We start from the raw sequence: 288,358 nt of genomic DNA, 5'->3' as shown, positions 1-288,358 counted from the left end.
CCTACCAATACTGTCATGGACAGATGCATCTGCGACAGGCAGATTGGGGAGGACAAGGTCAAGTATGTTTTTCCCTCACCACCCTCCGCAGACCCAGTCTAGCAGATATGTCCTTTAGGATTTAGCCAGCTCGGTCAGTAGGGGCACTACCGAGCCATTCTTAGTGATGGACATTGAAGTCCCCCACCCAGAGTAAATTCGGCATCCTTGCCACCCTCAGTGTTTCCTCCAAGTGGTGTTCAACATGGAGGAGTACTGACTCATCAGCTGAGGGAGGGTGGTAGGTGGTAATCAGCAGGAGATTTACTTGCCCATGTTTGACCTGATGCCATGAGACTTCATGGGGTCCAGAGTCGATATTGAGAATTCCCAGGGCAATTCCCTTCCGACTGTATACTACTGTGCCACCACCTCTGCTGGGTCTGTCCTTCTGGTGGGACATGACATACCCGGGGATAGTGATGGCAGTGTCTGGGACATTGGCTGTAAGGTATGATTCCATGACTAGTTGCTTGACATCTCTCCCAACTTTGGCACAAGCCCCCAGATGTTCGTAAGGAGGACTTTGTAGGGTCAACAGGGCTGGGTTTGCCGTTGTCATTTCCGGTGCCTAGGTTGATGCTGGGTGGTCCATCTGGTTTCATTCCTTTTAATTGACGTCCTAGCCATTAGATACAACTGAGTGGCTTGCTAGACCATTTCAGAGGGCATGTAAGAGTCAACCACATTGCTGTAGGTCTGGAGTCACATGTAGGCCAGACCAGGTAAGGACAGCAGATTTCCTTCCCTAAAGGACATCAGTGAACCAGATGGGTTCTTACAACAATTGAAAATGTTTTCATGGCCGTCATTAGACTCACATTTTTAATTCCAGATTTGTTAATTGAATTCAAATTTCACCTTCTGCTGTGGTGGGATTCGAACCCATGTCCCCAGAGCAATACGCTGGGTCTCTAGGTTACTAGTCCAGTGACAATACCACTACGCCACCACCTCCCCTATTAAATAGCATAGCGTTTTTAAAAAAAGGAAGTTACAATAAACCTGCACAAAACACTTGTTCCGCCTCAACTGGGGTACTGTGTCCAGTTCTGGGCACCACACTTTTGGAAGGATGTTAAGGCATTGGATAGGTTGCAGAAAGAATTCACGAGAATGGTTTCAGGGATAGGGAACTTCAGTTACGTGGACAGCTTGGAGAAGCTGGGGCTGTTCTCCTCAGAAAAGAGATTAAGAGGAGATTTGATAGAGATGTTCAAAATCATGAGGGGTCTGGACACAGTGGAAAGAAACTGTTCCAGTTGGTGAAAGAATTCAGAACCAGAGGACGCTGATTTAAGGTGATTAGCGAAAGAAGCAAAGGCGAGTGAGTGGGTGGAATCTGGCTGAGAATGTGGTGGAGGTAGATTCAATCAACGCCTTCAAAAGAGAACTGGATAATTATCTGAAGAGAAAATAATTGCAGGTGTAAGGGGAAAAGGCGGGTAGAGGGGGTGGGAATAGATGAGTTACTCTTGCAGAGAGCCGCACAGACACGACGGGCTGAATGGCCTCTTTCTGTGCTACAACCATTCCATGACTCTATGAAAACTAAAATCGATATTCTCAGCATCACCCACGGAAAATCCTTTCTTTATAAACAGATTTCCTATGTCTTTACATAGAGTAGAAAGGGGAAATGTTCCCACACAAAGAAAATTAAGATGAGTACGCGCGTCACACAACTTTTTAATTCTGAAGAATCATTATCTTCAAATATTGACTAACATGCTGCTGCAAAAGAACTCGGGGATGATGATCACAGAGAGGAGTAAAATGTTTCTGCCTTAAAGACTATTACATTAAAAATATGTAAAGGTGGTAAAGTATGCTTTACGCCGTTTCTACAGCGTTGACGCCAACGGCACCGCAATAAATCCGGGAAAAAAACGAAGTGAAAATGTTATCCTTTTGTGTGTATCATGCTAATATTTGCATACAGAGCTTCAACTTTTAGCTAAAATCAAAATCATTTTGTAACACTGATACCGAATAATATGCGGAAGGCAGAAAATAGTTATTTCCAACATTTAATTTATAGTTTTAACGATTTAGAAGGGCGAAAAACCCAGCCTCCCCATATCGTTTGTTACCTGTACATCTGTACACACGCACTTAAATTATATATAAAATAGTAGCCATAAGATCTCTGTGACCTTTTATATATCGAAAGTCCAAATGGTAAAATAAAAAGGACAACAGCCAACGTCAAGTTAACGCAAGTTAAAATGATTTCGCTACGCGTAGTGTACAGAGGAAACCTTTCGGCTGGGGTTATCAAAAGTTTGTCTTGAACTCGGTGTTACTTTTGGAATTTTAGAGAAGCTCCTGATGATTATTACACTGGAAATTCAAAATCAACATGCTTCAGTGATCACATTAAAATTTCTCAATGCACCAGGAATTAAGGGCGGCACAGATATGCTTCCTCTCGCTCTCTCTCTCTCTATTGCTCTCTCTTTCTCTATGTCTCTCTGTACCTCTTCGTCTATCTCTTCGACTCTCTTTTTGCACATTCGCTATGAGTGGGACACTTTCAATTTTGTTTTTAAACAAAGATAATTACAATCCACGAATTAATTCTATTGTGCACTATCTTTGCTCGAAGGGTTAAACTAATGCTGTTTTCCTTTACTATTTGCAAATGTGATTGTTCTATATCCCTAATAAACCATTGTTTAAACGTTGGTTACAACATACAGCATCGATTGCTTCATCTGCTTCATATTATTACATTAATGGTCCAAATGAGAATGTATTTGACTACATGTGTGGCATAAAGAAAAAAATAATATCCATTGTACAGAATGAATCAAATAAAAGTTACTTACTCAGAACAGTCAGTTTGGTCCCTCCACCGAAGTGAAGCACGTCGCTGCTCCACCAACCACAATAATAGTCGGCGTCGTCCTCCGGTTGAACACCGCTGATGGTCAAATATGCGGCGTTGGTTGACGATTGACTCCTTCCGGAGAATCGATCAGGAATCCCGGAGTCTTTGCTATCACCGTTTCGATCATGATAGAGTAGCAATCGGGGAGCAGTCCCGGGTTTCTGCTGGTACCATCCTATGTTAGAGTTTCCCAAGCTCGCACCAGACACGCTGCAGCTGATTCTAATCGTTCCTTGCGGCGCGACGGTTACCGATTGTGGTTGAGTTAATGTAATCTGCGCGTTTGAACCTATCAGAGTTGGAAAAATATTAGAGCTTCATATGACCAATATCGTCATCGTAGATCTCAATACAACAAAACGTTACTCACAATGAAACCAACGAAACGTTTGTTGAATACTTACAGACTGCGAAAATTATCAGCGTTGTGATGACACGCACCCACTTGGACATCATGATTGCAGTTTGATTCAGAAACGCCGGCAGATTGCAGCAGAAGATATTAACCTTTACTAGGCTCCCCTTGCCTTATCAGTGTGATGAACGAGGGCGTTTTACCACGTGGTGCTTAATTATGCAAATTAGGGTTGACGTTCCAAGCTCCAGTCGAGCAATGATGACCACGTCCAACCCTCCACGTCACAAGACTTCCAAACTGAACAAGGCGACATTGGATAACAGAACAGATCTATATTGGGATGTTGCACATCCCGCACAGGATTTATTAATAAGTACGGTAATGTATTGAAATGTATAATTGCGTAAGCAGCTTAAGGAAATCATTAAGGTATATATTTAGATATTTCCTTTATACATACCAGGTGTGAGTTTTAGGAAGCAACTTTAATCACTACTTGCGCCCCTCTAAAGGCAGTGTTGTTCTGTGCAACGTACAACGACAATCTTCCTATACATGAAGACCAGTCCATAGAAATTCAGCTACATTTCTAAAAAATATAGGTTAGGATATTATGTTTACAATGAAGTATTTTTTATGAAGAGCTTAAAGTTGTTAACGCATTGCGGTTTCTTTCAGCCTTCTCTAGCCAGTACATTTACCGGAGAATATCTTCAAATGAAAGCTTTAATCTAATTTATAACACACATCGATAACTGTATTCTTCAATACAGACATCAGATACTTTAGCATGAATAACTAAACATTTTGACACAGATGTTATTCTTGTTTTTAATAGTCTATAACACTGGTTTTTCTTGGGGTTTGTTGCACCTTGTCCGATTTGAAATTAACTGAAAATGAAATAATTCGCATTCGGATGGAGAAATGGCGTGATACATGACACATTAAATCTAACGCAGAGAAGTGTGAAATGATTTATTTGTGTAGGACGATTGAGGAGACTCAATATAAAGGAATTTTAAAGGGCGCGCAAGAACGAAGAACTGGGGTGTACTTACACATGTCTTTGAAGGTGGGGGGAAAAGTTGAGCAGGCTGTTAAAACGATATACGGCATCATTGGCTTTATAAATAGAGGAAGAGAGTACAAAAACAAGGAGGTTATGCTCAACCTTTATAAAACACAGGTTAGACCCCAGCTAGAATATTGTGGCCAATTCTGGGCACCATACATTAGACAGAACGCCACGGCCTTAGTAACGGTGCAGCTGAGATTTACTCGAATGATATCAGAGATGAAAGACTTCAGTTACATGGAGAGACTAGAGTAACTGGGGCTGTTGTTCTTGGAGCAGAGATCGTTATGGACAAAATTAACAGAGGTATTCAATATCAGGAAGGGTGTTTGTAGAGTAAATAAGGATAAACTGTCTCCAGTGATAAAAGGGCCGGTATGGCCCACAGATTAAAAGGAGTGGATAAAAGAATGGGACGCCAGATGAGGGGGGGAAAAAATCACGTGGCGGTTTGTTATAGCCTTGAATGCACTGCCTGAAAGGGTAGTGGAAACAGATTCAATAATAACTTTCAAGAGGGAGTTGGATAAATCCTTGAAATGGGAAAATGTGCTTGGCTATAGCCTCTTTTGTTGCATCATTTTCTGATTGTCCAAAATAATAAGCGTCTTTACGTCGCGGCCTCGTTCATCTTTTGGTGACAGAACATGTCACACAAGTATTTTTATCTTTATTGGTTGATTCACGCTGAAGGCGGAAAGCACCATTCTGCTCAACCCGCTGAAAGCAAAACAAATATTATGCGGTACACACGGCCGTTTCTTTTCATTACAACCTGCTCACATATTTACAGTTATTACTGAAATACATCAAAATATATCTGAATCTGCAGAGAATTGTACAGTTAATATACATATCTGAGATGTTAGTTTGTTGCAGCAGGGTTAAAATTAATTGTAATAATGTTCACTTCCTGTGAGTGTTTATTAGGTTTAGACCCCAAGGTATTTTGCTTGTGTGTCATTTCTTGTACCAGAAATAAAACCTCACACAAGCAACAGGTATCAGTACCTACAATTACATCCACCCACCGTTAATAAAACAATACCTCGCGTGGGTTGCCTCCAAGCCAGCTTTTATGTGAGGCAATGATAGGTTAAAACAACTTGCTATATCATCTGTCAGTTATGTTACCAACAACTGATACTACAGTTACCATTACAATTGAATTAGGCCACTCTAAATTTATCATGACTTGGAGAGCTAATCAATATGAGTAGTACGTTTCAGGGTTTCTTTTAGCCATTTTTCCACAAAATGGATTCGATTTTTAAAGCAAAGTGCACATGTTTTTAAAAATGAGAAAGGGTAATTAATATCCTAATATCTAGTCTTTAAGATTGCATTCCCAAAATATACACAATAAACATTTTTTAGCCTATATCTGCAATCAATATATTCCTCACGCCCCACAGTGTGGGAAATCTCTGACCCAAGGTGCCCAATAGCAGCTGCCTGATCCTTTCCTGCCGTCTGTTAAAATTGGATTTAGATAACACAGAAACAGATACTAATACTAATAGTCGGATAATTGAACCAAATTTGTAGTGGAAAGATTTCAATTGGCATAAAAGGTGAAATGTAGGAAGACATGTAGAAGTAATTTTGTTTCAGTCAAGCAGAATCATCCCTTCATGTCTTATCTTAACTCAAGTTGAGTGGATGATGCAACTCAACCTCTTCCTGAGGTTCCCAGAATTGCTGATGCCAGTCTTCAGCCAATTCGATTCACTCCACATGATGTCAAGAAATGGCTAAAGGGACTATACATAGCAAAGGCTCTGGGCCATGACAATATCCCATCTTCCACACTGAAGGTTTGTCCTCCACAACTAGCCACACCCCTAGCTAAGTTGTTCCAGTGCAGCTGCAACACTGACATCTACTTGACAATGTGGATAATTGCCCAGGTATGTCATCTACCCAAAAAGCAGGACAAATGCATTCCAGTCAATTATTGCCCCATCAGTCCGCTCTCAATCATCAGCAAACTGATTGAAGGTGTCGTTGACAGCCCTATCAAATGGGACTTACTCACCAATAACCTGCTCACTGATAATCATTTTGGATTCCATCAGGACCACTTGGCTCCAAACCTCATTACAGCCTTTATCCAAGCATGGACAAAAGAGCTGAATTCCAGAGGTGAGGTGAAAGGGTGGCATCAAGGAGCCTTAACAAAATTAAAGCCAAGGGGAAAACACTCCACTGGTTAGAGTCAAAGCTAGCATAAAGGAAGATGGTTGTGGTTTCGGAGGCCAATTACCTCAGCCCCAGCTGCAGGAACTCCTCAGGGGAATGGCCTAGGCTCAACCAGCTTCAGCTGCTTCCTCAGTGACCTTCGTTCCAATATTAGGGCAGAAGTACGGATGTTTACTGATGATTGCACAGTGTTCAGTACTACTCATAACTTCTCAGGTACATGCAGCAAGATCTGGGCAACATTCAGTCTTAGGATGATAAGTGGCAAATAACATTTGTGCCACATAATTGCCAGGCAATGACCATCTCCAACAAGAAATAATCTGACCACCTCCCCTTGGCGTTCATTGGAATTACAAACGGTGAACAACCTCAGCACACCCCATCCCCCCTTCCCCATCCTCCAGCAATATCCTTGGGGTTACCATTGATCAGAAATTTAACTGGACCAGCCATATAAATACAGTTACAAGAGCAGGTCAGAGGTGTGGAATTTGCAGTGAATAGTTTATCTGCTAACTCCCCCAGTTTGTCAACTATCTACAAGGCATAAATCAGGAGTGTGATGGAATACTTACCTGGGTGGGTGCAGCTCCAACAACACTTAAGAAGGTCGACACCATCCAGGACAAAGCAGCCTGTTTAATCGATACCCCATTCACTCCCTCCACCACCAGCGCACAGTGGCAGCAGTGTGTACCATCTAGAAGATGCACTGCAACAACTCACCAACATTCGACAGCACCTTCCGAACCCACGGCATCTACCATCTAGAAGGACAAGGGCAACAGATGCCTGGGAACACCTCCACCTCACGGTTACCGTCCAATTCATCTCCAATTCATAAAGCATCCTGACTTGGAAATATATCGCTGCTCTTTCATTGTCACTGGGTCAAAATCCTTGAACTCCATCCCTAACAGCACTGTGGGTGTACCTACACCACGTGGACTGCAACACTTCAAAAAGGCGACTCATTATCACCTTCTCAAGGGCAATTAGGGACGATCAATAAATGCTGGCCTTGCCAGTGATGCTCACATCCCACGAATATAAAAACAGAGTCAGATCCCAATTGTTACTCAGTATGCTCGGTTTTTGTGAAATAAAACAGTATCTGGGGTTTTTCGTTCTCTGGAAATGGGAATCTCTGGCAAGACTGTCATTTATTGTCCATCTATAGTTCCCTTGAAATGTTGATAATGCACCTTTTACTTGATCCACGACACTCAACGTAATGAAGGTGCTCCCAAGGTACTGTAAAGTGGAGTTCCAAAGACTTGACGTCCAAGTCAGGTTGGTGTGCGACTGCAGGAGAACCTAGAAGTGATGATGTTCCCATGCATTTGCTGTCATTACCCTTCTAGGTTTAGGAGAGGTGGCATAGACGCTTTGGCGACTTGCTGCAGTGTATCCTGTAGATAGTACACATTCAAGTCACGATGCACCCATGGTGGAAGAAATGGATGTTTAAGATAAAGTGCTGATCAAGTGGATTACTTTATTTTCGTAGATGATGCCAAGCTTCTTTAGTGTTCTTCTAGCCGCACCCAGGCAACTGGAAAGTATTCCATCACAGTCTGACTTGTGGCTTGTTACTGGTACAGAGGTATTGGGGTGGGCGGGTGTGGTTTGGGTGGTGTCAGGATATGAGTGACTTGCCACAAAAAAAGCCTCTGATTTTTATAACAATTGAGTTTCTTGTCAGTGGTGTTCCTAGGATGTTGATGGTGGGGAATTTGTTGATGGCAATACCATTGAATGTCAAAGGATGTGGTTAGACTATCTCTTATTAGATGCAGCCATACACAATTATCTGGGGAATTGTCAATGGAGCTGTGCAATCATCAGACAACAGCCCAATTTCTGCCCTTATAATGGAGGAAATATTATTGATGAAGCAGTTACACATAGTTGGGACCTAGGATGCAGCCCTTGGGAACACCTGCAGCGATCTCCTGGTGCTAACTGATTGGTCTCAAATGATCACTGCCATCTTTCGTTTTGCTACCTATGACACCAGGCACTGCAGAGGTTGTCCCTTGATGCCCATTGCCTTGTGTTTTACGATGGTGCCACATTTGGTTAAAGGCTGCCTTAATGTCAAAGGAAGTCAATGTCACCACATCTGGAATTCAGCTCTTTGGTTTATTATTGGGCTGCAGGTTGATCCAATCTGCACTTCTGGCTGATGGTGGTGATGAACGCTTCAACCTCGTCTTTTCTAATTGCTTTTTGGGCTTTGCCATCATTCACTACGGGCATATTCATGGATGCTCCCCCTTCGTTTTGTTGCTTAATTGCTCACCACCATTCACAACTGGATGTCACAAAACAGCAAAGCTATGACCTGATCCATTAAGTGTGGGATCACTCAGCTCCACATATACGATGTTCCTTCCACTGTTTAGCATTCACAGAGTCCGGTATTGTAGCTTTGACAGGTTGGCTCCTCATTTTCAGCTACACGTAGTGCTGCAATCAGCATGCTCTTCTACATTTCTCACTATGCCAGTGTTGGTCATCTGGCTTCATCTGATCTAACTTGCTTCTTGTTCTCTGTTCGTTGATACTGTTAATGGTGGTCTCTGATGAGGTGCTGTCTCCTTTAAGTCTGCTGTGATAATCCGTCTCCTCAAAATGGCTTCACCCCACCATCCTAGCGAACTACTGCCCCATCTTCGTCCCTTTTCTCTAGAAAGTCCTTGGAAATGTTGCTGCCTCCCAAATCCATGGCCATCTTTCCAGAAACTCCATGTTTGAATCCCTCCAATTAATTATCTGCCTCTGCCACAGTACCAAAACGGCGCTTATCAAAGTCACAAATGACATCCATCCTATGTGACTGTGACAAAGGTAAACTATCCCTTCTGGACCTTCTCAAATTGTCTGCAGCCTTTGACACAGTTGACTATACCATCCTCTTCCAATTGTCTCAACCATTGCCCAGCAGCTTAAGACAGCATTCATTTGGCTCCATTGTTATCTATCTAATGGTAGCCAGATTATCACTTGAAAAGGCTTCACTTTTCACTCCCATGGAATTACTTCTGGTGTGCTCCCAGGATGTATCTTTGACACGCTCCTATTAACATCTACATGCTGCTCCTCAGCAACATCATCCGAAAACAGTGTTATATTTCACTTGCACACTCATGCCACACACTTCTACCTTACCACCACTTCTCTCAACTCCTCCACTGATGCTAAGTTATAAAATTGTTTGTCCAACATTCAATACTGGATGAGCAGTAATCTCCTCCAATTAAATATTGGGAAGACTGATGCAATTGTCTTTGATTCCAACTACAAACTCCATTCCCTCATTACCAACTCCATCTCCCTGGCAACTATCTGAGGTTGAAGCAAACTGTTTGCAACTGGGATAAGCTTCAGTCCACATATCCATACCATCATTAAGACTGCCTATTTCCACCTCCATAACACTGGCTAACTGCTCTTGCCTCATCTCATCTGCTGCTGAAACCTTCATCCATGCCTTTGTTACCTATTAACTTGACTATTCCAATGCACTTCCACATTGTACCCCCCAATAAACTTGAGTCATCCAAACTCTGCTGTCTGTGCCCTTACTCGCACCAGGTTCTGTTCACTCATCACCCCTTTGCTCGTTGACCTACATTGGCTCCTGGGCCAGAAATGCAAAAATGTGAAAATTTTCATCCTTGTTTTTAAGTCCCTCAATTGCCTCCCCCTCTCTATCTCTGTAAGCTCCTCCAGCGCTTGAACCCTCAAAGATATCTGTACTCCTCTAATTCTGAACTCTTGAGCACCCCCGATTTTAATCATTCCACCATTGCCTTCAGCTGCCTAGGCCCTAAGAACTGGAATTGCTTCCCAAATCCTCTCTACCTCTTTACCTCTCTTTCCCCTTTTATAGCATTCTTTGAAACATAATTCTTTGGCCAAGATTTTGTCCATCGCTTTAATTTCACCTCGGGGTAAAAGAACCTAGTTATTACGTTAAAGGCACTATACAAATACACGTTGTTGATGTTGTTGATCAAGGTGAGGTTGGATAGCTATAATGAGCCATGAGATTAAAAATTGTACTTGAATACATGGCTGCTGCTGCTGATGGCTCACAGCACCTCATGCATGCCCAGCAGTTTATAATCTAACTCATTGGCCTGGTGGTAGTAACATACAAGCCTGTCCTGCTGGAAGGACTTGGATGATAATGGAGTCATCCGAGACACTGGCAACGAGTTATGTTTCTATGAGCATGGCTATGGAATGCTTTGACACCAGGGGCTGAATTTTATTAGTGCGCCGCACATTGCGGCGGCACGCTTTGAAGTTGGGGCCTTCAGACACGGAAGTGCCACCGCCGCCCCCGATGACATAAAGGGGGAGGCCACTCCATCCTCGGGAATGGCGTCCAGCACCACGGTGCAGGCACGGCACCAATTTTCAAGGGTTTCAAGCCCTTAAATACAAATTAAATTTTTAAAGTCACATTATCGAGCATCTTCACTGAAAAATAATTAAAAGCTGTGGCCCCTTTCCAGCCGCGCCCTCCCCAACCCCTTCTCGCCATCCTCACAGCCAATAAAAACACCTCCCTCCTCCCCACCAGTGTCTCACCTTGAATCCCAAAATGGGGATCAGAAGGCACGGGACTTCCGGCCACAAGCTGGAATATCGCCGTGGGACAGCAGCCCGGTCGAGGCAAGTTATTTACCATGTATTTGCATTCATTACAATATGCTAATTCGGCCCTGCCGCTCGGCGGCGGGAGGGTACGCGCATCGAGGCCTCGCCACCACCAGTCATTTGCGGCGGGGCCTTCTCGGCATTGCGGGTCTGGCAGGCTAGTCCGGCAAGTATTTTACGGGCCCCCCTGTCACGTCCCCCAACATTGAAGGGCTGATAAAATTCAGCCCTAGATGTTAGTGAGCATGATTTTGCATGGTTGGCTGGTATTGGTGTATCTTTGTTAAGTGCTTATTCAATGCCGAGGTCACAGCCGAGTGTCCACAAGTGGAATGGAAATGAATGGCTTACTTAACTGACAATGTAACTAAGCAGAATAACTCATGGGAACATAAAAACAGGTGCAGGCTGTTCAGCCCCTCCAGCATGTCCTGCCATTCAATGTGATCATAGTTAAACTCTACCCTAACTCCATCCACCTGCCTTGGCTCCATATCCTTTAATGCCCTTGATTAACAAAATCTAGTTGTCAGATTTAAAATTATGCCACCTTGTCCTAATCCAGCCACCCCCATCGCCGCCAATGGAAGAAAATTTCTATCGTTCCTCTCAATTCCTTTAAAAGCCTAAAAAATCTCATTCAAGTCACCCTTCTATATTTTGGTGTGGGAGGACCTTAGGAGGACGACCTTAAGAAGCAGTAAGTGAAGGTCACTGGAGGAAATGATGTCACGTCACACATGACCAGGACGTTGTGGGTCCAACCAGACATACTGAGATGTTTAGATGTGGCTCATGTAGTAGCTGTATGTATGAATATATATATGTTCTAGTTAAGTTATAATACAACCCACATTTTCTTTGCCTATTACTTGTAGTACTGTGAGTCATACAATAGTTCATGTGGGACTCCTTCAAATGTCAGTTGATTAGAATCCAGGACCAGCATGTTCCTGTGAAGAAGAAGGATAAGTTTGGCAAGTTTTGGGAACCTTGGATAACGCGGGATATTGTGAGCGTAGTGAAAAAGAAAAAGGAAGCATTCGTAAGGGCTGGAAGGCGAGGAACAGATGAATCCCTTGAGGAATATAAAGACAGTAGGAAGGAACTTAACAAGGAGTCAGGAGGGCTAAAAGGGGTCATAAAAAGTCATTGGCAAACAGGATTAAGGATAATCCCAAGGCTTTTTATACGTATATAAAGAGCAAGAGGGTAACTAGGGAAAGGGTTGGCCCACTCAAGGACAGAGAAGGGAATATATGTGTGGAGCCAGAGGAAATGGGTGAGGTACTAAATGAGTACTTTGCATCAGTATTCACCAAAGAGAAGGACTTAGTGGATGATGAGCCTAGGGAAGGGAGTGCAGATAGTCTCAGTCATCTCATTGTCGAAAAGGAGGAGGTGTTGGGTGTCTTGCAAAGCATTAAGTTAGATAAGTCCCCAGGGCCTGATGGGATCTACCCCAGAATACTAAGGGAGGCAAGGGAAGAAATTGCTGTGGCCTTGACAGAAATCTTTGCATCCTCATTGGCTACAGGTGAGGTCCCAGAGGACTGGAGAATAGCCAATGTTGTTCCTTTGTTTAAGAAGGGTAGCAAGGATAATCCAGGAAATTATAGGCCGGTGAGCCTTACGTCAGTGGTAGGGAAATTATTCGAGAGGATTCTTCGGGACAGGATTTACTCCCATTTGGAAACAAACGAACTTATTAGCGAGAGGCAGCGTGGTTTTGTGAAGGGGACGTCGTGTCTCACTAATTTGATTGAGTTTTTTGAGAAAGTGACAAAAATGATTGATGAAGGAAGGGCAGTGGATGTTATCTATATGGACTTCAGTAAAGCCTTTGACAAGGTCCCTCATGGCAGACTGGTACAAAAGGTGAAGTCACACGGGATCAGAGGGGAGCTGGCAAGATGGATACAGAACTGGCTCAGTCATAGAAGACAGAGGGTAGCAGTGGAAGGGTGCTTTTCTGTATGGAGGGATGTGACTAGTGGTGTTCTGCAGAGATCAGTGCTGGGACCTTTGCTGTTTGTAGTATATATAAATGATTTGGAGGAAAATGTAGCTGGTCTGATTAGTATGTTTGCGGACGACACCAAGGTTGGTGGAGTTGCGGATAGTGATGAGGATTGTCAGAGGATACAGCAGGATATAGATCGGTTGGAGACTTGGGCGGAGAAATGGCAGATGGAGTTTAATCCGGACAAATGTGAGGTAATGCACTTTGGAAGGTCTAATGCAGGTAGGAGGTATACAGTAAATGGCAGAACCCTTGGGAGTATTGACAGGCAGAGAGATCTTGGCGTACAGGTCCACAGGTCACTGAAAGTGGCAACGCAGGTGGATAAGGTAGTCAAGAAGGCATACGGCATGCTTGCCTTCATCGGTTGGTGCATAGAGTATAAAAATTGGCAAGTCATGTTGCAGCTGTAAAGAACCTTAGTTTCGGCCACACTTAGAATATTGCGTGCAATTCTGATCGCCACACTATCAGAAGGACGTGGAGGCTTTGGAGAGGGTACAGAAGAGATTTACCAGGATGTAGCCTGGTCTGGAGGGCATTAGCTATGAGGAGAGGTTGGATAATCTTGGATTGTTTTCACTGGAATGACGGAGGTGGAGGGGCGACATGATAGAGGTTTACAAAGTTATGAGCGGCATGGACAGAGTGGATAGTCAGAAGCTTTTTCCCAGGGTGGAAGAGTCAGTTACTAGGGGACATAGATTTAAGGTGAGAGGGGCAAAGTTTAGAGGGGATGTGCAAGGCAAGTTCTTTACACAGAGGGTGGTGAGTGCCTGGAACTTGCTGCCGGGGGAGGTGGTGGAAGCAGGTACGATAGCGACGTTTAAGAGGCATCATGACAAATACATGAATAGGATGGGAATAGAGGGATACGGTCCCCAGAAGTGCAGAAGGTTTTAGTTTAGGCAAGCATCAAGATTGGCACAGGCTTGGAGGGATGAATGGCCTGTTCCTGTGCTGTACTGTTCTTTGTTCTTTGTTCACATATCAAAGGGACAAGTAATGTGAAATGGTGGCAGTGGTGGGATATAATTTTTTCTGAAGACTACTAAATATTACATCATGGCGACATTTGATTTTTTTTCCGAAAAACATACTGAGAGCTAAGAACAGCAGGTTGCTTACCTGGAGCGGCTGAAGATCCTGGAGAGTAGCTGGCAGGAGAGCCCACAACAGCACAGTGAGCTAGAACCACAGACCCCAGGAGGTGTTGAAAATCTGTGAGTACCGCTTGCAATTTGCCAGGGTATCAGAGCTTTTAACTGGCCTGCCAGTGGGTTGAAAAATTTGAAAAGCAGTAGCTGAAGCCATAACAGTTTTAGATTTCCCAGATTATTATTTTTTTGCTTCATATGCGGGGCCTAAGCTAGAAAAAGAAGCAAGAGCTCAACAGTGCCAGGAGGTCCACAGCACAGTGAAAAAGGCAGGTTGTGGTAGCTGCTGGCTCTGCAAGCTGCAGCTGGCTGCAGAGAACGAACTGCTCTCTCTGCTTATGAAAAATATGTAGTCTCACTCTTAAAGGGACAGGCCTGCAGAAAACGAATCTGTCTACACAATAAAAAAGAAGTGTGCCTGTGAAAAAGAAAACTTGTAACAAGTCCTATATTTATAAAAAGTGGGATCATTAAGACAATGGCTTTTATAGATTGGAAGGCATCGGATACAGTGTCTTAATTTAAACTGTTTTGACAGCGAATGGAACTCGGTTTCCTGGATCAAGAAGTGTGCAAACCAGAGAAACAAGCTATCAAAATTAAGATTGCACTGGGCAACGAAGGTCTGTAATGGATCAATGCATCAGAATTGTCAGCTGAGGATCAGGGGGACCCTAGCAAGATATGGACATTCCTGGAGGAGCAACTGTCGGTAAAGGTCAATTTCCGAGTACGTGGCTTGAGCTTATGAACTACCGGCAAAGGCAAGATGAATCCATTGACCAGTTTTTTGCAAGGTGCTGAGACAAAGCCCAAGAATATGACTTCACAGAAATTGAATTGACAGAATGGGTTAATAAAGCTAGTAAGCACACCAACCCCAATAGAGTCCTTTCAAAAAGACCTGCTAGGGCACAAATATAGATGCAGTACTCAATGATGGAAGGAAATTTGAAGCCATCATGGCTAGACACCAACAGTTACAAGCATTGGGGGCAGCTATGACAATTGGTATGGTAACCAAGGCTCAGATTTTTTCTCTGATCTTATGCTTGCCGCTGCTGAGCCTTTTGGCAAATGTGACCTGACTCACCAAATTCGCAGTTGTCCAGCACACGAGGACCAGGGCAAAGCTTGTGGCATGCAAGGACATTGGGCAAGGCAGTGTAGAAGGCTGAGCCCAGATAATGCATACAGGAATGGTGGCAGATCACCAGCAGAGAGAACGTCTGCAAGACAGGATGGCAAATGCAACAAAAGGTTTGCTAACACACAACAAAAGCCCAAGCAGGTACATTGAGTCAGCAGAGAGACAGATTTTTCAGGAGGACATGAATGAAGAATAAATGAAGAATACACTCATGTGAACCACGAGCAAGCATTTCACATAGTTAATTTGGATCAACATGTCGATGTTATTACACAATCTGAGGCGTTTGTATTATGCAATCTAAGGCTTTTGTTGTGATTGGGATTATATTTCTGAAGAAGAGTGGCAAGCATAAGCTCAAAGTAAAAATCAACACTGGAGCAAGTGAAAATATTCTGCCGATCTGTATACTGATGGACATGGACTTAAAGAATGGAAATCTATGGCACATCCCACCACACCTAGGCTGACTGCCCACAAAGGTTCTTCAATCAAGTGTATTGGAACAATAACCGTGCAGTGTAGCTACAGGAGCTCTGGATGGCTACCACAAATGTTTTATATTGTAGACACAACTGGACCAGCTGTCACAGGACTTCCAATATGCCAAAGTTTATGAATTGTCACAGTACACTAGAGGCCTGTTCAGGTAGGGAAAAAAGAACCTGACCCGAACCCGACCGAACCACAGCAGATCCAAGCCCGACCCGGCTCAAGTCCCTCAGATTTTTCCCCGAGCCCGACCTGACCTAAACCAGCCCTGAGTCAACCCAACCCAAGCCCGCCCCAACCTTTACTTACCTTCCGATTGAGAAGCTCCATGAAGCTGCAGCGCATGCACGATGACGCCATAGTGACATCACTTGCTCACTGTGCAAACTCAGTTTCATCTCGGACTCCCAGCTCAGGTAAGTTTTTAAATTTTAATACTTACCATGTTAACACTTACCATATGTGTCCGGCCCGACCCGGCCCAACTCGACCTGGACTTGGCCCGACCTGACCCGAGCCTGAAAGCTGTACCCTGAAGATGGGCCCGACCCGACCCAACCCCAATCTGACACATGCCATTGAGTCTCCTCGGGTTAGAGTCGGGTAGCAGGCCTCTACAGTACACAAATTCAGTAATGCAGGAAAAATGATAGAAAATACCCAGGTCAAGGGTATTGGGTTGGCACCTGTAAAAGATAACATAAATTCTGGGCGTCATGACACAAAGAGGTGATATGACTGGGATTCTCTCCTCAGGCTTCAGTTCATTGCAGCAAGTACCCGGAAGCCAGAGGAATTTCTGGTATTGGTGATGTTGCCTGTCATCTTTTTTCTAATGCTTTCTAAGCAAGGGAAGATGAAGGGAGCATATGACAGGCAGGCAGCACCAAAATCGGTCCAATTGAGAGTAGGGCAGAAGGTAAGAGTCCTCAATCATGTGTCAGGAACTTGGTATCCTACAAAGATTGCAAAGATATGTGACCAGCCCAGATTGTACAAGGCCCAGACACTCAATGGTGCCATTTTCAGACAGAACCAAAGTCAACTTAGAAAGCTGTGTGACAATGCTACATATGACAACTCTATGGCATTGTAGACAGGTTCAAAGACAAAGTCTGAACATAAATGTACAGAGGCTACAAACACAGAGAAAGAACATGCCAGCCAGAGTTCCGAGTCCCCAGATTCTCAGCGGATTCATCAAGGCGAGCTCAGCTCTGGGAAAAGGTTTACGATGACAAGATCGACTTGAAAAAGCAAACCTCCTCTATGTATTAGAGATTGTGAAACTTACTTACTTGTAAATAATGTTTTGTTTTAATTATGTATATTTAGTCTGAATTGCAACATCGCTGTGTATTGTACATATGTTTTTATCTTTGGAACAAAGGGGATGTTGTGGAATGACCTTAAGAGGATCACTTTAAGAAGCTATAAGTGAAGGTCACCAGCTGAAGTTATTTTACATCACATATGACCAAGGAGCTGTGGATGTAGCCCGACAGAGTGAGATGTAATTAGATGTGGCTCGTGCAGTACCTGTATATATATATATATATAGATATAGATATATATAGTTCTAGTTAAGTTATGATAAAACCCACATTTTCTTTGGAAATTATCTGAAGTCCTGTGATTCTTGACCTGGTTTATGCAGTCTCTCCTCATAATCTAATCCTTGGAGCCCTGGTAGCATTCTGGTGAATATGCACTGCTTTCAAGGCCTATATATCCATTCTAATGGCCCAGTGCCCAGAACTGAACACCTTACTGCAGAATGTGGTCTAATTTGAACATTGTATGGCTCACAGTCTCATTAGCCTTTTTAGTTAAGTTTGTACCTGATTACTGAATCTTACTGATCTGTGTACACGGGCTCCAAAATGTTTTAAGCATTTTCCCATTTAAAACATATTTGAATCGATCCTTCTTTAGTCCAAAATGGATGATCTCACATTGCACATGCAGAGTAAAATGGACTCTATCACCTATTTTGTGTTTTTGACGAAGACCTATTACAGCCCCAGGAGGTCTATGCCCCTCAACCTAGAAGGTACTCAGAAGGACATGCTGGATCTCAGGTAGAGGTCGAGGCAGGTGAGGTGCCAGCAAGCCGGGGATCAACTTGATTTTAGCGATTTCACTGTGCGGGAAGCCTTTGATGTTAACACAGCCGGCCGCTGACGTCATCCGACAGCACCCACCTGCGCACATGCGCAAACAGGCTCATGCTCTCTGCGCATGCGTTGCGTTCCGCATTGCCGGGACGGTTAGCGCATGCGCAGATGACGTAATCGCATATCACAGGAGAGAGAGCAAGCGGCGAGAGAGAGCAGGGTGGGGGGGGGGGAGGGAGCAGGGAGAGAGTGGGGGGGCGGGGGGGGTGGGGAGCGGAGAAGGATCAGTGCGCTGTCCTCCCCCACCCTCCACTCGATCTCTCCGGCCATTGTGTGCTGCCATGTGTTTTGTTGCCTTTGTGTGATTATTTGAGCAGCGCCATCTTTAGTCCTGGTAGCTGCCTGTGAAGTTTTAGTTGAGCGGGCTGCATTTGCGCATGTGCCAGTGCAGCGCCACCTAGTGGTCGCGTTGTCAACAAACGGAGCCAATTTTTAATGTTTTATTTGCCCTTAAACTATTCTCGACTTTAGGGTGTTTCATCATAGTACTTAACTCTAACACATCAAAACTAGCATCTGGTCTAGTCTGATTCTACAACCAGTTCAACTGACCAATCAAGCTTTGCAATTGCTCTGTCTCTTCTTCAGATATGACATCATCTTTCTGTGATGACTGAGCATGATTAACCAGGATGGGAGTAACAATCTCTAAATAGGATTGTTGATTTAAAGTTATTCCAGATCAACTCTCTTAATATCCAAACCAATATATTTAAAAGCCCCAGAAGCCAGGCTCCCAATCTTAAATTCTAATCCAATACGATTGATAACACATTTCTCAAATTCCACAGTACCACTTCATAAGAAATCGTCAACGTGCACCAAGAAGATGCCTGAAAATTTCTCTTTATGATACCAATAAAACATTATAGGATCTGCTTTTAGTTGAACGCATCCTATTTTCAGCAAAATAGATCTCACCAAGAAATATCACATCCTGGAGGCATCATTCAGGCCATAAATGCATTTGTTTAGTTTCCATAGTTTCTCTGCTGCTTCTGTGGGACGTTTCAGAAACACTTCTGTTTGAAAAGTATCACACTGCAGCTGGAAAAAAAAATCAAGATTACTTTTCCACCTGTGGGAAAGTCAACTCTGACATCTGTATCACTCAGTCACTCTTCAAAACCCTTAGCAACTACCTTGCTTTAGCCTTGTATGTCCCATCTGCGAGGACTTTTTCAGTACAAATCCATTTATGTGACAAGGCTGGCTGCCCCTTACCTGGCACGTCAAGTAAACACCAAACTCTCTCTAACTAATTGAATTTATTTTGCCTCTCTAATTAGTTTATCCTTACATTTATTGGCAGCTGCTAAAGCTTCATGGTCATGAAGACTTGTGCTTCTAGTTCGATTGTGAGTCCGTTCTTCAGTCCTCATTTCATTGTCTAATCTATTCAAGCTATGGCCTCTACTTGCACTTTGATGTCTTTTGGGACTGCTACAGTAAGATTTCCCTCTTGCACTATTGAAGGCTTATTCTCCAGTACGTGATCGTTTTCTGATGCACAAGTCACCTCCAGACCCACAATTAGAACTTGTACTGTGCTTTCTTACTCTCCACTCTTCCACCCCATTCTGTCATTCGATGGATTTCACCCATTGGCCATCATCCTGAATATTCAACCAATACTTAAACTTGCTGCTAGATTTTTCTGTGTGTCACACAATTTTCACATCCTTGCATGCATGAGACCCATCTGGAATATATGTCACCTGAGTACCCACTCTGGGCAATTGGCCTTTGGATGCGATAGCTCTGTCCCACATGTCATGATCACTCACATTACCACTATCTAACCCTTGATCTACCATATTCTGTTCCTCAGGACATTCATCACAAAACACATGAGCGTTTGAAATGCAAGATGCCTCATTTCGTTCTATCAGAGGCTCAGATTCTGAGATTTTGTAATTAAACCTGATTAATCATCAGCAATTAACCTGAACAGTTTGACTGCCATGTTTGAGAATTTCGAAATCCAACAATCATGGAGTTCTCTATTTTTGTGTCACCAAGAAATGTCCCATTTGTTCCACCAAACCTGCAGGAAATGATTGTTCCCCAGGAAGTTTTTCCAGGCACCAGATACCTGATCCAACAGGGAGCCTCTGTCTGAGAAATGAACCCCAGCTAGAACCTGGATCCTGTCCATATCAAACACCTTGGTACAATCCAACAATTCAAATGCTACCATTGAAGCAGGGATCTCTAAACGTAATTTCCTCAATCTTTTATACAGTCTGTTAAAATCCATGTGATATTCCTCCATTGAATAACCATCTATTTTCTGAAAGCTATCGAAGTCTGGCCATGCCTCATAGGCATTTAGTAAATTATCTTTCTTGTAAATTTCATTCAAGAACTCTAATAAAAGATTCATCAGTAATCCATTTCAATATCCAAATCATGGCATCCAGCTCACAAAATATTTTATTTCTGATTTTACTTCTAGTAGGAATTGACAATGCCAAGGCCATACCTGCTTCCTCCTTGGTAGGGATGTAACTCGTATGCACATATCCACTTTATTCTGCCACTGGTCATATGACTCAGACTCCCAGAATATCAGAGAGATAATCATACCCTGACAATTTACACTTGCCTTCTGCCATTTCCCACAATAGCTGCAAGAATTGTAGTCTTCTGCCTGATTTTTTAAAAAATATTTCTGACCTTCATCTTTAGGCAGCCATCCTCTGCTACCATGTTACATTCCAGAAAGCCAGTGAGTGAAGGATGATACTGGAGGCTATCTTTACTCGGTCTCATATTTATTTACAGAATGAAACATTACAAGCATATACCTCTGAACTTACCACATCCCATGCAGGAAGAAATACACTTATAGGAACAAACAGAAGTGTTGAAGAGGAAAGGATCAACCAGCCTATCCTGCAAGTCTCATTCAGTCATGATGCCTTAGGTATCACAAATATTTCCCATCCATCTGGAGCCATCTAATCTCCTGGGAAACAACAAACAAAGAAAACAGGTTAAAAAGTCAGGACAATCATGGGAAAAAATGAATAATTCCCATTTGACCCCTTTAGGCGATCAAAACCAATTGAGGAGCCCACACAGGCTATGACTTATGCAATATAGCATACCCTTCTTGCAAGAAATAACGTATTCCCTGGCTAGAAACGGGATCAACTATCTCTTGAAGATATACAATGTCCTCAGCTTTCTTATTCCTGGGGGAAAGAACCACTTATGTACCTTACACGATCAGGAAGGAGATTGCTGGATTACTCTTTTGGGAGCAAGATGAAAATTGGGAATGATGCCGGCTCGGTGGGCAAATTAATTTGTTTGTGGCAGAGTTCAAAGTCAGACAGATTTGATTTGCTGAGGAAAGAGGATAACCAGGCGTGCAGTAAGGACAAATAATGCAGAATACTAAATAGTCCACTGGAGCTGCAGTAAAACATAACAAATAAATATTAGAAGGGGGATTGAAGGGCACAGGATGGTACCTAGTGGGAGTAATTCCCGAATGAGCAAACAATATGGGTAGAAATAATATAATGGCCTCAAAAGCCGCAGATAAGAGGTTCATTTCAAAGTGCCGTGATAACAAAAGAAACACATTCTCTGATAGACTTTTGGCTTTTGTCGAAGCAAGTGATTTCACCAATAAAAATGAGGATGCAAATGACAGGCAACTTGGAACATAAACCGAATGCAACTTTCATAACCAAATCAGACCATTTCTAGAATGTTTGCCAGGGTCTTCAGCCAAACCCATCCCCGATCATAGATACCGATGTCCACCTAAATTGATTCACTCGATGCGAGATTAGAAAGTGTTTAACTACAGCAGACATAGCTCAGATTATAGACTCTGATAATATAACAGTTGCAGTGCTGAAGACTTGTGTACCAGAGCATTGCAGCTACGCGAGGCACCTCCGCCCATTTGCATAATGACATTTTGAAAGATGGCCGAGGTATGTCCTAATCAGGTAAAAAACAGAATAAATCTTACGCAGACTATTTATTGACCTATCAACTGCCTTCCAAACACTAATAAATTGTTGGAACGATCCATTAATAGTTCCATCAAGAAACAACTATTCAACAATATCTGACTCACGATGCTCAGTTTAGGTTCTACCAGAACCATTCAGTTTTAGATTCTGTCACAACTTTGTTGTGCAAATGGCTGAATGCCCTTTTGCCTCCTCCCTTCTCATCATCCAAAGCCCCAAACATTTCTTTCAAGTGAAGCAGCAATTTACTTGTATGTCTTTCAATTTAATAAACTTAGTCACTGCTCACATTGTGGTCTCCACTACATCGAGGAGATCAAGCGCTGACTACGTGACTGCTGTGTGGAAAACCTCCATTCAGTCTGCAAACATGACCTCAAGCTCCTAGTCACCTGTCATTTTAATTCTGCACCTTGCTCCCACTCTGATCTTTCTATCCTTGGCCTGCTGCAGTGTTCCAATGAAGCTCAATGCAACCTCGAAGGACAGCACCTCAACTTTTGACTCGACACTGCTCAGCCTTCATGGTTGAACATTGAGTTCAATAATTTTTGATAATATCCTCTGATCATATTTTGTTTCATTTTTCTTTGCTGGTTTATTTTTTGTTCCCCTCTTGGTTCTCTTTTATTTCCTTCTCAGATCCTGCTATCACACCTCCTTCAGGCACATCTCTTGTTTCTTTACTTGACCCATTACCCTTTAAGCTTTTGTCTCCTGCCCTTCACCCTATCACAGACATTCCCTTTTGTTCTCTTTCCCACCCTCAGCCTTTCACTGCTCAAACCCTATTACATTTCTATCTTTTCCCAGTTCTGATGAAAGGTCACAGACCTGAAAAGTTATCTCTGTTTATCTCTCCACAGATGCTGCCATTTCTGCTGAGTATTTCCAGTACTTTCTGTTTTATTTCAGATTTCCAGCATCTGTGGTATTTTGCTTTTGTAAATAATCTAAGTCAAGGGCGTCAAAGGGGAAAAAAATTGTCATACCTGATGCGAAGGAAGGTGCTTGTAGTTGTTAGAGACCAATCATCACAGACCCAAAACATCACTGCAGGGCATCCACAAGGAAGCATTTTAAGCCCACTCTTTTTCAATTATTTCATCAATGACCTTTCCACCTTCGAAAGTCAGGAATGTGACTGTTCACTGATGGTTCCAAGGTGCTCAGCTCCATCAGAATTCCTACAACGAAGGACCCGAGGATCAGGACCTGGATAACATCCAGATTTGGACTGGCATATCAGTGAATATTTACACCATAAGTGACAGGTAATAACGATTTCAAACGAGAATGCACAACCATTTTCCCATGACTTTCAAGGACAATATCATCACCGAATGGATGAGAAAATCAAAGGGAAACAATGAGGTGATACAGCAGGGCAATTAGCATAGCTAATGGGATTGGAAGTAATTTCTGAAGTAAGAGAGTAGAATTCAGTGAGGATGATACAAATTGACTTCAAGAGGACATAGATAGCCTAGCAGAATGGGAAGACAAGTGGCAAATTGAATTTAATACAAACAAATGTGAGGGACCTGGGGATGCATGCGTATAGATTTTTGAAGGCTGCAGGATATATTGAGCGTGTGGTCAGCAAAACATGGGATCTTGGGCTTCTGAAATAGAAATATTGAGTACAAAGGCAGAGAAGCTATGCTGAACCTTTATAAAGCTCTGGTTCGGCCACAACTAGACTATTGCCTCCAGTTTTGGTCGTTGCACTTTAGGATGGATGTGAAGCTCTTTGACAGAGTGCAGAGAAGATTGACCAGAATGGTACCAGGGATGAGGGACTTTAGCAACAAGGTTAGGTTGTAGAAGCTCGGTTTGTTCTCATTGGAGCAAAGGAGATTGCGGAGACAGTTGATTGAGGTGTAAAGATTATGACCGTTTGAGATAAGGCAGGCAAAGAAAAACTGTTTCCATTAGCTGATGGTACAAGGACTAGGGGACACAGTTTTGGGCAAGAGATGCAGGGGAATGTAAGGAAGAACATTTTTACCCAGCTACTGGTAATGAGCTGCAACTCGCTGCCTTTGAGGGTGTTGGAAGCAGAGACAATGAATGATTTCAAAAGAAAATTGGATGGGCACTTGAAGGAAATAAACTTTAAGGGCTAGAGCAATGCAATGGGATTGACTGGATTGTTCTATGGAGAGCCGGCATACACTCGATGGGCAGAATGTTCTTCTTCTGTGCCGGAAATGACTTTACGACTCGTTGATCATTTGTTAATCTTATTTGACTTATCAAGCAGTGCCAGCAAGGAAATTCATCGTTCCTGCACTGCAAACAACAATCAGACACACATCTTTCGTACAACTTGCATTTTGCAACCCCTCTGGAAACTTCATTTTCTCATATAGTTTTGCTTGCTCAACTTGACCAAAGACAAGCAACACAGCTGCCATCCAAACACAAGACCTTCTAAAACACCGCAATCGTATAATCGTTCCAAGCAGGACATTTCAGCCTCTCATTCCCATGCCTTTCTTTGCCTCACAATATATTATTGCAACAAGTGCTAATTGGAACCCTGCTCCCTAGAAGATTACCACGATCTCCCTAACCTTGTGAGGGGAAACAAGGCACGGTGCAGGTACTCTTCACTTGGCCATCAGCATTCGTGTGATCATTGCAATCTGAAAGAGCCAGCCTCCAAAGGCATCAACTCTGGCAACATTGAATTGCTGATGAGGAAACTGCTTGGCTGTGGTGCCCCTTTTTCAGGAAAAATGTTAGCATGTCAAATGGGATTGGAAGTAATTCCCGAAGTAAGAATGCAGAATTCAATGGGCTTTTTGTGTGCAAGAAGTCTCATTCTTTGAGACTATTGTCCTGTTTGTGAGAAGCCACAGTGTACGCAGTGGGACTGAAAGTCATAATGCTAGAACAAAGAACAAAGAACAGTACAGCACAGAAACAAGACATTCGGCCCTCCAAGCCTGCGCCGATCTTGATGCCTGCCTAAACTTACACCTTCTGCACTTCGGGGCCCATATCCCTCTATTCCATTCCTATTCATGTATTTGTCAAGATGTCTCTTAAACGTCGCTATCGTATCTGCTTCCACCACCTCCCCTGGCAGCAAGTTCCAGGCACTCACCACCCTCTGTGTAAAAAACTTGCCTCGCACATCCCCTCTAAACTTTGCCCCTCGCACCTTAAACCTATGTCCCCTAGTAACTGACTCTTCCACCCTGGGAAAAAGCTTCTGACTATCCACTCTGTCCATGCCATTCATAACTTTGTAAACCTCTATCATGTCGCCCCGCCATCTCCGTCATTCCAGTGAAAACAATCCGAGTTTTTCCAATAATAAAAGCAAAATACTGCGGATGCTGGAAATCTGAAACAAAAACAAGAAATGCTGGAATCACTCAGCAGGTCTGGCAGCATCTGTGGAAAGAGAAGCAGAGTTAACGTTTCGGGTCCAACCTCTCCTCGTAGCTAATGCCCTCCAGACCAGGCAACATCCTGGCAAACCTCCTCTGTACCCTCTCCAAAGCCTCCACGTCCTTCTGGTAGTGTGGCGACCAGAATTGCACGCAGTATTCTAAGTATGGCCTAACTAAAGTTCTGTACAGCTGCAGCATGACTTGACAATTTTTATACTCTATGCACCGACCGATGAAGGCAAGCATGCCATATGCCTTCTTGACTACCTTATCCACCTGTGTTGCCACTTTCAGTGACCTGTGGACCTGTACGCCCAGATCTCTCTGCCTGTCAATACTCCTAAGGGTTCTGCCATTTACTGTATACCTCCCACCTGCATTAGACATTCCAAAATGCATTACCTCACATTTGTCCGGATTAAACTCCAACTGCCATTTCTCCGCCCAAGTCTCCAACCGATCTATATCCTGCTGTATGCAGAAAGCAATGAGGAATACAGCGAGGAGGTCGGGCAAAAGATAATTTTGTAAGAGTGCTGCCAGTGTAGCATTGGAAATGGTTGATAGGAGAAGTGTGATTTGAAGCATTATGCATAAGGACAGGCTTAGGATTCCTGAAGTTTCATGAGGAAACGAAGTGGGTGTGGAACTGTGCCTTGTGTTTGTTGCAAATGGCAGTAGGATTGAAGTACTTGAAGGAGGCACGTGAAAATTGCAGGCAAGCTGAGCAGACAGTGTGATGCTGTGAGGTTTTGTGTGGATGTAAAAGCTGATGTCAGTAGTGGGAATTGAATCTTAAGAGGGACCAAAATTCAGCAACCTCGCAAAGCAAGGATGACCACTCCTTGAGGCTGAGGCGTCACACCACTCAGCCATGCAGAAAGCTAGGCAGTAGTTTGACTCACAGTGTGCTCCAAGACATGTGCACTAACTGAACTTGTTCCTCCTGTGCAAACACAAAAGAGAAACTATCAATACCAGCTTGGATTAAAAAAATTGGCTTAAAGATGGAAAAGAGCCAGTCATGGTAACTGGTTCTTTTTCAGACTGGAGGATGGCAGACAGTGCTGTTCCGCAAGGGTCAGTGCTCGGACCACTGGTTTTTTTTTTTGTTTGCATATTTTCAGGCAAGCCTCCCCACTTGCCAATAATGAGGAAAATTAATTTCGCCACATGAACACTGATTTTAAACTGCTGATGGTGAAAAAAGACCTTGCTTTAAAAAACAATTGGAGACTTTGGCTGGACAGAGACATTAGCTTATCAACAGACAATTACTTCAAAGGACAAAGGAGCTATTCCCTGCTCCAATTTAATTCACAACGGCCTTTTGATTGCCAGACATTGAATCATTCCAGATTATCTACTAAAATGGCCAAATACACAAACAGACGTGGTCGTGCCAGTTTGGTCTCATGACTGACTGACTGTTGGAGTTTTTTGAATTTGAGCTTCCAACAAGGAATTTGAAATCATAAGGCTGTTAGCTCCTGGAATGAGAACACCTCTCTCCTATCTGCTCTCATCTAACTCTCACCAGCTTCGGAAACCATTGAAGACATATGAACACCAGGAGAGAAATGTGTCCTACAGTGAACAAGGTTTAAGAAGAAATAAAAACAAGAAATGCTGGAAATACTCAGCAGGTCTGGCAGCATCTGTGGAGAGAGAAGCAGAGTTAACATTTCAGGTCAGTAACCCTTCATCAGAACAGGCAGAGCCAGAAATGTAATAGGTTTTAAGCAAGTAAAGCAGGGGTGGGAAAAGAGATAACAAAAGAGAAGGTGTTGATAGGACAAGGTCACAGAGAATAACTGACCAGAAGGTCAGAGTGCAAAGGCAAACGGTATGTTAATGGTGAAAGACAAAGCGTTAGTACAGAGACGGTGTTAATTGACAGAAAACTGAACAGCTTGGCCCCAAGCACAAACATGAAAAAACAGTGGGTAGGCAGTGTAGAAACAAACTAAACAAAGTAAAATAAAATAAGACCATAAAAAAGAAAAATGAAAAATGACTAAAATAAAATTTAAAAGGGGGGCCCGTAATGCTCTGAAATTATTGAACTCAAAGTTCAGTCTGGCAGGCTGTAGCGTGCCCTATTGGTAAATGAGATGCTGTTCCTCGAGCTTGTGTTGATGTTCACTGGAATACTGCAGCAATCCCAGGACAGAGATGTAAACATGTGAGCAGGAGGGACTGTTGAAATGGCGAGCAACTGGAAGCTCAGGGTCATGCTTTCGGACTAAGCAGAGGTGTTTCGCAAAGTGTTCACCCAGTCTGCGAATGCAGTATACTAAATTGAAAGAAGTACAAGTAAATCGCTGCTTCACCTGAAAGGAGTGTTTGGGGCCTTGGATAGTGGGGAGAGAGAAAGTAAATGGGCAGGTATTATACCTTCTGCAATTGCAGGGGAAGGTTCCATGGGAAGGGGAAGAGGTGATGAGGTTAATGGAGGAGTAGACCAGGGTGTCACGGAGGGAATGATCCCTTCGGAATGCTGACAGGGGAGAGGAGGGGAAGATGCGCTTGGTAGTGGTAGCATAAAGGATCTCTAGACACTTTTCTTGCCTGGTCATAACAATATATAGAAATAACTTGGATATTGGAATTGAGCCTAAGATTTCAAAATTTGCCAATGATTCCAAACTTGAAGGAATGGCAAACGGTGGGGATGATACAAATTGACTTCAAGAGGACATAGATAGGCTAGCAGAATGGACAGACAAGTGGCAAATGGAATTTAATACAAACGTGGAATTTAATACAAACAAGTGTGAGGTGATGCATTTTGGCAGTAGGGATGGGATGAGGTCATATAAACTTAAATGTCACAGTTCGAAAGAGTGTGCAGGGACAAAGGGACCTTGGGTGCATGTGCATAGCTTTTTGTAGGTTGCAGGACGTATTGAGAGTGTGGTCAACAAAACATATGGAATCTTGTACAAAAACAAGAAATGCTGGATTCACTCAGCAGGTCTGGCAGCATCTGTGGAAAGAGAAGCAGAGTTAACGTTTCGGGTCAGTGACCCTTCTTCCGAAGAAGGGTCACTGACCCGAAACGTTAACTCTGCTTCTCTTTCCACAGATGCTGCCAGACCTGCTGAGTGAATCCAGCATTTCTTGTTTTGGTTTCAGATTTCCAGCATCCGCAGTATTTTGCTTTTATTATATGGAATCTTGTGCTTCGTAAATAGAAGTATTGAGTACAAAAGCAGCGAAGTTATACTGAACTTTTAGAAAGCTCTGGTTAGGCCATAATTAGACTATTTACTCCAATTTTGATCATCACACTTTAGGATGGATGTAAGGGTCCTTGAGAGTGTGCAGAGGAGATTTACCAGAATGGTTTCAGGAATGAGGGATTTTAGCTACAAATTTAGGTTGGAAAAGTTGGGGTTGTTCTCATTGGAGCAAAGGACTTTGTGAAGAGATTTGATTGAGGTGCAAAGATTATGACAGTTTGGGATAAGGCAGGCAAAAAAACTGTTCCCATTAGCTGATTGCACAAGGACTAAGGGACTCAGATTTAAGGTTTTTAGGCAAGGGATGCAGGGGAATGTGAGGAAGAACATTTTTACGCAGCTACTGATAATGAGATGGAACTCGCTGCCTTTGACGATGTTGGAAGCAGACACAATAAATGATTTCAAAAGAGAATTGGATGGGCACTTGAAGGAAATAAACTTTCAGAGCCAGAGCAGTGCAATGGGACTGACTGGATTGTTCAACGGAGAGCTGGCAGTCACTCGATGGGCAGAATGGCCTCCTTCTGTGCTGGAAATGACTTTCCGACTCGATGATCATTTATCAATCTTACTTGACCTTTCAGGCAGTGCCAGCAAGGAAATTCATCGTTCCTGCACTGCAAACAACAATCAGACGCATACCTTTCGTACAACAACTTGCATTTTGCAACCCCTCGGGAAACATTCTTTTCTCACACCGTTTTGCTTGCTCAACTTGACCAAATACAAGCAACACAGCTGCCATTCAAACACAAGACCTTCTAAAATACCACAATTGTATAATCGTTCCAAGTGGGACATTTCAGCCTCTCATTCACATGTCTTTCTTTGCCTCACAATATCTTATTGTGACAAGTGCTAATTGGAACCCTGCTCCCTAGAAAATCACCAGGATCTCCCTAACCTTGTGAGGGGAAATAAGGCACTGTGCAGGTACTGTGCCCTTGTCCATCAGCATTCGTGTGATCATTGCAATCTGGAAGAGCCAGCCTCCAAAGGCATCAACTCTGGCAACGTTGGATTGCTGATGAGGAAACTGCTTGGCTGTGGTGCCCCTTTTTCAGGAAAAATGTTAGCATAGCAAGTAGGATTGGAAGTAATTCCCGAAGAAAGAGTGCAGAATTCAATGGGCTTTTTGTGTGCAAGAAGTCTCATTCTTTGAGCTTGCTGTCCTGTTTGTGACAAGCAGCAGTGTGCGCATTGGGGTTGAAAGTCATAATGCTAGAAAGCAATGAGGAATGCTTTCCTCAGGTGGTTGGGCAAAAGATAATTTTGCAAGTGTGCTGCCATTGTTGCATGGGGAATGGTTGATAGGAGAAGTGTGATTTGAAGCATTATGTGCAAGGACAGGCTTAGGATTCGTGAAGTTTTATGGGTAAGAGACATTGTTGTGTAGCTGTGCCTTGTGTTTGTTGGCAAATGGCAGTAGCCAAATAGATTTGGGCCATGATCACCAAAGTGTGACAGGAAGGAACAGACCATAGATGTTTAACAGTGCACCAGAAGATAAGACCAGAGATTGTAGAAATGGTAAAAAGACAAAGTTAAAAGCTCTGTATCTGAAAACATACAACGTTCAATACAAAAGGGATGAATTGTTAGCACAGGCCGAAATAAATATACATGACCTGATAGCCATTACAGATACATCATTGCAAGGTGACCAATGGTATTTGGCATTTCAAAAAAACAGAAAGCTAGAAAAAGGTGGCGGGGTAGCTCTGTTAATTAAGAATGTCATACAGTAGTGAGAGATGATATTAGCTCGAAAGAGCAAGATGAAGAGTCAGTTTGGGTAGAGATAAGAGATAGGAAAGGTAAGAGGTCACTTGTAGGCTCCCTAACAGTTGCTACACTGTAGGACAGAGTATTCAGGAAGAAATAAATGGGGTGTGTAAAAGGGGTACCACGATTGTCATGGGTGACTTTAATCTACATGTAGATTGGGTGAATCAAATTGGCAAATGTAGCCTGGAAAATGAGTTAATAGAGTGTATTTGGGGCAATTGCTTAGAGCAGTACATTCCAGACCCGACCAGGGAGCAGGCTATTCTAGACCTAGTAAAGTGTAATGAAACAGGTTTAATCAATAACCTCATGGTAAAGGAGCCTCTCGGTTACAGTGATGATAACATGTTAGAAATTCACATTCAATTTGAAGGGGAGAAATGTGGGTCTAAGACTAGTGTTTTAAACCTAAATAAAACGAGCATATGAAGGCAGAGCTAGCTAAAGTAAACTTTGAAACTAGGTCAAAAGATAGGACATTAGAGATTCAGTGGCAGACGTTTAAGGAGATATTTAATAATTCTCAGCAACGATTTATCCTAGTGAGAAAGAAAGATTCTTTGAGAAGGATGCATCATCCATGGTTAAATAAGGAAGTTAAGGATAGTATCAAATTGAAAGAAACACTGTACAAATCTGCAAAAATTAGTGGTAGGTCAAAAGATTGTACAGATTTCCAAAACCAGCAAAGAATGACTAAAAAAAGAGGGGGAAAGTAGAGCATGAAAGAAAGATAGCTAGTAATATAAAAGCAATAGTAAGAGTTTCTACAAGTATTTAAATAGAAAAAGAGTAACTAAAGCTAGTGTTGGCTCTCTAGAGAGAGTCTGCGGAATTGATATTGGAAAACAAGGAAATGGCAGAGGTGTTGAACAGGTATTTTTGTCTGTTTTCACTGTTGAAAACTTAGAAAACCTCCCAAAGATACTTGAAAATCAAGAGGTGAAAGGGAGAGAGGAACTTGAAACAATCACAATCACCAGGGAAAAGGTGCTGGGAAAACTATTAAACCTAAGGGCTGACAAGTCCCCAGGACCAGATAGTCTGCAGCCCAGCGTCTTAAACGAAGTGGCTGCAGAGATGGTAAGGGCTTTGGTTATAACCTTCCAAAATTCCTTAGATTCTGTAAGGGTCACAGCAGATTGGAAAATAGCAAATGTAACACCTTAATTCAAGAAAGGAGGGAGAGAGAAAGCAGGAAACTATAGGCCAGTTAGCCTAACATCTGCCATAGAGAAATTGCAAGAATCCATTATCAAGGAGGTTATAGCAGGATACTTAGAAAATTATAATGGGATCAGACAAAGTCAACATGGTTTTGTGAAAGGGAAATCGAGTTTAACTAATTTATTAGAGTTCTTTGAGCAAGTAACAAGCAAGATGGATAAAAGGGAAACCTGTAGATGTGGTGTACTTAGATTTCCAAAAGGCATTTGAAAGGATGACGCATCATAGATTACTACACAGGATGGTGTAGGGAGTAACATATTAGCATGGATGAAGGACTGATTAGCTAACAGGAAGCAGAGAGTGGGGATATATGGGTCTTTTTTGGGTTGGCAAGCAGTAAATAGTGGAGTTCCACAGGGATCAGTGCTGGGGCCTCAACTATTTACAATCTATCAATGATTTGGATGAAGGGACCGAATATATGGTAGCTAAATTTGCCAATGGCACCAAGACAGTAAGGAAAGTAAGTTGTCAAGAGGAGGTAAAGAGTCTACAAAGGGATATAGATAGGTTGGGTGGGCAACAATTTGGCAGATGGTATATAATGTGGGAAAATGTGAACTTGCCCACTTTGGCAGGAAGAATAGAAAAGTTGTAAATTATTTAAATGGAGAGAGATTGCAGAAATCGGTGGTTCAAAGGGATCTGGGTATCCTGGCACATGAATCACAAAAAGTTAGTATGCAGGTACAGCAAATGATTAGGAAGGCAAATGGAATGTTGGTGTTTATTGCAAGAGGAATCACGTATAAATGTAAGGAAGTTTTACTTCAGCTGTACAGGACCCTGTTGAGACCACTTCCGGAGTACTGTGTACAGTTTTGGTCTCCTTATTTGGAAAAGGATATAATTGCATTCAAAGCAGTTCAGAGAATGTTCACTCAACTAATTCCAGGATGAAGGGCTTATCTTATGAAGAAAGGTTGAACAAGTTGGGCATAACCCCATTGGAGGGAGTTTAGAACGGGAGGTAATCTTATTGAAACATATAAAATCCTAAGAGGACTTGAACCAGGAGGATGTTCCCTCTTGTGGGGAGACTCGAATTAGGGTACACAGTTTAAGAAAAAGAGGTCTCCCTTTGAAGACGGAGATGAGGAGAATTTTTTCTCTCAGAGGGTTGTTAGTCTGTGGAACTCTCTTCCTCAGAAAGTAGTGGAGACTGGGTCATTAAATTTATCCAAGGCTGAATGAGATAGATTTTTGATAGACAAGGGAATCAAGGGTTATGGCGGTCAGACAGGAAAGTGGATTTGCAACCAGAACCAGATCGGCCACAATCTTATAGAATGGCGGAACAGGCACGATGGGTCGAATGGCTAACTCCTGCTCCTAAGTCCTATGTTCCCTATGTTTCTTTGAATCCCCCACCATGAACATCTTGTGGTTAATTAAGGGGTGTAGATGCTGACAGCCTTCTCGTGGTCCATCCTGTTACATAATCCTGGATCACAGTTAAATCTCAAAGTACCCTGTACTTGTTATTAAATTGATCTTCCAGTGAAAGTGCAAATCAAGCAAACTAAGTGGTCCTCTTCAAGACCAAAGGAAACTACATGTAGCCCAAACATCCAAAGATGCCATCTTAATATCGAGGGCATTTCATACTCAGAATGTTAATATCTCGAGAGGTTACTCAAAGCACACAGCATTGATGTTCTCATTCTCGAACGGAAATACACATCAATTACACTCACTAGTTCACGCAAGAGGATTTGCTGTTGGTTCTATCCTAATCATTTGGACAAGCAATTCCATATATCGCATCTGGCATGCTATGTCAAACAAGGCAACATACATTGCACCAAACTCAAACGTACCAATGTTGCCAGGTTTTGACTACACCAATACAGGTACGAGAGGTAACGGTCGCCAATGTCTACAAACCAGCACTCATACGTCTGAACAACTGCTCCCTCCTAGTCAACACACATCCAACTATCTCAGAGACTTTAACAGCCACCACTGCAGGGCTATGAAGACGTCGACTATAATGGAGAAGCAATTGTACAGTGTTCTTCACTCAAGAATTAATTCCTCCTTTTTGATACCAAACATCGAGGTATATATCATTTGTCAAGATGGCAGAGTGATTATAACCCAGATCTTTATTTCCTGTTCCCAGATATCAAAGGAAATCCAAACATTGCCTCCAGAACCATTCTTGACGACTTCCCCTAGTCAACAGTCCTTCAATCATTAATGTTAGCATCATAATTCCTGTCATTGCATTAACACCAGAACCACGATAGAATTTCTCAAAAGCAGACTGAGAAACCTTCCAAAGGTCATTGGCACCAAAATCAGGTAGATTCCATCTTTTATTCATTCAGGGGATCTGGGCATCTCTGGTAAGGCCACCATTTATTGTCTATTCATAACGACCCTTCAGAATCATAGTATGGTTACAGCACAGAAGGAGGCTATTCAGCCCGTCGTATCTGTGCCAGCCCTCTGCAAGACCAGCTCATCTACACTCACTCCCCCAACCTTTCCCCATAGGCCTGCAATTATTTTCTCTTCAGATAATTATGCAATTCCCTTTTGAAAGCTCCAATTGAATTGGCATAAACCACGGGCAGTGCTTTCCAGATCCTACCCACTCACTGCATAAAAAAGTTTTTCCACATGTCTCCTTTGGTTCTTTTGCCATTCACCTTAAATCAGCGTCCTCTGGTTCTCGACCCTTCCACAAATGGGAACAGTTTCTCCCTCTCCACGCTGTCCAGACACCGCCTGATTTTGACACCTCTATCAAATTTCCTCTGAACATTTCCTTCTCTAAGGAGAACAGCTGCAGTTTCTCCAATATATCCATATAACTGAAGGCCCACATCACTGGAACCATTCTTGTAAATCTTTTCTGCACCGTCTCCAATGCCTTCACATCCTTCCTAATGTGTGGTCTCCAAAATTGGACACAAGGATCCAGTTGAGGCCAAATCGATGTTTTATAAAGGTGCACCATAACTTCCTTGCTTTTTGCCTAGGATCTTGTATGCCTATTGATCATTTTTTCAACCTGCATTCCACCTTCAACAATTTGTGCACATATAGCCCCAGGTCCCTCTGCTCCTGCACCCCCTTGAGAATTGTATCCTTTATTTTATATTGTTTCTCCTTGTTCTTCCTACCAAATATAAACTTTTCTGCCTTAAATTTAATCTGCCAGGTGTCCACCAATTCCGCCAACCTGTCTATGTCCTCTTTTTGTCTATCACTACCTTCCTCAAAGTTCACAATACTTCCAAGTTTTGTGTCATCCACAAATTTTGATGTTGTACTCTGCACATGCTAGCCTAGGTTATTCAATTAGATCAAGAAAAGCAGTGATCCTAGGGCTGACCCCTGGGGAACCGCACTGTATTCTTTTCTCCAGTCCGAAAACAACCATTCACCACTACTCTGTTTCCTGTCACTCATCCAACTTTGTATTCATGCTTCCACTGTTCCTTTTATTCCATTGCCTTTAACATTGCTGACACGCCTGCTATGTGGCACTTTATAAAACTACTGTTGGAAGTTCATGTACAGAACATCAACCATACTGCCCTCAGCAATCTTCTCTGTTACCTCATCAAAAAACTCAATCAAGTTAGTTTAACATGATTTTCCCTGAAGAAATCTGTCCTGACTTTCCTTAATTAATCCATATCTATCCAAGTGATTGTTAATTGTGTCCCGGTTATCATTTCTAAAAGCTTTCCCACCACCGAGATTAAACTGACTGGCCTGTAGGTGCTGGGCTTATCCTTACACCTTTTTTTGACTAAAGGTGTAACAATTGTAATTCTCCAGTCCTCAGGCATCACCCCTGTATCTAAGGAGGATTGGAAGGTTAGGTCCAATACCTACACAATATCCACCATGACTTCCCTCAGTCTCCCAGATCAGACTCATCCGGTCCTTGTGGCTTATCAATTTTAAGTACAGCCAATCTTTCTAATACCAACGCTGTGTCAATTTTTAGAAGGTGCTGGGGAGCCGCCTACTTGAGCTGCTGTGTGGTGGAGGTACTCCCACAGTGCTGTTGGATATGGAGCTCCAGGAATTTGACCCAGCAATGATCAAGGAACTACGATGTATTTCCATGTCAGGACCGTGTGTGACTTAGAAGGGAACTTGCAGGTGATGGCCACATGCATCTGCTGCCCTTATTCGTCTAGAGGTCGTCGAGGTCGCAGGTTTGGGAGATGCTGCTGATGAGGGCTTAGCGGATGCTGCCAACCACTGAGACCTTCAACAAATTTATGGAACTGTTAGATCTGCCACAAAATGCAGTATATCTCGATGGTTTAAAAATACATATATTCCTTGTTTTACGGAAGAAAGTGAGGCTCTCTAATTGGAGAACTCGCTGAACCAAAGTCCCGTCACATCCACCATAATGCGGGAATCCTTGAACTCGATGAGACCTGAAAGATGGAAGAACCTTGTGGAGAAGGCTAACTTTACTCACTCCAGCAGGGAGGCATGGGCCCTGCTCCGTCAATGTCCTGGGACAAACCCCGCCGATAAACACAGGATGACCATGCGAGCTGATACCGTTGAATCCCACTTGATATAAACATCAAAGTCTCCAGTGGACAAAGCATTTCGAAGACGAGTGATGTGGTAGCTTTCGGCAAACTTGATGCCGGCACCAAATTGTCACTTATGTCTGATCTATTCACCATGTATGAGTCCTGTCAACAACCAAATCTAGAAAACCCGCTGGTTCACACAGTATTTACCTCGTATTAAAAGCAGTGGGACACAACGTGAAAAGATGGTTGACCTCCTTCTCTGAGGTACTGTCAACTGGTAAAAACAAAAAGGGTAGGGTTAACTTGATCTAGAAACTCGCTGGATCCATGTGGAAAGCAGATGCTCAAACCCAGCACTCGACCTGCTGTACTCTGCAGCGCAGTACTGCTCTCCGACATGGTTAGAAAGTCCGTTTGTCAATCCATTGATGGCCAGCTGACCTGTACGATACGAAGTATTACCTCTCTACTTTTATCGACACTAATGCTTTGGCTGCCTATCCTGGTAAAAATTGCACCAGCACAACTGCACCATAAATATGCAGTCTCAAAAGAATACAACTGCAACATCAGCAAAGACTTGCCAATCCAGGCTGACTTGCTGCATCAGCAGCAGCGGCGAGAGGTTATTGAGCGGGCTTGTGAGGAACCTAACCCGCAGAGCTGAACCACAGTGTTGTAAAGAAAATCAAGTGTGACATCAGTGGGAAGCAGGTAAGTGGTTGGTTGGTGAGTATTTTTATATTTTTCCTTTTTTACTTTTATTCTCAACTCGTAGTATTCATTAGTAGCAGGGTTTATTCGTAGTAGCAGGGTTGTACTTTCTAGATAAAGGAATGGCAGGGCTGCTCCAACCTCTGGAGTGCAAATCCTGCGTTATGTGGGGATTCCAGGACACTTCTTGGATGCTGGATAACCATATAGAACATAGAACATAGAACATTACAGCGCAGTACAGGCCCTTCGGCCCTCGATGTTGCGCCGACCTGTGAAACCATCTGACCTACACTATTCCATTTTCATCCATATGTCTATCCAATGACCACTTAAATGCCCTTAAAGTTGGCGAGTCTACTACTGTTGCAGGCAGGGCGTTCCACGCCCCTACTACTCTCTGAGTAAAGAAACTACCTCTAACATCTGTCCTATAGCTATCACCCCTCAACTTAAAGCTATGTCCCCTCGTGTTTGCCATCACCATCCGAGGAAAAAGACTCTCACTATCCACCCTATCTAACCCTCTGATTATCTTATATGTCTCTATTAAGTCACCTCTCCTCCTCCTTCTCTCCAACGAAAAAAACCTCAAGTCCCTCAGCCTATCCTCGTAAGACCTTCCCTCTATACCAGGCAACATCCTAGTAAATCTCCTCTGCACCCTTTCCAAAGCTTCCACATCCTTCCTATAATGCAGTGACCAGAATTGCATGCAATACTCCAGGTGCGGCCTCACCATAGTTTTGTACAGCTGCAGCATGACCTCGTGGCTCCGAAACTCGATCCCCCTACTAATAAAAGCTAACACACCATATGCCTTCTTAACAGCTCGATTAACCTGGGTAGCAACTTTCAGGGATTTATGTACCTGGACACCAAGATCTCTCTGTTCATCTACACTACCAAGAATCTTCCCATTAGCCCAGTACTCTGCATTCCTGTTACTCCTTCCAAAATGAATCACCTCACACTTTTCCGCATTAAACTCCATTTGCCATCTCTCAGCCCAGCTCTGCAGCCTATCTATGTCCCTCTGTACCCTACAACATCCTTCGGCACTATCCACAACTCCACCGACCTTCGTGTCATCCGCAAATTTACTAACCCACCCTTCTACACCCTCTTCCAGGTCATTTATAAAAATGATGTAGATGCAGAGCTAGGCTGAGAAGTGGCAGATGGAGTTCAACCTGTAAAAGTGTGAAGTGATTCATTTTGGAAGGTCGAATTTGAATGCAGAATACAGGCTTAAGAACAGGATTCTTGGTAGTGTGGAGGAACAGAGGGATCTTGGGGTCCATGTCCATAGATCGTTCAAAGTTGCCACCCAAGTTGATAGGGTTGTTAAGAAAGCGTATGGTGTGTTAGCTTTCATTAACAGGGGGATTGAGTTTAAGAGCCGCGAGGTTATGCTGCAGCTCTATAAAGCCCTGGTTAGACCACACTTGGAATATTGTGTTCAGTTCTGGTCGCCTCATTATAGGAAGGATGTGGAAGCTTTAGAGAGGGTGCAGAGGAGATTTACCAGGATGCTGCCTGGTCTGGAGGGCATGTCCTACGAAGAAAGATTGAGGGAGCCAGGGCTTTTCTCATTGGAGCGAAGAAGGATGAGAGGTGACTTGATAGAGGGGTACAAGATGATGAGAGGCATAGATAGAGTGGATAGCCAGAGACTTTTTCCCAGGGCGGAGAGGGCTATCACCAGGGGCATAATTTTAAGGTGATTGGAGGAAGGTTTCGGGGAGATGTCAGAGGTAGGTTTTTTACACGTAGAGTGGTGGGTGCGTGGAATGCACTGCCAGTGGTGGTAGTAGAAGCAGATACATTAGGGACATTTAAGTGACTCTTGTATAGGTACATGGATGACAGTAGAATGAAGGGTATGTAGGTAGTTTGATCTTAGAGTAGGTTAAAGGTTCGGCACAACATCGTGGGCCGAAGGGCCTGTACTATGCTGTACTGTTCTATGTTCTATGTTCTATCACTGCGGTGTATCTGTGGGGCTGAGAGTTATGTGGATAACACGTTTAGAAATGTGGTCACCATGCAGCTTAAGCATTTGCAGGGAGAGAGGGAATAGGTGACCACCAGTAAGTCAAAAAGGACTAGGCAGGTAGTACAGGAGCCTCCTGAATGCATCTCACTCTCCAACCAGCATTCAGTTCTGAATACTGATAAGAGTGAGGGTGCATCTGGGGAGTGCAACCAAAGTCAAATCCATGACACCATGGGTGGCTCAGCTGCACAGGTAGAGGGGTGGGGGGCGGGTACAAGGACGAACCATAATGATAGGTGATTCGATAGTTAGGAGAGGTGATAGGCATTTCTGCGGCTGCAAACATGATTCTAGGATGCTCATTGCCTCTCAGGTGCCAGGGTCAAAGATGTCACTGAACAGCTGCAGAGCATCCTGAGGGGGGGAGGATGTACAGCCAGCAGTCCTGTTCCACATCAGAATCAATGACATAGGTAGAAAGAGGGATGTGGCCCTGCAGTCAGAATTTAGGGAGCTAGGTAGAAAATTAGCAAGCAGGACCTCAAAAGTAGTAATCTGCAGATTACTCCCAGTGAGTACAGGAATAGGAGGATAGTGCAGATGAATGCAGGCTGAAAAGTTGGTGCAGGATCGAGAGCTTTGGATTCTTGGGTCATTGGGACTGGCTCAGGGGGAGATGGGAACTGTACAGTTGTACCTGTACTGTAGGCGAACACCATCCAACCCATGAACTTTATGTAACCTGGTCCATGGGGTAGTAGTGTGCATTCAAGGCCTTCTCAGGTCGGGAATAAGAACCCGACCCGAACCCGACCTGTACCACAGCAGCCCGAGCCTGACCCGACCTAAGCCCAACCCCGACTCGACCCGAGCCCGACCCAACCATCCCTTCGATGACATCACTCGTTCATTGCACAAACTCAGTTTCGTCCCGGGCTCCCAGCTCAGGTAAGTTTTTTAATTTCAATACATACCACCAGAGCACTCACTGTGTGTGTCTGACCCAACCCGACCTGGACTCGGCCTGGCCCGATCTGAGCCCGAAAGCTGCATCCGGAAGATGGGCCCGACCCAACCTGAACCCGACACATGTCATCGAGTCCCGTTGGATTCGGGCCGGGTAACAGGCCTTTAGTGTGCAGGCAGAAAGTGGTAAACAAGTCCACAGCAAAGACATAGGATATGTGATGAGACAGCAATGTAGTGTGACGAAACTGCTGAGGGGATGTGGATGTACTAACACCTGCAAGGTCTGATGAAGGCATGTCTAAATTGCTGCTAAATTTGTAACAGATGCGCCATGTGGGCTGGTTGCTTGGAGACAGGATGTGAAGTAATGCCTTGTTATCAGTCAACGGCTGGAGAACAAAGAACTAGCTATACAATGAGGCTGAAACGTGAGGGGTGAGGCTACCAAAAATAAGCAGACGTCAAAACCAGTGAAAGATTGACAGACTGTGGCTGATGTAACTCACCTGCGGCATTAGCAACAGCTGACCAGCCAATCACTGTACATCGGGTCGTCAGGTCCAGCCCATCCCGAGCTGATCACGCAGGTAGCATGCATGAAACAGGGTATAAGAAAGTGTGCTCCGAATTGCTGGCTAGCTAGCTCAGCACTAAGTAGTCTGATCAACTACTTGGAGAATCGGAAAGGGAGGACTGATCATCTGCTCTGTTCTGATTCTTGGATGAACCTAAGTAACCTTAAAACTAGTTTGGCAGGGGGTGGGGACCTGGGGCTAATTCACGGGACAAAATCAGAAATGAAAATGGAAAGCAGAAAATTAGTGGATGAATCTGGAAGACAGAGGAAACAAAGGTTAGATTTTTTAAAAAAGATTTTGGCAGTGCTCAAGGATATCTACTTCAATGCAAGGAGTATAGCAAATAAAACAGACCAGCTGAGGGCACAGATAGACACGTGACGGTATGACATCATAGCCATTGCAGAAACATGGCTTAAAGAGGGACAGGAATGGCCACTCAATGTTCCTGGTTACGGGGTTATCGAACGCAATAGAGAGGGGGATAAAAAGGAAGTGGTGGCAATTTTAGTCAAAGAAACAATTACAGCTGTGAGAAGGGATGATATGTTAGAAGGACCATCAAATTAGGCCATATGGATTGGGCTAAGGAACAAAAAAGGGGCAGACACACTGCTAGGAGTGTACTATAAACCTCCAAACAGTCAGAGGGAGGTAGATGAGTAAATATGTAGACAAATCTCCCAGGAGCGCAAAAACAATAGGGCAGTAATAGGGAATTTTAACTATGCCAATATTAACAGTATCGTTTTAAAGTGAAAGTAATTGAGGGAGCAGAATTCTTGAGGTGCATTCAGGAGAACATTTTTGGCCCATATGTAGGAAGACCAACAAGAGAGGGTGCAATTTTGGACTTAGTTTTAGAAAATAAAGCTGGGCAGGTGGAAGGAGTGGTCGTGGCAGAGCATTCAGGTGGTAGTGATCATAATTCAGCTAGTTTTAACATTATTATGGAAAAGGACAAAGATAGAACAGGAGTTAGAGACAAAAGTGGACTGGAAACAGCTACTTGATGGTGAATCAGTGCCAGAGCAGTGGGAACCATTCAAAGGGGAGATTCAGGGAGTTCAGAATGAATATTTTCCCACAAAGAAAAATGGTGGGATGGCTAAATCTGGAGTCCCCTGGATGTCAAGAAGCTTACAGGATAAGATTAGGCAGAAAAGGAAAGCTTATGTCTGCCACCAAGAACTCAATGCTACAGAAAGCTATAGGAAGTGGAGGGGTAAAATGAAAAAGGAAATTAGGAAAGCAAAGAAAGTCCATGAAAGAATATTGGCAAACAAAATCAAGGTGAACCCAAAGATGTTTATCAATATATTAAGAATAAGACGATAACTAAGGAACGAGTAAGGCCCTTAAAAGACCAAAAAGGTAACCCATGTGTGTAGGGGTGGAAGATATTGGTATGGTTCTTAATGAATACTTTGCGTCTGTCTTCACAAAAGAGAGGTACAATGCAAATATTGTAGTTAGGGATGAGGAGTGTGAAGTATTGGATGTAATAAACATATGGAGAGAGGAAGTATTAAGAAATTTGCATCATTGAAAGTGGATGGAGTGTATCCCAGGCTGTTAAAAGAAGCCAGGGAAGAAATAGCGGAAGGTCCGACCATCATTTTCCAGTCCTCGCTGGATACAGGTGTGGTGCCAGATGATTAGAGAACTGCTAAAGTTGTATCTTTATTTAAAAATGGAGCGAGGGATAGATAGACCGCACAATTATAGGCCAATCAATCTAACTTCAGTAGTGGGCGAATTATTGCAATCAATTCTGAGGGACAAGATAAACTGTCATTTAAAAGGGCATGGATTAATTAAGAACAATCAGCTTGGATTTGCTAAGGGAAGGTCGTGTCTGACTAACTTGATTGAATTTTTTGATGTAGTAGCAAGGAGGATTGATGAGGGTAGTACAATGATGTGGTCTACATGGATTTTAGCAAGTCTTTTGACAAGGTTCCACATGGCAGACTGGTTAACAAGAAGTCCATGCAATCCAGGGAAATGTAGTTAGCTGGATACAAAATTGGCTCAGTGGCAGAAAACAAAGGATAATTGTTGATGGGTGACTGGAAGGCTGTTTGCAGTGGGGTTCCGCAGGGCTCAGTACTAGGTCCCATGCTTTTTGTGGCATATATTAATGATTTGGACTAAAGGTAGGAGGAATGATCAAGAGGTTTGCAGACGACACAAAAATTGACCATGTGGTTGATAGTGACAAGGATAGCTGTAGACTGCAGGAAGATGTCAATGGACTGGTAAGGTGGGCAGAAAAGTGGCAAATGGAATTCAACTCAGAAAAGTGTGAGGTGATGCATTTGGGGAGGTCAAACAAGACAAAGGAATATACAATTAATGGGAAAATACTGAGAGGTATAGAGGAAGTGAGGGACCTTGGAGTGAATGTGCACAGATCCCTGAGGGTAGCAGGACAGGTCGATAAGCTGGTTGAGAAGGCATATGGAACCCTTTCCTTTATTAGTCGAGGTATAGAATATAAGAGCAGGGAGGTTATGCTGGAACTGTATAAATCATTAGTTAACCCATTGTGTGCAGTTTTAGACAACTCGTCAGAGAAAGGATGTAATTGCACTAGAGAAGGTATAAAGCAGATTTATGAGGATGTTGCCAGGACTGCAAAAATTCAGCAATGAGGAAAGATTGGATAGGCTGGGGTTGTTCTCCTTGGAACAAAGGAGGCTGAGGGAAGATTTGATTGAGATGTACAAAATTGTGAGGGGCCTGGATAGAGTGGATGGGAAGGGCCTATTTAGCTGAGCAGAGAGGTAGAAGGCATAGATTTAAAGTGATTGGTAAAGCTTAGAGTGGAGATGAGGATAGACTTTTTCACCCACAGGGTGGTAGGGATCTCAAATTCACTGCATGTAAGGATGGTAGAGGCAGAAACCCTCAACTCATTTAAAAGGTGTCTGGATGTGCACCGGAAGTGGCATAACCTGCAGGGCTACGGACCAAGTGCTGAAAAGTGGGTCTGGACTGGGTGGCTCGTTTTTCGGCCGGCACAGACACAATGGGCCAAGTTGCCTCTTTCTGTGCCATAAACTGTCTATGATTCTATGATTCGATCACCAACCCGTCTGAAATCTAGGAGGCCATTTTAGACTATCGCCGAACCCTTTCAGCAATCTTGATTTCAGCCTTGATTTCCGACGGCCCAATACTTGGAAGAACTACAACATACTCAATGAATTCTTTGTAGAGGACACAGTAATACAACCCGATGGATCAAACCTTCCTCGCACACAAGAACAACCATCAACCACCCCAGAAACCGTTATTTTAGAAGCTGTGACCTTCCGCATAGATGTAAGATTAAAATAACCCCATCATGCGAGTGCAGAGTTCCTAACCAGATCCAGGAATATATCATCGAACTTTTCCCTCAGACGAAATTCGCAGGCAGCCTACAAGATATTTATGCTGTTGCGCTCGAAGATTTGACCTGGTTATCTGATTTAGATGTTGATATTTGATTTGTTTTCTTACTGCTGCCATACCAAAGAATGGCATTTGACAAGGTTCCACGTGAAAAGCTATTGAGTAAGCTGAAAGCTTATGTATTGATAAGAAATTGACTGAAAACAATCAGAGGAATTATACCAGTGTGAAGGAAGTACTGTCCAGGGGATTTCTTTTGGGACCACTACTTCTTCTAATTTACATCAACGTCGTGAACTGAGAAAGGCAGTGCCAATTGGTCAAGTTGAGAGATGATCAGTAGTACCGGAGTAAACAGATTTTAAATTTTAGAATGAGCTGTACAAGTTGTAGAAGTCTAAATGGTAAGGAAAGATTGGAGTAACTGTTTTTTCAGCCTTGAAAGTAGGCATTTGACAGGCGATTTTATTGCAATGTATAAGAAAATTAACTATATGGAAATGATAAAGCTGGAAGTTACTGTTAGTTAAATTGAGAGTGGGACACATGTTCAACAACAACAAAACGCATTTACAATGCGACTTTTACGTTAAAAAAAAACGCTGAAGGCGATTCCCAGAGGAATAATAGTAAAACTAATGTTAAACACTGTCCAAGATGCGAGTTTACGGGGTATGACCAAAGGTTTAGGCAAAGGTGTAAGCTTTCAAGACGGTGTTACTGAAGACGAATGAGATGGAGGCACCACAGTGGTTAGGGAGGAAATTAGAAAGGCTGAGGCTTCGGCGGCGGAAGACATGGCTAGCAATGGTAGGAGGATGTTACAAGATAGAGAGAGGCAAAGCTATGAAGTGTTTTAAATTACCCTAGAGCAGGGGTCGGAAACGTGTCCGTCCACAGACATCAGTGTCCAAGGTAAAATTTTGAGGTAATTTCAGGGATGAGAAATTTCCCATTGGCGTCGTCTTCCAGGCCAGTCCATTTGCAAAAAAAAAATCACAGCCGTCAATTTTACTGCTTGGAGCAGAGACCGCGATTCCGAACCTCGTACAAGTTCGGGGTTTTCCGGCGGGTTCTGAATTCTTTTGAAGCCCGCCGAAAACCACGAACTTGTCTGCGTGGTCTTGTCTGAGCTGAGTGTTTCGGTCTGTCAGAGAGAGAGAAAGGGGCAAAGAGAGAGAGAAGGGGTGGGACTGAGAGAGAGGGGTAGAGAGGGGTGGGACAGAGAGAGAGGGGAACAGAAAGAGAGGCAGTGAGAGGGAGACAAGGAGAAAGAGGGAGAGAGAGAGGCAGAGAGAGGGGGACAAGGAGAGAGAGAGAGTGGGTGGGACAGAGAGAGACAGTGAGACGAAGAGACCTAGAGAGGGGGTACAGAGAGAGAGAGGCACTGAGAGAGGGGGAGAAGGAGAGAGAGAGAAAGAGACGAGGGGGATGGAAAGAGGGGGTCAAGGAGAGATACAGAGAGAGGGGGTGACAAGGAGAGAGAGAGGGACAGGGAGAGAGATGGGGACATGGAGCGAGAGAGAGAGAGAGACCCAGGGGAAGGGGGGCAGGGAGAGAGAGGGGGCAGAGAGAGCGAGAGGGAGGAGGCAGAGAGATAAAGAGAGGGCCAGAGGGGGGAGGGGGGGTGGTCAGCGAGAGACAGAGAGGTCAGAAAGGGAGAGAGAGGGGATCCACAGATAGGGAAAACAGAGAGGGGGACACAGGGAGAGATGAAGAGAGAGAGGGAGGAGAGACAGACAGACAGGCATAGAGAGATGAAGAGGAAGGAGAGGCTTGTGTTGTGTAAATTCATTTTAAAATGGCAAAGCACACTTAGGGAATGTCTTGATTTCTGCGCTCTGGCATGCATTACTTTTACCTGAGATACAAGCTGCTAGACTTTTACTTCTATATAAATGTCACAAGTCCACTGCCCTCCATTTGGAATTCCATTGTTCCAGAACTTGTATTGAGGGGAAAACATGCAAGAAAATCCAAGGAACTCCAGAGGTCAGCAGTGTAAGTTTTTCATAAATACAACAGTTCAATGTAATGGGAATTAGTGATATTTGGAAAAACAGGATGCTGCTGACCTATATACAATAGTTAGTGTATAATGTAATGGATAGCTTTTATAAACCTTAATCTATGATGAATTGTCTATGATTCCTTAACAAAATCTATTTTGCATTTGCAGTTTTAAAAAAGACAAGTAAAATTTATTATGTTTCAATGATCATGTTAGAAAAAGTCATTATTTTTTTTTGCTGCATTTTGGATTAAAGGATAAGGTTTACAGGTATATGAAAGATCAGCAACTGCAATGTGCATCATTTACAATCCAGTTTGAGGGCAGATAACCTGAGTGGCCAATGTCACTTGAAATATGTCTTAATATAATTACATTATGTTAAAAGTGCACCTTTGCGAACAGGTAATAGATTTGGCTTAGACATAAATTGGCTAGTCTGGAGTACAATCTTACAGATAGTGACTGAATATCTTGTAACTGAATAATACATGCAGTAACAACCGCTCAACTTTTTACACAAACGCTTTTTGTTAATAATCATCTTGTCAGAGCTGAATCAGAAGCGACAGTGATAGACTGAGATATAGGTATAAGTGAATTTAAGAGAATCACTTTATTTGAGGAATTACAGGGTGCTCTTTATTTGCAATTGTATTGATCTAATTTTGTCACTAACTTTGGTGAGCAAATGACATTTTGTCCATGAGAGATTCTGTTGTTTCTGTATTTTAGAGTCCAGAACTTGGTTTCACAGCCTGTCAAGATGAATAAACTAATCTTGGCTACCGACTGTTAATCTCTCTGTCTCTTCCTCTCCCATTCTTCTTTTCTGTTTTACATGACTCTTCTGAAGTATTATCTGCTTCACCCTATAAAATTCCAAAGTGACTCCTGACAAAGTAGCGGACTGCTGATATCATCAGAGTGCACCAATCTATGCACACGCGCAGCTACATTTTTCCAGGACTAAATAGCGCATGCATGGGATGACAACAACGTGCATCGCCAATGTCATCACATGTCCATGCCTGTTCCATCTTCATGCATGTGCGATAAAGCATCATCAGGTTTTCAGCCACCCCCCACCCCCCCCCCCCCCCCCTCCCCCTACTCAGCTGGAGGAAGTGGCTGAATGGAAGACTTTGAGGCTGGAGCTTGGTCCCTTCGGCAACTCACTCTAGACCTCGACATTTCTGCCCCTCAGCCGCTCGCTCCAGACCTCGCTGCTCCCCCTTGCTCCCCCCACTCCCCTGGACGATTGTTCCTCAGTTCACACCACCCTGCTCTCCAACCACTAGCTCTAGGCCATGCTGCTTCCCTCCACTCGGCCACTCGCTCCTACATCACCCCGTCAGCCCTGGTGGCCCACCTTGCTTTTTCGGGTGGTGCGTGGAGAATGATCAAACGTGAGAGTGAATGGCTGAGAGGAGGGAAGCGGTGCAGCCTATAACTAGTGGCTGGGGTCTATACACTTTATATACAGCTTAATTACCTCCAAGTCAATGGCTGAGTCAATAATTTTGTCAAATATCCGTGGTGCAACGTGTTGGACCTCCCTGGAGAAACTATTGTTGCAGTTGCGAGGCAAATCTATATCAGCGGACCTTTGAACTATGCTACCAACTATGCAGCATTTGCAGAACAATAGATATAGCTATTTAATGTATCAATTAATAGATACCAACATATGTGGGCTAATTGGGTGCAATTTTGACTCTGCGGTAGGGTAGCACTGGTGGTCGTGAAACGGCAGCCGGTTTTACACCCCACCCGATTTTTATTTACAAAGACTTCACACCCTGCCTGCTTCACTCTGTACAGTATTTGAATGTTGTAGTAAGATATTCAGTACTTGAACACGCACATATATAGAACAGCCATAAAAGACTTGCCTATAAACCCCATTGACTTCTGTTAATTCCACACCAGTAGGTGCAACCCGATTGTTATATTTCCAGCAATATTTTGCAATAGAAGTGTCCAGTTTTCAGTCCACACCCTCACCCTCGAGGAGTTGCCATCAAAACAGCTGACATGTTAACCTACTATACAAAATATAGTAAATTCATTATCGTTCCTAAAGAGCCACGTAATTTCAAGTGCAAACTAAAAACAAAATCTCTTGTTTATATTGCTTCTGTTTAGGCACATGCACGGTGTAGAATGTCATTAGACATTTACTGGAGAATGCAATCCACAATCACTCTAAATATGGTTTCGAATCCCCTCCCGCAACCGAAGTGGCAAATCAAATGTGTTTTAAGTACCTCCATCATAATTGACCTGGTTCTGCAAAACGGGTTACAGCGGTTCACCTTGTCCCAAATTACTCTTAACAGTAACCGAGACTGTCGGTAACAAAATAAGGGGATCTTAGTAAAGAACACAAAATTATAGGCTCTTAATTAATCGAAGCTTATTTAACTGGAACTTTATCTCATTTGGTATTCATTTACTACGAAACTGTTTATGCATTAGCAATGTGGCAACTCATTTTACTGAAGTCAGTTAAGAGCCAGTCTCTGACATTGGAAGCCATAATGTAGAATAATCTGTATCATCAATTTCTGAAAACTCCATGCACTTGATGGTTTAATACCCGTGTCTCTGGAAAAGTAACAACCTATTACTGATCATCAATGAGGGTGGTCCAATTGATTTTGGCCAATTCGTTAAGGATTTGCATAGATACAGAACACACGGGAACGCCTCATTCACACGGTTGATAAAAAGAGATCGGGCATCAGATAATTGATCGGTTTCGTCTGGATGCCACCGACATTCCTGCTCTCATTTCAGTCTTCACAATGCCTGAGTCGTTCGATGTTATCACCGTGCTGATACTTTTGATGGCAGGTAAAAAAAAAAATTGCCAACGTTTCCTTTCTGGATATGCTCGCTGTAACGTTTTATTGCTCAGTATTAGATAGTTACTAAAGTATCTGAAGATCACTCCTTTGTTCTTTTACAGGTTCAAACGCGCAGATTGCGTTAAAGCAACCAGCGTCTCTTACTACCGCCCCGGGGAGAAATGTCGAAATAAATTGTACATTGACTGGGGTTGCCTTGGGAAACGCAGTTGTATCCTGGTACCAACAAAAATCTGAGAATGTTCTTCGCTATATTCTGTACCATAATACTCAAAGTGTGAGCAGGGGCTCTGGAACTCCAAATCGATTCTCCGGAAGGATTAGCTCATCAACCAACGCTGCATTTTTAACCATCAGTCAAGTACAATCGGAGGATGAGGCGAACTACCACTGTGCGGTGTGGGTTGGCTCCATCACGGAGTATATATTTGGAACTGGAACCAAGCTGACTGTTCAAAGTAAGTAACTTTACTTCGTGCTATTCCGGGAGGGGTGCACATCTACACTTTCCACCTCAAATCAATGAAGTGCTAAACACTGAAAATCATGCGGCACAGATTTATGTTGTATACAGCGCATGTAAAATAGTACTTAATCATACACCTACAATGCAGTACTTGCAAAGAAAACTTGCTGGTTTAGTTGAGGCACTCAAAGTGTACTGATTTCAGTACCTCAGGCATTTACTAATCCAAATATTCATTTCAAACAGTCAATATTTACACCCTTCAGTACTGTATCTCTCTATGACACCCTCCATACGACATTCAAATACCGAATCCGTTTTACTGATTCATCCCCCTCTTTTCCTTTCTCCATTGAACTGCAATGATTCCATTGTTATGTTTGGAGTCTAAATGGAGGCAGCAGCAATCTTTGTATGGTTAATCCCTATTTTACCCCTACAGTGAGAGTTGTTCTTTTTAAGAGGGACCAGATAACTAAAGCCTGTAATGTCACATGCACTAAATAAAGCTTGCATTTATATAACGCCTTTCACAAACTCAAAACGTTCAATAGGGATTCATACCTAAATAATCACTTTTCAAGTGTAGTCACTGTTGTAGAGAAACGCGACAGCCAATTTGAGCACAGCCATGTCCCACAAACAGCAATGAGAATAAATGACCAGATTATTTCCTTTTGGTGCCATGTGAGAGGGGGCCGACGTTCAACTCCATCCAAAAGACGACAGCTCTGACAGTGCTGTGCTACCTCATGCACTTAAGTGTTAGTCTAAATCTAGATTATGTTTACATCTCTGGATTGGGGATTGGACCCACAACCTTCTAATTTGAAGGTGACAGTGCTGCCATTGTACCAAAGCAGACATCATGGAGTGGAGAGTGGCTTTGTGTGACAATTAAAACACGCGATAGTGAGTCTGAAGCCCGTTTTACATCTCTCATGATCTTTATTTTCGTTGAAGTCCGTTGTGGGAGATTATAACCCGCACAAAGTCAAAATCTACCCCGAGTCTTTCTGAGTTCCCTGATATAGTTACTCCCTCAAACATGAATTAGTGAGTTGGCACAGGAATGTGGAGGGCAAAGACAGAAAGGGGCGTAAGGTAAGACAATTCAGTATTAAGAGGATGGAAGTGTTGTTCTCTAGGACATCTGTGTTTGAATGTGGCATGGGGAATGCAAAATTACCCGGAATTTTGGGAAGGTGCGAATAAATGTCAGAGAGTAAAGGAGCTCCAAATGTGAGAAATATTTCGCCGATAATTCGTTTCTTGCTTTGCCATGAAATCCTTTTGTCAGTTTATTGAACCATTTTATTGAAGCAAATCAAATACTGTGTGAACAGAGCGTGAGTTTGTGCCAGGACATTTAATTTCCTTATAACAGCATTAGCATTGCAAGCGAAAGGTAGAAAACGTACCAACTATCCCGGGTAACAACTCCAGCAAAAGCTGAGCGTTTTTCCCGTTGTGTGTTCCTCTTCCTTTGATAGTTTGATGTGTGTGCCTTCATTGTTTTTACAGAGACTAAATCATGAAATGTAAATGTGCAACAAGACTGTAGTTGGATGTTTTGATATTTGATGCAATTTTTCCGTAGATATATATGTGACCGCCCTGATCCAAATAACAACAGCCAATTAGAATTAGTCTTCGAAATATTTAGCGGCATTAACTATTATTTACAAAAGTTGCCATTTTCACACACTAGCAGAAATTGCACCGAATTTGTAGCGTATTTCAGTGCTTTCCGCCGATGTTACGGCTGACGAACGGTGGAAACCCCACGAAAATCGCCAGCAACTGCTTTGTTCCAGAATTGCAGTAAAACCTGGTTTATTTATTTACTTAAAATAAAAACAAGAAATGCTGGAACCACTCAGCAGTTCTGGCAGCATCTGTGGAAAGAGAAGCAGAGTTAACGTTTCGGGTCAGTGACCCTTCATCGGAACTGACAAATATTAGAAAATATTATTATTTATTTACTTGTCTACCTTTAAACTATTTCCCTTTACAGACCGAGAGTCCTCCAGCCCTTCGGTATCCCTTCTCCCGCCGGCGTCCGATCAGATCTCTGCAGCAAAGGCGGCGACCCTGGTCTGTTTGGTGGATCATTTTTATCCTGATTCGGTGGAAGTTTCCTGGAGTGTTGACGGCAAGATCATGGAGAATGGTGTCCAGACGACTCAGACCGTGCGGGACACCGATCAGACGTACAGTGTGAGCAGTTATCTGACCCTGGCCGCTACCGAGTGGAACTCGCATGAAGTGTACACCTGTGGGGTTACACATGAGTCTCTCGGGTCTCAAGTCAAGCAAAGCATCAAGAGATCAGCTTGCGAGTGAAAGAGGAAACCCGCCTTATTCGGTGCAAAGTCTGGTATCGAACAAAAGGCAGGGGGACAATTAATACGAGTTCGTTTTTTTTTCTCTTTGTCTGTGATCTTATAACTGGTTTCTTCAATGTATCGGACATGGCTTCTGCATTACCGATTTAAAATATTGCTGAATACAGTCACATTTCATTCGCTGCTGTGGTGAATTTGTCAGCTTTTTTTAAACAAAAATGGACAGTAATTTTTCTGAAGCCACCGCCTGTGAGCATTTCACTTTAGTACGAAATTCTTTGATATAAATTGCAAAAAGCTAGCCATCAATTACAACTTTAAAATTCATATTTAATTCGACGCAGAGTGACTTTCTAGACAAACGTTTGAAATTAATTTACATACGAACATACGAATTAGGAGCAGGAGAAGGCCACTCGGCCCATCGAGCCTGCTCCCATTTCCACCTACCCCCGATAACTTTCCAACCGCTTGCTTACGAAGAATCTAACTACCTCTGCCTTAAAAATATTCAATGATTTTGCTTCCACCGCCTTTTGAGGACGAGAATTCCAAAGACTCACAACCCTTTGAGAGAAAAAAATTCTCATCTCTGCCTTAAATGGGTGATCCCTTATTTTTAAACAGTGACCCCTAGTTGTAGATTCTCCCACAAGGGGGAAACATCCTTTCCACATCCACCCTGTCAAGACCCCTCAGGATCTTATATGTTTCAATCAGGTCACCTCTTACTTTTCTAAATTCCAGCGGATACAAGCCTAGTCTGTTCAACCTTTCCTCATAAGACAGCCCGCCCATTCCAGGTATTAGTCTAGTAAACTTCCCCTGTACTGCCTCCAACGCATTTACATCCTTCCTTAAATAAGGAGACCAGTACTGTACACAGTACTCCAGATGTCATCTCACCAATGCCCTGTATAGCTGAAGCATAACCTCCCTACTTTTGTATTCAATTCCCCTCAAGATAAACGATAACATTCTATTCACTTTCCTAATTACTTGCTGTACCTCCATACTAACCTTTTGCGATTCATGCACTAGAACACCCAGATCCCTCTGCATCTCAGAGCTCTGCAATGTCTCATCATTTAGATAATATGCTTTTTTATTCTTCCTGCCAAAGTGGATTAACTAAGTCACTCTGGAAGTCAGAGCAAATATAGACCTGTTCAAGCACAAGCAAATAATGCAGGGCTGGATTCAACTATTTTAACACAAGGAGTCTTACAAGTAAGGCAGATGAATTGAGGGCTTTGATTAACACATGGGAATATCATATTATTGCTGTCACAGAGATATGGTTGAGGGAAGGGCAGGACTGGCAGCTCAATATTCCAGGGTATAGAATCTTCAGGCATGACAGGCGTGAGGGGGGGGTGGGGGGGGGGAGGTGTAAAGAGGAGGTGGCATTGCACTGTTAATCTCGGAGTCAATTACTGCAGTAAGGAGGGATGATATCTTAGAAGGTTCCTCAAATGAGGCTCTTTGGGGAGAACTTAAAAACAAAAAGGGGGGCAATCACTTTGCTGGGCATGTACTACAGGCCTTCAAACAGTCAGGGAGAGATAGAAGAGCAGATATGTCGGCAAATCTGGGAGGTGTAAAAGTAATAGGATAATAACAGTAGGGGATTTCAACTTCCCCAATATTAACTGGGATAAATAAAATCAAGAAATGCTGGAAATACTCAGCAGGTCTGGCAGCATCTGTGGAGAGAGAAGCAGAGTTAACATTTCAGGCCAGTGACCCTTCATCAGAACTGGCAAATGTTAGAAATGTAAAAGGTTTTAAGCAAGTAAAGTGAGGTGGGGCAAGAGATAACAAAGGAGAAGGCATTGACAGGACAAGGTCACAGAGAATAACTGACCAGAACGTCATGGAGCGAAGGCAAATGGTATGTTAATGGTGTGCTGAAAAACAAAGTGTTAGTACAAGAAGGTGTTAATTGACAGAAAAATGAACAGCCCTGGCCCCAATCACAAACATGAAAAGAACAGTGAGTAGGCAAAGTGGAAACAAACTAAACTAAAATAAACAAATAAAAAAGATAAAAGAAAAAATAACTAAAAATAAAAAGGGGGGCCTATCATGCTCTGAAATTATTGAACTCAATGTTCAGCCCAGCAGGCTGTAGTGTGCCTAATCGATAAATGAGGTGCTGTTCCTCAAGCTTGCGTTGATGTTCACTGGAACTATGCAGCAATCCCAGGACAGAGATTTGGGCATGAGAGCAGGGATGGGGGGTGTTGAAATGGCCAGCAACTGGCAGCTCGGGGTCCTGCTTTTGGACTGAGTGGAGGTGTTCTGCAAAGCAGTCACCCAATCTGCTTTTATTTATTAACTGGGATAGTCTTAGTGCAAAAGGCATAAAGAGGGTCGAATTCTTAAAGTACATACAGGAGAGCTTTTTGAGCCAGCACGTAGAAAGTCCTACAAGAGAAGGGGTGGTACTGGACCTAATCTTAGGGAATGAAGCCAGACAAGTGGAAGTGGGGGAGTATTTAGGGGATAGTAACAATAACTCTGCAAGATTTAAGTTAGTTATGGAAAAGGACAAAGACAGACCGGAAATAAAGGTACTGAATTGGGGAAGGCCAATTTCAATGTGATAAAACAGGATCTGGTCAAAGTGGACTGAAAGCGGCTACTTGTAGAAAAGTCTACATCAAACCAGTGGGGGTCATTCAAAAAGGAAATAGCGAGAGGTCAGGGCCAACATGTTCCCGTAAAGGTAAAGGGTAGGACTAATATGTCCAGGGAACCATGGATGTCAAGGGGTATAGAGGATTGGATAAGGAAAAATAGTGGAGGCTTATGGCAGATTCAGAGGGCTGAAAATAGCAGAGGCCCTCGAGGAGTATAGAAAGTGCAGGGTGGTACTTAAAAAAGTAATTAGGAGAGCTAAGAGGGGGCATGAAAAAACACTGGCGGGCAAGATAAAGTAAAATCCCAAGGCATTTCATAAGTATATTAAGAGCAAGAGGATAACCAGAGAAAGAGTAGGGCCCACTTTTGCTAGAGTAATCCATGCTTAAATCCCCCTATTTTGTTTTCTCCTCATAGAATCATAGAATGTTACAGCACAATTCAACCCATTGGGTTGTGGTACCTCTTTGAAAGGGCTATCCAGTTGTTCCCATTCCCCTGTTCTTTTCCCCTAGGTCTGCAAACCTTTCCTTTTCAAGTATTTATCTAGGCCCATTTTGAATGTTCTGATTGAATCTGCTTCCACCACCATTTCAGGCAATGCATTCCAGATCATCGCAATTCACTGTCCCTGGTTCTTTTGCCAATAATCTTCAATCCTTTAGTTTTCGAGCCTCCGGCAAGTGGGAACAGCTTCCTCCTATTTACTCTGTCAAAAGCATCCATAATTTTGATCACCTAACTTCCCACATCGCAGTCCTTAGTGACAATTTTTATTGGTGATCCCTTGTCACTGAAACGGGAAAATGTCTTCCTAATTACCATGTCAGGAGCTTCTGAGAGGAAACGGCTGGCTGAGAGACATGACTGGAGAGATAGTGGGGGGTGCTCCTTGATTCAATTAGCAAGATTGGTCTGGGTAATAGAGGTGATCAACATCCGTTGACTTCGTAAAAGCCAGAACTCCACCCCCCACCAAGTGTGTCTGGAAGGCTTTGAAATCCAACAACCTTCCAAGAAGCTGCTGTTTCAAAGAAAGAGATGGTCACACTGGGGTTTTTTGAATTGTGCTTCAGAAAGGAAACAGACTACAACTGGACTGGCAGAAGAAATGTCTCTCTCTCTCTGTCTTTCTCTCTAGCAAAGTCTCAGGGAACCCACAGATGGCAGACTAAACTTCAAGACTACAGACAAAGCCCCACTTCAGCCTTCTGGTACCAAAGAAGCAAGTCTAGATTTGTGTACCCGCCCCCAGTGAGAACTCCAGGATTTTCACTTCAATCAAGGACATTACTGCAAGGACACTAAGAGCAGTACCTGTATTCCGTTTATTAAAAATTCTACTTCAACCCCACCCGCCCCGCCCCCCACCCCCACACACTAATTATTTCTTCCACTCTGTATCTATTTGTGTGTATGTGCCTCTCATGTGAGCATGGTTGCATCACGTATTTTAATAATTTTAACTGGGTTAGAATGATAAGGCTAATAAACTTACATCTTTCTTGTTTAAACCTAAGAAAACCTGTCTGATTGGTTCATTTGCAATTGTAATGAGAGTGTAGTGAGAAAGGGCTCACTGAGGTGGTAAGCTAAAACCACTGTGTTTTAAAAGAGAAACCCTATTATGGCCAAACCAGATAAGGAGCAAGAGGGGAGCCTGAGACCCCTTCCTCACCTGGTCGTAACACAACTGTGAGGTGATGCATTTTGGTAGAAGGAAGAGGGAGAGACAATATATATTTAATATCACAGTCCTAAAGAGTGTGCAGGAACAGAGAGACCTGGGAGTGATTGTGCCTAGATTTTTGAAGGTGGCAGGATCTATTGAGGGAGTAGTTACTAAAGCATATGGGATCTTGGGCTTCATAAATAGAGGCATTGAACACAAAAACAGAGAAGTTATGCTGAACTTCTGTAAAGCTCTGGTTAGGCCCCAACTGGAGTATTGCATCCAGTTCTGGACACCACACTTCAGGAAGGATGTGAGGGTCCTTGAGGGGGTGCAGAGGAGATTTATCAGAATGGTTCCAGGGATGAAGGATTTTAGTTACAAGGTTAGGTTGGAAAAACTAGGTTTGTTCTCCTTAGAACAATGGAGATTGAGGGGAAATTTAATTTAAGTGTACAAGATTATGACAGGATTAGATAATTTAGACAAGGAAAAACTGTTCCAATTAACAAATGGCACAGGACTAAGGCACACAGGTTGAAAGTTTTGTGTGAAAGATGCAGGGGGAATATGAGGAAGCACTTTTTTACGCAGGGGATGGTAATGACATGGAACTCGATGCCCACAAGGGTAATGGAAGCAAAGATGATCAATGACTTCAAGAGAAAGTTGGATGAGCACCTGAGAGAAATAGACTGGCAGGGCTATGGGGATCGAGCTGGGGAGTGGGACTGACAGCATAGTTCCGTGGAGAGCCAACATGGACTTGATCAGCTGAATGGCCTCTTCTGTGCCGTAAATGACTCTATGACTCCATGACTCTATAATTTTGAGATCTTCCATTAGGTCACCTGGAAGTAGATTTTCCAATTTCCTGAAATTCCCAAAGTTAGTAATAGTCTGTAAGTCTCTAATTATCTAGGTTATTGAGGAGGCCATGTTTGGAATATTGTGTGCTAGTTTGGACACCCAGCATCAAAAGGTCTTTGATGCATTGCAGAGGGATCATTGGAAAGCATTGTCTTTTCTGAAGCCAGTAATCAAAGGACCAATGAGCCATGCTTTGTTTAATGCAGAGAAGAAAGCATACTGTAGCAAATAGTACTTAAATATAAATTAGCAAAATTTAAGAAGCACAGAAATTAGGAGAATTTGATGCCCACAGAGCAGTGGATGGGATAAATTTTCAGCGTGCCTCCTGGATATAAAACTAGCATTGATTTGAACTGAAATGAAAATTGAGAGTCTTCTATAATGTACGGCCAGTCCACAATGACAATTTTATGCTCGCCCTGTTTTAAGGAATAAACCTTGATAAAGAACGCAATGCTGCATTGGTTAAATGTAAAAATTGTTAATCTTTATGAAAAGATTTTGAAGAATACATGATTAGAAATGAAAATAAGGACTGTAAGGATAGTAAAGGTAGAAGTGGTTAAATGGTGTGTGGAAAATGATAGTTTCTGAGTTGTAGAGACCACAGAAATTTAAAGAAGAAATAAACATCTTTCATGTATCTAGCACCTTTCATAACCTCAGGATGTCTCAGTGCACTTAACAGCAATTAAGTATTTTTATGCCAAAAAGTTGCCCAAGAATAATGCAATGGAACAGGCCATCCTAGACTGGGTATTGTGTAATGAGAGAGGAATAATTGACAATATAGTTGTGCAAGATCCCTTGGGGATGAGCAACCATAATATGATAGAATTCTTCATTAAGATGGAGAGTGACGTAGTTGATTCTGAGACTAGGGTCCTGAATCTTAGGAAAGGAAACTACGAAGCTATGAGGCGCGAATTGGCTATGATGGATTGGGAAACGTCACTTAAAGGGATGACGGTGGAAAGGCAATGGCAAATATTCAAAGAGAGCATGGATGAACTGCAACAATTGTTTATTCCTGTCTGGCGCAAAAGTAAAATGGGAAAGGTAGCCAAACCATGGCTTGCAAGGGAAATTAGAGATAGCATGAGATCCAAGGAAGAGGCATGTAAATTTGTCAGAAAAAACAACAGACCTGAGGATTGGGAGTAGTTTAGAATTCAGCAAAGGAGGATCAAGGGACTGATTAAGGGGAAAATAGAGTACGAGAGCAAGCTTGCGGGGAACATAAAAACTGACTGTAAAAGTTTCTATAGGTATGTGAAGAGAAAAAGATCAGTGAAGACATATGTAGGTCCCTTACAGGCAGAAACAGGGGAATTTATTATGGGGAACAAAGAAATGGCTGATCAACTAAATGCATACTTTGGTTCTGTCTTCATGAAGGAGGACACAAATATCATACAAGAAATGTTGGGAAACACAGGGTTTAGTGAGAGAGAGGAACTGAAAGAAATCAGTATGAGTAGAGAAACGGTGTTGGGGAAATTGATGGGATTGAAGGCCGATAAATCCGCAGGGTCTGGTGGTCTGCATCCCAGTGTACTTAAGGAAGTGGCCCTAGAAATAGTGGATGCATTGGCGGTCATCTTCCAAGATTCTATAGACTCTGGAACAGTTCCTACAGATTGGAGGGTAGCTAATGTAACCCCACTATTTAAAAAGGGAGATAGAGAGAAAGCAGAGAATTATAGACCAGTCAGCCTGACGTCAGTAGTGGGGAAAATTCTAGAGTCCATTATCAAAGATTTTATAGCAGAGCACTTAGAGAACAGTGGTACAATCGGACAGAGTCAGCACAGATTTACAAAAGGGAAATCATGCTTGACAAATCAATAGAATTCTTCAAAGATGTAACTAGTAGAGTTGATGAGGGGAAGCCAGTGGATGTGGTTTAGTTGGACTTTCAGAAGGCTTTCAACAAAGTCCCACATAAGAGATTAGCATGTAAAATTAAAACACATGGGATTGGAGGTTGTGTATTGCGATGGATAGAAAATTGGTTGGCAGACAGGAAACAAAGAGTAGGGATAAATGGGTCTTTTTCCAAATGGCAGGCAGTGACTAGTGGGGTACCGCAAGGATCAGTGCTAGGACCGCAGCTATTCACAATATACATTAATGATTTAGATGAGGGAACTAAATGTAATATCTCCAAATTTGCAGATGACACAAAACTGGGTGGGAGGGTGAGTTGTGAGGAGGATGCAGAGAGGCTTCAGGGTGATTCGGACAAGTTGAGTGAGTGGGCTAATGCATGGCTGATGCAGTATAATGTGGATAAATGTGAGGTTATCCACTTTGGTAGCAAAAACAGGAAAGCAGATTATTATCTGAATGGCTATAAACTGAGAGAGGGAATCTGCAATGAGACCTGGGTGTTCTTGTACACCAGTCACTGAAGGTAAGCATGCAGGTCCAACAGGCGGTAAAAAAGGCAAATGGTATGTTGGCCTTCATAGCAAGAGGATTGAAGTACAGAAGCAGGGATGTCTTGCTGTAAATATACAGGGCCTTGGTGAGGCCACACCTGGAATATTGTGTGCAGTTTTGGTCTTCTTGCCTGAGGAAGGATGTTCATGCTATAGAGGGAGTGCATCGAAGGTTTACCAGACTGATTCCTGTGATGGCGGGACAACAGGACTTGACAGGGTAGATGCAGAAAGGATATTCCCGATGGTGGGGGAGTCCAGAACCAGGGGTCATAGTCTAAGGATATGGGGTAAACCATTCAGGACTGAGATAAAGAGAAATTTCTTCACCCAGGGAGCGGTGAGCCTGTGGAATTCGCTACCACAGAAAGCAGTTGAGGCCAAAACATTGTATGTTTTCAAGAAGGAGTTAGATATAGTTCTTGGGTTTAAAGGGATCAAAGGATATGGGGCAAAAGCGGGAACAGGTTACTGAGTTGGTTGATCAGCCATGATCATAATGAATGGCGTAGCAGGCTTGAAGGGCCAAATGGCCTACTCCTGCTCCTATTTTCTATGTTTCTATGTTTCTAAGAAGGAAATTGGTCTTTTGTTGTTTTACTTGATTTGCTGCAATAGGTTAGGGTGAAAGTTCTAAGAACCTTTGCTCAGATTAAGTGGGTTGAGTACCATCCACATTGTAGCAGTTAGTGCATGGTCTTCAGGGTCTGCAGAAGGAACAAGCTCAACAAGCTGAATATCCCTTTTTTTCCCCATTTTTTCTTCTCTCCTTGTTCTTGTAAACATCAAATAAAGGAGGATTGGGCTTCGTTGCCATTGTCCAAACTCGCTGCCACCAAATGATCTTTTGTCTAAAGAATGGAATGGAACTGGAGGATTATCGTTCAGAGGAAAAAGTAAGTCATAACTATTTTAGACTGAAAAGAGTTCAAGTTTATGGAGGGTGGAAGATGGATGTCTGGCCAGGAGAGCTTTGGAATAGTCAAGTCTAGATGTAACAGAGGGGTGGATGAGGGGTGAATATGAAATTGGCTGAGGGACAGGAAACAGAGTAGTGGTTAATGGAAGTTTGACAGACTGGAGGAATGTTTGTAGTGGAGTATCCCAGGGATCAGTGTTAGGACCCTTGCTCTTCCTGGTATCTATTAATGACTAGATCTTGGTGTACAGGGCACAATCTCAAAATTTTCAGATAATATGAAACTTGGAAGTATTGTGAACTGTGAGGAGGCACAGAAACGATGGGCCAAGTGGCCTCTTTCTGTGCTGTAAACTTTCTATGATTCTATTCTATGATTCTATGATAGTGTGAAACTTCAAAAGAACATAAGACAGCTAGTAAAATGGGTGTACAATATTCTAGACTTTATTAATAGGGGCTTGTAGTACAAAAACAAGGAAGTTATGTTAAACATGTGTAAAACGCTGGTTCGGCCTCAACTAGAGTATTGTGCCCAGTTTTATGTGCCACACTTTCGGAAGGCTGTGAAGTCATTAGAGATACAGAAAAGGTTCACGAAAATGGAAATTCAGTTATGTAGATAGATTGCAGAGGTTGGGACAGTTTTCTCTAGGGAAGAGAAGGTTGAGAGCAGATTTGACAAAGGTATTCAAAATCATTAGGTGTCTGGACAGAGTAGATAGGGAAAAATTGCTCCCATTGGTGGAAGAATCAAGAACAAGAGAGCACAGATTTAAGCTAATTGGCAAAAAAAGCAATGGCGACATAAGGAAAAACATTTTCACGTAGCAAGTGGTTAGGATCTGGAATGAACTGCCTGAGACTGTAGTGGAGACAGGTACAATTGACATATTCAAGAAGGAATTAGATTGTTATCTGCTATGGGAAGTAGGCGGAGGAGTGGCACTCGGAAAACTGCTCCTTCGGAGAGTGGGCGCAGACACGACAGGCCGAATGGCCTCCTTCTGTGCTGTATTGATTCTGTGATGAGGGTACAAGCAGCAGATCAGCTGAGGCAGAGGCGGAGATAGGTGATGTTATAGAAGTGGAAGTAGGTGGTCATGGTGATGATGTGGGCATGGGGTCCAAAGATCATCTCAGGGTCAAGTATGATGCCAAGGTTGTGATTGGTCTGTTTCAACCTCAGACAGTTGCCGGGGGAGGGATGGAGTCAGTAGCTAGGGATTAGAGTTTGTGGTGGAGGCTGAAGACAATGAGCTTTGTCTTCCCAATATTTAGCTGGAGGAAATTTCTGCTATCCAGTACAGGTTGTCGGATAAGCAGCACAATGAATCAAAGGTAGTAAAGGGGCCAGAACAGGTAGAGCTGGATATCGTCAGTATCCATGTGAAAACTGATGTAATGTTTTCTGCTGATATCACTGAGGGGAAGCATGTAGATGAGAAACATGAGGGAGCCAGGGATGGATCTTTGGGGAATGGTGAGGTAACGGTGCAGGAACAGCAAGAGAAGCCATGCAGGTGATTCTCTGGCTATGACTGGATAGATAGAAATGGAACGAGGTGAAGGGCAGTCCCAGACAGCTGGACAATGGATGAAAGGCATTGAAGGAGGAGGATGTGTTCAACCATGCCAAAGGCTGCAGACAGGTCAAGGAGGATGAGGAGAGATAGTTTACAATGATCACAGTCACATAGGATATCATTTGTAACTTTGATAATGGCCATTCCAGTGCTGTGGAAGGAGTGGAAACCAAACGAACAGGGTTCAAGCATAGGGTTACAGGAAAGATGGACATGCATTTGGGAGGCAACAACATGTTCAAGGAAACTGGAATAGAAAGAGAGGTTTGCAAAGACAGAAGGGTCACGGGGTCTTTTTTAAGGAAGGGGTGATGACAGCAGATTTGAAGGGGAGGGGGACAGTATCTGGGATGAGGAAATCATTGACAATATCAGGGAAAGTGGGGCTCAGAAAGGACATTTAGGTGGTCAGTAATTCTGTTGCAGTAGGTTTGAGAGAGCTGTAGATTCTTAATTCATCATAAGAGTTAGAATCATGGATTTTAAATGCCCACCACTGCTCCTGGCAATTGCGGTGGCTCGTTTAAATATCCGGGTCGGCCTGCCCCCCTGATTACATGGAGGGAGCGGGCTCTCCATCATTGGCAATGAGGTCAGCTGCCTCTGTACAGGCACTGGTGCCATTTTAAACTGCAGTCAGCCCTGCCAATTGATTTAAATTTTTAAAGACAACCCCCCACCAACCCCCCCCCCCCCCGCCCTACTGTTGCAATAAAAATTCTATTGCCCCTTTCACCCCCTCAATAACAATAACATTAAGTATTTGCCCTTCCCCCCCACCCAAACACATACCTTTGAAATATGACATTCCCCCCATCTCCCAGACTGTACAAGGTTCACAGTTCACCCCTTCCTGCCATCCCCTACACTGATGATTGTAATTTGACCCCATCTGCCACACCACCCCCTACCCCACCATCCCCCCCCCTCCCCCCCTCCCGCCCCCGGTACATAAAAATCTTACGTTCTCCCCTTTTCCCACCTGTGTCATGCCTGCTTTCCCCAGATGAGAACGTGAAGGCGCGGGAGTGCTGGCAGCTGCTCGGAAGATTGAGCGAGCCCGTAAGATTCATTTTATTCATGAACATATTTAAATGCAGGCCCCAACACCCAATGGCCCGGCCCCCCCCCCCCCACCCCCAGCGTCGGGCTTCTTGGTGGGCCACTGCTGAAACGATTTTCCACCCCCACCACTGCCACGGAGCTCGGCATCGAGGGCCCTGTAAAATCCAGCCCAGAGTCATTTACGGCCCAGAAGGAGGCTATTCAGCCCATCTAGTCCATGCCAGCTCTCCATAGAGCAATCTAGTCAATCCGATTCCCTTGCTCTATCTCCATAGCCCTGCACATTTTTTTTTTATTATTCATGCATGGGATGTGAGTGTCGCTGGCTAGGCCAGCATTTATTGCCCATCCCTAATTGCCCTTGAGAAGGTGGTGGTGAGCTGCCTTCTTCAACCACCGCAGTCCATGTGGGGTAGGTACACCCAGAGTGCTATTGACTATGTAGCGGTTAGATACAACTCAGTGGCTTGCTAGGCCATTTCAGAGGGCATGTAAGAGTCAACCACATTGCTGTGGGTCTGGAGTCACATGTAGGCCAGACCAGGTAAGGACAGCAGATTTCCTTCCCTAAAGGACATTAGTGAACCAGATGGGTTTTTACATCAATTCACAATGGTTTCATGACCATCATTAGATTAGCTTTTTAATTCCAGATTTATTAATTGAATTCAAATCCCTCCTTCTGCTGTGGTGGGATTTGAACCCTTGTCCCCAGAGAAATACCCTGGGTCTCTGGGTTACTAGCCCAGTGACAATACCACTACGCCACCACCTCCCCTTATGTCACTGCCTCTCCTCAAGTGCCCATCCAGTTTCCTTTTGAAATCATTGATTGTCTTGACCTCCACCACTCTCATAGGCAGCGGGTTCCAAGTCATTACCACTCGTTGCGTAAAAATGTTCTTCCTCACATCCCCCCTGCAACTCTTACCCAAAACCTTAAATCTGTGTCCCCTAGTCATTGTACCATCAGCTAATGGGAACAGTCTTTATTTATCTACCTTATCTAAACCTGTCATAATCTTGTTCACCTCTATCAAATCTCTCTGCAATCTCCTTTACTCCAAGGAGAACAACCCCAGCTTCTGTAACCTAACCTTGTAGCTAAAACCCTTTTAGTCAACCTCCTCTGCAATCTCTCAAGGACTCTCACATCTTTCCTAAAGTGCCGTGACCAGAACTGGATGCAATACTGTAATTGTGGCCTATCCAGAGTTTTATAAAGGTTCAGCTTAACGTCCCTGTTTTTGTACTCAATACCTCTATTTATGAAGTCTAAGATCCCAAATGCTTTGCTGACCACTCTCTCAATATGTCCTGCCACCTTGAAACATCTATGCACAGGCACCCCCAAGTCCTTCTGTCCCTGCATGCTCTTTAGGACTGTGCCATTAAGTCTACATGACCTTCCCTCATTCCTTCTGCCAAAATTCATCACCTCACACTTCTGTTCCATCTGCCACTTGGCTGCCCATTCTGTCCTGTTACATTTACCCTAGCCTAGCAACAGTAAGTCAGAAGATAAAGGTTCAGCCTTGGAAATGAGACCTGAAGTCTTGCTAGTAAACTAGTCAAAACAATAACAAAAGAAAGACATTTAGACTTACGTGATCTGCTGACAATGTTGACGGTCGTTGATGTGTATAGGTGATAGAAAAATGTAAACTTGTGCGAAGTTTATTCAGAGTTAAGCAAGAAGTTAATATATGAGAATGCAAGTTTCAGCTTGATAAGAATAATGTACATAATTGTCATTTTACCTTTGTCTGACAGACATAAGAAGGTATGCATGCCTACATTCAAGTTATCCTATCTGTTAACAACACTCTGCTTGTAAATTGATTTCCTCACTGATGGAAGAAGTGAAGATATGGAACCTCTCAGCACTGATTATTTTTGTTACCACTCAAGTGAACAACAAGAAGGTTACAGAGGTGGGTCTCATGGACAAGATGAGCCTAAAGAGGGCATGAGGGGTGACGTCAGAGAAATTAGAGCAAATGCGAGTTCAGGGCTGGGACAAGGGGTGTTTGACGGGAGGTTTGGCTTAAATAAAAACAGAAAATGCTGCAAATACTCAGCAGGTCTGACAGCATCTGTAGAGACAGAAACAGAGTTAATGTTTCAGGTTGATGACCTTTCATCTGAACTTCGTGGGCTAGGGCAAGGGACGGAAATCAATTTGAGATTCTCAGTCCTGATCCTTTCTTTTCATTCATTCATGTGGTATGGGTGCTGCTGGCAAGACCAGCATTTATTGCCCATCCATAATTGCCCTCAAGAAGGTGTCCACTTCAACCACTACGAAGTGATGTGAAGGTATGAAGGTATGAAGGTACTCCCACAGTGCTAAAAGGTAGGAAGTTCCAGGATTTTGATCCAGCAATGATGCCAGAATGGAAACATATTTCCAGGTCAAAATAGTGTGTGACTTGGAGGGGAACTGGAGGTGGTGGTGTTCCCTTGCACCTGATGCTCTTGTCCTTCTAAGTGGTAGAGGACGTGCATTTCAGAGGTGCTGTCGAAGAAGCCTTGGCAAGTAGCTGCAGTGCATCTTGTAGATTGTACACATTACAACCATGTTGCATCAGTAGCGGAGGGATTGTAAGTTTAAGGTGGTGGATGGGGTCCCTATAAAGCAGGCTGCCTTGGCTGGGTGGCAACGAGCTGCACTCATCTGGAAAGTGGAGAGTATCTATTACACTCCTGACTTGCATCTTGTTGAGGTGGAAAGCCCTTGGGAGTGAAGAGGTGAGTCACTCACTGCAGAATAAACAGTTTCTTATCTGCTCCTGTAGCCACAGTATTTATAGGGCTGCTGGAGTTAAGCTTTCAGTTAATGATGTCCCCCAGGAGGTAGATGGTGGAGATTTTGACAATGGTAATGCCACTGAATGTTAAGGGAAGATGGTTAGATGCTCTCTTTTTGGAGATCATCATTGCCTAACACATGTGTGGCGCAAATGTTACTTGGCACTTATCAGCCCAAGCTTGCATGTTGTCCAGGTCTTGCTGCATGTGGGCACAGACAGTTTTATTGACTGAAGAATTGCAAATGGAACTGAACACTGAGCAACCATCAAAAAGTCCCACCTCTGACCTTACATTGGAAGGAAGGTCATTGATGAAGTAGTTGAAGATGGTTGGGCCTAAGACACTGCCATGAAGAACACCAACTGCGATGTCCTGAGGCTGAGAGCATTAGCCTTCAACAACCACACCTATCTTCCTTTATGCTAGATATAACATCAGCCAGTGAAGAATTTCCCCCCGATCCTCACTGACTTCAATTTACTAGGACTCCTTGACACCACACTCTGTCAATTGGTGTGTTGATGTCAAGGCCATTCACTCTCACCTCACCTCTGGAATTCAGCTCTTTTGTCCATGTTTGTACTAAGGTTGTAATGAGGTCTGGAGTTGAGGAATCCTGGCAGAATCCAAACTGAACAGGTTGTTGTTGAGTAAGTGACATTGAAAACACTGTCTGTTACACCTTCCATCACTTTGTCGATGATTGAGAATAGGTTGATGGGGTGGTAACTGGCCAAATTGGATTTTTCCTGTTTTTTGTGGACAGGACATACTTGGGAAATTTTCCATTTTGTCGGGTAGATGTCAGTATTGTAGCCGTACTAGACCAGCTTGGTTAGAGGTGCAACTAGTTCTGGGGCACAAGTCTTCAGCACTACACCCGACATCTTGTTGGAACCCACAGCCTTTGCTCAGCTGTTTCTTGATATCATGTGGAGTGAATTGAATTGGCGTATGATTGGGATATATGGAGCTGGGGACCTCTGGAGGATGCCGACATGGATCATTCACTCAGCACTTCTAGCTGCAAATGACCACAAATGCCTCAGCCTTGTCGTTTGCTTTCAAGTGCTAGGCTATGCCATCAATGAAATGTTCATGGAACCTCTTCCTCCTGTTAATTGTTCAATTGTCCATCACCATTCATGACAAGATGTGGCAGGGCTGCAGAATTTTGATTTGATCAGTTGATTGTGATTATCTGGATCGGCGCAGGCTTGGAGGGCCGAAGGGCCTGTTCCTGTGCTGTAACTTTCTTTGTTCTTTGTTCTTTGCTTAGCTCTGTCTATTGCATGTTACTTCCATTGTTTTGCATGCATGTATTCTTGCGTTATCGCTTCACAGTTTATTTTTTTATTTTAGTTATTTAGACATACAGCACTGAAACAAGCCCTTCGGCCCACCGAGTCTGTGCCGACCAACAACCACCCATTTATACTAATCCTACATTAATCCCATATTCCCTACCACATCCCCATCATTCTCCTACCTACACTAGGGGCAATTTATAATGGCCAATTTACCTATCAACCTGCAAGTCTTTGGCTGTGGGAGGAAACCGGAGCACCTCATTTGCAGGTATGCCTGGTGCTTCTCCTGTCATGTTCTTCTACACTCCTCATTGAACCAGGGTTGGTTAGCTGGGTTGATCACGATGGTAGAGTGAGGCATGTGCCAGGCCATGAGGTCATAGCTTGTAGTGGAATACAATTCTGCTGCTGTTATGGTCCACAGCACCTCATGGATGCCCAGTTTTGAGCTGGAAGATCTATTCTGAATCTATCCCATTTAGCATGATGGAACTGCAACACAACATGATGGAGGGTGCCCTCAGTGTGAAAATGGGACTTTGTCTCCACAAGAACTGTGTGGTTGTCACTACCGTCAATACTGTTATGGACTGATGCATTTGAAACAGATGGATTGGTGAGGAACAGGAAGTCGTTTTTTTCCCCTCGTGATAGTTCTCTCACCATCTGCCCAGTCTGGCAGCTATGTCCTTCAGCTCGGTCAGTAGTTGTGCTACCGAGCAACTTTTGCTAATGGACTTTGAAGTGCCCCACCCAGAGTACATTCTGTATCCTCAGTGCTTCTTCGAATTGGTACCCAACATGGAGGAGTACTGATTCATCAGCTGAGGGTGGGCGGTCGGTGACAATCAGTACAATATTTCTTTGCCCATGTTGAATCTGATGCCATGAGATTTCCTGGGGCCTGGAGTCAATGATGAAGACTCCAAGGGCCACTCCCACCCAACTCTATACCTTTGTGCAGCCACCTCTGGTGGGTCTGGCCTGCTGGTAGGGTATGGATGGTGATGTCTGACACATTGGGTGATTGTGATGTTTCTATGAGTATGATTATGTCAGGCTGTTGCTTGACTAGTCTGTTGGACAGCTCTCCCAATTTTGACGAAAGGCCCCAGATGTTAGTGGGGAGGACTTTGTAGGGTTGACAGGACTGGGTATGCCTTGGTTGTGTAAAAATCTGATGCCTAGGTTGATCCTGACTGGTTTGTCTAGTTTTGTTCTTATTGCACTTTTTTGTCGCAGTTTGATTCAACTGCGTGGTTTGCTTGGCCACTTCAAAGGGCAGTAAAGTACCAATCACATTGCTGTGCATCTGAAGACATAGAGAAGACAGACCAGGTAAGGGTGTGAGTTTTCTTCCCTAAAGGAGATTTATGAATCAGTTGGATTTTTATGACAATTTGACTCCTCACGGTCACCATTACCGATACTATAGACTGATAGGGCTGAATTTTATCAGCGTACCAAGCTCCGCGACGGCGTGCTGTGAAGTCAGCAGCCTTCCCACACGGAAGTGCCGCCAAAGAGCCCCCGCACTATTACACGTGGGGGCTCATTTAAATGGAGGCATACCTTGGAGCAGCCGCCCCTGATGACATAGAGGGGGCGCCGCCACGTCCCCAGCAATGGTGTCCGGCACTACCGCGCAGGCGCCGCCATTTTTTAAAGTGCTTCAAGCCCTTCAGGTACTATCAAATTTTTAAAGGTGCCTGATGTCAGAAAAATACAAATAAAATGTCAGAAAAATGTTCCATCCCCCCACTGAGTTATCAATAAAATAACCCATCTCCCCGAAAAACCAATTTGCAAAATTATGAACTTTCAACCCCCGAACTTCAGTATCTTTGACCTTAACCCCCTTCCCACCATCCCCACACCCAATAGGAATAGTTTTGCCCGCTTCTCCCCCCACCCCGCCACTCCAACGGTGTTCCGAAGGAGCCCAAGTTGCAGCCGGTTGGCCGTAAAATCGGCGTGGGACGGCCGCCATGGGCAGGTAAGTTCATCTGCAATTTAACTATCCTCATTTTAATATTTTAATGACGACCGTACCAAGGCCTCACCACCGCTGGCACTAATATCCAGCGGAGCCTTCTCGTCATCGTGTGTCGTGGCGGGCCATTCCTCCAGCATTTTACGGGCCTCCCGCCATGACCCGCGGTGTCGCAGGGCTGGTAAAATTCAGCCCATAGACTCAAAGAATGGTTACAACACAGAGGATGCCATTCAGCCTGTTGTGTCCATGCCAGCTCTCTGCAACTTACTTAGTTCCATTCCCTGCCTTTTCCCCTTGGCCATGCAAATTTTTTCTATTCATCTAATTATCCAGTTCTCTGTTGAAGGCCTCACTTGAATCTGCCTCCAACACACTGGGGCAGTGCATTCCAGATCCTAACTACTCGCAGTGTAATAAACCTTTTCCTCATGTCGCTGTTACTATCTTTTTATTATAGAGTCAATTAATTACCTGAACTCAAATTCACAAATTGCTGTGCTGGGATTTGAACTCATGTCTCTGGATTATTCAGCCAGGTCTCTGGATCACTAGTCCAGTAATATCCTTCAATGTGCCTGTTACAAATTTTGGGTCCACAGTAGATAGTTTCCTGGTTCAGCATCACCAGTCTCTCACGTAAGCAAATCCTGTGTCCCTCATGATCAGAGGTTTATTTTACTGCTCAATTTCTGGTCCTACAACAGGATTATCAGGTGGTAACAACCAGCCTCGTTGTCATCTGAATTGGGTGATTTTATTTCACCTCTGTCTCCAAATGCACTTTGTCAGTTTTCTCAAATGATCTGATAGGATCATGGAGTCATTTACAGCACAAAAGGTGACCATTTGGCCCACTGAGTCCATGCCAGCTCTCCACGGAGTTATCGGGTCAGTTCACTTCCCCGCTCAATTCCCATAGCCCTGCAAGTCTATTTCTTTCAAGTAGCCATCTAACTTTCTCTGGTTCCCGATCTCTTTCCCCCTGAGTCTAACTGACTTCCAAAAGCCAACTGCTTTCTCTGTGTTCAACAGCCTGTCTGAAGCCAACAGCTTTACAAAAGCCAACTGCTTGTCTGTCGGCAATCACACAGATCAGAACACCAACAGGCACCCCTGCATCATCTATCTCCATAGCAATGTAATACACATGGGATGTCCCAGACAGCAATTTAAACTAATTATTTCCAACTCCAAACCTTCTCTTTTTTCTGCAAAATTATATGAATAATTTAAACCCCTGATAGAGGCAGCCGCGGACACACCACCTCCATCAAGATTTTCAGACAGGTTCCCATTGCTTAGGGTCTTTCCACTTCCAAATTATGACCTTATTAAATAATCATCCATATCTGTCAGGTTTAAATTAGTTTGATTAACCACAATGGCTTTTTCCTTTTGTCTATTTGCCTGGATTCCTGCAATTATATCCTCGGACTCAGCACTGGTTCAATTCAGTGTCAGGTCTCATTAACCCTTCAGGGTTATTCTGAAGTTTCAGTCGTTCTTGGGGAGAGCTTTAATTTGAAATTCTTTAGGTACTTTTACTGCCTCTATTAGGTCCACTAATTTATCCTCTGGCTCAAGTGAATTACAAATAGGTGAGGGGTCTTTCCCCCACAGGAACAGTTCTCATATCCTTGTCCACTGTTCCAGAAAATGGAAAAACCTTACCTCTCGCAAGATCATTTCCTAATATAAAATCAACCTGATTAAAGGGTAGTTCAGACATAACACCAACAAAAACAGATCCATTAACTAAATCAGTTTAATTTCACTCTATACAATGGGATGTGCACACAACCCCCATCCATATCCCGTATTAATACATTTTTATTCAGTGATCTTTTTGGAGAAAAGTAAAAATCGTTTCCTAACATTAAGCTCTGAGCTGAACTAGTATCTCTTAGGATCACAGTCTTTCTGGTCTTTCCTTGGACAAAAATGGAGTGACCTCTCCTTCAAATATAAAGTCCTCATAATCTTTCATGCCTCTATTTACACCCACAGTAAATACATCAGAAAGTACTGATTTTCAACAGCCTCACTCTTTATCTATGCTCATTAAAGCTACAGCTTTCTGACTTAACTTGCAACTCTCCACCTTTCCATGTCCGATCTTATGACAATGAAAACACGCTGGTCTTTTTGACTCACTCCCATCCTCCATCCAATCTTTCCTATCACTTTGGGAGGCATTTGTCTTTTTATTTCTGCCATCTCCTTCTTTGTATTCAGAAGCTTGTTCAATATAATTCTGCCTATCCCTCCAACTCCTGTGTGGGTTTGCAAATGAAAATATACTGCCCCCTAGCTGCTTCTGGCATAAATCACAACTATCAACTAAAACAGCAGCTTCTCTTATATTAGAAACTTTATGGCCCTCTAGGTGCGTCCTCGTACCTGCTGGAACACTATTTTTAAATTCCTCCATTAACAACACCATTTTCACATTTTAAAAATTCTGTTCATGTTTCATTGAATGATACTAATGGTCAAAGCTCATTTCTTTATCTTTAGCAGATTCTATAAAAGTTTGATTGTCTCTTCCTCAAATTTCAAAATTTTAATTGATAAGCTTCTGGAACCAGCTCACATACATTAAGTACCACATTTTTAACTGTCTCATAATCTGCCGACTGTTGCTCCAAAAGGCTCTTCCATTTAAGACACTTTGCAAAAGAATGGTCCATGTTTCTTATGTAGTAATTTTCTCAATTGAGACAAAATATTGCTCAACCCCTTCCTCACTAAATATAGGCAGTAGGCAAATATTTCTCATCAAATAAAAACCTGGCGTTGAACTCAAATCATCATCCTAACTACCAGTTATTCCCTGCCCATGTAAACAAAGCCTTTCTCTTTACAATTCAAATTTCTTACTTTCCTTTCTCTTTGAACCTCTAATTCAAGTTTTTGCATTTCTCTTACTTTTTCCTCTCCTTCAAGCTCAAGATTTTTCATTTCCATTTCTTTTGCTCTTTTGAGATCATATTTTTGCTGTTCCTTTTCCAATTCAAGTTGCTTTTTTTGCAGCTGAATCCTAGTTAATTCAATCTGCATTTTATCAGGGTCTACCATTTCCTCTTCAAATTCCAAATGGTGTGATAAAGTCTCCACTATTTCTGCTTTTTTAGTCCCTACTTCTAACTCTTATCTTCAGCTGTCCTGCTAATGCCATCAACTTAACCTTTATTGATTGCTGCAAAACATTCAGGAATAAACTGTCCTGCCCCAGAAAAGTCTTAGCAATTGACAAAGCCATTCAGTTTTTTCAATAAATATAGTAAAAGTCACCATGAAATCTTGTTCACTTAAACTTTAGCAAAACCCAGCGTACCCATCTCAATCTGTGGATCCGAAATCCTGCCAAGAGCCCTCAATTTGTTACAATCCCATTAAAAAAGAAAGTCAAATTCCCAGTTATCACTGAAAGAATTACTCCACAAGATTTCATGCTTGAAACAAAAAACTTCACTGTACAAGAGTCAATGTAAAACACATAACTTAATGCTACAATTTGGAAACATTCATATTTTAAACTTAAAATCTTAACAGAATGGGGAGACAAATACTTTAAATTCTGAATCTCAACAGAACACTCTTGTTTGACTGTTACTTCCACCCCAAGAGTTCCCCTACACATTACAGGATCTTGGTGGTTTGTTTACTTCTCTTGCGAACAAACCAAAGTGTACCACAGCTCTTAAGAGTTCACTTCAAATTCCTCAATTTGTCAGCTATCTTCCAAGGTATGAGATCATCTCCTGAATCTGGACTTCCCAACTTGAGCATGGGCCTGCCTCAAAACAGAAACACCTCTGGTTCCTGATTGTCTCTTTGCTCCTGAGTCCAACGAACTTCCAAAAGACAACTGCTTTCTGTGTCCAACAGCCTGTCTGAAGCCAACAGCTTTACAAAAGCCAACTGCTTGTCTGACAGCAATCACACAGATCAAAACACCAACAGGCACCCCTGCGTCATCTATCTTCATAGCAATATAGTACATGTGGGTTGTCTCAAAGAACAAAGAACAGTACAGCACAGGAACAGGCCATTCGGCCATCCAAGCCTGCACCGATTGTGATGCCTGTCTAAACTAAAACCTTCTGCACTTCCGGGGACCGTATCCCTCTATTCCCATCCTATTCACGTATTTGTCAAGATGCCTCTTAAACGTCGCTATCATACCTGCTTCCACCACCTCACCCGGCAGCAAGTTCCAGGCACTCACCACCCTCTGTGTAAAAAATTTGCCTCGCACATCCCCTCTAAACATTGCCCCTCGCACCTTAAACCTATGTCCCCTAGTAACTGACTCTTCCACCCTGGGAAAAAGCTTCTGACTATCCACTCTGTTCATGCCACTCATAACTTTGTAAACCTCTATCATGTTGCCCCTCCACCTCCGTCGTTCCAGTGAAAACAATCTGAGTTTATCCAACCTCTCCTCGTAGCTAATGCCCTCCAGACCAGGCAACACCCTGGTAAACCTCTTCTGTACCCTCTCCAAAGCATCCACGTCCTTCTGGCAGTGTGGCGACCAGAATTGCACGCAGTATTCTAAGTGTGGCCTAACTAAAGTTCTGTACAGCTGCAGCATGACTTGACAATTTTTATACTCTATGCCCCGACCGAAGAAGGCAAGCATGCCGAATGCCTTCTTGACTACCTTATCCACCTGCGTTGCCACTTTCAGTGACCTGTGGACCTGTACGCCCAGATCTCTCCGCCTGTCAATACTCCTAAGGGTTCTGCCCTTTACTGTATACTTCCCACCTGCATTTGACCTTCCAAATGCATTATCTCACATTTGTCCGAATTAAACTCCATCTGCCATTTCTCCGCCCAAGTCTCCAACCGATCTATATCCTGCTGTATCCTCTGACAATCCTCATCATTATCCGCAACTCCACCAACCTTTGTGTCATCCACAAACTTACTAATCTGACCAGCTACATTTTCCTCCAAATCATTTATATATACTACAAACAGCAAAGGTCCCAGCACTGATCCCTGCGGAACACCACTAGTCACATCCCTCCATTCAGAAAAGCACCCTTCCACTGCTACCCTCTGTCTTCTATGACAGAGCCAGTTCTGTATCCATCTTGCCAGCTCACCTCTGATCCCGTGTGACTTCATCTTTTGTACCAGTCTGCCATGAGGGACCTTGTCAAAGGCTTTACTGAAGTCCATATAGATAACATCTACTGCCCTTCCTTCATCAATCATCTTTGTCACTTCCTCAAAAAACTCAATCAAATTAGTGAGACATGACCTCCCCTTCACAAAACCATGCTGCCTCTCGCTAATAAGTTAGTTTGTTTCCAAATGGGAGTAAATCCTGTCCCAAAGAATCTTCTCTAATAATTTCCCTACCACTGACGTAAGGCTCACCAGCCTATAATTTCCTGGATTATCCTTGCTACCCTTCTTAAACAAAGGAACAACATTGGCTATTCTCCAGTCCTCTGGGACCTCACCTGTAGCCAATGAGGATGCAAAGATTTCTGTCAAGGCCACAGCAATTTCTTCCCTTGCCTCCCTCAGTATTCTGGGGTAGATCCCATCAGGCCCTGGGGACTTATCTACCTTAATGCATTGCAAGACACCCAACACCTCCTCCTTTTTGATAATGAGATGACTGAGACTATCTACACTCCCTTCCCTAGGCTCATCATCCACCAAGTCCTTCTCTTTGGTGAATACTGATGCAAAGTACTCATTTATTACCTCACCCATTTCCTCTGGCTCCACACATAGATTCCCTTCTCTGTCCTTGAGCGGGCCAACCCTTTCCCTAGTTATCCTCTTGCTCTTTATATACGTATAAAAAGCCTTGGGATTTTCCTTAATCCTGTTTGCCAATGACTTTTCATGACCCCTGACCATCCTGACTCCTTGCTTAAGTTCCTTCCTACTGTCTTTATATTCCTCAAGGGATTCGTCTGTTCCTAGCCTTCCAGCCATTACGAATGCTTCCTTTTTCTTTTTGACGAGGCTCACAATATACCGCGTTATCCAAGGTTCCCAAAACTTGCCAAATGTATCCTTCTTCCTCACAGGAACATGCGGGTCCTGGATTCTAATCAACTGACGTTTGAAAGACTCCCACATGTCAGATGTTGATTTACCCTCAAACAGCCGCCCCCAATCTAAATTCTTCAGTTCCTGCCTAATATTGTTATAATTAGCCTTCCCCCAATTTAGCATCTTCACCCGAGGACTACTCTTATCCTTATCCACAAGTACCTTAAAACTTATGGAATTATGATCACTGTTCCCGAAATGCTCCCCTACTGAAACTTTGACCACCTGGCCGGGCTCATTCCGGAATACCAGGTCCAGTACGGCCCCATCCCTAGTTGGACTATCTACATATTGTTTCAAGAAGCCCTCCTGGATGCTCCTAACAAATTCTGCCCCATCCAAGCCCCTAGCACTACGTGAGTCAGATAGAAATTTAAACTAATTATTTCAAATTTCAAATCTTCTCCTTGTTCTGGGACATCATAGGAATAATTTAAACCCCTGATTGAGGCAGCTGCAGACACCATTATCATGAAGAAGTTCATAGAAGTCCCCATTTGCCATTATGACCTTGCTAAATAAACATGGGCCACCCTTTGGTTTGTAACGGCCCTGTGTTGGTTTGTCAGCTTCTCAAACCAGGTGCTTTCATTTGTTTTGCATTAAAAAAATTCTATTCCCAAATTAAAAGTTACCTCTAGAAAATTAATGCAAACCATGAACCAGGCAATCTTAACACTCTGAATTTTCTATATTAAGCCTCGTTCTCACTTGCATTATCAACCTGACATGTGTCATACACACCCTTTTCTGCTTCATCTTACTTTCTATCTATTTCATCTTCCAGGAAGCTCTGGCTTTGTTTGCCTTTCTTTTCCCCCTCGTGGGAACATACCTCAACAATACCTAAACTATCTCCTCTTTAAAGGCAGCCCATTGTTCCATTACAGTTTTGCCTGCCAATCTTTGATTCTAATTTACCTGGGCCAGATCCATTCTCACCCCACTGAAATTTGCTCTCGCCCAATTAATTATTTTTACTCGATTGCTCCTTGTCCTTTTCCATAACTAACCTAAACCTTATGATACTATAATCACTGTCCACTAAATGTTCCCTAACTGACACTTGAACCACTTGACCCAGCTTATTCCCCAGAACAAGATCCAACAATGCCTCCTTCCTGGTTGGGCCAGAAACACACTGATCTAGAAAATTCTCCTGAACACACTTCATAAACTATTCACCCTCTCAACTTTATACTATTATCCTAGTCTATATTTGAATAATTAAAGTCCTCCATTATACCTACTCATAGTTTTTGCACCTCTGTGTAATTTCCTTGCAAATTTGTTCCTCTCCATGTTTCCCACTTGTTGGTGGCCTATAGAATACACTCAGTAGTGCAATAGCACCTCCATTTTTTAAGCTCTATCAAAATAGATTTGGCTCTTACCGCCCGTAGGACATCCTCTCTCTCTAACACTGTAATAATCTCTGTTATGAGTGATTCGAATTTTTGTTGAAGTTTGAAGATTTTTGTTTAGAACTGAAAAGGAGTGCAATGATTTTTTCTAACAAGAGACATCGAGGTCTGGAAGGTCCCTGTCTTCAAATAATTACCCAGCACAGGTTGTTTTTGACTTGGGAAGATGTTTACAAAGAAGTGACAGGTCAAGATTCATAGGGGTCAGGAGGCTTGATTCTTGTGACATTGGTTTAGGTTTCACTTTGGACAATAAGTTGGGATATGGACAATGGTTTGAAAAGACAGTCGGAGAAAACTTGCCAAGAGAGCAACACCCAGCTCAGTCTGTTCCAGCTCTTTGAAAAGCCTGCCAGTTTTCCATCTCTTGAGAAGCTGAGAAGCAAGTGTAAGAAACTGCTTGAAACCCCTGTTACTGCATTTTGCCTGGAAAACCAAACTGATCTTCAACGTCACCTGACAAGAACTGTTCTAGGAAGATCCCAGTGACAGCCATTTGGGACACCAAACCAAAAAGGACTTCAAGAATTAGCAAGCATTTTGGCCACTGTACTTTTTTGTTGTACTACAGCTCTAAAGAGTAATTCTCAATTTTTTCAGTTAACTGGTGTGTGTGTGAGAGAGAGAGGGGTTAGGGTAAAAAGGGAACTTTTATATTTTGATCTGTGTGTTTATACTTTTCTTCATTACTGGTTAAGACTTGTTTTATAATAAACTCATAATCGTGTTGTTTATTGAAGAAACCTGGTTGGTGTGTTTTATTCTGTGATAAAAAATAGCGTCTATGATTGACCATATCGGTAAGTGGGAAAAAATTTAAATATATGTTGTGACCTGTGGAGAAGTTGAACTAGAATAAACACTGCACTCCTCCCACCTCAGTCATAACATCTCTTTAATCAATAATGATATCCCTCCTCCTATCTTTCCTGGACACCTTGTATCCAGGAATAAAAGCAAAATACTGCGGATGCTGGAAATCTGAAATAAAAACAAGAAATTATTAAAAACAAATATTAGAAATGCCAGTTCCGAAGAAGGGTCACTGACCCGAAATGTTAACTCTGCTTCTCTTTCCACAGATGCTGCCAGACCTGCTGAGTGGTTCTAGCATTTCTTGTATCCAGAAATATTTAGTACACAGCCCTGCCCTCTTTTTAGCCACTTAGTTATTGAATCTCCTATAACTGCTACATTTCTCTTCTGTTCATCCCCACTTTGGACAGCCTCCTGTTCCAGCATGACTTGGGAAGCAAAGTGGCTTTGCTCCCCACAGTATTTCTCCCTATCCTCACACTTCTCAAGTATATTGCACCTGTTAGACAGGAGCAGAATCTCTTCCTCTATTTCCCCTCGTTTGTCCCAAACCTGCTGACTGACATTTACACTCTCCCCTTCCTCCACCATGTGCTTTCCTGAGGTATCACTGCATGCTGAGAAATCACTTCTTTACTTTAGTAGCCCCTGCCTTATTATCTATGTTCCAGATTTTTATTTAATACAATTCAGATCCCTTTGGAATCCCTTTAATGTTTGTATCCTTTAGTTAATGTTGATGTTATCCCAAGATAATTACTTTTATTTATATGTTTACTGCGTCCCTTTGTTTAAGTTACTTCGCACCCCCTTTCCACCACACCAAATTCCAATCACCCATTTGACAAGTCACTCTATTTAGCAGATTCTCCCAACTTCATGCACATAGCTTAATTAACAAAACGGAGTAGTAAGAGAACTGAGGGTGAAATATCAGGTATCAATGATATTCAAGATTTGAGAAGAAACAGTTGAAGATGGAATGGTAGTTCAAGAGGATGGAAATTTTCTTTAAAACTAAGGCATGATAATAGTGTCGGATGTGGGAACAATGCCAGGGAATGGAGACAGTTTGATGATATTGATGAACATGGGTTGAAGGTGGGTGTTAAGTTCAGCAGTTATCCCAAGACATTTTTCCTCAGCTTTGCAGCTCACTCAGTTTCCATAAGCAGACCAAATCTCTCAAGAGCTAAATGTTGTGTTATTCATCAGTGTATGTTGGTTCATGTGTCCAGGTTCAGCAGTCAACCCTGAATCACAGTACATCATTTTCTAGACAACATGTTTGAATGTCAATATGCTCTCCTGTAACCTCAGCTGAAAAATATCATAAATCAATACGATAGACAAATGTGTGCAGGCTAAAGTTATATGGTCAGATTTATTTGCATGTAAAACAATTTGGGATCAAATCAGATTTTTAAAACTAATTTCTATCACAAACTCCCATTATTTTTAGGTCAGTGACAAAAGATGGTTCTCTACTGAATCTGACCTTAAGAAAAACTGAATTATCCACATTCGCCATACTGAAAGTTGTGTGGGGAGATGAGTAAATGTCACATTAGTGGCACTATCAAGCATGTCAGCTGATGTACATGTAATATGCAACGTGCACAGTAACATCACTAACACAATGCACAGGCATTTCAGAACCCGATTTTTCAATGCCAATTTATTTCAAAGCAGTCCCAGAAATTGAAAACTTAAGCTATGCTCAGCAGTGAGAGTATCCTATATGGTTAGCAGTAAGTTAATGTAGCCAATGTCATAAACAAGTTGAATTTTTTAGTAAACAACAGTGCAAAACTGAATAGTCCAACAGATTGGTAAAATGGGGGAGATGGTGGCGTAGAGGTATTTTTACTGGATGAGTAATCCAGAGGCCCAGGTTAATGCCCTGGGGGCATGGATTCAAACCCCACCATGGCAGCTGGTAGAACTTAAATTCAATTAATTAATAAATTCAATGAATTAATAAAAATCTGGAATTGAAAGCTAGTCTCAGTAATGGCGCCATGAAACTATCGTTGATTGTCATAAAAACCCACCAGGTTCACTAATGTTCTGCAGGGAAGGAAATCTGCCATCCTTACTTGGTCTGGCCTACGTGTTACTACAGATCCACAGCAATGTGGTTACTCTTAACTGCCCTCTGAAATGGCCTAGCAAGCCACTCAGTTCAAGGGAAATTGGGGATGGGCAACAAATGCTGGCCTTGTCAGTGACACCCACATCCCTTGAAAGAACTAAAAAAAGAGGCAATAACAGAGCCTATCCAATGTTGCAAAAGTATGTTCCTAACATTGCTGTTCAGAAATTTGTCTGTCCCTTTGATTCTGCAAAACCATCCTTAAATTTTTAAATTAAAAAATCAACCCCATACTTACTTGATTCTCTTCCTGCCTGCACCCAGCTGTGCGAAGGTTTAAAGGTAGAGCAAAGTGGAAACTGAGCACTGAATTAAAATAACAAGAATAGTGCTGCTCCATAAAGAGCTAGTGTGTTTTAATTTTATCGATGTTGCAGATGAACCTCTTGTTTTAAACGGATTTCTTTCAAATTTACAGGGGCCTTTTTGAGGGATACGATTATCTTGCCCTAATTTTCTGAGTTTTGACGAATAGAACCTGAAAACAGCCTAAAAAATCTTTAAAGTGATTTTTAGAAATAACGTACAGAATTAAAAAGACAGTGAGATAGTAATGCAGCAAAATATAATAATCAGTTTAAAGAAAGTCAAAACTCGAAATTTTTCTCAACAAGTTCTTGAAAACACAAGCTCTGCTGGTAAAACAGATAGAAATTAATCCGTGCGGAGTTCCTACTGGTATGTACTAGCAGTGAGTTGAGAGAACTAAAGACCCTGTGAAAGTCTGCGAGTTGTAAGAAGTCCGTTCTTTGAAAATTGTTTTGTCCTCTCAATATTTAAAACTGCTGGAGAAATGGTGAAAGCTGCACCCTATGGGTGATGCAATAGTATTTTTGACCCCTGACAATGACTAAAAAGCACAATTCCAACTGTCGAAACACTAACATTTCAAAAACGTGCGTTTATAAAATCACCTATATAATGTAGAAAAACGCGCCAAGGTGTTTCATAGGAGTATTATCAGACAAAAATTGACACTGAGAAATATAAGATATTGGGACGGATGACCAGAGGTTTGGTCAAATACGTAGGTTTTAAAAAAATTTAAATGAGCATTCCCACTATCAATGAAACTATCTTAATAGATCTTTCAACAAGGTACCTGCGTCTTTCCTATCAACTTATCATTAGCTTCCATCTTGACCATCTCCATTCCTATGCCAGGTATTGTAAAGGCATTTTTAAAAAAAGATTGCTTCCATTGCAATGAAGTTGAGGTTGGAGGTGTGATCTTCATGGGGTCAAGGCAGGAGGTAGAGAGATTCATGGACAAGATGAATGGAAGCTGCATGGGGTGAGGGGAAATGTTTTTGGAAACCTTGAAGTTTGGGAGCTTGGTTAGCTAGAGGGTAGGGTGAAAGAATAGGGATGTTGGACGGTTGAGATAATTGAAAGGCAGCTTTCTTCTGCATCTAACCTGTACTATATCTGACTGGCGGTATTTGATGAGACTCTGAAGAGGAATCCCTTCCTCTTTATACACAGAAAAACGGAATCCCTTCCCTTTCCCACAGCTGATTCGAATACACACACAGTCTCATGATGAAAAATTAGCACCATGTATTGGGGTAGCAAATTTGGTGATGCTGTGCATCCAACTAGTCAGCAGCTTGTATCTTATAGTACTTTAAAAATTACTTTTGCTTTTGGTTGGACCAGATGAGGAACTGAAAGTCACATCCTCTGCCACATCAGGTAGTCAACCAAAAAGTTTCACAGTGATAGCTTGGCTACTGCTGCCCTCTGGTGGACGGAGTGCCAAGATCTTTCACTGCCATCATTCAGTTCCGCTTTCGGTCTTATGCAAGGGAGGTCGAAATAACAGCTGGCATAAAACTTAAAAATAAGCACTTCCTAAATGAGAAGTATTGATTTTTTTATTATTATTTAGGTCGTACGTATGCTCAGTTCTGTGAATCAGCTGTGGGACGGCACTGCAATGTTGGAAATGTGAAGCTGAGTTTAAAAATTGGCCAATCCGCAGAGAATTCAAGGGACCTAGGCAGGTAGAAATAGGAGTTGGCCATTCAGCCCTTCGAGCCTGTTCCACCAAACCTTTCTATAATCACAGTTTCAGACTGGCTGGTAATATTTCATTCCATGTTGTAAAGGAAAACCCTTTAATAATTCCCTAGTGTTTGTCAGGATCTTATAGCTTTTTCAATATAAATTTTACTCAGCCAATTTCACTCCAGAATGCAGCACATTACAGTGATCTACTTACCTCAATCTGCCCACACATGGCATACGAAGGTGTGGGGACTGGAATATCTGGTGTAAATATTGTAAGCTGACAGACTATGCTGTCCAAAGGAAGCAGAAGGCAATGGATTTCACGGATAATTCACCTGTGTATGATCTGAGATCATCCCAAACAAAACAACTGACTGTTATGAAAGAAATTCAAAATGGATGATGGCTATTTGAAGTCACATGCAGGTGTCAAATTGCCACATCATCAGTTTTGGATGCCAGCACAGAATCTAGGCTGGCACTCCTGTGCAGTGCTGAGGGAGTGCTGCACTGTTGGAGATGACGTCTTTTGGATGCGGCTTTAAACCGAGCCCCATTTGCCCTCTCAGGTGACCATAAAATATTCTTTGGGACCATTCGGAGAAGAGCACAGGAGTTCTCCCCCAGTATCCTGAACTATGTCACTAAAATAGGTTACCTGGTCATTATCTCATTGCTGTGTGTGGTAGGTTCCTGTGTGCAAATTTGTACTGCATTTCCTGCATTACAACAGTGCCTGCACTTCAAAAGTACTTCATTGGCTGTAAAACACTTCTAGACGTCCTGCGGTTGTGAAAGACACTATATAAATGCAAGTCTTTATTTTCCTCCGCAAACTATGCTCATGCATGTATTGTTTCATGCTGGAGTATGGCAACCCAGGTTCCAACAACTTGCCAGGACTTTAGCTCAGGTGCTTATTCCTCGCATCAATGAGCCATTTCACCATGTATACCATCACAGCTACACCCCCTTCTGTCTTGAAACATCAGTCACATACTGGAACATTGAAGTGGTCACTGAAGAACAATCAGAAGCAAGAACCCATATATCTTCCCTCCCCAGTCTAGAGATTCTGAGGCCAGCTGGAACACACTACACTGCTGTGCTGGTTCAGACCAGCATCCAAGTACCAGATTTGGGACCTGCTTGCTCTGCGTGGACCTGTATTTGTCATACCACATGATGTATTTATCCAGAGTCACCAAGGAAGTCCAAATCACATTACTTTCTATCAGAACAATTTAAGATATTTGTGTGTGTCTCTCCTGAATTTAATCCTCACGATCTCAGGAGGATTAGTCCCCAGCAGCACCAAGATATCAGGGAACATATCTTATTCAGACATTTCAGCCCTACAGAGAGGACTCTGAACAGTAATTCAGCACAGCTCTGAACCCCGCCCACACAAGGCTGCAAAGTAACCCCTGGAGCGTTTCTAACACTGTAAACACAATGCATCCTAAGGCACAAGTTCATTCTGGGTATGCTGGCCCAATTTACACCAGCCCTTCCAAGCCTGTTTCAATTCCTCAACGTGAAGCATAATCAGCAGATTCCAACTAGAAGTTTGGAAAGTATGAGTGTGGAGGCCAAGCAGCTTAAGACTGCATTTAGAAACATAGAAAATAGGAGCAGGAGTAGGCCATTCGGCCCTTGAAGCCTGCTACGCCATTCATTATGATCATGGCTGATCATCAAACTCAGTAACCTGTTCCCACTTTCGCCCCATATCCTTTGATCCCTTTCGCCCCAAGAGCTATATCTAACTCCTTCTTGAAAACATACAATGTTTTGGCCTCAACAGCTTTCTGTGGTAGCAAATTCCACAGGCTCACCACACTCTTGGTGAAGAAATTTCTCCTCATCTCAGTCCTGAAAGGTTTACCCTGTATCCTTAGACTATGACCCCCGGTTCTGGACTCCCCCACCATCAGGAATATCCTTCCTGCATCTATCCTGTCAAGTCCTATTAGAATTTTATAGATTTCTATGAGTGGTCTGCAGTTCAGGTTTGAAATCACTAGCTCAAGGGTTCCGCGGACTTCCTAGTGTTCGGGAAGGAGGTCAGATTGCTACACTGCATTACCAAGATCACAGTTCCTAATTTGATTCTATGTTCAGGATATTAGGAAGTCAAAGGTGAAACCTTGAGACACCAGTGGTTTCAAACTTAGACTGCAGACCACTTACTGCAATGTAAAGGCAGTCTTGAGCAACTTGGGCTCCATGCAAAGTGCAAATAACTTCACTGATTTAAACATTAGTATGTATACATATTCTTAATCACTGTGCAAGTCAACAAGTACAATCTGCACTGTTTGCCTAACCCAGGACTCAGTAACACACAACTGTGTTCGTTTCTATGTGGGAGGTGCTTTCTTAGTGCCTTTCACGGAATGCTGTATTCCTGCTAGTAAGGGCACATTTTACCAGCAAATCAGAGGCTTTACTCCCAACCAGGAAACATAGAGATGCAATATTCTATCTTTATTTTATAAAAAAGAACAAAAAAATTTGCCTGTATAAAGTTAAAAGGTACCAAAGGGCGGACTAGGTTTCTGTACATCTCCGCATGTCCATGGTCGCTCATTAGAATTTCTTTTTTCCCCATTCACACTTTTAACAATGACAGACAGTAAACAAATGGGTAACTTAGTACATCAGGCAAACAGAAAACTACACCATGAAAAGTCTGAACTCAGTAGTTCATCCTCTAACCAAGAAGACTTGCAGCCTGACAGCTTTCACATCTGTGTTGCCCTTCTCTTTCTGTGGAAAGGAACAGTCAGTAAACTGCTGAGTGTCATACAGCATTGGACTTGGTAGCTTATAGTGGGCAAGGGCTGTGAAGTCACTATCTGGCAAGTAAGGGGGCCGTTGTCCAATACAAGTTGGATAGAGTTATTAATCTTGGTCACTTCCAGCACACCTCTGGGTGCAGCATTGGCCCCCTGGTCACCAATGTCCTGTAGTACAGCCACAAATCTTCTCTCGCATACACTGCACAGCCACTGGTTGTGAAGTAATGCATTCAGACCAGCAGTGCCATTTCCGTGAGAAGTCATCACCTGGAGTGGACCAACTTGATGCAACAAAATGTGGACTCCTCTCCCAGGTTGAACCCCAAATCCTCAAAAGTCCATCTCTCCCAAGTGGGGTCACCGGCTGGCCTCAGCAAATCTCCCAGAGAACAATCACGGTCAGATCCTCATCAAAAAACTACTAGGGTAGTGCTACTTGTCTCGCAGGAGATCTAGCTGGTCCTGATATTCCGTGAAGAGTCTCTGGAATCGGAGGTTCTGTCCAATCACAGGGAGCATCTCTTTTAGCAGCTCTCTTTTCCGCAGCCCCTGCATATGAAATGGAGAGATCCTTCAGACAAAGGCTTAGTAACTACAGCAGCATTGAGTTTTGCACTGCAGGATAAAGGCCTGCTCAGGTCAGGAAAAAAAAACCTGACCGGAACCTGACACATGTCGATGGGTCCCTTGGGTTCGGGTCGGGTAGCAGGCCTTTACTGCAAGAGTGAAGGGAAGAAAAATTACAAAGCAATTACTAGGAGAGATTACACAAGCAAGGATTGTATTCCCTAGAATTTAGAAAATGAAGAGATGATTTAATCGAAGTTTTCAACTGACAGAGTAGAGAGAGAGAAATTATTTCCACTGATTGGGGAGTCTAGGACGAGAGGATATAGCCTAAAAATTAAGTTTGCAGACTGGAGCACCCAATCCCTCAAAGTAACAGTGCAAATTACAGCATACATTCCCTCACTCACAGTAAGGGCTGAATCTCCTGTGCTTGTTGCCAATGTCGCAGAGCTGCCGCAATCTTCCATGCAGCGGCTCATTTAATTAGCCAGGGCTGCCTGTGTGCAGACGCTGACGCTTTTTTTAAAGGGCTTTCAGCCCTACTGGGAAATTTTAAATATTTAAAGATAAAGTTAATAAAAATAAATAAAAAATTTCTTCTGCCCCTCTCTCACCTCCCCAATAGCAAGTAAATTAATTATTTGCCCACTGCCCCCAAAACACTTACCTTATCCATATGACCTTCCTCTCCCCACAAACTGCATAAACTTCAAACTCCAACCCACCCCACCTTCTCCACACCCATGATGTTACTTTTACCCCACCACCCCCCGGCCCCCTCCCCAGTACTGATCAACTTACCTCCTCCCCACCAGCGTGGCACCTTGTTTCCCAGGACGGGGATCCGAAGGCACGCAAGTGCCAGGCATCAACCCGAAGATCGCAGCAGGACATCAGGTGGTGGCATAAGTATCATTTATTCATTCATTTTAATTTATTTAAATATTCAAATTGGGATTCCATCACTGAGCGGCAGGGAGGCCGCCATGAGGCCTCGCTACCGTCGGTAATATCAGGCCAGGCTCTCCCGGCTTCGGAGTGTGTGGCAGCACTCTCCCAGAGGCATCTTCAGACCCGCACCCTCCCCACCCCACCCCCAACAGAACCCAACACCTGGGGGAGAACAAAATACAGCCCTAAGTGTGCAGGCTGCAGCACCCAATCCCTCACTTCTAATGATGCAGCAGAGCCAATCCTTCATCTGCTCCTCCTCTCTGCTGTATAAATGACAAGGCAACTTGCATGCAGCAAATATCGCTGAGTCGAATGTGGATAAATAGAACAAATTAATTAATGGTCCGTTTTTATGAATAAATGATCCCCATATTTCCTTGAAAGAGGATGAACTGTGATTTTGATTTGGTCAGTAACAAAGGTGCCAGTGGATGGCGTCTGGGCCAGTGCACAGCAGCACCTTGTCCAGAAAAGGCCCATGTTAATAAACCAATCTTTCAGGTGAAAAGGCTAAAACGGGAATCTTTCTTTTTCATCTTCCATCCGCACCCCCCCCACCACCCCCGCTCAAAACTTCCTCCTCAACTAAAGACAAAGACAGGTTTACAATGCACATATGTAAATGCACAAAATGTGACAAATAAGGTTGGTGAGTTACAAGCACAAACAGCTGTTTGGGAATATGATGTAGTGGCAATAAAGGCCTTCAAATAGTGAGAGAGAGGGGTAGAGAAATGTGCAGGAACTATAGAGTGGTGATATTGGGGGGCTTTAATTACCCAAATATCGATTGGGATAAGGGAGGAATTTCTGAAATGTGTTCAGGAGAACCTCCTTGACCAGTGTGTCCTTGGTCCAACTAGGAAGGATGCATTACTGGATGTGGTGCTAGGGAATGAGGTGGGTCAAATGTCTGTTGGGGGAACACTTCACTAAGAGTGATCATTGTATCATAATGGAGAAGAGCAAGGAACAATCTAAAGCAGAACTTCTATGGGATGAGAGGGGATCTAGCCAGGACAAATGGAACCAAAGATTGACAGGAAGAACTGTAAAGGAACAATGGGTGATCTTTAAAGGAGGTAATGTTTCAGGTACAGGCTAGGTAAATTCCAATGAGGACAAAAAAGAGCCAAAGCCAGGACTCCTTGGATGACATGGGAGCTATAGCATATGATGAAACAAAAAAAAAGCGTATGATCCTTGTCAGGTGAATTCTTCAAGCGAGAACCAGGCCAAATACAGTAAGTTGAGAAGGGAAGTCAAGAAGAAAATAAGACTGGTAAAGAGTGAATTTGCAAATAGAACATTTAACATAAAAAGGAACCCAAAAATCATCTACTGGCATGTAAACAAGTGGGGTGAGGCCTATTAGGGACAAAAAGGATGATATATGCTTAGAGATGCAAGGCAAGGCTAGAATACTTAATAAGTATGTTGTACTGGTGTTTAGTAAGGAAGATGATGCTGACAAAATATCAGTAGAAGTGGAGATGGTAGAAGTAATGGGTGGGTTGAAAATTGATAGGAAGGATGTACTGGAAAGGATGGCCTTGCTTTGACTGGATAAGATGCCTAGTCTGGATAGCTTGCCTCCCAGGTTGCGAAAGGAAGTGGGAGTGGAGATAGCGGAAGGGCTTGCCATGATCTTCCAATCTTCGCTAGATTTGGGGGAGGTGCCAGATGATTGGAGAGTGGCAAATGTAACACCCTTATACAAGAAAGGGTATAAGGTAATTCCTAGTAACTACAGGCCAGTCAGTTTAACATCAGCAGTGGGTAAGGTTTTAGAAACAATAATTGGGAAAAGATCAATAGGCACTTGGAGAGGTTTGAGCTAATTAAGGATAGCCAGCACAAACTTGTAAAAGGCCGATTGTGCTTGACTAATTGAATTTTTTGATGAAGTAACAGAGATGGTTGATGAAGGGAAAGCAATGAGTGTTGCCTGTATGGATTTTAAGAAGGCTGCGTTTGCTGACATCACAACCACTAGGTGGCACTGCACTGGCACACACACAAATGCAGCCTGTTTAACTAAAACGTCACAGTCAGCGACGTTCAAGCGGCTGCCAGGACTAAAGATGGCGCTGCTCAAATAATCACACAAAGGCAATGTAAACACATGGCCGGAGAGATTGGCTGGTTGGGGAATGGCCGGAGAGAGCGGGCGGGGGGAGGGGGTGGTGGGGAATGGCCGGAGAGCGCGCACAGGGGTGGGTGGGGGGGGTATGGCTGGAGAGAGCAGGCGGGGATGGTGGGGGGGGGGGGGGAATGGGCAGCGACAGCAGACGGGGGGTGGGGGGGGGGGGGGGGGGAATTGCCGGAGAGAGTGGGAGGGGGGCAGAAGGAGAGCGCACCCACCGCCACCAAGGTCTTCGGCCGCTCCCTCCCCCGTTCTCCCCCCACACCCCGCTCTCTCCCCGCTTCTCCGCTTGGTCTCTCTCCCGCGTTATGCGATGATGTCATCTGGGCATGTGTGTACCAGTCCTGGCAATTTACGTGATGACGTCATCCGTGCATGCGCCAACCGGTCCTGACAATGCGGAACGCAGCACACGCGCAGACAGCAGGAGCCCGTTTGCGCATGTGCACAGGTTGGCGCAGTCGGATGACATCACTGCCGGCTGTGTTGTCAAGAATCACTTTGTTTTAAGAAAGTGTTTCGCAAAGTACCACATAAAAGGCTGCTTAACAAAACTGAGGCTCATGGAATAGGAAGGTCAGTGCCAGCTTGGATGAAAAGTTGACTTAAGGACAGAAAACTGAGTCAAGGTAAATGGCTGTTTTTCAGGCAGTAGGATGGTAGGCAGTGGTGTTCTCCATGGGACAGCGCTAGGACCACTGTTTTTTCTGATATATATAAATGACTTGGATATTGGAATACTGAATAAAATTTCAAAATTTGGAGGTGAGGGAAACAGTAAGGATGTTACCAATCCACAGCAAAAGGACATAGATAGGCTAGCAGAATGGGCAGACGAGTGGCAGATGGAATTTCATACTGACAAGTGCGAGATGATGCATTTTGGCAGAAGGGATAGGGTGAGACAATATAGACTAAATAGCATTGTTCCAAAGAGTGTACAGGGACAGAGGGAACTGGGGCTTCATGTGCATAGATCTTTGAAGGTGGCAGGATATATTAAGAAAGCATATAGGATCTTGGGCTTCATTGATAGATGTATTAAGTACAAAAGCAGGGATGTTATACTGAACCTTTATAAAGCTCTGGGATAGGCCACAACTAGAGTACTGCGTCCAGTTCTGGTCACCACACTTTAGGAAGCTTGTGAGTGAACTTGAGAGTGTACAGAGGAGATTTACCAGAATGGTTCCAGGGATGAGGGATTTTACCTACAAGGTTAGGTTGGAGAAGCTGGGGTTGCTCTCCGTGGAGCAAAGGAAATTGAGGGGAGATTTGTTAGAGGTGTACAAGATTATGACAGGCTTGGATAGGGTAGACAAAGGAGAGCTATTCCCTTTAGCTGATGGTACAAGAACTATGGGATACAGATTTAAGATTTCGGGCAAGAAATGCAGCCAGATTCGAATGTTTTAATTCTGTTCATTCACAGTGAATGTTTCTGCCTGAAGTGTTAAATTTTCTTTCTCTAAGTTGCTTACTGCACGACATTTATAGAAGTTTATTTTTATCCAGAGTTTCCTTTTTTTAAAAAAAATAAATATAGTGCTTACCAAGACAGTTGATTCCCATTGGCTACTGGAAGAGTTGTGCACAGGGCCCAGTAGATCTTTGCACAGCTCCCTTAAGCGAGGCTCAAATCCTGCAATCGAAAGCAACAGTCAGTGGAACATCTGAGCATGCATCAAATCATTGAATCAAGGCAAGGTTCGCATGGAATTCTCCTACCTTCATTTACTAAATAGCGGGTATATATGAGAAGCCAGTGACGGTATTCCTGGCTAGATTTTAGCGTCATTGCTGCTGCAACCTGGTTCTCCAGATAAGCCAGTGTTGTCCCTCGCTGTAAGAAATGAGGCATCGAGGAGAGTCTGGCAGCCTGGCGTCCAGCACTAGAAAACGCAAAGATTAATTTTACAGCACATCAGCAGTGAAAGGACAGCCTGGACACAGCTGCCGGCATAGTAGAGACGTCCTTTACATAAAATTAAGTAGACTTTACAGCACAGAAACAGGTCATGTGGTCCAACTGGTGTCTGTCAATCTTTATGCTTCCTTCCACCCTATTTCACCCAACACCATCAAGCACAGCCTTATAATTCCTTTCTCCTTCTAGCTTCCACTTAAATGCATATATGCTACTTGCTTCAAGTGGTAGCTGACTACTACAGACCTCACACTCCCTCAGAATGGGGATAAATGCCTTAAATATCAGCATTATTGAACATACACAGGATGCTGGACCTGGGGAGCATAAAACCATAACTCTCAGTGGCAAAACACAGGGGGAATGAGTGGGGGCAGGGGACTGTTCTGTTCAGGGCAGAACACCCACCAGGCACTGCAACCATAATCAGCATGAAGTGACCAAAGACACTCTATGTATTATTTTGACTTAAAGTGAAAGAACATAAGAGCACAGCACCATAGAACCACCGTTCCTGGCAGCAAATTCCAGACACCCACCACCCTCTGGGTGAAAAAGATTTTCCTCATATCCCCTCTAATTCATCTACCAACCACCTTAAATCTGTGTCCCCTGATAACTGACCTCACTGCCAAGGGAAACAGGTCCTCCTGTCCACTCTATCTAGGCCCCTCATAATTTTGTACATCTCAATTAAGTCTCCCCTCAGCCTCCTCACTTCCAGGGAAAACAACCCTCCTCATAGCTGCAACTTTCAAGCCCTGGCAACTAAAGTCTGGCTACCCGACCCGAACATGTGTCGGGTTCCGGTAGGGTCGAGTCTGTATTCTGCGGCCAGTATTTGGGCTCGGGTCGGGTCGGGCTGGACTGTATTGTTTGTTGTATTGTTTTCATTTTAATCTACATTTAATCTAATATGTTTGTTATTCTCGGGTCGGGCATTTAAAAAAATTAAAGGACTCGGGCCCGGGTTGGGTTTTAATTTTATGCCCAAGCCAGGCTTCACCTGTAACATTCTTGTAAATCTCCTCTGTACTCTCTCCAGAGCAATTATGTCTTTTCTGTAATGAGGTGACCAGAACTGTAGATAATACTCCAGCTGTGGCCTAACCAGCATTTTATACAGTTCCAGCATCACATCCCTGCTTTTGTATTCTATACCACGGCCAATAAAGGAAAGCAATCCATATGTCTTCTTCACCACTCTATCTACCTGTCCTGCCACGGTCAGGGACCTGTGGACATGCACTCCATGGTCTCTCACTTCTTCTACCCCTCTCAATATCCTCCCGTTTATTGTGTATTCCCTCCCTTTATCTGCCCTCCACAAATGCATTATCTCACATATCTCTGGATTGAATTCCATCATAGCTATCCTCTTCACTATCACCTACACGGCCAATTTCTGTGTCATCAGCAAATTTCCCAATCATGCCTCCCACATTTAAGTCCAAATCATTAATATATAGCACAAACAGCAAGGGACCCAACACTGAGCCCTGTGGAACGCCATTGGAAACAGCTTTCCATTCACAAAAACATCCATCGACTACTACCCTTTGTTTCCTGTCCCTGAGCCAATTCTGGATCCAACCTGCCACATTCCCCTGTATCCCATGGGCTTTCATTTTACTGACCAGTCTGCCATGCGGGACCTTGTGAAATGCCTTACTAAAATCCATGCAGATCACATCCACTGCACTACCCTCATCAACCATGTCTGTTACTTTCTCAAAACACTCAATTAAGTTAGTAAGACATGACCTTCCCCTAACTAATCCATGCTGACTATCCCTGATTAATCCCTGCCTTTCTGTTTATCCTGTCCCTCAGAATAGATTCTGACAATTTACCCACCACCGAGGTCAGACTGGCTGGCCTATAATTAATTGGCCTATCTCTCACACCCTTTTTAAACAATGGTACAATGTTCACAGACCTCCAATCGTCTGGTACCTCTCCTGTATCTAGTGAGAATTTGATGATGATCCTCGGCGCATCTGTTATTTCCTCCCTGGCTGCCTTTAACAACCTGGGATGCAATCCATTCGGCACTGCCGACTTATCCACTTTCAAGGATATCAGACCCTCTAGTACTTCCTCTCTCATTATGCTTATCGTATCTAATAATTCACATTCTTCCTCGTTAACTACAATGTCTGCAACGACCCTCTGCTTTGAAAAGACAGAGACAAAAAACTCATTAAGAACCCTGCCCACATCTTCGGCATTCACGCATAAGTTCCCTTGTACATCTCTGATAGGTCCTACCCTTTCCTTATTTATCCTCTTGCTCTTAATGTACTGATGAAACATCTTCGGGTTTTCCTTGATTTTACCTGCCAATAATTTTTCATGTCCTCCCTTTGCTTTTCTAATTTCCTTTTTTACTTCAACCCTGCACTTTCTATACTCCTCTAGGCTTTCTAAAGTATTAAGATATTTGGGATCGTCATAAGCTTTCTTTTTCTGCTTGAACTTACCCTGTAACCTTTTAGCTAACCAGGAGGCTCTAGATTTGGCAACCTGTGCAATATTCTTTTGGGTCAAGGTCCCTTCAGGAAGCTGCCATTAACTTTACAGTTTTGGGAATTGCGTGCATGCAATGTAGATCAAACTGCAAACCAACTCAATCTCAATGGAGTGAACCATAGGGAATAAAAGTGATCAATGATTCTAATCAATAACTTCTGAAAGGTTAATTAATGAATTCGAACAGCTCTGTGTAACTTGTCCCTTTATTCAATTGATGGATAGATCAGCAGTATTGGCACTTACTTTATCCCACAGCCTTGCACTGTAGCCAGGGGACCCGAGCACAACATGGCCTCCTGAGACGTTAAACAACTGCGGTAATCTGCACACTGAACCAGCGAGTCCTGTTTATCCGAGATCAAATTCCTGAAAAATAAAGCAATTCACATGAGACAAAAGGCCTGAAGGCAGATGGCACAGGTCAAGTTTACTAGACCGCCTGTATCATCCCTCATCTGGTGTCAGATCATTGTAAGTTCAAAAAGGGTGTGGAAAGTAACCTGCAAGGATCAGAAGCTTCAGTCACACAAATACACCACTGTATGGAAGCCTGCTGTCCCATCTGTATACTGTGGCGGTGTTACATTTCCAGTAATGAATAACTGGGCATTAACGTTAACTTTGTCATCTCACTGGTTCTTATTCTGGGTTGTAGTATGGTGTCCTACGCTGAGTTGCATCTATACTTATTTGGTATGACCGAGCCTTCCATGGTACGTGTACTTCCAGCTAATTTAGCACAGAATACTGACTGCCTTGGAGTACAGTGTGGCTCTTAAGAACTAAATGTGGCATCAATATAGGAATATTCATTATAATTATTTGTGACCAAAGCACTACGCCCAATTCATCTGATCTTCTCTTTTACTCTCTCCAATTTTGGGAGTGACCTGCTCCAGGGCGATTAACAATTCTCTTGGGGACGGAGACAACACACACACTCGCCGAACTATTGTGAATACCCAATTACATGAAAAGTAATTTGCTTTCTTAGCCCACACTGATCAGATCTGTCAGCCTGAATCACTTCCAACTGGAATGATGTGCGAGTGCAAACTGACAAACATTTCATGGCAGCTATCAGACGACTTCACTGCCAGTATTGTTTTAACAGATTTTTCCCATCCTGTACTTTAACAAGTTGCAACAAACCTTGGAAAATCCCACTAGGGCTTCCTTTGATTGACATAGGTCACAGTAAGAAACCAAGCCTGTGTTGCCCCTTTAAATTTTATTAATTGTTTTCAGCTATCTGGATCTGGTATTTGATGACAAGCACACACTGTACGGAAAAAGACAGTTCAACTTATTGCATACTATAACCCAATCATATTCAGCAATAGACACCTTTCAAAGTGGCCGTGGCATAGATTTGTTCCTGTACACTACGAGATGTATGCAGCCGCACAGGATGCTGGTCTTTCCTCTGTGAGCATCTGGCATGGTGGAACTACGCAGAAAGGCCAGTTTGTTATCTATGCAAACAGCACCAGTGTGTTACCCACAAAATAGATTGTTTATACCAAGGGGATCTCCCAGGCACACAAAACATCTAAATCTGATCTTAAAAAATGCTCCAGTGCGCTATTTATGAACTGTCTGACTGCTGAGTTTGTTCGATTTGAAAGTACAGCTCGGTTACACTTCCCCAGTTAGTCAAATCAGTCCATTGGTTTCAGTCAGATATTTTCAGATCTGCTTAGGTTCATTCATCACGAGATTCACAGAATGCAGATTAAAATGATTAACTGCATTAAAAAAACTCCTTAGAAAGCCTAAAAAAAGAGGAAATAAAGCAAAACAAGAACAAGAAATGCTGGAAGTACTCAGCAGTTCTCTTTAAAATAAAAAAAGAGGATTTGTTCCGATTGCTCTGATACCACTCCTGGACTTGGGCTGTGCCGTTGAGACAGTTACACAATGGTCGTGTAAAGAGCTGCAGCACATAGTTTTGGCTCAAAAGGATTGGGCCGAAGGCAGCCTGTCACCAGGGATGGGGTCCATCTTCCTAATGAAATAGTCATGGGTATGACTCACTGGTCTGCCCATCATTTAAAGTCCCATGAGCACTCAGAGGAGCCCCGTTGCATCAATCTGCATCAAGTCTCTGAATCCAAATCAACGATCAAAAGGGAACTGGATATATACTTGGAAAGGAAAAATATTTGCAGGGCTATGGAGAAAGAGTGAGACTAATTGGATAGCTCTTTCAAAGAGGCATAACAGGCTGAATGGCCTCCTGCTGTGCTGGAAGATTCTCTGATTCAAAGAAGAAACTATAGCAGTCCCAACACCATACCCTAGGATGCCCCACTATTCCTCCCCCACAACTCTAACATAACTCCAACAAGCTATCATGCCAACCTTTCTGTTCACTCACCCACATCAAGTGTTGCTAGTCACTATCCAACATTGTAACATTACAGTCTTCACTATGCATACACTGTGCACCTTATATATACCAAAGATGAATGATGGGATTCACTTCCCCAAAAATAAACTGCCAGTGCAGTACATTTAATAGCAGCCTTTTAAACTGTCCTCCCCTAGTAATTAACTGCATGTTCACTGAAATTTCAGCACGCCAAGAAGCCATTCAGTATATCATGCTTGTATCAATGGTAGCAATATACATTTCCAGCTCTTTCCCTGTATCCTTTCATATTGTTTCCACTTCTGTTTATCTAATTGCCATCTTAATTGCCAGATTGATTTGGCTTCAATAGTCGCTTGTGGCAATGATTCCATCTTCTAATAACCATTTGTGAGAAATGCATGCTTCTAATTTCTCCCCTTCATGTCTTGGCACTAATTTTCAAATTATGCCTCATTGTTTCCACTGGATACTGAATTGGTAGCAATGAATCACTATTTATCCTCTCATACCATTTGATCCCTTTGTTAACCCTCTCCACTCTGGTAAATACAGTCCTAACTTTTCAAGTTCCTCAGATCCCTGCATTCTAGCAAATCCAAAACTGCATCTTCCCGATGGCTTCACTGCCATTTCTATAATAGGAATACCCAATATACGGCGAGACTTGGTAGTGGAGTTGGACTTGTACAATTTGCTCAGCCTGCTGACTGACACATGTGGCTGACTGACACATGTGGCTGGCTTCACTTGCAGTTTCGTTTTCAGTAAACTACTGAGCTCCATGGTAAATCTTCCATTTAAAACTGCGTAACATGTTAGCATTAGTTGCAGCATTCACTAATCCCTCACTAGATTCATTTGTTACTGTGCTAAAATAATTACTGACACATATACAGTGCAATTAATGTAATAGAACATCCCAAACTGCATAACAGAGGTGACAACTGGATATTGTGTAATGCTATGAGATAACTGAACGAATGGTTAAAGAAGAGGCTATCTAAAAAGGAGTGAGACACAGGAAAGTGGAAGAGGGGTGGTAGAGCTTTTCAGAGTGTGGAGAAGAGGAAGTTGAAGGGACCGGTATCAAACATGGACAGGAGGGTTGCATGCAAAGGACACTAGCATCGGAAGAGCAGAGGGCAAATGCTGACAGATCAGGATGAGGAACTTGGAAGACGGCAATGTGGAAGATCATGGAGGGACTTGCAAATAACAAACATTCTGAATCTGATGCATTGAGGGAATGGAGAAACCAATGGGCGATAAGGGGTTGGGACTCAGTGTGGGTTGCATGGTTTTGGACAACTTGCAGTTTCCGAGGAGGAAAGTCGGGAAATCAATGAGGCTAGTATTGAAGCCCAGTGGTAACAAAGGCCCAAATAAGGGTTTTAGAGGTGATGGGAGCAAGTTAATGACAAGGTCAGACGATGTGTTAAGCAAACGGGCCATTTGGATGGTAGACTGAATGTGGGTTTGAAACTCAGCTCTCAAAGTCACTGAGGTTGTGTACTGTCAGGCTCACCTTATGGAAGAAAGATGGATTGGGCTTTAGGGTGAAGAATATTTGATGTGAGTCAAACAGATTGGCTTTAGTTTCTCAGAATAACAGTTGAAAAAAGTTCTTTTCACCTGAGACAATGACAGATAACAGCCCAACAATTGCAATGCTGGTTGTGGTGTCAAAGATGGTGGCGACAAAGTAACAGGAAGCAAGTGAAAGTGACAACAACAACACAGGAACACTGCATGAAACCCTCTCTTACCTTTCCTTCACTGACCCAGAACAACCCCCACACCTCCCAGCCATGTACAATCTCCCTTGAACCAAAAGTAGTATTCGTTCCCCCAATTAAAACAAAACGCAAGGGATGCCCATCAGCAGAGTGTCAGGCGAGGTTCACCTTTTGACCAGTCAAACCATAATTCCTTACCATGTACAGAGGGAAGTGTTGAAGCAGTACGACTTGCCATTGGACAGAGTAACCACCGGGACACCGTGGTGTGTAAGCAGTGATTGTGTTATAGTGGTATCATTACCTGTGGACAAAACATAAGAGTATATTAAAGCTCAGCAACAGATTGCATCATATTATACAGCTTCCAAAGCCAGGAACTACACAACCAGGGTTCACACAGCACCTCGGACCATTACACTGGATTCATCCAAAAGTACACTGGGTCACATCCTCCAATACCCATGGTCAGGGATGATGGTGCATTCAATAATACAACAACCTTGGTCAGGGATTACAGTGCATTCTATAAATACAACATCTTTGGTCTGTGATTACAGTAAATTTTGTAATACAGCACTCCTAGCCTGGATTTACTGTACATTCTGTAATATGGCAGCTTTTTTTATTGATTCTAATGCATTCTATAATACTTCAACCTGTTTCAAGGATTACATAATCTATAAATAGAACATCCTGACAGTGATGGTATCAGTGATTCTAAATAATGTCTGGTATATTTAGCCAGCACTCCTTATAGTGTGCAAAGGTTCAAATTCACATACTGCCATACACCAGTTCCCCACCGCAGCATATAGCAAGAGATTACAATATAGCTTGACTTTTACAGCTAGTGCTGAACTTGGAAGTAATTTCTATACCAGTTAAAGAAAGGGGCCACTAAAACTAAATCAAACTAAATCAAAAAAAATGGTTTTGTTTTGTGGAGAAGATTGTGACAGTTAAAAATAAGTTGCAAGTGAAACAATTTGTAGTTGCCACAACAGTGTGGCATTGAAGTTGCTATTGGGCATGATCATAGAATGTTGTAGCATAGGAGATGATCCTTCGGCCCATCGTGCCTATGTTGGCTCTTTGAAAGAGCTATGCTGTTTTTCCATAACCCTGTAAATTTGTTTTCAAGTATCTACCCAAATCCCTTTTGAAAGTTAATATGGAAACTACTTCCACCATCCTTTCAAGCAGTGCATACCAGAACATAGCAACTCGCTATGTTAAAAAACTCATCTCTCCTCTGGTTCTTTTCGCAATTATCTTAAATCTGTCTTCTCTGGTTACTGAACCTCTTGCCAGTAGAAAGACTTTCTCCTTATTCTCCTCTAAGATAATGACCAGCAGCTACTTCTATGTCACAATGTTTTGGCAACTACAGGTTGTTTCACCTGTAACTCATTTTTTAACTGTCATAATCTTCTCCACAAAACAAAACCATCTATTTGGTTCGATTTAGTTTTAATGTTTTTACTGTGACCTCTTCTTTAGCTAGAAAGGGGATCACTTCCAAATTCAGCACTAGATGTTAAAGTAAAGCCACACTGCAGTCATACTAAATTTCCCCTCACCTTCTCTGCTCCAAAAAGAAAGATTTGCATTTATATAACACCTCTGATGAACTCAGAATGTCCCAAAGCACTTAACAGCCAATGAAGTACTTTTGAAGTGTATTTACTGTAATGTGGAAAAGGCACAGTCAATTTGCAGGGTCCCACAAACAGCATTACCATGATGAGTTGTTTTTTGTGATGTTGACTGAAGGATAAATATTGGTCAGAACACCGGGGTAAACTCCCTGCTCTTATTTGAAATAGTGTCATGGGATCCTTTATATCCACCTGAGAGGGCAGGCAGGGCCTCAGTTTAACGTCTCATTTGAAAGACAGCATCTCTAACAGTGCAGCTGTCCCTCAGTACGGCACTGGAGTAACAGCCTAGATTTTTGTGCTCAAGTCCTAGAGGGGGACTGGAACACACAACCTTCTGACTCAGAGGGGAGAGTGCTACAATCTGAGCCATGGCTGACAGAGAACACAAGGAGGATAATCCCAGTTTCTCTAGTCTCGCCACTTAATTTACACAATTTGCAATGGCATATTGAGTAATCTGTAAGTAGAGAAGGATTGGCCTTTTGACTGAAAATGCCAGATGGTGGGCACGTCATTTATTGCTTTCAAACAGAAAATAATGTCCCAAGACACAAATTGAACACGAAAACACAGACACTTGAATTTATGGAATGTTCCAGAGTCCAGCGTTTTGCTCTCAAGACTACTGCAAATACTAAAAGTTGTTAGGACAAGTGATCAAGAGTCTTTAGGTGTGTGCCTGTGGTATTGTGTCGGGAACTTAAGTGGGCTGGGCGAGAACGTTTGTGGAACTGATCCCCTCCCGTGAACATACAGGCTTTGTTTTTCTCAGTAAAGAGTTCGTAAATGTTCCAAAATGAGCATTTCTTTTCTTAAGATGTGTAGTTGCTGTTGTAATGTAGGAAACACGGCAGACAATTTGCACACATCAAGCTCCCTCAAGCAACAATAGGTAATGACCAGATAATCTATTTTAGTGCTGTTGGTTGAGGAATAAGTATTGGATAGGACTTCAGGGAAACCTCCCGTTTTGTTAGATTTGTCTTAGTGTTGCAGTGTTTCTCCTCTCCTTATGTAGGGGTTGGGTTGTTGGGATGGCTCAGTTATATCCCACTAGTAGAAATGCCAGGTAGCAAGCTTTGGGAACTCTAAGCCATATCGGGTGTGGTGGAGCAGAGGGCGCGGGCTGAAAACCTGGCAGAAACGTCAACAATTCACAGACCTGCTGATTAACTGTGACGTGGGGGTAAAAGCATTTGCTTTTCTCAATTTTAATTTGACTGCTCGGAAACAGATGCACAGGAAAAGCCAAAAAGGAACTGAGACTGCACTGACAGAAAAAGGCACAATCAATTTATTTTAAGTTGTCAAAGGCCCCGGCTGGGTTTCAGTACAAACCAGGTGCAACTGACAAATGGCCCATGAAGGTTTGATGGTCTCATGGTTGCATTTCATAATTGATTTCTTGTAAATTTCTAATGCACAGTTTAAGAATATAATAAAATCAGATTTATGATAAAAGCTATATTTAGGGTATCTGTAGTTAAGGGGCAAAGAAGTAAGGGAGAAATCACACTCTGTCCTATTCATCCCAATTATCTAGCACTTTAACTTCACATTCTTTTGTTAGTCTAAACAGATTACCCCATGGAAAGAGTTGAAAATGAATGCATTTTCTTTGTTTTGGACAGTTCAAAGCTGCACACTGCTAACAGCAATAGGATAAGTAGATAGTTTCCAGATAACAAGTGCTATTCTGTATACAAGAAATCCAGTACAGTGAAAGGGCAACTTACTTCTTTCTGCTCTGTACAATCATATTGACCCGTGTCAGCAATTCATTCCTGTCTAATACTGTATAGCTCACGTCTGTCTCAGCATCAGCTTCTGTACAGTTGCACCAGGCCAAAAAGAGCGTTTTGTTTCCTACTGATACTATCAGATGCTATTCTCCTGGTAACAACTCCTGTACACATGTAATATTACTGGCAGAAGTTCTTGCCATACTGTAGAAGATAAATTATTTAAATAGAACATACTGTTTTGCTGCTGAATAATCCTGTAGATAAACAGTGGCATAATTACACAGATGATAAATGGGTGTGAAGCTTGCTGGTGTGGGGTGTGGATTGAAGCGTCTGCACACGTCATATGGCTATACAGCATTGACTGCCGTTGATAATGGACAGGACAGAAATGGTTGCCTCAAGGATTGTCTCAGATCCATGAAGAAATTGGTAACAGTTCCCTACAAATAAATTCAAGAGTGAATCGAGAAAAAGCATCTTCACACAAAGTGTTGTTAGAATGTGGATTGCAGTACTCCAAAAGGCCAGATACTGAATCAACTGAGGTTTATAAGGGCAAAAGATACTTACTTGTGCCAATATGGAAATTTCTGTCTTTTTAGTTAGCATGAAGGCTGCCTTCTCACTAAGCTATAAAATAACCAAGAGAGACAGTCTTCAGGAAAAGTGGTTGATAAAAAGAAATCTTAGGGTGCTAACCTTTACACCACATTAACAAGGAAGCAAGTTTTATTCCATAAGGGACAATTGGACATAAGTGTGTCAGACCCCATATATTTCCCAACATAAAAACCACTCACTTCCACCTCTGCAATACTGTCCACATTTGACCTAACACAGCCGTTTTTGTCATTGAACACTAAATGTACACTTTCATTACCTTCAGACTTGACTACTTCAATGATAATGTCCATAAACTCCAACTTGTCCAAAACTCTGGCACATGCAAGCAGTTCCACATTACGTCCCACTTGCCCATCGCCCCAGCCCTGCGAACCTACCATTAGCTCTCTGAATTCCCCCAAGACATTAAGTTTAAAATCCTTGCCCTCGTCTTTAATTTTGCCCCATGGTATTTCCCGCCCTTCACCTCTGGAACTTGCTTCAACTCTATATTCCACATCACGTGTGTTTCTAACTCTGACCTTTTATGCACACCTTCCCCTTTTCTTTGCCCACTCCTTTTAGCTGCCTGGGTCCTTCCTCCAGAATTCCCTCCCTAAATCTCTCAGCATCTTAATTTCTTTCCTCCTTTGAAACCCATCGCTTCAACAAAGTTTTTGGTTAGTCCTCCTAATTGCTGCCTTCCTGATCCGATGTCCATTTCCTTTACCGTGAAGTACTGGAGGAAATTACTTATGTTAAAGGCACTGTATACATTCACATTATTATATCTATTGTTGATGACTAGGTTTACTTGTGGAACCGGTAGTAAGGGTATTAAAAGATGTGGAGAAATGGACAAGAAACTGGGATTAAAAAAAGATGAACAGCTGTGGCTAACAAAACAGCAGAGCTGGCTTGATGGGGTGAATGGTCTACCCCTGTTCATAAATAAAACTTGAATTTTACAACATTAGTTAGAAGGATTGCATGGATACGGAGCACCAACATGATCATCCAGAATGCTGAACTGGGGGCTGGAACCCTTTTGTTGAACTCTGCATTACATTGGACATACACTGCACCTGACCAGGAAATTTTTGATGTCCATATATTTGAATTCACTACAACACCTCAAGTGAGCAAGTCTACAGGCTGAAGCAGAATATTAAAATGAACCAAAAGGGTTGTGAAAATGTGGAATGCAGTGTGCCTGACATGATCAGACTACAAACCAAAAGCTCAATAAATCAAAAGATCACTCAAGAGAAACAGTAAATGGTTGGGGAAGAAAAATGGGAGGAGTCTCTACTAAAGTTTCATGACTTGTCTCATACCTGCCTTTACAGTTAGAGCCTAAATTGTGCGTGAATAAATAGAAATTAAAGCTGAGTACCTGATAATATAGTGATTAGAGACTCATCTTTGACCAACACAGTCTGCTTCTTTGCATCCCTGGAGGAACAATAAAACATGAAATACAATTGAAGAAGTCTCTCGTTTGAGCATGGAAATCATGGCCTGTGTAACATCAGCATGGTGCAGCTGCAGTGAGTGTCAGTAACTCCCATCACCAAGCTGCAGGCTGACACCAGTCATGTGACATTGTTTCTTCATAAGTACAACGAGCTTGGGAAGCTACGTTAGCTTAAACATGATCAGAAACGCACCTCCAGGCAGTTAACCTCCCACATATCTAGATACAACAAATTCAATAAATGCAGGCCTCAATCCCAAATAATCCTCAAGTGAGGTCCATTTAGTTTCATGTTGAAGATAAGTTTCCGTTATCGTGAAGCCCAGTTATCCCTAGTGGAAAAGTAACCACCCAAGGCATTACTAAGCTCTACCGCCCAGTAGGTCCCAGCCTCAATTCCTGATCTATGCTAAATTAACTGATCTTAACAAGAACAATTATCAAAAGGCTAATGCTAGCCTGAGAGTGGAGTAACTGATTTTCTTTTTACAATCCCTTGCCTGGTAGTTTACTCCACAAATTTATCACGTTTCACATATTAAAATTCTATGGCAACAGAATCAAATTTACTTTGATAACTTTACTCTTATGACCTCTAGTCCTGTCATCCTATATAATTTTGATGTCAATAGTCTAGATACATAATGTTTTCTATATTTCAACAACATTTTTCGCTTAACTACTTTCTGTCACTAGAGATTGAGATGCATTTTAAAGATTTCCTTATAATCTATCCCCATTACTTTTCAAATTATTTATATGCTCTTTATTGCATCATCTCCAATGCTTACCGGTCCTCTTATCAATTATCTTTCTGTACTGTGGAAGAACAGGAGGCCGACAGAGCCACACTCAAGAGACAATAACTATATCCATGAGAACGATACATGTGTCTGAGCCATTGAGGGTCAGCGGCTCCTTAACATTTCTGTATACAATATGCTTCCTTCTAGTCTTTATTCTACATGTGATCTATTTAGATGGCTAATCTATATACAATCTATTTAGATGGCTAACCTATATGCGATCTATTTAGATGGCTATTTGGCTGTTATTTTACCAGTAATAAGCACTTACCAGACAGAGAGTGTGGCAGTTGCCATTAGAGCCATCACAAAGTGACTTGCACAATGCAGTGTGGAGATGGGCGACTGTAGAAGGATAGCAGGTAGCAGCCGTCGCCCACTTGCCGAAAACACGGACACTGTCCGCTCCTCACAAGCGACACTGACAAGGTCACTGCAAAAAAGGACAGAATGGATTAGGATGAGCCCTGCTGAAACTTTGCATCAATTAGTGACAACAACTAGGTCAATAGTATCAGGGTGTTGGGTAGTGGGCAGCATGAAGAAACTGCGGCCTGGCACCGAGGGCTGAATTTTGTTCAGAGAGGAGTTCCTCCCTCCAAGTAAGGAGATCCACAATAAAATATGTTGTACAGCATTGCACAAGTTGATAGGATCATAATCAGAATAAAAGTGAAAGATTCCCTCTGGCCCAGTCCATATCTTGTGTAAGGGGACCAGTTGCTTTCTGTTTCTAACACATCAATACCTCGAATGACAAGGACACACCATTTTGCCTTTGCTGCAACCTGCAAGAGGTTGTGCTGCTTCCCTACAAAAAAGTAGGGACCAGTATGTCAGTCAATAGCCCCACAAGGATCTCACAGATTTTAATGATGTCTTCCATCTCCATCACCTTACCATTATTTCTTGGTTGTATATTTGGTGCGAGCAGAATAAAGTGCAGTAAGTCATGACAAAAATTATTTCGAGGGCATTCATTAAAATTTCCAACATAAAGCAACTGACTTTGGTAAAACACCCACACCGCCCCAGATTAGCATTTCTGTAGGGGACACAGCGCTGTTCGTGATGTTGTGGTATTATAACATATAGCTGAAGGGGACAGGGTGGCTGAACCAGAACACTATCCCAGAACACCTCCATCATTGGACTATGGCTTCAAGTCCACGTTAGACAGGAAATAAGTCTCTGCTTTCTGCTAACTACAAATTAGTTTTTCAAAATCTCCACCCACTTCCACAGGTAACTCAGATCTACTGCCCAGAATTCAGCAATAATTCCTACCCTCAGTCAGTCAGAGAGACAACAATGGTGTGGGGAATGGTGCAGTAAAGGGCACTCTCCTCTGCTTGGCATTAAGGTACAGTGGTGAGTCAGAGCAAAGAGAGCTCAACTCTGAAACTTATCTGGAGATCTGGGGACAGTGGAGGGGGTTGGGGGGGGGGTGGGGGCGTTGATATCACTAAGCAGGAAATGTACCCAATTTGTACAGGGCAAGTAAGATGCAAAGTAGCTAATCTCTTACTTTGTCCCAACAACATCCCTCTTACCCCCAGATCAGTTTCAGAATTGAGTTCTCTTTGCTGACACAGGGTTTCAAAAGTGTCACATTACACATTCCTCACTTTCATAAGCAGAGAAAAAAATTTAACTCTATAAAGTATAGCTTATAACAGCTTTTGTTTTTAATAAAGCCTAAATAAAATGTAAAAGGATAGTTCAAGCTACTGCAGAGGGACAGAATAGGAAATCATCCTGTCGAGGCAGAGGGCATGACCGTGGTTCTGAATGAGTACTTTGTATCTGTCTTCACCAAAGAGGAGGATGAAGTTCATATCACAATAGAGGCGGGGGGGGGGGGGGGGGCACAGAGAATGAGATATTGGAGAGGATAAAAATAGGAGGTGCTAAAACGGTTGGCCCAAAGTTAACAAGTCATCAACCCCAAGGTTGCTGAGGGGAGTGCGGGAGGAGATAGCAGATGCTCTGACAACAATCTTTTAATCCTCCTTGGATATGGGAGTGGTGCCAGAGGACTGGAGGATTGCAAATGATACAGCCCTGTTCAATAAAAATGGACAGTGATGAACCTGTTAACTGCAGACCAATCAGTCTATTAGCGGTGGGAAAACTATTAGAGACCACAGTTGAGGACAAAAATAATTCTAATTCGGAGAAGCATCACAATCAGCCAGCATGAATTTGGTAAAGGCAAATCATATCTGACTACCCTGACTGAGTTCTTTAATCAAGAGAGGGTTGATGAAGGTAGTTCAATCATTGCATATGGACAGGATATGGGACAGTGATAACTTGGTTATGTAATTGGTTATGGGATAGGAGGCAGAGAGTAGTGGTGAACAGATATTTTTCTGACTGGAGTCAGAATAGGGTCCCCCAGGGATTGGTATTGGAACCGCTCTATTTCTTGTTATATATAAAGGACCTGGACTTGGGTATAGGGAGTAAAATGTCAAAGTTTGAGGTTGATAAACTTAGTGGCTGATTGGCAGGCATCCTTCTATCTGCGAGAGATGATGGGAATGCAGCCTCGGAACTTTGGTGAGGTCACATGAGATCATCTGCTTCACTTCTTTTGATGGCTACACAAGTCGATTCTGGAAAGTCAATGTCTGCCACAAGTGCCACACATGAATATGTCCCTTGTGGGTGGTGTGGGATGATCTCTGCCGACGCCTTGTTTGCAGAACTGGCATCTGCTTTGCAGCTTCTGAAACCACATGTCGTCATGGTGGCAAATTCCTGCCCACAGCTGGTGTCGCCGTTTGCATCGATCATCAGTGAGAGCTTCCCAGAAACGTAGTAAATAGTACGATAGCAGCAGCTCCAGGAGGACATAGGCAGACTGGTGAAATGGGTATAAACTTGACAGATGCAATTTAATGTAGATAAGTGTGAAGTAATGCACTTTAGGAGAAACACATGCAAAGACATCATATTCTAAATGGTACTAGTTTGAGGGTGACGGGGGGACAAAAACAGAGGTCCAAGGAGTGCATGTTTACAAACCTTTGAAGGTGGCAAGGCAAATTGAGAAGACAGTTATGAAAGTGTATGGGATATTAAGTATGATAATTCAAGCTTTATTTAAAAACTTCAAGCCTTTTTGTTAAGGAAAAAATTCAGACAATTAAGTGACTTTGAATTCTGGGGCAGGGTTGTATTTCTGAATAATGGGGTTCACCTACACAGAACCATGTTGGTTATCAGTACAGCAAGTGTTTGTTATTACTAAAAAGCACTGAGACTGTTATTTTCACTGGTTCCAAGATTTTTCATGGAAAATTGTGACTCGGGCAGTAAACTACGTTCTGCTTGGCAAATGTAGAAAATGCCAGGGTTTTCTGCGTGATGTCACAAATCAACAAATTAGTTGTCCTTGTTATCAATATGAGTAAAAAGTGCCATCAGTGGCTCAGTTTCACACTGTGCACATATGCACTGGCAGTGAGATTCACACAAATATCCTATTTTATCTCCAGTGTGTTTGCTTCATTTGGATTTACAGAGCTTGGTTTATCATCATGTGCCTGTTTATATCTATCATTCAGGCCTCAGTTCTAAAAAGTAACTGGTATATTTCTTGGCTCATGGTGCAGAACATCAAGGCTGAGCAATGACCAGGAAGTAGTGAGTAGGAAACTCCAATTTTGGAGATAATCAACCAGTTATATATATGGACAGTCACGGGAATGGTCAATGTGAAACACACACATTTAGCCTATAGATTCCAATACAATGTTTGAGCGTGCAGCATTCCACTATAAAATATTTACCCCAAAAGTTTCTGGAACATTCAAGCTGGTGAATAATGTTTTCTTATAATTAATCTGGACCCCTGTGAACTCCATTCAGTAAACCAAGTTTTTTCTCTGAAATTCAACTTTGTGCAGCAGTATACCAGAGGCATGTAAAGTGATCTCACACACACAGACTAATACATTTAGATTACATCAGTTTATCCATTTATCATAGAATCTTACAGCAGAGAACAAGTCCATTCAGCCCATCGTGCCTGCGTCAGTGTGTCTGGTAAAGGAGTCGGTTTAGGGATTGTTCCAAAGAAACCACATCTTCCCTCCTTAAGCTATTTCCACTGCGTAAGTACCATTAACCTTTAAGTACCCAGGACAGTAATAATTCCTACTAGGGCTCTTGACTTCAGCTACAGTCCAAAAGCTGCGAAGTTCAACTCCTCCACTCTCCAGCTCCTGATCTGACTCTCGACTCTATTCAAATGATGTGTCTCAAATTGAAACCTGTGCTTAATATAGTAAGGGGTAAGTTATAAAGAAATCCAGCTGTGTGAGATAAAATATCTATTCGAATTAAATGGCTTTTAGTGACAGGATCAGTGGTTAAAGTTTAATCTCTTTCCCAGAGCCCTGTGTCACAAAACTCAAGGCACGAGGACAGAAATCCGACACAACTCAATGGGGAAGAGTTGCCGCAACTTGGAGACACTGGGAACTTACCTTGCGGGAAATCCTCGTTGCAAGGCTGCAGGTTATCAATCTGCAAGGCACTATGCTAGACCTTGTCTGCACCACTTTCTGACTCCCAATGCTAATGTTCATCAAATTAGAGAATCCACCACTCTTTCCCCCGTCAATATCCCGAAGGGGATCACACACGTCCCTTAAATACATTACTAAGTCCCAATACCGGCCACACTGACACAGCAATGTTTTAATACCTTAATAAAATTAAATTAAGAACAAGCTATCAGTCCCAATAATGTGTTAGTCACCTACAATCTTAAAATTGTAAAGAGTGTATTATTGCACCAACATTACATAATACTGACAGCTTACATGAAAGAAACTCACAGACTGACGGAAGAGAGAAAAAAGCGATCCCTTCATACACTGTTAGATCATTGAACCAAATGAATAAGGATTAATAGCTTTACGTGCACAAAGTTTCTGCAGGCATGCACAGGGAGCCTACTACACAAGTCTTAACAGCATACGTACAGATTGGATCTATAACAAAACTAAGTACTCAACTGTTCTTAAGCAGAACCACTAATACACAATGGCTTTTCCCCCTCAACCACCATCAGGAAGTTTAATGGTGAATGAACTAGATGAGTGACAGGATCAGAAATACATGGTCAGCCTCTCCCAGAACCAACACCCACAATTTCCATAAATCAACACTCACAATTACCATCTCGGGCTTTTTCAGAGTCTATACTCACCAGCTTCCTGCAGCAGTGAGGATTCGACTGGTTAGTAGTGTGTCCCACTCTTTCCCTTCTCTCATACACTTTAACCGGCTCAGTTTCCACCCTGTGACTGTCGGAACTTCATTTTCCACCTCTATGTACATAGCTGGTTCAGTGCTCACCTGAAATCGAGCAGGGACAATGAGACTGATTGCACACTCCACATAGTATCTTTCAGATCATTCACTTATACATCTTTAATCATGATTTCAACTTAACATCCCATTAGACTTTTTTAAATTATATATGGAGCGTGTTACATGGAGAGTATTATATTGGTCATGTAATATAAAGCAACTTTTATTACTTTAAGGCTTTATACTATTTCCTGGTCAATGGATAAGCCAACAACAAAGCAATGAAATAGATGTCACCCTGTCACCTCCAGGATAGAGGCTCTAACGCAGTCTAAGCTGGTGGGAAGAAAGCAGAGTCTCCCTGTTGACAGTAGGGTTTCCAAGTAAGGCGAGTTTGGGCAGTGTAATATCAGCTCCCAAGCCCAGACAGCATGCACAGCATTGTCAATAATTCAGCTGAGATTGTATAATCTCATTCAGAGACTTTGCTCTGATACCTTGCTCAGAGATGCTTTGAAGGTTGATTAAGAAACACTGTTCCCAGCCACTGCCATTTCTTACCTGTATGTTAAATGCTTTCTTTGGTGTCGGTGTTGGGAGTTTGAACACAATCAAGGGGGCTGAGACACGCGACACCTCCTTTTCTACTGAGGGAGCAGCCTGAAAGGGAAGCATAGTGTAAATCATATAAATCAACCCCACATCCTAGTTCGTGCCAGGAACGTAAATTAATTTCTGTGCTCATTGACTTGGGGAATAGTGCATTTTCTACTTTGGGCACCATGCACTCTCAGATCGGGTCTGTCAGGTATACAGTAAACCTCCCTTATATTATTCCAAACATGCCTTAACAATAATTTATATTTTATATAGCACCTTTAACATAGCAAAACATCCCAAGGGACTTCACAGGAGCATTATAAAACAAAGTATGACACCAAGCCATATAAGGAGATATTGGGCAGAATTTAATTATCCCACCCCCTCCCTGGGAGAGGGCTGGAAGGTGGAGGTGGTCATATAATTGGGTGGGAAGGCAGTGGGTGAAGAGCCCGTCACCTGCCCCACACCTCCCAATGAAGTCAGGACCAGGGACAGTCAAGGATGACCTTCCCGCCCAGAGGCTAATTGAGACCCTTAAGTGGTCAATTAATGGCCAATAAAGGGCATCATTCCACCGCCACAGCAGTGGGCAGGTGATGTGGTGGGGTGTCGTACACCACATGGGGAGGCCACCAGGTATACCCTGGTGGCCTCTCTGTGGGCTCTTGGGGAGGGGAATGAACCTCCTGATCGGGTACTCTGTGGTCTACGGAGGTTCCCCTCGGCGGTAAGGGCTCCACCTGCTGAAAGAGCCCCACCTGCCCTCCTCAACAACCACCCCCCACCCCGCCTGCATCCTTGGGGCCTGCCTGACTGGCCCCAGCGGGCCCGCCCCACTCACCTGTCTTCTGGAGCCTCCTTCTTGGCTGCTGTTCTGGGCCAGCAACATTCCCAGTGGTGCTGCTGGGACTGACGAGCTGCTGGCCCTCTGATTGACTGGCAGCTCTTGAAGGTGGGATCTTCACCCTTAAAGGCATGGGAATCTCAACAGCTGGCAATTAACCACCTGATTGACATTTAATCCCATCAGGGCTTCCAAAATAGCCATGGTGGGGTTTATTTATTTATTTAGAGATACAGCACTGAAACAGGCCCTTCGGCCCACCGAGTCTGTGCCAACCAAGAACCACCCGGTTGTCACCAGCTTTACAGCTGGTGGACGGATCCACTGTGGTAGCCATTAAGTTCAGCCCATTAGGTCAGATGGCAAAAAGCTTGGTAAAAGAGGTAGGTTTTAAGGAACATCTTAAAGGAGGAAAGCTAGGTAGAGAGGTGGAGGGAAGGTATTCCAGAGCTTAAGGCCAAAGGAACTGAAGACGAACCCACATGTGGTAGAGTGATTAATGTAAACTGCAGAACACTACACCTGCAGTGTACATCAGCCTTCAGTGTGGTAAGATGGCATTGCCAATTCAGCGCTAAGATGTGCCAGATTGTGCTAACATCGTGCACCCATCAGGACTGGCACATTTCACATTGCACTCTTGCATCAGGAGCAGAAGAGGCACTTGCAGCCCATTAGTCGGAGCTGCAGTCAAACCCAAGGTGAAAGATTTGTATCCTAGCCCCTTTGTTATCAAGTCCCTGCTGCACACACAATGAGATACACATGGAATTCTATATCCATCACTACACTTGGGTTTTTACTGATAAACTCATTCAGGATTTACAGCAGCAGGGTGGCATTGTAGCAAGCAGTTTAATATTAGATGATTATTAGATTATTAGATGAGACAAGGTTTGTGGTTTATAATGTTCCTCTACTTCAGCTGCACTTCATTCAGTATCTGCTATTCTCAAGATTCATTTGGTAAATGCGCACAGTGCAAACCAGTTGCATTGGCCTTACAATACTCGATGTGAAAGTCTCATTGTGAGCTGTAGCATGTGTAAAGCACATAAGTTATAAAAACAAATGTTAAGCCTGGTACTTTATGATTTTGTTAATGTCAACTCCTGTACACATACACTGTGAATTGAGCAAGCTGAACACACAACACAACTGAGGAGCTAGCAGCAGACACCAGGACAAGCTGTGCTGAGGACTGAGGCACTTATTTGTCGAATAGCTTAAAGTGCTGTAAAGTCCCACAAAGTGAGATGTGGCACAGACCAGTGTCCCCTTTATATAACGTACATTTAGAAAAGTACAACAGGGATCCCATCATTAAAATCATAATCAATTAATCATGACTTCAACTTATCACAGGAAGTTCTGAAGTGGAGGACACAGGAAGGTCCACAAAGGCAAGAGAGAAGAAAATTAAACAGTGCAAGAAATGCCAAGAGTTAAAGTTCTGGAACTGCCAATTTTAACCTGGAGCTAGGGAGTGAATGTTTCGACAGTCATGAGATTTGAAGGGCATCAAAACAGTCAGTAGGAAAGCAATTCTGATCTCAGTGTATAATCAGGAGTAACTTATGCTGTCATTAGTATCAGCACTCTGCCTTGCTTGCAATTTTGTTTTCCACCAGTTATGTTATTTCTCCAGAAGACCAAAGTTTGCACCGAGACACAGGCCATTGGAGATGAGCTGGGAGGCGGGAGGGGTCATAAAATGACGGCGAAAGGCTCTGGGAGGGAAGCCTGACATAATCCTGCCACCAGGGGCTATTCCCAGCTGTGGTAACAGCAGCCTCGAGGCAGGCAGTCAATTAATTGGCCTTTTGACAGCTGTTTTTCTACGTCGCCGCCATTTTACCAGCACCAGAACGGCCCCCAACCACATGGTGTGTCTGCCAGCTGCATCAAGGCGGTCCCCCAGAAAAAAAGGCGTGGGGAGGGCCTTCCTTTCCTGAGGCTCCATGGTCCAAGCGAAGCCCAAGAAAGGCCCCCCCCGGCAGCAATGGCTGCCTCCACGGCCCTGATGCCACCGCTGAAGGGTTCACCCCCTCCGATCATCAGGGTCTGCCTGCCTGGCTGCAGGACATCAATGCATCTCTTATTGGCCATTCAAGGGCACCTCAAAATGGAGGTGCCCTCTCCTTCTCCTTGCAGCCTCAGCAGCGGCCACATCTGATTGGGCCGGCAGCTTGGACAGGCAGGCCGCGATCGTTAATTGGATGGCCATCCCGGCGGCAGCCTCTTAATTGATTGCTGCCAGTAAAACTGCTGCTGCAGTCCTGCCGTCCACCCCCGCGGGCTCAGGATCTGCTTTAGTCCCAACATCAGGATTCCCAGTCTTTTAATACTAACAGCTCTGTGCTCAAGTAGACATTCTTCATATTTAACTCTAACCAGATTGTGGGCAGGCTATTTGGCCTTGGGGTATCACAACCAAACTCAGTCCCTTCCCCCATGTGATCCACACATTCAGGAGAGATTATAATCTGGGTGACTTCCCACTCCCTAGTCAAGGAACAATTACGCCACATGTAGCATCTCCACTGACACCTTGACTGAGATCAGTTAGCTTAACAAGACCAGGGATTGAACCTTGGTGAAGCATTACACCACACATGCAGAGACAGACAAGAGACAGATAGCATTTACCCACAGAGGGAAGCTATACTGACAGTTTAATGCAAGAGATTACTTGACCCATACCTGAGTTGCTATGGTTATAGGCGTTTGCTTTGACTCTTTCCTTGGTCGACCTTTCTTTTTCTTTTCCACAACCTCTCCCTCAGTATCGTTCTTACGTTTGGACAATGCTGAGATTTTAGAAGCTGGAATCTTCTCCTCACTGTCACTGCTGCTCTCCTGAACCTCTCTAGGCTTCAAGTCTTTGGAAAGTCCCTGCTCTTTATTCCTGGAAAGAGAAAATGGCAGCAATCCTACCTTATTATTACACAAACGGTAAACAACCCCACATTCACATCCGCTCCACAGCAGGATTTATGATGATGCAAACTGCAGACCAATAGCAACTCCGCAGAGAAGCCATCACACCTCCCCCAACCCCCACCCTGCCCAATATCAGCGAGAACTCAGGCCAAAACTGTCAGCATTACACTGACCCGGTGCTGGACAGGTACAACAAGGGAAAAGATAAATGAGAACGAAGCTATCAGCCACCCAGAATAGTTCACTAACTAGAGGGCTGGCCTATTAACTGCATTGAAAGGTCACACAATACCCTTGTCAAAGATACGAATCCGGATTGGGTGGGGGTGGCTGGTAGGTGGTGAAGTTGGAGAGAATGGAATATTTTTTCCCTTTCTTGCGCTAAGGATCAGCATCAAGTACTCCCTCGTTTAGATGTAGGGTGAAGTATTCACAACTTTACCTCAAAAATGAAGAAAGTACTTTATTTATGTGGCAACTCAGCATATCCCAAAGCATGTTACATGCGATGAATTACAATCTTTAGGACCTCAACTGAGACTGCATTTAGTGCTAATCAGTGTTGACTTACAAGGATGATCAGTTTTGAGATTGACCCCAGCTGATTTCACTCAGGATAGTTAGAGATGAGAGAGTTTTATCCTGGGCCAAATTTCAACCCAGGTCCCACAAGTGAAAAGATAATGTGCTACTCAAAAGAAATACTCACAAATGTACTGGATACACTTCAATCACAATATAGGATGGTCAGGGGTTAGCTTTAAAACATTAGAGAAGGTCACTGATTTAAGGATTTCTTTTTTTTCCTTATTTTAACCCAGCCCGGAAATTTGTTGTGGAAATAGAAGCACATCACCAAATGCAGGATAAACTCGTGAATATTCACAAATGTCGCAGACATTAGTTAGAGAGTAATAAAAGCAAAATACTGCAGATGCTGGAAATCTGAAATAAAAACAAGAAATGCTGGAAGTACTCAGCATGGCTGGCAGCATCCATGGAGAGAGAAACAGAGTTAACATTTCAGGTCAGTTCTGATGAAGAGTCACTGACCCGAAACGTTAACTCTGCTTCTCTCTCCACGGATGCTGCCAGACCTGCTGAGTACTTCCAGCATTTCTTGTTTTTATTATTAGTTAGAGAGTGTTCTGTACATCAGTCCTGAGTAAATGTGCTGACCTAAGTGGATCCTTAGCTTTATATCATTCTCCCTAACCATGCAGCTCATCTCCAGCAAAATATCAAGCACCCATTTCCTACAACTCCATTAATACCACTAATATTCATGGCCCTTGCTCTAAAACAACCCACTCACTAACTTTTCCCCTCTCCTGAATAAGGGATTTCATCCTGTGGGAACCAAGGCCTTGACCCTGTCTGCCAAGCTAGCACCATCTAGAGGACTGCTTCAGCTTTTCCAAGCTAAAATTATTGCAAGGAGCTCCAATACAGTCCATTAAACAGCTAGAACTTCTTTTTGATTTGGTTTGTATTTTTTCCCTCTTCCTTCCTTCTTCTTGCCTCAATTCTGTTTGAGTTTTTCCTCAGATTCTGAGCACCATTAGAATGTATGCTAACCCATGGTGGTGGCCTTGGGACCCAAGAATATATATGCCCCTCTTTAAGAAAGTGAATGAGAGATGTTTGGGATCTCTATCCTACCCAGCTGCTGCTGCACTGACTGAGCACTTTCTGACCAAACAATGTGTTTAAACAGAGCAAAGAGGAATTTGAACAAAGAACAAAGAAAATTACAGCACAGGAACAGGCCCTTCGGCCCTCCAAGCCTGCGCCGATCCAGATCCTCTATCTAAACCTGTCGCCTATTTTCTAAGGGTCTGTATCTCTTTGCTTCCTATCCATTCATGTATCTGTCTAGATACATCTTAAAAGACGCTATCGTGCCCGCGTCTACCACCTCCGCTGGCAACGCGTTCTAGGCACCCACCACCCTCTGCGTAAAGAAGTTTCCACGCATATCCCTCCTAAACTTTTCCCCTCTCACTTTGAACTCGTGACCCCTAGTAATTGATTCCCCCACTCTGGGAAAAAGCTTCTTGCTATCCACCCCGTCTATACCTCTCATGATTTTGTACACCTCAATCAGGTCCCCCCTCAACCTCCGTCTTTCTAATGAAAATAATCCTAATCTACTCAACCTCTCTTCATAGCTAGCGCCCTCCATACCAGGCAACATCCTGGTGAACCTCCTCTGCACCCTCTCCAAAGCATCCACATCCTTTTGGTAATGTGGCGACCAGAACTGCACGCAGTATTCCAAATGTGGCCGAACCAAAGTCCTATACAACTGTAACATGACCTGCCAACTCTTGTACTCACTACCCCGTCCAATAAAGGAAAGCATGCCGTATGCCTTCTTGACCACTCTATTGACCTGCGTTGCCACCTTCAGGGAACAATGGACCTGAACACCCAAATCTCTCTGTACATCAATTTTCCCCAGGACTTTTCCATTTACTGTATAGTTCACTCTTGAATTGGATCTTCCAAAATGCATCACCTCGCATTTGCCCTGATTGAACTCCATCTGCCATTTCTCTGCCCAACTCTCCAATCTATCTATATTCTGCTGTATTCTCTGACAGTCCCCTTCACTATCTGCTACTCCACCAATCTTAGTGTCATCTGCAAACTTGCTAATCAGACCACCTATACTTTCCTCCAAATCATTTATGTATATCACAAACAACAGTGGTCCCAGCACGGATCCCTGTGGAACACCACTGGTCACACGTCTCCATTTTGAGAAACTCCCTTCCACTGCTACTCTCTGTCTCCTGTTGCCCAGCCAGTTCTTTATCCATCTAGCTAGTACACCCTGGACCCCATGCAACTTCACTTTCTCCATCAGCCTACCATCAGGAACCTTATCAAACGCCTTACTGAAGTCCATGTATATGACATCTACAGCCCTTCCCTCATCAATCAACTTTGTCACTTCCTCAAAGAATTCTATTAAGTTGGTAAGACTTTGGTTTCTGTTTAATAAGTAGAAATGGGTTAGAACAACCCATGGCATTTTAAAACCAAACCACTGGCCTCCCACCATGCCAACACAAATCTGGAAAAGATAATTGGGTGCAGCCTCCACTGTCAATTCTGCAGAGCTATAAAGAAATATAAGTCTAGATTTTATACATTTTGCAGTATGACTCAGTCACCTTGTATTACTACATATTCAGCCTCAAATGTCTACCATAAAAAAAGGGTCTCTGCAACTCCCTTATGTGGCATCATGAATGAAGAAAATCACCCACAAATGACCACTCGGGATGTTATGAAGGAAGATTCAACACAAAATGTCTTCCTGGGAGCCTCTAACTGGGATTCCTTGGAAACAATGCATATAGATACATCTTCACATATAATAAAGACATGTTAAGTCAATATAACACAACCCGATTAAACCAATTTCTCACCAATAGGTACCCGCCCCTCATTCCTCCCTTAGCCAATCAAACTGGACCCGTCCAATGCACATCTGTATAGCCCTGGCTATACCTGTCCAAGTCACCCTGCCTGGCAGCAGAAGAGATAGGAGCAGTTCCTGGGGTTGATTTGGATCTTTCAGTGAACCTTGAATCTAGAGCTTTCATTGGCTCAATCCGTGAAGGCGAGGTCAACAGTTGAGTGCTCGTGGGTACGGTGGCAGATGTACTTGTAATTGCAGACCTGAAAAACAAAGACAAGACTGTATTGTATAGGTGCCTCTCCCACCTTTGACCATCTACACCACTATCTACTGTGCAGAGGTGTCTGTCCCACCTACAGCGTAACATAAGCAAATGAGTATAACCAACCCCAACAGAATTAAGTGCTTGAAGTGACACTAATTACTTTGATGTTTACAGTGTGGCAATGTCTTTTTAATGGTGCAACGGAGCCATCCACAAGGGCTACACTTTACACAGTTTTGCATTTGATCACCATTTTAGGTTTATACATTGCTGCAATTTTCGTCCCTGTCCCAACAGGGTTAACTTGTGCTAAGAGACAGCCACACATATCCACAAATGAGCACACTTCACGTGTGAATCCAGATAATAAGTGATAGTAAGTTGTTCAACTGTGGAGAGCTAGGGCACTACACAAGCTCAATCCTGTCCTCATCAAGCATCCAAACACATGTATGTTCCAGCAGGGGACATTGCATATCGATCAGGAACTGGCACCAGAACTGACCTTCCTGCTCCTAGCCCAGAAATCTTAGGACAGTTGATTACACTGATGCAGATGAGCAAGAACAGTCGGCTCATCTTCACTCAGTAAAGACACTATAGACCACATAAAACTTTTACATGAATCTGGGTTTGCTTGTAATGGAGGTGCAATCTCTTTAATATCACTTGGAATGCTTTACTACTTTAAAAGGCATTATCTTAATGCAACTAGTTGTCATTGTATTAATGAGCCTTGTGCAAAAAACTTCCGACATTCCACCTAAATTTGCCTTTCCCTAGTTTGAACCCATGACCCTTTATTATTTAATTTGAAGTATTTTAGATTTACCATTTAATCTTACATATACCACTATAAAGTCACCTCTGAGAGACCTTCAGTGCAGCAATGCCCATGTTTCTTCAGTCTCTCTTCTGATACTAGAAAACATGATGGCGTCTCTTCCATTCCCCGACTGCAACAGTTAAGTCACAATGTGCACGATTCTGGGGCCGTCCAGTACAAATTGAGGCAGGGAACATGCAAGCGCCCATGGTAGCACTCTAGCCTCCGAGTCAGAAGGTCATGGGATTCAAGCCCCACTCGACAGACTTGAGCACATAATCCAGGATGCCACTCCACTGCAGTATTGAGGGAGTGCTACATCAGGAGTGTCATCGTTTGGATGAGAGGTTAAACCATCTTCCCTCTCGGGCAGATGAAAAAGAACCCATGGCATTATTTCAAAGAAAAGCAGGGGAGTTCTTCCCAGTGTCCTGGCCAATATATATCCCTCAATTATCAGCACTAAAAGCAGATGATGGTCATGTATTTCATTGCTGCTGGTGGGATCTTCCTGTGTGAAAATTGGTTTCCACATTTCCTAGCGACTGCATGCCAAAAGTACTTCATTGGTGGTAAAGTGCTTTGGGACATTCAGAGGTTTTGAAAAGCACTATAGAAATAAAAGTAATTTATTAATATTTTGAACAGATTTTAACCATCATCTGATCGCCCTTGTTCCTCAAACTCCCTGATGCAGAGATACTAAAAGGATTCAACGCCAAGATTATGATGATCCATTCAGAGTCGGCATTCGTGCTGTACTTTAGAGTTTTTGCACTTCCAGTGCAGAATCTGACCATGAATTCAGACTGGAAATAGCAAAAGGAAAAGGGTCCTACCCAGATGTTCATGCCCAGATGGGAACGACTCTGCCCAGGAACACAAACCCACAAAATATCCCAAAAGTATTCAGAAGAGAAGGAAAAATTAAGCTTCTCACATGCCTTTTTATTGGAGAATGACAAAGATTTAGAGTGCCAAATAGGGTTGCAAACCCACCTCAAAGTACAGAATCTTGGAAAGGTTTTCTCGGTACAGGGTTTACAACATGTGCAGAAAGAGATTCATACGATGCAATGTAATGCACACCTACAGAGAGGGAGACCCCATCCCACCCAGGCATAGGCTGAAGCCCACCATCTCTACAGTTGATAGAGTACAAAGGAGCTCCACATCCACTCCAGGCACAGCATACATCATTCTCTTTGCACTACTGTGACTGGGGCAACAACAGATGAGACACTTGATTGGTGCCCAGTAACTTGAGATCTGAGAGCACCATAAGGATACAATGTACTTGTGAGCGGGCACAAGGTGACTGAGCCCCACGACACACACAGGAATAATAAATAGGTCTGATAGCAGTCCAAAGGAAAAACTCAAGCACATTTAGCATGAATAGTGACAATGATTCCTGCTGTGCATTTTCAGTCTCTTTTCTCCCAGCCACCCCCTTCTCAAGGCACAGATGCCTTGCTGGTGTTGTTTTCTTTGATATCTCACTCAAGTGCTTCATATGTGAATGTTCACAGCGAGTATTGGCAAGCTGGGAGCTCACGGGAGGCAACAGAATCCAGTCTGATCCTGCATTCACCTGCCCTGCACAAACATACCCATCCAGCAGGGGTTAGTCATGAGCAATCAGGACATGATTTTCTTCTCCTTAACACAGGGTGCTGCAGGCCAGGTATAAAATCCCATTGTTTTAACTTTAGCAAAGATTAAGGATTCAACCTGGCCTCCCTGATCCTTATGGCTCAGTTACTCACCATTGCGATCAGTTCAGGGAGCTCAATGATGAATTTCAAAAATCAGGCAGCTGTGGCAAACACAGACCTTCACTTTTGCCAACTTGTAGAAATATTCTTCATGGAACCATTAAGCAGGTAGTACCAATTTGTGTGTCAAAGCAGGGCTTCCAGTGAAATGATTTTTCTTTCATGGTCGGCGAGTATCGCTGGCCTTGCCAGCATTTATGGCCCATCAATAATTACCCTTGAGAAGGTGGTGGTGAGTCACCTTGAACCACTGCAATCAGTGTGAAGGCACATCCACAGTGCTGTTAAGGTGGAGTTCCAGGATTTTGAACCCAGCGACAATGAAGGAACGCAATATAGTCACAAGCCAGGACTGGTGTGTGACTTGGAGGGGAACTTGCAGGTGGTGGCGTTCCCATGCATCAGCTGACCTTGTTCTTCTAGGTTGTAGAGGTCACAGGTTTGGAGGGTGCTGTTGAAGGAGCCTTGTTGAGTTGCTGCAGTGCATCGTGTAGGCGGTACATACTGCTGCTACCATGCACCAATGGTGGAAGGAGCAAATGTTTAAGGTGGTGGATGGGATGCTGATCAAGCGGGCTGCATTGTCCTGTATAGTGTCGAGCTTCCTGAGCCATTGTTGGAACTGGCCTCATCCAGGCAAGTGGAGAGTATTCCATCACATCCCTGACTTGTGCCATGTAGACGGTGGACAGGCTTTGGGGAGTCAGGAGGTGAGTTACTCGCCACAGAATTCCTAGCATCTGACCTGCTCTTGCAGCCACAGTATCTATACGGCTGGTCTAGTTAAGTTTCTGGTCAATCGGAACCCCAGGATGATAACGGTGGGAGATCCAGCGATGGCAATGCTGTTGAATGTCAAGGGGAGATGGTTAGATTCTGTCTTGTTGGAGATGGTCATTACCTGGAACTTGTGCGGCAAATGTTACTTGCCACTTATCAGCCCAAGCCTGAATGTTGTCCAGATCTTGCTGCATGCAGGCATCTGAGGAGTTACAATTGGGACTGAACACTCTAATCATCAAGTCATCTGACCATCCCCACTTCTGACCTTATATTGGAGGGGAGGTCTTTGATGAAGCAGCTGAAGATGGTTGGGTCTAGAACACTACCCTGAGGAACTCCTGCAGTGATGCTCTGCGGCTGAGATGATTGGTCTCCAACAACCACAAACATCCTCCTTTGTGCGAGGTATGACTGCAACCAGTGGGGTTTCCCCGATTCCCACTGACTTCAATTTTGCTCGGGCTCCTTGATGCCATATTCGGTCAAAAGCTGCCTTTATGTCAAGGGCAGTCATTCTTGAATTCAGTTCTTTTGTCCATGTTTGGACCAAGGCTCTAATGAGGGCTGAATGGCCCTCACAGAAGCCAAACTGAGCAATGGTGAACAGGTTATTGCTGAGCAAGTGTCGCTTCATAGCGTTGTCGACAACCCCTTCCGTCTCTTTGATAATGATTGAGAGTGGACTGTAAGGGCAGTAATTAGCCAGATTGGATTGGTCCTGCTTTTTGTGGACAGGACACACCTGAGAAATTTTTCACATTGTAGGGTAGATGCCCTTGTTGTAGCTGTTCTGGAACATTTTGGCTGGGGAAACAGCGAGTTCTGCAGCACAATTCTTCAGTACCGCAGCCGGGTTGTTGACAGGGTCCATAGACTTTCCTGTATCCAGTGCCTCAAGCCATTTCTTGATAGCATGTCGAGTGAATCAAATTGTCTGAGGTCTGACATCTATGATGGTGCGGACCTCAGGAGGAGGCCGAGATGAATCATCCACTCAGCACTTTTGGTTGAAGATGGTTGCTTATGCTTCAGCCTTGTCTTTTGCACTGATATGCTGGGCACTGTCATAATTGAAGATAGGGATGTTGTTGGAGCATCCTCCTGTGGTTAGCTGTTTAATTTCCCAACGCCATTCATGACTGTGTGTGGTAGGACTGCAGAGCTTTGATCTGATCCATTGGTCGTGGGATCGCTTAGCTCTGTCTATCATGTTCCTTCCACTTTTAGCATGCACGTAGTCCTGTGTTGTAGCTTCACCGGGTTGGTTTCTGATTTGTAGGTATGCCTGGTGCTGCTCTTGACATGCTGTCCTGCATTCCTCAATGAACCAGGGTTGGTCTCCTGGCTTGATCGTAATGCTAGAGTGAGGGAGATGCCAGGCCATGAGGCTACAGATTGTGGTTGAATACAATTCTGCTGCTGCTGATGGCCCATAGCACCTCATGGATGCCCATTTTTGAGCTGCTGGATCTGTTCTGAGTCTATCCCATTTAGCACGGTGGTAGTGCCACACAACATGATGGAGGGTGTCCTCAATGTGAAGACAGACTTTTGTCTCCACAAGGACTATGTGGTAGTCACTCCCACCAATACCATCATGGACAGCTGCATCTGCAACAGGCAGATTGGTGGCGACAAGGCCAAGTCAGTTTTTCCCTCTTGTTGGCTCTCCTACCACCTGCCACAGGCCCAGTCTGGCAGTTATGTCCTTCAGGACTTGGCCAGCCGGGTCAGTAGTGCTACCGAGCCACTCTTGGTGCTGGACACTGAAGTCCCCCATCCAGAGTACATTCTATACCCTTGCCAACCTCAGTGCTTCTTCGAAGTGGTGTTCAGGAGCACTGATGCGTCAGCTCAGGAAGGCAGTAGGTGGTAATCAGCAGCAGGTATACTAGCCCGTGTTTGACCTGATGCCATGGGAATCCATGGAGTCTGGTGTCATGCTGATGATTCCCAGGGCCACTACCTCCCAACTGTATCCCACTGGTGGGCCAGAAGGTTGTCTAAGGTTACAACAGGATATAGATAAACTGGGAAAGTGGGCAAGGAATTGGCAAATGGAATTTAACGCAGACAAGTGCAAAGTGATGCATTTTGGGAAGTTGAACCCGGGCAGGACATAGACAGTGAACGGCAGGGCCCTGGGGAGCGTCTTTGAGCAGAGAGACCTTGGGGTACAAGTACATAGTTCCCTGAAAGTGGCAACACAGGTAGACAGGGTGGTGAAGAAGGTGTATGGCAAGCTTGCCTTCATCTGCCGAGGCACTGAGTACAAGAGTTGGGACGTCATGTTACAGTTGTACATAACATTGGTTAGGCCGCATTTGGAGTACTGTGTGCAGTTCTGGTCGCCGCACTACAGGAAAGATGTGATTAAGCTGGAGAGGGTGCAGAAAAGATTCACAAGGATGTTGCCTGGTTTGGAGGGCTTGAGTTATAAAGAGAAATTGGATAGGCTGGGTCTGTTTTCCCTGGAGCGAAGGAGGCTGAGAGGGGACATGATAGAGGTCTATAAAATTATGAGAGGCATAGATAGGGTAGATAGCCAGAGTCTGTTTCCCATGGTAGGGGTGACTGAAACTAGAGGGCATAGATTTAAGGTGAGAGGGAGGAGGTTTAAAGGAGATCCAAGGGGTAAATTTTTCACACAAAGAATAGTGGGTATCTGGAATGAGCTGCCAGAGGAGGTGGTGGAGGCAGGAACAGTAGCAACATTTAAGAGGCATCTGGACAGGTACTTGAATGAGCAAGGCATAGAGGGATATGGAATTAATGTAGGCAGGTGGGATTAGTATAGATAGGCATTATGGTCGGCATGGACGTGGTGGGCCGAAGGGCCTGTTTCTATGCTGTACGACGCTATGACATACCCAGGAATTGTGTTAGAGTCTGGGACGTTGGCTGTAAAGGATGATTTGGTATCACAATGTCAGGCTGTTCTTTGACTAGTCATTGGAACAGCTCTCCCAATTTTGGCAAAAGGCCCTAGATGTTAGTGAGGAGGATTTTGCAGTGTGGACTGGACAGAATGTGCCTTTGTCATTTCCGGTGCCTATGTCGATGCTGCGTGGTCCATTCAGGTTTTTTTTCCACCTTGCTGTAACTGTTTGAAAGAACTGAATTACTTGCGAGGCCATTTTCCAGAGTGTAGTTAAGAATCAACCACTAAAATAAAAGCAAAATACTGCGGATGCTGGAAGTCTGAAATAAAAGCAGAAATTGCTGGAAATACTTAGCAGGTCAGGCAACATCTGTGGAGAGAAGCAGAGTTAACGTCTCAGGTCTGTGACCTTTCATCAGAACAGTTCTACAGATGCTGCCTGACCTGCTGAGTATTTCCAACACTTTCTGTTTTTAACCTCAGTTTAAACATCTCATCTGCAAGACAGCACCTTTGACAATGCAGCACTCCCTCAGGACAACAATGGAACGTCAGCCTAAATTTTTCTGCTCAAGTCACTGGAGTGGGACTTGAACCCACAACCTTCTAACTCAGAGGCAAGAGTGTTACCAAATGAGCCATGGCTGACATGTACTAAGCAAAGCGCTTATCCGACTGTTTCATTTAAATAACAAAGTGAACAAATAATATGGATGCAATAAAATATTTTGCGCAGAACTAAAAATAAATTGAATAATATGGTAAACTAATCACAAGCTGAACTTTATTAATAGACTAGACTGCCACCTAGCGCAACTTGGATAAATTCAGTTAAAACAATTCAAAAGTGTATTTTATTCAGCAGAGCTGAGTGCTGCGGTTTTCGGTTAGTAGTGTCATAATCGTTCAAGTTGGATTTTGGATGACAGTTCCACATCAAACAAGCGCAGCACATTGTCACTTGCTGAGAAAATTACAGCTTGAAAATGGTGACAAACAGGCACACAATGAACATAGTCATTGCTTAACACACAAAATAACTTCACCGACAGTACACAGATGTTTCAGAGACCCTGAGAATTCTCGATGATCGAAAGTAAAATATCAGATGATAAAAAGATAAAAGATAAAAGATCAGTATTGGTGTGCACAGTGAAGCCAACAGTAAGAAGCCAGCCTTCTTAATTTGTTCATTCACAGTATCCTTTTCTGATCGATCCCTCTTTTTATTCCAGCAACGTTTCAATGGAAAATACCAAGAGCACAAGTCTATAAAAGACTTTTATAGGTGAGCCACAGAAATACAACTGCACTGCAGCTTATTAAAAGCACTGCATCGAAGCAGGGGAACATCTCATACTTTAAGTAACAAAATAAAGTACCAAGATAAAGTTTCACCAGAAGTCTGGGTCAGAATATGGTTAGTTCCGAAACAAAGCAATACAATTGATTTCTATTATTTTGTATGGAGCTTGTGGGCTGAAGATTAGTACGGCAGCAACAAAGTGAACCAAACTTGGTTATCTCCTCTATTTCAGGACTTCAAAACACAGCTGCTTTTACTTCTGTTTGTTAATTTTTGTACTTATGTTATCACTGGCCATTTCAGGAGCCCAGCAACAACCCCAAGCACTCCCATGTCATAGCCAAAGAGTAAAGAAAGATCCTTCTACACTGCTCCAATCCCAGAAAAGCACCCTGCACTGCACCAATGTGACACAACCAGTTACCTTGACATCTAAAAGAAACCACCAATATTAGTAATCAGAGGTTATTTTTGCACTGAGATCCACTTATGATAGGACCTGAAATCTAACGTCAGCAGAGAGTTTTCCATTTCATCCATCCAAACTGGATTCAAACCTCGGTCCCAAACCATGGCTCCAGATATATTTTCTCCTCCCCTTCAAAGGGGATTAATTATTTTTCTGATGAAAGATTATCGACCTGAAACGTTAACTGTTTCTTTCTCTCACAGCTGCTGAGTATTTCCAGCATTTTCTATTTCAGCATCCGCAATATTTTGCTTTAGAATTAATTATCTTGTTTTTGTTCAGTTGCACTTTGTTGCTGCAGTACTAATTTCTTGCCAATTGATGGCACTGTTGCTCTATTATAACCACCACAGTCCACCTGCACCTGCTTTCCTTTCGAGTGGAGGAGGGGAAACAGTCATTTTATGTTTCTCTTTAGTTTTCCACAGTACAGTCCAACTCTAGACAATTAACCTTTTTTGATTTTGTTAAGCGTGGACTCGATAGGCCAAATGGCGGCCTCCTGTGCCATAATGACACTAATTAAATATCCAGGTTGAGATTAACTGGACCTCCCCACTCTCTAAGGTACAGCTCACTAATTCTATTGGATTTTATTGCACCTGATCAGGCTGGGTAATTAAACAGAGCATTCTACCCAGTGACTAATATGAGCTGGGTTTGTATGCTCATGTATCTGTGCACCACTGTTCTAATCCAGTTGTACTCAGGATTGTGCACCTTACCCGTCTTTGTTGGGGGTGTCCTCAGCTGGCTTTGCAGTGGCTGGTGCAGGGTCCTGAGTTAGTTTAGCGGAGACGGACTTGGCAGCATTAGAGTCTGAGGAGGGCTGCGGCTGGCTGATGTGTGAAGGCAGCACTGACCCTGGAAGTGCCCCTGTGATGGGTACACTATTAAAAAAAGCGGTCGAAAAATCCCTAATAAAAAAAAACAAAAGGCAGTTCATAAAAGAAGCTTTTTCATGGCATCAATGTTTACTTACATGATGTCTTTTGAGCAAATAAATACCGCATTAAAATGATTCAAATGAAAACAATTTTATGGAGTTCAATAATCTCAACCATTACTTCTATTGTAGCTCAGAGTCTGGTACTGAACCTGCTCTATTACAAATGCTGGAACCTCCAATTGCTTTACCTGGAATTCAACCATTCTAGGGATATGGTTTACCCTTCAATACAACACTGCTCTACAAAGCTAGACGCAAAGCGCACAATCATGAAGCTACAAGGTCACTTGGTGGTCTCACATAGCCCTCAATCAGAAGTAGTGTATGGGAGGGGATTCATCACAACAAGGCCCTCCATTTAAATGTTCACTGGGTAGAAATGAGAATGGCACATTTTACTGCAGCACTAACACTGAACAGGTGAGAAACTACGGTCTTCATTCTTTTGAGTTACCAATCTCAGGGAGTAAAGGAGAGTGGCTTTGCACTGTCCGCTCTCGCAACTGGTAGCTGAGCAGATCTGTGTGTTCTCAGCTGGATGGTTGGGACCTGCAATTAGCAACTCCTCCCATCAGTTTCCCCTCTCATTGAACACTGACACTTTAGAACACGCTGCTGATTAAAATTAGAGCAAAGAAAGAGAGATCCAAAAGTAGAGGGAAAGCATCCCCCAAAACTAATTACAACTTGACTCATTTTCCTGGCGGCTGATGAATTACTTTTTGCTTAGTTTTGTCACATCAAATTGCTTGCCCCTTGCGAGTAGCATATCAGGTAAGAGATCGAAAGGAAGGGTAAAAAAACTTCAGATGGAAATTACCATTCACAAAAAGATGGTCTCAGTGAGAATGACACATCCAGAAAGCAGTAGCAAGCAGATGGACGAGTATCAACTTATCACAAGTGTTTGGCATGACACACGGTATCAATCATGCTCAGGTTTCAATGCTGTGGACATCCACATCCATAATATAAAACTCAAAAGTTGTTTTCCTCGCTAACATTTTTTTTTTAAAGTATTCCTGTCACTTTAAAAGCAAGTTCCAATTCAGATTCATTTTAAAGGGCTTGAAAGTTGAAAGTTCCCAGGGGGGGGGTGGGTGGGGGCGCAATCCCAATCTCCGACCATAACTGTGTCGGAAGATCAGCATAACCATCAGTGAAATGATTTAAAGAGATGAAAACTGCTGTTTCTTTGGGGTTTCCATGGTGTTTCAGGACCGAGGGTTTTTAAACAGTGAGTGTTGATTACCCTGATGGCAGAGCTGGTTAGGAGGAATTACAAGGAACGTTGCATCTGGAAAGTGGGATTATCAGCAGAGATACCATCAGCAATAACAGGTGCAGTTACTGAGCCTGACCATGCAAGGTAGCTGGGTTATCAGTAGAGATGCAGTCATTAGCAAAGGGTTCCAATTGGGAGGAGTTATTGAGTGCTGTGAGGGAGCTCGATTAACACCAGTCCAGATGGTCAATAATCCCATAGGTGCTTCTGTAACAATTTCTCACCCATTTTCTCTTCAATGATGCCATCAACACCCGGAAATATTTCTTAAAAAGCTGCAACAGACTGAGACGATTAGGAGATGTTGAAGTTGACTAAAATCCTTTTTTACCCGTATGTGGGCAAAATCCCCTTTTAACTCATATGCAGAATGTAACCCCATGCCTTACTGTTACAACAACATAGAAATATACAGAATAGGCCATTTGGCCCAACCAATCCATGCAGTCATTTATGCTCCACTCAAGCCTCCTCCCATCCTTCCTCAGCTAGTTCCATCAGCATAACTTGAATCCAGGATGGTATATTGCCTCCTTGGTGCCAGGGTCCAGAATATCACTTAGAAGATACAGAACATTCTAAGGGGCGAGGGTGAACAGCCAAAGCTTGTGGTCCATATTTGTAACAACGAAGGTAGAAAGAGGGATGAGGTCCTGCAGGCAGCTTTTTGTGAGCTAGGAAAGAGACTAAGAAGTAGGACCTCAAAGGTAGTAATCTCCAGGTTACTTCTGGTGCCACAAGCTCGTGGGTATAGAAATAGAAGGATAGTGCAGATGAATGCGGGGCTGAAGAGATGGTCCATGAGGAAGGGCTTTAGATTCTTGGGGCAATGGACTGGTTCTGAGAGAGGTGGTACCTGTACACACCAGATGGTCACACCTCAGCAGCGCCAGGACCAATACCCTTCCAGGGCAGTTTGTTAGTGCTGTGGGAGAGGGTTTACACTAAGTTGACAACTGGCTGGGAACCACAAAGTAGCATCAGAAAGGAAAAACAAGGTGCACAAAGGATGAGGGGAGACAGCTAGAACTAGAGTAAGAAATAGTAAGGTATTAAGTGAGGTCAGACTAAGAGGAAATACAGCAAGTTCTAATTCAGGTTTACAGTGCATGTATATAAACATACATAGCATGGTAAATGAGGTTGGTAAGCTGCAAATGCAAACAGTCATATGGGGATAGGATGGCGTGGCAAAAATGGGCAGGACTGAATGCTAAACATTCCAGGATACAAGGTGTTCATGAAATATTAGAAGGAGATGGGGTGGCAGTGCTGATTAAGGAGAATATTACAGTGCTGGAGAGAAAAGATTTCCTAGAGTGGTCAAGGTCAGAATTTATTTCATTAGAGTTAAGAAACAATAGAGGTGCCATTACACTACAGGGTGTAATCTATAGGCCAGCAACTAGTGGGAAAGATATAGAGGAGCAATTATGCAGGGAAATTACAAAGAGGTGCAGAGACTAAAGAGTAGTGACAATGGATGACATTACTTATCCTAATATTGACTGGGATAATAGTGTAAAGGGCAGAGGGGTGAAGAGATTTTGAAGTGTGTTTAGAAGAATTTTTTTGATCAGTACGTTTCCAGCCCAATGAGAAAGGAATCATTGCTGGGTCTGGTTCTGGAAATGAAGCAGGATCAAGTTTCAGGAGGGGATACATTTAGGGAACACTGATCATAGTATCATAAGTTTCATTAGCTATGAAAAGGACAAGAAACAAACTAGAGCAAAAATACTTAATTGGAGGAGGGTCAATTTCAGTGGGTTGAAGAAGGACTCATCCCAGGTAAATCTGTGTCAAAGAATGGCAGGCAAAACTGTAATGAAATACTGGGTTGCCTTTAAAAAGGAGATAGTTTGGGCAGTCAAGGTACATTCCCACAAGAGGGAAAGTGGGGGAAGGTAGGGCAACCAAAGCAAGAGCTCCCTGGCTGATGAGAGAGATAGAGATTGAAATGAAGCAGGAAAAGTAGACATATGACAGAGGTTAGGTAATACAAGCTGAATATGCAAAGTTGAGAGGGGAAGTGAAAAAGGAAATCAGAAGCAAAGAGTATGAGAAGAAAGTGGCAGTTAACATAAAAGAGAATTCAAAAGTCTTCTGTAAGCATATATATATATAGTAAGAGGTAGTAAGAGGATTGGTGGGGCCAATTCAGGACAAAAAAGAGGATTTACACATGGAGGCAGAGGGCATGGCTGAAGTACTAAATGAGTACTTTGCTTCTGTCTTTAACAAGGAAGAAGATGTTGCCAAAGTCATAGTCAAAGAAGAAGTAGTTGAGATACTGGATGAGCTACAAATTGATGAAGAGGAGGTACTAGAAAGGCTGCCTGTAAAGCATGGCTACCCGACCATACCCAATGACGTGTCAGGGTCGGGTCGGGTCACTCTTCCGGGTCCAGCATTCGGGCTCGGGTCGGGTGGGACTGGATATGGACGGTGCTGCCTTAGTCTGGGTAGTAATCTTCAAATGAACACTCAGGACATCAAGGTGGGAAACGTGCAGTCCAGACTCTGCAGTAATGCCTGGCTACCCAACCAAACCCGACTACATTTGTCAGGTTCGGGTCGGGTCAGGCATTTAAAAATATTAAAGGTCTCGGGCCCGGGTCGGGTTCGGGTTGGCTGTTGGCGGGTCAGGCCCAGGTCGGGTTTCAATTTTATACCCGAGCCAAGCTTTAGCTGCCTGTACTTGAAGTTGATACGTCACCAGGAGTGAATGGATGCATCCAAGGATGCTGAGGGAAGCAAGGGTCGAAATTGCAGAGACACTGGCCATAATCTTCCAATTCCCCCTCAGATACAGGGGCAGTACCAGAGGACTGGAGGATTGTAAATGTTATACTCTTGTTCAAAACAGGGTGCAAGTTAAACCCAGCAACTAGAAGTTTAACCTCGGTGGTGGGAAAGTTTTTAGAGATGATAATCCGGGACAAATTATCACTTGAACAAGCATAGATTAATTAAGGAAAGCCAGCACAGCCTTGTTAAAGGCAAATTGTGTTTAACTAACTCGATTGAGATTTTTGATGAGTTAACAGAGAGGATTGATGAGGGCAATACAGTTGATTTCGTGTATATAGACTTCCAAAAGGCATTTGACAAAGTGCCACATGATAGGCTTGCCAGTAAAGTTAAAGCCCATGGAATAAAAGGGAAAGTGGCAAGAAACAGCAAGTAGTTGTTTTTCAAGCTGCAGGAAGGTATACAGTAGGGTTCCACAGGGGTCATACTAGCACCACTGCTTTTCCAGATATTTACTAATGACATGGTCTTGATTGTACAGGACTCATTTTCAGAGTTTGCAGATGACACAAAACTTGGAAGTATTGTGAACTGTGAGGAGCATAGCGATAGACTTCAAGGACATAGGCTAGTAGAATGAGCCAACACATGGTAGATGAAATCTGAAAGAGTACAATTCTAAAGAGGGTGCAGGAACAGAGACACATATGTGTATAAATCGTTGAAGGTGGCAGGGCAGGTTGAGCAAGTGGTTAAAATAGCATATAGGATCTTGAGCTTTATAAATGGAGGCATAGAGTACAAAAGCAAGGAAATTATGCTGAACCTTTTTAAAATACTGGTTTGGTCTCAACTGGAGTAGTGTGTCCAATTCTAGGCACCATATTTTAGTCAGGATGCATAGGCTATAGAGATGGTGCAGAAAAGATATACAAGAATGGTTCCAGGGATGAGGGACTTCAGCTAAATGCATTGACTGAAGAAGCTGCGGTTGTTTCCTTAAAGAGAAGGCTGAGAGGACATTTGATAGAGGTGTTCAAAATCATGAGGGGTCTATACAGAGCAGATCGAGAGAAATTATTGCCATTAGTGGAAGGGTCGAGAACCAGAGGACACAGATTTAGGATGATTGGCAAAAGAACCAAAGGCAACATGAGGAAAAGCTTTCTTTTACACAGCGAGTGGTTATGATATGGATTGCACTGCCTGAGAGTGTGGTGGAGGCCGATTTAATCATAGCTTTCAAAAGAGTACCTGCAGGGAAAAATCTGTATGACTATGGAGAAAGGGCGGGGAGGTGGGACTAAGTAAACTGCTCTTCCAGAGAGCCGGCATGGACTCAATGGGCCAAATAGCATCCTTCTGTGCTATAATCATTCTACCATTCTATAACCTCTATTTCTTTCTCCCTCATATGATGATCTAACTTCCTCTCAAATGCATTTATACTATTCGCCTCAACAGTCCCTGTGACAGCGAGTTCCACATTTTCATCACTCTCTGGATAAAGAAGTTTCTTCTGAGTTTCTTATTTAATTTCTTGGTGACTTAGCTTATATTGAAGGCCCCTAGTTTTGTACTTTCCCATAAATGGAGACACACACTCTGTCTACTGTATCAAAACCTTCCAGAAGTTTAAATACTTCTATTAGGTCATTGCTCAGTCGTCTCTTTTGAAGAGAAAAAAGAAACCTAATCTTTTCATCTTCCTGATGCATATAACCTCACATTGCTAGTATGATCCTTGTAAATCTCTTTTTGCACCCTCTAGAGTCTCCATGTCCTTTTTATAATATGTCAACCAGAATTGTACAGTGCTCAAGTGTGCTCTAACCAAGGTTCGATCAAGTTCAGCATAACGTCTCCACTTTCGAATTCTATCCTTCTAAACACAAACCCCAGTACTTGGTTTGTTTTTGTTATAGCCTTATTGACTTGCATCATAACTATCAGTGAATCATGTACTTGTCCTCCCAGATTTCTTAGCTGCTCTACGTTTTTATTTTCTAAGTAATACATGACTTGCTTATTTTCTTACAAAAATGTAATACTTCATACTTAACTATATTGAAATTCATTTGCCAAGTAAATGTCCATTCTGCAATTTTATTAATGTTTTCTTGCGATTTGTTGCAGTCCTCCTCAGTATTGATTACTCCCCCCAATTTGGTCTTATCCACAAACTTAGAAATTGTGTTTTTGATTCCCAAATCTAAAATCATTAATATAAATTGCAAACAACAATGTCCCAGCACTGATCCTTGCAGGATCCCACTTCCCACGTTCTGCCACTCTAAATAGCTAACAATTAGCCCTAATCTCTGCTTACTGTCTTTCAGCCAGCTAGTTCTCCATTCGCTAATTGTCTCCTAATTCCACATGCTCTGGCCTTATTCATTAGTCTATTATGTAGTACCTTAAATAAGACCTTTTGAAATACAGATATATACAGCTAATACATCATTTTTTTAATCTATTCTATTACCTCTTCAAAGAATTCAATGAAGTTGGTCATACAAGACTTTTCCTTTTTAAATGCATGTTGACTATTTTTTTGGGATTTCTACATATTTTCCTTTTTTTTTCTTTCGCAGGCTTCCAATATTTTTCCTACCACTGATGTTAAGCTGACTGATCCATAGCTCTCTCGACATGTTCTATCACCCATCTTAAATAGGGGTATAATGCTAGTTCTCTACCAGTTCTCTGGCATTAACACCTTTATCTATCACATTATTAAGCATGTGTTTATTTGATATTTCTCTTATTTTAAATGCAGTATGTCATTTCATAATATCATTTTCCGATGTCATGTCAAATTGATCCATCTTCCTGGTAAATAAGGAAGCAAAATAATTATCTAATAATCCTGACATTAGAGTATTGCTGCCTATGAGTACATCCTGACCATCCCTTAATGGCCCTATTTTTTATTTTATTTTTATTTAGAGATACAGCACTGAAACAGGCCCTTCGGCCCACCGAGTCTGTGCTGACCAGGAACCACCCATTTATACTAACCCTACAGTAATCCCATATTCCCTATCACCTACCTATACTAGCGGCAATTTACAATGGCCAATTTACCTATCACCTGCAGGTCTTTGGCAGTGGGAGGAAACCAGAGCACCCGGCGAAAACCCACACGGTCACAGGGAGAACTTGCAAACTCCACACAGGCAGTACCCAGAATTGAACCCGGGTCCCTGGAGCTGTGAGGCTGCGGTGCTAACCACTGCGCCGCCCAAGATTTTCCCATCCCAATATTTTTTTTTGATTTACTATTTTATTTTATATTTTGTTAATTTAGTTTCATAGTTCCTCTTTGACTTCCTAATTTTTTTGACTTTTCTCAGTGCAAATCTATTGGCACTAACCTCACCAGAAGCGCTTCCCGATAAACACAGTAACAGGTGCAGACCATTCAGCCCCTGTTTGATTTACTTTATCTCAGTCCAATCTTCATTGTAGAGAAAGGTGGTGAAGGTCTCAAGACAGGTTTCGGGAGGCAGGGTCCCCATTACTTTCAAGTCGTCTTGTCAAGACAGCTTGTGATTGTAAAGAATCAGTGGGAATGGCCTTCCCCAGCTCAAGCCCTCCCTTACAGTTGTTCTGCAGTTCGTGTACAGGTGGCACACAGACCCCAGGTGGTGAATAAAATTCCACGCATAGGTTTAATTTCACAGACGCTGGTTTGTCGAGTTGGCAAGGTCATGTGTTTTTTGTTATTTTTATATTCAAGGAGGTGGAAGTTAAGAATTCAGTATCTGAGCACAATCTGCTGTACTGAACCTATGCTACTGCTCAAACTTTATGTTTAAAAAACTCGATTCATATAGTTCTATTTATATATTTATATATACCTATTTATGTTGAACTAATAAAAGTAAGATTGAGGTCTCAGTCCCTTCTCTGCCGATCAATACCATATATCTGCTGAATATGTCCATGTCAACATAAACTCTGGCACACTTAATTCAGCAAATTTTAAGTCCACAACAGTATTATTTGGATAAGCTACAAGCGGTAATCTGAAAGAATGAGTATGAAACAAATTAAGGAAAATACATGTTAACAAATGGCACAGAAATTTATAATACTTTAATATCTGGTACACACCATCCTGACTTGGAACTATAGTGCTGTTCCTTCACTGTTACTGGGTCAAAATCCTGGAACTCCCTTCCTAACAACACTGTGGGTGTACATGGACCTCACATGGACTGCAGCTGTTCAAGAAGGCGGTTCACCACCACCTTCTCAAGGGCAATTAGGGATGGGCAATAAATGCTGTCCTAGCCAGCGATGCCCACATCACATGAATGAATTAAAAAAGAAATAATTTTTAATTCACAAAATGTCCAAATATATTAGAATGATGTCCAACATGTTGACCTAAATTAATAAGACTTTATAATTCTGATAGTGATCATTTTTCCACTATTCGAAGACTAAGGAGATGCAAGAAAATGTGCCATTTCAAAGAGTTATTATGGTAACAAGAGTTTCTGTTTGACCCCTGGGAAAAGCTACATTACCAGATATTATACATAAATATCACATTCTGGTTCATAGTGTGTGAGAGATTGCTTACAGCAATGGTCCTCAGTACTGAGTGTGAAAAAAATAGCTGAGCAAAACACAAAACATAACAGCAGTCATATCTGAAATAATTTTAACTATTCACTTTTATAGATACCCTTCATTGAACATTGCTGCCTCTTCTGTCATTTGATTTCAATTAATCAATTTTAATGTGCTATTTTCCTTTCCTTTTGTTTCTATCTGAGGCATTATCCACCTCCTGTTCCTATAGCTACAGGTAACAAGGAGTATGAAGCAAAAATGGGCGAATGGAGTTGAGATGCAGATCAGCCATGGATGGCACAACAGGCTCGAGGTGCTGAATGCCCTCCTCCTGTTCCACATGCAGCTGCTTTCAACTATTAAATGCCATGCAACAGAAAACAATTACACGAGTTAGTGCTGGATCCTCGTCTAAAATGACAGTTTGATCTGTCTAGATGCCCTTCCTCCAGCCCCAGTTACTCACTGATTTACTGCTGCAGCAGCAAAAATCAGTCAGACTGCTAGACTTCTAGTTTGGACATTTGTGGAATTCATTACTTTTATTCTTTGAAAGTTACATGTGCTAACAGAAAAAAGTTAAGTTTACTTATTGTAACACCATCTGTAGCACTGTATTGTCTTTGTCAGTAAGTCAGGTCCATTCTATCATCTAAAATACCACAAAAGCAAGTCTCACTCATGCTCACTTTGCACTCCTACTGCACCACTCGCAGGGGCTGTAAGATGAGTGAAAGTACTCTTCAACTTTCAGCTTCATTGAAAAATAACATAAACCCACAGACATCAGCCAAGTTACTCAATAAATTAACTTGGAGTTTCAGCAACACCTCACAAGACGAAGCCAAGGCCCCTATCCTCACCCCAGCACGTTGGCCCCTCTCAAGCCCCAGCAACATCCCTTACACAGATTACTCCTATAGTTTCAATTCCTCCCATTTTGCAGGCCTTGTCCCATAGCCCCAACAGCTCAGTACCAGGGACCTATGCAACTGTTCTCTCACAGGCATGTGTCCTTCACTGGGTATAAAGCTGCTTGTTTGGGGATGGGAAGTATATTGGCAACATATATTAGAGCAAAACAGGATCAAAAGCCAAGGTCTATCTCCCAATCTAAGTCCCAAAACAGGAGAGATGCCTGGCTAGACCACCCAAATGCCCTGGTGTGGAGGTGGGGAATGATGCAGGCGTGGTCATTGTGCGTTGCCTGTCTACCAACCAAAGAGGACATTGACAGAGCATGGACCTTGACAAGGATGAAACGTATGCATGTGCCCTTTACTGGGAGTAAAACAGGACAACCAAAATTAAAACCAGCTTCTTCAGTGTGCAAACAGATAAATGTTCATTATAAAAGCATGTTCAGAATGTCGCAAACAGCAAAACGACCAAACAATCAAATGCAAGTCCTTCAGAAATACTGCAGTAAATGAAACAGTACCTCTGACAAAAATCTTCTGAGATCAATAATTCTTAACGTTGGAGTCAAGAACCAGGGGCATAATCTCAAGGTGTCAGCCATTTAGGACTGAAAGGAGGAGAAATTTCTTTACTCAGAGGGTTGTGAATCTTTTGAATTCTCTATCCCAGAGGGCTGTGGATGCTCAGTCGTTGACTATGTTCAAGGCTGAGATCCCGATAGATTTTTGGACTCTTTAAGGGATATTGGGATCAGGCGGGAAAGTGGAGTTGAGGCTGAAGGTCAGCCATGATCACACTGAATGGCGAAGCAGGCTCAAGGGGCTACATGGCCTACACCTGCTCCTATTTCTTATGTTCTTATGAGAATACTCACCAATAAAGTTCAGAACATTGCAGGCTCAATGTAAATCTAATCAGGTCACTGCCAGCGGCTAACACCTCATGTTTCCCCTCTTTGTTTAACCAGAAGCAGCTTCTCCAGCAATCAAAGGAACCTACTCAGTCATAACTGGCCTTTCAGTGCAGCCCTGCAACCTCTAGTGGCCATGAACCTAACTACAGCTGCCATCTTACACTCCCGAGAAATGTGCAATTACTGGAGAATCAGATCATTTAAGCAAAGTCATAGGTGGAACGTTTTCTGCCACCAGCGTTCAGTGACACTGTGCGACAGTTCAGAATAATCCAGACAGAACAAGAGCCAAAGACTCTGACCACCCCTTCTCCCCCCATCACCCCAAGATTACTTAGTACTTTTTAGTACTTTTATGTTCAGTGCAACAAAGCTGGTGCTAGGCAAGGCTCCCTCCTTATCACGGCAATCTCAACACAATGGCCTGTTGACCTTTGCAGCCCAAACAACCTGCTGAGTTTAAGCCTTCCTGCTTGCGAGAGATGGTTTATAAAACTAAACTACTCATAATGCACACTGAAGTGACAGCAAAGTCATTAGCTGGGGAAATTACAAATTTGTAATTAAGTGACGGGGGCTGAAATGACATCAGCTCTTAGAATGCAGTTCTGTGAAAATCGACTAAACGAAACAGACTTAAGTTACTGTCTTTTACTCGTTCCCAGTTTTGTATTTAGTATGAAACACATGTGTCTTCGAGAAATATTTTCTTGATGCTGGCTCACCAAGCCAGCAGTTTGCAAAGTTGACACAGCATGACATAGGACTAAGGGCACATAATAGGATTTGGAGCTCACATTAGTTTCTTCATGGGTTCTTAACTGTGCAGCACATATTTCAAAACTTTTCAAAGGGGATTGAAATGACCTCTTACCCTGTGTCTAACTGAGCAATGCAAAAGGGAGTGATTCTTCTCCGTCCATCAGCTGTCCTAGTTTCAATCTGCTTCTTTAATAAATTCTATAAAGGGAGGAAGAGAGAGAAAGAAAATTCAGATGCTATTATCCAGCACACCATTTGCTTCCCACTGAAGCTCCCAGTAACGTGGCGAAGGCTCTTAATTGGTTTTCTTAAGCCTCTCAGTTCATTCAAACTGCTCTTTTAATCTCACAGACCAAAGAAAACACAGCACTTTAGAGAAGCCTTCATTCAAAAGCAAACAAATCCTTCAAAACTAAACAGTAAATGTGGCAGGAGTAAAATACCTTTCAGAACACTGCACTGGCTGGTACAATTGTCATGCGTAAAATTCTGGTGATGGGCAATCTTGCCATCTTTCAGGAGATGTCTGAAACACAACACCCTTGAAAACAAGCTGTATCATATTACACCAGCCAGCTCTATAGCAGTGACCTGGACAACACAAACCCTACATTGCAACAATCCATCCATTAAGAAGATTCCTATTAAACTTCACAACCTGTTGATGATTGTACTTCATGTAATACACTAATCCATTGTGCTGTACAACTGTACGAGATACCCTAACCATTTACAACACAGTTTAAAACAAAGGCCTGTCTCAGAACCATGACTAATTTTGTTAATTCCTGGTGGTCAGTAATGAGCACAGTTATATTCCATGTTGGATACAACCACACACAGGACAAAGCAAGATCCTTTTGGGGACAGTTAACACCCCACTACTCTAGAGATCAAGCAAAATGAACTCTCCCACATCCCTTCTGGAGAATAATATTGGTTTAGTAATTTATATTTATGGGATAAGTAACCAACAGGTTTTTCTTTGTTTTTTGCATCTTGGAGAACAATGTGAATTAGTGAAAGGATCTGCAAGCTGATTAGCAGGTCATGACGGGAACAAACTTCCATGGTCGTAACTATCTTTATATGAGCTGATAAAATGGCAGGAGGGTTTTTATGGGCTCCCACAGCCCATACAATTTGATGGGTGGCGGCAGGGGAGCGGGTTGTAGGCAGTGGTGCTGAGGGGCGCCCACTGGATACGAGGATCCCACCAGACGTCAATTCAGAATAATTGCCATTAATGCCACTTTATAGTCAGCCAGCTGCAAGTCACTCCAAAGACTAATGTAACCACCAGAAGATTGGCACCCCAAGGAGAAATGGGCAAACGATTTGGAACCTAACCAACTGGAGCAACTAACCTGTAGGACAAACTAAGACTTGTCTGCCTGAAATAAAGTAGTTGAGGTAACAGCTTTACGATGTCTAACTCAACTTTGTGTTTGAGACTCAGGTACTGTTTCAACAATAAAGAGAAAACAATTACAGAATCAGCAGCCTAACAGAGGAAGGGGACTTGAACTCAAATATATATAGCGCCTTATTGCATCTCAGGATGTTCCAAAACACCTCACAACCAATGAATTACCATTAAAGTCCAACGACTGTTGGCAAAACCCACCCAAGTCAATCAATTAAATTATGGGGCAGGAGAGACAAAGAAGAAACATGCCCTCAAGAGGGAACTGGACTAGTTCTTGGCTCGGACAGAGATTGCATCATACAGCAGGTGAGTGGATTAACAAATAATGTACGCATGGTCAGTAATCTCCTCGTCTGGATTCAATTGTTTGAGGGAGTCCGAAAGGAATTTTCCAGAATGTTTTTTGCATCTCCTTGGAGATTCCATGGCTGCTGGGGGCAAGATGGGGGTGGGGGAGGGGGGGAGGGGGGTGGTGACTGTGGGGATGGTCTAGTCTTGATGCTCCCGTCATCATGACTGTGGGGTAGGCATGATGGACTAGCTGGTCTTTTCCTACCCATCATATTTGTATGTTCAGAAGAGAACAGGCACTATTTGTCTTTAAAATATTGTACATGCAAACCAAGTCTCTTCAAGGTCATGTTGGTTACAAACCATTGTGAAAGAAGATTGGAACTAAATTAATCCTCAGTAATCAAATACCTGAGCTCTGCATGTCCACAGTACTCGAGAGCGGTGCTGATTGCCAAGTTGACCCCTTGATGGGACCTGGAGAGGTAGACTGTTTTCTAAAAGGCTGGGATTCTTCCAACTCAATCCTAGATGACCCTTCAAGCCACTGCCTTAACAAGTAGTATGGCCCTAGCTGGACAAGCATACAGAAGTTTACCAGTGCTCTGAGCTGGCATGGTGCACATTTTTAGCTGATTAAACTCCAGCAATAGCCCCACGCTATTTGTAGGCCCCTAAGCCTCGACTCTTCAAAATCTGTGCCAAGACTTCTCGGCTAAAGTGGTACGTGTCTCTATAAGGAGAGAAATTATGCTCTCTATAGGAAAACAGGAATATTCTACAAGTGTATTTCTCAGCAGCTTGGTGATGGGATTCTGCAAAGCTAAACCAAAAAAAAATTGGACATTCAACCCCCTCAGCTTTAGCATTTCAGTTCTGTTTCACTGTGAGGATGAGTGTAGCCTATTTCAATAAGCATGCGTTCTTTCAAACATTAGTGAGGTGAATTTGGTGGGAACTTGCTTTAGGGAGGGTAGTACTGGTCTTCAAAAGAATGAAGACCAAACTTTCGTTAAGGTTACAAATCACACTGTTTTTCCCATTAGGGAGAAAGAAAAGCATATTTCAGAAGCCAGGCTTTGACACAGAACTTTCAAACTTTAAGTTAGTTAAATTGCTTTGTTAAACAGACAGCTGCCTGTCAATCAGCTGAAAGTAGTTCGTTCAATAGGTGTTAATTACTGTAGCAGTGACTCAGAGGCTCTATAAAAGCAGTCAGGTTTTCAAACCACACTGAGTAGAGATGTAGCCAGAGTGTGAAGATAGGAATTTGATTCACTTGAGAATTCAGTGCAGAGGGGGAAAAGAGGAATTGATGTGTTACATTCCAGCAAACAAGGTAAGTGATTGGTTGGTGAGCATTTTCTCTTATTGAAACTAAGGAATTTTAATTGGGGTTAGTATAACATTAATTGAAAAAATAATAAGGATCTGCTGAGACTCAGGTGGTTTATTAGTAGGGTTTTATTAGCTGTAGTAAGGATTTCCAGCAGTTGTAAAACTTAGTGGGGTTATTAATTATAAAATAATTAAGAAAGATTAATTAACACAAACATGGCAGGGCAAGTGATGTGTTGCAGCTGCAGTATGTGGGAGCTGGTGGACACCAGTGTGATTCACAGCAAACATGTCTGTAGTAAGTGACTGCAGCTCAAGGAGCTTTGGCTCAGTCAGTGAGCTGGAGGTTGAGCAACAGACACTGATGCATCAGGGAAGGGGAAACTTACCTTGACACTTTGTTCCAGAAGGCCCTTGGGAGAGGGTCTTCTGATCTGGTCAGGGATGGGAGGGTGTGTCTGTGAGTGAGGCAGGTAAGAGGATTGAAAAGGCAGAAGTGGAGGAGCCTCAGCCCATGCAATTGTCCAACAAGTTTGAGGTTTTTTCAACTTGTATGGATGAGAATATCAGCTGCAGGGTGGATGAGCAAACTGACCATGGCACTGTGGTACAGGAAGCCATTCAAGCAAAAGTAAAAAACATGTAGTGGTAGTAGGAGATAGTATAGTCAGGGAGGTAAACACAGTTCTCTGAAGCCAAGAGCAAGAGTCTTGGAGGCTGTGTTGCCTGCCTGGTGCCAGGGCTCGGGACATCTGCTCAGGATGGGAGAGGAACTTGCAGTGGGAGGGGGAGGATCCAATTGTTGTGGTCCACATGGGTATCAATGACATAGATATGCCTAGGAAAGAGGTTCTGCATAGGGAGTCTGAGGAGCTAGGGGCCACATTAAAAATCAGAACCTCAAAGGTAATAATCTCTGGGTTACTACCTGAGCCACAAGCAAATTGGTGTTGGGTAAATAAGATTAGAGAGTTCAATGTATAGCTCAAAGTTTGGTGTGAGAAATGGGTTTTGATGGGGCGCTGGCACCAGTACTGGGAAAAGTGGGAGCTGTACTGTTGGGTCGATCTTCACCTGAACCATGCTGGGACCAGTGCTCTGGCAAGTCGTATAACTAGGACAGTAGAGAGGACTTTAAACTCAATAGTGGGGGTGTGGGATCAAATGAGGGAAGATGTGACAATTTAAAGAGGAGGCAAGAGAGAAAGCTAGCAATAAGGGTAATCAAAGTGTGGTAGGAAGGGACCGAGCATACAAACTTTTGTGCCAGCACATAAGGCTAGAGGTTGTGAACTAAGAGTGGGGAAGGGTTCAGCTAAGGGAGATTTAGAAACCCAAAGAGAAAGGGTGAGGCATTGGAACAGTATAGCATTGTGGGTAAAGACAAGCACATTGGGGCAGGAAGGGACAGAGTTTAACAAAAATTGTACATCAACGAATAAGGTCATTGCAGTGAGTAGAAGTTTAAAAAAAAAAGAAATTAAAGGTTCTTTATCTGAATGTGCAAGCATCTGCAATAAGATAGATGAACTAGCAACACAAATAGAGATAAATGATTTAGATCTAATTGCCAATACAGAGACATGGTTACAAGGTGGTCAAGGCTGGGAAATAAATATTTGAGGGTTCCCAATATTTCAGAAAGACAGACAGAATGACAAAGGAGGAGGGGTAGCCCTGATAGTAGAGGATGATGTAAGGACATTAGTGAGAAAGGATCTGGGCTCAGAAGATCATGAAGTAGAATCAGAATGGGTGGAGATTAAGAATAGCAAGAATCAAAGTACTGGTGGGAGTAGTTTATAAGCCCCCTAACAGTGGTTATACTGTTAGACACAGCATTAAACAAGAAATTATTGGAGCTGGTCACAAAAGCAATGTAATAATTGTGGGGGACTTTAATCATCATAGAATGGGACAAACAAATTGGCAAGAGTGGTCTAGAAGATGAGTTTGTATATGTTTTCGGGACAGTTTCTTGGAGCAATATGTTGTGGAACTGACTAGGATAAAGCTATCTTGGATCTAGTACTGTAATGAAGCAGGGTCAATTCGTAATATCATCGTAAAAGATCCACTGGGAAATAGTGATCATAATACCATTGAATTCCACATTATGTTTGAAAGTGGCAGACTCCAATCACAATTCAGAATCTTAAACTTAAAGAAAGCCAATTATGTAGGTATGAGGGGAGAACTGCCTAAGGTAAATTGGGTAAATAAACTAAAAGGTATGGGGGTAAATGAATAGTGGGAAACCTTTAAAGAAACAATTCAAAATGTTCAACAAAAATACATTCCATTGAAAAACAAAAACCCAGCAAGAAAGTCACATCCGTGGCTCACTCAGGAAGTTAAGGATAGTATTAGATCAGAAGAGGTTTACAATGTCGCAAAAATGAGTAGCAAGTCTGAGGATTTGGAGTGTTTTAGAAACCACCATAGGTCACCAAAAAGTTGACAAACGAAAAAATAGAATGTGAGTAACTGGCCAGTAATATAAAAACAGATTGTAAGAATGTTTTTAGGTATATAAAAAGGCAGTAGCTAAAGTAAATGTCGGTCCCTTAGACAGCAGAAATTATCACTGGGAATGAGGAAATGGCAGAGGCATTGAACAAATATTTTGTCTGCCTTCACAGTAGAAGTAAGTTTCATACCAGAAATAGATGGTAACCTAGAGGCTGAAAAAGAGTGAGGAAATTAATCAGAGGAAAAGGTATTGGAGAAACTAAAGGATCTAAAATCCAACAAATCCCTGTAACCTGATGGCCTGCACCCTAGGTACAGAGATAGGTGCAGAAATCGTGGATGCACTGGACATGATTTTCCAAAATTCCTTAGATTTGGGAATGGTCCTATCAGGTTGGAAGTTGGCAAATGTTACACCACATTTCAAGAAAGGAGGGAGAGAAAACTGGCAACTACAGGCCAGTTAGCCTAACTTCAGTCATTGGGAAAATGCTGGAATCTATTAAGGAAGTCTTAACAATGCACTTCGAAAAGCACAGTACGATTAGAACAAGTCAACATGGTTTTACTAAAGGGAAATCCTATTTGACAGATTTGAGTTTTGAGGATGTAACTAGCAGGGTAGATAAAGGGGAAATCAGTAGATGCAGTATACCTGGATTTCCAAAAGGCATTCAATAAGGTGCCACACAAGGTTCATTGGCAAGATAAGGGCTCATGGAGTTGGGGGCAATATATTAGCAGAGGATTGGTTAACAGACAGAGTGGTAACAAACAGGGAATTTTCAAATTGGCAGGCAGTGAATAGTGGAGTGTCGCATGGATCAGTGTTGGGGCTCTAGCCACTTGCAATCTATATCAATGACTTGGATGAATAGACAGAGTAATATATCTAATTTTTCTGATAATACAAAGCTAGGTGAAAAAAGAAACTGGGAAGGACAGAGATATAGACAAGTTAAGCGAGTGGGCAACAAGATGGCAGAATATAATGTAGGAAAGTGTGAAGTCATTCACTTTGATCATAATAGAAAAGCATAATTTTTTTTTTAAGGTGGTGTGAATCTCGTAAGTGTTGATATTCAAAGAGACTTTGGTGTGTTTGTGCAAGCAGAAAGTTAGCATGTAGGTACAGCAAGCAATTAGGAAGGCAAATGGCATGATGGCCTTTACTGCAAGGGGATTGGAGTACAGGAATAAAGAATTCTTGCTACAATTGTACAGGGTTTTGTAACTCCATATCTGGAGTACTCTCTGCAATTTTGGGTCTCCACATTTAAGAAAGGATATACTTGCATTGGAGGTGGTACAGCAAAGGTTCACTAAATTGCTCCTTGGGATGAGGGGGATGTCCTATGATAGGCTGAGTAAACTGCATCTATATTCTTTGGAGTTTAGAAGAATGAAAGGTGATCTCATTGAAACATACAGGATTCTGAAGGGGCCGGATAAGGTAGACCTTGAGATTGTTTCCGCTGGTCGAGGAATCTAAAACACAGGGGCATAGCATCAGGATAAGGGGCTGATCTTTTAGGACTGAGATGAGGAGAAATTACTTCAACCAAAAGGTTGTGAATCTTTGGAATTCTCTACTCCAGAGGGTTGTGGATGCTTCATTGTTGAATACATTTAAGGCTGGGATAGACAGATTTTTGGTCTCCCAGGGAATCTGAGCTATGATGAGCAGGTGGGAAAGTGGAAATGAAGTCTAAGATCAGCCATGATCATACTGAATGGTGGAACAGGCTCGGTGGGCCATATGGTCTGCTCCTATTTCTATTTCTTGTGCAAGACTGCTGCTAATTTAAACACATGTTTACATAGAACAGGATATAAATCCCATGGTAGGAATCTCCATAAATCACTTCATAATATTGGAACTTAAATGCCTTCTCTAATAGGTTTCCCTTTGATAGATATGAAAAATATTGATTGGAGGTTACTGCTGAGTAGGTTTGGTAGCCTATTATGTGATATTGGTGGTACCTCAGGGAATAATGGAATGTGATATAAAAGGCGCACTATATTTAGTTACAGTGGCCTTTCGCCTCCACGAGCTGGGTCAAATCCAGCCTAGACTAATAGGATGAAAATGTCTTTGGCCTACTGGCTGTAAAATTTGCTTGGGTAGTTTCAACTCTAATCCCAGTGAACAGGGATTCACTGCACAAAGCTGATCCTAATTTGGCATAAATTGGGAATCTTGTCCAGAGAGGCCACAGGATGGCCAGTTTTCAAAATGGGAAAATGGTGCTCCTGTATGGTTGTGCATAGGGCTGAGGCACATTATTGGGCCATAGCAGAAGGAGCTTTACACAATATATGTTTGAGTGTTATTTCCACTGTTTTTTTTAATTTAAGTGATTAGTTGAATATGAAATCTCTAATATCTCCTATGCTATTTTCTCAGTTGATGTGAAACTGTCAAGTAAGCAACTACACTGATTAAGTAGTGTGAAGCTTTATGAAAATCATGACTTTTTTTCTTTGATTAATATGGTGTGCTGCCTAACTGTTCATCACCTATTCCAATTAAAGAGCTCCAATCATCTCTTGTGTCTGTAAGTTGTCAGTTTCACTTCACAGATTTGTTCCAACAAAATGCATTAAGGATGATGCACTTGGTTCTAGTCCACACTTTTCTCAACAATAAGAGGGAACTAATCCCAATGATCATTTGAGTTCATATGTGATGGCTTCCACCTAACAATTCAGGAAAGGAGAAGCAATAAGCATGCTTCATTTAAACAGCTGGCAGGAAAGAAACAAAGACCTTGGATTTCTATAGCACCATTTATGACCTCAGGACATCCCAAAGAGCCAATGAATTACTTTTGAAGTATACTGTGCACAGTAGCATAGTGGTTACTGAACTACCATGGTAGTTGAGGAATTCAAATCCAATTATAATAAAGAGCTAGCATCAGTAACGACGGCCATGAAACTATTAGATTTTCATAAAGTCCCATCTGGTTCGCCAATGTCCTTTAGGGAAGGAAATCTGCCATCGTTACCCGATCTGGCCTATGACTTCAGACCCATAGCAATGTGCTTGACTATTGTGACTCTGAAATGGCCTAACAATTCAGTTCTACCAAACCACTTACAAAAAATAAAATTAGACTGGCCTCCCAGTACTGGGTATGACAAAGGCTCTCCTAGCCCAGTCAACCCTGCAAGGCCCTCCTTGCTGGGACATGTGCCAAAATAAGGAGGAGAGCTGTCCCAAAGACTAGTTAAGCAACAATCTAACATACTTGTAGATTCATACCTCTGTCAACAGGATAGAACCACCAGAAATTGTGGCAGAGGTATAACTGTCCTCAACTTTAAGTCCAGATCCCATGAAGTCTCATGACATCAGGTCAAACATGGAAAAGGAAACCTCCTCCCACCTTCCCTCAGCTAATGAATCAGTATTCCTCCATGTTGATAAAAACTTGGAAGAAGCACTGTGGCTGGCAAGGGTTTAGAATGTTCTCTGGGTGTGGGACTCATCAAGAGGGGCTCAGTAACACCACTACTGACCAAGTCCTGAAGGACAAAGCTGCCAGACTGCGCCTGCAGCAGGTGGTGAGAACATCAATATAAGGGAAAAGCCTATTTGACCTCGGCCTCATTGATCTACCAACAACCTACAGATGCAGCTGTCCAAGACAGCATTGGTAGCAGTAATCACCACACAGTCCTTGTGGAGTCAGTCTTGTCGTCACACTTTGGACACCCTCCATTGTGTTTTGTGGCACTATCATCGTTGTGCTAAATGGGTACATTCAGATCAGTTCAAGCAGCTCAAAACTGGGCATCCTGAAGTGCTGTAGGTGATCAGCAGCTGCAGAATTGTATACCATCACATTTTGTAACTGAATGGCCTAGCATATCTCTCTACCATTATGATCAAAGCAGGGGTTCAATAGGGGAGCATTTCAGGACCAGCACCAGGCATAGCAAAAATTACACACCAACTGGTGAGGCTACAACACAGGACAACATGCACCTCACCAAAATGAGCCCACACCAACGGTACAGATCAAAGCTCTGCAGTGCTGCCACACCTAGTCGGGAATGGTGGTAGACAATTAAACAAGTGAATGGAGGCAGCTCCATGCACATCCCCATCCTCTATGATGGTGGAGCCCAGCACAAGTGCAAAAGACAAGGGTGAAGTACTTGCAACCATCTTCAGCCAGAAGTGCCAAGTGGATGATCTGTCTCAACCTCCCCACCATCACAGATGCCAGTCTTCTGCCAATTCAATTCACCCTATGATATCAAGAAACTGCTAAGCACACTGGTATAGCAAAGGCTGAGCCCCAACAACAACCTGACTGTAGTGCTAAAGACTTGTGCTCCAGAACTAGCTGCACCTCTTGCTAAAATTGTTTCAGTAAAGCTAGAATGCAGGCAAAATGTAAAATGGCTTAGGTATGTCCTGGCTGCAAAAAGATATCCAATCTGGCCAATTACCACCCCATAAGTCCACTTTTAATCATCAGCCAAGTGATGGAAGGTGCCATCGACACTGCTTACTCAACAAGACACTGCTCTCCAATGCTCAGTTTCGATCCTGCCAGGGCCACACGGCTCCAGATCTCATTACAGCCTTGGTCCAAACATAGACAAAGGAGCTAAGCTCCAGGGGTGAGGCAAGTGACTGACTGGCTGACATCAAGACAGTTTTTGACCAAGTGTGGCATCAAAGATCCCTAGCAAAATTCAAGTTAACGGAATTAAGGAGACCTCTCCACTAGCTAGAGTCACACCTAGCACAAAAAGATGGCTGTGGTTGTTGATCAATCATCTCTGCCCCAGGACATCAGTGCAGGAGGTCCTCAGGGCAGACTCCTAGGCCCAACCATCTTCAGCCGCTTCCTCAATTACCATCCCTCCATCATAAGGTCAGATGTGGAGATGTTTGCTGAAGATTGCAGTGTTCAGTTCCATATGCAACTCCTCAAACAAATAGTAAGTTATGGCAAATGGAACAGGACACCTTTGCGTTACAAGGTTTTAATTAATTTTTGTGCCACAAATTAAATAAAAGCACATTGCAAAAATTCAGACTTTAAATGTGCAATTAGAATGGGCTATTAACACTAAGTGTGCTAGAAGAGATTCCACAAAATCACAAGCATGAGTTCAGGAAAGAGGTTCATGTTACTTTTCCCAATATATACAAAGCAAATTTTGTACCAAGATGGACAGATGTTCCTAACTGAAGTTAACTTTTTTTTGGTAGAAATATTGTAGTAAAGGCGCAAAATTCCTTGCGCTCTCAGCCCAATATTTTGAATGTTCAGCTGAGTTGGTGGGAAAGATGATCACTGAAGAGAACATCAAGATTCTTGAAAAAAAAAACAAACCCCTAAGCACAAACATTACACAAATTCGCATGCACATAAATGAGCACCAGTTGAATCATGGAATACTTAAGTATTCCAGTGAACCCCATCAAGCAGTGATTAATAAAAAGATATACCTATATTGCAGGTCCTGGAGCACATGAAGTTTGACACACTCACTGGGGTAGTTTCTATAAACTAGCATTGCAACATTCAACACTTGACCTAACCGAATCAATTTGTGTTTTGTTTAACAAACTATTCTCAATCCATTACCTTTCTAATGTCCTCGAGACTCTCTCCATTCAGCATATTTGCCACTTTGGGTGCCATTAGTTCCCTGGAACCTAAAGCATTCTTCTGTTCCTGCAATTCTTTCTGTTGCTGTTGGTACTTTAGCATCTCTGGATTCTCAATGATGGTGGTGGACAGTTGCTGCTCTGTAGTAATCGCCAGGCTTTTGCCATAGGTCTTCTGATGAATCATGTTCTGCAAGACGGGGGAGAAATATGGGAGATTTGTGTCATGAGCTAATAATTAATACTTTGCACTGTGAAGCTAGATGAAGGGTCATACTTTGCCTTCAAGGGAAATGTTTAATGCTCATATAATCAGATTTGCCTCTGCTCCTAGTGATTATGCTCTCTTTACAACATGTCGCAGGGTAGTGCATTGTCTGCATACATGAAGCGATTTTCTACAATTTGTAGACACTTGCAGCAAGAATGTCCAAGTACAAACTAAACTTTGCAGTTTAATTAACCCTACCCTTTGGATTGAAATGATTCAAAACCAAACTATTCTTGAAAGCCACACAGTAAACCTGGCCCCCCCTCTATGCAGGCTGAACTCAAATATAGACTTACTGAGGTGCAAGAACAACATATTAAGACATGGCTCTAAACAAAAAAGTGAGTTTGTCACATCCCTTTAGGAGCTAAATGAATATGCATTTAACAAATTAGCCACTGCAATTTAGGGCAATACGAGGTCAGCAAATCTAGACATCGCTGAACTCAAGATGAAAATTTTCAATTAAAAATTTCCACATCGCCAGTGATGTCACCCAATATGCATATTACCAATTACAGTAAATAATTGTTATGCCCACTCAAAATAAACTACAGGAGTGCTGAGGGTACAGGAGATAGCTAGCTTGGATAGAAACACAATGTAGTGTAGAGTACAAACAGTATGCATTTTAATGCTAAAAATGAACTGCACAAATATCTCATCTGTATAAGCCTGTGGAACAGATTGACTGCCTGTGGAACAGATTGACTGCCTGTGGAACAGATTGACTGACTGTGTTCCCTTCATGCCTATTTCAATTTAATTTCTTTCTCTTTTTGGCACATGATTGAGCAAGACATTGAAGGCAGTGAAATTCTCCTGGACATTGTGAATCACTGAAATATGTAGGCTGGTGGAAAATGGTGTTCTTCTGGCCTCAGAGGATGGACTCATCCACCAACACGATGCCCTGCACCTGGAGCCCACCATTCAGTACCCAATACAAACTACTCCCTCTGGACCTCCAGTGAGCCACCATCATGTTACACTTGATCCAACAATACAATGTATCTTGGAAGTTGGCATACAGTTATTTTTGGAGAAATTTCAGAGCTATCTTTTCTTGGAAGTTTTACCTGTACATTTTTCCCTCCCCCAGGAAGAAAAATAAGTTGGAGATTTCAAATTGTACACAGCTTGCTGAAAGGGTGGGATTGATGGTTCATATTCTATTCTTCTTCCACATTTCACTTTCTTATTAGTACATCATCTCAAAAGCGAAACCCCTTAAGCCTGGGAGATTCAGGTCACACCCCAATGTATGGCTAATGCCACACCACCCACTTGAAGAACATTATTTCTCTGTGCTGTTACCAGACCAATCTACAAGCAGCCTGGGGAGGTGCATGCAATTGGGAATACTAGGTACACAGATGCAGTGTGTTCACTGCTTCTGTAATTCTTTTAATGTAGTCAAAGAACCAGTAAGCCAGTCACAATTCTACATTACCTTCTCCTCCTCAGTTAGTGGATCACCGAGCTCTTCCTGTGAGAAATCCAGAAACGCCACTGTCCCATCCATGGAACACACTAGCAATCCCAACCCTGTCAAAGTCCTGGTGTAGAGACCACAAAAACAAATGTTCATTTAACATCTTGACTCCCCCAAGAAGAAAAATAAGTTGGAGATTTCATTCAAGTGCAAGTTGTACACAGCTTGCTGAAAGGGTGGGATTGATACTTCATATTCTATTCTTCTTCCACATTTCACTTATCAGTACATCATCTCAACTGCGAAACCCCTTAAGCCTGGGAGATTCAGGTCACAGCCCAATGTATGGCTAATGCCACACCACCCACTTGATGAAGAACATTATTTCTCTGCGCTGTTACCAGACCACTTTTCACTCAATTTAGCAACTGTTGTGAGTGACCTCAATCAATGGGTAGAATTAAGAAATAGAAGAGGATTTAAGACTGTAGAGGGAGACGTGTATTGGCTTCTTGGTAGTAGCTGTCAAGTGGTAGTTTGTATAAATGCTGAGATTAGACAAGCATACAGCAAATTCAGTGTGATTTTAATGGAGGATTTTAACTTTCATATTGATTGGGATAAACAGACTAGCACCGGTCAGAAATGTAGTGAATTTCTTCAGTGTGTCCAGGCTAGTTTTGTGCAACAATATGTCCTAGAACCAACAAGGGGAAATGCCACAATAGATTTAGCAATGAGCCAGATTTAGTTAACAGCAAACAGTGCATGAATATTTATCAAATAGTGATCATAATATGGTCAAGTTCAATGTAGAGTTTGAAAGGGAGAAATGTGAAACAGCTACTAAGATTCTAGATCTAGGTAAGGCTGACTTCAATGAGATAAGACAGAGACTGTCCACAGTAAACTAGGCAAATCTGTTCATGGTTAAAACAACAGATGATCAGTGGGAGATGTTCAAAAAAAAAGTGATAGAATTGTTTATACACTTAAAAGGGCAAGAGTTTCTATTTGCCAAAAGATAGTCATGGGCAACTAAAGAGATAAGAGACAGCATAAAACAAAGAAAAAGCATACAAATAATAGCACAGATCCTGAAGATTGGGAAAGATACAAAGAGCAGCAAAGAACAACAAAGCAGCTACAAAAATGATGAAAAGAAATTTGCAAGGGATATCAATCATTACAAAAAATATTTACAATTACATTAGGAAAATGAGGGTGGTCAAACAATGTGGATCCCTTATTTGCAATGAAAATAAGGAAGTGTCAGACATGTTGAATAATTACTTTGCATCAGTATTTATGGTAGAGGAAAAGGTCAGCATGCCAGATATCCCAAGGAAATTGTTACTGAATCGGGGACAGAAACTGGGACCCTGACTCCGCAAAATTAATTTAAGCAGTAATGGAGAAGTGAACTAAAGAGCAACAAATCCCCAGGGCCAGATGGTTTCCATCCCAGGGTTTTAAAAGGAGCTGGTGAGAACAATGCATATGCCCGAACTATAATCTTCCAAAGTTCTCTCAATTCGGGAACCATTCCTTTCGATTGGAAAACTGTGCATGCCACTCCACGATTAAAGCAAGTTGAGGGAGGAAGCAAGGGAATTATAGGCCAGTTAGCCTAACATCTGTCGTCAGGAAATTGTAGGAGTCTACAAATTAAGTAAAGGGTGACTGAACACTTTGAAAATTATCAGCTGATCAGAGAGCCAGCAGGAATTTGTAAAGGGTAGGTCATACCAGACAAACATGATTGACTTTTTTGAAGAGGTGACTGAAGTAGTGGATAGGGGAATGTCTATGGATGTTATTTATATGGACTTCTTGAAGGCATTTGATAAAGTCCCTCATAAGAGGCTGTTAGCTAAAGTTGATGCTTATGAAATTGAATGCAAATTATTGACCTGGTTAGGAAATTGGCTAAATGGAAGGAGACAAAGAGTTGGGACAATGGGAACGTACTCTGGTAAGATGTCACCAGAGTTGGGGCCTCAACTAGTCACTGTATTCATTAATGACTTGGATGAGAGAATAGAAAGTCACACATCCAAATTTGCTAATGACACCAAGATAGCCAGTATTTTAAGCAGTGTAGATGGAAACGTAAAATTACAAAGATTTGGAGAAATTAAATGAATGGGAAAAACAATGGCAAATATATTCAATGTAGGCAAATGCGAGGTCATCCACTTTGAACTGAAAGAGGATAGAATATGGTACTTCCTAAATGATGATAAGCTAGAAACAGTGGAGGCCCAGGTACACAGATCATTAAAATGTCATGAGCAGGTACAAAGAAAATAATAAGGCTAAAGGAATGCTAGCCTATATAGCTAAAGGACTAGAATACAAGGGGGTAGAGCAGAGCCCTGGTTCGACCACGCCTAGAGTGCAAAAGGTCCCATTACTACTCCCTTTGGCTTTGTACCATGAAACTTTTGTCATTATCATAGACTTACCCTTTTGCTCTCCTTTCCCCACACCCTCTCCCCGTTTTCACTTGCTCAAAACCTATTAATTTTCTGACTTTTGCCAGTTCTGATGAAAGGTCACAGACCTGAAACATTAACTCTGTTTTTCTATCCACAGCTGCCTGACCTGCTAATATTTTCAGCATTTTCTGTTTTTGTTTACTAGAATGAAACCTGGACTCCAAGGATTAAGCTACGAGGAGAGAGTAAACAAACTAGGGTTATATTCTCTGGAATTTAGAAGGTTAAGGGGTAATTTGATCAAAGTTTTCAAGATATGAAGGCAAACAGATAGGATAGATTGGGAGGAACTATTTCCGCTAGTTGGGGAGGCTAGGACTAGGGGAACATAGTCAAAAATTCTAGAGCCAGACCTTTCAGGAGTGAAATTGGAAACACTTTTTCATGCAAAGGGTAGAAAAAGCTTGAAATATTTCCGCAAACGTCAATTGATAGATCAATTGTTAAATTCTTAAACTGAGATTGACTAGATTTTTGTTAGCCAAAGATATCAAGCGATTTGAGGCAAAGATGGGTATAAGGAGTTAGGGCGCAGGTCAGCCATGATCTCACTGAAGTGCAGTACAGGCTCGGGGAGCTAAGTGGCCTACTCCTGCTCCTATGTTCCAATGCAAAACATCCCAAGAATAATAGATACCTGTCCAAACAAGCCAGCTCCAAATTTAGGAAAAATTGACAGTTTCAAAGGAGGATGATTTTGTTAATTTTAGTTGTTGAGTGATGGGTACGATGACTATGCAATACAATTTTGAGATGCATGCAGAAGCAGTGCTGCAGCAAAAGGAGTTGGGGAGAGAATGCATTCCAACAGAGGAAACAGAAAGTGGTCAGTTGAACATGGTATATGTCCCTTCACAGAAAGAGTGAGTGAATTTCATTTCGTCACAAAAGAGCACAAATTCTACAGTGTGATAGGACTGGGTCTCTAAGCAGGTAGAGGGGGACACAACCATCTCAGAAAAGCACCATGATCAGCAAAAAAAAAAGGCAGACAAAAAAGCACGAGGAAGGGAATGTGTTGAAGCATTGTGAGTAACAAGAAAGTGGTCAGGAAGAATGTGTCTTTTATTTTTAATTCATTCTTGCAATGCCCAAATTTATTGCCCATCTCTACTTACCCTGAGACAGATGGTGGTGGGCTACCTTCTTGAACCACGAGCAGTATAATACAGTTGAGGGAGGTTAAAGACCAACCACATTGGTTTGGGACTAGTCACACATAGACCAAACCAACCAGTTAAGGAAGGCCAGTTTCCTTTCATAAAGGACATGAGAATAGTTACAACACAGCAGGAGGCCATTCAGCCCACCGTGCACATGCAGGATCTGTGCAAAAGCAATTTAGCTAGTCCCACCCCTGACCTTTCCCCATAGCCCCAATTTTTTTTTCCCTTCAGCTATTTATCAAACTCCCTTTTGAAAGCCACGATTCAATCTACCTCCACCATCCTTTCAGGCAGTGCACTCTGGATCATAACTGCTTGCTGATTAAAAAAGGTTTTCCTCTTGTCGCCTTTGGTTCTTTTGCGATTCACCTCTGGTTCTCGCCCCTTCTGCCTATGGGAACAGTTTCTCCCTATCGACGCTGTCCAGACCCCTCATGATTTTGAACATCTCTATCAAATCTCTTCTCAGGAGAATCTCAGCTTCACTAATCTACCCACATAACTGAAGCCCCTCATCCCTGGAACCATTCTCGTGAATCTTTTCTGCACCCTCTATAATGCCTTAGCATCCTTCCAGAACTGGACATAATACTCCAGTTGAGGCCAAACCAGTCTTTATAAAGGTCCACCATAATTTCCTTGCTTTTGTACTCTATGCCCCCATTTATAAAGCCCAGGATTCCGTATGCCTTATGAATTGCTTTCTCAGCCCATCTGCCACTTTGAATGATTTGCACACATGTACTCCTAGCCCTTTCCTATCCTGAGTGGTGTGAAACAGGGCTGTGTTCTCGCACCCACACTTTTTGGGATTTTCTTCTCCCTGCTGCTTTCACATGCGTTCAAATCCTCTGAAGAAGGAATTTTCCTCCACACAAGATCAGGGGGCAGGTTGTTCAACCTTGCCCGTCTAAGAGCGAAGTCCAAAGTACGGAAAGTCCTCATCAGAGAACTCCTCTTTGCTGACGATGCTGCTTTAACATCTCACGCTGAAGAGTGCCTGCAGAGTCTCATCGACAGGTTTGCGGCTGCCTGCAATGAATTTGGCCTAACCATCAGCCTCAAGAAAACGAACATCATGGGGCAGGACGTCAGAAATGCTCCATCCATCAATATTGGCGACCACGCTCTGGAAGTGGTTCAAGAGTTCACATACCTAGGCTCAACTATCACCAGTAACCTGTCTCTAGATGCAGAAATCAACAAGCGCATGGGTAAGGCTTCCACTGCTATGTCCAGACTGGCCAAGAGAGTGTGGGAAAATGGCGCACTGACACGGAACACAAAAGTCCGAGTGTATCAGGCCTGTGTCCTCAGTACCTTGCTCTACGGCAGCGAGACCTGGACAATGTATGCCAGCCAAGAGCGACGTCTCAATTCATTCCATCTTCGCTGCCTTCGGAGAATACTTGGCATCAGGTGGCAGGACTATATGTCCAACACAAGTCCTTGAAGTGGCCAACACCCCCAGCTTATACACACTACTGAGTCAGCGGCGCTTGAGATGGCTTGGCCATGAGAGCCGCATGGAAGATGGCAGGATCCCCAAAGACACATTGTACAGCGAGCTCGCCACTGGTATCAGACCCACCGGCCGTCCATGTCTCCGCTATAAAGACGTCTGCAAACGCGACATGAAATCGTGTGACATTGATCACAAGTCGTGGGAGTCAGTTGCCAGCATTCGCCAGAGCTGGCGGGCAGCCATAAAGACAGGGCTAAATTGTGGCGAGTCGAAGAGACTTAGTCGTTGGCAGGAAAAAAGACAGAGGCGCAAGGGGAGAGCCAACTGTGCAACAGCCCCGACAAACAAATTTCTCTGCAGCACCTGTGGAAGAGCCTGTCACTCCAGAATTGGCCTTTATCGCCACTCCAGGCGCTGCTTCACAAACCACTGACCACCTCCAGGCGCGTATCCATTGTCTCTCGAGATAAGGAGGCCCAAAAGAAAAAGAACACATGTACTCCTAGGTCACTCTGCTCCTGCACCGACTTTAGAACTATATCCTTTATTTTATATTGCCTTTCCTCATTGTTTCTAACAAATCTATCACTTTGCACTTTTCTGCATTAAATTTCATCTGCCATGTGTTCCCCCATTCTACCAGCTCGTCTATGTCTTCTTAAAGTCCATCGCTATCCTCCTCACAGCTCACAATACATCCAAATTTTGTGTTGTCTGCAAATTTTGAAATTTGTGCCCTGCACAACCAAATCATTAATACAGACCAAGAAAAGCAGTGGTCGTAATACAGACAGCTTGGGGCACCACTATAAGCCTCCCTCTAGTTTGAAAAACAACCATTCATCACGACTCCCCATTTTCTGTCACTTAGCCAATTTCATATCCATGCCACCACTGTTGGGGATTTTTATGACAATCCAACAGCCCCCTGAATATTTTTACAAACATCAGCTTTTTAATTTCCAGATATTTTTAAATGAATTCAAATGTTCAAACTGCCATGGTGGGACTTGAACTCGCTTTCACTGGTTTATTAGCCCAGGTCGCCGGATTATTGGTCCAGTAACATAACCACTACATACTGCTGTACCCTCAGCATACACAGAACGGAATGGAGTCTGTCATGGAGAGAAGGGGTCAGCATCAACTGGGGGAAGTACCTGGACCAGCAAGGGAAAAAGGAGCAAGGTGAGGGAAGTATACATCACAGCACAGACAGTAGCAAGATGTTGCTACTGGACAGCGACAGCCTCTTGGCTAGACAGTCCCCAACAAACAGGTATCCAAGCTGCTGTCACTGTGCCACTCTACATTAAGCAATTGCCTGGCTCTTGTCACTCTCAAACAGTACTCTTCCTTCCTCAGTAAATATATTTTAGAAAATGATGCCATTTTCCTTCCTACTCCAAAAGTTCCCTTTCAGCTAGGAAAGAGCAGCTGCACCTGAGGCACTCCATTTGGTCCCTGCTGTGGCTCAGTGCGTTGCACTCACCTGAATCAAAAGGTTGTGGGTTCAAGCCTCACTCAAGAGACTAGAGAATAAAAATCTATGTTGACACTCCAGTGCAGTACTCGGGGAGTGTTTCACTGCTGGAGGTGCCATCTTTCAGATGAGATATTAAACCAAGGCCCCACCTGCTCTCTCAGGTGGACATGAAAGATCCCATGACCCTATTTCGAAGAGGAGCAGGGGAGTTATCCCAGGTCTCCTGGCCAATATATCACACTCAATCAACATCGCTAACAGATTATTTAACACATTGCTGTTTGTGGGGAGCTTGTTGTGTGCAAATTGGCTACTGTGGTTTCCAACATTACAACAGTGACTACACTTCAAAGTACTTCATTGGCTGTATAGCACTTTGGGACATTCTGAGATCATGAAACTTGCAATGTAAATGCAAGTCTTTCTTTGCACTGCTTTAATTATCCTTGAGCGTGAAGTTGAAAGGAGCTCAGTGCAGTTGGTAGGTTAAAACTGCTTTCCATACAGGATCCCTTTTGCAATGAGTTTAGATTGGCAAATTCGCAATCTATCAACTTAAACCATCTACACCAAAGCTAGTCTCACATCATTGAGAAGACAAGGGCACAGAACCAGTTTCTAGTTTATGTCGCATTGATCCTGGAAAATGCTGGGCCATTGCTCTTCGCACATCCCATTCTTACACAAAGCAGCAATTAAGTCTACTTCAAAATCTTTCACGTAATTGTTGACCTCATTTCAACTGGATAAAATCTACAGTGTAATTACAACATTATCCATTTCACTGATATAGTAAATACTGTGTAGTGGAACAACATTACAAATTAATGTGACAGTCCTTACCAGGAGATGTCCATGATTGACTTGTCAAATAATTCATGAATTACCACTAGTGGGCGCTTCAGGCAGGTCAGCTGTAGAAACAGAAAGCAATGATTAAATCAAATACGACAAAGCCTCAAGTTTCTGGCTCACCGCCAGGAGATTCTCCTTTGAATTATGTGGACCATTTAAGATTATGGGGTAACACACCAAACCAAAACCAACTGAGCTCCTGGTCAATCACAAATGCTTGTGTCTTTATGTCATAAAAGCAACAATTCCCATTGATAGAAGCTTCATAGGATCATAACAGCACAGAAGGCAGCCATTCGGTCCAGCGACCCTATGCCAGCTCTCTGTAGAGCAATCTACTCAGTCCCATTCCCCCACTTTATCCCCATAGCCCTGCAAGTTTATTTCTCTCAAGTGCCCATCATAAAAGCAACATAATCAGCAATGGAAAAAACATTCAAGAGGATTTGAAGGGATGCTACAATTGAGCACCAAGCAATAAAGGTTAGACAGGAGAATCATAAACATGTGCTAAGTCATCGACTGCTATTCTTTGAGGTAGTAAATAATTAGATTACTGCTATCCAGTGGATGGAATTTACTTAGATTTATCAGAAGGCATTTAATAAAGTTCCATACACAAGGATTTTAATATCGTCAGGTTCATACAACTAATGAGAAATTGGTTTGCTGAATTAAAAATCTGACTTGGCGACGGAAAGTCGAAGGGAATAATAAAATGGAAAAGGTTGTCTCAGGGCAAGATGAATGGTGGAGATTGACTGGAAATGGTTGTTAAACCCTCTTTGCTTTCTTCATGATTGTTATGAATGAACAAAATGTATTGTAAAATAGCACAAAGGCAGAGCTCACGTTGAAAATTATTTCTGCAGCATGCAGTTTATTTGAATAAATAAACTAAAACCTGTCTGATTACACCCCCATGCAGTGCCTTGCAGCATGTTCTGAGTGAGAGAGAGAGAGATCATGATCACTCCTGACAGATGGACATCTATCTGGGATACTCTGCATCACTACAACAAGTGTGTGGGCAAACACTGACTAGTTGTGCAAGCTAAAAATACCAGGTATCTATTTATTTTTATTTAGAGATACAGCACTGAAACAGGCCCTTCGGCCCACCGAGTCAGTGCCAGCCATCAACCACCCATTTATACTAATCCTACATTCATCCCATATTCCTACCAAATCCCCTTAATTCCCCTACAACCTACCTACACTAGGGGCAATTTACAACAGCCAATTGACCTATCAACCTGCAAGTCTTTAGCTGTGGGAGGAAACCGGAGCACCCAGCGGAAACCCACGCGGTCACAGGGAGAACTTGCAAACTCTGCACAGGCAGTACCCAGAACTGAACCCGGGTTGCTGGAGCTGTGAGGCTGCGGTGCTAACCACTGCGCTGCCCTACTATCTCACTAAATCAGTGTCCAACACAGTGATGAGAAAGTAAGTCAATAAATTAATCTTCATTTAAAGCTTCTTCACAAAAATGCACATTTGTTGTTGCTTTGATTAATAGTATCAAATTTTTATGCCTTTATCTTTCTGACATTGTGTCACCAGCCCCCATATCAGACAAAAATTGTAATGAGGCCCCCTACGTGAAAAGGTTAGACAACCCTGACCTAGACGGATGAGGACACAGCTGCCAATAGTAGGGTGAAGGGAGTCGGGGAGGCCAGATTCAGAGAAACACAGAGTTCTTGGAACATTGTAGGTTTGGAGAAGGTAACAATGTTAGTGAATATTGAGGCCATGAAGAGATCTGAATATGGAGGCATTGGAGAACCAGTAGTCAATAAAAGTCTGCGAGCACATAGGTGAGAAGGACTTGTTACAGGTTAAGAAATCAGCAGCAAAGTTTTGGGTGGATTGAAGTTTATGGAGGATGGCGAATGAGAAGCTAGACAGGAGAGCATTGGAATAGTAGAGTCTGGAGGTGACAAAGGCATAATCATAGAACGTTTACGGCACAGAAACAGGCCAATTGGCCCATCGTGTCTAGTCCAGCTGAAAAAGAGCCACCCAGCCTAATCCCATTTTCCAGCATTTGGTCCTTAGCCCTGCAGGTTACGGCACTGCATGTGCACATCCAGGCACCTTTTAAATGAGTTGAGGTATTCTGCCTCTACCACCCTTTCAAGCAGTGAGTTCCAGACCTTCCCCCACCCCCCCCCCACACCCACCACCCGCTGGGTGAAAAAGTTTCCTCAAATACCCTTTAATCCTTCTACCAATTACTAAATCTATGCCCCTTGTCACTGACCTCTCTATCCAAGCCCCTCACAATTTTGTACATCTGACTCAAATCACCTCTCAGCCTCCATGTTCCAAGGAGAATAACCCCAGCCTATCCCATCTTTCCTCATTGCTGCAATTTTCCAGTATTGGTAACATCCTCATAAATCTTCTCTGTACCTTCTCTAGTGCATCCTTTCTGTAATGAAGTGACCAGAACTGCACACAGTACTCAAGTTGAGGCCTAACTAATGTTTTATATAGCTCTAGCATAACCTCCCTACTCTTAAATTCTATGCCTCGGCTAATAAAGGAAAGGATTCCATATGCCTTCTTAATGACCTTATCCACCTGCCCTGCTACCTTCAGGGATCTGTGGACATGCACTCCAAGGTCCCTCACTTCCTCAACACCTCTCAGTATCCTCCCATTTGTTGTGTATTCCTTTGCCTTGTTTGACCTCCCCAAATGCATCACCTCACGCTTCTCTGGGTTAAATTCCACTTGCCACTTTTCTGCCCACCTGACCAGTCCATTGATAAGAGATGAGGGTTTTTGGCAGCAGATGGGCTGGACAGATATGGCAATGTTACAGAGGTGAAAATAGGCGTCTTTGTAATAGAGAGACACGGGCTCGGAAACTCAGCTCAGGGTCAAATAGAAGGCTAAGGCTGCAAACAGTCTGATTGAACCTGAAAGGTTGAAATCGAAGGCTAGAGTCCAGAGTTTGCTGTGGGGGCCGCAGACTAAAGCATAATTGGAGGAAATCTGAACTAATGTAGGACTAAACATTGGACAAGCAGATTGAGAACACAGAGCTAATGGGAAACAGTGAGAAGTGGTGGAAAGTAGAAGCTGGACATCAGCAACAAGATAGACAAAGAAAAGCTTGTACAAGGACAACGGGACACAGATTTAAAGTTTTGGGCAAGAGATACAGTGGGGATACAAGGAAGAACTTTTTTAACGCAGCAAATGGTAATGACCTGGAGCGTGCTGCCTTTGAGGGTGGTGGAAGCCAAGATGATCAATGATTTTAAAAGGAAATTGGAAAGGCACTTGAGGGAAATAAACTTGCAGGGCTATGGGGTAGAGTGGGGGCAGGGGTTGGGCAGAATGGGACTGACTAGAGTGCTCAACAGAGAGCATGCATTGACTCAATGGGCCAAATGGCCTCCTTCTGCGCCATAATGACTGGCCCAAATGGACCATGGATTTTCCAGCATCCAACTGCACCATTTTCACAACTGGCCTATGAAGTCACTACCATAGTGAGGAAAAGTGCATACAATTTCACCTGGGACTTGGAACTTACCCAAACAGAGAGGGACCGGTCCTTACTCCCTACTGCGCAACAACAATAAGGACAACTTGGCTTATTGGAGCTTCCATTCCGTGGCTTCTTCTTGAAGATTTTGGGATTAAATTTCTATAGATGGGAATAGAAGAGGAAAACTGTCAGATCAACAAGAGGCAGCTGCACATCTGAAGTATAAGGAAACAGCTAATTCATCACATCATCTTCACAGATCAGGTGAAAAGACTTCTTATCAGCAGCATCCTCAGACACACAACTGGCTTTGAACGCAGTTTAACCGCCAGTACACTTCACTGCTGTGATAACGATGTGAAAGGATTACCAACAATGTTTATAATTCATGCAGTGGTACAATTACAAACAATCAGGGAACCTTGGACACTGAGCAGAGTCTGTACAGCTTAATAATCTTCCATCAGTTGTTTATGTACAAGAATATATTATGCTCGACAACAAATGAAACTACAACTGACCACAAATGTCGGTTTAAATTTTACTATGACTGCAATAACCAAATTGTAATGAATAAAAGTTGGATAGGCCATGCTTAATCCCAGATGACTGTCTTCCCATTTACAGTTACAGGCAGGCTGCAGTTAACAAGAATTATTCCTTTCACTCATTTCATTGTTTTTAGTAATTTATGGAACAGCCAAATCCCAACTTGCTGTTCAGTGAGTCATTGAAGAGCCAGTTCCCAATGACTCTGCCATCAGGATCACCTTGCACATCCGCTAGAATGGCTGTGACAGGAATCACTTCTAACAGAGTTAATGCTTCAAGGAAAGTACTCCTAACAACAATTAGGTAAATACTCCATCATTCCCATGAGGACAATGTTAATCTTTCACCTGAATACTAAACGAGCCAGAAGGAAGACAGTACGTAGAAAATTATTGCAGCAGCACTGAAAGAAACCTAAACTATTCAGCGTACAACACTGGAAAAACAATTGCACCATCTTTCAGCACACTGCTGCTGTCTGTTTATGCCCTTCTGCATTTTTCTTACCTGCATGTAAAGATGTGGTGGTAAATATGACAGACCTCCCCCCACCATCCTTCACCAACAGTGCTCAGTATGAAGTCATATTGCTAACACAATGTGTTAACCATGGCTTAGTGTTAGGACTCTTATTTGAGTCAAGCCTGTGGGTTCAAGTCCCACTTCAGAGTCTTCAGCGCATAACCTCATCTGGCACTCCAGTGCATTACGAAGGGACTGTTGCACTGTTGGAGGCACTAGGCTTTCTGATAAGACATTCAACCAAGGCCCCCTCTCAGGTGAGCATAAAGGGTCCCATTGCACGCTTTCAAGGAGGAGCAGGGACATTATCTGTTATGTCCTGGCCAATACTTCTCCCTCAATCAACATCAATAAAAACAGATTATCTGATCATCACATTGCTGTCTGTGGGAGCTTGCTGTGCGCAAAATGGCTGCTACCTTTCCTACATAACAACAGTGACTACACATCAAAGGTACTTAATTGGCTATAAGGTGCTTTGGAACATCCTGAGATTGTGAAAGGCGCTACATAAACGTAATTCTTCCTTTTGCTTTTATTCAAGACAAATTTCTCTCACCTCTCCGCCACAGTGCCCAAACACAAGTCACATTGCTCTTCAATTCATGTGGAGTTCAATAGTCAAGTTGATCCTCGCTTTACTTTTTCTGACTGCAGGGTGATTAGATGGTGGTTTAAATGAAGCAGTAACATAGTTACCTGATGTTTGCATGGCAATGGGGAAGGTCTAACAACAGAACCCTGGATATCAAATCAGGCATGCTGGTAAAATTGGGTGCAAATGTGCAATCATATCTTCTTTTAAAATACACACCCAAAGGAAAGAGATCCAATTAACAAGCAAAAATACTTTTCACAGAGATCTACCTTCCTTCACACAGGTGAAGGACTTTAATCATTTTGCTGCAGAAAACAGTTCACTGCACCTGCTGGAAGCGGGTTTTCCAGGGACTAACTGTAAACAAGGTGTCAATGGAATTGTTAAACAAGGTATAGATGGAATGATCAAACAGTCTTTTTGGGGACAGACTACTTGCCCAGTGACTAAGTTGGGGACAGTGACAAAGTTAATAAACTGGAAATCATGCCAACTTCTATCACTAAAATAAAAGCAAAATACTGCCAATGCAGGAAATCTAAAATAAAAACAGCAAGTGCTGGAAATACATAACAGGTCTGGCAGCATCTGTGGAAAGAGTAGCAGTTAACATTTCAAGTCTGTGACCTTGTATCATGCTGTAAAAAGAAACAACAGACAAAAGGGAAGCTCAAATTTACAATTCTGCAGTCTCTGCTGACACTGTCAGTCCTCTATTCACCAGTCCAACTTCTTCACTATTTATAAGCATCCCAAATAAAATTCAGGGATCTTACTATTGATCTCATTGTTATTGTATTCCTGATTTCCAGCTGAATATAAAGTCAGAGACCGATTTACTCTGGAATGAGATGGCAGCTGGGAAGACCAGTGAAGGCCTTTTGAAACAAAACATTCGAATACAAATCAGCTCTCAATCTTCTTTACAGGTCAAGGAGAGGTTATTAAATTACGTGATCCGCTCGGTTAATCATAGAATGATAATAACAAGGGAGACCATTCAGCCCATCATGCCCGTGCCAGCTCTTTGAAAGAACTGTCCAATTAGTCCCATCACCCATTACCTTGCTATTTTTTTCCTTTCAACTACTTATTCAATTCCCTTTTGAAAGTTACACCATTCTTGCAGGCAGTGCATTTCAAATCATAAATGTTTAAGTATTTTTTTCCTCATGTCATCTCTGGTTCTTTGGCCAATTACTTTAAATCTGTGTCCTCTAGTTACCAACCCTTTTGCCACTGGAAACAATTTCTCCTTATTTACTCTATCAAAGCCCTTCAAGATTTTGAACACCTCTTTCAAATCTCTTCTTAACTTCCTCTGCTTCAAAGAGGACAACCACAGTTTCTCTAATGTCTCCATGTAAATGAAGTCTTTTATCCCTGGTATCAATGTTCCTTCTAAGCTGTGCAGCCCAGAAGTTCCCATGCAGGCTGAGCACAAGTCAGACCCTTAAGTTACCACCCGTGCTGCCTCGTAAAAATATTTCAAGGGCCCACTTGCTTAAATGAATAGGCCATGGACAACAAAAAGAAATTAGAGGAAGCGTTGCCTGGTACCATTCTAATAAATCTCCTTGGCACCCTCTCTAAAGCTTTGACATCCCTCCTACAGTATTCTCTTCTCTTCTCTCTTTGGCCTCCTTGTCTCGAGAGACAATGGGTAAGTGCCTGGAGATAGTCAGTGGTTTGTGGAGCAGCGCCTGAAGTGGCTATAAAGGCCAATATTAGAGTGACAGACTAATAAATTCTAATAAATCTCCTTGGTACCCTCTCTAAAGCTTTGACATCCTTCCTACAGTATGGTGCCCAGAATTGGCCACAATTCTTTAGCTGGGGCCCAACCAGTGTCTTATAAACATCAGAACAGCCTGGCTTTTGTATTCACAAGCCAAGGATCCCTTGCGCCTTATTACCAGCCATCTCTTCTTGCCCTGCCACCTTCAAAGCCTTGTGCAAATAGAGTCATACAGCACAGAAACGGGCCCTTCGGCCCACTGTGTCTGTGCCGACCATCAAGCCTATCTATTCTAATCCCATTTTCCAGCACTTGGCCCGTAGCCATTTCAAGTGCTCATCTAAATACTTCCTAAATGCTGCGATGGTTCCGCCCTCTACCACCCTTCAGGCAGTGTATTCCAGATTCCAACTACACACTGGGTGAAAAAATTTTTCCTCAAATCCCCTCTAAACTTCCTGCCCTTTACCTTAAATCTCTGCCCCCAGACACCTCCGCTAAGGGAAAAAGTTTCTTCCTATCTACCCTATCTATGCCCCTCATAATTTTGCATACCTCAATCAAGTCCCCCCTCTGCTCCAAGGAAAACAACCCTAGCCTATCCAGTCTTTCTTCATAGCTAAAATGCTCCAACCCAGGCAACATTCTGGTGAATTTCCTCTGCACCCTCTCCAGTGCAATCACATCCTTTCTATAGTGTGGTGACCAGAACTGTACATAGTACACCAGCTGTGGCCTAACCAGCGTTTTGTACAGCTGCATCATAATCTCCCTGCTCTTATATTCTATGCCTCGGCTAATAAAGGCAAGTATCCCATATGCCTTCCTAACCACCTTATCTACCTGTGCCTTCCGTGATCTATGGACAAGTATACCAAGGCCCCTCTGTACTTCCTAGGGTCCTACCATCCACTGTATATTCCTTTGCCTTGTTAGTCCTCCCAAAATGCATCATCTCACAATTCTCAGGATTAAATTCCATTTGCCTCTGCTCTGCCCATCTTACCAGCTCATCAGGTGTCTCTGTTCCTGCACCCTCTTTAATTGTATTATTGTGCTAATATAGTGCCTAATTCTTCCTGCCAAAAAAATCACTTTACACCTCTCTGCATTGAATTTCACCTGCCACGTGTCTACCATTTCACCGGTCTGTATCCTCCTGAAGTCCGTTACTAGCCTCCTCACTGTTTCTTACATTGCCAAGTTTTGTATCATCTATAAACTTTGATATTATACCCTGTAAACCCAAGTTCAGGTTATTAATACACATCAAGAGGAGCAATGATCCCAACACTGACCACTGGGGACACAAGTGCATCCTTACCTTCAGTCTGAAAAACAACTATTCACCAATACTCTGTTTTCTGGCCCAGAGTCAATTTTGTGTCCACACAGCCCCTGCCCCTTTAATTCCATAGGTTCTAATTTTGCTAACAAGTCTAGCACATGCAACTTCAACTATGATAAGAGCCACATTGTCACTAAGACCATTTAGGCAGGGCATATGGTGGAAAGAACAGCAAGGCAAGGAAGTTGAAGTAAGGGCAAGGCGTCGCCACCTTTATGTCTAGTTTCCGCCAAAGTCATGATGACAATGCAATTATTCACAATAGGAAGGGCCTACTAATAACCTACCAATGTTAACTATCCAGGTTAGCACTTGAAGAGCAGCAGTAAGGGAACTTTACCCACACAACCATATCCAAACACTTAGTTTTGTAAACAGGGTTCCAAACCCCAGGCATCTTTGGGTGCACCAGATTTCTCAAGGTTTTTTCACTGCATTTATTGCTTGCTGATTATTGCAGTCATGGTGTCTGAACAATGCATATTTTCTGGAAGTATACTGATGTCCTTTTTATAATTTACACCTCCTTTCGGAAGTTAAGACAGGGATCTCCGGCAAGGTGTCAATATTTGCGAGGTCCACAAAGGAAAGTTTAAGAACCACTGCCCTAGCATGAGTCACCAATTCCAGGTGAGGGAGTATTGGGCCTAATAAATTAGAGGGAAATTTACAGGATCCAAATACCAAGTCATAATTCCTAAATCCCATTTTTGATTGAGATACAGCACAAAATAATCAGGTCAGGTATAGGCAGCTGGAATCGAGCGAGTCCCTCAAGGAATATATGAGATGTAGGAGTACACTTAAGAAGGAAATTAGGAGGGCAATAAGGGGCCATGAGATTTCCCTGGCAGATAAGACAAAGGAGAATCCTAAAAGATTCTAAGTATATTAGAGTAAAAGGATAGCTAGGAAGAGAGTAGGTCTCCTTAAGGATCAGTGTGGTAATCTATGTGTGGAGCCATGGGAAATGGGCGAGGTCTTAAATGAATATTTCTCGTCCGTATTTACCGTGGAGAAGGTCATGGAAGCTAGTGAGTTCAAGCGAGGAAACAGCAATATCCTGGAGCATATCAACATTATAAAGGAGGAGGTGTTGGAGGTTTTGAAGCGCATTAAAGTGGATAAATCCCCAGGTCCTGACCAGGTGTATCCTAGGATGCTATGGGAAGCAAGGGAGGAGATTACTGGGGCCCTGGCAGAGATTTTTGTATCATCGTTAGCCACGGATGAGGTATCGGAAGACTGGAGGATAACTAATGTTGTGCCTGTATTTAAGAAGGGCAGCAGGGATAAGCCGGGGAACTGCAGGCCGGTGAGCCTTACATCAGTGGTGGGAAAGTTATTGGAAGGGATTCTGAGAGACAGGGTTTATATGCATCTGGAAAGGCATTGTCTGATTAGGTATAGTCAGCATGGCTTTGTGCGTGGGAAATCATGTCTCACGAATTTGATTGAGTTTTTCGAGGAGGTTACCAAGAGGACTGACGAGGGCAGGGCGATGGACGTTGTCTACATGGACTTTAGCAAGACCTCTGACAAGGTCCTGAATGGTAGGCTGGTCCAGAAGGTTCGATCACATGGAATCCAGGGTGAGCTAGCAAATTGGATACAAAATTGGCTTGGTGATAGGAGGCAGAGGGTGGTAGTGGAGGGTTGTTTTTCAGATTGGAGGCCGGTGACCAGTGGTGTGCCGCAGGGATCAGTGCTGGGCCCTCTGTTGTTTGTCATATATATTAATGACTTGGTTGTGAATGTAAGGGGCATGATTAGTAAGTCTGAAGATGACACCAAAATTGGTGGTATAGTGGACAGTGAAGAAGGTTGTCTAAGGTTACAACAGGATATAGATAAACTGGGAAAGTGGGCAAGGGAGTGGCAAATGGAATTTAACGCAGACAAGTGCAAAGTGATGCATTTTGGGAAGTTAAACCAGGGCAGGACATATACAGTGAATGGCAGGGCCCTGGGGAGTGTTCTTGAGCAGAGAGACATTGGGGTGAAAGTACATAGTTCCCTGAAAGTGGCAACACATATAGACAGGATGGTGAAGAAGGCATATGGCAAGCTTGCCTTCATCAGCCGAGGCATTGAGTACAAGAGTTGGGACGTCATGTTACAGTTGTACATAATGTTGGTTAGGCCGCATTTGGAGTACTGTGTGCAGTTCTAGTCGCCGCACTACAGGAAAGATGTGATTAAGCTAGAGAGGGTGCAGAAAATATTCACAAGGATGTTGCCTGGTTTGGAGGGCTTGAGTTATAAAGAGAGATTGGATAGGCTGGGTCTGTTTTCCCTGGAGCAAAGCAGGCGGAGAGGGGAAATGATAGAGGTATATAAAATTATGAGAGGCATAGATAGGGTAGATAGCCAGAGTCTGTTTCCCATGGTCGGGGTGACTAAAACTAGAGGGCATAGATTTAAGGTGAGAAGGAGGAGGTTTAAAGGGGATCAAAGGGGTAAATTCTTCACACAAAGAATAGTGGGTATCTGGAATAAGCTGCCTGAGGTGGTGGAGGAGCCAGGAACAGTGGTGACATTAAAGAGGCATCTGGACAGGTACTTGAATGAGAAAGGCATTGAGAGATATGGAATTAATGCAGGTAGGTGGGATTAGTATAGATTGGCATTATGGTCGGCATGGACACGTTGGACCAAAGGGCCTGTTTCTATGCTGTACGACACTATGACTCTAAAACTGCATTCTTACACAATACATCTTTCCTGCTCTTTTATCCCAGCAAATGAAAAATATATTCACACTGATTCTGCATTGGGCCAGGATTTACAGTTGCTGGCAAACAGATGGCACCCGCTCCTTACCCATTTTAATTTGCCCTTGCCTGTTTGATTTCCATGAGCTTTTGCAGGGCAAGTGGGAGATCAAAATGACATTGTGCCCTCTACAGGGCATCTGGGATCTGTGTGAACTGGATGAGCAACTGCACATCTCCTTAACCAATCAGATTGTAGCCGAAGTTAGAAAACTGAGTTCACTGGCAAATCAGGTACAGAAAGTGAAATTAAATAAAAGAAAGAGTGGATGGAGAGAGAGGAGACAGAAAAGACAAAATGTAAAAAAAAATGCAGATTTTTAAAAATCTTTTAAAAGCTGAAGGAATGAGACTCTAGACTTGTAAAAGTTAATTTTCAGTGCCAAAGAATTAAGGCATATCATGCCATTAAAAAGGGTACTTAGACTGAAATGGACAAACCCCAACTCTGTAGTGACTTTAGTCCATATTTGCCATCCAAATACAGGAACTTCACACCTTTCAATGCATTTTATGGTGAGTCAAACAGCGAGATGCCATTTCTGGGAAGCTAACAGTAAGTGATGCACTTCAGAAACCAACTTACGGATTTTCTCGTTTAACCACACCCCTGACCTTGTCCAAAGGTGCTGCGCAAGTTGGGCATAAAACAACTGAGTTTCGCTTACCTCACCATTATTTTGACAGTAAATTCAGGTCCAATAGCTTTGTATTTCTAATCATTTTCTCCCTTTCCACAAATCAGAATACAAATTTATATCCAGCACATACTTATAAATTACATTCTTCCAAACAGTTTCCTGCAGGGTTCAAAAGGTCAGAACACGTACCACTACAGTCACTGCCTTCCGATGGCCAACGAAGTCCATGTTTGTTTTCCAGCCATCCCGCTCAATAATCTGTGCAGTGGGGCCCGAGTTGTTCATTGCGTGAGCAGATACAAGGTAATGGCCATCCGGGGACCAACTTAACCGCAGCACGTGCGTCGTGCCTGCACACTGTAAACAGATTAAACAAATCATTTGGACCATAACCTTTGGCGGTCATACATACTACACTAACGAGACAATTTACTACAATTACCATGGCAATAATGGAAGAATCACAAATCTTCTTGTAAACCTAACATCAATGAAATACCAGCACACCAGATTATCTTTCTGCAATGTTTTGAAGAAAGCATCAACTGCTTTGGTATTTGACCAACATATTTCCAAATATGAATTGGCTTTAGATGGGCAACTTCAAAGAAGCCTTTTCCAACAATTCAAAGATTGCACCTGAAGAACAATGGGGGGCAATTTTCTCAGCCCACCACCACCCACCGGATGTAATTGATCCGAGGTCCAAACAATGTTCAAGGTTGGGTGTCATTTCCATACCACTGCAAATTTTTTGCGTATTTTGAGCATCTCGCTGAACAGAGAGGGATAGAATCTGGGGCTCGAGTATGTAGCCTAGCTGCTGCAGGCAGGCGCAGTGGGAGGTGATCCTGGGGAAGAGCTGCAGAGGCATGATTCTGAAGGGCTATGAGGAACATTGAAGCCCTGCCTGACCTACAAAAATTGCTTTTAAAACTTGAAACTTACCTTTTCTCCAGTGGCCTGCCACGGTCCCTTTGAGGGCCACTGTTTCGGCCGCTCAATGCCGTAGTGACCAATGAGCAGCACATGTGTCAGTCTAACACTGAAATAAGAATACCACCTGTTTCAGCTGGGGGTGCTGGCCATCTATGTTCAGGTGTAATCTAAAATAGAGTCTCGGGACACCAATTGGTGAGCAAATTAAAAAACAGAATGTCATCTTCAGCACGAATGCAACAGTAGTGAAAAAGGGCAGAAGAGATGCTGGTAGCATGATGACTCTTCAAAAACCTGCATTCTAGCTTGTGCAGTGTTGATCTTATAGACAAGCTTCCCACAAGTGACAAAGAGCAACAAGGAACAGCCACGCCCCTGGACAACAATTCAGACATTTGCTGAAAGCACATACTTCATCAAAGGGTTTTGTGATGTTGGTCTCCAGCTGCCAATCCATGGTCCTCCATACTTTTAAGCTCCGGTCATCAGCTTGGGATGCAATGTACTTCCCAACAGGATCCCAGGTAAGACCCTTCACTAGGCCTGAGTGACCCCGTAATGTTGCAATGATCTCTGCAAAAAAAAAAGTTGAAAACATTCACTTTTTAGTCATCTTTGACACTTAAAACTTTTCCAATGAATGAGTATCTGTGCTGTATCCGTAACCTATGTGACCAACAGTAAATTTCACACATCGTGATTGCAAATGATTCACAAGAAAGATGTTCTGCATGGGTTTGAGACGAAGAACTGAACCTTCAATGCTGCTTCGTGAGGGATTCCTATTCACATTAGTTCCAGTCAAGCCCTTATAGAACCTGTTCATCAATTTAAGGCCAATTTCCAATCTCACCTGGGAACTTTAGAGCATTCCAGATAACAACAGTGTTATCTATACTGCAAGAGGAGAGCCAAGCATCGTGGGGTGACCAGGCCAGGTCCATCACATCTAGAACATAAACAAAATCCTCAGTCAGTGTACTGTACATCAGGACAACTATATGTAAGGAATAAGGTAAAGCCAAGAAAGGAAACCTCAATCACACAACTACCAGGCAATGACCACTTCCAACAAGAGAGAATCTAACCACCTCTTCCTGAAGTGCAACGGCATTACCATCCTGGTGATTACCACAGACCAGAAACTTAACTGGACCAGCCATATAAACATTGCGGCTACAAGTGTAAGTCAGAGGCTCGGAATTCTGTGGCAAGTAACTTACGTCCTGACTCCCCATAGCCTATCCATCATCTACAAGACACAAGTGAAGTGTGTGATGGAATACTCTCCAGTTGCCTGGATGAGTACAGTTCCAACAACACTCAAGAAACTCAACACCATCCAGGACAAAACAGCCAGCTTGATCGACACCCCATGCACCATTTTAAACATTTAATCCCTCCACTACCGGCACGTAGAGACAGCAGTGTGTACCATATACATGATGGACTGCAGCAACTCACCAAGGTTCCTTCGACAGCACCTTCCCAATCTCCACCACCTAGAAGGACAAGGGCAGCAGATGCATGGGAACACCACCACCTGCAAGTTCCCTGTCAACACACACACCATCCTTGACTTGGAACTATACCACCGTCCCTTCAATGTCACTGGGTCAAAATCCTGGAACTCTCTCCCAAATACCACTGTGGGTATACTTACCCCACATGGTGTGCAGCAGATCAAGAAGGCAGCTCACCACCACCTTCTCAAAGGCAACTAGGGATGAGTAATGAATGCTGGCCTTGCCAATGATGTTCACAACCCATGAACGGATAAAAAATAAAATACAATGTGCTGGACTATTTTAAAACAATTCATACATTACTGAATCTTTATTCTCATCAAACTGAGGGATACCAATGCTGGGGGACAAAGTCTTTTGCATTATGTGCCTCCAAAATAACCTTAGAGCACTCGAAAATCAAGTGACCAATATGCACAATGAAGCTCCCTAGATCTTTTCACGTTATAAGAGGAAGCCATGCTGCAGGCAGACAGGAATAGAGGCAGAGGAGACAGCAGAGATGGTCATCCTTTGGGAACGCAGGAGAGATGAAGGAGGACTCAGGTAGTGGCTGTACAGGAAATCCCTGGGGATTTCAAGTGTTCCAATAGGCCCATAATGCCGGATGCCTATGCCACAGACGAGGATAGCAACACAATCGTGGGAAAATCACAGGAGACACTGCAGCATCACAAAGCAAATGGTTACCTGCAGAGAATGGGAGATAAAAGAGAATGGAGCTCCAAATGTAAGAAGACATAGTTTTTTTTTGCAACTGGCAATGTCCCAAATGCCAGGTCAAAATGGAAGAGGTGGAGCTGATTTTGAAAACAGAGTGAGCAGCCTAAGGTCACGCTTATCATTAGAACCAATATTGAAGGGAAGAACAGGGTGGAGGTGCTGTAAATGTAGTTTGAGGAGTTAGTGATTGGTTTAAAAAGCAGGACTTCCAGGTCAATGTTCCCTCTAATTTATCTTTGTTGTGCATGGCCTGTTTACTGCGCTGCACTGCACAGAGTATTAAAGATTGCTGCATGCTTACTCACCCACACAGCTTCAAGACTTGACACACTCCTGGTAAGCCATCCATATTCTACCTCCTGTAAACCTGAAGTCATCCAAAACTCTGCTGCCTGTGTCCTAACATACAACAAATCCCATTCACCCATCACCCCTGTGCTCACTGATCTACATTGTCTCCCGCTTAAGCAACGCCTCGATTTTAAAATTCTCATTCTCAAAACTCTCCATGGCCTGGCCCCTTGCTATCTCTGTAATCTCCTCCAGCCCAACAACCTCCGATATCAACACTCCTCTAATTTTGGCCTCTTGAGCATTCCCTATTTAAACCGTTCCACCATTGGCAGCCATGCCCTCAGCTGCCTAGGCCCTACGCTCTGGAGTTAGCCCTCCATAAAACTCTTAACCTCTCTATCATGTGTAAGAAACTCCATAAAGTCTTTTTGACCCTAATATCTCCCTATGTGGCTCAGTGTCATATTTTGTCTTATAATACCTCTGTGAAGCCCCTTGGAATGTTTTGTGACATTGAAGGCACTATATAAATATAAGTTGTTACAGGGTATTAATCTCAGGACTGCTCCCAATGTCAGGCACTAGGTCAGGGCAATACTGGTCTTGACAGATGGTTATACAGGAAGGGTTTAGGGCACTGATACAGGCTCTGGTGCAGGGAAAACTCTACAGGATGAGCTTCACTGAAACAGTACCAACATCTTCACACGGGGTATTTATACTGTATGGTAGGGGAAAATATTAGAGTATATGCCTGACTGTTCCCCGTAATCATAGTGAAGGGGCAAAGCCGTCAAAATGGTACACTCAAGCGTATAGAGAGAAGTAATGGTATGCGCTAGCTGCACAGAGAGAGAAGTACTGAGGGAAGATAGGAAAGGGGTAAAGGAGAAGCAAAGATGATGATAAAAGGGTATTGAGGGTCACCAGCATGCCAGTGTGGTAACACTTCTATTTGAGTGGGCAAAACTCCCCGCATCATCTCCACCCATCCCCACCCCTCACCTGTGGGCCCTCTGCTCTTGCTCTGCCTCTGCTCTCCACTCCCTCCCGCTTCTGGTCCCCACTCCTGCGCCACGCAGCAGGTTGTTCAATGAATTTTATTGGCGATTATTTCTGGACACAAACCCGAATTTTCAACCAGTGAGCATTTTAAAAGGAGATTTCTAGCATTTTGGAAGTCGGAACAGATAGATCCTGGGATCTCGTGTTCAGCATGAACATCGGCAGAGAGCTGCTTCTGTGCTGTAATAAGAGCCAAATCCACAACTTGATCCAGCATCACTTCAGTGAGCTTTGTGTTTAGATCTGTGCTGATATAAAACAACTGGTTTGGTTTTTCATTTAGTTGTTGTTTCATAAATCTAAATCCAATAGACATTTGTTTTAATATGAGAATTTTAAATGGATCTGGCTGGGAATGGAATCCTTGGGTCATTACTGAGTTTGTGAAACACACTGAGAGCTCTCCAATCTCTACCAGACCAAGAGAGTAGCTCCAGGATAGCTGCACGTGCAGGATTGTGCGGGCAATTCAACAGAATCCGTGGCCTCGCCATTTCTTCTCCCTCAGCCACTCGCTCCCCTCTCACAGTCTCCCTCCCTCCCGGCTTCCCCCGTGTGGCAAAGAAAGGCAGCGATCGCGGGAGAGAGCGGGGAGCAGAAGTGGAAGGGAACGGGGAGCAGAGGCAGAACAGGGAGAGGAATCGGCGAGGCAGCGAGTGAGTGGTCCACAGGTAGGTGTGGAGTGGGGGGGAGGGGCGGGTGAAGCGGAGAGTGAGCAGCCGAGTGGGGAGGCTGGGAGTGATGAGCACCGAATGATGTTTTCACGCACATGCGCGAATTAGTCCTGGCAAGCCGGGTGCTGAAATAGGCTGCACATGCACAGCACCATACTGGCAGCAAGAGTCTGTTCTGTGCATGTGCGAAGCTGGGAGCGCTCTGATGATGCCGGCACTGGGCTGCATTGTCAAGAGTCACTTTGGTGACCAAATGTTGGAAATGCTTACTAAACATGTTAAATCGGTTTTTGCAGAGGAAAGTGAATGTGGGATTATAGAAGAATGAGTAGGAGTCACTAATAAAGATAAATATTCAAAAGGACATTGTATTAAAAAGTTAATAGGACTTAAAATGGAGAAGTCACAAGGCCCTTTGAGAGGTTAAAAACGATGTAAAAGCTCTCACAATTATGAAAACTTTGAGAGGGTAAATGATGAAAACATTGCCACCATTAGTCAGTGAATTGTTAACAAAGGGACATAGATTATGGATCACTACAACAAAAAGGGTGAAGTTACCAGAAATGTTTTCATACAGAGGTCCATTAGAATAGAGCTTTACCACAAGTGGCTAATCAGGCAGAGACCATAACAATGTTGAAAAGGAAATTAGACAAGTATTTGAAAAGAATATAAAAAGATACAGAAATAAAAGACAAGGAAATGGGATTAGATAGTTCCTCCAGAAGAGCAAGCACCAGCATAAGTACAATGGGCCAAAAGGGTCTTCTTTCAATCAATGTAATTCCTATGAATTGTTTTTGCCCAGCATTGTGCCTTACCTCTGAACGTTAAAAACAAAACAGAATTTCTCCATTTCTTACACCAGCCAAATCCAAGTTTGTGCTGTAATGTTTGCAGTTTATTTTTGCAAATCCTGAGCTCACTAGGAATCAGACAGCTCCAAGTATTTTAGCTCCCAGTCACCGTTCAGGTCATTTGCAAGTGGCATCTGCTCTTACAACCGCCTCTGGCTAACTGTTACGCCACTTGACAAGATTGTCACCTAAAAAAGTCCTTAATTTGTCAGAGTCTCTATTCTCACCAGTCAGGTCTAGCTGCAAATAAAGTATACTGCAGCCAATGCTGTTTTGTAGCAGCTAGCTTCTAAAAAGCTCTGCAAGAATAACCAATAGCCTGTCAATTTCCTTCTTTGAAGAAATACCTGCTTTTGCTTAATACCTTCCCTGACAGCATAGTGAAGTCAAGTACAGCCATGGACAAACTCTTACCTCATTCCATTGTCAAATTAATTTTATTCTTCACTCACCAATTTCCTCCCCTCGCTCCACTTACACACTGCCAGTGCACAGCTGGACAGGCACTGGCTGTTCGCCAGTAACTTGTCCAATTGGCCACTATTTGAGAACCTAAACAGAGAGTACCGATGGACCACTCAGTTGCAGGAAGCTGTCATCTTCAAAGACAAACTTGGCCTCAGCTAACATCCACATACATGCACCTCCAGCGAAGTTAATGGATTGAGATCAGGAATAGAAACGGTGGATAATTATCCCTTCCATATGCCAATGGGTCAAAGCCAAATGTATGGCCTGTACCACCTACTTATATCAGCTAACTCAGCACTGACTGAGGGTCAATGTTGAGACTTTTCCAGTTTACATAGTGTAGCTACTCACTAAATAAATTCACTGAAGATCGGGGAGCCCAGTCGCATTATGCAAAAGCTGTCTGGAAAAAATCCAACTGTCTTTCACTGCCCGAACTCATGAGAACAAATAGAACATGACCTTCAACTCGTACCTCCTGTATGACTTCTGAGGATAGAAACACATCTCCACTGTTCCACATTAGCTAGCTTGCTACTGGAGCCAAAGACATTGCTTGGTCCGATATACCTGTAAAAAGTGATCACATGGTTACCACATATCACGCCATAATTAGATTCTATACACTGAAATTGAAAGCTATCAAATAAGCTCGGATACCATATATCAAGCATGGATGTATTAGTTTATTATATATGCTACAGACTAACAGTTGCCCACTCTCATCTCTCAGTACAAGCACAACTTGACAGTTTCAAATGGTTTACATGTTGCTGATATTCATTCAGCTATTGGCTACTGACAACAGTACAATATGGATGTACTGGACACATCCATTATATAAAACATTATACCACAATTTGAATCCACCAGATCTCCCTGAATGCACAGCACTACAATGTAACATGGATCTAGTGGTTACCTGCGTAAACTAGCACTCATCTTCATTTCATTCTTGCACATAATTTTACATTTTGTTTTAAACTCAACTACTGAAAGCCATTGATTGGGGTGTATATATTCACAAAGCTTGCAGTGATAAAGCAGTCAGAGATACTTACGCAGCTCTCTTCCATAGCATGATCAATTTGTCATCTCCACCTGATGCCAGGTACAATCCATTATTAGACCAGCGCACACAATTCACACAGGCTGCAAGAAAACAATAGACAAATATTAGCAATGTTCTTTTTATCTGCAAGAATACAAGGGATCCAAAATAAAGTTTTAATTAAATAAAAAAACATGAGCGCTCAGCAGGTTTATCCAGCAAGTGGCTCAGCCACATAGACCAGAGGCTCCAAAGTTCGATCTCAAGTCTGTGCTGAGTTATATGTGGTGGAAGAGGCCTTCCAATTGAGCCACTGCACCCAAGTTCGGAAGAGAAAAATGGGCTAGGGTTTTCATTCACTATCCAAGGACACAGGCTGGAAGTGTGCAGGTGTAAGCAACGGGTGAGGACAGACGGCTTGGCTGGGATGTCCTTCCCCCACAGTCAAATAGCCTGCTGCCACAAAGTGTCAAAGATCACAGAAATAATAGTCAATTGGACAAAGCACCAGAGGCTGACCAGCACTGAGGGCCATAGTCCAACACTGACACAATTTTCCTTAAAGAAGGCAAGAGAAAATTGGTGCAGAAATGAGCAAATGTGAAATAAAATCTAAAAAAGGCTTTCACTTGCAATGAATGAGATTAAAGGTGTTAATTCAGCCAAATTTATAGATAAACCTGATATTATAAACAGAAGATGTCATAGTCTTGATTTCTCACCTATGAGCTGGAATGAGCTGGTGATTGGGGAGTCGGGGGCAGCCCTCCAATCGGGCACAGGGTGCCCAATCAGGAGGGCACACCCCCCACCCCGCCAGGCCGTCAGAAAGCCACCTACTTTTAACAGACGGCTTTTTTCGGGCCTGGGCCACCCGCCAGCCAAGGGTAAAATCCCCATGGGGGCGGGGAAGGCCCTTAAGTGGCCATTAATTAGCCACTTAAGGGCCTTGATTGGTCTGAGGCGGGTAGGCCGTTATCGCCGCTGCCACCCCGCATAAAATGGTGGCATGAGCAGTTCAGGAAAGGCCCCCCTGAGCGTCTCGCTCCATTTTCCGGCCCCCACCCCCATCACACTTTTTGGGGGGGGGCATAAAATTCCGCCCCTGATCTTGTCAGATGGAAATAACTGGTTGTGGAAAAAGAGCAATCTCAGAGAAAAGTGGGTTCCACAATTTTTGGGGGGGCGTGGTTCGAGGGACGGAGGGTTCACAGCACTTCTAATAACTTTGTTTTGTTAAAAAGATACCAATGTTGAAAGAACCTAAATGGAAATTGTGAGTGATGCGCCCTAATTAGTAATTCTGGCTGAATGGGATGATTATTCTTCACTCCTTAAGAAGACAGTGATTTGGAGGATTAACGGGGGGATAGGGACATTTAAACTCAATATCTCACAAAGAAAGCCTTTACACATAGCATGACAAACCAGAACTTTACAGGACCCTCCTAATGGAATGCAATTTCTGAGGACTGTAAACAGTAAATAATATGAACGATCACTGAAATACTGGGCAATAGCTTCCTGAGTGACACACAAAAGGTGCTTTTTGCATATATAATCACATGTACCCAGGTGGTTATCCATTTGGCAAAGCATTTTGGGGATAGTCTCATTCTTCTCGTCCTCCTCTCGAACAACTGGTGGCATGTTCCATATGACAACCTTCCCTGAATCCTCCCCTGTAGGTGGAAATTAAACATTGAGCCACTTTTATTTTATTTTCAAAACTATAGACTGAGAAAATGAAACTCTAGTAACAGTTGGTAGTTCAGTTCCATTCAGGAATGCCCAGGCACATGGGTGGTGGAAATCTCTGCACAGTACATCTCCAAGGTAAAACGTTCACAATGAATTGAACCACCATGATTTGACCTCTGAGCTACTGAACCAGCTTACAGAGTGACACAGCAGGAATTCATCTCTCCAGAGGGGGCAGAAGTGCCATAGTGAGAAACAACTTTGCATTGCTATGGCTGGCAATTCATAGCCCCAGAGGAAGCGGGCACTTGCATAGGCCACTGTATATGGTAAAGGCTATTATTTCCACAGCAGGGTGGCATACAGCTGCCACGTGGTCATGGGAAATCCATAGCTTACAATCCATGATATAAAGGACTCAGTAGAACAAACCATCCTGCTGTCCAGGTTAACAGACTCACTTGCCAAATCATTAGTGTAGTTTCTTGTGGTCACAAGGCAAATTATGAAAGGGACAGCAGCTGCATGACTTCTGAATCTTACCATCTCTAAACCAAATGGTAAGCAGCCGACAGCTTCGCTCTTACCTTGTCCACCTGTTGCAAACTTGGTTCCATCGGGATGAATGTCCACGGAAAATATTGGCTTACCTGGAAATAAACAATTAAGATTTATTGAACGGAAGCTTTACAGGCTCAGTATCTGAGGTACACAACTCAATCCTGTTCCACAATGATGCAAAAGGCAACATTCATTCTAAGCGATAATTATTTACTTTCGTTAGAGGCCCTGACGACTCCCATATAACCAGGTAAAATTTCCAAATTAACACCAAGAAAAGTTACCGATTCCCCTGCCATTTTTTAGTTTGGCAATTTTCACCATTTACACTATATTATTGTTTTAGTATGTTTTTTTGTCTTTTTTTTTACAAACTGATCACCCATTTTTAAAGTCTTCCAGATTATCTCCGAAACTAACTGATCTTGGTTCTAATAGTAACCTTCTATTTCAACATAATTTTCACCCACTCTTTTACAACTTTAAATTAATTCTATTTCCAATTCATGCTTCACCTTCCATTATTTTCCCCTTTCCGTTTTGATGGCTTAAAATCAGCCACCCTGAAGTTCGGTGCATTCAATACATTAACTTTCACTGAATAGTGTCCCAGCGTCAATACCAGCGACGTTATGGTCTATATTGCAGTCTCAAGGTCACTTGTAGCACTGAGTTATGAACAGTCTCTTACCAGCCCTGTTTAATATCCACAGTAAAGAGCCAGTTTTGCACAAGTTCTGAGCTGAAGATAATTTGCCAGATCCGAGTTGAACTCAGGGCAATTAAAATTCTCTTGAACGACCACCCTGCCTAATACATTATTGAACTATCAAAATGATTTCCGATCAATTCCGTCCTCTTGCACGATATTGTATGTTTATCCAAAAGACTTCAACACGACTTCCACAAAATGAAATTCTGTGAATGCAGGAAAACTGAAATAAAACAGAAAATGCTGGAAAATCACAGCAGGCTGATCAGGTTACTGACTCAAGTGGACAGCTTACATCTAAACAAATGAAGCATGCCTGCCAAAAACATTAAGTCATCTTTCCTTTTTCACCTTCATTTAATAGTGAGTGACAGAACTTTTTTTGTTTTCTTCAAAACCTGTCACTTCAAATAAATTCAAGACAGCCGTCCAAGACTTCACTGAACAGCGTATTCAAAACCTTACAATACTCCATCACTAAGATTTCAGTATCTTGGGTGTGTCAAATTTTCCATACAACATCCGTCTAAAAGGAGAAAACACCCTACAATACAATTCTACTCTTTCTTCTTCCAAACCTGGGTTGCAACTAAAGAGAACAGTTTGAATGGTTTAGCACTAGGGTGAAGTCCTGTCTGTAACAGGCCTGTTATTACTGTGGGCATTGAGTGTACTGAGGTAACAAGAAGCAAATCAAATATTAAAGTTTATTGGCATGTGTAATTTTTGATTTTTTTTTGCTATTAATACACTAAATAAATGATGTGGCTTGATCTTTCTCCTTCTCAATCTTAGTGTCAAACTATATCATATACTGCAAACAGTGACCATTCTGAGTAACGAGTCAGATTTAATTAACAATCTTGGCAGTAACGGAGCATTTTGTGAACAATCATGACAGAGTTTGACATTCAACTTGAGAAGGAGATAGATCACATAAATAAGGTTTGAACTTAAGTAAGGTTTACTTTGAAGAAATTAGATGTATGGTAAACATGTTAAACTGGGCTGGCTAAGCTGTTAACAGGTAAACCCACAGGGAAACTGAGAGGTATTCAAAGAGTGTTTAGTACAGCACAATACCCCTAAAGATGAAATGTTGCACTTGTACAGTCAAGTAACCATGGTCACCATGCGAGATAAGATGGAGTGCTAAATGGAGTGACTAACACAAATGTTAAGAGAAGTGATAATCCAGTGGGCTCAGAAAAATATGGAAAACCACAAAGAGCTGCAAAGAAAGTACGAGGAACTGTGAAAGGGAAACACAAAAAAAATCTGGCAAGTTATATAAAGGTTAACAGTAATAAAATTATAAACATATTAAGAGTAAAAGAGTGGGCTAAGGGAGATGTGAGCTGATAAAGAATATAGCTTGGCACTAATTTTCAGAAGGAGAAAGATCAAGCCACAACATTTATTTAGTGTCTTAAAACCAAAAAAAATACCAAAAATTACACTTATGCCAACATGCTTCAATGTTCGATTTGCTTCTTGCAAGATGCGCTTTCTGTTACCTTGGTACTCTCATTAATGCCTACAGTAGTAACAGGACCTTGCCCTAGTGCTAAACTATTCAAACTGTTCTCTCCAGTAGCAACCCAGGTTTGGAAGAAGAATAGAATTATACTGTACAGTGCTAGGTAATAGGTAACAAGGCAACAGCAGATTTATTTTACGAGTACTTTGCATCTGTTTTCACTGTAAAGCAAAAGGATAAAGTACAGTAATAGAAGGAAATCCAAAAATAAATTAAGGGGAGGAGCTGTATTCATTATTAGATTTTTTAAATGCTAATGGGAAAAAATAATGGGACAAAGAACAAATTAATCTCCAAGACGCGATGGTTTCCACCCCAGGAGTATTAAAAGAAGTAGGTGAAGAAATTGCAGAAGCATTAGTGATATAATCAAAGTTCTCTTGATTTGGGAATTGTGCTATTAGACTGGAAAATTGCTAATGTCACTCCATTATTTAAGAAGGTGGAAGAGAGAAAAACAAGGTCATTATAGAATTGTCCGTTTTACATCAGTTATGGGCAAGCTACTGGATTTTGTAATTAGAGATAGCGTGATTGATCACTTGGACAAATATGAGCTGATCAGAAAGAGTTATGAAGAGGTAAACACGTCTGACTAATTTAGTTAAATTTTTTGAGACAGTTACTAATAAAGGAGTGTCTATGGAGGGTGTCTATATGGATAGTTAGAAGGCACTTAATAAGGTTCCACACAAAAGATTATTGGAAAAAGTTAGAGCATGGAATAGCAGGTAACCTTTTGACCTGGATTGGAAATTGGTTGGGAGATAGGAGACGGGCTGGATTTTTTAATCCCGCCCGGGCGCGGAACATGGCGGCCGTCCCCAACGGGACCTGCACCACCGCGATTATGCGGGTGGGCGGCCACTTTACATATTGACAGCGGCCGCCCACCAACCACCCCCCCAAATCACATGGTAGGGGTGGCCTCAGCGACACTGTTCACGGCATCACCTGTTGAAGGAGCAGGTGCTGGCGCCGTTTATAAAGGCTGCCAGCCCTGCAAACAGTACACCATAATGCAAAGTACACCCCTCCCCACCCCCCTCCATGCCCATCAGAGTGCAGAGTTCACCCCCTTCCCCTCCATACCCAGAGTGCAGAGTTCACCCCTTCCCCTCCATATCCATCAGAGTGCAGAGTTCACCCTTTCCCCTCCATACCCATCAGAGTGCAGAGTTCACCCCTTCCCCTCCAAACCCATCAGAGTGCAGAGTTCACCCCTTCCCCTCCATACCCATCAGAGTGCAGAGTTCACCCCTTCCCCTTCATACCCATCACAGTGCAGAGTTCACCCCTTCCCCTCCATACCCATCACAGTGCAGAGTTCACCCCTTCCCCTCCATACCCATCAGAGTGCAGAGTTCACCCCTTCCCCTCCATACCCATCAGAGTGCAGAGTTCACCTCTTCCCCTCCATACCCATCAGAGTGCAGAGTTCACCCTTTCCCCTCCATACCCATCAGAGTGCAGAGTTCACCCCTTCCCCTCCATATCCATCAGAGTGCAGAGTTCACCCCTTCCCCTCCATATCCATCAGAGTGCAGAGTTCACCCTTTCCCCTCCATACCCATCAGAGTGCAGAGTTCACCCCTTCCCCTCCATATCCATCAGAGTGCAGAGTTCACCCCTTCCCCTCCATACCCATCAGAGTGCAGAGTTCACCCCTTCCCCTCCATATCCATCAGAGTGCAGAGTTCACCCCTTCCCCTCCATATCCATCAGAGTGCAGAGTTCACCCTTTCCCCTCCATACCCATCAGAGTGCAGAGTACACCCCTCACCACCCCCCCATTTAGAAAATACTTCTACTTAACTTCCTAGGATCCAAAGTGCATAACCTCACACTTGCCCACCACATTGAACGCCATCTGCCTTTGCAACATCCTGCTCCCATGTATACTATTTACTGTCCCTCCTGATTCAGTTTATTCTGCAAACATGGATAATAAACATTGCAATTCTCTATTCCTTCATTCAAGTCATTCATAAATATGGTGAAAAGTTGAGGTTCCAGTACAGTTCCCTGGGGAACACCATTTGTCACATCCTGCCAATCTGAGTGCATAGCCTTCATCCCCACTCCCTGGGCTGGATTTTGTTCCCAGCTCAATGTCAGGTTCTGTGGCAGGGGTGGGGGGGGGGGGGGGGGGGTGGGGGTGGGGGGGGCTTGAAAATTGGAGCAGCAGCAGCCGCTACAGAACCCGACGGCAGGATTGCCGGCCCGATCTTCCCAGTGGCGGGGAAGCGCCTTGGTGGCCCTTGCAATGCTCTGCGACGGGTCCTGAGTTAGCATATGTAAATTACATCTTTGCATGAATTAAAATGTAAGCCACAGTGATCTCACTTTCAGTTCCCGATCTTCAGCGTGACGTGCGGCACTCACACGCCTTCACTTTCCCGTCCAGGGAAAGCTGGTGCCGAGGTGGGGAAGGGGTGAACTCTGCACTTTGGGTATGGGGGTGTGGGAAAAGGGGTGAACTCTGCATTCTGATGGGTATGGGGAGGGGGGGGGGGGAGTGGTGAGCTTTGCGTTATGGTGTTGCCTACCCAGTGCCAGGGTTGGGAAATCTGCTCAAGGCTGGAGAGGAACCTGCTGTGGAGGGGGGGGGGGGGGGGGGGAGGATCTAGTTGTCCTGGTCCATGTGGGTACCAACGACATAGATAGGACTAGGAAAAAGGTTCTACATAGGGAGCATGAGCAGCGAGGGCTAAATTAAAAAGCAGAACATCAAAGGTAATAATTGCTGGATTATTACGTGAGCCATGAGCAAATTGGAGTAGGGTAAAGAAGATTACAGAGTTAAATGCATGATTCAAAGATTGGTGCGGGAGAAATGGATTTCTATTCATGGGACACTGCCACCAGTACTGGGAATGTGGCAGCTGTACCGTTGGGACAGGCTTCACTTGAACTCTGCTGGGACAAGTGTTCTGGCGAGTTGTTTAACTAGGTCAGTAGCTTTAAACTAAATAGGGGAGCAAGGGATCAAGTGAGGGAAGACGTGATAATTTAAAGAGACAGAAGGCAACAGAGCAAGGTAACGATAAGGGAATTAATGATCTAAGTGTGGCAGGACGGTCAGAGTGTAACAAACTTAAAAGTGTGCCAGCAGATAAGGCTAGAGGTTGCGAAAATAATAAAAGGACAGAATTAAAGGCACTCTATCTGAATGCACACAGCATTTGCAACAAGGAAGATGAACTGTCAGCACAAACAGAAATAAAAAGTAATGATCTAATTGCCATTACGGAAACATGGCAGCAAGGTCACCAAGGCTGGGAACTGAATGTTCGAGGGTATTCAACATTTAGGAAGGATAGGCAAAAAGGAGAGGTGGGTTAGCGCTGTTATTAAAGGCTGAGATCAGTACATTAGTGAAAGAGGATCTTAGATTGAAAGATCAAGATGAAGAATGGGTTTGGGTAAGCTAAGAAATGGCAAGGGGCAGCAAACATTGATCGGAGTTGTTTATAGGCCACCAAACAGTAGTGGTAATGTAGGACATGGTATAAATTAGGAAATTAGAGGTGCACGTAACAAGGGTAATACAGTAATTTTGGGGGACTTCAATCTACATAAAGACCAAGTAAACCTAATTAGCACTAATGCTGTGAAGGATGAATTCCTGGAATGTATATGAGATGGTTTTCTAGAACAGTATGTTTCGGAACCAACTGGAGGACGGGCTATTTTAGATCTAGAACTGTGCAATGAGAAAGGGCTAATTAACAATCTCGATGTAAAAGAGCCTTTAGGGAAGAATGACCATAATATGATGGAATTTTAATTGAAGTTTGAGAGTGATGTGGTTCAATCCGAAACTAGAGTCTTAAATCTAAACAAAGGGAACTACGAAGGTGTAACTGGCAAGCTGGCTGTGGTAAATTGGGAAACTACATTAAAAGGTATAACGGTAGATAGCAATGGCTAGCATTTAAAGAGTTAATACATGGTTTACAACAAATTCACATTCCATTGAGGCACAAAAACCCAACAGGAAAGGTGATCCAACCATGGCTAACAAGAGAAGTTAAAGATTGTATTAGATCAAATGAAGAGGTTTATAAAGTTGCCAAAAAAAAGCAGTAGGCCTGAGGATTGGGAGCATTTTTGAATTCAGCAAAGGATGACCAAGAAACTGATAAAGAAAGGGAAAACAGAATTTGAAAGTAAACTAGCGAGAAATATAAAAACAGACTATAAAAGCTTCTATAGGTATGTAAAAAGGAAAAGATTAGAAAAGACAAATGTGGGCCATTACAGGCAGAGACAGGGGAATTTATAATGGGGAATAAGGAAATGTTAGAGAAACTAAACAAATACTTTGTGTCTGTCTTCACAGAAGAAGATACAAAACACCTCCCAGAAACATGGAGAACCAAGGGACTAGCGAGAATGAGGAAATGAAAGAAATTAGTATTAGTAAAAAAAGTAAAAACTGCAGAAATTAATGGGACTGACAGTTGATAAATCTCTTGGACTTGATGATCTACATTCCAGAGTGTTGAAAGAAGTGGCTGTAAAGATAGTGGATGCATTGGTTGGATCATCTTCCAAAATTCTATAGATTCTGGAGTGGTTCCTGAAGATTTGAAGGTAGTAAATGTAACCCCACTATTTAAGAAAGGAGGGAAAGAGAAAACTGGGACGACAGATCTTTTAGCCTGACATCAGTAGAGAAAATGCTAGAATCTATTATAAAGGATGTGATAACTGGACGCTTAGAAAATAATCGTAGGATTGGGCAGAATCAACATGGATTTATGAAAAGGAAATCATGTTGACAAATCTGTTGGAGTTGTTTGAAGATGTAACTAGCAGAAGAAATAAGGGGAAACTGTTTCAGGTGGATCTGATGTATTTGCATTTTCAGAAGGCTTTCGATAAGGTCCAACACAGGAGGTTAGTAAGCAAAATTAGAGCACAAGGGATTGAGGATAATATACCAGAAGGATTGAGAATTGGTTAACAGCCAAAAAACAGAGAGTAGGAATAAACGGGTCACTCAGGTTGGCAGGCTGTGACTAGTGGGGTACCACAAGAATCAGTGCTTAGGCCCCAGCTATTAACAATCTATATCAATGATTTGGATGTGAGGACCAAATGTAATATTTCCAAGTTTGCTGATGACACAAAATTAGGTGTAGAGTTGCGAGGAGGATGAAAAGAGGCTTCAAGGGGATTTAGACAGGCTAAGTGAGTGGACAAGAACGTGGCAGATGGAATATAATGTGGAAAAATGTGGTTATCAAATTTAGTAGGAAAAACAGAAATACAAAAATGGTGAAATTGGGCAGTGTTCATGTCCAAAGGGACCCGGGTGTCACTGAACGCTAACATGCAGGTGCAGCAGGCAATTTGGAAGGCAAATGGCATGTTGGCCTTTATTGCAAGAGAATTTGAGTACAGGAGAAAAGACATCTTGCTTCAATTGTACAATTGAGACTGCACCTGGAGTATGGAAGGGGTTGAACAGATTCACCAGAATAATACCAGGCTGAGAGGGATAAAATATTAGGGGAGAATACATAAATTTAGCTTGTATGCCCATCAGTATAGAAGACTGAGGGGTAATCTGTTTGAACTATTTAAAATGTTAAAAGGAATTGATAGTTTCTCTGTATCTACTCTATTTCCTCAAGCAGGAGAAACAAGAATGATGGAACATGGTCTTAAAATTAGAGCTATGCCATTGAGGGAAATCAGGAAGCACTTTTTCACTCAAAGGGTAACAGAAATCTGGAATCCCCTGCTCTTCCAAAACTCAAAGCCAATCTCTCCTTTCAGAAACACATGTGCACCCAGCCTGCAATAAACTGCTCCAGCACACCCATTACACTTCATCTGCAATTTCCCCAGCATATTTAAATCGCAATGCAAATCCACAACTTTAGAATATTAGAATTATTGCCTTCGAGAGGAGGTGATGTTAGTGGGGACACTGCTCTATACACTGCCTTTCAGCCCAAATACTGTGGTGATTTTATTAAATCATACAGATTACCACAAATTGGTTTGAAATTCCAGCATAAATTAGAAAATGGGTAGCAGCTAAGCATCTCTGAGGAGAAAAGACAAGTTATAACATTTCAGGTGTGTAGCCTTTATCAGAGGAAGCTTTTCACTTTACTGATACGTACAGAACTGCTGCGTATTTCCAGCATTTTCTATTTTTAGTTTGAAATTTCCAGCATTTGCAGCTTAGAATGATACAGCAAGAAGGAGGCCATTCAGTCCATCTAGCTTGTGCCTGCTCTATGCAAAAGCTATCCAATTAGTCCCATTTCCCTGCTCTTTCCCCATAGCCCTGCAAATTTTTCCACTTCAAGTATCTATCAAATTTCCTTTTGAAAGATATTATTATATATGCTGCTGCCACCTTTTCAAGCAGTGTATTCTGCATCATAGCAACTCGATATGTAAAAAAATATTTTCTCATGTCGTTTCTGGTTCTTTCACCAATCATCTTAAATCTGTGTCCTCTAGTTACCAACCTTACTGCCACCGGAAACAGTTTCCCTTCATTTACTCTATCAAAGCCCTTCAAGATTTTGAACACCTCTATCAGATCTTGACTTAACCTTCTTTGCTCCAAGGAGAACATAATTTCTCTAGTCTCTCCAAATAACTGAAGACTTTCATCCTTGGTACCATTCCAGCAAATCTCCTCTGCACATCCTTCCAAAATGTTTTACCCAGAATTGGACATAATACTCCAGTTGGGACCAAACCAGGGATTTATAAAGGTTCAGCATAACTTGTTTGCTTTTGTACTCTATGCCTCTAGTTATAAAGCCAAGGATTCCATATGCTTTTTCTTTTAAAAAGACAACTTTCTCTTGTTCTGCCACCTTCAAAGCCTTGTAAATATACACCTCCAGGGCTCTCTGTTCCTGCAACCCCTTTAAAATTTTAACTGTTTACGTTGGCTCACCTCATTCTACAAAAATCAATCACTTCACACTTGAGTTAAATTTCATCTGCTGTGTGTGTCTGCTCATTTCACTAGTCTATGCTCCTAAAATCTGTTACTATCCTTCCCACTGATTACTGCCTTTCCATGTTATATGGGCGGCACAGTGGCGCAGTAGTTAGCACTGCAGCCTCACAGATGCAGGGACCCGGGTTCGATTCTGGGTACTGCCTGTGTGGAGTTTGCAAGTTCTCCCTGTGTCTGCGTGGGTTTTCTCCGGGTGCTCCGGTTTCCTCCCACAAGCCAAAAGACTTGCAGGTTGGTAGGTAAATTGGCCATTATAAATTGTCACTAGTATAGGTAGGTGGTAGGGAAATATAGGGACAGGTGGGGATGTTTGGTAGGAATATGGGATTAGTGTAGGATTAGTATAAATGGGTGGTTGATGGTCAGCACAGACTCGGTGGGCCGAAGGGCCTGTTTCAGTGCTGTATCTCTAATCATAATCTAATCATGTCATCTGCAAACTTTGAAATTCTGCCCTGTATACCCAAGTACAGGTCCCAACACCCACTCCTGCGGGACACCACTGCACACTTCCATCCAGTCTGAAAAACAACCATTCACTACTACTCTCTGCTCCTTAGTCAATTTTGTATCAACATAGCCATTGGCCCTTAAATCCCATGGGCTTCAATTTTGCAAACAAGGCTAACATATGATACATCATAAAATGACTTTTGAAAATCCATATATATACCATGCACCACATAACCTTCATCAACAACCTTCATTATTTGAGAATAAATTTCAATTCTCACTCAATGAATAGGGTGGTGAGAGCAATGGAAACATTCATACTGGTGCCGCAGGCAACCTTCTTCTGCGATTAAGGTTCAGTGAGCTGTTGGAGTAAAGCAGAAGTTGCTTCACTGTGTATCTAACTGATGATATACCTGAACTGGAAGCATTAAGCAACAACAATTGCTGCTAAATGCATGAAAGAAAAAAAAGAACTTGCATATATATCACGCTTTTCACAACATCAGGACATCCCAAAGCATTTTATAGCTAATGATGCACTTTTGAAGTACAGCCACTTATAATGTAGGAAGCATGACAAGCAGTTTGCACACAGAAAGGTCCTACAAACAGCAATGTAATAATGACCAAATCATCCATTTTAGTGATCTTAGTTGAGGAAGAAATATTGACCAGGACACTGGGGAGAACGCCCATCCTCTTCAAGTAGTGCCACGGGATCTTTTAAGTTCACCCAAGAGGTTTAGCGTCTCATCCAAAACAACTCCATTCAGCAGCAAGATCATCCCTCACAGTAAATTCTTACATTCACCGATAGTATGAGAAACAAATTAAAATAACTAGAGCTTTCTCAAGCACTACAGTCCAGTGGGATCTGCTGTGCAAATAAGACACTCTAGTTTGAGCATATTCCAGGCAATAGCTCAAGAATGAGGTCAGGAAGCCACCACTCAATCAATTGAAGATTCAGAGACACATCTTTAAAGGTAAATCATATCACAATGCCTGTGGAATTCTTTGAGCTAACATAGACATGCCCTCATACCACACTCTTCACTGCAAAAACAGTAGAACATGGTGTACAAGCTCTCCTCACTGAGAGAAACCGACAACAATTTGCAGGTATATAATGCATTTAACAAACACAAATATCCCACAGCTCTTCAAAGGGAATACGGCAACTAGCAAGTTGACAGATACAGAAATTTGATGACCTTGGGGTGCCCCAGTTATGTTGTATATCACTAATAAGTGATAAAAAAGGAATAGACTGAACCAAAACTCTCAAGACATGCATCTTAGGGTCCCTTTAAAATTCACTTTCTAAATGAAACGGTGTGATTATAATCTGGTAAATAGTCCAAATGGCTGCAGATGTTAGTATTAGGCTACCAGCAGACAAGAAGATCGGCCACAGACCAACACTTAAAGAAGATGGGTCGATTTAAGGGCTCGCACGATCGAACAACCAACTGACTTGACAAAAATCACTTGTATTTGTCAACAACTACCTTGGCACACAATACATTCCTTTTGTCAATACAAATATACACACAGCCCCCAAGTACAGAAGCCATACCTGAAACTCTAAGTAAAAACAAGGCTTCAGTTCTCAATTCTCAACATGTGAATTAAGGAATGGGCTGACAGCAAACTAACAAAAAAATGTTTAAACTAACAGCAAAGCCTAGAACGTTATTTCAAGGTTCATGGACAAATACATTATGATCAAATGTTAAATCCATGGTCTGGAAAAGCACCAAAGTATAAATCACAGTAAAGATTATGTCCCAGTTGATCCATATAGAAATATTACCAGAGAACGATGCTATGGAGAGAAAATAGCAAACGGTGTCAGGATGTGCAGGTAGGAAATATTCAACATTCTACTCTCCTTTTACCACACCCCATCTAAAAAGGTGCTGGCTGTTGCTGGGCTAAGTTCCCGAGCATGCCAGCTATCTTCCATTACCTCACTCAAGTGACCAATCTTTATGTGTGACTCGCAACAGTGAACATTCAATCAAGGTGGAGGGAGAAATCCCAGCCAAGCCTAATCCTAACCCAATATATATTTTGCAATAAGAATTGGGGCTCTTGAAATTCTTTGGAGATTACTCCCTCATAGCGCAATCGCCTGACCCAGCAGCAAGAAAATTACCAACACTGAGCCAAGTTGACACACTGCATTGCTAATATACACGAATTCTGTCACCTCAAATTGCTCCCATTACTGCAACTAATGGCATAGCATTCCATGTCTTAAAATCCTTTCACCAGACAAAAAGCAAGTTACTGACTGTTTTTCACAGTTCAAGTGGATATAGTATAACTTTTTGTCATTTACAATATGCAGAATTTATACACATGAACATACATTAACCCATTAACATTAATCCATTAACAGAACGCCAATTTGCCCTGTACTCAGAGCCTTGGAACTATCCAGTTAGCTCAAATACTGCGGGAAGCACTTTAAAACCAAATGGGATGTTGAAATCCCTTCAAGGCCTCATGCCACCCTATCCTTGTAACCTCCTCCTACCCCATTAGCCTTCTCCCCAAACCTAAGTTTCCAGCCTCTTGGACATTCCCCCGTCCTTCATCCCACCAATGCTGGCCATCCCTTCAGCTGCTTGGGTCCCATTCTCTAGAGCTTCCTTCCTGAACCACTACTGTCCTCTCACCTTTGAGACCCTCCATAAAACCAGCCTCTTTCACCAAACCTTCCCCTAATCTCTCCTATGGCTCAATATCCATTTTTATTCCCCCTCATGCCTCTGTGATGGGCCTTAGGACATTTTTCAATTTTAAAAGGTATTATGTAGTTGCAAGCTGTCATTGATACAACAGACTGGCATCACATTAATCCATGGCGCACTATGTTTAATCTTCCCATTGGAGTACAGCACAACAGCAAGTTCCAAGTACAGAAAACGGAACTAATGTAACCCATTTCTTCAACCCCTTTCTGAGGCTAAACCAGAAATTATACATCAACATAAAGCAACAGAAAGAGCAAAATAAACCACTAAATCCTGTATTCATGTGTAAATAAATTATAAAGAACCAATCCCATCAAGGGCTTCAACATAAATCACTGGACTTAAGCTTGCCTCAGGTCTGCAGATCAGCCATGATCTTATTGAAAGGCGGAGCAGGCTGGAGGGGCCGAATGGCCTACTCCTATTTCTTATGTTCTTATTAGTTACCTGACCCCTCTGATATATTTATTGCCCGCAATGCTCCAACAGCCATCAAGTGTAATCCTATATGGATTTTGTTTGCGGTTAGGTTATGATGCAAAATGCCACAGGTTTTGACAAAATGTCAGGCTCTTTCAGTTAATAGGTTACATGGAAACTCACCTCCCATATGCGGCATAGAATGGTTACAGCAAAGAAGGAGGCTATTTGGCTCATCGTGTCCAGGCCAGCTCTCTGCAAGAGCACCTCAGCTAGTCCCACTCCCTCATCTTTACCCGTAGCTCTGCAAATTTACTCTTCAGGTGCTTATCCAATTCCCTTTTAAAAGCCACAATTGAATCTGCCTGCACCACACTCTCAAGCAGTGCATTCCAGATCCTAACTGCAGTTCTGAAAAAGGGTCACTGACCTGAAACGTTAACTCTGCTTCTCTCTCCACAGGTGCTGCCAGACCTGCTGAGTATTTCCAGCATTTCTTGTTTTTATTTATGGTAAGATTGAGTCTTTTTCTTGTGCACAAAAAAGTAAGTGAAAGAGCACTCACTTACCTTTCTTGTGCTGAAACCAAATTAATAGGTCAATAAAATTAAGAGCTTTGAATTAAAAATAGACAAAGTAAATTTGCAAGCAGTATTCAGCTCTTTATTTAAAAAAGAATCAAAGCTACACAAACTGCTTCAAGTATCTCAAAAGATTTTAAATGCCTTTGCATCCATCATTACATAGCAGCAAAAATATCAAAGCAGCAATTGCAAGAACTTAAAAGTAGCAAACACTGGACCATTTTAGGAACATCCCAGATATATGGATAACTTGCATTCATATAACACCTTTAACTGAGTGAAACTTCCCAAGACACTTCACATGAGCATAGACAACTGACAGCGAGCCAAAGCAGGAGACATTAGATCAGATGGCCATATAGTTGGTCAAAGAGATAGTTTTTAAGGAGCATCATAAAAGGAGAAACAGGTGGAGGGGTTAGGGAGGAAAGCTACACACACCCCCCTCAGAAAAAAATGTCCTATTTGAAGGACATGTTTTATAACAATACTGCACCATTTGTGTAAAAGTCCTAAGTATTGAAGTCTGAGTATAAATGGAATACCTGTCCCTGATAGACCAAAGAAAGTGTCATTGCTAAATATTATAAACACGCAAGTGTTTCTTTGCAAAATCTGGACTCTTGCTAACTGCCCAGTGTGACTCCACAGATCAACTGAAATCATACAACATGCACAACAAAAATGTAAGTCATACCAGTAACAGAAACTTTGAGTTCATGGACAAGCTGCTGGATTTCTTTCAATCTCTCATCTCAACCCTTTCCTTATCTAGGTGTTAAAATCATTTGTTTCACTGAAATGCTGCGCTCCCACCTACTGTTCCATGAAAACCTCTTACTGGAAAATGCTGGAATCCATTATGAAGGAAGTGATAACAGAGCACTTAGAAAATCATATCAATAGGCAGAGTCCACATAGCTTTAATGAAAGGGAAATCATGTTTGATAAATCTATTGAGTGTTGTAAGAATGTAATCAGCAGGGTAAGTAAAGGGGAACCAGTGGATGTAATATATTTGGATATTCAAAAGGCATTCGATAAGGTGCCCCAGAAAAGGTTGTTGCACAAGATAAGCGGGTTGCAGGTAATTTATTAGCATGGGTAGAGGATTGATTAAAGGACAGGAGAAAGAGTAGGAAAAAAAGGGTCATTTTCAGTTTGGCAGGCTGTAACTAGTGGAGCGCCACAAGAATCAGTGCTGGAGCCTAAGCTATTTACAATCTACATTGATGGCTTAGATGAAGAGACTAAGTGTAATGTATCAAAATTTGCTGATGATATGAAACTATGTGGGAAAATAAGCTACAATGAAAAAGTAGGCAAAATGATACAGATAAGTTAAGTAAGTGAGTGAGCAAGGATTGCAGATGGAGTATGTGGGGAAATGTAAGATTATTCACTTCCATAGGTTGAATAGAAAAACAGAATATTTTTTAAATGGTGAGTAGCTATTAAATGTTGGTATAATAAAAGCAAAATACTGCAGATGCTGGAAATCTGAAATAAAAACAAGAAATGCTGGAAATACTCAGCAGGTCTGGCAGCACCTGTGGAGAGAAGCAGAGTTAACGTTTCAGGCCAGTGACCCTTCATCAGAACTCTGATGAAGGGTCATTGACCTGAAACATTAACTCTGCTTCCCTCCCCACAGATGCTGCCAGACCTGCTGAGTATTTCCAGCATTCCTTGTTTATATTATATTAAATGTTGGTGTTCAGAGGGATCTGGGTGTCCTTGTACAAGAAACACAAAAGGTTAACATGCAGGTACAGCAAGCAATTAAAATGGCAAATGGTCTGTTGCCTTTATTAGAAGGGGTTGGAGTAAAAGGTAAGGAGTTACATTGCAATTGTACAGATCTTTGATGAGGCCGCATCTGGAGTATCATGTACAGTTTTGGCCTCTGTACCAAAGGAAGGATATACTTGCCTTAAATGAGGTACAACAAATGTCTGCTAGATTGATTCCTGGGATGAAAGGGTTTTCCCATGAGGAGAGACAGAGTAGAATGGACCTACACTCTCTGAAGTTTAGAAGAATGAGGGGTGATCTCATTGAAACATACAAGATCCTGAGCGAAATTGACAGGGTAGATGCTGAGAGGCTATTTCCCCTGACTGGAGAGTGTAGAACAAGGGAACTTTGTCTCAGACTAAGGGGATGGCCATTTCAGACTGAGATGAGAAATTTCCTCATTCAGTAGTTGAGAGTCTCTTTGGAATTCTCACCCGAAGTGCCACGGTTTCTCAGTTGTTGTGTATGTTCAAGACTCAGAGCAACAGATTTTTGGATGGTAAGGGAATCAAAGGGTATGGGAATCAGGTGGGAAAGTAGAGTTGAGGTCGAGGATCAGCCATGATCTTATTGAATGGCGGAGCAAGCTTGAGGGGATGTACAGCTTATGCCTGCTCCTATTTCTTAGCTTATGCTTCTTGTAATCCCATAGCTCATTGTCCCAAGCACATAGTCACTGCGGGTCACTGGTCCAGTCGCCATGTCCCATTCCATACCCATTACTCAAGATCCACTAATATATATATTGTGCATTATCCACCCCTAATCCCAATCCCTCTGAAAGCAGAGAGGTCGCTAAACTCCATTACTGTCTATCTGGATACCCAGGCAGACCTCTGTAACCCATCACCACTCCTTTCAACTCCCTGTGGGGATTCTCTGTCCCATTACCCATTCTGGCTTTTGGACCCCTAGATCTCCAGCTCCCCTTCCATTCATCTCTATTCCAGCCCAGACTTCTATCTGTGCCATAATCCCATTCACCCTCTCTGACAGCTGCAGTCACCTCAACCCTCCTGCAACTCCCAGCCGTTCCCGGCTTCCTGCCTCCACCATCCCGTTGCCAGTCCGAGCTCCCCGTCATTGCACAGCCCACGCTCCTGCTCACCATTGTGATGGACCCAAGCAGGTTTGAGCAGCTTCATGCTGGGCCGCGATGCCTGGGGCTCAAGCTGCACCTCACTCGGTCCCGGCGTCCCTGTCCCAGGGTGGCCCCAGCCTCTCACTCCGCTCCCGCCGGAAGGGAGCAACACACTCAGCGATCCCCGGAAAGCCGCGTCGCGACCGCAACGCTCCGAGGAAAAGTCGAGGTCAGGATAAACGTTCCGGTGCAAAATATAACTGCAAAACATGATCTATTCAGTAGCTTCACTTAGTCCGTGAGTTTTGACTTTCAAATTCATCTTTAGTTATTAATTTGAACACATACTAATCTAATTGCTTCATTTATTTGGATCTTTTGTATTAGGTAGATAAATGAAAGGTTTGTGACCACTCTCATTGTAGCTTACAAATCTCTTACAGGGCTTGGCAAGGTTGATGCAGGAATTTTGTTTTCCCTGCTGGGAGGAACTAGACCAGGGGACACAGTCTCAGAATAAGAGGTTGGACATTTAGGATTGAGATGAGGAGGAATTTTTTCACTCAGAGGGTGGTGAATCTATGAAACTCTCTACCCCAGAGGGTTGTGGAGGCTCTGTCATTGAGTATCTTCAAAACAGAGATTGACAGATTTCTAGATATTAAAAATATCAAGGAATATGGGGATTATGTGGGAAAATGGCATTGAGGTATATATCAGCCATGATATAGTTGAATGGCAAAGCAGGCTTGAGGGGCCGAATTCCCTACTCCTGCTCCTATTTCCAATGTTCATGTTTTCAGTAACTCCCCACCTTTGCTATTAATCGTAAGTGAGAAACTTTGTCAAAAACCTGCTGAAATGATTGCATTCTATCGTGAAAGGTGCTATATAAATGCAACTTTATTTATTGATACAGCACTGAAACAGGCCCTTCGGCCCACGTCTGTGCTGACCAACAACCACCCATTTATACTAACCCTGCAGTAATCCCATATTCCCTACCACCTACCTATACTAAGGGCAATTTACAACAGCCAATTTACCTATCAACCTGCAAGTCTTTGGTTGTGGGTGGAATCCAGAGCACCTGGCGGAAACCCACACAGTCACAAGGAGAACTTGCAAACTCCGCACAGGCAGTACCCAGAATCGAACCCGAGTCCCTGGAGTTGTGAGGCTGCAGTGCTAACCACTGTGCCGCCCCGAAGAACTTTTTCCCTTTTGGGAAAACAATACTTTTTCCTATATCCATGCTGCATGCCTTTAACACGTTTTATTTTTCAAGTGTTTGTCCACTCAAATATCTCATTGTTTCACAATATAAATGAAGTTATTAAATCCCATTTTATTTCAAGACTTTGAATGTTTGGTGTATAGGAAACATGTCCTGGATGCTCCAGTCGGCTCTCGGCCTGATGTGAGTGTTGGGCCGGGGAGGGAAGAAGCCCCAGGTCAGTGAATTGACTGTCGGATATCTGCATGTGAGGGTTGTGAGTGAGTTTGGGGGTCAGGGTCAAAAGTGTCAATCCCACGTACAGACAAGGTGCCCCTCAGATAAAATTAGGTGTGCTAGTTGCAGATTTATTTTATTAAAAGAACAAAAAGCTTTGTGTTGTTAATAATCTTAATATAATTTAGAAACAAACTTGCAAAAATGTTTAATAAAAACAAAAAGTGCTGGAAAAACTTGCTGAGTTTTTCCAGCACTTTCTGTTTTTATTTCAGATTTTCAGCATCCGCAGTATTTTGCTTTTATTTTAGAAAAGCGTTTAATTTAGTGTTCCTGCGAAGGTCCTTGACCTGAAACGTTAACTCTCTCTCTCTCTCCAGAAGCTGCCAGACCTGCTGGGTTTTCCCAGCACTTTCTGGTTTTATTTCAAATCCTTGACTGTGTGGGCTAGGAACAATAGTCCTGCATTCTGCACTCAAGTCGGACTGCATTCCTGTGGGGATGGATTGCTGTTGCTGGTAGTGGTGCACCGTTGAAGGTCGTTCGGGTTGTGTGGAGACAGGGAGCGGCGGGGGAGGCTGTTCGTGATTGTGAAACGGGCAGCGAGACACCGAAATAGGGGTAGGACGAGGAGAAAGTGTCTGCGACCGCTTTTCCGCGGCCCGGCATTTGAAACATGTCCTGGATGCTCCGGCCGGCTCTCGGCCTGATGTGAGTATTGGGCGGGGAGGGGGAGAGGCCTTGGGTCAGTGAAGTGACCGTCGGATATCTGCATGTGAGGGTTGTGAGTGGGTTTGAGGTCAGGGGAGTTTCACTGGTCAAAAGTCTCAATCCCATGTACAGACAAGGCGCCCCTCAGTAAATGAAAGAACTTGCATTTACGTAACACCGTCCACAACCTCTGGACGTCCCAAAGCGCTTTACCGCAAATTTAATACTTTCTAAAGTGTAGTCACTTTTGTCATGTAGGACACGTGGCCGCCAATTTGCGCACAGCAAGATCCTACAACCAGCAATGTGATAACCAGATAACCTATTTTTAGTGATGTTGGTTGAGGATAAATAATGTCTAGCAGAAATCATGGATTAGTGCCATGGGTTATTTTGCATCTGCTTGAGAGAGTACACTGCATCTCTGCTGAATGCCTCACCTAAAAGGTGGCACCTCTGGTAGTGCAGCACTCCCTCAGTATTGCACTGGAATGTCGGTCTGTATTGTGGGCTTGTATCTCTGAAGTGGGGCTTCAACTGACAACTCGTGATGCTCTGACTTGGAGGCAAGAGGGCTACCACTGAGCCAGAGCTGAGGCTTGGTGGAGGTGACTGAATGCATTGCCGTAAAGGCAGCTTTTCAGCAGGGTCGCGAAGGGAGGAACGTAAGGAGGATGAGAGGGAGTTTTGAGGCAAAGCCTTGCCACTGATGGGAAGTTCAGTGGAAGGAAAGGGGAATGAGCTTGGAAGAGTTTTCAGAGATAGTTTGGGGTGGGTTAGTGGAAGCTTTGTAAAGAAAGACAAAGATCTTAAATTCAATTTATTGAGGAATGGTGATTCAGTGGAGGATGGGAGTGTTGATGAGTGAATGTTTAGGTATATGTGCTGGAGTTTATATACAGTGGAACACAAGAGGCTGGCTAGGACTGAGTCACAAGAGTTAAGCCTGAAGGTAACAAAAAAAAATGAAGGCAGGTTTCAGCATCAGTGAGGTTAAGGCAAAGGCTAAGCTGGACTATGTTGCAAAGGAGAGTAAGTAATTGTTGTTGGTGAGGGATAAGGGTTGACTCTCAGCTCCTGATCAATGAAGAGACTGCAAGGTTCCGCCAGAGAGAGCAGCATCAGGTCAGTGATACCAGACTTTTCAGTGGGGCTGAAGAACTTTTACCGCTGTTAACTTGGAGAACGTTCCATTTTATCCGAACAAGCATATTGAATGTGGAGTCGATGTTGCTGGCAGAGCATGGGCACAGCCCAGTGTCATCTGCATCCATGTGTTGACAGACAGAACTGTGTTGTTGACTTGTTGTTGGTGGCGCAGTGGTTAGCACCGCATCCTCACAGCTCCAGCGACCCGGGTTCAATTCTGGGTACTGCCTGTGTGGAGTTTGTAAGTTCTCCCTGTGTCTGCGTGGATTTCCTCCGGGTGCTCCGGTTTCCTCCCACATGCCAAAGACTTGCAGGTTGATAGGTAAATTGGCCATTATAAATTGCTCCGAGTATAGGGAGGTGGTAGGGAAATATAGGGACAGGTGGGAATGTGGTATGAATATGGAATTAGTGTAGGATTAGTATAAATGGGTGGTTGATGGTCGGCACAGACTCGGTGGGCCGAAGGGCCTGTTTCAGTGCTGTATCTCTGAACTAAACTAAACTAATGGTTTAAAGCAGACTTTATTTCAGGATTTCTCAGAGGCCAGTTTTTGACTTCCTCCACTTTTATTGTCTGAGTTAGATGCAGTTGCTCAGAGGAAGGATAACTTTATTAAAACAACAGCTGTCAGACTCCAGTACAAATGTATGGATCTCATAACTGAAATCTAGAATATTATCTTTCCTTCTCTTCCAGTCCTCGTGCAGTGTGGAATGCTTCAGTTCGAAGTAGTCACTGGCAGATGTCCCTGTTGGCGCTCAGAGAATCCTTACCAATGAGGTACAGTTTATGATAGGACAGGCTGGAATTCTTCCTGCCTGTGTTGGTATAGAACAGTACTCGACCCATTCTATTCTGGGGCTCAGCTCCTCTTTAATGTGACAGTCTCTAGATCCAGCTAGGCTGCACATTCAATTACAATATTTTATGCAAATACATTGACATCACCTATGATTTATATTTGAAGTTATTGTGAATATAAGTAACAAGAAGTATTGAACAAAAGGATAACCACTGCTATTATATAGATAAAAAGCAACAAAAAAGTTGCTGATGCTGGAAGTCTGAAACAAAAAGAGAAAATGCTGGAAACATTCAGCAAGCTAGTCAGCATCTGTAGAGAGAGAGAGAGATCATAAGAAATAGGAGCAGGAGTAGGTCATTCGGTCCCTTGATCCTGCTCAGCCACTCAATAAGATCATGGTTGATTTTCTACTTCAGCTACACCTTCCCGCACTATCCACATTTCCCTTGATTCCTTTAGTAGCCAAAGGTCTGGCGATCTCTGACTTGAATATACTGAACGACTGAGCATTCACGGCTCTCTGTGGTAGAGAATTCGAAGGTTCATAATCCTTTGAGTGAAGAAACTTAGTCCTAAATTGCTGACCCCTTATTCTGAGACTGTGACCCCGAGTTCTAAATTCCCCAGCCAGAGGGGAGTATCCTGCCCAGCATCTACCTTGCCACTCCCTAAAGAGTTTTATATGCTTCATTGAGATCACGTCTCATTCTTCTAAACTCTAGGGAATAGGCCTATTCTACTCAATCTTTCCTCACAGGACAATTGCCTGGTCCCAGGAATCAGTCTAGAGAACCATCATTGCACTCCCTCAAAGTCAAGTATATCCTTCCCGGTCTCACCAAGGCCATATACAATTGCCATAAGACTTCTTTACTTTTATACTGCAATCCCTTTGCAATAAAGCCGAACATACCATTTGCATTCCTAATTGCTTGCATATTAACTTTCTGTGATTCGTGTACATGGACACCCAGATCCCTCCGAATACCAACATTTCCCAGTGTCGCACCATTTAAAACGTATTCTACTCTTCTCTTATTCCTGCCACAGTGGTTAGCTTCATATTTCTCCACATTATATTCCATCTGCCATATTCTTGTCCACTCATTCCAACGGTCTAAATCCTTTCTCAGCCACTTCGCGTCCTCCTCACAGCCTATTTTTCCACCTAACTTAATATCGTCAGCTTACTTAGATCCATTACATTCAATCTTCTCGTCTAAGTTATTGTTATAGATTGTAACTAGTAAAGCCCATGCACTGACCCTTGCGGTACCTCACTAATTATAGCTTGTCAACCTGAAAATGTCTTGTTTATTCCTACTCTCTGTTTTCTGTCCTTAACAAATCCTCAATCCATGCTAATATAGTACCCCAAATCCTAAGAGCCCTAATTCTGCAGCACGTTATGGAATGCTTTTTGAAAATCCAAATATGCAACATCCAACAGTTCCTCCTTATCTACCCTACTAGCTACATCCTCAAAAAACAAATTCGTCAAACACAATTTCCCTTACATAAATCTATGTTGATTCTAGCCAATCATATTATGATTTTCTAAGTGCCCTGTTATTCACTTCCCTAATAATCAATGCTTGCATTTTCCCTACTACTGATGTCAGGTTAACCTACCTATAGTTCCCTATTTTCTCTCTCCTTCCTTTCTTGAATAGCGTGGTTACATTTGCTATCATCAAGCCCACAAGAACCATTCTAGATTCTTGGGAATTCTGCAACATCAAAACTAATGCATCCACTATCTCTGCAGCTACCTCTTTTAAAACCCTAGGGTATAGGCCATCAGCTCCAGAGGATTTGTTGGCTTTTCGTCCCTTTAATTTCTCCAGTACCATTTCTTCACTAATATTAATGTCCTCAAGTCTCTCATTTCACTAGACCCTTGGTTTCCCCATTATTTCTGAATGTTTTTTGTGTGAAGACAGATAGAAAGTATTTGTTTCATGTCCCTGCCATTTCTTTATTCCCATTATAATTTCCCCTTTCTCACTGACAGACCCATGCTGCTAATCTCTTTTTTGCATATCTATAAAAGATTTTACCATCTGTATTTATGTCTCTAGTTAGATTATGCTCACATCCTATTTTCTATCTCTCTCAATTTCTTGGTTATTCTTTGCTAAATTTTAAAATAATTTTGACATTTTGGACTCCAGCCCTTTGGAGGCGAATAAAGGAACAAGCATTTCAATTAAATCAGAACTAAGAGCGCAGTGGAGGGAAATTGTTAATAGAGACATGTTGTCTTTTCATTTTGCGTTCATCAGGACAATCCGCAAGAACACCAATGTAAGGGAAAACAGCAACTTTATACCGTATGAGAAGAGAGTGCTGATTGGTTGGCAAGTGAACTCTGATTGGTAGAGACATTGCCAAAGAGAATTCACCAGTTTATGGTGACTGACAGTTAACTTCCAAGCTTTGTTTGAAATTTAAAGCAGGCAGCTTGACTCTGATTGGTCAAGGCATTGCCCTGAGGAATGAACCAGCGAATGGCTGTCACTTATTTTATTTAGCTGAAACAGGCGCAATGTGTGTACCTGTTCTTTCTGTCTGCAAAGAACAGGGCCCTGTGTATTAATATATGTAGCTTCCAGTACGTGCAAATGCACCACACTGCAAGCCCTACTGACAATCTTAAATTGCTTGTCAGCATAATTCTTTGCACACTGAGGATTATTTAGCAAATGTTGTCCAATCGTGGAATCACATCTAATGTTGGACACTGTGTTTTAAGTTTGGCAAGCACGGGCTGGTTGGGAACGGCCCGTAACTTGCCTATTGTGAACAGCAGAAGGGACATGTTTGATATGATCCGCCAGTCTTTGGGACGTACGGCCTATATACCTAGCATTGAAATTCATATATCAAATTACTCATTTATGTGATAGGCGGGACGTCTTTCTGGCTTGAGGGCAGTGTCCTGTTAGTGGCGAACACCACACGTGTTGCTACTGCATGACAGCAGCATGAAACAGCTAGCTTCACCTGTTGCTCAGACTTTTGGGATACATTGCCCTTTGAGGGTAATTTGAGGTAGACTGGGCACTTTTCAGGGCCAGTGTGATGCCTTCAATCAGAGTCAAGCTGCCTAGTTTAAATTTCAAACAAAGCTTGGCACTTAACTGTCAGTCACCATAAACTGGTGCATTCTTCATGGCAACACCTCTACCAGAGTTCACTTGCCAACCAATCAGCACTCTCTTCTCATGCAGTATAAAGTTGTTGTTTTCCCTTACATTGGTATTCTTGCGGATTGACCTGGTGAGTGCAAGACGAAAAGCTTTGACAACATGTCTCTATTTTCAGCAATACTTAAGTTCTGTACTACCAAATGACTATAATCTATGCTTCATGATATCAAATCCAGGCCCTGTCATTTTGAGCATCAGAAATTTTCTCTGCCTGTTTATATAAAATCCCTCCTTTTACTTCGTGTATTAAGATGAAGTAAGAAAAGTAGAAAGAGTGATTGGGCTGTAAAACTGCCAAGATAAAGAAAACAGTACGAGCGACAATTTAGAAAGCAAAAATAAATATCACTGTAGCTCTTCTAAGTTCTCTCATGTTTCCTTTTCTTCTATTTTGGCAGTTTTACAATTCTTCACTTTTTTTTATTTTTCTTACTTTATCTTCCTAGTAGTTTTGCCATTGTCTAATTTTGGCTTGTCCTTTTCTCTGACTAAATACTCCCTAATGTTTTGGATCAATCTCTCAGCTGATCTTGGTTTGTCTTTCACAATCCTCCATCGTATCCTCCATTTTCAGTTGGTTCCCTTCAACCCAATACTTTTCAAAAGCTATGAAAACAGCTCCTCTTTCTCTTGTAAATTCTGTCCTAATACTTTCTTTAAAGCTTTTGAGAGTTGAGTTACTCAGGTTTATAACATAGTAACAAGAGCATCAATGGAACAAACATGATGAGAATGATCATGGTTGTTCTACTTTTGATCTGGTTGCCTCTGTTATGTACCACAGGAGCACTATGCTTGAATATTTCAGTGAATCAGGTGTCATTGTCTTTGACATCGCCAAAGTTTTGGTAGAGTCTGTACCATTCTCTTCTAAACAAGTTTCAACCATATGCAGTCTGCCTGGAACTATATCATAGCTGTGTATTTCCTTATCTGTGCTGCAGTTGAAGGCTCACCCTCTGACTCTTTCACCATTAACTCGGAGGTTCCCCAAGGTTATGTTCCTCTTTAAACAGTGACCTCCATTCATTATCCAACCCTACAGACCCTTTGACTGATGATTTCACTCGACATTCATTAACTTTCTTTGGAGCATTTACCTTCAATGCTCACACCTTCCATCCTCACCCAGTACAATGGCTGAGTCACTACAATTTGATATCCTCTTTCCCCTTCAATTGTGCAATAACATTTTTTTTTTCTCCAGTTTTACAGAAATCTAATTTCCTAATTTTTCTCCTAAATCCAACCTGCAGCTACGCTTCTAACCTTTTAATGGCTCCGCCGCTTGTCATTCCAGCATTATTGGCTTTGCTGTTTCGGCTCACTGAAGCTGCCTCTGAAGGGCTTGCTTCCATGTTTAGTCCCAAATAATTTATTCCTCAACAATTCTTACTCCTTCAGAAAGTCCAAGTCCATTCAAAGACCATTACTGTTCTTGTGCCCTAGCAGACTCTTCCAGCACCCCTCATGAGCATGGATATGATACAGGAAAAAGCATGTAATCTGAAAGTAAAAACAAGAAATGCTGGAATCACTCAGCAGGTCTGGCAGCATCTGTGGAAAGAGAAGCAAAGTTAACGTTTTCTCATTTGTAGCCTCCAATCTATATGTCTGCCCAACCTCTCACGTCATTTTCTATTCTTGCAGTATTAGTATGGCCAGCTCTCCTCTCAACATTTCTTCTAAGCTCCAAATATGCCATTGTGCACGTTTCCTCCTCCAAACACCTCACTGTATCTAAATCAAGACTCATTGAACGGAATCTTACTCAAACTTATTGTTTCCCTAGACCTCAAAACTGTGGAACTTCTTGCCTCCCTCAAGTCATTCCTTCCTTGAGCTTTTTGAAGCCTTGCTGAAAGGGCAGAACCCTTGTGTGAGGTATTCCTTCGTCATGGAATTAGTCTGCCAACACTCATTATCAAGACTTGTACATGTATAGTGCCCTGTAGAGAGAGGTACTGATAGCTGGCCAGTGGCTGTGCATTAACACCTCAAGTATTAAAATTCAGATCCTCCTGTTCAAATTCCTCCATAACCTTTCTCCTCCCTTTCTCTGTACCCTCCTGCAGTCCTACAACCCTCCAAGAATTCTGTGTTCCTGCAAATCTGGTGTCTTGTGCATCCCTCACTTCCTTTACCTGTCATTGGCAACCTTGTTAATTTTAGTTGTCAGTTTTTACTAAAATTATCAATAGCAGGAATTTTATTTCTACACTCCTGCTCCCCACCACCCCCCAGAGCATCAATTTCTAGATGTCTTATTCTAACCCTCCTGACCAGGATAACAGGGTCAGATGTACCTTCTGTTAAACTGAGCATGGTGGTCTCAAAAGACCTTTATCTTTAATCCTTCATTCAAGGGCAGAAATCATTGGTGACAAGAGTACAGCAGAGTTTTGCTGTTGTTTTAACTAGTTCCAACCCTCTCCGCCTTTTTCTCCTCCTTCGGTTCAGCGACAATTGTTGTCTGGTAACGCTCCTTGGGAAGTTGTACTGCAGTAAAGGTGCAATATAAATGCAAGGTGCCCTAGGAATCAGTACCTGCAGCAGGTGAAAAAACTGACAAGAAAAATTCAACATGTATTCATGAAGAAGAATTTCGATATCAGTTTCTCTGTGTCAAGTTTGAAATCATTAAAATTGCCTGAATTACCACCTTGTGTACATTAGAGTCATAGTTTGAAAGGATAAATTGTACAAAAAGAACATACTTTACATTGTACACAGATCAAAGAATGACTGAATTCATTAATATTGGCATGTAATACTTTTGGGAACTAATACTGCAGAAAAAGAAAAGCAAAATACTGTGGATGCTGGAGATCTAAAAAGAAAATTGTAACATTACAAGAAGTGATGCACATCAACTTCTTTGCGTCCCAAATCCTCATCTTGCCCATGTTATGAGAGGAGCAAATTGGAGGCTCTGCATCCCTGGAGGAGAGTAACAACCAGGCTGCTTTCAACTACTTTGCATCAACTGCATTTACTGGCAGAGGTCAGGAAACGGAATGTATGGGTGAGCTGAGTTAATCCATCACATTTAGGGAATAGGGGATGCCAAAATAATGAGCAAAAAAAGATTTAAAAAAAAAACCAAAGTTGATGTGAATGGGTGCTGTGTTGGCACAGAATGTGCCTGGGCCTGCGATTTCTATCTGGCATAATCCCAGCTTTGACTGCTATTTCCCCTACTACAGGGAACAACCTAAGAAAGACTAGTGCATGAGGCACTGCTGCCCCATCTCACCACTTCCTTGTGGCTGAGTTACAGTGGCAGTAGCAGAAGCTGGAAACAGGTCTCCACACCACCCTGTTCCTGGGGAGAGATGTCTGGGAGACAAAGGTATAGCCAAAAATAAATTTTCAATATTTGTATGTGAATTTGTTTTGCAGAGCTGAGCCGAAGAAAAAGAAGAAAGTGGATCCCAGAAGAGAACAGGCAGTGAGAGACCGTCTGAGAAAGAGACTGAAGAAATTGGAACGTGTTCCTCCAGAGCTGATCCCAATCGAAGATTTCATCACTCCCACTAAGTTCCTTGATGAATCCAGGTTTGTGTGGTCTGAGACAGAAATTCAAAAGACTCGATAGTTACCAAAAGGAAACATGACATTTCCTCATTGTCTGGTTGGAGTGGGGAATTATGTTCCTCAGTGGGGGGTTTTCGAGTTTGTGTCATGTTTTTAAAATTATTTTAGTGAGAAAATTTCCAACCTTCCAAGATTTAAACATCCAAAATGGCTTACATGGCCAATACTCAAGACACAAAACTAGTATTTAGGAAAGGCCACTTTAAAAAATTTATTCATGTGGTGTGGGCATCGCTGCCAAGGGCAGCATTTATTGCCCATCCCTAGTTGCCTTTGAGAAGGTGGTGGTGGTGACCCACTTTGTTGAACTACTGTAGTCCTTGTGGTGTAGGTACACTGACAGGGCTTAAACAGCTAAGTGAGACCAGTGTACACTTAAATGCCTATTTAATCCAGATTTGGCTTCACGATGCTGCTTCTAGAAGAGGCTGTTTTTCATCAACTGTGTGTCTGACATGTGCAGAAACCTACCAATGTACTTATGAATATCCTGAGAAATCCATATAAATATTATGAAGTTTATACTTGTTATAATTGTGGATGAGAAGTGAAATTGTATGTGGAGAGGTCTTGTTGATGCACATAACATACAGTTACAGTGATTAATCCGAACACATGGCTAAATCCAGTTCTAATGCTGCCCAATGGGTTGAAAGGCTGGGTTGAAATTTGTTTTTTTATATGTTCTTTTAATAAGTACTTGCAGCTACTCATTCTGAACAGTTGTTTCATTATGGGATTTGTTTTGCTGTACCACTGGTAAAAATTTATTTTCAGACCTGGACTTTCTTTTCTTCTAATTGGATTATCTTTGTGTCATCACGATTATCTATCTTCCAGCTAGGAAAAGGCCACTGGGTCCAACATCTGGGCCAGGGAGAGCGGGATAATGGGATATGGTGAGAGAAAATGGAAAATGAAGTCAAGAGGGAACAGTGGTATAAGATGTAGGTGAGAGAGGTGGAAGCAGTGGGTGCAGATGAAGAGAGTACAGTGGATTTAGGGATTAGATGGCTAAAATGTTTGGCACACCCACTGGTCTGTAGCTTTTGTGTATCTTAAGTCCCAGCTTTAGCTCAACCGATGACCCTATGAGCTCAAAATCTAAGCAAACACTCCACTCAGATGCTGTCCTTTTGATAAGCCATTAAGACTGAGACTCTGCTCTCAGGTGAATGTAAAACATCCCATGGCATAATTTTGAAGAACAGGGGAGTTCCCCCCCCACCCCACCGGTATCCTGGCCAATATTTATCACTCAATCAATTAATTACCTGACAGTGTAACTAAACACTAACTATTTTGTACACAGCAATTAATAATTAGACAAATTACCAGCTAATCTGTTCTTGGTGATATTGTTTCAAGGACACCAGAACTCACTGCTGTTCATCAACTAATAGAAATGGGATTCTCCCTGATGTCCTTGTCAATATTTATTCTTCAATTAATATCACAAACAGATTATCTGGTCATTATCACATTCCTGTTTGTGGGAGCTTACTGTGCACATGTTGGCTGCTGCATTTCCTACATGAGAACTGTGGCTGAACCTCAAAAGTATTTTAGTGCTTTGGGACGTCCTGAGGTCATGAAAGGCGCTATATAAATACAAGGCCTTCTTTCTTAAATTAAGACATTGAACCATCTGCCTAAACCAGTCTCTAAATCCCATGTCTATTAATTGAAGAGCAGCGAGTTCTGGTGTCCTTTCTTAATCAACATCACCAAAAACTGGCAGGTCATTCGTCTCACTATTGTTTCTGGAATCTTGTGCACAAAATGGTTACTGTTTTTTTATTTATAATAGTCACTACACTTTCAAGTAACTAATTGTATGAAGCACTTTGGAGACATCTCTGAGAAATAGGATATATAAATGCAGATGACAGATTGCTTTGGTTCAGGTCAGACTGCAATGTGAACAATATGTATTAATAACTAAGCACACAGAGAGGCTGCAATAAAGTATTGTCTGTGGTGCCTACAGAGTCCGAGACCTTCCCAAGCTGACAATGGAAGAGAGCGAGCGACGAGCGCTTCTGATGAAGGAGTGGTCACGGTATAAGCAGAAAGAACATAAAAAGGAAGCTGAAATGATACAGTCCATGATTGAGGCACAGCATCAGGCCCTGCAGGAACTGCGGCTCGAATCGGAAGAGATGTACCAGGCTGCCATTAAACGGGACCAAGAACTGTTTCCATTGGAGTTACAAGGGTGTAGTTTTACTCCTCCCATAGCTGATTACCAAGCACCTGATGGAAAATACAGAGATATCACAAAAGTGTATACGCAGTGACGTGCCTGAGACCCTTTACACTACTTTTGGGTTGGACTTTTCAACTAATTTTTCTCAATAAAGTCAAGAATGACATGTATATGTACCACACCACTGCTGCATAAATCTGACCATCATGCTTCTAATTTACAAGTTCCCAGAAAAGATGCTGGGTTTTATTTGATTCGTTTTGTTACCTTCTCTATGCTGGTTGGCACTGTTACTGTATTGTGGTAGTATGCTGTCTGGTGACCAGGTATGCCACATTGTGGTAATGTATGGTTTTGAAACTAGTATGTTCTCAGGTGACTCCATTAGTGAGTACAGTAAAAAGGATGTGAATTCCTTCATAATGAAAATGATTGGGTTCACATGCAGAAACGTGGTGTTTTCCAATATCTGTATTGTTTTGGTACCAGTCACTTTATGCAAATTTACTCTTTGATCGACCCACAATTTTCTCCCTCCTTTCGAGGAGTCATTCCAGCAGATTTTCAAATTGCAATCAGGCTGTAAAACTGGCACTGCACATGAGCCGCCCATCATAGCTGCCGCTTTTCATTTCCAGTAAGGCTTTTAAAAGCATATTAAAAATAAAAGAATAATTTGAAGGTAGGATCATTAAGAGACAAAGAGGAAATCTTGTGCAGAATAAAACATTAAATATTTTGAATCAATTTTTTACAAATGATGGGGATCTGGAAAAATTGTTTGGGATAACCATAGAAAAGGAATTAGTTACGATAAGTGATAGTGTTAGCCAGTGCATTATCTTAATTAAAGTTCATCTCAAATTTTTGTTATGTTAGAGAGGCAAGAAACAATTGTGGGACAATATTTAGACAGACCAGCAGGATTGTTTTCTAAAGCCATGATGAATACTCTTTTATAAAGTACTGCACTTTGCAGAATGAATGCTGTTGAAGAATGCATGAGGGAAAGGGTAAAGCTTTCATTTACAAACACATTAGTGTTGATAACTTGTTACCTCACACCCATGTTTTGAAACTTGTATACAAGCTTTGAAAAAGCTCCCTTGATTTTAGCTGCTTCCTGTCGGTGGAATTATATTACCTCGTGTTGCACCATTTTAGTTTGTTTTTTATTCATTGATGGGATGTGAGCATCATTGGCAAGGCCAGCATTTATTGCACCTCCCTAATTGCCCTTGAGAAGGTGATGTTATTTGCCACTTATCAGCCTTCTTGAACTGCTTCAGTCCTTGTGGTATAGCTATATCTAAAGTACTGTTAGGGAGGGATTTGCTTAAGAAGCAACATCTTGTATGGACTAGTAGACCTGCAGCAATTCCATGAACTTGGGTTTCTCCAACGTTGTTTTTCAATGTTTTCACCTTTCCAACACCCTACTGGTAAGAAAAAAGAAATTGGTTCCCAAATTCCTCTTCAACTTTGACAAAAAATGTTTCTCTCTGACCCTGTCCACTTGAGTCAATGGGCCCTGCATTTCTGCAAAGGTTCTCCCAATTTGCTGCTGTAAATTTGGATGGAGATCAGCAAATCCGGCAGAAGTGGCATTAACAGTGTTACGAAAGTGCTTCTAGATTTTTTTGTTAAGTATGTTTTTGAGGACTTATATTTAAATTTTGGAGATGGATTTGTGGAGAAGACTGAAGATTTCATGGGAACTGGACTTTGTTGTTGACAGTTCATTGAAAGGACACTTGATTGAAAGCACTTATTGGAAGAATCAAGGAGTGCTAAAAACAACCTCGACTGGAGACCACCTGTCACCAATTAAGATAAATAAACAAAAGGAAGCATAGACTGAGGGTAGATGTTTACAGAGAAGTGACAAGTCAAGATTTACAGGGGTCAGGAGGCTTGACTCTTGAGATATTGTTTTTGGTTTCACTTTGGACAGTGTTGGGGTGTGAACTGTTTTGAAGGCAGTTGAGAAAACCAGCCAAGAGAGCAGTCATCATCAGCACCCTCTTCCATACCTTTCAAGAACTTCCTGAAAATCAAGTGTATTAAATAGAGAAACTGATGCTACGTTTCTCCTGAAAAGCCTGCCAGAAACCTTTGATGTCACATTTTTCCTGGAAAGTCTGCCAAACTGATCTTCAACATCACCCTGAAAAGAACTGTTCTGGCAAGATCCCAGTGACAGCCGTCCATGCATATTTGGGACGTCAAACCAAAAAGGGAAAACTGACATCTTGCCATATCTTTTTTTATTCATTCATGTGATGTGGATGTCACGGGCTAGGCCAGCATTAATTGTCCATCCCTTTTTGCCCTTGAGGTTGGTAGTGAGCTGCCTTCTTGAACTGCAGCAGTCCATGTGAGGTAGGTACACCCACAGTGCTGTTAGGAAGAGAGTTCCAGGATTTTTACCCAGCGACAGTGAAGGAACAACAATATAGTTCCAAGTCAGGATCGTGTATGACTTGGAAGGGAACTTGCAGGTGGTGGCGTTCCCATGCATTTGCTGCCCTTGTCCCTCTAGTTGATAGAGGTTGCGGGTTTGGAAGGTGCTGTCTAAGGAGCCTTGGTGCGTTGCTGTAGTGTATCTTGTAGATGATACACACTGCTGCCACTGTGTGTCGGTAGTGGAGGGAGTGAATGTTTGTAGATGTGGAACCAATCAAGCTGGCTCCTTTGTCTTGGATGGTGTCAAGCTTCTTGAGTGTTGTTGGAGTCGCACCCATCCAAGCAAGTGGAGAGTATTCCATCACACTCCTGACTTGTGCCTAGTAGATGGTGGACAGGCTCTGGGGAGTCAGGAGACGTGTTACTCGCCGCAGGATTTCTAGACTCTGACTTGCCCTTGTAGCCACAGTATTTATATGGCTACTCCGGTTCAATTTCTGGTCAATGGTAACCCCTAGGATGTTGATAGTGAGGGATTCAGCGATTGTAATGCCATTGAATGTCATAGGGATATGGTTAGATTCTCTCTCGTTGGAAATGGTCATTGCCTGGCATTTGTGTGGTGTGAATGTTACTTGCCACTTATCAGTCCAAGCCTGGATATTGTCCAGGTCTTGCTGCATTTCTACATGGACTGCTTCAGTATCTGAAGAGTCGCGAATGGTGCTGAACATTGAGCAATCATCAGCGAACATCCCCACTTCTGACCATTGATGAAACAGCTGAAGATGGTTGGGCCTAGGCCACCACCCTGAGGAAGTCTTGCAGTGATGTCCTGGCGCTTAGATGATTAACCTCCAACAACCACAACCATTTTCCTTTGTGCTAGGTATGACTCCAACCAGCGGAGAATTTTCCTCCGATTCCCATTGACTTCAGTTTTGCTAGGGCTCCTTGATGCCATACTCTGTCAAATGCTGCCTTAATGTCAAGAGCAGTCACTCTCACCTCGAGTTCAGCTCTTTTGTCCATGTTTGAACCAAGGTTGTAATGAGGTCGGGAGCTGAATGGCCATGGCGAAACCCAAACTGAGCAGGTTTTTGCTAAGCAAGTGCTGCTTGACAGCACAGTCGATGACTCCTTCCATCACTTTCCTAATGATTGAGAGTAGACTGATGGGGCGGTAATTGGCCGGGTTGGACCTGTCCTGCTTTTTGTGTACAGGACATACCTGGCTAATTTTCCACATTGCTAGGTAGATGCCAGTGTTGTAGCTGTACTGGAACAGCTTGGCTAAGGGCGCGGCAAGTTCGGGAGCACAGGTCTTTAGTACTATTGCCGGAATATTGTCAGGACCCATAGCCTTTGCAGTATCCAGTGCCTTCAGTTGTTTCTTGATATCACGTGAAGTGAATTGAATTGGCTGAATTCTGGCATCTGTGATGCTGGGGACTTCAGGGGGAGGCCAAGATGGATCATCAACTTGGCACTTCAAACTAAAGATTGTTGCAAATGCTTCAGCCTTATCTTTAGCACTGATGTGCTGGGCTCCCCCATCATTGAGGATGGGGATATTTGTGGAGCCGCCACCTCCAGTTAATTGTTTAATTGTCCACCACCATTTACAGTAGGATGTGGTAGGACTGCAGAGCTTAGATCTGTATCGCATGCTGCTTATGCAGTTTGGCACGCAGGTAGTCCTGTATTGTAGCTTCACCAGGTTGACACCTCATTTTGAGGTATGCCTGGTGCTGCTCCTGGCGTGCCCTCCTGAACTCTTCATTGAACCAGGGTTGGTCTGCTGGCTTGATGATAATGGTTGAGTGGGGAATATGCTGGGCCATGAGGATACACATTGTGGTTGAGTACAATTCTGCTGCTCCTGATGGCCCACAGTACCTCATGGATGCCCAACATTGCATTGCTAGATCTGTTCAAAATCTATCCTATATAGCACCGTGGTAGTGCCACACAACACAATGGAGGGTATCCTCAATGTGAAGGCGGGACTTTGTCTCCAGAAGGTCTGTGCGGTGGTCACTCCTACCAATACTGTCATGGACAGATGCATCTTCAGCAGGCAGATTGGTGAGGATGAGGTTGAGTATGTTTTTCCCTCTTGTTGGTACCCTCACCACCTGCCGCATACCCAGTCTAGCAGCTATGTCCTTTAGGGCTTGATCAGTAGTGGTGCTCCCGAGCCACTCTTGGTGAAGGACATTGAAGTACCCCACTCAGCATACATTCTGCGTCCTTGCCACCTTCAGTGCTTCTGCCAAGTGGATATCAACCTGGAGGAGTACTGATTCATCACCTGAGGGAGGGCAGTAGGTTGTAATCAGCAGGGGGTTTCCTTGTCCCTTTGACCTGATATCATGAGACCTCATGGGGTCCAGAATCGATGTTGAGGACTGCCAGAGCAAGAATTTGCAAGTATTTGACCAAAGTCTCCTTTTTTTGTCTTTTTTTTTGTAACAGAGCTCAAACGAGGAAGTCTCTCTTTTCTGGTTAACCGGTGTGTGTTTGTGTACGTGAGAGGCTAAGGTAAAAAGGGACCTTTCATATTTCAATGTGTGTAAATGATTTGCTTCATTACTGGTTAAGTCTTTTGTTATAATAAACAGATAATGTTGTTTACTAAAGAAACCTGGTTGTTGTATTTTATCCTGAGATAACAAAAGTCTGTGATTGACCGTATCAGTAACTGGGTACACATTTAAATATATTTGACCTGTGGAGAAATGGAACTAGAAAAAACAGTGCATTCCTTCTACCTCGGTCATAACATTTAATTGGGGGCTCTGTGTGGGATAACCCAACGCCAATGACGTACAATTACAAGTGTGATAATTATATTTGAAAAGCAGAAATAAAGCAGGTTTCTTGTGCATGATAGTAAAGTTTACACTACCAAAATGTCTGTCAGTTGCTGTGACCTTTCTGGGGCAGGAGGATGTATCCCTCAGTGATTTGAGAAACTTAACCAAGGCTAGGCAAAAGGATTTGGCAGAATTGTTGGTGTTAGAGTTAAAACCAGGAGCTCAGAAAGCAGACATGATTACAGTAATCGCACAGCATTTGCAATTTGAAGGCGGCAAACCACGTGGTAGTACAGTTGAATTAGCTAAAATCCAGTTGCAGATGAGGTAGCTGGAACTTGACAGAAATAGAATTGAAAAACTTAAGTTTGAATTTCAGAGAAAGTGAAAGAGAAGGAAGGGAATTCGAATTTAAAAAGATGGAACTAAGACAAAAGGATGGTCTTGACTCCAGTGAAAATTATAGTGGGGGAAGATCTGACTCTAGCCCAGGATCCAGTGGAGAGTTGTTTAAATTTGTACACACCCTCCTGAAATTTGAGGAAAGGAACACAGAGGCATTTTTCATTTCGTTTGAAAAGATAGCCAGACAGATGAAGTGGCTGAAGGAAAGCAGGTTGATTGGTAGGGCTCATGAAGTTTATGCCATGCTTTCTGAGGAGGCTTCTGCAGATTGAGATGGCAAAAAAGGCGATTCTCACTGCTTACGAATTGGTCCCTGAAACTTACCGGCAGAAATTTCGGAAACTCCGGAGACAACCTGGGCAGACTTAAATAGAATTTGAGACGGTAAAGCAAATTAATTTTGATTGTTGGATACGGGTACTAAAGGTAGAGGCCACATATGAGAACCTTAGGGAACTAATTCTCCTGGAAGAATTTAAAAATTCACTCCCTCCGTTAGTAAGAACCCATGTACAGAACCAGAAGGTTCCCAGACAGCAGAAATTGCTGATGCTTACGAGCTAGTTAACGAGCCCAAACCCAAGCAGCATACAAGGTGGAAGGGTGAAAGGAAGGCAAGTAGCTGGGGGACAAGGGACAGCTGGGAATGCCCCAGGATCTCCTCCACAGGCCAGAAAGGAAGATGCTGAGGGTGGAAGTGAGGTCCGCAAGCCTAAATGTTACCATTGCCACAAGACGGGACAATTTTGTGTAGAATGCTAGAAGTTGCATGTAAACCCATGGGACTTATCAGTACGACATATCGGGCTGGAGCTCTGGCTGCAGCTGTAAGGCCAATTACAAAAACCGCAGTGTGTGCCTGGGGATGTGAATAAGGTACCTGAGAGTTATCAGGAATTCTTGTCCAAAGGAAAACTAACTCCTTAGCCCTCAAGTGAGGCAGGTAAACTTATACTTAGGGATACAGGAGCCACCCAAACTCTTTTGCTGGGGAAAGGCATAACTTTTCCACCAGAGAGCGCACTGAATGCCAAGGTTTTAGTGAATGATATTGGTGGGGAGTATAAACCCGTACCTTTGTATTGGGTGTACCTAAAGTGTGACCTAATGTCTGGAACGGTAACTGTAGCAGTTGTCCATAGTTTGCTGGTAGACAGAGTTGACCAGCTCCTGGGAAATGATTTGGCCGGAGTGAAGTTTGTAGCTTCTCCAGTAGTCATGAAAAAACTGAGTGAAGTTAAAGAGACAGAAGTTGCAGGAAAAGGTTCAGGCATTTTTTCTTCATGTGCAGTGACCCAAGCAATGGCTAAACAAGTTTATTTGGCGGAGATAAAGTTGGCACCAGATAGCCGAATATCTGAAACCTTGTTTGGGGATTTGGATAAGCCAAAGGAAATGTTCAATAAATCGTCTGATCAAGGCTCAGCAATCCTATCCACTGTTAAATAAAGTGGCACAATCATCTCGAATTGAAGCGGAGGCAAAAGGAGTTCCGTAAGGATACTACATTAAAAATGGGATTCTGATGAGGAAGTGGAGACCTCCTCACAGACCTGCGGACAAAGAATGGATGGTGGTTCACCAGAAAGTGGTATTGCCGGGAAATATTAAATAGAGCGCATGAAATGCCTATCGCGGGACATGTGGGGATGCGGAAGACCCAATCACGTATAAGTCGACATTTTTACTGGCTAGGTCTTTCCAAGGCTGTGATGCAGTTTTGTAAAACGTGCCATGTGCGCCAGATTGTGGGAAAACCGCAACCTGCCATAAAAAACTGGTACCTGTAATTCCCATACCAGTTTTTAGGGAATCATTTAGTAGGGTGTTGGACCTTTACCAAAAACTAGTGGGACACCAATATATACACTTGTGGATCTGGCTACTCGGTGCCAAGAAGCCATTCCCTCGAGAACAATTTCTGAGAAGGTAGTAGTAGAGAAGTTAACCCAGTTCTTCACTAGGTATGGATTACAGACACAGATTCAGTCCGATCAAGGTTCCAATTTGATGTCCAAAATTTTTCAGGAAGTTATGGGTATAACACTGTTAAAGTCTTCAGTACACCCACTGACACAAGGGGCTTTAGAAAGGTAACATCAGATCCTCAAAATGATGATCAGGGCATATGGTCATGAATATCCTCATGATTGGGATAAAGGGCTAAAATTTCTTTTATTTGCCACTAGGGATTCACCTAATGCGTCTACTGGTTTTAGTCCTTTTGAATTAGTTTATGGACATAAGATATGAGGTCCTCTAAAACTAATTAAAGAAAGGTTTTTAGAACAGAGGGACGAATCTTCTATGTTAGATTATGTATCTGTGTTCCAGGAACGCTCACGATAGCCTGCAAAGTGGCTCAGGAACACATTAAAGCTTCCTAAACAACCATGAAGAAATAGGCAGACAAGCATGCCAAGACCTGAACACTTCAACCAGGGGATCAGGTGTTAGTATTGCTGTCTTTACAGGGTGAATCGCTGAAAGCAAGGTTCAGTGGTCCATATAAAGTGGTCAGACGAATTGGTAAAGTAAATTATTTGATTGACACCCCAGATCGCCGGAAAAAGAATCGGCTATGTCATATCAATATGTTGAAACAATATCGCCGAGAGGAGGATAAGCAAGCACAGGTACGTCAGGTAGTAAGGACAGTGAAGGATGAAAGGGATAGTGAGGATGAGGCAGATGGAGGCCTAGACAATTCCTCAATTGAACCTCCTACTATCCAGTTAGCTAATACTGAATTGCTAGGGAGATTGGATCTAGGCTTTCATATTTAGATGCAGAACAATAAGACCTAACAAGGTTACTCACAGCAGTTAAAAGAGTCTGTAGGGACAAGTCAGGATGTACAACCGTAGCCATATATGATGTGGATATAAGGGAATCCTTTCCTATAAAACAGCATCCTTATTGCTTAAGTCCAGAGAAACAGGCCCAGGTCAAAGCAGAAATCCAATACATGCTGGGAAACCACCTAATTGAACCCAGTCAAAGCACCTGGAGTTCCCCAGTGGTGTTTGTGCCTAAATCTGACGCTTCAACTAGATTCTGCAAAGATTACAGAAACGTTAATGCAGTAACAAAGGCAGACTCTTACCCAATACCTCGCTTGGAAGACTGTATCGACAGATTGGGCAATGCCACATTTCTTACAAAAATAGATTTGTTAAAGGGATACCAGTATCCCTTTAGGTTCCTTTAACACCCTGAGCTAAAGTAGTATTGGCCTTTGTCACACCAGATGGTCTTTTCCAATGCTTGGTGATGCCATTCGGGCTTAAAAAATGCCCCAGTCGCTTTTCAGAGACTAATGAACCAAGTGGTAGCCAGTGTTAGTAACTGTGTGGTTTACCTTGACGATATGCTGGTATACAGTGACACTTGGAAGGTCCATTTGGAACAACTAGAAACTCTGTTTAGAAAATTACCATCATATTACTGTTTTAATGATAAGCTTTACCAAAAGTGAATTTGTAAAACCCAGAGTAATCTACCTTGGGCATATAGTAGGGTAAGGACAAGTGTTGCCAAGAACAACAAAAGTACAAGCATTCGTGGAGTTCCCTACCCCTAGGACTAAGTGAGAAATCTTGAGGTTCTTGGGGATGTGTGGTTTCTACCAAATTTTAGTACTACAGCTTCTCCATTGACAGATTTGCTACAAAAAAAAAGAAAACCAAGGTAGTGTGGTCAGGGGAGTGGCAAGCATCTTGAGGCTGAAAGCCATTTTGATTAATGAGCCAGTGTTGGCTGCTCCAAATTTCACTAAGCCCTTCAAGGTAGCAATTGATGCCAGTGACCTGGGGGTCAGTGCAGTCCTGTTACAAGACGATGAATCAGGCATAGAAAGGCCAGTGGGATACTTTTCCAAAAAGCTAAAATCAACACCAAAAAAGATATTCAACAGTGGAAAAAGAAACCTTAGGCTTATTACTAGTTCTTCAGCATTTTGAGGTCTATGTCCACCACGACTGCAGAGAGATACTGGTATATACTGATCATACCCTAGCCTTTGTGGAAAAATTTAAAAAGCAGAATGCCAGACTATTCCAATGGAGTTTACTATTGAAACCTTATCACTTATGCTCATTGCAAGGAAAATTCATGACATTGCGGATGCTTTGTCTAGGATTTAACTTTGCTTTGAGTTATCTGAGTGCAAAGATGCTACAAAGCAGAACTGTATTAGCTACAGGTACAGAGTGAATGAGTGACTGTGAAAATGGGTTTTAAAATATTTTTCATCTTCTGTTTTTTATCCCACTCAGTAATGAAACGCATTTAAAAATGGCTTTTCATTCCTCCAACAATGGAGGTATTATGAAAGTGCTTTTTATTTTTAAGTATATGTTTTTGAGGACTTATTTAAATTATGGAGATGGATTTATGGAGAAGGCTGAAGATTTCATAGAAACTGGACTGCTTTGTTGTTGACAGATCGTTGAAAGGACTCTTGACTGAAAACACTTAATGGAAGAATCCAGGAGTGATAAAAACAACCTCTACTGGAGACCACCTGTCACCAATTAAGATAAATAAACAACAGGAACCTTAGACTAAGGGGAGATGTTTACAGAGTAGTGACAGGTCAAGATTTATAGGTATTAGGAGGCTTGACTCTTGATATTGTTTTTGGTTTCACTTTGGACATGGTGTTGGGGTGTGAACTGTTTTGAAGGTAGTTGTAGAAAACCAGCCGAGAGAGCAGTCACCATCAGCATCCTCTTCCATCTCTTTGAGAACTTCCTGAGAACCAAGTGCAAGAGAGAAACTGATGCTGCATTTCTCTGGAAAAGCCTGCCAGAAACCCCTGTTGCCGCATTTTTCCTGAAAAGCCTGCCAAACTGATCTTCAACATCACCTGAAAAGAACTGTTCTAGAAAGATCCCAGTGACAGCCATCTGCGCTGGGACACCAAACCAAAAAAGGGACAACTGACATCTTTCCACATCTTCTCTTCTTTTCTTCAAGAATTAGCAAGTATTTAGCCAAAGTATTCTTTTAATGTCTTTCTTTTTTTTTGTAACAGTGCTCTAAAGAGAAAATCTCTATTTTTCAGTTAACCTGTGTGTGTGTCTGTGTGAGAGAGAGAGAGAGAGAGAGAGAGAGAGAGAGAGAGAGAGAGAGAGAGAGAGAGAGAGAGAGAGAGAGAGAGAGAGAGAGAGAGAGAGAGAGAGAGAGAGAGAGAGAGAGAGGTGCTAAGGTAAAAAGGGAACTTTCATATTTCAATCTGTGTGTTAATGCTTTGCTTCATTACTGGTTAAGTCTTGTTTTATAATAAACTGTTAAACAACAAAATTATTAAAGAAAGCTAGTTGGTGTATTTTATTCTGGGATAAAAATAGAGTGTATGATTGACCCTATCGGGAACTGGGTACACATTTAAATATATGTTGTGACCTGTGGAGAAGTGGAACTACAAAAAACATGCACTCCTCCCGCCTCGGTCGTAACAACAGCTATTCACAACATTTGTCCAGGAGTTCTGCCGATCTGCAAAAATACAGCATCAGCTTGGTATGATGCCCACAGATCATTGTATTCTACCTCCTCCCATCTGCCAACCTGATTTCCAAGTGACAATCTTTGCCCGTGCCCTTTTTAAATTAGTTCTCTAACTAACTCCCAATCCAAACTGAATATATAATAATCTCTCACCCATAATCTCCATTTCAAGTCAGTCTTGGACACCTCCCTGACCATCATCTTCAAACTAAGAGTATCACAGCAATCACAGATGTAAAATTAGCATTTGCAAGAACCTGCAGTTAAATAAAATGAATATGCTGGTGTTTTATTTATTGAACACAGATCTTTACTGCAACATAGTCTCATGACACTTCCTGTTAATATTGGTCACAAATCAACATTATTCTGATTACCATATGCAAGACAGAAGTTGTACAAAACCCACCTAGTTCCTACAAAAGTGAATTCAGGTTAACCAGTAGTGTTAAGATCCTGAGAAAACTGCTTCCAGTTGGGTTAGCATAAATCCTGCAAAGCAAGGAGGAGCCGACATGCTCTCATAGGCCCTATTGCACCATATCCCAACTATATGGCAGCTTGAGATACCAGGATGGCCAAGTCCCACTATTTCTCTTTTCCATCACTTAGGGGAAGATACCATTCAGCTGGTGGATTCTTCCTCATCTCCCAGACTGGAAATTGCCTCTTTTGTTCTTCTAACCTCTTCTTCTCACTCTCGCATAAAACTTTCTGTAAATTTAAAACAAGCTTTGTTAGACCCACATTAGCAGTATCTTCTGGCTGAAAGCTAAAACTTGTGTGGAAAGAAGCCCACTGAGGCACTGAATAGAAGATAAACTATTGTAGGGAGCGCAACAAAACAAAAAACAGAATACATGGTTCCTAGCTGGAGTACAGTTCCTTGAGCATCTTCTAGTATCTTGCCCAAGCATCCATTATTATCTGTGCATCTCATCGCTGGCAGCAGGGTATTTCTACATGGGGTGAAAAAAATCATGGCCCAAACCAATCCTCAGCCATTGTCCAAACTCATACACATCCAGCAGGGATTGACAGGGAGATCAGAAGCAGGAACTGTTGCTGTTTATCCTTCCCTACCCCAAGGTTAAAAGAAGCCAATTGTACCAACTGCTAGTCCAATCTCAAATCAAGTAGTTCAGTACAGGGATCAAACTTGGGACCTTCCTGATCCAATTGGGATTGATGCAGTAAGAGTAACAATATAAGTATATTTTATTCTGATTCAAAATGCTTTGTGATTACCCTGCAAAATATTTCCCTAATTGTATTGAATTGCTGGACAGGAACTTTTCACAAAGTTGTAAGATAACTGCAGGGGTTCAGGGGACACACCATGGCAGCAAAGTATATGCAGTTCATCATCTGAAATCCAAACAGTTAGATTTATATGTGGTTTCTGTTCCCCTACCGGTCATTATACCTCACTCTTGGTATTCTGCTGCCAGGCATTTGTCTAATTAATGCTGACAGTTCTCAGCTTACCGCCATCTTGGTGACATTTGAGTTTTGCAATGTGATTTAGTTCAATGAGGCAACATATTCCAAAGAGAATGTGATCATCTCCATTCATTCTTATCCTAATGACCCTCACTTACATTTCTTATCCTGCATTTTCTTTTTAAGTGCACTATCAATTGCTTTTGCTGATTGTATGATCCATATACTCACTGTGGGATGAAAACCTCCAAAGTCACTCACTTCACTAAAGCTTTAACTTTGTACTTGTATCCAACTCTTTACCCCCTTTTCAGCCTCGCAACCCTGTTCCACCATTCAGTTAGATCATGGTTGATCTGTTCCTCAACTCCATTTATCTGCCATTTTTCCATATCCAAGGATACCCTGACCTAACTAAAATTTATTGATTTCAATTTACCCAGTATCCACAGCCACTTTGGGAAACAGTTTCACATCTCCAGTACCTTTTATGTGGAAAAACTGCTTCATGATTTCACTCCTAAAATGTGCAAGCTCTAATTTTAGGATTATGCCTTCTTGTTCTGGATACACACCAGAGGAAATAAAGTCTTTGTATTTACATTATTGAATCCCTTTATCATTTTGAAGACCTGTTAATTCTCAACATTTTAAACTCAAGGGACTACAAACCAAGTTTACGTAATTTGTGATAATTTAACCTTTTGAGCCCTGGTATCATTCTGAGAGTAGGGTAGTTCTCCAAGTGGCTTGGTTTGGTGAATATTAATTCTTCAAACAGAAGCACATTATCTGGTCATTTATCCAGTTGTTGTATGTGAGACCTTGCTATGTGCAAATTGGCTGCTGTGTTTTCCTATATTACAACAGTGACCTCAAGGGCAGTTAGGGATGGGCAACAAATGCTGGCCTTACCAGCGACACCCACATTCCATGAAATGAATTTTTAAAAATTCAAAAGTATTTTGTTGGCTGTAAGCTTTGGGATATCCTGAAGGATGCCAAATGAATGCAGGTTTGTTTATTATTTCTTTACGAACATGTTATTTCTGTTTCTTAGAATCATAGAATGGTTACAGCAAAGGCGGCCATTCGGTCTGTCATGTCATGCTAGCTCTCTGCAAGAACAACTCACCTAGTCCCCCTTCCCCACCTTTTCCCCATAGCCCTGCAAATGTTTTCTCTTCAGATAATTATCCAATTCCCTTTTAAAAGCCACGAATGAATTTTCCTCCACCACACTCTCAAGTGGTGCATTTCAGATCCTAACCAGTCGCTGTGTAAAAAAAAGTTTCTCCTCATGTCACTGTTGCTTCTTTTGCCAGTCACCTTAAATCAACGTCCTCTGGTTCTGGATCCTTCTGCCTGTGGGAACAGTTTCTCCCTATCTACTCTGTCCAGACTCCTCATGATTATGAGCATCTCTTTCAAATTCCCCCTTAATCTTCACTTCTCCAAGGAGAACAGCCCCAGCTTCTCAAACCTATTCACAAATTGAAGTTCCTCATCCCTGGAACCATTCTCGTGAATCTTTTCTGCACCTTCTCTAATGCCTTCAGCTCCTTCCTAAAGTATGGTGCCCAGAACTGGACACAGTACTCTAGTAGAGGCCAAACCAGTGTTTTATACTTCCTTGATCTTGCACTCTTTGCCCCTATTTATAAAGCCCAGGATTCTGTATGCTTTATTAACCACTTTCTCAACCTGCCCTGCCACCTTCAGTGATGTGTGCATATATACCCCAGGTCCCTCTGCTTGGCACCCTTTTTAGAATTCTACTTTAATTTATATTGCCTGTCCTCGTTCTTCCTACCAAAGTGAATCACTTCACACTTCTCTGCATTAAATTTCATGTATACTAATCAAATAATTCTTCTACATCAACAGCAGTTTCCTTTGGGTAGCTGGAACAACCTTTTGGCAGTTAGTACAAGGATTCCTGATAGCTGCTGGGATCCCCTGCCCCAACAGTCCCAAACTAGAGAGACAAATAGTCAATCATGATTCCCATTTCATGTGCATTTGGACATCAAGGGACAAGGTTAGCCTCGGCTGTGATGCCTCCCTTGGAAACACTCGTTGTTAAAGTTTAAACATTAAAAATGGTTACTTCAACTTAGAGCGCTGCTGCTGTTTGTACATCTATATCCAGCACAAGTCACTGCCTTCAGAAGAGGGGAGAAATGTCAGAATAACCTAAAGAACACAACAGGGATTTAAATAAGAAAATGAAAAGCATGTTTTCGAAAGTTATCAGGGTGCTATTTGGCTAAATCCAGATGTACTACACACGTAATATACAACGTATTTTCACAAATCTTACCTTAGCTTCGTCAGACTTGTGTTTTTCCCATTCCTTGCAACTGTTGTAATCTTTTTTCCACTGCCTACACGAGGGCAACTCTCCATATGTGTAGTAGTGATGAAAGAGATTCCCCAAACTCTGGCAGTGCTTCCACTCACTCCAGTAATCATCACACTTCCGAGGAGGCTGTAAGGACACGGTGGGTAGTTACCGGTCAGGGGACGTTGACAGAACACAGACATTGCGAAAACAGCCTATGTCGTGGAGCAAGAATGCTGCCTGCCTTTTCCCCCTGCTGTAAACCACTATTTAAGGCTTTTGCTCACCCCCAAGAACCAGAGGTCATACCGTCTGTATGAATGCAGAGCGGAGCTGTACTGAATGCAGAAGTGCATCATGCCTGCACCGTACTGCCTGTGTAAATTTACGCAGTCTTAACCTCAGAAATAAAACAGCCGCGCATCTACAAAAGAGATTTATTCCGACGATTTTTCAAAAAAAAATTAAATGCGGCAACTCAGCAACACACACACAGCAGAATCCAATAGGCTGTCCGAACACAGTGAGATGTTCACCATTGCTAACATTATTTGGTTCATCTGACTCTCGAATTTCATCCTGTCCAGTTTCAGTGACTAAAACCTAAAGCAGGTCGATTTTCAACCAGTTGTGAGCACACTTTGGATTCACTCCTGTAACTCGTCATATGGGGAACTCAGCTCCTTTAATCTTTGCACTGAATGTTCATCAATAAAACAAGCATCGAACTCTCTCCTCTTTCCTGTATAACAGAATGTAAACCTACGGTCTATTCTGCTACCTGACGTTGTCCTATCCACAATGCAGGGCCTCACTCACCCTCCACAACTCCCCATCCGCCATCCTTCCACTTCCACCAGTTTGGCTACAGCCTTCTGAAAGACATCGCCCACGGCCAATCACTGTGGAGCCTCGATCACTTTTCCGCGCCCCTCCTCCTAATATAGCCAATCAGCGCTCAGGCTTTCTGAGCGTCTCCCCTCTGACAAGGAACTTCACCAATCAGCGTTAAATAAATCGTCACATTAACATTCATAGCCAATCACTGCAGATGGGGCGGGGATTCTTCAATTGGGACATCGCTGCAATCCATTCCGAACAGTAGAACTGCTGAGCTCCGCCGCAATGAAGATTGGAAGGGATAGTTACTGGAACTTGCTCTTTGGCAACATTCTTGCTCCGCGACATAGGCTGTTTTCGCAATGTCTGTGTTCTGTCAACGTCCCCTGACCGGTAACTGCCAACCGTGTCCTTACAGCCTACTCAGATGTGCGATGATTACTGCAGTGAGTGGAAGCACTGCCAGAGTTTGGGGAATTTCTTTCATCACGACTACACATGCGGAGAGTTGTTCTCTTGTAAACAGTGGACAAAAAATTACAATAGTTGCAGGGAATGGGAAAAACACATCTGACGAAGCTAAGGTGAGATTTGTGAAAATAAGTTGTATATTCACTGTAGTTTTATATAGACTAGATTTAGCTTCAGTTTCAATCTGACGGCAGCAGAAAGGCTGCGGAGTTTTTTTTAATCTTTGGGTAAGAAATGTTTTACGGGTTTTGTTGCTCATGGGATTGGGCTAGAGTTCATGAGAGAGCAGATGGCACTGCCTCCATGGGACAAAACCCCTATGTCAGGCAATTGGCCCCCTCGCTGTCACACTGTCCTCCCATCTTCTGTCAGCCAGCCTGTAAATTTATGATATCAGTCCTATGTCACGTCTGCTAGCTCTGGGATTATCAACTCTGTGTCACGACTGCTCGCTCTGTGATTATCAGCCCTGTGTCACGACTGCTCGCTCTGTGATTATCAGTCCTGTGTCACGACTGCTCGCTCTGTGATTATCAGCCCTGTGTCACGACTGCTCGCTCTGTGATTATCAGCCCTGTGTCACGACTGCTCGCTCTGTGATTATCAGCCCTGTGTCACGACTGTTCGCTCTGTGATTATCAGCCCTGTGTCACGACTGTTCGCTCTGTGATTATCAGCCCTGTGTCACGACTGCTCGCTCTGTGATTATCAGCCCTGTGTCACGACTGTTCGCTCTGGGATTATCAACTCTGTGTCACGACTGCTCGCTCTGGGATTATCAGCCCTGTGTCATGACTGCTCGCTCTGGGATTATCAGCCCTGTGTCACGACTGCTCTCTCTGTGATTATCAGCCCTGTGTCACGACTGCTCTCTCTGGGATTATCAGACCTGTGTCACGACTGCTCTCTCTGGGATTATCAGCCCTGTGTCACGACTGTTCGCTCTGTGATTATTAACTCTGTGTCACGACTGTTCGCTCTGTGATTATCAGCCCTGTGTCACGACTGTTCGCTCTGTGATTATCAGCCCTGTGTCACGACTGTTCGCTCTGTGATTATCAGCCCTGTGTCACGACTGTTCGCTCTGTGATTATCAGCCCTGTGTCACGACTGTTCGCTCTGTGATTATCAGCCCTGTGTCACGACTGTTCGCTCTGTGATTATCAGCCCTGTGTCACGACTGTTCGCTCTGTGATTATCAGCCCTGTGTCACGACTGTTCGCTCTGTGATTATCAGCCCTGTGTCACGACTGCTCGCTCAGTGATTATCAGCCCTGTGTCACGACTGTTCGCTCTGGGATTATCAGCCCTGTGTCACGACTGCTCGCTCTGGGATTATCAGCCCTGTGTCACGACTGCTCGCTCTGGAATTATCAGCCCTGTGTCACGACTGCTCGCTCTGGGATTATCAGCCCTGTGTCACGACTGCTCTCTCTGTGATTATCAGCCCTGTGTCACGACTGCTCTCTCTGGGATTATCAGCCCTGTGTCACGACTGTTCGCTCTGTGATTATCAACTCTGTGTCACGACTGTTCGCTCTGTGATTATCAGCCCTGTGTCACGACTGTTCGCTCTGTGATTATCAGCCCTGTGTCACGACTGTTCGCTCTGTGATTATCAGCCCTGTGTCACGACTGTTCGCTCTGTGATTATCAGCCCTGTGTCACGACTGTTCGCTCTGTGATTATCAGCCCTGTGTCACGACTGCTCGCTCAGTGATTATCAGCCCTGTGTCACGACTGTTCGCTCTGGGATTATCAACTCTGTGTCACGACTGCTGGCTCTGGGATTATCAGCTCTGTGTCACGACTGCTGGCTCTGGGATTATCAGCTCTGTGTCACGACTGCTCTCTCTGGGATTATCAGCTCTGTGTCACGACTGCTCGCTCTGTGTCACGACTGCTCGCTCTGTGTCACGACTGTTCGCTCTGTGATTATCAGCCCTGTGTCACGACTGCTCGCTCTGGGATTATCAGCTCTGTGTCATGATTGCTCGCTCTGGGATTATCAGCTCTGTGTCACGACTGTTCGCTCTGGGATTATCAGCTCTGTGTCACGACTGTTCGCTCTGGGATTATCAGCTCAGTGTCATGACTGCTCGCTCTGGGATTATCAGCTCTGTGTCATGACTGCTCGCTCTGGGATTATCAGTGTGTCACGACTGCTCGCTCTGTGTCACGACTATTCACTCTGATATCAGCTCTGTTTCAGGCTGCTTATTCTATAATATCAGCTCTGTGTCACGACTGCTCGCTCTGGGATTATCAGCTGTGTCACAACTGTTCGCTCTGTCTCACGACTGCTCGCTCTGTGATTATCAGCTCTGTGTCACGACTGCTCGCTTTGTGTCATGACTATTCATTCTGTGATATCGGCTCTGTTTCAGGCTGCTTATTCTATAATATCAGCTCTGTGTCACGACTTCTCGCTCTGTGTCACGACTGCTTGCTCTGTGATTATCAGCTCTGTGTCATGACTGTTCGCTCTGTGATATCAGCTCTGTTTCAGGCTGCTTATTCTATAATATCAGTTCTGTTTTACAGCTATTCAGGAATTCATCCCCCTTTTTTAATAGCATTCTGCGTCACATCCGCTCACTCTGTGATATCAGCTCTGTCACGACAACTGGCTCTGATATCAGCCCTGTGTCACATTATTGCATCTTTCTGTAATTGCCTTGCAAATTTGTTCCTCTATAACTTTCCCACTAGTTGGTGGCCTATAGAATGAACGCAATGTAATGATCCCTCTATTGTTTCTTAGTTCTAACCAAATAGATTCTGTCCTTGATCCCTTGAGGACATCCTCTTTCTCTAGCACTGTAATGTTGTCCTTAATAAATACTGCTATCCCTCCTCCTTTCTTTCCTTCACTATCTTTCCTGGACACCTTGTTTCCAGTAATATTTAGTACCCAGTCTTGTCATTTTTGAGACAGGTCTCCGCTATTGCCACAACATTATATTTTCACTTGGCCATCTGCGCCTGCCTTATTTACCACACTCCACACATTCACAGTAAACCTAATCTTACTACATTCCCTCTTATTCTGACCCCACTTAATACCTTACTATTTCTTACTCTATTGCCATCAGTCTTTTCCAATTCTCTGTGCACCTTTGTTTTTCTCTCTAATATTACCTCCTAGTTCCCACCTCCCTGCCAAGTTCGTTTAAACCCTCACCAGTAGCAGTGGCAAATCGCTGCACAAGGGCATTAGTCCCGGCTATGTTCAGGTGCAATCCATCCAAGCTGTACAGGTCCCATCTCCCCCAGAACTGGTCCCAAAGTCCTAGGAATCTAAAGCCCTCCCTCCTGCACCATCTCTCCAACCATGCATTTATCTGCTTTATCCTCCTATTTCTATACTCACTAGCATGTGGTACTGGGAGTAATCTGAAGATTATTACCTTTTGAGGTTCGTTTTGCTAGTTTCTTCCCTAGCTTCCTAAACGCTGCCTGCAGGACCCCATCCCTCTTTCTACCTATGTCATTGGTACCGATAATCGACCACAACCACGGCTGTTCACCTTCCCCCATCAGAGTGCCATGCAGCCACTCAGTGACATCCTTGACCCTAGCATGCGGGAGGCAACAGACAATCCTACTTTGCTTTTGTACTGAATTGCTTTATTAATAAAGCCAAGGATCCCATATGCTTCTTTCGCAACTTTCTCAACTTATCCTGCCACCTTCCAAGATTTTTACACATATGGGTCTCTCTGTTCCTGCATCTCCTTTAAAATTACACCATTTAGTTCATATAGCCTCTTCTCATTCTTTCTACCGAAATGTCTTGTTTCATAGGTCACCACATTAAATTTCATCTACCCTGTGTCTTTTTATTTCACCAGTCTGTCTATGTCCTCCTACAGTCTGTTACAATCCACCTCATTTTTTACTACATTTCTGAGTCTCTATCATCTGCAAACTTTGAAATTTAGCTCTGTGTACTCAAGTCCAGGTCATTAATATATATCAAAAAGAGCAGTGATCCAAATACCAACCCCTGGAGAACACCACTGAACACCCTTCAGTCTGAAAAACAACCATTCACCACTTCACTCTGCTTTCCATCCCTTAGTCAACTCTGTATCCAGGCTGCCAATCTCCCTTTAATTCCATGGCCTTTAATTTTGCTAACAAGCCTATTATTTGCTACTTTGTCAAATGCCTTTTGAAAGTTCATTTACACATCAACCATGCTATATGCATCAACCCTTTCTGTTACTTCATCAAAGAACTGGATCAAGTTAGTCAAAAACAATTTGCCTTTAAGAAATCCATGCTGATTTTAATTTATGAACCATACTCTTCTAAAAGCCAATAAATTTTCTCCAAGATTATTCTCTCTAAAAGTTTCTCCACCACTGCGTTAGCTGGACTGGGCTGTGGTTGCCAGGTTTATCCCTTGCTCCCTTCTTGGCCAGGAGTGTAACATTTTCAATCTTCCTGTCCTCTGGCACCATTCCTGTATCCAAAGACGATTGTGGCCACAACACCCTCTACAATTTCCACCCTATTCACCTCAGTAACAAGATGTATCCCATTCGGACCAGATGACTTTTCTGTTTTGATGAGTGCCAGCCTTTTAAGTACCTCCTCTTTATCTTCTTTTATTCATTCCAATATCCATGACTACCTCCTCCTTTCTTACTACATTTGCAGCTTGCTCTTCTCTAGTGAAGACAGATGCAAAGTACGCGTTTAGTACCTCAGCCTTTGATTACCTTTTTACTACTTATACTTTTATAGAAAGAATTTTGGGTTCCTTTTATGTTCGTCATTAATCTATTTTTATACTCTGTCCCTCTGAGTCTCTTTTTTATATCTTACGAACATCCGAATTAGTATGGACAGGCAGAGAGATCCGGGCGTACAGGTCCACAGGTCACTGAAAGTGGCAACGCAGGTGGATAAGGTAGTCAAGAAGGCATACGGCATGCTTGCCTTCATCGGTCGGGGCATAGAGTATAAAAATTGGCAAGTCATGTTGCAGCTGTACAGAACCTTAGTTAGGCCACACTTAGAATATTGCGTGCAATTCTGGTCGCCACACTACCAGAAGGACGTGGAGGCTTTGGAGAGGGTACAGAGGAGGTTTACCAGGATGTTGCCTGGTCTGGAGGGCATTAGCTATGAGGAGAGGTTGGAAAACCTCGGATTGTTTTCACTGGAACGACGGAGGTGGAGGGGCGACATGGTAGAGGTTTACAAAGTTATGAGCGGCATGGACAGAGTGGATAGTCAGAAGCTTTTTCCCAGGGTGGAAGAGTCAGTTACTAGGGGACATAGGTTTAAGGTGCGAGGGGCAAAGTTCAGAGGGCATGTGCGAGGCAAGTCTTTTACACAGAGGGTGGTGAGTGCCTGGAGCTTGCTGCCAGGGGAGGTGGTGGAAGCAGGTACTATAGCGACGTTTAAGAGACATCATGACAAATACATGAATAGGAAGGGAATAGAGGGATATGGGCCCCGGAAGTGCAGAAAGTGTTAGTTTAGGCAGGCATCAAGATCGGCGCAGGCTTGGAGGGCCGAATGGCCTGTTCCTGTGCTGTACTGTTCTATGTTCTTTGTTCTAGGAGCAGGAATAGGCCACTCAGCCCCTCGAGCCTGCTCCACCATTCAATATCATCATGGCTGATTTGATTGTAACCTCAATTCCACATTCCCGTCTACCCCAAATAACCTTTTACTCCCTTGCTTATCAAGAATCTATCTACCTCTGCCTTAAAATTATTCAAAGACCTTGTTTCCACTGCCTTTTGAGGAAGAGAGTTCCAAAGACTCACAACCTTATGAGAGAAAAGATTTCTCCTCATCGCTGTCTAAAATGGGCACCCCCTTATTTTTAAACAGTGACCTCTAATTCAAGATTCTCCCAGAAGAGGAAACATCCTTTCCACATCCACCCTGTCAAGACCCCTCGGAATCTTATATGTTTCGATCAAGTCGCCTCTTATTCTTCTAAACTCCAGCGGATACAAGCCGAGCCTGTCCAACCTGTCCTCATAAGACAACCCGCCCATTAGAGGTATTGGTCCAGTAAACTTCTCTGAAATTCTTCCAACACATTTAAATAAGGAGACCAATACTGTGCACAGTACTCCAGATGTGGTCTCACCAATGCCCTGTATAACTGAAGGATAACCTCCCTTCTTTTGTATTCAATTCCCCTATTAGCATTATAACATTCATATAACATTTATTAGCTTTCCTAATTACTTGCTGTACCTGCATAATTACCCTTTGTGATTCATGCACTAGGACAGATCCCTCTGCATCTCAGAGCTCTGCAATCTCTCACCATTTAGATAATATGCTTCTTTTTTATTCTTCCTGCCAAAATGGACAATTTCACATTTTCCCTCATTATACTCCATTTGCCAGATCTTTGCCCACTCACCTCACCTATCTATATCCCTTTATAGCCTCCTTATGTCCTCTTCACAACTTACTTTTCTACCTATCTTTGTGTCATCAGCAAATTTAGCAACCATACCTTCAGTCCCTTCATCCAAGTCATTTATATAAATTGTAAAAAGTTGAGGCCCCAGCACTGATCCCTGTGGCACACCACTTGTTACATCTTGCCAACCAGAAAATGACCCATTTATGCCTACTCTCTGTTTCCTGTTAGCTAGCCAATCTTCCGAGCTAGCTAGTCCATGCCAAATTGTCACCCACGACACCATGAGCTTTTTTTTTTCATATAACCTTTGATGTGGCATGTTATCAAACGCCTTCTGGAAATCTAAGTACAATACATCCACCAGTTTCCCTTTATCCACAGCACATGTTACTTCTTCAAAGATCTTCAATATATTGGTTAAACATGATTTCCCTTTCACAAAACAATGTTGACTCTGCCTGATTACCTTGAATTTTTCTAAATGTCCTGCTATAATGTCTTTAATAATAGCTTCTAACATTTCCCCGATATAAGATGTTAAGCTGTAGTTTCCTGCTTTCTGTCTCCCTCCATTTTTGAATAAAGGAGTTACATTGGCTATTTTCCAATCTAATGGAACCTTCCCCGAATATAGGGAATTTTGGGAAATCAAAAGCAACTCATCAACTATCTCACTAGCCACTTCTTTTAAGACCATAGGATGAAGTCCATCAGAACCCAGGGACTTGTCAGCCCGCAGCTCCAACAATTTGCTCAGTACCACTTTACTGGTGATTATAATTTTCTTGAGTTCCTTCCTCCCTTCCATTTCCTGATTTACAGCTATTTCTGGGATGTTACTTGTGTCCTCTATGGTGAAGACTGATGCAAAATACCTGTTCAATTCATCTGCCATCTCCTTATTTTCCCTTATTAAGAACAAAGAACAAAGAAAATTACAGCACAGGAACAGGCCCTTCGGCCCTCCAAGCCTGCGCCGATCCAGATCCTCTACCTAAACATGTCGCCTATTTTCTAAGGGTCTGTATCTCTTTGCTTCCTGCCCATTCATGTATCTGTCTAGATACATCTTAAAAGACGCTATCGTGCCCGCGTCTACCACTTCCGCTGGCAACGCGTTCCAGGCACCCACCACCCTCTGCGTAAAGAACATTCCACGCATATCCCCCCCTAAACTTTTCCCCTCTCACTTTGAACTCGTGACCCCTAGTAATTGAATCCCCCACTCTGGGGAAAAAGCTTCTTGCTATCCACCCCGTCTATACCTCTCATGATTTTGTACACCTCAATCAGGTCCCCCCTCAACCTCCGTCTTTCTAATGAAAATAATCCTAATCTACTCAACCTCTCTTCATAGCTAGCACCCTGCATACCAGGCAACATCCTGGTGAACCTCCTCTGCACCCTCTCCAAAGCATCTACATCCTTTTGGTAATGTGGCGACCAGAACTGCACGCAGTATTCCAAATGTGGCCGAACCAAAGTCTTATACAACTGTAACATGACCTGCCAACTCTTGTACTCAATACCCCGTCCGATGAAGGAAAGCATGCCGTATGCCTTCTTGACCACTCTATTGACCTGCGTTGCCACCTTCAGGGAGCAATGGACCTGAACACCCAAATCTCTCTGTACATCAATTTTCCCCAGGACTTTTCCATTTACTGTATAGTTCACTCTTGAATTGGATCTTCCAAAATGCATCACCTCGTATTTGCCCGGATTGAACTCCATCTGCCATTTCTCTGCCCAACTCTCCAGTCTATCTATATTCTGCTGTATTCTCTGACAGTCCCCTTCACTATCTGCTACTCCACCAATCTTAGTGTCATCTGCAAACTTGCTAATCAGACCACCTATACTTTCCTCCAAATCATTTATGTATATCACAAACAACAGTGGTCGCAGCACGGATCCCTGTGGAACACCACTGGTCACACGTCTCCATTTTGAGAAACTCCCTTCCACTGCTACTCTCTGTCTCCTGTTGCCCAGCCAGTTCTTTATCCATCTAGCTAGTACACCCTGGATCCCATGCGACTTCACTTTCTCCATCAACCTACCATGGGGAACCTTATCAAACGCCTTACTGAAGTCCATGTATATGACATCTACAGCCCTTCCCTCGTCAATCAACTTTGTCACTTCCTCAAAGAATTCTATTAAGTTGGTAAGACATGACCTTCCCTGCACAAAACCATGTTGCCTATCACTGATAAGCCCATTTTCTTCCAAATGGGAATAGATCCTATCCCTCAGTATCTTCTCCAGCAGCTTCCCTACCACTGACGTCAGGCTCACCGGTCCAGAATTACCTGGATTATCCCTGCTACCCTTCTTAAACAAGGGGACAACATTAGCAATTCTCCAGTCCTCCGGGACCTCACCCGTGTTTAAGGATGCTGCAAAGATATCTGTTAAGGCCCCAGCTATTTCCTCTCTCGCTTCCCTCAGTAACCTGGGATAGATCCCATCCGGACCTGGGGACATGTCCACCTTAATGCCTTTTAGAATACCCAACACTTCCTCCCTCCTTATGCCGACTTGATCTATAGTAGTCAAACATCTATCCCTAACCTCAACATCCGTCATGTCCCTCTCCTCGGTGAATACCGATGCAAAGTACTCGTTTAGAATCTCACCCATTTTCTCTGACTCCACGCATAATTTCCCTCCTTTGTCCTTGAGTGGGCCAATCCTTTCTCTAGTTACCCTCTTGCTCCTTATATATGAATAAAAGGCTTTGGGATTTTCCTTAACCCTGTTTGCTAAAGATATTTCATGACCCCTTTTAGCCCTCTTAATTCCTCGTTTCAGATTGGTCCTACATTCCCGATATTCTTCCAAAGCTTCGTCTTTCTTCAGCCACCTAGACCTTATGTATGCTTCCTTTTTCCTCTTAGCTAGTTTCACAATTTCACCTGTCATCCATGGTTCCCTAATCTTGCCATTTCTATCCCTCATTTTCATAGGAACATGTCTCTCCTGCACGCTAATCAACCTCTCTTTAAAAGCCTCCCACATATCAAATGTGGATTTATCTTCAAACAGCTGCTCCCAATCTACATTCCCCAGCTCCTGCCGAATTTTGGTATAGTTGGCCTTCCCCCAATTTAGCACTCTTCCTTTAGGACCACTCTCGTCTTTGTCCATGAGTATTCTAAAACTTACGGAATTGTGATCACTATTCCCAAAGTAGTCCCCTTCTGAAACTTCAACCACCTGGCCGGGCTCATTCCCCAACACCAGGTCCAGTATGGCCCCTTCCCGAGTTGGACTATTTACATACTGCTCTAGAAAACCCTCCTGGATGCTCCTTACAAATTCTGCTCCATCTAGTCCTCTAACACTAAGTGAATCCCAGTCAATGTTGGGAAAATTAAAATCTCCTATCACCACCACCCTGTTGCTCCTACATCTTTCCATAATCTGTTTACATATTTGTATCTCTATCTCACGCTCGCTGTTGGGAGGCCTGTAGTACAGCCCCAACATTGTTACCGCACCCCTCCTATTTCTGAGTTCTGCCCATATTGCCTCACTGCTCGAGTCCTCCATAATGCCCTCCTTCAGCACAGCTGTGATATCCTCTTTGACCAGTAATGCAACTCCTCCACCCCTTTTACCTCCCTCTCTATCCCACCTGAAGCATCGATATCCTGGGATATTTAGTTGCCAATCGTGCCCTTCCCTCAACCAAGTCTCAGTAATAGCAATAACATCATACTCCCAGGTACTAATCCAAGCCCTAAGTTCGTCTGCCTTACCTACTACACTTCTTGCATTAAAACAAATGCACCTCAGACCACCAGTCCCTTTGCGTTCATCATCTGCTCCCTGCCTACTCTTCCCCTTAGTCACGCTGACTTCATTATCTAGTTCCTTACAGGCTTTAGTTACTACATCCTTACTCTCCACTGACCTCATTTGGTTCCCATCCTCCTGCCACATTAGTTTAAACCCTCCCCAACAGCATTAGCAAAAGCACCCCCAAGGACATTGGTTTCAGTCCGGCCCAGGTGTAGACCGTCCAATTTGTAATAGTCCCACCTCCCCCAGAACCGGTCCCAATGTCCCAAAAATCTGAACCCCTCCCTCCTACACCATCTCTCAAGCCACGCATTCATCCTGACTATTATTTCATTTCTACTCTGACTATCACGTGGCACTGGTAGCAATCCTGAGATTACTACCTCTGAGGTCCTACTTTTTAACTTGGCTCCTAACTCCCTAAATTCTGCTTGTAGGACCTCATCCCGTTTTTTACCTATATCATTGGTGCCTATGTGCACAACGACAACTGGCTGTTCACCCTCCCCCTTCAGAATGTTCTGCAGCCGATCTGAGACATCCCTGACCCGTGCACCTGGGAGGCAACATACCATTCGGGAGTCTCGTTTTCGACCACAGAACCGCCTATCTACTCCCCTTACAATCGAATCCCCTATGACTATAGCCCTTCCACTCTTTTTCCCGCCCTTCTGAACAGCAGAGCCAGCCACGGTGCCATGAACCTGGCTACTGCTGCCTTCCCCTGGTGAGCCATCTCACCCATCAGTATCCAAAACGGTATACCTGTTTTGGAGGGAGATGACCGCAGGGGACACCTGCGCTGCCTTCCTGCTCTTTCTCTGCCTTTTGGTCACCCATTTCCTTTCTCCCTCAGCAATCCTAATCTGCGGTGTGACCAATTTGCTAAACGTGCTATCCACGACCTCCCCAGAATCATTTTCTATCGGACCAACAGTCACTTTGTTAACTCTTTTTTTCTTTCTTAAATATCTATAGAAAATCTTCCTATCTGTCTTTATATTTCTCACCAGCTTTCTCTCATACTCTAATTTTTCTCTCCTTTTTAATCTTTTAGTCGTTCTTTGCTGCTTTTTATATTCTGTCCAATCTTCTCACCTGCCACCCATCTTTGCGAATTATATGCTTTTTCTTTAAGTTTGATACTATCTTTAACTTTTTTAGTTTACCATGTGTGGTGGGTCGTCCCCTTAGAATTTTTCTTTCTTGTTGGAATGTATCTAGTCTGTGTATTTTGAAATATCCCCTTATATGTCTGCCACTGCATCTCTATTGACCTATCCCTTAACCTACTTTGCCGGTTCACTTTTTCTGGTTCTGCTTTCATGCCTTCATAATTGCCCATTTTTAAGCTTAAAATACTAGTATTAGACTCATTCTTTCTCCCTCAAGCTGAATGTAAAATGCAATCATATATTTGATTGCTGCTGCCTCGGGGCGCCTTCACTATGAAGTCATTAATTGGCTCCAGAATGTGCTGCTCTAAGAAACTATCCTGAAAACATTCTGTGAACTCCTCATCTAGGCTGCCTTTGCCCATCTGATTTTTCCAATCTATATGTAGATTAAAATCCCCCATGATTATCATCGTACCTTTCTGACAAGCACCCATTATTTCTTCTTTAATACCCCGTCCTACCATGTTGCTAACGTTAGGTGCCCTGTACACCACTCCCACAAGTGACTTCTTGCCTTTATCATTTCTCATCTCTACCCAAACTGCTTCTACATCCTGGTTTCCTAAACTTAGGCTATCCCTCTCTATTGTGCTAATACCATCATTAATTAACAGAGCCACCCCTCCACATTCTCCTAGCTTTCTGTCCTTCCTAAATTTCAATATTTAGGTCCTAATCTATGCCATCCTGCAGCCATGTCTCTGTAATGGCTATCAGATCGTACTTATTTATTTCTATTTGAGCTATCAGTCCATCTGTTTTGTTTCGAATGCTACGTGCATTCAGATGCACAGCCTTTAGTTTTGTCCTTTTTTATTAGTTTTGTAACCTCTAGCCTTGTCTGCTGATTTACTCAGATTTGTAATCTCTTTTATATATTCAGCTTGTCTCTCTACTGTATTTGATCCCGACATAAGCCTCCTTTTCCTGTATCATTTTCACCTGCATAACTTTGGTCATCCAGGGGGCTCCAACTTTAGATAATCTTCCTTTTCCCCTCAAAGGAATGTATCTGAATCATCTGCTCTTTGAAGGCCTCCCCTTGTTTAATTATTCTTCTGCCTCCCAGTTTTTGAATCCAATCCACCCGGGCCAAATCCTTTTTCAACTCACTGAAGTTAGCCCTCCTCCAATTAAGTATTTTTATGCTTGATTGTAACTTGTCCTTTTCCATTACTACTCTAAACCTGACAATATTATTATTGCTGCTCTCCCACTGAAACATGCTCACTTGCTCCACTCCATTCCCCATAACTAGATCTGCTTCCCTCCTCTTTGGTCTGGAAACACACTGAACAAGAATATTCTTTTGTAAACATTTCAGGAATTTCTCCCACTCTTTCTCCTCCATGCTATCATCCTATATCATGTTTTTCACTCTGTGATATCACGCCTATATCACATATGTTCACTCTGTGATATCCAGCCCTGTGTCATGCCTGGTCCCTCTGTGATATCAGTCCTGTGTCACATTTTCAGTTTTGTGAGATCACAGCTGTTTCAGTGTTGTCACTGGCCTTAACCCAACTCCAGGATTTGGGTTCTTAACCTAGGTTAAGAATCTGGGCGGCACAGTGGCGTAGTGGTTAGCACCACAGCCTCACAGCTCCAGTGACCCGGGTTCAATTCTGGGTACTGCCTGTGTGGAGTTTGCAAGTTCTCCCTGTGTCTGCGTGGGTTTCCTCCGGGTGCTCCGGTTTCCTCCCACATGCCAAAGACTTGCAGGTTGATAGGTAAATTGGCCATTATAAATTGCCCCTAGTTTAGGTAGGTGGTAGGGAAATATAGGGACAGGTGGGGATGTGGTAGGAATATGGAATTAGTGTAGGATTAGTATAAATGGGTGGTCAATGGTCGGCACAGACTCGGTGGGCCGAAGGGCCTGTTTCAGTGCTGTATCTCTAAACTAAACTAAACTAGGTTGATAATTCTATGGATGATTGAGGATGTGAAACAAATGCTGGATGTGCAACCTTCAGATGACCTGTTAAACTGCTTGCCTGCTGCAGTGGTAATTTACAATGATTTAAAAGAATTGGCCAGGAGTGTGTTGGAATCGTTAAATCTAGAGGTATTTAAGGTATGAATGGGGGTTTCAGTACAGGTGAGCTGAAACACGTTCAGAGTCAGGTGATGTTACCGAGGTAGTAGTAGGCAGAGTGATGGAGCGGATATGTGGTCGGAAGTTCTTCTCCGGGTCAAACACAACACTCAGGCTGTGAACGTTCTGGCTCAGCTTCAAACCTCTGCCAGGGGTGGAAATGGTGGCCAGGGAATGAAATTTGTGGTGGGGGACCAAAGACAATATCTTCAGTCTTCCAAATATTTTGTTGGAGGAAACTTCCACTCATCCAATATTGGATGTCAGACAAAAAGTGTGATGAACCAGAGACAGTGGAGGAGTCCAGAGAGGTGGTGGTGAGATAGATCTGAGTGCTACCAGCACACATTTGGAACCCACTATTGTGTTTTCGAACAATATTGCCTTAGGGGTAGCATGTGGAGGAAAAATAGAAGGGGGCCAAATATAGATCCTTGAGGGACTCCAGAGGTCACAGTGCAGGAGTGAGAAAGTAATCATTGCAGGTGATTCTCTAACTATGATTTGATAGATAAGAATGGAATCAAGCAAGGACATTTCCACCCAGCTGGAGGTGTTAGAGGAAGATGGTGTGGTCAACTGTGTCAAAGGCTGCAGATAGATAGGGAAGGATGAGGAGGGATAAATTACCACAGTCATGGTCACAAAGAATGCCCTTTCTGACATTGGTAAGGGCCATTTCAGTACTGTGGCAAAGTCGGAAACCTGATTGGAGGGATTCAAACATGGAATTGCAGGAGAGATGGGCATAGATTTGGGAGGTAAGAACACACCCAAGGACTTTGAATAGGAAAGGGAGGTTGGAGATGGGATGATAGTTTTCCAGGACAGAGGGGTCAAAGTAGGCTTTTTGAGGAGGGGGGGGGGGGTGATGATAGCAGATTTGAAGGTGGGGTACAGTACCTGAGAGGAAACCATTAACATTATCAGCTAACATCGGCCCCGAGAAGGAAGGTTGGGTTGTCAACAGTTTGGGTGCAATAGGATCAAGGAACAGGAGGTGGGTCTCTTGGATAAAATGAGCTTGGAGAGAGCAATGCAGGAAATGGGATAGAATCTGGAGAAAGAGGTGAATTTGGGGCTCAGGCAGTGGGGGACATTCCGGAAAGTTTGGTCCGGTGGGCTACAGGATGGGAGGGAAGTGGAAGAGGTAGCTGAATGGATGATCATGATATTTGTGACAAAAAAAAAATCCATGAGCTCCTCACTTGTTGTAGGTGAGGGTCGAGAAGGCAGGGAAAGGTGTTTTAAGAAGATGGCTTGTGGTGAAGAGAAGCTGGGGGCTATCTTTGCATTCCTGGAAGATCTTTGAATAGTGAGCAGTTTTAGCGATGAAGAGCAGGACTCGATAATGCTTTATGTGGTGATGGATGGTTAAACCAGTTGTCCATCAAAGACGTGCAAGTCCATCCCTTGGACTTAAAGGAGTGGAGATGAGGCACATCTCAGAGGGAACAACTAGGGTAAGAGGAAGTAGTGGTTTTAATGGAGACTAGGGCATCAAAGATGGTGGAGAGGGTGTGATTTAGCAGATTGGTAACTGCAGAAATATCATGATGAATTGTGGGCCAAAGGCGACATAGTTGGATGATCTTGATTTGGGAATTTGAAAGTGTTGTGGTAAATGACTTTGGCCAGAGTTTTTCCCAGAGGTGGACACAGAAAGAAGTGGGGTTGGGTCGGACAAATATGGATGTAGAGCAATACAAGGGAATGATGAGAGATGGCCTTATCAGTAATAGTTACGATGTGAGTAGCAAGGGCACATGAGATGGCAAGATTGAGATCGTGGCTCTAAATATGGGTAGGAGGGTTTATATATTGTGAGAGATTTGGGGAGGGTAGAAGGGCAGTGAACACAGAGAACAGAGAGCAAGAAGAGTTAAGACAGAAGTTGAAATTACTGAGGTGACAAGTCACTCAGCACAAAGGTTGAGGGAGGATGGCAGAGAAGATTTGGGCGGTAAAGAACAAGCATTTTAAATGTGAGGCATGAAGGGTGGAACAAGGTGAAATGCTCGAAGGAGGGGAAGTTTCCAGAGGAGCAGGGAGACAGAACAAGGTGTGATTTAGAGATATGGGCTACACCACCGCCATGATGGTTTGAGTGTGGCAACTGGTGGAAAGTATAGGCAAGCAGGGGAACTTCATTAAGGGTCATTATCCCTCAGCCATGTCACCATCAAAGCTATGATGTCAATGTGATTATCCACAATAAGCTCATGGATGGCAAGGTCCTGGTTCACATGTGAAGGTACATTCTGGAGGGAGATACAGAGAGGGGCAGTGATAGCTCATCCATTGGCAGAGGGTTAGAGCTGGAAGAGATGAGGTTGGCAAGATGAGGCCTCAGCAGGTGTGCATGGTGGCAGAGAATAGAATGGAACAATTGGGGGTGCTGCTTGTTAGCAGACAGTGACAAGTGCCTCTATGGACCTTTCGGTGGATGCCAAGAGAGGCACAGAGGGAAGCTGTAAAATTATTTAAGAGGAAGTCAAGCCTGGGGTGGCAGCAGCAGAGTAGAAAAGAGAATGAGTGCTGAAGGATTGGCGTGTGTAAGGGAAGTGTACCCAAAGGTGAAGAAAGGAAAGGAGGCATGATGCCGTGACTACAAGAGCAGGTCAGAGGCTAGGTATTCTGTGGCGAGTAACTCACCTCCTGTCACCCCAGTGCTTGTCCACCATCTACAAGGCACAAGTAAGGAGTGTGATGGAATGCTCTCCACTTGCCTGGATGGGTGCAGCTGCAACAACACTCAAGAAGCTCGACATCATCCAGGACAAAGCAGCCTGCTTGATTGGCACCCCATTCACCACCTTCAGCATTCACTGCCTTCACCACCAATGCACAGTAGCAGCAGTGTGTACCACCTACAAGATGCACTGCAGCAACTCGCCAAAGCTCCTTGGACAGCACATTCCAAACCTGCAACCTCTACCACCTAGAAGGACGTGGGCAGCAGGTACATGGGACCACCAGAACTTGCAAGTTCCCCTCCAAGCCACACACCATCCTGATTTGGAACTATATCGCTATTCCTTTACTGTCGCTGGGTCAAAATCCTGGAAACCCCTTCCAAACAGCACTGTGGGTGTACCTACACCCCAAGGACTGCAGCAGTTCAAGAAGGCAGCTCACCACCACTTTCTCGAGGGCAATTAGAGATGGGCAATAAATGCTGGCTTAGCCAATGATGCCCACATCCCACGAACGAATAAAAAAAGGTATTTACTTCAGAAGGCATCTTCAGATATTACTACTGTTACAAGTGAGTCATGCACTAATAATGAATTTGTTTCTATGCCCTGCTAAAAAGGCAGAGTATTCAAACCCCTTTCAAGTCCCTGTACAAGACTAGTGGATCAAAACTGTTCCAAATTTGCTGTCAGCCATTGTATGGCAAGAAATGATGGCCCCATTTTTCCCATTTAAGTAGGATGGTGTGGTCAACCAAGTCATAGGCTATAGAGAGGCTGAACAGGATGAGGAGGAATAACTCATCATGGTCACAGTCATAGCAGAAATAATTAGTGCCTATTGTTCAGGCTATTTTGATGCTCTGACAAGGGGCAGAAACCTATTTGGAGAGATTCCAGCAGGGAGTTCTGGAGCATGTAATATTTTTTAAACTAAATTTCATGGAACATGTCATCCTTGACAGAAAATATGGCCAAAAACAATTTCATTCAGTTGGTCCAAAACTGCTTCTGCTGGGGCCCACCAAAAACCTTAAACTTTTTCACCTTTTACTCGGGATACCAGTCCTGGCAAAAATGCAATTGTAATGTTCCTCTCTTTTACTTCTATTTCTCTTCTCCCTCTCCTCCTTTTTAAGCGTCAGCTTGGTTCAGTTGGTTGTAGTCTCTAAATGAGAAGGTAATGGATTTAGGTCCCTCTCTAGGCCTCTAGCATGCACTCTGGGCTGATACTTCAATGCAGTGCTGAGGGAGTGCTGCATTGTTGAAGGGACCATGATTTGAATGACTCCTAATCTGCGGAGTTCAGACGGATGTTAAGATCCCATGATACTATTCAAAAAAGAGCAGTGAATTCCCTTGGTGGCTTGACCAACATGCCTCTCTGGAGCTTTCACCTAGTCATTCATCTCATTGCTGTTTGTGGTTTTTGCTGTGTGGGAAAAGGCTGATGTGCTTGCCCAAATACCAGTGACACCACTTCTAACTAATTCTATCAATAGGGGATATTTCTGGGAGATGTGATAAAGCTCTTTATTTCTGGGAGATGTGATAAATCTCTTTATAATCATAGAATCACAGAATCATAGAATAGTTACAGCACAGAAGGAGGCTATTTGACCTGTTGTGACCATGCTGGCTCTCTGCAAGTGCAACTCAGCTAGTCCCACTCCTCTGCCCTTTCCCCGTAGCCCTAAATTTTTCCTCTTCTGCTGCTTATGCAATTCCCTTTTGAAAGCCACAATTGAATCTGCATCCACCACACTCTCAGGCACTGCATTCCAGATCCTAACTACTTGCTGTTTAAAGAAGTTTTCCTCATGTCGCCATTTGTTCTTTTGCCAATCAACTTAAATTGGTTATCGACCCTGCCACCAATGGACGCAATTTCTCTCTATCTACTCTGTCTTAACCCCTCATGATTTTGAGCAAATCTCCTCTGAGCCGCCTTTTCTCCAATGAGAAAAGCCCCAGCTTCTTCAATAAATTCAAATTCTTTCTTTCTTTTACTTTTCTAAATGCTTTTCCTCTTTTACTTCTCCTACTTCACTGTTTTTTCTCTCTCCTCACTCATCTCTCACTTTCATTTGTTTCTCTTTCCTGCTGAATCGTTGGAACAGGCAAATAGGGTCTCAGAATACCATTTAATGCAAAGGCCAGTAACACCAACATTTTGAGTTGCCAACTCTGGCTGGATTCCTGAAGGTTTTATCACATGACATTTGATCACATGACCATCTCCAGAACAACCCTGTTTATAATCTGTGTATTAAAAAATCTTCCTCAAGGTTTCACACCACCTACCTAGAAACCTCACTTTCTGTTCCCTCAGTATTGGGGTCACACTTTTCTATCAATGCCAGTACTTTTGTAAATGCTTGTTCTGTTTGCTACTCTTTAATGACCTTTTTGCAATTTTCCTTGAAGTCGCAGAAGAAGTGTTCAAAAACCGATTTAAGATTTTGCTATACATAACATTGCTATTCTAGCTCTGATTTCTTCATGGCAGTGACCATCTTCTGACAAGGTGCTTCCTAAGTACTTAAATTGCGCTACCTGTTCAGGCCATTGACGATTCCTCTTGACCTCTGCTTTCCCACCATTATTTCTTCAAATCTTCATAACTTACGTCTTTTTTTACATTAATTTTCATTCCGTAAGCTTTCATCATTCATTCTATCCATTAGTATCTTTAAATTTTCTGCTATGCTAGCCACTAGGGCCTGATCGTCTGCAAATACCTTGACCAGTTGACCTCCCACTTTGACACCTTTCTGTACTGTACTTCACCCAGTGCTTCTTTTATCATGACTTCCTCATAGATGTTAAAGACCAATGGTGATAGTAGACAGTTTTAACTTACCCCATGCCCAATTACACCAGGTTTAGTTTCACCAAATACTGTCCTGGTTGTAGCAATCTGTCCCACGTACAGAGCTACAATCATTCTTTTATCTCTCCAGTCAGCTCTGATCACCTCCAGCACTGCCATAAAGAAATCAGAGTTAGAATAGCAATGGCAAAGAATGCATTCTCCAAACATAAAGAATTGCCCAGTATAGGAATGAGTGGAGATCTTAAGAAAAGAATTATCAAGAGAAGGATGCAGCGGGTCACTTGGAGACAACACAAGAGCAATGAAGAAGGTCTCAGGAGGACGATCGTTAGTGAATATTGTTATGGCCAGGTGAAGAGGGGTCTCTGGCTCCCCTTTTGCCCCTTCTCTGGTTTGACCACAGCAGGGTTTATACTTTTTTTTTAACAAAGTAATTATTGACAACGCAGCCAGCAGCTGACATAATCAGACTGCGCCAATCTAAGCACATGCGCAGATTGGCTCCTTCTTTCTGCACATGCGCTGCGTTCCGCAGTGCCAGGACTGGTTGGGGCATGTGCAGATGACATAATGCAGGGAGAGAGCGGGGGTGGGGGAAGCGGGGAGAGGGCGGGAGTGGAGGGTGGGGAGAGGGCGGGGGAAGCAGGGAGAGCGCGGCCGAAGACCTTGGTGGTGGTGGCGGGTACACTTTCCTCCTCCCTCCTGCACCCCCCCTGCTCACTTTCCCCCCCCCCCACCCCACCCCTGCTCGCTCACCCCCTGCCCCCGCTCGCTCACTCCCCTCCCCCACGCTTGCTCACTTCCCCCCCCCCCCCCTGGCCCACTCACTCTCTCTCTCCGGCCATTGTGTGCTGCCATGTGTTTAGGTTGCCTTCGTGTGATTATTTGAGCAGCGCCATCTTTAGTCCTGGCAGCTGCTTGACGTCACAAACTGTGATGTTTTAGTGGCACAAGCTGCATTTGAGCATGTGCCACTGCGGCACCACCTAGTGGTTACGTTGTCAGCAAATGCAGCCATTTTTTAAACATGGTCGTTGAACTTACCACCTCAGTGAGCACTTGCTCCTATTCCTCTAATGTAAATGCAAAAGAACCAATCAGACAGGTTTTCTTGAGATTAATCAAGAAAGATGTAAGTTTATTACTCTTAACACTATAGTCCAGTTAAAATTACTAAAATACGCTACACATTCACGCACACATTGACACCAGAGTTGCGCACACACACACACAAATAGATTACAGAGGAAAAACAGGTTTGCTGGTTGGATTAAAGTCCGGAATAAATGGAATTTAAATACAGGTATAGTAGTCCCATAGTCCTCAGTTGAAATTGTAGTCCTGCACAGTGGCACAGTGGTTAGCACCGCAGCCTCACAGCTCCAGCGACCCGGGTTCAATTCTGGATACTGCCTGTGTGGAGTTTGCAAGTTCTCCCTGTGTCTGCGTGGGTTTCCTCCGGGTGCTCCGGTTTCCTCCCACATGCTAAAGACTTGCTGGTTGATAGGTTAATTGGCCATTATAAATTGCCCCTAGTATAGGTAGGTGGTAGGGAAATATAGGGACAGGTGGGGATGTGGTAGGAATATGGAATTAGTGTAGGATTAGTATAAATGGGTGGTTGATGGTCAGCACAGACTCGGTGGGCCAAAGGGCCTGTTTCAGTGCTATTAAAAAAAAAATGGGCGGCACAGTGGCGCAGTGGTTAGCACCACAGCCTCACAGCTCCAGGGACCCGGGTTCGATTCTGGGTACTGCCTGTGCGGAGTTTGCAAGTTCTCCCTGTGTCTGCGTGGGTTTTCGCCGGGTGCTCCGGTTTCCCCCCACATCCAAAAAGACTTGCAGGTGATAGGTAAATTGGCCGTTATAAATTGCCCCTAGTGTAGGTAGGTGATAGGGAATATGGGGTTACTGTAGGGTTAGTATAAATGGCTGGTTGTTGGCACAGACTCGGTGGGCCGAAGGGCCTGTTTCAGTGCTGTATCTCTAAATAAATAAATGAAGTCCTCGCTGGGCCACGTGCACAGTTGTGGGCTTGCTTTTCTCAGGGCTCCTGAAGGTAGGAGAGGGATTTGATTCTTGTGCCCTGGCTGCTGGCTGTGGCGGTCTGTAGGCTTGAGGGGTGTTCCCAATTGCAGCCGGCTTCTCTCTTCGCTTGGTATTTACTCATTGATGGCTTTTTCAGTTTCTCTGTCTCTGTGATGAAGCTTAGTTTCTCTCGAATTATGCAGGCAGTCACATGACACTATCAAGCCCCTTTGTTCTTTAAATGAGTTTTTTCTGGAATCTTCTCTGAGATTCAAGGTGCTACAACTCCAGATGTGCAGTCACACTTGGAGGGGGTTGGCTCTTTCAAAGTCAATGGATGTAGATGGCCCTGATGACCGTGTTGATAAGACCATTCTAGGGAATTTAATCACTGAGAGCACCCCTTTGTTCTGACTAGGTTGAATGAGACTTGTCATCTCCAGTTGGATCTTTTGGTGTTTCAAATGTAAATTGCAGTGGCCATCTTGGCTGCAAGTTTACATTTTAAAAGTTACTGTAAGATTTTCCAGAAAAATACTAATGTAAGATTCCAACTGATGAAATTAATATTTCCCCTTTGGCATACAGGGTTTTCATGACAATATCATCAAGAAAAGGCAATAATGTTAGATTGGCCATATTCGAAGGCATGAGAACTTGCTGAAGCGGGAGATTGAAGGGTGATTAGAGGGATGCAGTCCAAGAGGAGGAAAGAGAATGATGATGTTAGACAACTTCAAATTGAAAATGGGACAATCCTGTGAGCAACTGAAGAGGAAAGCGCAAGACCACGAGGAGTGGATAAATGAGCAGAGGACCTACCCTTAGGCAGATCACTGATTACTATAACAAACATGTAATCACAGGAATTCTGTCCTGCTGTGATTTTCCTTGTACTTTCTCCCCAAATGTCTTTTTATGCAAACAATTAACTCTGTACAGAAACAAAGCATATTTTTCTTTAAGACCCATGGGAAGAAGGATCAATCAATACCATTAACCCCCAGCCCAAGCTGTCAGTACTACATAACAGACCAGGCCAGACACTCTTGCTGGACTGGACTACTATCAGTGAAAAACGTAAGTATAAAAGTAATTTCTCCACAAAATTAATAAATCAGTACCATTCTTCGACTGATTTGAGACTACAAAAGATGAGGAATAAAGATTTTTTTTAAAAAAGGAGCTTCTCTCCCTTTCTGAATTGACTGAAATTTGTCTCTGCTGCAAGGTACTGTGTTCCACAATCCTGGCTGGTATAATTTCTAAGTGCACAGTCTTCACCTACTTGAATTAGGCTAGTGGGTTATTCTTTGAGCAGTGCAAAGTACAACTCCAGACTGTAAAGCAGTGCAGCCGCAAACTGGCAATAGTTTTCTCCCAGCATGCTAGTCGCAGAGGCACCTGGGAAAATCAATCTTCGGTTCTGGGAGACTCCCAACCAATCTGGGAGGGTTGACACCCCTACCAAAAATGTACTGCGCTCTCAGTACTGCATCCAAATATCAACTCAAATTGTGTCATAAGCTCATGGATGAGGCTTGCACCCACAACTTTCTGACTCAGAACTAATAGTGCTGTTAACTGAGCCAAGTTAACACAACATTAAGGCACTTTGAGCTTGTAATTTTATTTTTCTCTACAGTATATTGTTACTAATATGTAAACAAGCCCAGTGATAACATGGAGACAGGCCTGATCTCTTGGGCCTGAATCACAATAGCAATTTCATAAAAGAGCAGATATGACACAGGGCTGCAGTCTGCAGTGTTGGCAGAGAGAACAAAAGAGGGACCAGATTAAGAGGAGATGGTCTGAGAAACAGGGAGGAGGCTAATGGAGTCAAAGGCCTAAGTGCTCATAACCTTACAATTGGAATGAGTACTTTTAGGAGGAAAATCAAGAAACACATTTTCAAATAAAGGTATGGAAATCGCTGCCCCCAAAAGGGTGTGAATTCTGGATCAATTGTGATTTAAGTCTGAGTGTATATTTCAAGTATATGTTTTTGTTATGTAAAGGTATCAAAGAATATGGAGCAAATGCAAGTAAATCCCATTCAAGTAAAGACAAGCCATGATTTATTTGGATGGTGGAACAGGCTCAAGGTGCTGAATGGCCTGCTCCTGTCCGCATCTTTCTATGTTGCTATGGAACCAAGGCTGAGAGATCTGAACTGCTACTGGGAGATTTGTAGCATCCCAAGGCATCAGAGCTGCTAGGCAACAGGGGTGATGCAAGAAGCATGAGGGAGAGATCAAGGAAGAGAGTAAGATAATAGTAGCTTCCAAAGCAAATGAGTTATGGTGTCAGACCATCAGGGAAAATGATATAGGCACTGGTGGTCAGGAGCATAATTTTGACACAAGTGTTATGGACAGGTGGTAAGTGGTGTGGGTGGCTTCCACTTTTCACCTCCCAACTGACTGCAATCGTCTTTTGTTAAAAATGGTGTGTTAGTTCCTGAGTAGGGACAAATAAAGAGAAAAATGATAGGTTTTCTCATAAGTTTAAAAAAAGGAAGATAACTATTTTTAATCAATTCCCAAAATGCTTGCAACCTTCACCCACTCGTGCATTCACACCCACATGCATACACAAGAATAGATAAAGGGTAGAATGCATTTAAAATGCAAGTTGATATAACCGTTCGTGGTTTACAGAATACTGTTTAGTCTTCTCTGGAGGAAAGTCTTTTTAAAGGTGCAGGCCTGGATGTTTGCAGTCTTGAACTTGCTGGGGTGTTCTGGCGTTCTAGTGTTTAAACTCAGCCCAAAGTTGGTGGTGTGAATTTGGTTTACCTTCACAGATGGAGAGTATCAAAGTCACTCTTTAATTTCTCTGCTGTAGTGGTTGTTCAGTTCTTGTTCTGCAGGGTTCTTCTGTTTAGCTGGATCTCTCTCTCAGTCTCTGGCTGGAAAACTGACTTTCTGTGGTCTTGCTTGATTTCCCCCATCTCTCTCCAGAGGGCTACCTTTTTAAGGTAAAAATCCATCACATTTGAGTTTCTATTAGGTGACACATGGCCCTTTCCCCTGGTGTCACTAGACAATGGACCAGGATATGGAAACCATGGCTATCTATTGATATCTGAATGGGGACCATTCTGTTATCATGGTGCTACTGCACACCTATTAATTTTGGTTTGGGCTGTGAGTCAGTCTGTCTCTATAACATTTTGTTAGTTCATTCATATAAAAAGGAATTATCAATATGCAACAGTGCTCCTTTCAATTTCAATGGGTTCTCCTCAGAGCTATTTCAGATGAGGTTAACGAGTTTCATCCTCAACAGACGGAGGTGTGTATTTCCAGTACAGGAGGAGTCACATGACGGCTACTCCATTTTGTCTGTGGTACAAGTGTCCATGTTCTTGTGGTTCTGTTTAACAGGTGACTTTTTATTTTCATAATTCCTCTAATTCATTATTTCATCATGGCTCCTTCCGAGCATGACACAACAGAGAACCATCAGAGCAATTGAGGCATGCCAAACCAAACAAGAGAATGGACATACATCCGAGCACATGCAAACAGTTGCAAATATGTGAGATACAGAATGTCATGTCTAAAAATTACACAACACTGATTTTTGATACAGTAGCTGTGTAAAATGTCATGCAGAAAGCAACAGACATAGGAACAACATAAGAAAACAAAGAGGCCAACAGACAGAGGATCAAGTCTGTGAAAGAGATATCTGTCTGCTCTGCTAGTAGGGCAACGAGATTCTGAATTTAAATTCGGGTCCCCAGAGCAAAAGATCAGTTTCTTAGTCCAGAGCAGAGGGGATCCAAAAGTGGAGAGAGTGTTATATTGAGAGCATTACAGGAAGGAAAGTTAAAGAAATGCTCATCTCCAATAGTAGGCCTCAATGTGTGTTTTTTTCTCATTGCATGTTGATAAATAAACTTCAGAACAATAATGCAAAAGCTATGCAGTGGATTTCGGTTTTCAGTTCAAAATTTAAATTCCATCCCCTATAATCTTCTCCCCACTGCTCCAGAAAACTGTCCAACTGGACAGTGAGTGTTGGCATTCAACTGTGGGGGACACCACCTCTGAGCCTAATTTTGTCCTCATTGAACATCCAATACACACACACTCTGTAGGAGTCACTATAGTGAACAAGAGTAGGAAACATGGCAAATTTTCTTGGCATACTCTTGCCAGGGGCACATATGCCAATTATAACTCTCGACTCTGTCTGAATAACTTGGTTCAAACCTTGATGGAAAAAGTAACAGCAGATAGTTTAGATATTATGCCAGTGATGGAGAATGATTAGACGATTCAGTCAGGGTATGTAGATCCTTGTCTAACGTGACTGAGCTTGAACCTTTACAAAGTGATTCATCTATGAACTTATTTATGCAGTCTCTTGGCAGTTCTCCTGATTGTGCAGTGGATAATACAACTCATGGTCTAGGATTGAACCACATTGAAGTGTGCAAATTCTCTACAGTTCAGATGAAGGATCTGATCTAATACATAAACCTGTGATAAAAATATAAACAGGAAATGATGGAAATACTCAGTGGATCTGGCAGCCTTCGTGGAGAGACATCAAAATCAACATTTCAGGTCAATGACCTCTCATCAGAACTTGAGTCAGGAAACAGAAAGCAATAAAGCTGATCAAGGTAAAAGAGATAAACAGAAATCCTTTTCTAGAGAAGAGCAGAACTTATTGAAGGTGGGCATTCCTGGAAGAGAAGTGGCAGTGAATTTAGCAGCAATCCAAGAGCAAAATACTGCAGGTGCTGAAAATCTGAAAAAGAAAATACAGAAAATGCTGGAAATACTCAGCAGCTCTGGCAGCATCTGTGGAGAGAGAAACTGAGTTAATGGGCAGAATTTTCCTGGCCTCGAGGAGATGGTTTTGGAGGCAGGGAGCCAGGAAAATAGTGGGGAGTCGTGTCGGAATGGCACCCCGACACATCCCACCACCGGGATGTTTCCCAGGGACACTCTGGGATACGGATCAGCTGCCCACTCCACAGAAGCAAGCAGTCAATTTAAATACTTAAGGCCCCAATTGGGAGTGATTTTTTTTTGGGGCTCACCGGCATTTTGCCAATGGCAGAACGCTCCTTCGCTGTGTGGGGTGGCTGCCAGCTCAATGGAGATAGCCTGCCTCAGGGACCATACCCTTTTATTTCTATTTGTGCTATCAATCATCCATCTTGTTACGAATGCTGTGTGTATTGCGATAAAGAGCCTTTAATTCTGTCTTTTTACTACATTTCCCAACTCTGACCTTATTTGATAGTGCACTCTTATGTTTGTACATTCTGTCCCTTCCTGTCACACTATGGTTATTATTATCCATATCACCACACTGCACCATTGCCTTGTCCTTTCTTGTTAACTTTCTAAATTTCCCCCCACCTGAACCCTCCCCTCCACCCCCCCCCCCCCATTTAGTTTAAAGCCCCCTCTACAGCCCTAATTGTATGATTCACCAGGACACTGCTCCAGATGAAGACTGTTCAGATGAAGGCCATCCCAACAATACAGCTCCCTCTTTCCCCAGTACTGGTGCCAGTACCCCAGAATGAAACCTATTTCTCCCACGCCAATCTTTTACCCATGCATTCAACTCTGTATTAGTTACTCTATGCCAATATGCTTGTGGCTCAGGTAGTAGTCCAGAGATTATTATCTTTCTGGTTCTGCATTTTAATTTAGCCCCTAGCTGCTCATATTCCCTCAGCAGGACATCTTTCTTAGTCCTACCTATGTCATCAATACCCACATGGACCACAACAACTGGATCCTTCCCCTCCTACTCTGAATTTCTCTCCAGCCCAAGGAGATGTCTTTAACTCTGGTATTGGGCAGGCAACTCAGCATTTGGGACTCATGCTCTTGGCTGCAGAGAACAGTATCTATCCCCCTAACTATACTGTCCCTTACTACCACTACATTCCTTTTTACTCCACTTAAATAGCCCACTGCACCACGGCTCTGTGATCAGTTTGGCCATCCTCCCTGCCGTCCCTGCTCGAGTCCACAAGAACCTAGAACCTGTTGGACAAGTGCAAAGGCTGAGGTTACCTTCTGGATCCCCATATCTGCCTCACGTAGTCACATCCTCCTGTCCCTAAGAATGGATCAAATCTGAAATACCTAGCCTAAGAGGTGTGACTGCCTCCTGGAACAGTGTCCAGGTAACTTTCCCCCTCCCTGATGCATCACAGTGTCCAATTTCAGACTGCAGCTCGTCAACTCAGCAAAGTTCCTCAAGCTGCAGGCACTTACTGTAGATGTAGTTGCACTAGATCGCACTGTTGTCCACCAGCTCCACATGCTACAGCTGCAACACATCACCTGCCCTGCCATCTTTATTACCCCAAAAAAGCATCCTTAAAACTCGCCAACCAATCACCTACCTGTTCAACTAATTAATGCCTCTAGGCTTCAACTCTGAGGTCTCACTGCCTCTGGCTCCCTCTCTTGGATCACTACTTGTTCTGTAAAAGACCAGAACAGCACATCCTCCCTCACTGCACCAAATTCCCACTTAGCAAATTCCTGAGTTAAGCAATCTATCTCACAGCACTCAAATTGAGCAGAACTTCATGCTACTTATAATGGATGTCCTTACCACTTTTTCTGTTATTCTTGATAGATTACAGCATTTCTCATGACTCTCTTTTCTGTCATTAGCTTTGGCTTTGTTGTATGCTTTTTCGGCTGTTATTTTCAGCCTAATCTGATTGTTCATTCACAGAATCACAACCCTTGACACAGAGTCCTCTGTACACTTAACAGGGCCAATTTTCCTTTGCTTGTTCCCAGAGAACGGTTAGCCATTTCGTTGGAGGGCCGAATAGCCCACGTTTTGCAATTGTCTCCTCGTAAGCAAACCTGGCCATTAGGTTCCAATCCTGCAGCTCTTCTCTGCATTGCTGCCCTTGTGTTTTGATGACAGGCATCTGCTAAAACCTACAAGTTTTGAAATGAATATGTGTAGCAATGTTGCCAATTGGCTTTATATTCATGCATCTGAATAATAATTCAATTTAAAAATGTGCAAATTCTGAGTTCAAGCCATTTTTCATTAGTCGCATTATTTTTATTGGTCCTTTCATATGCAATCTGGTCTGATAGTTAAACTTACCAGAATGACCCTATTAGTCCCACTTTGAATCTAAAAGGTGATATATTCACTCAAAGCAGAGATGCCAACTAACCAGACAGAAGCATCAAGTTTTTCAGTACAATTCTCCATTTTTGAGATCTTCCAAATTTCCGAAACTCAGAGGAACTACAATTGGATTTGGACAATTACGTTTTGCTTAAAGAAAAAACTCAATGTTTCCATATTAAATATGGTGAATGGCATCTACGTCAAAGTGTTGGAGTTTCAACCCAGAATAAGAGATTTCATGGATGAAAGTCCCCCCATACAGCAATTTCCCATCCCAGTTGTGTTATTGTGGGAGCTACTCAGCACAGGCCAGCAATTCCTCACAGATGGAGAAATCATTTGAAGGAGCAGTCACTACAGCACCCACCCATACAACAGCATCTGTGATGGTCCAGGAGCAGGTATCTTTGCCAGAGAAATCACGTGGCAGTTAGGGATAAGCTGGGGAGAAAAATTATTTTAAAAATGGATCTAAATGGTTTCTTCACTTCAAGGTTGGGATTTCATGAATTTCAATATCACTGTGTAGAATCTTCCAGACAACCATTTTGAATATCTTGGAAGCAGATCACCTCTCAGCCTAACAGCTGCAGCTTTTGCAGGGTTAGGTGAGAATATGAACTAGTGACAATGGAATGGTGTGAAAATGGAGTCTTTCACTCAAATAAATACATTAAATATACCAAAAGTTATTTATGGTATTTTCATGCAGTGATGAATAATTCTCACTTCCTACTTTGTCTGCAATACTTGGACAAAAATCTGGATTCACTGATATATCAGATCCAATTAATTTTAAATTAAATGCAAACAACTGGTCCCCAAAGATTGTGATTCCCAATGTGATATGTGATTGCCAGTAGAATAAAAAAAGATTGCACAAAGCAGAGTGTGCTTGTGGATAAACTTTCTGCAGACTGTTTTTGATAATTTTTTTAACTTAAAGGTGCAACATTTATATGTATAATTAGGTATAAAAGATCTGCACAATTAGCCCAACTGTCGTCATGACCACATTGAGCTAGAATTCATTTTTCTTTTCTTGTTTATTTTCTGATTTTCTCTCTTCTTGTCCTGAAGATAATAATTTTCAAAGGGTTTGTGGCTCCAGCTGTGCCAACAAAACAGCGTTTCAATAGCTCACCCAAGTGACTGGGTGAGTTAGTGTTGACCAGCTACTCAACCATGAGAGACATCAAACCCAAAGTCAATCCTGACCTTCACTCAACATGGGTCTTTAGAAGAGCGGGTGCTCACTTGACAGAACTTAGGTGCAGAAAATCTGGCTAATTTTTGAATATCTGAGCTCAGCTATAGTAGCACTAACTTGCTTGAGATCTACTAAATCAGCATAGATTAGAGATTAACCTGGAACTTTCCTGGTTTGTGTGACTCAGCACCACATGTGTGATGCCTTTACCAGTTTAACCATCAGGTCAGCCCCTTTCTTCCAGTTTCATTCTTACCATCATCTTGCTCCGGCCACGATAATTTTGTTTTCTTTACAAAGTCAAACATTTTGGGGTGGGGGGGGAATTTTATGCTCTCTCCCACAACGGGTTTTGAAGCGGGGACAGATATAATTGGGTGGGATGGTGGCCGGGGGGGTGGGGAACCCCACCTCTGCTGAAATTGAATTTGGTCGGGGGTGGGGGGAAAGACCTGTAAACAGTCTTTCTGCCCCGCCGCCAATTGAGGCCCTTAAGTGGGCATTTAATGCCTAATTAAGGACCTCAACCCGCCGTTGTAACCAGCCGAGTGGCAGGCGGGCCTGTCGCCGCACGAGAAGCACGGCTAGAAAAACTATGCGGGATGCTTGACGGCTCCATGGTGTGGGGGGGGGGTTGTCTCTCGTTAAAAGTCACTTAGAGAGCCACCCCCATGCCCTTGCTGCTGATCCCCCTACACCCCATCTCCCATGACCCCTCCTGCCCTGACTTACCTGTGGCCTGGGTTCAGCGCCATTCCTGGGCCTCAGGTGGGTGCTCCACTGGCAGTATCCACTGCCTCTGCAGTGGCACTGCTCAGTTAAATAACTGCCAGCCTCTGATTGGCTGGCAGCTCTGAGGGCAGGACTTCCAAAGCCAGGGTGCTTGATCCTGTGGAAGCTGTCCAGTTAAGTGTCTAATTGGCACTTGATTTGGCGGGCCTCCCACAGATGGGGCGTCGCTGGGTTCTCGGTGGCACCTTTGCCACAGATTGAGACCCCCATTGCCCGGCCATGGTTTTGGATGTAGCTGAGTCATTTTATATCATATTTATATATATTTATATATTTATATCATTTATCCTCAGGTCTTTAACTCCACATCACTGCTTTCAAGTGTTCCCTTCAGCCAGCTGCCAGAAGACATGAGGTGCAATATTCCCATCTCTATGCAGAGAGATGACATAACCTCTACCTGGACTGTCTCAGAATGAAAAGAGGTTTTCTCCCATAATATGCCATTGAGTCTTACGGAATCTTATTCTTATATCTTAGTAAATAGGCAGCGCTCCAGCCAAAAGAAAACACCAAACGATGTAACTTGTTTGTAAATATATATATTTAAGCATTTTAGTTCAATTTGAATTGCTGAGCCAAGTTCAGCCCAGCATGCAGATTTACAAGTTACTTTGAATCAACAGTTTGTACATATCTCAACTCTAGCATAATCTGAATCAAATTCTTGTTTTAATCTGAAACAGGTCTCTCTTTATTAGGATTAGGATTCATCTCCATTTATATAAAATCATAGTACCCAATGCAACAGCAGAAATTCCTATTGTCCACTTCCAGTATATATTCTGTGAACGAAAATCAATAGAATTGGAAAATATGAATATTAATAACTATGAGAAACAATAATCATGAGCATACAAGCCACAATGGCTCTATTCATCTATCAACACTTAGTATATCCAGCAGAGATTGGAGAGACTACCAAAAGGCAAATAGACTGGAGCTGGAAAGAGCAAAAACAGAGAAGTAGAAGCAAGAAGGCATTATTTTAGCCCTGTGCTCTACTATCCTTCTGGATGATTATGGGGCTCCATTACCATCAACGTTTTCACGCTCGCCCACTTTCACATCAGCACAGAGTCATGAAAACCCTAAAGAAAAATAACACACCAGATCTTTCTCAAAAAATAACAGCATTTTAACGATGCACACCATTATTAATTTCAAATCCACAAACAAATTCAGGGGATTAACAGAGATGCCGTAAATTGAGAATCTCCATAACTTGCTGGGTGATTTACTTTGCTTGTGCTTCACACAAATATCATTTCACCCTTAGCTTCCCAGTTATTTTAAAGAGCTTGCGAGATTTTCACATTAATTGCTCATTAAACTTGCCTGAGAAAGTTAATTGGTAATTAAGAGTGCAAGAACCATTTTACCAATCTCGTAATTGTTAATTCAATGCTAATCAACTTCGCTAGCTCAGAAAGGGAACAATTTAAAGTATTCAATCTCATTCCTGCATGTAGTAAATTGTCATACGAGATTTCTTTCAAAATTTAAAATGTATTTTTTTCTTACTGTTCCTTTGTCTCTTTTTTCACTCTTTCTCAAACCTATCTTTCCCTCTTTATTTCTCTTTCTGTATCTGACTTGACTCAAATTCACCCTGTTTCTCCACCATTCTTCTGTTTCTTTCCCAATCCTTAAATCTCATTGGTTACGGAGATACACTTTGATCTTACTGTTCTCTTAAGGTCCCAGATGCCCTGATGCCCTCATCAGCTCACATTTCCACCAGGTTACGCGCAACATTTCTCAAGCCAAAAGATGCAGGAAAAGCTCTAACAAACGTTGCGTGCTGTAAGATGCTCTGCTCTATCAAGACCCGGCCTATAATTTTTCCAGGGTTGCTGTGGCTTTTCCGTCAAAGTTTTAGCAGGCAATAGCGATAAACCATGGTGAAAATGTTTCCCTATGTACTTAGGTCTTGGACTGCAACTTGACCAATAGGCAAGAGTATTACCAACTGAATGAGGCTGACAGTGATGGTAAGGGATTTCTAAGGGAAAAGTGAAAATGGTTACAGAGTAATTGAAATGGATTCAGAAAATCAACAGGCAAAGATTTTAAATTCTGGAATGAGTATTTTAAACAAAGTGACTCCCGACAATGCGTCCGGCGTGCCAATGTCTTCAGAGCACTCCCAGCTGTGCACAAGTACAGAATGGTCTCTTGCTCTCAGTAAGGTGCTGTGCATGCGCAACCTACGTTCTTGCCAGGAGTAATATGTGCATGCGCGTGAAAAAGGCATCGCGCAGCCACACTGGAACGTCATCCAGCCCCACCGCCCGGTGGGAACCCAACTTCCCCCCTTCCCCAGTCTCTCACTCGCAGTCTCCCCTCCCCTCCCCGACCCTGCCTATCCCTATCTTGCTGCACTCTCTCTCCCCTGCTTCCCCCAGGGGGGGAGGCGGGGGACGCGGGAGGGAGGAGGCGGGAGTGAAAGACTGATAGGGATGAAGCGGCGAGGCCTGGAGCGAGTGGCCAATGGGGGGGTGGGCTTTGAAGTGGCGAGCGGACTGAGCGACTGATGGGGATGAAGCGGCGAGGGGGAGCAAGTGGCCAACAGGTGGGAGTTGAAGCAGGGAGCAAGTGGCTGAGGGAAGGAAGCAGCGAGGCCAGGAACGAGCGGCGAGCAGACAGGTGCGGGAAGCAGCGCCAGGGAAGAGAAGCGGGATATTGTTTGGGATGAGATCGCAGCTACTGAATTTAATTTGTTCTTTATGATGAATTGAGCAGCACCATCTTTATTCCTGGCAGCTGCCTAAAATGTCACAGACAGTGATCTTTCAGTGCATGAAGCTACATTTGCGCATGTGCAAGTACTGCACCACACATAGTGGTTCCGTTGTCAGCAAACGCAGCCTATTTTAAATGGGAAGTCAGAAACATAGATTGCAGTTTATTTTCTCTAACCTGAAGCATTTGGGCTGTTTTCCATGTTGATGATGTTTAATTTTAAAGGGACAGCCAGCTGAAACAGTGGGATCCCACCGCCATTAACAGAACTGGATTTAATTCTGCTATTTGGTAGCTGGGTATATAGTTTGTACATTAGTTTATATATTAATTGAGACCGAAAGCCAGTTCTTGTTTTGCCCCATCTCAGTCCTGAATGAAAGGAGCAGATGTTGGATGTATCCAGTAATGTTTAACAGAGTTACAGCTCCATCTAGTAGATAATACAGTGAGGTCATTTATACCATTTCTCGGGGCTTCTGCTGTAGTTATTTTGGGAGATCAGGAGAATCGCAATGGAAATGCTATCCCAGTGATTCTACTGAAGGCTAACGTTAAAACTAAATGTATTAGTTGAACTAGACCAGCAAATTATAAGTGCTCCTACATCATGTTATATGCAAAGAAGACTTAGAACTTGAGAGAGGAAATAGAGGACTGGACAGAGTCAGGCAGAGCAACAACAACCTGTGTTTAAACAGCACAGTTGATACAGAATGTGTGCCAAGGCACTTAACAGAGCGAAGAGAGAGAAAAAAAATAAGAACAGAGATACGAAGCAATGGAAGAAGTGAAGTGATCAGGAGGGGTAATGAAAAGATTGGTCAAAAAGATGGGTTTTAAAAGGATCATAAAGATGGTGAGAGAAGCAGAGAGGAGGAAGGTTTTAAAAAAAAATAAAAGACTTGCATTTATATAGCACCTTTCATGACCCCCGGCCCTCCCAAAGTCTCTGGATTGGGCGATGAATGCATGACCTTCTGACTGAGAATCACAGCTGACACTTGGGGAGACAGCTCCAGAGAGAAGGGCCAAATTACCTGGAATAGCTACCACCAACAGTCAGAAAATGAGAGGGAGGAATGAACAAAAAGCAAGTGTTAGATAATTGACGGATGTGAGAGAGGATATAAAACCAGAGGTGGTTGTAGAGATACCATGGGCTGAGGCCATGAAGAGGAGGAAAAGAATTTTAAACTTAATGCATTGGAGGACTGGGCCCAATGTAAGTCAGCAAGATGGGGGTGAGGGGTATGTCAGACTTAATCCAACAATTTAGGTAATTAAATTTTGGACCAGTTGGTGTTCATGGAGGTTGAGATACGATTGAAGATTTCATTTGAGAAATCAAGCCTGGAAATGGCAAAGCATTGGTAAGGGTTTCACCAGAGGATGGGCAGAAGCAGGTAACATTGTAGAGGTGCAAATAAGCTAGCTTGGATGGCTTAACTAGGAAGAAGGCTCTTATATAAATGCAGTAGGTGGAAGGCAGGAATCTAATATATTTGGAGCAGGTAATACACAGTACTAACAGCACACACAGATTATTTCACCCAACTAATCTAAGCCAGGATTTATGCTGCACCTAAGGCTCCTCCTACCCTTCTTCATCTAATTCTATCAACAAATCCTTCTCTTCCTTCCTCCCTCCTGTACTTATCTAGCCTTCCCTGAAATGTATCAGGCTTCTCTGGTACAATCACAAGCAGAGAATGGAGAAGAACTGCCTTTTTGAGCAAGAATTCTTAAGCATTCCACATACCCGTAAACACCAACAGTGCAGCTGGAACTTATGGGAGCTTGTTCATGTTACAGTCTGTTTAAGCAGATAACACAGAAGTTGCCATGTTTCTCTTTTAAAATACTGCACAGTATATTAAATCATACGCCCTGTGCCAATCAATACCATTGTTGATCTTTTCCTCAGTATCAATGGATTTAAATTCAAAGAGAATTCAGGCATTTTGGGCCTAATAGGTGAATAACAGAAAATCTCTCATACCCACGTCCAAGGCATATAAATCAGATTCTGATGGGAAAAGACTCAAGGCAAGGTTCTAGCAGTTTGTTGTTCTGGAAAAACACCTCCTGATTCCCATCCATTCCAGTGGGCTGGATTTTAAGAGCCCGCCACCAATCTCGGCAGCGAGCTCATAAAATGGTGGCCCGTAAGCGTGGGCTGCACGACAAAGAGCCGCCGCGATCTCACGATTTGATTTAATTGGCAGGGCTGCCCGTACCCCCCCCCCCTGCTCAATCTCTTGGAGGGGGTGATTTGTCCAACCCGTCAACGGCATCAGCTGCCTGTGCCCAATTGCTGCCGCCATTTTAAAGAGCAGCCAGCCCTGCCGGTCAATTCGAATTTTTAAAGATACATTCCCCCCCGCCTCAAAATTTATTTAAATAAATTTCTAATGCCCCTTTCCCACCCCCCAACAATAATTACATTAACTATTTGCTCACCCCCACCCAAAACAATTACCTTTTAAATCTGACCTTCCCCCCCAACAGACTGCACAAAATTTAAAGTTCACCCCTCCTCACCATCCCCTACATCCATTATGTTTATTTGACCCCATTTTACCCACCCCCCCCCCCCCCCCGCACTGAAAATATTAACTTCTCCCCCCTCCCCACCAGTGTTATGTCCCCTTTCCCCAGATGGGGAATTGAAGGCGTAGAAGTGCCGGCTGCCGCACCGAAGATCGCAGCGGGCCCAGAAGATTTAAGGCAAGTTCATTTAAATTTATGCATATTATTAGTTTAAATATTGAAATCCAAGTTCCGTTGCCCAGTGGCGGGGTGGGAGGCCGCCACAGAGCCTTGCCGCCGCTGGGAGGATCGGGCCAGGCCCTCCCGGCATCGGCCTCCATGGCGGACCACTGCCAGGCCCATCTTTCTGCACCCACCCCCGCCACGGAGCCCGACATCGAGGTCTTGGTAAAATCCAGCCCAGTCAGTGGGTAATTTCAAGCCTACCTTAAAGGACTTCTGCCTAGTGGCTTGTCGTCGTGAGCTGACGTCTCCAAATTTCTCTGTAATAACAGATATTTTCTGTTTTTTCCACGTGCTAATAATAGTCTTAATTTCCTCTTTAATTTCCTGGAGGTGTAAATAATGACACACAATGACATTGTTTAACAGGGAGTGGCATTGCATTACATGGTCTCAAGTATTGTTACATCCCAAAATTACATTCTTAGGCATAGCCATGCTGAATTTCTGAGAATTTAGCCTTGGTAGCTTAAGAAAAAAAAGAGAACATGGAATAAGGAAAATCTATTCAAGCCATTAAACCACCCCCTGCACAAACTATATATAACTTATCCTCTCGACTTATTCAAGATCCTGAGGGCTAGTTAATATCTTGAATGGGTGGGCTGTCTTATGAGGAAAGACTGGACAGGCCAGGCTTGTATCCACTGGAATTTAGAAGAGTAAGAGGTGACTTGATTGAAACACATAAGATCCTGAGGGGTCTTGACAGGGTGGATGTGGAAAGGATGTTTCCCCTTGTGGGAGAATCTAGAACTCGGGGGCACTGTTTAAAAATAAGGGACAGAGATGAGGAGAAATTTTTCTCTCTCAGGGGTTCGTGAGTCTTTGGAACTCTCTTCCTCAAAAGGCGGTGGAAGCAGAGACTTTGAATATTTTTAAGGCAGAGGTAGATAGATTCTTGATAAGCAAGGGGGTGAAAGGTTATCAGGAGTAGGCGGGAATCTGGAGTAATCAGTTCAGCCATGAACTTATTGAATGACAGAGCAGGCTCGAGGGGCTGAGTGGCCTACCCCTGCACCTAATTCATATGTTTATATCTATGTATGTTAGTTCTGCATAATTCCTCCCAGAAGTTCAGAATGTCTATTTGATATTTTATTCATTCACGGGATTGGGCACGGCTGGCAAGGCCAGCATTATTGTCCAACTCTAAGTGCCCTCAAGAAGGTGGTGGGTGAGCCACCTTCTCGAACCACTGCAGTCTGTGTAGTGAAGATACTCCCAAAGTGCTCCTAAGTAGGGAGTTCCAGGATTTTGACCCAGCGATGATGAAGGGATGGCGATATATTCCAAGTCAATTTGGTGTGCGATTTGGATGGGAACTTGAAGGTGGTAGTGGTCCCATATGCTGCTTCTCTTGTTTTTCTATGTGGTAGAGGTCGAGGGTTTGGGAGATGCTGTCAAAGGAGCTTTGGCACGTTGCTGCAATGCATCTGATACAGCGTGCCTGTGGTGAAGGGAGTGAATGTTTAAAGGTGATGGCTGGGGTGCCAATTAAGGGGGCTGCTTTGTCCTGGATGGTGTCGAGTGTCTTGAGTGTTGGAGCAAGTGGATAGTATTCCATCACACTCCTGAGCCATGCCTAATAAATGGTGGAAAGGCTTTGGAGAGTCAGGAGGTCACTTGCTGCAGAATTCCCAGTCTCTGACCTGCTCTTGTAGCTACAGTATTTACGTGGCTGGTCCAGTTAAATTTTTAGTTGAAATCAACAGCAGGGTATTGATGGTGGGGGATTCGACGATGGTAATGACAGTGAATGTCAAGAGGAGATCGTCAGACTTTCCCTTGTTTCCTTACTAAATACTATAATTGGAAAGAACATAAAGACCACTCACTGGGTGCTCTGGCTGTACAGCTAAGGCTTTCTTTAGGAAGACAATGGAAAGGGGATATATCTGCTGCATTGCCAACACCTGAATAAAATGCAAACAAATTGTTCATTGCAGCCCATGATATTCTAAACATGTGCAGTGTTGCAAAGAAAGCTGCAGCTAATGAATAACAGACTTACCTTCCCCTTCCTGAATAAGGCCTTGCAGTGTTGAGGCCGGTGCTGCAAGACAACATCACAGCAAGAGATCGTCTCCTTTAAGTTTCCTGTCTTTAAATGACAGGCTGCCATATTGCTGTAACATTTCACTTTCTCATCAAGAAGCATGTCCTTTTGTTCAAGTTTTATCTCACCTTAAAAAAGGCATAATATGAATGTGCCATTCTTAGAAATTTCATACTGACAGATATTTAGTCCAGCTAAAATAAAAGCAAAATACTGCGGATGCTGGAAATCTGAAACAAAAACAAGAAATGCTGGAGTCACTCAGCAGGTCTGGCAGCATCTGTGGAAAGAGAAGCAGAGTGACCCGAAACGTTAACTCTGCTTCTCTTTCCACAGATGCTGCCAGACCTGCTGAGTGACTCCAGCATTTCTTGTTTTTGCTTTAGTCCAGCTAACCCTGATTATGCTCAATCTTTATTATGCCTGGATTCACATCCCTGCTTGTAAGAAGACAGGCCGGTAGCCCACTCGCAGATCTCTACTAATAACCCAACCGTCCATCTCAAAGCTCCTGCCAAGATGATGGTGGCTAGAGCACCAGCATCAAAGGGATGGTAAGTTGTTCAACACCACTACCGACCCATTTATAATGTGCGGCTACAGTTAAAATCAGCCCCTGCCACCAAGCAGCAGTGCTCCAGCAGCAGTCCCACCATTTCAAAATCCTAACAGGAAATATCAAAAGGACCTAGGGAAAGTGTAGGGAAATTGAATTGGTCGATTCTCCAATTGAAGAAAAGGAGCTGCTGGTTGGCAGGTGCTTTTGTCTGACATTGAACAAGAGGAGCAGAAGGGGAAAAAGGTACACAGAAATGGGATTGGATGTACATTATGCACTAGCCCAGCAGGTAACCTACCCTCATTACATCAAAGTTCCTCAGCCCAACCCACAAGGAAATATAACCTCTAATAGCAAGTATAGTGAGGCACCTCATGAATTAGTTTAGTTTAGAGATGCAGCACTGAAACAGGCCCTTTGGCCCACCGAGTCTGTGCCGACCATCAACCACCCATTTATACTAATCCTACACTGATCCCATATTCCCACCACATCCCCACCACCTACCTATATTAGTGGCAATTTATAATGGCCAATTTACCTACCAACCTGCAAGTCTTTTGGCTTGTGGGAGGAAACCGGAGCACCCGGAGAAAACCCACGCAGACACAGGGAGAACTTGCAAACTCCACACAGGCAGTACCCAGAATTGAACCCGGGTCGCTGGAGCTGTGAGGCTGCGGTGCTAACCACTGCGCCACTGTGCCACCCCAATTGTATTGAAAGAAACTGATCTGTATTGCACTTTATGTAATGTCAAATTTGAACTGTTATGGAATGTGCTTTTACAAATTTTATGAAGTATATTTTTTGGGGGAAAGAGATCTCTCATTAGACTACAACTCAGCCCACCAGGAACTGTCCAATTTGGCTCAATCCACTCCATGCCAGCCCACGAGGACCCTCCTTCCAATTAGACTGAACCTACGCCACCACCAAGAATCCAATCTACTAAGAATACGTCCACTGGACTCTATCTACTTAGCATGAGTTCATTAACCTAAATGTAACATGACCAGCTTGCTAGGAAGTTCCCCATTATCGTACACACCTGCACTATCCCAAACTACCACAGGTAAAAAGGCATTCAATTAACAAGAGTTATCAACTGTTACGAGAAAAGATAGAGATAGAAAATATGTTGGGGTTTTAATCTCAGGTATTGGTTGAGCTCATATGCTGAAGGATGCACTAAAGCTTGGGATAGCCGCCGCAAAGGCTCAATGGGGAAAGGCCACTGTGCAAGGTCCTCCCACCATAGCATACCGAGGGGCTGGAACAAATCTTAGAGTCATAGAGTCGTACAGCATAAAAACAGGCCCTTCAGCCCACTGCGTCCGTGCCAACCATAATGCCTAATCCCATCTGCCTGCATTAATTCCATATCCCTCTATGCCTTGCTCATTCAAGTACCTGTCCAGATGCTTCTTAAATGTTGCTACTGTTCCTGCCTCCAGCACCTCCACTGGCAGCTCATTCCAGATACCCACTATTCTTTGTGTGAAAAATTTACCCCTTTGATCCCCTTTAAACCTCCTCCCTCTCACCTTAAATTTATGCCCTCTCGTTTTAGTCACCCCTACCATGGGAAACAGACTTGGCTATCTACCCTATCTATGCCTCTCATAATTTTATATACCTCTATCATGTCCCCTCTCAGCCTCCTTCGCTCCAGGGAAAACAGACCCAGCCTATCCAATCTCTCTTTATAACTCAAGCCCTTAAACCAGGCAACATCCTTGTGAACCTTTTCTGCACCCTCTCTAGCTTAATCACATCTTTCCTGTAGTGCGGCGACCAGAACTGCACACAGTACTCCAAATGTGACCTAACCAACAATATGTACAACTGTAACATGACGTCCCAACTCTTGTACTCAATGCCTCGGCCGATGAAGGCAAGCATGCCATACGCCTTCTTCACCACCCTGTCTACCTGTGTTGCCACTTTCAGGGAATTATGTACTTGCACCCCAAGGTCTCTCTGCTCAACAACACTCCCAGGGCCCTGCCATTCACTGTATATGTCCTGCCCTGGTTTAACTTCCCAAAATGCATCACTTTGCACTTGTCTGTGTTAAATTCCATTTGCCAATCCCTTGCCCACTTTCCCAGTTGATCTATATCCTGTGTGACCTTAGACAACCTTCTTCACTGTCCACTATACCACCAATTTTGGTGTCATCTGCAAACTTATTAATCATGCCCCCTACATTCACATCCAAGTCATTAATATATATGACAAACAACAGAGGGCCCAGCACCGACCCCTGCGGCACACCATTGGTCACCGGCCTCCAATCTGAAAAACAACCCTCCACTACCACCCTCTGCCTCCTATCACCAAGCCAATTTAGTATCCAATTGGCTAGCTCACCCTGGATCCCATGTGCTCGAATCTTCCGGACCAGCCTACCATGCAGGACCTTGTCAAAGGCCTTGCTAAAGTCCATGTAGACAACGTCCTCCGCCCTGCCCTTGTCAATCCTCTTGGTCACCTCCTCGAAGAACTCAATCAAATTCGTGAGGCGTGATTTCCCACACACAAAGCCATCCTGACTATCCCTAATCAGACCTTGCCTTTCCAAATGCATATAAATCCTGTCTCTCAGAATCCCTTCCAATAACTTTCCCACCACTGATGTAAGGCTCACCGGCCTGTAGTTCCCTGGCTTATCCCTGCGGCCCTTCTTAAACAAAGGCACAACATTCGCTATCCTCCAGTCTTCAGGTACCTCACCCGTGGCTAACAATGATACAAAAATCTCTGCCAGGGCCCCAGCAATCTCCTCCCATAGAATCCTAGGATACAACTGGTCAGGCCCTGGGGATTATCCACTTTAATGTGCTTCAAAACCTCCAACACCTCCTCCTTTATAATATTGATATGCTCCAGGATATCGCTGTTCCCTCACTTGAACTCACTAGCTTCCATGACCTTCTCCACGGTAAATACAGACGAGAAGTATTCATTTCAGACCTCACCCGTTTCCCGTGGCTCCACACATAGATTACCACACTGATCCTTAAGGGGACCTACTTATAGAATCTTTAAGGATTCTCTTTCATCTTATCTGCCAGGGAAATCTCATGGTCCCTTTTTGCCCTCCTAATTTCCTTCTTAAGTGTACTCCTACATCCCCTATACTCTTCATGGGACTTGCTTGATCCCAGCTGCCTATACCTGAAATCCCTTGTCAACCAAGGTTCACTAAACTTGCCAGCCTTTCTCTTCAATCTAACAGGAACATGCCGGCCCTGAACTCTTCCTATCTCATTTTTAAAAGCCTCCCACTTGCCAGACGTCCCTTTACCTGTAAACAGCCTCTCCCATTCAACTTTTGAGAGTTCCTGTCTGATGCCATCGAAATTAGCCTTCCCCCATTTTAGGAGTTCAACTTGAGGACCAGTCCTATCCTTTTCCATAACTATCTTGAAGCTAATAGAGTTATGGTCACTGGTCCCAAAGTGCTCCCTCACTGACACATCAACCACCTGCCCAGCCTCATTTCCTTTTTTTAAAATCATTCATGGGATGTGGGCATTGCTGGCCAGGCCAGCATTTATTGCCCATCCCTAATTGACCTTGAGAAGTTGGTGGTGAGCTGCCTTCTTGAACCGCTGCAGTCCATTTCGGGTAGGTATACCCACAGTGCTGTTAGGAAGGGAGTTCCAGGATTTTGACCTAGCGACAGTGAAGGAATGGCGATATAGTTCCAAGTCAGGATGGTGTGTGACTTGCAGGGGAACTTGCAGGTGGTGGTGTTCCCATGCATTTGCTGCCCTTGTCCTTCTAGTTGGTAGAGGTCGCGGGTTTGGAAGGTGCTGTCTAAGGAGCCTTGGTGCATTGCTGCAGTGCATCTTGTAGATGGTACACACTGCTGCCACTGTGCGTCGGTGGTGGAGGGGGTGAATGTTTATGGATGGGGTGCCAATCAAGTGGGCTGCTTTGTCCTGGATGGTGTTGTGCTTCTTGAGTGTTGTTGGAGCTGCACCCATCCAGGCAAGTGGAGAGTATTCCATCACATTTCTGACTTGTGCCTTGTCGATGATGGACAGGCTTTGGGGAGTCAGGAGGTGAGTTACTCGCCTCAGGATTCCTAGCCTCTGACCTGCTCTTGTAGCCACAGTATTTATATAGCTACTCCAGTTCAGTTTCTGGTCAATGGTAGCCCCGAGGATGTTGATAGTGGGGGATTCAGCGATGGTAATGCCATTGAATGTCAAGGGGAGATGGTTAGATTCTCTCTTGTTGGAGATGGTCATTGCCTGGCACTTGTGTGGCGCGAATGTTACTTGCCTCTTATCAGCCCAAGCCTGGATATTGTCCAAGTCTTGCTGCATTTCTACACGGACTGCTTCAGTATCTGAGGAGTCACGAATGGTGCGGAACATTGTGCAATCATCAGCGAACATCCCCACTTCTGACCTTATGATTGAAGGAAGGTCATTGATGAAACAACTGAAGATGCTTGGGCCTAGGACACTACCCTGAGGAACTCCTGCAGTGATGTCCTGGAGCTGAGATGATTGACCTCCAACAACCACAACCATCTTCCTTTGCGCTAGGTATGACTCCAGCCTGCGGAGGGTTTTCCCCCTGATTCCCATTGACCTCAGTTTTGCTAGGGCTCCTTGATGCCCTTCTCGGTCAAATGCTGCCTTGATGTCAAGGGCAGTCACTCTCACCTCACCTCTTGAGTTCAGCTCTTTTGTTCATGTTTGAACCAAGGCTGTAATGAGGTCAGGAGCTGAGTGGCCCTGGCAGAACCCAAACTGAGGGTCACTGAGCAGGTTATTGCTAAGCAAGCGCCGCTTGATGGCACCATTGATGACACCTTCCATCACTTTACTGATGATTGAGAGTAGGCTGATGGGGCAGTAATTGGCCAGGTTGGACTTGTCCTGCTTTTAGTGTACAGGACATACCTGGGCAATTTTCCACATTGCAGGGTAGATGCCAGTGTTGTAGCTGTACTGGAACAGCTTGGCTAGGGGCGCGGCAAGTTCTGGAGCACAAGTTTTCAGTACTATTGCCGGAATATTGTCGGGGCCCATTGCTTTTGCAGTATCCAGTGCTTTCAGTCATTTCTTGATATCACGCAGAGTGAATCGAATTGGCTGAAGTTTGGCATCTGTGATGCTGGGGACTTCAGGAGGAGGCCGAGATGGATCATCAACTCGGCAATTCTGGCTGAAGATTGTTGCAAATGCTTCAGCCTTATCTTTAGCACTGATGTGCTGGGCTCCCCCATCATTGAGGATGGGGATATTTGTGGAGCCGCCTCCTCCAGTTAGTTGTTTAATTGTCCACAACCATTCACGGCTGGATGTGGCAGGCCTGCAGAGCTTAGATCTGATCCGTTGGTTATGGGATCGCTTAGCTCTGTCTATTGCATGCTGTTTACGCAGTTTGGCACGCAAGTAGTCCTGTGTTGTAGCTTCACCAGACTGACACCTCATTTTGAGGTATGCCTGGTGCTGCTCCTGGCATGCCCTCCTGCACTCTTCATTGAACCAGGATTGGTCTCCTGGCTTGATGGTAATGGTAGAGTGGGGGATATGCCGGGCCATGAGGTTACAGATTGTGGTTGAATACAATTCTGCTGCTGCTGATGGCCCACAGCGCCTCATGGATGCCCAGTTTTGCATTGTTAGATCTGTTCGAAATCTATCCCATTTAACACGGTGGTAGTGCCACACAACACGATGGACGGTATCCTCGATGTGAAGGTGGGACTCCGTCTCCACAAGGACTGTGGGGTGGTCACTCCTACCAATACTGTCATGGACAGATGCATCTGCGGCAGGCAGATTGGTGAGGACGAGGTTGTGTATGTTTTCCCCTCTTGTTGGTTCCCTCACCACCTGCCGCATACCCAGGCTAGCAGATATGTCCTTTAGGACTCGGCCAGCTCGGTCAGTAGTGGTGCTACCGAGCCACTCTTGGTGATGGACATTGAGGTCCCCCACCCAGAGTACATTTTGTGCCCTCGCCACCCTCAGTGCTTCCTCCAAGTGCTGTTCAACATGGAGGAGTACTGACTCATCAGCTGAAGGAGGACGGTAGGTGGTAATCAGCAGGAGGTTTCCTTGTCCATAGGTGGTAATCAGCAGGAGGTTTCCTTGTCCATGTTTGATCTGATGCCATGAGACTTCATGGGGTCCAGAGTCGATGTTGAGGACTCCCAGGGCAGCTCCCTCCCTACTGTATTCCTAAGAGGAGGTCAAGTGTAGCCTCTTCTCTAGTCGGGCCATCCACATACTGCTTCAGAAAACTATCCTGGACACACTTAACAAATTCTTCCCCATCTGATCCCTTAGCACTTAGGCAGTCTCAGTCAATATTAGGGAAGTTAAAATCACCTGCTATTGCAACCCTATAATTCCTACCCCCATCTGTGACTTCGCTACATATATGCTGCTCCAATTCCCTCTTGACTATTGGGAGGCCGATCATATAATCCTATCAAAGTGATCACCCCTTTCTTATTTCTACGTTCTACCCATATGGCCTCGCTGGTCGTTCCTCCCGGGATAACCTCTCTAAGAACTGCCGTGATGTCTTCCCTAATCAATACTACAACTCCCCCTCCTCTCTTACCTCCACCTCTGTCACGCCGGAAGCATCGGTACCCCGGAACATTGAGCTGCCAGTCCTGCCCATCCCTCAACCACGTTTCCATAATAGCTATAATATCACAATCCCATGTACCAATTCATGCTCTGAGTTCATCTGCCTTACCTGTAAGGCTTCTTGCATTAAAGTAAATGCAGTTTAGCCTACCAGACCTTCCACGCTCCCTGTCCTGCCCCTGCCCGGCCTGCCTCCTGGAATTGCTTGTTTTAACCTCTACATTTGCCTCAACTATCTCATCGGAGAGACTACTACTTTGGGACCCACCGCCCTGCCAGACTAGTTTAAACCCTCCCGAGTAGTAACAGCAAACCTCCCCGCAAGGATATTGGTCCCCTTCCAGTTCAGATGCAACCCGTCCCTCTTGTACAGGTCACCTCTGCACCAGAAAAGATCCGAATGATCCAAGTAGCTGAAGCCCTCCCGCCTACACCAGCTCTTCAGCCATGCATTAATTTGCCTTATCCTCCTATTCCTACCCTGACTAGCACGTGGCACAGGGAGTAATCCTGAGATTACAACCCTAGAGGTCCTGCTTTTAAACTTTCTGCCTAACTCCCTATATTCACTTTGCAGGACCTCATCTCTCTTCCTGCCTATGTCGTTAGTACCAATTTGGACCACGACCTCTGGCTGCTCACCCTCCCCTTTCAGAAGTGCAAAACCTCTCTGGCTCTATGCATCAAAAATGTTTTTGCTATGTAATACAAATGTACATTGTATATAAAATGGAATGGTAAGGGTTGTGAGGCACCTCATGTTCTGTATCAAAAGAATCTGATCTCTATTGCACTTTCTGAAATGTCCACTTTGAACAGTTTTGTAATGTATTCCTTTTTACTAATTTTATGAATAAAGCATATTTTTGGAAAGAAAATCGATTGAGCTCAAGTTGACTACACTTCAGTACCTGTGGAGCTTGAATCTATGATCTTCAATGCACAAGTATAGGTAAAGAGTGCCAGTTGATAGTCCTTACTCTGGAAATAGTTATTGCCTTTTTCCCGCTCCCTATTGATTAATTCCAGCTGCTCTTCCTCTGATTTTTCGTTTATACGGGTTCCACGGAACGACAGGAGTTTCACTTCAAGGAGTCGTCTAGATCCTGGTGGATGGCTGAGGGCATGCAAAGGCACAAGAGTTTTACTTGGTAGCAGTGCAACTTATTCTGCAATATGCACATTTATGAAGTTTAATTGATTTTATGGTGGGGCAGAAGAAATTCGTTCGCCTCCGCTGAGTTGATTCCCCGGAGACAGGCAGCACCACAGGTTACTACCAGCACAGGTTTCTTCGATGATATCAATGAGGAAACCTGTGCGGGTCATGCAGGTGGCAGCCCGCAACACTGCCTGCCCCCAAGGAATCAACGTAAGTGTGCATAGGGGAACGAATTGCTCCTCCATCATGTTCAAATGCATTGCATCATCACTTGCATGACGCCATTGTGTTGAAAATTATGCCAACCTCCTACACTCTCCAATATTTCTGTTGTCCAGGATAATTAACTTGCCCACATTTACTGCTGCTAGCCTTCTAAAGATTGAGAAGAATTCAATCCCAGGACACCAGAGGGTCCCTCCCTAGTCCATTTAAAAGGAAAATGTTGATGTTAGCTTGCACCAGTGCAATAGAAATAACATTCTTCTGGACTGATCTTGTATTGCAGGTGCCTTGAGAACCACCAAAGTACAGATGAGCTGTCCTGCAGGACCAGGAATATATCAATCATACAAAGTGCTAATCATATGAATCCATGAGTCTTTGTGAAGAACACAGCACAAACACATTGGGTCGAATGGTCTCCTTTGTGCCATAAATTTTCTATGTTTCTATGTCATCTCTATGAATATTAGGTCAAACAGAATTGCTAATGGAGGATAAGTCATCTTCATCTTGATCCAGCACAAAGGGGTTAATATATTGGTATTAGGCACAGTAAATGACCTATTGGGCTGAATCCTAACTCCCAAAACTGGGTGGGTTGAGGTTAGTTCAGAGGTTAAAATTCAAAAAATCTGAAACTGGAATCCAACCCACCTTGAACACGTCCACTTCCAGTTTTAACAGAGGCGAGACAAGGGGCGGATGACCAATCCACTCACAGGAGGTGTGTTGGTTATTTAAAAATTATAATACTGTGTGCCTTCATTTTAACTCATTTTATTTTTAACTCGTGTCGGCTGGGCTTCCTGAGCCTCAGGAAACCCAGCAGGTGAAAGGAGGTGAGAAAGGTTGAATGCATGAGCTAAGTGCCTTTACTTTGCTGGTGAGCCAGGAGGAGCAGGAGTGTTTCCTTCAGGCACAACAATCTACCCAGTAAGATACTCCCACACCCACAATCTATCTGCTCCCCCAACTCGCCATTCTCGACCAGCATCAGACACCCACCCCCCCCACCCCCACCCCTGATCACCATATGATTCCCCCCCATGACACCCACAATCAGACCCCCGCTCTGCGATTGGACCAACCCACCCAATCGGACACCTGACCCCCACAATCTCTCCTCACCATTGCTCACTAGACCTACCTGCTCTGAGGCCAGCTTGGCTGCAGGATTTCCAACCTGTCAGGCCTCTAAGCTGTAAATCAGCTGGCTGTGGTTGGGAAACATATAGAAAAAATCTAAAGATATTCCCCCATTAAAAACTGGAGGACATTCAGGAAACCTATACTTCCAGATTTCCAGGCATCAAAACACCCCACCACCACCACCACTGCACAGAACATGTCTTCAAGCTAAAACTCTTGTATAATATGGAAAACACCCACTTAATGAACAAGGCATCTGGACTAAACTTTGAACATGGATACAGAAAGGCATTCAATTAAGAAAAATCAATCACTAAAATTCTTGAGTTATCAGGTGCTCATTCAAAGATCATGTCTGCCTCAACTGACACATTGTTATTGCAGCATGCAACTTCCTGTCAATAGATGTAATCAGTGACCTTTTACGTTGTCTCTATCCACTTTACTCAACATTCAAGAGGAATATTAGCCCACAGCTGTCATACTATTTCTAGATCCCTCCCTTCCACATACATGATATTATTGCAAGCTAGAGTCATCATCCCAGTCGTTTTTCTGCTATAAAGGTGTTGCAGATGATCTCCTCCAAAAAGTCCACTCTGCTTAATTGATTTATGCAGTACCCAATTCTTCTGTGACCAGTCCCTGCTTTCCCAGTAAACCTCTGTTAGCTCCCTGTCCATGTCCACCTTTGTACAGAAAGGAAGACACAAGTTCTTCCTATGACATAGAGACTCATGGAGCTTAGTACAAAAAAGGTTGAACTCAACATTAAACCTCTCAGATGAGAAACTCAACTTATCCCTTCTTCCCTACTTGGCCGAAGATGGGCGGTTCTATGTAGTTGCTAGGGCAAGGATTTCCCAGCAATCTTTTCTTGCTTACACAACTGAAACAGCTCTTGAACAAAGTAAACTGAGCCTTTTCTCTCATCAACATGCAATTTCAAACATTCCTTCAATGCAATCGAGTCACAGTAGAGTGTAACAAGCTAACACAGTTTGAAAATATTTCAATACATCCAACAATCAACACATTAACAAAACTGAAAGAAATTAGGTCATACCAAAGGATACTTACCCGTTGTCAGGCATGTTCAAGTCATAAATTTGTATATCACTGATAATACGGTAATCATCCACTTATTTAGTGTTTGAAGAGCTACCTGGGCATAATTGCACAAATTGTGTGGGCTGCTATTGCTTGCACAGTAGAATCACAATTTCCCAGATTTATCCAGCAAGCAGCTACGTTAAAAATCCTCACAAGTTTGACAGAACAAGGTGGAGTTATCCAGACAACAACTTAACCTTGTTTGTCATTACAACTGGAAATGCTGGCATACAGTGATCATCAGGCAGTTGCTGACCATCAGAATTGTTTCTGGGATATGTCTAAATTGGATTGAATGCCCAGTGTACGAAGCTCATCATCTATCAGAGTAGGTACAGGGGCAATGGTGATAACATTCACTTTGTGGTCGAGTATTAAGTAGTCAAGTGTTTGCAGCATAACGACTATACCTTGCGCAATGGAAATATGTCTAATTAACTAACATGAGTCAATACAATTAAACCTCTTGTTTGTCACTGATAATCTTCCAGCCAGTCAGCAAGTGTCCACAGCCACTAAGCGACTTCACTCCAAACTGCTAAATTAAGCACCTTAAATGCATACTCTGTGCGTAAGCTCAGACTGAAAACAACTTAAAGATCACGTCTAAGCAGTGCTTTGACCAAAAGCATACATAATATAGCCCCCCCCCAGATGGTGAGCTCCTGATTTGAAGTCTGCCACCACACTGGCCTACAGAAGAGAGAAGTGAAAAAGCCTAAAGCACTAGCAGTTTCATTCAAAACCCTAGTGCATTTAATGAAGCCCCTTCACGAGCTCTACAGATGCTGGGATAGGTATTATTCCTGAAATTCCCTTGTTTCTTTTCTCAGTAGACTATGGGAGAAGGAGCTGTCCTCACTTCCAGATCTGAAAATATTTGACAAGGGCCAGAGATAGTATTTAACAAATTACTAGCGATATAAATGAATAATGTTGTATAGAATCAATACAGGTTATATAGATTACAGTGGCGCAGTGGTTAGCACCGCAGCCTCACAGCTCCAGCGACCCGGGTTCAATTTTGGGTACTGCCTGTGTGGAGTTTGCAAGTTCTCCCTGTGTCTGCGTGGGTTTCCTCCAGGTGCTCCGGTTTCCTCCCACATGCCAAAGACTTGCAGGTTGATAGGTAAATTGGACATTATAAATTGCCACTAGTATAGGTAGGTGGTAGGGAAATATAGGGACAGGTGGGGATGTGGTAGGAATATGGAATTAGTGTAGGATTAGTATAAAATGGGTGGTTGATGGTCGGCACAGACTCGGTGGGCCGAAGGGCCTGTTTCAGTGCTGTATCTCTAAATCTAAAATCTAAAATTGAATTACATAACCGACCAATACTACATATTATATGGAATTAATATCCTGTTTATTATATAAGGACCATCACTGTTGATTTTACATTTAATTGAACTGAAGTCAGTGCTGAATTTCTCTGCACAGTATCAGTTTTCCCTCCTCCTGCCGTGGATAAAAGTTACTGATTAGGCGCATGATAGAGCCCTGAATCCCTGAATCAGCTTCCCATAACAACTCTCCCTTTGATGTCATTTTTTAATTAGGTCATGCCATTTTAATTTTCTGGGGAAAAATCTCATCTCAAAAATTCCTTGTTGCTCTGTCTCATACACAGTTACACAGAACAAAACAGCCATCCAATGAGCCTTTTGCCCAGTGCTTTAACACTTGGTGGTTTGAAATCGTCCTTAGACACAGTGTAGGGCGAGGGGAGAGACTGCCCATTGATATATGATTTAATTGTCTGGCATATTGTTTGAATACTAAGTTTACTGTGCACTCTCAGCAGGTGAGAGAGGAAGAAGCCCAGCAAAGGTAAGTTTCAAATTATTTTTGTGGGATTGGTAAGCAGCAGGTGTCCCAACGAAAGCAGTCTGGGCTGCATGCTGCCTATATGGAGCTCCCATCATCCATCCCTTCCTCCACCAAAGAGTCCGATCCCTTACTTTGTTGCAGACCAAGGCACCCTGACATTGACCAGCCTTAATCCAGTGAGCTGCATCAGGATAGCCATGTGACCCCCCACAGCTCACCAGTTTGACGTAAATGAGGCCGGGGTTCTGAAAATTGCAGCTTACTCTTCAGAGCCAGGACAGGCTGCTAGGAAGTGTTCTCCGCCAACTGGCCTCTCAAATATCAAAACCAGCCCATGTGGAGTTAGAGATGGGACTAACTTCAAAACTTTGGGGATGCTGTGCTTCGGCAACAGTATAAGCCCCATATATCAATAACTCATTTCCCGGCGGAGAAGCAGGAGAAGGTAGCGACTCTTCGGTGGGTAAGTGAAGGCAACAGGAGCTGTGTTTTAAAAGTTGTTTTATAATTTGTACTTACTGTTTTCCTTGTGTTCAAGTTACTTTTGGCGCGGGAGGAACCGGAAGCTGGACGGCAGCAAGGACTCCTGGGTAGGTATTTTCTTTAAAGGTGCGGAGCAGAGTTAACCCGAGACACTACACATGTAGTGTCTCAAACCCATCCTCTTCCTCTAACCTAATAATAAGACCCTTTTTACCCTCCTCCTCTAGCCAAAAAGGACTGAACAGGTAAGCTATTTCACTGTTTTTGTTAATATCTATATTTGTACTTAATTGGGGGGTAATTGAGTAAAAGAAATGGCAGCCAGGGGAGTGCAGTGCTCCTCCTGCAGTATGTTCGAGGTGAGGGGAACCTCCGGTGACCCTGCCGACTTCACCTGCTGGAAGTGCATCCGTCTCCAGCTCCTATCAGACCGTGTTAGGGAACTGGAGCTGGAGCTGGATGAACTGAGGATCATTCGGGAAGCTGAGGGGGTGATAGATAGAAGCTACAGGGATGTCGTTACTCCACAAAACAAAGGCAGCTGGGTAACAGTTAGAGGTGGGAAGAGGTCAGTGCAGGGATCTCCTGTGGTCGTTCCCCTCAGCAACAAGTATACAGTTTTAGATACTGTTGGGGGGGACGGCCTATCGGGGGCAGGCTGCAGTGAACGGGCCTCTGGCACGGGGTCCTGCACTGTGGCTCAGAAGGGAAGGAGGGAGAATGGGAGAGCACTAGTCATCGGGGACTCGATGGTGAGGAGTACCGACAGGCGGTTCTGTGGGCGCAAGCGAGACGCACGGATGGTTTGTTGCCTACCTGGTGCCAGGGTCCGTGATGTTTGTGATCGCGTCTTCAGGATCCTTAAAGGGGAGGGGGAGCAGCCAGAGGTCGTGGTGCACATTGGCACCAACGACGTAGGAAGGAAGGGTGGCACAGATGTTAGAAGTGAGTTTAGGGAGTTAGGCTGGAAGCTGAAAGCTCGGACGGACAGAGTTGTTATCTCTGGTTTGTTGCCGGCGCCACGTGATAGTGAGGCTAGGAATAGGGAGAGAGCACAGCTGAACACGTGGCTGCAGGAATGGTGTAGGAGAGAGGGCTTCCAGTTCTTGGATAATTGGACTGCATTCTGGGGAAGATGGGACCTGTTCAAACAGGACGGGCTGCATCTGAACCAGAGGGGCACCAATATCCTGGGAGGGAGGTTTGCTAGTACTGTTCGGGAGGGTTTAAACTAGTTTGGGAGGGGGATGGGAACCGGACTTGTAGTCCAGGGACCAGTGGGTCCACTCAGAAAGACAAAGAGTGTAGTGAGGTATTGGGGAAGGTAGCACTGTCGCAGAGGACAGATGGGCACGGAGAAGGGTTAAAGTGCGTATACTTCAACGCAAGAAGCATCAGGAATAAGGTGAGTGAATTGAAGGCGTGGATGGGCACTTGGGACTACGATGTTGTGGCCATCACTGAAACGTGGATAGGTGAGGGGGAGGAATGGTTCTTGGAGGTACCTGGTTATAGATGTTTTCATAAGATTAGGAATGGTGGTAAAAGAGGTGGGGGGGTGGCATTGTTAGTTAGAAATAGTGTAACAACTGCTGAAAGAATTTTCGAGGAGGATCTGCCGACTGAGGCACTGTGGGTTGAGGTCAGGAACAGGAAAGGAGCAGTCACCTTGATGGGAGTTTTCTATCGGCCCCCCAATAGCAGCAGGGAGGTGGAAGAGCAGATTGGGAAACAGATTTTGGAAAGGAGCAGAAGTCACAGGGTAGTAATTATGGGGGATTTCAACTTCCCAAATATTGATTGGCAACTCTTTAGATCGAATAGTTTGGATGGGGTAGTGTTTGTGCAGTATGTCCAGGAAGCTTTTCTGACTCAGTATGTAGACTGCCCGACCAGAGGGGAGGCAATATTGGATTTGGTACTAGGTAATGAACCAGGGCAAGTGATAGAGCTGTTGGTGGGCGAGCACTTTGGAGATAGTGATCACAATTCTGTAGCATTCACTGTGGTAATGGAGAGGGATAGGTATGTGCAACAGGGCAAGGTTTACAATTGGGGGAAGGGTAGATATGATGCTGTCAGGCAGGAACTGAGGAGCATAAGTTGGGAGCATATGCTGGCAGGGAAGGGCACGGTCGAAATGTGGAACTTTTTCAAGGAGCAGATAGTAGGGGCCACTGATAAGCATGTCCCTGTCAGACAGGGAAGGGATGGTCATGTGAGGGAACCGTGGTTGACAAGAGAGGTTGAGAGTCTTGTTAGGAAGAAGAAGGATGCGTATATAAGGTTGAGGAAAAAGGGCACAGGCATAGCTCTGGAGGGATACAAGATGGCCAGGAAGGATCTGAAGAAAGGGATTAGGAGAGCTAAGAGAGGGCATGAAAAATGCTTGGCGGGTAGGATAAAAGAAAACCCCAAGGCCTTTTACGCGTATGTCAGAAATATGAGGATGACTAGGGGGACCGTAGGTCCGGTCAAGGACAATAGCGGGAGACTGTGTGTTGAGCCGGAAGAGATAAGTGAGGTTTTGAATGAGTACTTCTCTTCGGTATTTACGAATGAGAAGGGGTGTATTACTGAAGAGGACGGTGTGAAACAGACTGGTAAGCTCGAGGAAGTGCTCGTTAGGAGGGAAGATGTGTTGGGGTTTTTGAATAACTTGAAGATAGACAAGTCTCCCGGGCCTGACGGGGTATATCCAAGGATGTTATGGGAAGCAAGGGATGAAATTGCAGAGCCGCTGGCAATGATCTTTTCATCTTCTCTGTTGACGGGGGTGGTACCAGGTGATTGGAGGGTGGCAAATGTTGTGCCCCTGTTCAAGAAAGGGAATAGGAACAACCCTGGGAATTACAGGCCAGTTAGTCTTACTTCGGTGGTAGGCAAGTTGATGGAAAAGGTGCTGAGGGATAGGATTTCTGAGCATCTGGGAAGACACTGCTTGATTCGGGACAGTCAGCACGGTTTTGTGAGGGGTAGGTCTTGCCTCACAAGCCTGATTGAATTCTTTGAGCAGGTGACCAAGCAAGTGGATGAGGGTAAACCAGTGGATGTGGTGTACATGGATTTTAGTAAGGCATTTGATAAGGTCCCCCATGGTAGACTTATGGAGAAAGTCAGGAGGCATGGGATAGTGGGGAATGTGGCCAGTTGGATTAAGAATTGGCTAACTGATAGAAGGCAGAGAGTGGTCTTAGATGGTAAATACTCAGCCTGGAGCCCAGTTACCAGTGGCGTGCCACAGGGATCAGTTCTGGGTCCTCTCCTGTTTGTGATTTTTATTAACGACTTGGATGAGGAAGTCGAAGGGTGGGTCAGTAAATTTGCAGATGATACAAAGGTTGGTGGAGTTGTGGATACCGAGGAGGGCTATTGTCGTCTGCAAAGGGACTTGGATAGGTTGCAGTGCTGGGCTGAAAAGTGGCAGATGGAGTTTAACCCTGAAAAGTGTGAGGTCGTCCATTTTGGAAGGACAAACACGAATGCAAAATACTGGGTTAACGGTAGGGTTCTTGGGCATGTGGAGGAGCAGAGAGACCTTGGGGTCTATGTGCATAGATCGTTGAAAGTTGCAACTCAAGTGGATAGGGCTGTGAAGAAGGCATATGGGGTGTTAGCGTTCATTAGCAGAGGGATTGAATTTAAGAGCCGTGAGGTGATGATGCAGCTGTACAGGACCTTGGTAAGGCCTCATTTGGAGTACTGTGTGCAGTTCTGGTCGCCTCATTTTAGGAAGGATGTGGAAGCCTTGGAGAGGGTGCAGAGGAGATTTACCAGGATGTTGCCTGGAATGGAGAATAAGTCTTACGAGGAAAGGCTGAACATTCTAGGCCTCTTCTCATTAGAACGGAGAAGGATGAGGGGTGACATGATAGAGGTTTATAAGATGATCAGGGGAATAGATAGGGTAGACAGTCAGAAACTTTTTCCCCGGGTGGAGCAAAGCGTTACAAGGGGTCATAAATTTAAGGTGAAGGGTGGGAGATATAAGGGGGATGTCAGGGGAAGGTTCTTTACCCAGAGAGTGGTCGGGGCATGGAATGCCTTGCCTGGGGAAGTTGTTGAGTCAGAAACTTTAGGGACTTTCAAACGGCTTTTAGATAGGTATATGGATAAAGGAGAATGATGGGGTATAGATTAAATTGTCCTTGACAGAGGACAAAGGATCGGCAGAACATCGTGGGCCGAAGGGCCTGTTCTGTGCTGTATTTTTCTATGTTCTATGTTCTATGTTCTATAATGACGCATCCAATCTTACCATCCTGAGCTTGAAGAACAAAATTTCACATCAGCAAGGATCAAAATGGTTTCCTCCAACTTCATCAAAGGAACACAGATCTCAAGAGCCTTGGAAACAGAAAGCAATTTTAACAGGGAAAGTAAGTGTAGTTACAATCTCCATGGATACATCTCAAATCCTACTGAACTGTATTGACCGAAATTGATAATTGCTCATGCTTCTTTAGGAGTTGTATCTTGTACTGATGAATCTTTGGGGAGTAGACTACTTTACATTGTTTGCACCCAAAAGCAGTATGAATAGGGATGATTTCACAATTCAGCGAAAAAAAACTGAGCTGGGTCACTGTGCTAGCAGTTGTCCCATTCAAAGAACAAAGAAAATTACAGCACAGGAACAGGCCCTTCGGCCCTCCAAGCCTGCGCCGATCCAGATCCTCTATCTAAACATGTCGCCTATTTTCTTAGGGTCTGTATCTCTTTGCTTCCTGCCCATTCATGTATCTGTCCAGATACATCTTAAAAGACGCTATCGTGCCCGCGTCTACCACCTCCGCTGGCAACGCGTTCCAGGCACCCACCACCCTCTGCGTAAAGAACTTTCCACGCATATGCCCCCTAAACTTTTCCCCTCGCACTTTGAACTCGTGACCCCTAGTAATTGAATCCCCCACTCTGGGAAAAAGCTTCTTGCTACCCACCCTGTCTATACCTCTCATGATTTTGTACACCTCAATCAGGTCCCCCCTCAACCTCCGTCTTTCTAATGAAAATAATCCTAATCTGCTCAACCTCTCTTCATAGCTAGCGCCCTCCATACCAGGCAACATCCTGGTGAACCTCCTCTGCACCCTCTCCAAAGCATCTACATCCTTTTGGTAATGTGGCGACCAGAACTGCACGCAGTATTCCAAATGTGGCCGAACCAAAGTCTTATACAACTGTAATATGACCTGCCAACCCTTGTACTCAATACCCCGTCCGATGAAGGAAAGCATGCCGTATGCCTTCTTGACCACTCTATTGACCTGCGTTGCCACCTTCAGGGAACAATGGACCTGAACACCCAAATCTCTCTGTACATCAATTTTCCCCAGGACTTTTCCATTTACTGTATAATTCGCTCTTGAATTGGATCTTCCAAAATGCATCACCTCGCATTTGCCCTGATTGAACTCCATCTGCCATGTTTCTGCCCAACTCTCCTATCTATTTATATTCTGCTGTATTCTCTGACAGTCCCCTTCACTATCTGCTACTCCACCAATCTTAGTGTCGTCTGCAAACTTGCTAATCAGACCACCTATACTTTCCTCCAAATCATTTATGTATATCACAAACAACAGTGGTCCCAGCATGGATCCCTGTGGAACACCACTGGTCACACGTCTCCATTTTGAGAAACTCCCTTCCACTGCTACTCTCTGTCTCCTGTTGCCCAGCCAGTTCTTTATCCATCTAGCTAGTACACCCTGGACCCCATGCGACTTCACTTTCTCCATCAGCCTACCATGGGGAACCTTATCAAACGCCTTACTGAAGTCCATGTATATGACATCTACAGCCCTTCCCTCATCAATCAACTTTGTGACTTCCTCAAAGAATTCTATTAAGTTGGTAAGACATGACCTTCCCTGCACAAAACCATGTTGCCTATCACTGATAAGCCCATTTTCTTCCAAATGGGAATAGATCCTATCCCTCAGTATCTTCTCCAGCAGCTTCCCTACCACTGACGTCAGGCTTACCGGTCTATAATTACCTGGATTATCCCTGCTACCCTTCTTAAACAAGGGGACAACATTAGCAATTCTCCAGTCCTCCGGGACCTCACCCGTGTTTAAGGATGCTGCAAAGATATCTCTTAAGGCCCCAGCTATTTCCTCTCTCGCTTCCCTCAGTAACCTGGGATAGATCCCATCCGGACCTGGGGACTTGTCCACCTTAATGCCTTTTAGAATACCCAACACTTCCTCCCTCCTTATGCCGACTTGACCTAGAGTAATCAAACATCTATCCCTAACCTCAACATCCGTCATGTCCCTCTCCTCGGTGAATACCGGTGCAAAGTACTCATTTAGAATCTCACCCATTTTCTCTAACTCCACGCATAACTTTCCTCCTTTGTCCTTGAGTGGGCCAATCCTTTCTCTAGTTACCCTCTTGCTCCTTATATATGAATAAAAGGCTTTGGGATTTTCCTTCACCCTGTTTGCTAAAGATATTTCATGACCCCTTTTCGCCCTCTTAATTCCTCGTTTCAGATTGGTCCTACATTCCCGATATTCTTTCAAAGCTTCGTCTTTCTTCAGCCTCCTGGACCTTATGTATGCTTCCTTTTTCCTCTTAGCTAGTCTCACAATTTCACAATTCATGGTGATGGGGGAATTAATCTCACCAAATTCAACAGTTGGCTCATTTAAATAATTATTGTGTGCTCCCTGCGCATTTTTCATGAGTGCAGTGAGTTCTGTGAATGAAAGGGGACATGGAGTCAAGAGAGCAGCTGATCTTAAAATGCTGCTGCTTCATTTTAACATTGGTGTTTACAGAAAGAAAGGAACAGGAGTAGGCCATTCAGCCTCTCGAGCCTCATTGATTTCTACCTCAACTCCATTTATCCATCTTTGCTCCATTTCCCTGATACCTATAATCAAAAAAATCTATCAATCTCAGTCTTGAAAATTACAATTAACTACAGCCTTTTGGAGGAGCGAGTTCCAGACTTTCACAATACGAACATACGAACACACGTACTCGGAGCAGAAGTAGGCCATTTGACCCATTCTCTAAGATCATGGCTGATCTGTTTGTGGACTCCACTTTCCTGCCTACCCCCAATACCCTTTGACTCCCTTGTTTGTCAATAATCTGTCTACCTCTGCCTTAAAAACATTCAATGACCCTGCCCTCCACCGCTCTCCGGAGAAGAGTGTTCCACAGACTCAAGACACTATGAGAGAAAAATTTCTCCTCATCTCTGTCTTAAATGGGATACCCCTTATTTTTAAACTGTGTCCCCTAGTTTTCGTCTCTTCCACAAGGGGAAACATCCTTTCAACATCCACCCTGTCAAGTCCCCTCAGGATCTTATATGTTTCAATAAGATAATCTTCTAAACTCCAATACAGACCCAACCTCTCCAACCTTCCTTAATAGATAACCCTTTCATCCCAGGAATCAGTCGAGTGAACCTTATCCTTTCTTAAGTAAGAAGACCAAAACTGTACACAATACTCTAAATGTCATTTGTACTTCTGCTTTGTTTGTTGTGGCTACATTAACCAGCAGGTGTGGAAAGTCATCAAGCAGTAGCGGGAAGAACTGCATCCTTCAATGGCGAAACATTGGATGTTCTGCTGAAAGAGGTGCAACAGAGGAAGGAAGCAACATTTGGCACAGTGAAGAACCCTCTTGTGCAAGCAACTGTGCAACATGATAGCAGCAGGTGACAGGTCAAGTGAATGCTGGCTGTCTCTGGTGTAAAGCCTGACTACCCAACCCAAACCCGACTAGACCGGACTACATGTGTCGGGTTCGGGTCGGGTCGAGTCTATATTCCGAATCCAGCATTCAGGCTTGGGTCTGGTCGGGTCGGGCTGAACAGTGCTGCTTCCAGGAAGTCACAGGATCAGGGTTACCCATGATTTCCCACAACTCCACCTGCAGGAATAGCCTGCTGCCGGAACAGATGAAGGATATTCATGTTGGGTTGGGTCGGATCGGGCGGGAAAAAAAATTAAAGGACTCTGGCTTGGGTCGGGTTCGGGTTGGCTGTGGTCGGGTCGGGCCCAGGTCGGGTTTTAATTTTATACCTGAGCCAGGCTTTACTCTGATGTCCACAGATCATGGGAGGAGATAAGGAATAAATTATCAAGCATCAGGAAGACTACACACAAAGACTGACCACAGTTTGACAACATAATCTATGTCCATAGCATGCTTGTCACTGTGCTGCCAACCTGGTTCAGTATCAACAATGAAGGAAGGGAAGCACTGGAAAAAACTTGCACATTAGCACACTAAATCTTCCATGTCCTTAATGCTTCAATTGATCATTGTGGCTGCCACAGAAAGAAGCTTCTAATGTTACAACCGTTGCACATGAAATTACTTGTGTTTTCATCCAGTCAAACAAGGTGGGATAGAGGTTGGGCACTGGGACGGCAAATGCTGGAAGCATATGTCTTTTTCCAGTTTTTGTAAGAGAAGGATGGACACAATCAAGGTAGAACAGCCAGATTGTTGGCACAGAAGTGATGAATGAATGGATGATACAATTTCATAAGGGCAGCAGAGTTTTGTTTGGGCTCAAACTTACGGAGGGTGTAAGATTGGCCAGGAGAGGCTTGGAATATTTGAGTCTAGAGGTAACAAAAGGATAGGTGAGGGTTTCAGCAACAGATGAACTGAGGTAGAGACAGAGGTGGTCAACATTATGGAAGTTGAAGTATGCAGTCTTGGTGATGGAGTGAATATGAGCAACAACCTGAATAGAAGACAGATGTTCTTCTCTGCAGGACCTACAAATTTTTATTTTAAAGGGGCTACCTATAAAGGGGAGCTGATTAATGAGCAGAAGCAGACATTTGGACAGTAGGATATAATTGCATTAGAAGCAGGTCAGAGAAGGTTCACTCAACTAATTCCGGAGATGAATGGTTTATCTTATGAAGAAAGGTTGAACAGGTTGGGCCTATACCTGTTTAGCAGAATGAGAGGTGATCTTATTGAAACATATAAGATCCTGAAGGGACTTGATAGAGTGGATACTGGGAGGATGTTTCTTCTTGTGGGGGAGACTAGAACTAGGGGACACAGTTTAAGAATAAGATGTCTCCCTTTTAAGACGGAGATAAGGAGAATTTTTTTTTCTCAAAGGGCTGTTAGTCTTTGGAATTCTCTTCCCCAGAAAGCTGTGGAGGCTGGGTCACTGATTGTATTCAAGGCTGAGTTAGATAGATTTTTGATAGACAAGGGAGTCAAAAGTTATGGGTAGCAGACAGGAAAGTGGAGTTGATATCACAACCAGATCAGTCATGAGCGTATCGAATGATGGAGCAGGCTCAAAGGGCCGAATGCCTACTCCTGCTCCTATGTCCTATTTGAGAATTTTCAGAGCTCCCTGCTTGGAATGGTGGAAACTCTGCAGCAGTGTAGCTCTGAGGCCTACAGTCACACAACACAGAAACCTGTCTGCTCCAGAGCAAGTGGCAACTCTGGGGCCAACAGCAGGGGAGGAGTCACAGAGGACACAGAACCAAAGTGTGGTGCAGTTTCTCTTACAGTTTCTATGATTGCTGCTATTGAGACTTGGGCTCCAATTTCTACGAAGCTCTTACTTCTGTCTTAGAGAGGCTATAGGGGCAGCCTGAGATAATCATTCACAAGTAGTGGACAAGTATCAGTTCCTACACAAATCCCTAGTCACCTGCTTGGGGTTCTTTTCTTCTTTTGGGCCTCCTTATCTCGAGAGACAATGGATACGCGCCTGGAGGTGGTCAGTGGTTTGTGAAGCAGCGCCTGGAGTGGCTATAAAGGCCAATTCTGGAGTGACAGGCTCTTCCACAGGTGCTGCAGAGAAATTTGTTTGTTGGGGCTGTTGCACAGTTGGCTCTCCCCTTGCGCCTCTGTCTTTTTTCCTGCCAACTACTAAGTCTCTTCGACTCGCCACAATTTAGCCCTGTCTTTATGGCTGCCCGCCAGCTCTGGCGAATGCTGGCAACTGACTCCCACGACTTGTGATCAATGTCACACGATTTCATGTCGCGTTTGCAGACGTCTTTATAACGGAGACATGGACGGCCGGTGGGTCTGATACCAGTGGCGAGCTCGCTGTACAATGTGTCTTTGGGGATCCTGCCATCTTCCACCTGCTTGGGGTACGCAGCAGCCAATGCACAGCAGGAGGAGGCACAGTAAAAAGTTACTTTGATTGACACACCAGACTCTCAGGTTACACATCAGCAGCAACCATTTCTTCTTCCCTGCAAGAACTTCACACTGATCCTCCTACCACCCTGGATAGCAGAGCTTTGCATTTCAGAGTCGATACTGATAATTTTGATATTTAGTAGGGTTGTAGAGTAACACTCTATTCAATATATTCAAATGTCTGTATTTGTGTTTCAACATGTCAGTTCTTTGTTCCACCAGAACTAGGGTGCGGGCATGAGCTTCATTATATATTTTTTTATATATATGTGGATTCTGCCTCGGTTTGGATGTTTCTTTATGGTATCATTACGCAGGACTTGTGTGGGTAGCTTTGCTCCTTTGGCTGGCAGGTTTCTAGTTTGTCTACTCCTTCAAGTAGTAGTAGCACAACAGATTGCCATAAAATGGAGGCATTGTGGCTGGTGCCAACGTATTTTGCATTAATTTGTGTTATTCTGTTCCAGTCGTCCAACATCAGTTGTACGTTGATCAAATGAAAGCCTTTTCTATTTATATAGGCAATGGACTTGCTGCTAGGGAGGCTGATTACTAAGTGCACCATCAATCAGATCCTGCACTTTTAGAACGTTCATCATCTGGCACATAAGAACATAAGAAATAGGAGCAGGAGTAGACCATAAGCCCCTTGAGCCTACTCTGCCATTCAATAAGATCATTGCTGATCTTCTATTTCAACTCTACTTTCCCGCCTGCTCCCCATATCCCTTTATTCCCTTAGTGCCCAAAAATCTATCAATCTTGTTTTTTAATATACTCAACGATTTAACATCCACAGACCTCTAGGGTAGATAATTCTAAAGATTCTCAAACCTCTGAGTGAAGAAATTTCTCATCTCAGTCCTAAATGGCTAACTCCTCATCCTGAGAGTATAACCCCTAGTCCTATACTCTCCAGCCAGGAAAAACAGCCTCTCAGCATTTACCCTGACAAGGCCTCTAAGAATTTTTTACATGTAACAGTGGTGCACTTTCTTATGATGCTGCCTCCTTTCCACTGGACAAGTGATTTACCTGGAAAACAAGATCGCTGCCATTTTTATTCATTGCAGTTCGCAGCAGGCTTTGAAGGAACTGGGCATATAAAAATTTAAAGGAATGGTAACCTTCAAAGAAACGGGCATGGCTGTCTCTGTGGTAGATTTTGTCTGGTGGTCATGCTCAAGCAGATGGCATAACTCTATGTTGCAGACTTCCTTGTAGAGCACAGACAATGCTAGTATGCCTCGGTCTGAAGACTTGGCTCTTTGCAGTGGCCAAAGCAGCCTTGCCAAAATACAGCAGCAAACAGTGGCAGAAAGTTATGCTCTAAACATAGTGCAGAAACAGCTATATTTAAAATTTTTAAAAGAACTTAGCAGTAAATTCACATCTTTAATACTCAAACATATGTAAACCAAGCTATCGACAATGAACAGCTGAACATAGGTTGCTGAATCATTGTAGGGCTAATTTTCATAGTGACACATATAAATAAAGGTAACAATCCTCATGCACACTCTATGCAATATATGGAAAGATGCAAGATGAGCAAAAATGACAAATGGGGCCCCAATTCAACGGGGCAACTAACGGAATGTATAAGTGTACACTAGAATTAGAATTAGAACATTACAGCGCAGTACAGGCCCTTCGGCCCTCGATGTTGCGCCGACCTGTGAAACCATCTGACCTACACTATTCCATTTTCATCCATATGTCTATCCAATGACCACTTAAATGCCCTTAAAGTTGGCGAGTCTACTACTGCTGCAGGCAGGGCGTTCCACGCCCCTACTACTCTCTGAGTAAAGAAACTACCTCTGACATCTGTCCTATATCCATCACCCCTCAACTTAAAGCTATGTCCCCTCGTGTTTGCCATCACCATCCGAGGAAAAAGACTCTCACTATCCACCCTATCTAACCCTCTGATTATCTTATATGTCTCTATTAAGTCACCTCTCCTCCTCCTTCTCTCCAACAAAAACAACCTCAAGTCCCTCAGCCTTTCCTCGTAAGACCTTCCCTCCATACCAGGCAACATCCTAGTAAATCTCCTCTGCACCCTTTCCAAAGCTTCCACATCCTTCCTATAATGCAGTGACCAGAACTGCACGCAATACTCCAGGTGCGGTCTCACCAGAGTTCTGTACAGCTGCAGCATGACCTCGTGGCTCCGAAACTCGATCCCCCTACTAATAAAAGCTAACACACCATATGCCTTCTTAACAGCCCTATTAACCTGGGTAGCAACCTTCAGGGATTTATGTACCTGGACACCAAGATCTCTCTGTTCATCTACACTACCAAGAATCTTCCCATTAGCTCAGTACTCTGGAGAGCCAACTAAAACAGAGTTGGCTCTCAAATGCTCCCTTCTCAGACCTAGCACCTGTTCTGCTCAACAATGTCGCTTAATTTCCAACTCAAAAAGGGCACCATCTTCTACATAGGTATGAATTTTCCACTTCCCACAGAAGCCATCCTTGCAATCTGCGTGAACATGATCACATTAGTGCCAAGTTATGGGTAAAACTCAGACCTAGTATATTGGAAGTGGAGGAATGTAGTGCAATGGTGATGGTTGTCTTATAAGTATCTAAGTTCTCAATATCTACTGCATTCTAGACACCGAGGGTAACTTGCCTGCTCCCCCTGTAATGCAAGATGAGTGGGTAAAAAGATGCAGAATCAGTTTTGGAAGAATCTTAAAGGAATATATTTCTCAGCATATTCTGAGGTCCTTTCCTATCCTTTTATGATATATTTGAACAGCTGTTAATGACTATCCAATTTGATAACATGCTTGTTTTAAGGTATTGGCTACTTCTCTCAAAGCATTTCTTCTTATTACCACTACTATGTGAATTTCAACAATGGTTTTGTTACAAGGGTCCTCTGCCTGTATGTTGCATTGGAAGGTCCACTGTCTTTGGTTATTTTCTATCTATGCTATACCATGTAGGGGCAGAATTTCAGGCTAC

General features: G+C 43.2%; 6 protein-coding genes across 9 annotated transcripts in view; 2 read left to right on the top strand and 4 right to left on the bottom strand.

Moving 5' to 3' along the window:
• Positions 1 to 3,444, bottom strand: part of LOC137383017 (immunoglobulin lambda-1 light chain-like) — an 8,142-nt gene extending 4,698 nt beyond the window's left edge. Inside the window, exons 1-2 of the mRNA XM_068055606.1 lie at positions 3,337 to 3,444; positions 2,871 to 3,221 (exon numbers count right to left, since the gene is read on the bottom strand). Of these exons, the coding sequence (XP_067911707.1) occupies positions 2,871 to 3,221; positions 3,337 to 3,388 (403 nt within the window). The 5' untranslated portion in view covers positions 3,389 to 3,444. The remainder of the gene's footprint in view (positions 1 to 2,870; positions 3,222 to 3,336) is intronic.
• A 45,443-nt stretch (positions 3,445 to 48,887) lies between these two features.
• Positions 48,888 to 51,985, top strand: LOC137383016 (immunoglobulin lambda-1 light chain-like). The gene is made up of 3 exons (XM_068055605.1): positions 48,888 to 48,975; positions 49,091 to 49,447; positions 51,473 to 51,985. Exons 1-3 carry the CDS (start codon positions 48,927 to 48,929, stop codon positions 51,799 to 51,801), a joined length of 735 nt encoding a protein of 244 aa, XP_067911706.1. The 5' UTR covers positions 48,888 to 48,926; the 3' UTR covers positions 51,802 to 51,985.
• Positions 51,986 to 84,123: 32,138 nt separating this feature from the next.
• On the bottom strand, positions 84,124 to 195,012 carry hira (histone cell cycle regulator a). Of its 3 annotated transcripts, XM_068055342.1 has the most exons (25): positions 194,891 to 195,012; positions 178,532 to 178,594; positions 177,815 to 177,925; positions 176,254 to 176,344; positions 175,668 to 175,762; positions 170,433 to 170,528; positions 169,992 to 170,152; positions 168,830 to 168,997; positions 160,513 to 160,626; positions 156,945 to 157,015; positions 149,502 to 149,607; positions 147,755 to 147,967; positions 136,719 to 136,804; positions 125,161 to 125,352; positions 116,217 to 116,387; positions 112,455 to 112,659; positions 108,866 to 108,964; positions 108,201 to 108,349; positions 103,245 to 103,406; positions 102,087 to 102,145; positions 96,874 to 96,979; positions 92,806 to 92,928; positions 89,829 to 89,992; positions 89,654 to 89,742; positions 84,124 to 84,979 (listed from the first exon to the last, which is right to left on the bottom strand). In XM_068055342.1, the coding sequence occupies exons 1-25, from the start codon at positions 194,925 to 194,927 to the stop codon at positions 84,863 to 84,865; spliced, it is 3,048 nt and encodes a 1,015-aa protein (XP_067911443.1). In that variant the 5' UTR covers positions 194,928 to 195,012; the 3' UTR covers positions 84,124 to 84,862. The 3 variants fall into 3 exon arrangements, 2 of the variants coding, with proteins under 2 accessions (XP_067911443.1, XP_067911444.1); XM_068055343.1 differs by lacking the exon at positions 125,161 to 125,352; XR_010977292.1 differs by lacking the exons at positions 84,124 to 84,979; positions 89,654 to 89,742; positions 89,829 to 89,992; positions 92,806 to 92,928 and adding an exon at positions 100,658 to 100,717 and having other exon boundaries at positions 96,900 to 96,979.
• Positions 195,013 to 196,808: 1,796 nt separating this feature from the next.
• mrpl40 (mitochondrial ribosomal protein L40) lies at positions 196,809 to 208,226 on the top strand. The gene is made up of 4 exons (XM_068055338.1): positions 196,809 to 197,027; positions 198,877 to 198,960; positions 205,600 to 205,755; positions 207,785 to 208,226. Exons 1-4 carry the CDS (start codon positions 196,993 to 196,995, stop codon positions 208,092 to 208,094), a joined length of 585 nt encoding a protein of 194 aa, XP_067911439.1. The 5' UTR covers positions 196,809 to 196,992; the 3' UTR covers positions 208,095 to 208,226.
• Positions 208,227 to 219,420: 11,194 nt separating this feature from the next.
• On the bottom strand, positions 219,421 to 223,858 carry c23h22orf39 (chromosome 23 C22orf39 homolog). Of its 2 annotated transcripts, none has more exons than XM_068055340.1 (3): positions 223,754 to 223,858; positions 222,914 to 223,081; positions 219,421 to 219,861 (listed from the first exon to the last, which is right to left on the bottom strand). In XM_068055340.1, exons 1-3 carry the CDS (start codon positions 223,775 to 223,777, stop codon positions 219,736 to 219,738), a joined length of 318 nt encoding a protein of 105 aa, XP_067911441.1. In that variant the 5' UTR covers positions 223,778 to 223,858; the 3' UTR covers positions 219,421 to 219,735. The 2 variants fall into 2 exon arrangements, with proteins under 2 accessions (XP_067911441.1, XP_067911440.1); XM_068055339.1 differs by lacking the exon at positions 223,754 to 223,858 and adding an exon at positions 223,471 to 223,689.
• A 31,293-nt stretch (positions 223,859 to 255,151) lies between these two features.
• Positions 255,152 to 282,767, bottom strand: LOC137383040 (peptidyl-prolyl cis-trans isomerase FKBP8-like). Its single transcript, XM_068055639.1, has 7 exons — positions 282,675 to 282,767; positions 279,457 to 279,545; positions 270,145 to 270,350; positions 261,995 to 262,167; positions 261,819 to 261,896; positions 260,185 to 260,307; positions 255,152 to 255,245 (listed from the first exon to the last, which is right to left on the bottom strand). Exons 1-7 carry the CDS (start codon positions 282,765 to 282,767, stop codon positions 255,171 to 255,173), a joined length of 837 nt encoding a protein of 278 aa, XP_067911740.1. The 3' UTR covers positions 255,152 to 255,170.
• Positions 282,768 to 288,358: the final 5,591 nt, after the last annotated feature.

The sequence above is a fragment of the Heterodontus francisci genome, chromosome 23 (genome assembly GCF_036365525.1).
Source record: "Heterodontus francisci isolate sHetFra1 chromosome 23, sHetFra1.hap1, whole genome shotgun sequence".
Classification (NCBI taxonomy): Eukaryota; Metazoa; Chordata; class Chondrichthyes; order Heterodontiformes; family Heterodontidae; genus Heterodontus; species Heterodontus francisci.
The sequence above is the reverse complement of the archived record's forward strand: the minus strand, read 5'-3'. Positions and strand labels throughout refer to the sequence as shown.

Excerpts from the sequence above, each read along its gene's own strand:
- mrpl40 (XM_068055338.1), top strand. The coding sequence starts at position 196,993 with ATGTCCTGGATGCTCCGGCCGGCTCTCGGCCTGAT. Across the intron at positions 198,961-205,599 it reads AGAGAATCCTTACCAATGAG|AGCTGAGCCGAAGAAAAAGA; the intron begins GTACAGTTTATG and ends TTTGTTTTGCAG. Across the intron at positions 205,756-207,784 it reads AAGTTCCTTGATGAATCCAG|AGTCCGAGACCTTCCCAAGC; the intron begins GTTTGTGTGGTC and ends TGGTGCCTACAG.
- c23h22orf39 (XM_068055339.1), bottom strand. The coding sequence starts at position 223,512 with ATGAAATTCGAGAGTCAGATGAACCAAATAATGTTAGCAATG. Across the intron at positions 223,082-223,470 it reads ACCAAATAATGTTAGCAATG|CCTCCTCGGAAGTGTGATGA; the intron begins GTGAACATCTCA and ends GTGTCCTTACAG. Across the intron at positions 219,862-222,913 it reads ACAAGTCTGACGAAGCTAAG|AAAGTTTTATGCGAGAGTGA; the intron begins GTAAGATTTGTG and ends TTAAATTTACAG.
- LOC137383040 (XM_068055639.1), bottom strand. The coding sequence starts at position 282,767 with ATGCAGTTCTTCCCGCTACTGCTTGATGACTTTCCACACCTGCTGGTT. Across the intron at positions 279,546-282,674 it reads AAGTACAAATGACATTTAGA|GCTCTTGAGATCTGTGTTCC; the intron begins GTATTGTGTACA and ends TCTGTTTCCAAG. Across the intron at positions 270,351-279,456 it reads TGTTCTTCAAGCTCAGGATG|CCATCCACCAGGATCTAGAC; the intron begins GTAAGATTGGAT and ends GCATGCCCTCAG.
- hira (XM_068055342.1), bottom strand. The coding sequence starts at position 194,927 with ATGAAGCTGCTCAAACCTGCTTGGGTCCATCACAATG. Across the intron at positions 149,608-156,944 it reads TCAATCATGGACATCTCCTG|GACTTTGACAGGGTTGGGAT; the intron begins GTAAGGACTGTC and ends TCTCTACACCAG. Across the intron at positions 103,407-108,200 it reads CTCACTGCTGCAGGAAGCTG|TGACCTTGTCAGTGTCGCTT; the intron begins GTGAGTATAGAC and ends CCTTTTTTGCAG.
- LOC137383016 (XM_068055605.1), top strand. The coding sequence starts at position 48,927 with ATGCCTGAGTCGTTCGATGTTATCACCGTGCTGATACTTTTGATGGCA. Across the intron at positions 48,976-49,090 it reads GCTGATACTTTTGATGGCAG|GTTCAAACGCGCAGATTGCG; the intron begins GTAAAAAAAAAA and ends GTTCTTTTACAG. Across the intron at positions 49,448-51,472 it reads AACCAAGCTGACTGTTCAAA|ACCGAGAGTCCTCCAGCCCT; the intron begins GTAAGTAACTTT and ends TTCCCTTTACAG.